The sequence below is a fragment of the Tachypleus tridentatus genome, chromosome 2 (assembly GCF_004210375.1).
Source record: "Tachypleus tridentatus isolate NWPU-2018 chromosome 2, ASM421037v1, whole genome shotgun sequence".
NCBI classification, from domain to species: Eukaryota; Metazoa; Arthropoda; class Merostomata; order Xiphosura; family Limulidae; genus Tachypleus; species Tachypleus tridentatus.
In genome coordinates, this window is record NC_134826.1 from 137,373,493 (window position 1) to 137,661,850 (window position 288,358).

The 288,358-nt window shown below is 34.3% G+C and overlaps 2 protein-coding genes across 7 annotated transcripts; one reads left to right on the forward strand and one right to left on the reverse strand.

Annotated features, from left to right (window-relative positions):
- The first annotated feature begins 2,558 nt into the window (after positions 1–2,558).
- LOC143245212 (uncharacterized) lies at positions 2,559–139,317 on the forward strand. 3 transcript variants are annotated; one of them, XM_076491304.1, is made up of 15 exons: positions 2,559–2,646; positions 36,531–36,746; positions 89,268–89,415; positions 102,172–102,239; positions 104,118–104,198; positions 110,447–110,617; positions 113,727–113,848; positions 115,987–116,095; positions 118,958–119,180; positions 123,984–124,048; positions 125,703–125,783; positions 128,250–128,426; positions 132,335–132,420; positions 137,728–137,839; positions 138,900–139,317. In XM_076491304.1, exons 2-15 carry the CDS (start codon positions 36,659–36,661, stop codon positions 138,995–138,997), a joined length of 1,629 nt encoding a protein of 542 aa, XP_076347419.1. In that variant the 5' UTR covers positions 2,559–2,646; positions 36,531–36,658; the 3' UTR covers positions 138,998–139,317. The 3 variants fall into 3 exon arrangements, with proteins under 3 accessions (XP_076347419.1, XP_076347418.1, XP_076347420.1); XM_076491303.1 differs by lacking the exon at positions 2,559–2,646 and having other exon boundaries at positions 36,253–36,746; XM_076491305.1 differs by lacking the exon at positions 2,559–2,646 and having other exon boundaries at positions 36,253–36,746; positions 128,253–128,426.
- A 66,147-nt stretch (positions 139,318–205,464) lies between these two features.
- LOC143245213 (uncharacterized) lies at positions 205,465–277,936 on the reverse strand. 4 transcript variants are annotated; one of them, XM_076491307.1, is made up of 14 exons: positions 277,390–277,936; positions 244,481–244,625; positions 240,076–240,143; positions 235,694–235,774; positions 234,924–235,094; positions 232,753–232,862; positions 232,143–232,260; positions 229,686–229,908; positions 225,072–225,145; positions 212,684–212,764; positions 211,663–211,860; positions 209,899–209,984; positions 207,321–207,432; positions 205,465–206,885 (listed from the first exon to the last, which is right to left on the reverse strand). In XM_076491307.1, exons 1-14 carry the CDS (start codon positions 277,469–277,471, stop codon positions 206,761–206,763), a joined length of 1,674 nt encoding a protein of 557 aa, XP_076347422.1. In that variant the 5' UTR covers positions 277,472–277,936; the 3' UTR covers positions 205,465–206,760. The 4 variants fall into 4 exon arrangements, with proteins under 4 accessions (XP_076347422.1, XP_076347423.1, XP_076347421.1 ...); XM_076491308.1 differs by having other exon boundaries at positions 277,619–277,935; XM_076491306.1 differs by having other exon boundaries at positions 277,333–277,935.
- Between the last annotated feature and the right edge of the window lie 10,422 nt (positions 277,937–288,358).

A 288,358-nucleotide genomic window follows, 5' to 3' on the forward strand; every position in this document is an offset into this window, starting at 1 on the left:
TCTATCACGCACAATATTTGTGGTTATATGTATAAATCATTTACCATTTTAACCAATTAAATTATATCTTTTTCTCAATGCAGTACGAGACCCAGCATGGCCAGGGGGGTAGGGCGCTCGACTCGTAAGAAGAGGTTCGAGGTTCGAATCCCCGTCACACCAAACATACTTGCCCTTTCAGCCATGGAAGCGTTATAATATGACGTTCAATCCCACTATTCGTTAATAGATGAGTAGCACAAGAGTTGGCGGTTGGTGGCGATGACTAGTTGTCTTTCATCTAGTCTTACGGTACAAAATTAGGGATAGCTAGTGCAAATAGCCCTCGTGTAACTTAGTGCGAAATTCAGTATCAATACAAACAAACAAAACACGAGTAAATATATTTTACATTCAAAATAGGTTGTACGTAAGAGTAACTTAATTAAATAATAAATATTTTGCACGCCACTAAACATACTAATAAGTAAAACATAAATTTATCTAGCTCGTTGGGCTAGCCAAAAATGTAACATCTAAAGTTAAACACCTCGTAAAGAATGCAAGTCATATGAGCCGCTGTTTCTGTCGGTATAGCTAAAATAAAACAACAGTCCATTTAATTTCTTGTAGTATATGTACATACTCTACAAATATGTAAAATATTGAAAGCTTAGTGACAATAATTTACACAAACTTTTAATCATCAACATTTTCTGATTTTCGCTATCCTTCTTTTTGGCCACACTATTTTTTTACAACTATGCTGTTTTTGATTACATTATATTTAAAGTCTAAAGCTAAGGTTATAGTATTTTAAAAACAAAATTATACTCTTTACAGCCAAGTATAGTGTTAAACTCCTTACAGATCAGAGCCATAATCTTTAAATACGAAAGCTAAATTTATAAAAGTTTGTGGATACAACATAAAAAATATAATGAGATAACAGAGAATACACACAGTAGATAATACGTTAAAATAACTTATTGAAAACTAATATTTATGCTAAGAAAGGCAGAGCTAAAAAACTCTTAATCAACTCACAATTAGAATGGAATCCATAAAAGTTGACTAAATGTATGCTTTATGTTTCTATCGACTCTCAAAGGTCATCCTTACGTTTACGGACTTAAAATCTGGATTCAATTCTCCATGGTAGACAAAGTGTGGATAGTTTACTATGTAGCTTTATGCCAAAAACAAACACTAATTATTTATGAATATTATAATTTGATTTCATAATTTACATCACAGATTATTTTGTTTGTATTTTTATTTGAAGTTGTATTCAATATCTACAAGCTTTGGTTTAACGCTCGACATATGTTTAGTAAAGGTAAACAGTAGAATATTACAAAAGCAACATTAGAGTAAATAATACATAGAGTATTAAAGAAATAACAGATGTATAGAAGTGTTTTATGAATCACATATGGATGTATCATAATGTAAAAATTATGTGAAACAAATCTTTACTTTATGCGTGTTACGCAATATTCGAATCTTATAAGCTTAACTCTTAATGATTCGAGAATGGTACCAAATTTTTGTATAAAGTATGCTGAGACTGTAGGGATAAATTAATATTGCTAATTCACTTTAAAAAACATTATTTTAGAATACATATAGTCTTGAAGAATAAATTTATGGTGTTAAAATGACTAAGCGAGTGAAATAGTGAGGCTTATTAAGCCTAACGTGAGTGTGATACTCGTTTTACGTATTAGGCCTAAACCTACAAGTATTTGGGTAAACATTACTGTTATAATTATGAATGATTTTTACACAAGTTTTAATGTTGAGTGCAAACATTATGTTTCGACTACAATATGAAATAGCCAGCAGCCTTTTTTTATTGTCTCATTTTAGTATTATGTAGAAAAATCCAAAATTAAAAAATAAAATAGTAAAAGAGACTTAAGATTTTCAGTTCAATAACAAGTTAAGCTATAGAATGTTATTTTCTTGAAAATTTGCGTAATAACTGCATCATACATCACTGCCACCATCACTCGTCACATCCGAGCATAGCTTTTTCCACCGGGCTTCGGTTAGGTACCTCTAATAAAATATTGTCAAATCTACAGGGTCTACCTATACATAGATTCCTAACAAATTACATTTGAAAGTCAAGAAAATTCTGAAAAAAACACTCACTTATTGGATGGTCCAGTCCACAACACATGGCGTTAAAAAAGTTCGCGATCAAAACTACTTATAGCAAGTTTAAATTGTTGGTCACAGCAACGACGTAAGTCTACCAGCACAACGGTATGTGACGTTAGGCTTAAAATATCCACACAAACTTAAAAAAAATTTCTTACACCCCGAATGAAGTGAAACGCAAATATAAAACAACAGCACAGCAGCAGACGATTTTACTGGCAGGTGAAGTGTACTAGGGATTATGGGAGTTTTAGTATTTTTTGAATTTTAGATAACATTCTTCAGAAAATAAATTTAAAGTAATTGCTACAATAATTTTTATTTAATAATTATTGAATTTAACCGTTCTAAGACATATTAATTCAACATGGTAAATTGGAAAAAAAAATGTTTCATACGATTTCAGCAATCTCGAAGCGGTGGTGAATGGAAATCCAAAATGTCGTGAACTACTGGGTCCAAGAAATCCAAGTAACATGCAGGACTCAACAAGAATAAGTATAACTAATTTCTTATTATCCGAAATAAAACTGTGTTAAATTTTAGGAACAGCAATAATGAAAACATGTGTATATTTCGATGTTTACATAGTCTTAGGATGACTTCTCTACGTGGAAATATGAAAAGTGGTTTAAGCCTAACCTAATCTGACTTATTGTAATACATTATTTGAATTTAACCTGAAAGCACCAAAAGCAACTAAAGTTAACCCTAATACCACCTTTAAAAATTAATTGTCCAAACTCAATTTATTCCTTTATGTACTTGCCTTGACGAATATGTGTTTAGTTTTCCACATGCTTTATTTATTTATCTACGATTGTTCGATATTTACAAATTATTTGTGTATTTGATTACGAAATATTTTCTATGGTAAGACGATAGACAAGGGAACTTAGGAATCTTACGAGTATGCATAATCGTAGATAAAAGTTATCTTAAATCAGAGCATTCCGGATCTTTTATCAGCCGGAAAGAAAAATATAGAGGCTAAGTCACAGAGAATATAGCGTTTCTTGTTTCGAATCTCCCAAGTGTAAGAAAAGTTTAGTTTCAAAGAATTCCCACGGTGCTACACACTGAGGCACAGAGCTCTTGCCTGACTGCATTAGAATTCATTATTATTCACATGAACGTTCGTGGTTAGTTTTTTTAGACAAAAGCGTATTCAGTTTGCAGAAGAGGTATTACCAATGGAATACCATTCCGTTAAAAGTTGTGACGTGAAGCGTAAGTCAATGCCTATACAAATAGAGTATATGTCCTTTAAACAATTCATATCTTACATTTCTTTTAAGTAAACAGGAAATTTCAATATGATATAATATGAGATTTACTAAATCCATAAGCTACGTATCTGATTAATCGATTCCTGTACTTAGGCGTCGCGTAGATGAGGCAGGGAAAATATAAGTTGATATGTTGTCATGCATTAATAATGTTAAAGTTTAGGAAAACAACTTTTTGTTTCGCTCAGAATATTGATTTGAAATACAATTATTTCTGATATAATAAAACTGTCATGAAATAATTTAGTTAGGTTAGCAATACCCATAGACATCGAGCATTAGTTAGTTTTAAAACTACTGAAAAACATTTATTCACTTATCTTAAATGAGTACCAATTCTGAAGTTATATGGATTTTCTGATACCTTTAGTTAAATAAAGGTATATGGATATTCCAAGATCATCGCTTAGTTAAAGTTATATAGGTATTCCAATATCATTGCTTAAATAAAGTTATATGGATGTTCCAATAGTATCGCTTACCTAAAGTTATATAGATCTTTAAATGTAATTGCTTAACTAACGTGTAAATGTATTTTCCAGTATCATCACTTATGTTAACCCCCCACACACACACACTTCCACACTCAAACAGCGAAATGATTTGTTTCCGATGTTTTTGCACAGCTACATAAAGACCACCTGCGCTAGTCGTCCCTAATTTTGTAATAATAGGCTAACCAGCACTCGCCGCCAACTCTTAGTTTACTTCATTTGAATACTGGTACTCTGACTGTTACAGTTTTAAAACACTAACAACCCTAACGAATTGAGCGTAATTTTTAAGCAACAGAACTCGAGGACCGCTAACTACTAGGCCACGCCCGACTCTCTCCTTGAAGGTATTGATTTTAAATTACTTCTAGGTACTAAGTCCAGGAAAAGTCTGCACTTTTCTTGCGTAAGCTAATTTAAAGAAAGAAAGTTTAGTATTTGTATAAAATGACTTTTTGATTGAAGCTTTGCTGTAGAGTGTACTGGTAGTGTACACTGGTTCAAGAATATTTGTTCAAAGAAAAAAAAATGCAATTTGAAGAAATTTAATGGTGGTTCTACCATTAAATGCGTTTAAATATTGAACTAAAACAGTTAGGATGAAAGTTACATTTCAGCTAACAGATTCCAAGAACTGTTCAGCGTTTGAAGATAAACACTAAAGCAGTGTCAAAAACTGTCATTTTAAGAATTTTTTTCCAGAAAAAATTGACATGTAGTTAATGAGATATCACTGATCATGTACTGCTCTTTCACGGAGTTTGTTTTATATAACAATTATCCATAGGACAACAAGAAATAATAGGTCCTCACTTAGGATGAAATAGAGCTCCATAAAATTGACTTCAAGAAATTTCACATTGGGTACAGATCTTTGTGTATCTTTGTGCCCAACAACAAAATCAGGAGACAACTTAGAAGCTTCAAATATATTGTATTTGTAGACATTTAGATGCTTGTGTTATCTATGGTTTTTCTAATGTGCATTCCTAAATGTTTTTGACTAAATTTAATAAACGATACAGAAATGGTTAGTTTGACATCACTTCCTCCAATAAAAGTGTTAGATTAACTGATGCCGTGACGTATTTTACCTTTTTTTTGACTATTTATTACCTAAATATTCGCTATGTTACTTTGCTGTTCAACGCATCGTGACTCTCTGACACACTTTAAGACAGCTTCATTGTCTCTCACTGCGAAGTGTTACTAGCTTATTCCATGAAACCTTAAGTCTTACATAAAATATCAAGACAGGCATTTAGTATTTTGAAACTGAAGTGCACGCTATGAAAAAGATGGGTTAAATGGCCAAAGATAAGGTTATTGACATTTGTATTTGTAAGGGTCAAATGGCCAGGGATAAAGCTATTGACAGTTGTATTTGTGTGGGTCAAATGGCCAGGTTTAAAGCTATTGACAGTTGTATTTGTATGGGTCAAAAGTCCAGGGATAAAGCTATTGACAGTTGTATTTGTATGGGTCAAAAGTCCAGGGTTAAAGCTATTGACAGTTGTATTTGTATGGGTCAAATGGCCAGCGATATATTTATTGGTTAGCTGTATATGTATGGGTTAAAAGGCCTCATAGACTCTAAGGTTGGGTTATTTACAGAGCATTAATTTATAACTGCTGACCAGATGGAGGGTAATCATATGATAACTAAGACATTTTATGATAAAAGTTTAGAAACACACCCAAGAAACACAGCGTTCAACTTTTTCATTTCCATATAACTCTTTTAGTTAACACCTCCAAGGCACGGTTATTGGACAGCCGTGTTTATAATGATAATAAAGTGTTATTTCAACAATAAATAAGGACAAATATACTCACATGGAATTGTTTGTTTGTTTTGAAATTAAGCACATACCTACACGATAGGCTATCCGTGCTCTTCCCACCACGGATATCAAATCCCGGTTTGTTAACCGCGTGAGTCCGCAGATTTACCGCTGTGCCACTAGGGGGAGCACTCACATGGGAAGACCTTTGTTTTTCTCAGTCCACTGAGCGAAATATGTATGTTCTGTTGAGTAAAATGTGTACATATTTTATATTAAAAATAAGTAACATTCTGATCATGGTTCCTGATATATAGACTTAATATTTTAAATTCACGGGTTGTCATGACGATACATTTCCTTATCTATTACGTAGTTTGTCTTAGACCTTTGTACAAAGCTACTTAGCTATCCGGCTGTAGTCGTCATCGATTTCTAACTGACAGACTAGAGAGATGGCAGTTAGTTAACTATACTCACCACCAACCCTTTTTTGACCGAAACATGCCTCAACTGTTACTCTTATAACGCACCCACGGCTATAGAGTATCGAGATGTGAATAAGCAGCATCGGGGTGCAAATCATGAAACTCAGATTCAAATGTTGGGGTACCCTAGCCAGTTGGCCACACCCTGCCCGATGTCGTTGAGCCAACTAGAATGTGTGACCTTTAAACTGTGACTGAATGAAAATAATAACGTTTCACAAATTAGTTCTTAACAGTATTTGTTGTTTTGTATTTTGAATTTCGCACAAACCTACTCGAGGGTTATCTGTGCTAGCCGTTCCTAATTTAGCAGTGTAAGACTAGAGGGAAGGCAACTATTTATCACCACCCACCGCCGAATCTTGGGCTACTCTTTTACCAACGAATAGTGGGATTGACTGTCACATAATCACGCCCCCACGGCTGAAAGGGCGAGCATGTTTGGCGCGACGGGCATGCGAACCCGCGACCCTAAGATTACGAGTCGCACGCCTTAACGCGCTTGGCTATGCCGGGCCCAACATTTCAGAAATACCACAATGTATTGAGTTTCAGAAGGAAATTACATCTGATTTATGCATAAATAGATAAGCTTAGTGAAATATGTAGACGTCTGGTTAACTTCAGGAAACAGGTATTCCACTTCAATCAAACAAACATGTAAAAATTAAGACATGATATGCAGGAGAGATAAATAATAAATAAATAACATGGATAATTCCCCTTGGTAACATGCTTGTTCAAACACTTCTTTAAAATCATCTCAATATATAAACTTTATCTGTCTAACAGCTAGTTGGATGTTTGTCGAATAAAGGTTTTTTTCTTTCTTTGAAGTTTGCGCGAAGTTACACGAGGGCTATCTCTGCTAGCTGTTTCTAATTTACCAGTGTAAGAGTGGAGGGATGGCAGCTAGTTAGGACAATCCATCGCCAACTCTTGGGATACTCTTTTACCAAGGAATAGTGGGATTTATCGTCACACTATAACGCCCTCATAGCTAAAAGGGCGATCGTATTTGGTGTGACGGAAATTCGAACCCTCGACCCTCGGATTGGGAGTCGAGCACCCTAACCTCCTGGCCATGCCGGGGCCTCGAATAAAGGAAATCTATTTTCACTGCTATTTACAAGGTATACGAATTATCGTTTGTCTATGGTATTCTAAATCCGGCATGGCGAGGTGAGTTAAGGCGTTAGACTCGTAATCCGAGGGTCGCGATTTCGAATCCCCGTCGTACCAAACATTCTCTCTTTTTCAGCCGTGGTAGCGTTATAATGTGACGGTCAATCCCACTATTCATTGTTAAAAGAGTAGCCCAAGAGTTGGCGATCGGCAGTGATGACTAGCTGCCTTCCCTCTAGTCTTACACTGCTAAATTAGGGACGGCTAGCGCAGATAGCCCTTGAGTAGCTTTGCGCGAAATTAAAAACAAGCAAACAAACAGTTTATGTTATTCTAGATGCGAAACATAACATTTGTTTTTTGAAACGATATTTTTGTGCAGTACTAGAAGTTGTTCAGCGAACTTACTTATATGATCTATAACAAGTGATGAAGGCAAGACAAATAAGCATTCTCAACTTTAAGTTGAGCTAAATATTTTTAATTATCTAACATTTACACCAGGGTTTATTTATTTACTTTAGTTATGTTTACAAACGCAAGGAGTGAGGGTGCTGATTGATCAATATTTATTTTCTCATTTCGTTTATTGCTTTTCTTTGTTCATTTCAATATATTATGACATGATAAAATCTTGTATCACTTAATTACATCACATTTCTTTAGTTATGTATGTTTTCTAGAATTAAGAGATACACGTAAATATATACTAAAATTCAAAGATTTGGATATTATGGTTTTACTAATAGGATTTGTGATTATTTAAAAGCACTAACACACAAGGAATATCATTCGCGCAAATAATAAGTACAGAACTAAGGAAATAAAAATGATCAGATTAGTATTCACGAAATTAGCATTTGCTTCTGTGTTTTTGAATTATTGTGAATCACAGTAGTTTGTGTATGAAAGATCGAAATTAGATTTCCAATGAAGAATGACTTAATGATAACCAAATAATCTTCTAGGCCGTTATTATATATATATATATATATATACATTAAAATAACGTTTTGAAACACTTTCTATACATATATATATATATTAAAATATGTTTCTTTATAATTAGGCACAAGTCTACACAATGGGCTATCTGTGCTCTGTCCACTCCAGGTATCAAAACCCGGTTTTAACGTTGTAATTCCTCAAACACGCCGCTGTGCCACGAGGGGGCTAAAATGTTTTGTTTTTTGAATTTCGCACAAAGCTACACGAGGGCTATCTGTGCTAACCGTCCCTAATTTAGCAGTGTAAGACCAGAGGGAAGGCAGCTAGCTAGTCAACACCACCCACCGCCAACTTTTGGGCTACTTTTTTTACCAACGAATAGTGGGATTGACCGACACATTATAACGTCCCCACGGCTGAAAGGACGAGCATGTTTGACGCGATGGGGGATGCGAACCCGCGACCCTCAGATTACGAGTCGCACGCCTTAACACGCTTGGCCATAGGAGGCTATAATAATTGTCATATAAGTCTCAGTTAACGTTAGTAGTTAGCGTTTTTCAGTTGAAACGTTTCTTGAATTTCATTATTTAAATTTAATATCTTTAATAATGTCGGGAAATTAAATTTATTTTTCTTGTCACCGTTTTATTGGCAAAAAGAAAAAGCTTATATAAATTGGAAATAAAAATTGCAATATGAACATAAGATGGGCAATATTAGATTGTTAAAACAAAGTTGAAAGTCATGTGTCGTGTCATATTTGTCCTCCATTTGGTTCATTTATGTTATGGTTTCTACTACGTCGTAATTCCAAACGCCATATGGAGAAGTATATTTTGATTTTTTTCTTCGATAGTTTGTTTATTGAAAATCATATTGTTTTCATTCCTAACATTACGCCCCGTGGCTCAGCAGTATATCTGTGGACTTACAACGCTAAAAACCGGGTTTCGATATCCGTGGTGGGCAGAGCACAGATAATCCACTGTGTAGATTTGTGCTTATTTCAAAACACAATCCTAGCATTATACTTTCATCGTTGAAGCTAGTATTACTTTTTTGTGCAATAGTTGTTTAATAGAAAAGCCAAAATGTAAATGTAAAGCAACGTATATAAACAATATTCCTAATATTACGTTTAATTTTAACATTATTTTAAACTATTTATGTATTTATCTCTTTGTTCAACATTCATTATTATAACCAACTTGAAATGTATTACAAGATTTGTATCAACAAACATATATTGTTTTCCAATTTTACGGTTATTCTATGATGTTATTTTCTTACAACCTGTAACATAAATAACATAAATATTCTTACTATTGTATAATTTCTTTGAAATCGTTTTTTTTTCAGATTTAAAGTATTTCTAAAAAGGAAAATATTAAATATTTGTCACTAATTCAAATTATTATTATTATTAACAAATTAAAATAAACACACACAAACATACCTATGCTTAGTGTGCCACTAACTGGTAATAGTTCCATATTTTTAACCAACTACGAAAACAACTTAGTGAATCACACATTTTCATATGGTTTTTCGAAACAAACTTCAAACGTTATAAAAAGATCAATTGTCTTATTTCATTGGGTATTTATTGCATTCCGAATTCTTCCCCTACACAAATTATTTAACTATTTTAAAAAGGCTTTGTTGTTCGTTTGTTTTTTTTAATTTCGCGCAAAGCTACTCGAGGGCTATCTGAGCTTTAAAAAGGCTTAAAATTCGATTTAAATATATGCAAATTAGTATTAATTCTTCTATGACAATAATGGATGGATTTGTCACTTTTAAGAGAGGTTTGAAAACTTGGTATATTAATCATTACGTTCTTTATTATAAACATAAAATTAAACATTAAGTTATTATACGATAAATATTTGATATTGTGTGTTTATGCAAAACAACACATAAACAGAGCGCAGGTATTTTAAACTCAAAATTACTTCCATTACCACTCTTTGAAGAAACATCAAATGATTTATATTGTTTTGAATTTTATATTATATTAAATGAGTGTAGATGAAACTGCTATGTAGTTATCAAGCATTCCCTGTTAATCAATATTTTTATTTTTATCATACCTTTATATCTTGCAACTACTTTCTGAATAGTTCTTATGTGGTCAGAACAATTTCATTTATTGTCAGCTACACATCTCTAAAACTCTGCTGATGAAAATCTTTCAAGCAATGCCCTATTCATATATATATATATATATACTCAAGTTCTTCCTATTACAATCGTTGTTTGCTTTGTCTTAGACTTATTTTAAAATTTTAAAACAAGTAACTGTCACTAAGGGATAATTCAGTCTTTCTAATGATAAATTAACCAATTTCATTTTTATTAAACTCCATTTTATATCCAGTAATAAACCACCAGGAACACCTCTTGCATTTTTCGATTCGTCAGAATATTTGTTTACGATATGAACAACAAATATTTTATTTTTTAATTAACTTTCCAACCAATTATACATTTGTCTAATGGTGTATATATATATATATTAAACGGAACTAATGATTACCAGTATCAAATGCTTCAGATAAGCCTAAAAGCGTTTATGGCAAATTCACTTTTTTTTTTATTTTATCAATCATACTTACAACATAAAACTAGCCCTCACAAACCCCATACTGGTATTCATACGGACAGTAAATCAAATTTATTTCCAAAGTTTGAGAGTTTAGTGTAAATTGGTTTTTCAAATATTTTTTAAAATACGCTTAATTTAGTAATTGGTCTATAACAACTAACTTGTATTTTATCTAAGTCAAATATCTATATCAATTTTTTGCCTTTCCCAAAGAATCTAGAAACATATCTTTTTCAATATTCATTTATGTTTCACGATATAACAACAACAAACTCGGTGATTTTTTTTTTTTTTATAATTCCTAAAAGAGACATTGTAGTATTTGAATCTGTGTACAATATTATAACGTCGTTAGTGGATTTTGGATTTACAAATATATTTGTCACACCTATGTTTATTAATTGGTTTAATATTAATAATTGTGATTAATTGGTTTTACATACTGCTCTATTTTATTAACAAAGCAACAAACAAACATTAAATATATTTCCTTTGCCTCAACAATTGTATCACCAATAAATTGTTTTATATATAAGTTATCGCGGCTCATCATGGTCAGCTGGATTAAGGCGTTCGACGCGCAATCGAAGGATCGTAGGTTCGAATCCCCGTTCAGGCCAAATATTCTCGCCCTTTCAGCTATGGGGGCGTTATAATGTGACGGTCAGTCCCACTATTCGTTGGTTAAAGAGTTGGCAGTGGATAGTGATGACTAGCTGCCTTCCCTCTAGTATTACACAGCAAACTTAGGGATGGCTGGCGTAGATAGCTCTCGTGTAGCTTTGCGCAAGGTTCAAAACAAACCAATCTTTCTTAGACCTCTTGCATCCATATAACTATCAAAATCGCCATTTTATTTTCGTTGTGATCGAATTCGACATAATAGCCAATATTATTAAAATCTAAACCAAAATGGCTGAAACTACGTAAATTATTCACTGTCATGAAAATTGGAATATAAATATTTTACAATATTTTGAGATAATTTGCATATCTGATGCGTGCAATATTTTTCGATTTCTTCTTTCTGATTAAAACTACACCATTCTTAACCCATGAGAACTGATATTCATTTTCGTTTTTGATGTTCTTCGCCTTATACCTTAATCTTTAAACATGGTGGTTAATATCTGTGTTCAGATATATACCGTGTTCTTCTACAATTACCACTTCCTTCATTATTAATTGTTTACGAAAAGGTATGTTAGTGATACTAAAACTTACTATTATTGGTTTCGAAAATTTCCTAGCTAAGTCTTTCTTACTAGGTTTTTTTTTCGAAGTTTCCAGTAATTACGTTTCATTTGTTGCCTAAAGCTGTAGCTGCTTCCTTAATTGCTTTGTTTAGTTTTTTTAAATTTCGCTCAAAGCTACACGAGGGCCATCTGCGTTAGCCGTCCCTAATTGAGCAGTATAAGACGAGAGGGAAAGAAGCTAGTCATCACCACCCACAGCCGACTCTTGGGCCACTCTTGGAAAAGTGGGATTGACCGACACCTTATAATGCCCCCAGGGATGAAAGGGCGAGCATGCTTATTGTGACAGGGATTCCAACCAGCGTACGAGTCGAGTGCCTTAACCACCTGGCCATGCCGATGCCCTTAACTGCTTCCACTGTATTTTCTTGAATCGTTTCGTGATTACAATATTTTTATTGTATCTTTGTTTTTCGATTTCGTTAAACCTATATGTTAAGTATGAAATATCGAACGTAGGAAAAAAAGCACAGGAATGTTTGAAGATTTATGTTTGCAATCTCTAAAGCTCACAGAATTTAATTTATTGGATTATTCTACTCGTTTATGCGATGATTGACCACATTTTTGCCTGAAAAGTGCACTTGTCTCGGTTCTATATATACAGTATAAATACAAGTGTCAAGTTAACAGACTGTTTGATATTTGATCAAAAAACATGACACTATGAACCGTAATGAAGAAGTGCTTACATCAGGATATGTGTTAGTAAATTTAATATACAACATATGAAACGTAAAAGGAGCTACCCAGGATCATAAACTGGACTGACCTCACACGAGGCCAGGTTATGCACTACGTTTCTCAGGTCAGATGTAAAGCCATGTTCTTCTGGTCATGGTAAACCAGGCGGTTAGTTTTGTAAATGGTACTCATTTACTGTTTTATGTGTATTTCTTTGTAGAACAGCTTTGTAAGTTGCGTTATTAGTGTGCTTATGTTATGCACTCTTTGTAAAATATTACATATCACGCATCATATTATTATTGCAATAACTAACCAAACTTAAAATGCCTTTTGTTGTAATACTTTGCGTTGTGTTTGGGTTTTAAAACTACGTAACCTTTTCCTATGACTTATTTCCAGCCGCCGAAATATCTGTTCTTAACAAAAATGTCCACTTTGTAATCTTTTAAACCTTTTTTTTCTTTTATAAACACTCGTCTTTCATAACTGTTTTCACTTGACTTATTTCGTCACATTCACGAAAATTAAAAGCTACTAATAGTGACGAAACCTAGCGGTATCATGTTCAATCTCCGTTATCTTTAAAGTAGGCTTAGCTAAACTGATATCACTGTCACTAAATTCTTGACTACTGAGTTGCTTTGCAGCACGTTCATTGCACCTCCATACTGATCTCTTTGTTCTGTGCTCTCTGCCAACGAGGGATATAGAAACTCGATTTCTGGCGTTGTTAGTCCCCAGATATATATCTGTGCCACTGGGGGATATATTTTAGAGATAAGAAGTGAGAGTTGTATGACAGTTTATTTCTGATTATTGTCCGTTCTTTTACTTAATTAATTCTTGCTACGAAAATTTACAGAACAAAAAGTAACAAGAATATAAAGAAAGTAAATACTATGTTAAAGATAATTAATTTGGATAATTTAAAAACTTACGAAAACTTTGTTCTACAAATAAAAGCAGTGAAAATGGTATGCATCACCTAACACTTTATGGTTGTTTTTGTTTTGAATTAAGCACAAAGCTACACAATGGGCTATCTGTGCTCTGCCCACCACAGGTATCGAAACCCGGTGTTTAGTGTTGTAAGTCCGCAGATATACCGCTGAACCACTGGGGGACAAGACTTTATGGAGTTATTTGTTTCGATATTATTTCGTCACATGTTACACATTTATCACAATTTTTTTTCGCCACCATGTTTCAAAAGTAATAGGCCCGTAAAGGCCAGGTGATTAAGGCACTCGACTCGCAAACTCAGGGTCGCGGGTTCGAGTCCCCATCACACTAAACCAAGCTCGCCCTTTCATCCGTAGGGGGCGTTATAATGTGATGGTCAATCCCACTATTCGTTAGTAAAAGAGTAGCCCAAGAGTTGACGGTGGGTTGTGATGGCTAGCTGCCTTCCCTGTAGTTTCAAACTGCTAAAGTAGGGACAGCTACTGAAGATAGCCCTCGTGTAGTTTTGCGCGAAATTATAGAACAAACAAATAATCAAAAGTAATATTTTTACCTGTTGCGGAATTTAGTCAGAAAAGAACTTGCTAAAAAAAAGCGTTTGGGAAAAATTACTCACTTTCTATATAAAATGCACAGAAAGCTGCAGCAGTGGCACTTGGGACTAATTGAAATGTTAGTGGTATTTTATTTTAATTTTAACTTGATTCATAACTTATTAGGGATTATGATCATTAGAGTCGTGGATCCATAAGGACGTTACGTCATAAATAACTGCCACCTAGTGGCATAGCGGTATCTTTGCGGTCTTATACTACTACAAACTAGGTTTCGATACCCCTAGTGGGAAGAGCACATAGAACCTTTTTTGTATCTTTGTGTATAATTACAAAACAAAGAAATCATAAATAATCTAGAAATGTTTATTTGGACACCAGATGGAGCCTCGTCGATAGGTAATTCTTGAGTTAATATAATATTCTCTTCAATATCTTGAATGTCAACGTGAACTAGTTGAAATGTTTTAATATACTAAGTTAATTTTGGAAATATTCAAGATTTACGAATTACGCATGCATAGTTTTATTCAAATAATAAGTACCTACTGTAATAGCTTTGAAACTTGTGATTACATGTGTTTTTGATTTATAGCGAGAGCCTTAATTTTCCATATCTGTCACTCTCTGTCAAAATGTTTCTTACAAATATCCCACTCTTTTATGTACAGAGAAGTTTACTTGCTCTTGGTAGTGTCCACACATACAACTTTACACTTTGGATGTACGTAGTCTTTGATTGAAATTATCCAACCCTGAAGAAGTAACGTGTCACGCATCACACTGCTTACAATCAGCGACAACTTTTCTTACTTATACTGCATGTTAGTGTGCACGGGCCTAGAAGTGCACATGCAAATTTTAAAACCTTTTCGTATTATTAAGGTGGGTATTATGTTAACTGATTCGTGATCGGATGCAATCATAATAAAGATATATAAAAGATAAGGTTTTGGTGAAACTATCGTGTGATTCGTATACGTGATATCAAAGTACACGCACGTGACATTCAGAAACGAATATCCCAAATTTTAAAGATAACATTTACGATAGATACTTAGCTTTATACATTGATCAGTTATAACACGTAGGTTTTGTTTACACCATATTGGTTATATTTTGATCAACGGAACGTACGCACATAGATCGAAACTAAAAAGTTACGCATATAATACAATAAATTATACTTTTAAATAGAACAAATAATTTCAAGAAACTATGGTAATAAGTTAGTATCCTGGCGACGTCTCGATCAAACAATTTTTGTTTCAATTACAAACAAACCAGAATATTGAGTTTTCCCCATCGAATAGGAATAATCAAGTTCGTTCACAGTTTACAGTCAGGAGTTGGATTATTTTAAAGTAGAAACACAAGGAAAAGTGAACTGGAATAACATTAATCAAGATGCTGATGGTGGTGGTAGATTTTTGGTTCATTTATAAAAGTGTAGCGATTCTGTCTTGTAAGTAAAACTACAGAAGTTTATAAGAATAACTATAACTTTAGTACTGTTTAGTTAGAATGAAAGTATTCCATTAGATTAAACACAACATCGTTATTGGTATGAAATTATTCCATTACATTAAACACAACACTGTTATTGGTATGAAAGTATTCCATTACATTAAACACAACACTGTTATTGGGATGAAAGTATTCCATTACATTAAACACAACACTGTTATTGGGATGAAAGTATTCCATTACATGAAACACAACACTGTTATTGGGATGAAAGTATTCCATTATATTAAACACAAAACTCTTATTGGAATGACAGTATTCCATTATATTAAACACAAAACTCTTATTGGGATGAAAGTATTCCATTATATTAAACACAAAACTCTTATTGGAATGACAGTATTCCATTATATTAAACACAAAACTCTTATTGATATGAATGTATTCCATTGTATTAAACACATAACTTTTTTTTTTAATTTCGCGCAAAGCTACGCGAGGGCTATCTGCGCTAGCCGTCCCTAATTTTGCAGTGTAAGACTAGAGGGAAGGCAACTAGCTACTCATCACCACCCACCGCCAACTCTTGGGCAACTCTTTTTTCCAATGAATATTGGGATTGACCATCACATTATAACGCCCCACGGCTGAAAGTGCGAGCATGTTTGGTGCGACCGGGATTCGAACCCACGACCGTCGGATTACGAGTCGAACGCCTTAATACACTTTGCCATGCCGGGCCAAACACAAAACTGCTCTTCGCACTTAAAACGCTAAAAACTGTTTCTCGATACCCGTGGTGAGCAAAGCGTAGATAGTCCATTGTCTAGTTTTGTGCTTATTACAAACAAACAAATAAAGTAAGTGTGACGAAAAATTGCGTACAGAAAATGAATAGTAACGTAAATTTGGTAAAGTTACTTTAGCGTTTCATTAAAGAGTTTTATACAGATGTAAGTTACACTGTGATATCACTAGTAAAATACATCCTGAAATTGACAACCAAAAGACAGGTGCCTGCCATCAAGTTTATTTTAGAAATCTTATTGGTAATTGAAATACGCCAACTGTCCATCTTCCTCCGTTTTCTTTTTATTATTAAAGTGGCTTTCTCCTTATCTCGATAGAGAATATAGCTTTTTCTTTAGTATTGACTCTATTCAGTCAACCAATAAATCTATAAAAAAATATAACTCGAATACGTGATGTTAAAAAAACAAAAAAATTCAGAATAGTAAAGAACAAAAGAGGGCGTAACTTAAAAAGAATAAAATGGCGGATGGATAAACGTATTCCCCAAATCACTACCCACATCTTTTCCATTATTCGAAGCCTAAGAGATTTATTTTTAGTGCTAGGTGTGGAAAGGAAATGGACTGTTGGTTTTGAACTTACTGTCTCATGACTTGATTTGCACGTGACAATAGCTCAGCCATAACGCTATCTTCCTTTCAGAGCCGGATGTAGAACTGGCTCGCTTTGTGTGATGGAAACGAATTTAGATGGTGAGATTGTTGAATCACTACCAGAGATTCACTTGAAGTTGTGGGTTGTATAAAAGAAGTTACAAGTAGAGACACGCTTCTTAAAAGTAAATTCGTTATTAGAGTACATCGTAAACGATGCTTACACTAGTCTTGTTTTAATTAAGAAACAAGTGGCCCCAGCATGGCCAGGTGGGTTAAGGCGTTCGACTCCTAGCCTGAGGGTCGCGGGTTCGTATCCCTGCTGCGCCAAACATGCTCGCCCTTTCTGCCCTGAGGACGTTATAATGTGGCGGCCAATCCCACTATTCGTTGATAAAAGAGTAGCCAAGAATTGGCGGTGGGTGATGATGACTAGCTGCCTTCCCTCTAATCTTACACTGCTAAATTATAGAAATATAAGATATTTATTTTTAAATTCTGACTTTAATTTCATCTGGGATACATTGATAAATCTGTAACAATGCCCACTTTCCTTTAAATGAATGCTTGTTTCATTAGAAACTGTTATGGAAATTGTAACAACAAAAATAGACAAAGCCACTTTTTTATCGTGTGAAAATTACAGTCATTTACCCTGTGACTGATTATTAGGAAACGATCAGAAGGAACCACATCAATAGTAACCAAAAAAAACACTTCAAGGCGGTCATACTGTTCCCAGTAGTAGTAGTTACAGTAATGTGAATTCAGTCATAAATCAGTGACTGATAAACCGGTTGAAAAATTTTGGGTAGTCAAGGATAATGGATGAATGTAGAAAATGGGGACAAAAGTTTATGATTCAGTAGAAATTCTCTACGAGAGAGGACATGAAACTGGTTCTTTTAACATAAGAAGTGCGTGAAATACTAAATATAAATACGAAACCTAATAAACCATTTGAATCAGCACTTGATTCCGACTTATAATGGTTTTGGGGATTACATGCACCCCTCGTCAAGTGTTGGGTTGAATGATAGATTGTACTTCGTATTTATGTTAATGTAAGTGGTCGAGATAGAAAATCGAAACTTTCTAAATGGGATATTAACCATCTCAAGAACGTTCTATATGAACAGATAACGGTCGATTAGTGATTTTCTTAACGAACTTATGTAAATACAAGTTCCAATATTATCACAAGAATAGTAAGGTACACCATTAGCATACAGTTGTCTCAATGGGTGTGTAGCTACTTGAAATCCACTATGAGTGCACTTTATATGTGAATCCAATTCAAAATCATTGGCGTCGGTAAAATCAGTTTAATTGAAGAGAACGGACCACGTCAATGTACACCAGTAAGAGATGGCAGGAATCAGTAAACGTTTAGGACTACAACTCAGAAAACGTAATTTAACAATTCGAAAGCATTGGGCGTTTACCATCCATCAACTAGTTCTTCAGGAAGACAGTTATTCCAGTAAAATAATAACGGCAACCGTAATGCAAGCGCAGTAAAAGTATGTCTTGACGGTAAAGAGGCCGGTGTAGCACTGGTTTGTTTGTTTGTTTTGAATTTCGCGCAAGGACTACTCTAGGGCTCTTTGCGCTAGCCGTCTCTAATTTAGCAGTGTAAGACTACTCTTTTCCAACGAATAATGGGATTGACCGTCACATTATAACGCCTCCACGGCTTAAAGGACGAGCATCTTTGGTGTAACGGTGGTTCGAACCCGCGACCCTTGGATTACGAATCGAGTGCCTTAACCACCTGGCCATGACAGGCCTGTAGCACTCATAATCACAGCTTCCTCTGTGTCATTATGGACACTCTTAAATTTGTAAGTGCTTATCTAAAAACTGAAAAAGTCAATCGACGACTAAACAGTTTTCCGAAAGGGGTTTGAATCAACATTTGATAACCGTTGAAATAATAATGTATCTCAGAACGGCTAGTATGGGTATTAACACTTTTATTGATAAGGAGAGAACAACGTTTCGACCAACCTAGGTCATCTTCAGCTTGAGAAAGAGAGAGTTTAAATGTGACCGTTGATGGACACATGTCTCAGGAACGAGATAATAAATGGGTACGGGATTGTAGAGGGCGTTACAGATGGATGTTATGTTATTAATTAGTATACGTATAAAGGTGTTCCTTTATATTGGTTTAATTTGGGTTTTAGTTGCTGTATAAGTAGGGCTTTTTTGATTTTGCGTTTGTTTATATTTATTTCCTTACTTAATATCTGGGTGTTTTCTATGGTTATGTTGTATTTATTTTATTTACAGTGTTAAAACACGTGTTAAGGTGTGTTTTTTGTTCTTTGAATCTTGTCTGAATTTTTTCTACTGTTTCTCCAATATAGAATTCGTGGCAGTTGTTTCATTGTATTTTATAAATTAATTTAGTGTTGTGTTTCTTCAACCAGTTAAACAAAATACTACTACAAATGAAAAAACAAAACAACACAATCTCAGAAAACATTTATTCTAACCTATGAAAGACCGACTCACGCACACCGCAGCTATAAGGCACCCACAAACCTCACAAATCTGATTGGCCACTATAATCCATAATATCGACCTACGAATCATTTAACTACAACCTCAGTAAATACATTACGTGGGCATTTTCTAAATATGTAACATCAGCCGGCTCCTTTTTCAAAGACTTTTAATTTTAAATATATTCTTAATAAACTAAATCATAAAGCCTTAATGGCCAGTTTTGATGTAATCTTCCTCTTTACTAAAGTCTGCAAGATAGCTTTAGAACTTTATATCCAAGACCCCAATCTATTGATACACATCCCCAGTAACCAATTATCAACCCTTATAAAATTCACTACCATGAAAACTAACTTCATGTTCAATAACCAAAACTACCTACAAATAAATGGCCTAAGTATGGGAAATCCCGTGTCACCAGTTCTAGCCAACATTTTTATGACACAGATTGAATCACAAGCGATCAATTCAGCCTTACACCCACTACTATACTGGTACAGGTATGTTGATGATACAATTACTGTATTCACATCTACAGAACACACACTTAGTTTTTTTCAGTCACGTTAACTCGCTACACCTCAACATTAAGTTAACATATGAACAGTAAAAAAAATTAACCAAATAGCATTTCTTGCCATCAAGATCACTAGAATTGGTACACAATTCAAACCAGAAATATAACTCATACTGGACTATACATTCCCAGGGACTCAGCACATGAAACAAAACAAAAACTCAACGTATTAAGAAATCAAATAAACACAGCCACAAAAACTATGTTCACCTGATAAAACTAACGATGATACAAACAAAATAAAACAACACTTCATCAACATCAACAATTTTTTCCAAAAAAAACTGTGGGAAAAATTATACACACGCACCTGGACCAACAACAATAAATCCCAACACACAACAAACTACAAAACCTTGGACTGCTGCATACCATGTGTCCAACATAGGCGAAAAAATAACCAAATTTGGAAATAATCTTATGATAAAATACAAAATTCCAGTAAACACCAAATTTATTCAAAAACCAGGTACAAAACTAAGGTCCATACTATGTAAAAACTACACTGACAAACACTTCATCAACATCAACAATTTTTTCCAAAAAAAACTGTGGGAAAAATTATACACACGCACCTGGACCAACAACAATAAATCCCAACACACAACAAACTACAAAACCTTGACTGCTGCATACCATGTGTCCAACATAGGCGAAAAAATAACCAAATTTGGAAATAATCTTATGATAAAATACAAAATTCCAGTAAACACCAAATTTATTCAAAAACCAGGTACAAAACTAAGGTCCATACTATGTAAAAACTACACTGACAAACATAACACCAACATACTTTTTAAGATATAATGCAACAACTGCCATAACTTATATATTGCAGAAACAAGCAGAGAAATGGAAACTGGATTCAAAGAACAAAAAAAAACAAAAAACACCTTAACACGTGTGTGAACACTGTAAATAAAATAAATACAACTTAACCATAGAAAACACCCAGAAACTAAGTAGGGAAACAAATACAAACAAACGCAAAATAAAAGAAGCCCTACTTATACAGTAACTAAAACCAAAATTAAACCAATATAAAGGGACTCCTTTATACCTATAATAATTAATAACATAATTTCCACCTCCAATCTCATACCCGTTTATTCTCTCGTCCCTTGGACATGTGTCCGTCAAGGGTCACATTCAAACACTCTCTTTCTTAACCTGAAGATCACCTAGGAAGGTAGAAATGCTGTTCTCTCTTTATCAGTAAAAGTGTTAATATCCATACCAACCGTTCTGAGATGCAAATTTGATAACTGTACATTGATAAACTGTAGGAATCGTAAAAGCAACCTTCCCTGGGTAGCAAAGGGTCTGTATACAAGTTACACGTGTATTTTATACGTTATTCACTTTTCTATTTGTTCGATTAAGTTTTGTTGCACTGTTAACAAATTCGCTCTCTTGTCGTTTATGAATCCTATATATCGCTTGCGTGTTCCATAATTAAACCTTTAAAATAATCTACTAGCGCTATAGCAGTCTCTGAAAATCGGAGATGTGCCGCCACAAGGACATCACAAGGACAAAGTGATCTTATTAATGGAAGGATATTTTTATAATAAAAGTGTTAAATAGTAGAAAGCCACAGTGAAAAACAAAACAAAAACGATCCCTCAGGTTTCCTCATAAAGGCGGAAAAGCTCTCACAGTTAATGTGTTTATGACAGCAGTGCGCTCCAAAATACCACATCACAAGTCAGTTCGGAGCAAATTGTGTTCTTATTAATCAAAATTAAGACTACAGTTGTTAAAGAGACCTTTTTGACCTAGTTTGTCCTTACGATCACAGGATTAATATTAATGAAGGCACTTATTAGCAACGTGTTACTAGCTTCTAATAATGATGAAGATTAGCAGCGGGTTTCACTAGAAAGATAACTGAAGAGACTTGAATCACATTAGTCCTTTTTGTTCAACCACGTAAATTTCAATTACCGATACAACACCGTAGTTTGCAATGATATTATCAGCAGTAACTGTTAACACAACATCAGAACATTATACAGTTGTTTCTGTAATTAGCTTTCATGTTAGCATTGGATCTTATGATAGGCTAATTTACGTCTTCGATTATATAAAAAATATGAAGTAGACTTGGGGTTCTTTTTATTGTTTAAGTATTTTTGTTTAAATCCATAAAAAAATTCCTCACCATGCGATTCTCTATCGACTGGTCACAACATTTATTTTTAGTTACTGTGATAATAACCAGTGGAAACAATAACTAACTGTTTGTTAAAACGCACTTTTGTGGTCATTGGAAGGAGCGTTATAAGAGTGAGAATCGAGTCACTTGAAAGTACCCCCAAGAATTAGCCGTAGACAATGTTGACTAACTGCCTAGTTTCCAGTTTGTCTATACATTTAAACTCGAATGTCTCTTTCTCTGTGGGTCTCTTTTTTATGGTTGGTTACATCTTTAAAGATACAAACACCAAATTCGGAGAAGAGATACAACTTTGTGTGGGAAGTAACATGGACTATGTGGCCTCCGCCTCAGAGGCCGTTTCGCAACTGAAAATTAAAGCCAAAGTAACCATTATAGCAATTTTTAGCAAACAGGACGACCAATTGGTCTTAAACAGAAAAGACCAGAAAGTTTGGTCTTATGTGGTCAAGAGAGCTGGTATTCACATTTTTTCTTTATGTGAGATCTTCTCCTAATTATAATCAACTGTGTGTTAAAACGATTGGAGAATTCATTTGCTTCTCTTTTCATTGCCTCTTTGCTCTCTTCCTCTTTCCTTCTTCTACACATACATACTTATTGTATAATCCAGGGTAACTAAAAACACTGGTATTTTTTCTCGAACATGCACGCACACTCTCTCAACTAAATAGATTTGCTTCAATCATATCTTTTGCTTTGCTTGCGTGTACTCGTAAGAATAAGCTATGCGACGACTTTACAAAAACGTTTGGTATTGGAAGCTTTCACTTTAAGTTATCTTGTAATAAGAAAATAATAAATCAATTAGTTATTAAATGTAACGATAATAAAGTTAGAATAAGCTGCAAACTACACTTGACCAAACACCAGAACGCAAGAGATCAAAAGGTAGAAAATTTTGTTTTGGAAACTTGAAATGGTATGCAAAGCTCTTGCAAGAAGCAGGAGATATGAACTCCATTGTGCCTTAATTAAAACAGCTTTAATATTTTTTTTATTTTTGTCGTACATTGTTTTGTTTATTGATGTTAATCAGAACATTTCGTTAGGTAGACAAATCAGGTTTATTTTATTTTTTGCAAAATTTCACTATTAATACGGTCTATTTATTCAAAAATATCAGGATATTTAAAGCCATTTTAATCCTAGCAATGCCGGGTAGTCTAAAAGATTTATAAAATTAAGAACAGTTATACGCAGTTAGATGTTAGGCCTAGCATGCCCAGGTGGTTAAGGCACTCGACTCGTAATCCGAGTGTTGCGAGTTCGAATCTCCATCATACCAAACAAGCTCGCCCTTTCAGCCGTGTGGCATTATAGTGTGACGGTCAATCCTACTATTCCTTGGAAAAAAGTAGCCTAAGAATTGGCGGTGGGTGGTGATAGCTACCTTGCCTCTAGTCTTATACTACTAAATTAGGGACTACTAGAGCAGATAGCCCTCGAGTAGTTTTGCGCGAAATTCAAAACAAACCAAGTTAGATGTTGTGCGACTTTGTGAGAAATTCTAAAACTAATTTCCCATACGTATCTCAGATTAACCTGAAGATGACCTAAGAAGGTCGAAACGTTGTTCTCTGCTTTATCAGTAAAAGTGTTAATACCCATACCAGCCGTCCTGAGATACATTTTTACTATCTAGTATAAGATTGTGTGTAAAAGTACATACTGGTATTATACATTATACAGTTAAATATTATATGCATAAGCGTAAATTTTGTTATGGTCTATCAGAGCCTGGTGGTTAGGGCATTAGAGTCGCAATCTGCGGGTCGTAGGTTCAAATCCCTATCACCGACCATGCTTGTCCATTCAACTGTGGGGACGTTATAATAAGACGATCACATGGTAAAACAGTAACCCAAGTAAGTGGCGTTAATTGGCTGCCTTACCATTATTTAGTCCATTACTACTATATTTGGGAAAACCTTTACAGATAGCTGCGTATAGCTAACTTTGGGAAGAAATATGTGCAACTAGCTTGGGAAATAACCTTCTATAGATGGTCCAAGAAAACGTGCACATATGAAATAGAAAAGATACTGCTGTGATATATGAGTTTCTTAGGTAAAATAATGTATGCTATTTAGGTATTAGAACAACTGGATACCCACACTGGAGACATTAGTTGTTAGATGTAGAGCTAGAGAATTACACTTGATGACGAGAAACCCACTTGAAATAAAAATGTATCTTCTTAACCTGAAGATGACCTTGGAAGGTCGAAACGTTGTTCTCTCCTTATCAATAAAATTGTTAAAACCCATAACAGCCGTTCTGAGATACACTTGAGGTATTCTTCACTGATGTCATAGGGTTCATACCACACGCGTTGTGCAGGAGGTGACGTCACAGGTGTTGTGAAGAAGATGATACCACAGAGACTCTTTCTACTCGTCATTTCCTTTCTAAAGAGGAGATTGTTGATCCAGCAATGTATTCTATCTATCATTCGTATCTCCAATAATTTTCTTTCAGACTCACAGTTGCCAACAAGCCATCTAATTCATTTGAAGAAGAAAGAGTTGACGTTAACTAAATTGAAACTTGGTACGTCAAAGTAAATATTACCGTGATAACTTGTAGTTTTTAGAGCTCAATTTACCTGGAGGTGACATCTACTTTCTATAATTACAGGAGAGGACTTTCTTAGATTTCTCTGGCAGGAATTACACACAGAATATCATTAACAGGGACAAAACAAATTTGCAAACTAAACTTAGTAAGACATAAATATATGTCAATAACCAAACCGACTTGACGTATCTCAGTTTACAGCTGTATATTTAGAGAAGCTAATTAGTTTTCGTCTTCTAAATTTATGCGAGTAGAATTCGGAATCGATGCTAACAGGCATAAGCTTCTGATGAAATGCCTTGAAACAAATAGCATTCTGAATGCCTAGTTTTTTGTGTGTGTGTGTGTTTATATAGTGGAAGACTGCAGTACGAGACGTCTGGACTTGCTTTCTACAAGTTATGGCCCAAATTAAAAGTCGATAATTCGATGACAAGACTTAAAGCGGTTAAGAAGACGTCGTGTTTAGCATCACGCGATACTCCTCGTACGTCATCCACTTGGGACAAGAATAAGGTTAGCGTGGTGTTGATGTGGAAATCAGACCACGCCCTCACCCAACATGTTTCACGCATAAAATGTTGATCGCTTTCTCTCCTTATTTCTCTCACGATAACAAGCAACGGAGAAAGCAGTGCCATCATTAACATACGTGAAGGTTTGTACGTTTCGATTTTAATAGACGGAGAAATCACTCACGTTATCAACAAAATGTGAAAGTTTTTACGTTTCGGTTTTAACAGACGGAGAAATCACTCCTGTTATCAACAAAATATGAAGGTTTTTACGATTCGATTTTAACAGAGGGAGAAATCACTCCCGTTATCAACAAATGTGAAGGTTTTTACGTATCGGTTTTAACAGACGGAGAAATCATTCCTGTTATCAACAAAATATTAAGGTTTTTACGATTCGATTTTAACAGAGGGAGAAATCACTCCTGTTATCAACAAATATGAAGGTTTTTACGTGTCGGTTATAACAGACGAAGAAATCACTCCTGTTATCAACAAAATATGAAGGTTTTTACGACTTGATTTTAACTGAGGGAGAAATCACTCCCGTTATCAACAAATATGAAGGTTTTTTACGTGTCGGTTATAACAGACGAAGAAATAACTCCTGTTATCAACAAAATATGAAGGTTTTTACGATTCGATTTTAACAGAGGGAGAAATCACTCCTGTTATCAACAAATGTGAAGGTTTTTACGTATCGGTTTTAACAGACGGAGAAATCATTCCTGTTATCAACAAAATATTAAGGTTTTTACGATTCGATTTTGACAGAGGGAGAAATCACTCCTGTTATCAACAAATATGAAGGTTTTTACGTGTCGGTTTTAACAGACGGAGAAATCATTCCTGTTATCAACAAAATATTAAGGTTTTTACGATTCGATTTTAACAGAGGGAGAAATCACTCCTGTTATCAACAAATATGAAGGTTTTTACGTGTCGGTTTTAATAGACGGAGAAATCACTCCTGTTATCAACAAATAATGAAGGTTTTACTTTTCGGTTTTAACAGACGGAGAATTCACTCCTGTTATCAACAGAATATGAAGGCTTTTACGATTCGATTTTAACCGATGAAGGAATCACTCCCGTTATGAATAAATACAAATTTTTGTATATTTCGGTTTTAACTTACGTTATAGAAAGCACTTCGTCATTAGTACTTATGTATATTTTTACAGAACTGTTTAAGTATGATAATGTAAAATACAATGTAATGAAATTTATAGGACAAACAAGTGCTGGTTCTATTTTATATATCTATAGATTAAAATGTAGGCGTTTGGAATTAGGCTTTCCATCGTGAAGGCTTAACGGCAGGAACGTAGGCTTGCGGCACCTGAGAATGAGATGGACATAACACAGCTGAATAGGCGGTTAACAATAACAGTCAATTCCAAACAAAGATTTAAGTGTGAGCCCAGTTGATTAAGTATCTACCCTAATTTCTTTTTTAAATATATCAGACAATGGATATTCTTATATGACTCCAGTGATATTACTTGAAGTTATAGGATTGTCATTTGTATACATAACTATATGTTCAGTTTTCGATCTGCCTGGCCTACATCTGTTATATCGTTTTACTTTGGTTTTGATTTATTCATTGATTTATTATAAAAATTATTCATGAATTATAAACATCTTATTTAAACCTCTAAAATAAACGGTTTTCGCGAAGAGCTATCCCCCCCTCCCAGATATTGTTTGTTTTCTTGTTAGTCACAAAAATATATAGTGGGCTATTTGTGATCTACCCACTGAAGGTATCGAAATCTAATTTTATCGTTGTAAGCCTTCAGACTTCTACTGCGGAGCCGTTTCCTCTTCCGTATATTTTTATATACGTGTGTATTAATGAAGATTACACAACAGTTACCCCGTCGCGCCAAACATGCTCCACCCTTTCAGCCGTGGGGGCGTTATAATGTGACGGTCAATACCACTATTCCTTGGTAAAAGAGTAGCCCAAGAGTTGGCGGTGGGTGGTGATGACTAGCTGCCTTCCCTCTAGTCTTACACTACTAAGTTAGGGACGGCTAGCACAGATAACCCTCGAGTAGCTTTGTGCGAAATTCAAAAACAAACAAACACAACAGTTATGTCATTTCTAAAATCTGACGAAAAGAGAAGGTAAAAACTGTATTTCTTTAACTTTGCTGATGTTTCAAGATAGTTTTTTTTGTAGTGTACGTGAGTTTACTGTTATAGTTTTAATTCTTTTAAAAATTTATAAAATTAAATGTATTTCCAAACTCCAAAGTAAATTCACTGTGTTTTAACATTTTAGTTTTTCTCTTGCGTTATTTCTAGGTTTAATTTTAATATACGTATAGATTTCATATGCAAACGAAAGAGGCTGAAATTCTCGTTTGTTTGTTTCATTTATTTTTTTACTCGAACGTTTTTCAAGAGAAAGACATCGAAACTGTACTTAAGAGTAATAGGCGTGGAAGCAATACGAAATGGAAACCATAAATTTCTTGAAAATGTAGTTACAGTTATTCATTATTCACCAAACGCCTATGCAACAGAAGTTCTATTTTCAAAACTTGAGAATCGACATCTTGCTTCCTAAATGTATTATTTACTCTCTGTTGGAAATGTAATGTATAATGTACTTTATTCAGTGCCATACGTGGGTGGTGATAGCAATGGTAAAATCTAATGGCATCCTTATAAAAATTTAAAAATTACTGAAATTGGGATTAGGTTTTATGTCTTCCTCACTACATATTAGGTTTTCTGTCCATCGCTACTTTACTGTATTTGAAGGGCAAAATTACAGTAAAAATACGGTATAGAATTAGTAACAACTGAAAAATATCAAAGTCGTCAGAATTTCAGATTTATTTTTGGGTTAATAATTATTACACTCTAAGAAATACTTTAAAGCCTAATTCAAAGGAAGAATAAGTTTAGTCCTTTAAAAATTCTTGGGCCTAACTTAAGAAATAGTGAGTTCAGTTCTTTAAGAATTCTTAGCCTTAACTCAAGGAACTGTGAGTACAGTTCGTTAGAAGTTCAGGTTAACTGTTATAAATAACATATATTAAGAAAATAATGCTTTGGAAGGAATTAGTAAAAAGTACGATTAATTCACGATTAAATATTAAAATAACAATAATGTTTACAATAGACAGATCCTGATTTTAATAATTAAAACGTTTTGATCCATAACATCACCAAGTAAATATTAAAATAACAATAATGTTTACAATAGACAGATCCTGATTTTAATAATTAAAACGTTTTGATCCATAACATCACCAAGTAAATATTAAAATAACAATAATGTTTACAATAGACAGATCCTGATTTTAATAATTAAAACGTTTCAATCCATAACATCACCACGTAAATATTAAAATAACAATAATGTTTACAATAGACAGATCCTGATTTTAATAATTAAAACGTTTTGATCCATAACATCACCATGTAAATATTAAAATAACAATAATGTTTACAATAGACAGATCCTGATTTTAATAATTAAAACGTTTTGATCCATAACATCACTAAGTAAATATTAAAATAACAATAATGTTTACAATAGACAGATCCTGATTTTAATAATTAAAACGTTTCGATCCATAACATCACCACGTAAATATTAAAATAACAATAATGTTTACAATAGACAGATCCTGATTTTAATAATTAAAACGTTTTGATCCATAACATCACCACGTAAATATGAAAATAACAATAATGTTTACAATAGACAGATCCTGATTTTAATAATTAAAACGTTTTGATCCATAACATCACCACGTAAATATGAAAATAACAATAATGTTTACAATAGACAGATCCTGATTTTAATAATTAAAACGTTTCGATCCATAACATCACCATGTAAATATTAAAATAACAATAATGTTTACAATAGACAGATCCTGATTTTAATAATTAAAACGTTTTGATCCATAACATCACCACGTAACAGTTACATTTTGAATGTATTTCTTACCAAATGATGCCTCGATACTATGGGCCAATACTCTCTAATTATCAAAATTAGAACTTGCCGATAGAAGTTACTGTATTTTTGAATTAATAATTGAGTTCTCCACAAAACATTAAAACCATGATTTGTCTCTTGAATTCACAATCTTAGAAATATCTTACTTTTTATTCTATGTAAATCTTTCGACATGTGTTTACAAATACGACAAAGTTTGCCCCACCTGAGGCAACCAACCACATACTACGTATGTTTTGGAGTATGTACTTAATTGGTCATTATCAGGAAGGTTAGGAAGATATCTCTGAAAGATCTATGTATGATGTTAATCATAATGCATTGGAAAGCCATCATAGATTATGGCAAAAATTAAAAATAATGAGACTTCCTTTGGACCTACCTATCCTTCTGTAATTGCCAAAATTGGCGGCATTTTTAGTTTATGTGATTAGATCTGAAAATTTTTTATACCTCCGTGCATATTTAGGCTTAGCATTACATTTAAACGTTTGAGATGAATATGAATTATAACTACAAATCATGATGAGATTTTTGTTTACAATTTGAAACAATTGCTTCAAGAAAAGGGTGTAACAAATGACGAGTCATACTAAACCCAATAAAAACAAGCAACGGCATCCTTAAAAAAATCACGGAAACATATTAAAACTATTAAGAAAATCAAACGTAAGTTAGGAAACACATAAATAAAAATAAATAACACTAAATTTCTCGGTATCACTTTGACATCCGTCTAACATATTCAGAAGGCCCGGCATGGCCAGGTGGGTTAAGACTTTCGACTCGTAATTCGAGGGTCGCAAGTTCGAATCCCCGTCGTACCAAACATGTTTGCTCTTTCAGCCATGGGGGCGTTTTAAGGTGACGGCCAATTCCACTATTCGTTGATAAAAGAGTAGCCCAAGAGTCGGTGGTGGGTGGTGATGACTAGCTGTCTTCCCTCTAGTCTTACACTGGTAAATTAGGGACGGCTAGCGCAGATAGCCCTCGAGTAGCTTTGCGCGAAATTCAAAACAAACAAGCATATTCAGAATATACACGCCTCGAGTACTAAACGTATGAACTAATTTAGGTTCATTGCAGATATGCACACAAGCTGCACATTCACAATATCCCTAAATTATGCAAAACGTTTGTACGCTGTCTTATATAATATGGTTGTCAGATAACCTACAACGTGTCAGAAGTTAATCTTAAAAACTACAAGTAAAAGAAAAAGAAATAATATTATCCCAAAGGCTTCTAAACATGCCCCTGTAAACTGTATACATTAAATCAGCAACATGATCAATCTAAAAATAAATTGACTGAATTAGCTTTCAAATATTAAAAAAAAACAAAACATAAAAAGATATAAATTGACTGCTGCACTATACGAACTTACGAGTTCCCTGCTGCTACAGCCGTAAGTCTATGGATTTGCAACGCTAAAATCAGGGGTTCTATTCTCCTCGGTGGACTAAGCAGATAGCACGATATAGCTTTGCTGTAAGAAAACACGCACAGGAACATACAAACGCCCCTACCAAACACACAGCCCCGGCATGGGTAGGTGGTTTGGGTGCTCGATCCGTAATTTGAGGGTCGTGAGTTTGAATCTCCGTGATATCAAACATGCTCCTTCTTTCAGCTGAGGGAGCGTTGTAATGTGACGATCAATCCCACTATTTGTTGGTAAAAAAGTAGTCCAAGAGTTGGTGATGGGTGGTGTTGACTAACTGCCTTTCGTCTAGTCTTACGCTACTAAATTAGCGTAAACAGCTAGCGTAGATAGCACCAAACATACTTAGTCACACAACTTGTTCTGAGAACAAGAAAACAAAGTGTAAGCTATATAGTGTTAAAACTATATCAAGTGTTATTTTATATGCACGGTCAGTTTTTCATTTTGGTTTTGTTTTTTTAGTTCTATATAGAAATCACTAAAAAGTTTTGTAAACAACTTCTAATGAGGCTTCTTAAAATTGTGAAACCCTCGCACAGAATTATTCTTGTAAACCGGATTTTAGAATTTTCTCAAAATGTCAGTGACACACCCGGTTAACTTTCCTAAGCCTTTTTGTAACTGATATAGACGAGGTTTAACTCCGGGTTAAACAGAAAGGTTAAACTGAGCCTTCTTTTGTTGATCACCAAACTACAAATTACAGGATGGAGCTTCATAGATGATTCAACCAGCATTACATTGGTTGCGCAAACTTTTCATCAACTCAACGTTTTCTTCTTGATGTACGAGGCATCTCTTCACATACCGTGTTATTTGAGGTCAATATCCTGATGTAAATATCTTCCAACTCTGATTACTTCTCTTCTTTTTACTGAAATATAAGATCAAACAGAACGTTTACTGTTTAATTTATAGACACGTGAAGTCTGTTTTTGGTGGAAAAGTTCTCAGTTAATCAGACTTCATTGTGTTCACGCATCTCATCAGTACCCTGATAGGAATAACTCATATTTACGCAGATGTTTAGATCGTTTCTACTGGTTATTAGTTTGTCGTGTAGAAGGTATCAGACTCGTTAAGTTCTGTGTCATTTGCCTCACAAATTGAAATAAGACACTTATTTATCCGTTTGTTTAAACGGCGCCACCTTTTGAAAATCCAGTTGATGAGATTCATGTCTTCAGAATATTTTGTTGTTAAAAACCAAAACAAGAAATATATAGAGGTATAAGAACTGGCCACCTCCCACTAGAAGATCAATTTACACTGTGTACTCATCAGTCATAGCTGCTTATCAGAGTCATCTGTGTGAAAGAGAAGTCTCTAGAACATAACGAAACATCAACACTATTGGCATGCATTGAGTCGAATTGAATCATTTAAACATGACTGTGCCTCTTGTGTTTATACATGAATCTGCTCAGCTCATACTTCAATATATACTAGAAAATATTTTAAAAATTCGAATCAACTTACTTCACGGATGTTTTTATTGAAACCAAGTATTTTAAGAGACTTTCGAGACTAAATTATATCGTTCTTCATCTTTACTTAAACAATGTTATGAACTATTCAGTATTTACGTACCTCATATAGAATGACCTGTCTATCTGTTGTTTTGTCCATCTAGGATGCTTAGCTTTATTACAGCGTTTGCAGTGCCTAGAATTAGCGATAGTACCAACAGAGTAAACAGTTAGGACACTACACCCTATTTTCCAACACTGACCAAGTGTGCAAACGTGGCTTGATTACCACGATAATGTCTTTATCTGGCTGGTATTATGCAAATTGTTATCCTGTTTGTCGACCGTCCTAAAAATACATAAAAGAATGCATCTTACTACAGGAGAAGGAAGGTGTTTTTATAACAATGACAAATAATTGTTTTTTTGTTCTAAATTAATTCATTTGGTTGTAGGATATAACTTTTTTTTTTACTGGTACCTTTATACATTGCTTTCAAAACCCGTTCAACAAATTGCTATTAATCTAACCTTTTAAAGTTTGAGTTTCTACTAGCAAACCTAAGGAAGTATTGGAATAATATATTTACCAAAAGTGAATGACATTTGAATAGTTTGATATAGAGCAGAACGTCACCTGGGTAGTAGCGGATTTTGAGGGTCTGGAATAGATTAAAAATGCTATTTTTTCAGACGTATGATTTAAAATCAATGATAGGGATATTAAAAAGAATACAACAAAAACATTATCACCTCAGCGATTTCTATCATAGATATTAGCTTTTTGGATGAATTAATTTCAAACGACATGTAACTCACAGACCTGCACCACCTATTGATGGCTAACTTGTAACTGTCCACGAAAATCTAAGAGGCCAGAAATAATATTTTACTTCGTACAACCATCTCCACGTGTTTGAGAATTATTATAAGTTGTGAACTGAAGGATCGTGTCTACAGACGAATGTGCAGATGACAAGAATCTGTGAAGTAGTGGTCTTACAGTGTGCTTTCTTGTGTATGGCATGCTCCTCAGGTTACTAGATTCGAACGTCATCTAGTGCTAGGTTCATTGGAATTAAACTGCTATACATCGTCTCTGAGGCAAATTACGCTAACCACATATAGTTACATTAATAGTGTAAATTTAGTTAGTTAGTTATCACCATTAGATTCCATCAAGGAACATAGGGCCGCAATCGCTTGCAGATTCTTCAACAGGTATTTAAGTGAGTAGGTTGTTAGCCCGCTGCACCAAGCCGTCCCTAATTTATTAATGTAAGACTATAGGGAAGGCAGCTAATCATCACCACCCACCGCCAACTCTTGGGCTACTCTTTTATCAACGAATAGTGGGATTGACCATCACTTTATAACGCCCCCACGGCTGGAAATACGAGCATGTTTGGTGCGACGGGGATTCAAACCCTTGACCCTCGGATTACGAGTCGAGTGCCTTAACCAGCTGGCCCTCCCGGGCCATTTTGTGTAGTAGTCTATTTCAAACAAAATAGTCTCTATCTTTCCACTTGCTTATACATGTACAATGTTACTTCATAAGTAAGGAAATAAGGCATGGCTGATTTAATGAAGACTTGATAAACAGATGTCCTCAAAGACCCGCTATCTTTAACAATAAATGTTTAGATAAATATGCCTTATTTGTCCACGCACGAGACTCAGCTATTTAGTGAACAAATTGCTTCAATAGCGGGGAATAGCATAACACCAGATGCTTAATTTCTAACAAGTTAAGCAAGCTCAAAGTAGATCAATAGATTTACAATCGGAGCTGTAACACTAACTTCATATTCCGAGTGGAATACTAGTTATAATTGTACGGATATTGTGGATAAATACGCAAAGCAGTTAATTGGTTAAAACTGACTTGCAGACTTTTCATAATTAAATTATAAATATACAATAGTTGTGTGAAGGAACTAATATACAATAGTTGTGTGATAGAATAATTACTTTGGTTTGGGTTAGAATTTTGCGCAAAGCTACTCGAGGGCTATCTGATCTAGCCGTCCCTAATTTACCAGTGTAAGACTAGAGGGAAGACAGCTAGTCATCACCACCCACCGCCGACTCTTGGGCTACTATTTTATCAACGAATAGTGGGATTGACCATATCTTTGTACCGCCCCCACGGCTGGAAATACGAGCATGTTTGGTGCGACGGGGATTCAAACCCTTGACCCTCGGATTACGAGTCGAGTGCCTTAACCAGCTGGCCCTCCCGGGCCATTTTGTGTAGTAGTCTATTTCAAACAACAATTTTGAATGAATAATTATGTAAATGTTGGTAAATTGTAAATATTTTTTGTTCATCTTCAAGACGTGATGAAATGATTTCAAGAAAAGTCTTTACTTCTCTTTCAGATAATGTAAGTTAATCATATGTTACTTTATATAATGTTATGAATATTTTACAAGCAAATCGTAACACGTAAGTATATTTGTTGATTGACATAAAAAACTGTAAAACTTCTGTTTAAGCCCAGAAAATGTTACACATAGTGGTACTTGCTGTTAATTGTGAGGGTTGTTTACTAGACCATTTCTGTTGCAGGCACTTCTTCAGTCATGCATACTTTGATGAGTCATGTGAACATACGCAGCCACAGTCTTAACACATGTGATGTCCATAATATACTTTCTAATGTCTGCACTTTTGTACTGGTGATAGACAGTCGATCAATAACATACTTTCTAATGTCTGCACTTTTGTACTGGTGATAGACAGTCGATCAATCATGAATTAAATTTATTTTAACTTTATTAGAAATAGAATACGCTAAAATATTATGTAATCATTTTCAATGTCCTTGTACTTTGCAATTCTGCTCTCTCGAATAAAGTCGCTTTATTTTATAGGTATAAGTTTTGTTTGTATGTTATGAAAAAAACTATTATTGTACTATTTTGGTTTCGATCCCGTATTCACACACAAATATATTTACTCCTTTAGTCTGCTAGCTGTGTTAGGTATGTTTTGTTGCTGAAACAGTCACTACCAGTTGCAGTTATACATTTCAATATCACTTGCACACCGTCTCTTATGCAATAAAAATATACACTGTTTTCAAGTACAGCCCTAAGCAGTCTCAAATACGTTATTAATTACTGAATTTAGTTAAAATTGATATTTTTGCAGCGTTTGTTTATCTTTTTTGATGTTTTATCTTGTTAGGATTAGAACTTTTCTTATTTTGAATGTACCCAAGAAATGTATAACATATTTTTTTTTTTATCAGCAACCAATTATTTTATTTTACAAAAGAAACCTGATTGATTTGTACTAGGTTTTTTTCAAAGAAACCTAATTCGTCTATTTCAAATATTCTCGCTCCCAGTTGAAGATTCGATTAAGAAGTAATGTCTCTTAGAAAGATTAAGGGTTAGCTATTATTAAAACAATAGTGTTTCTTTTCCATTTAGTAGTTTCTTTTTCTCAATTGTTCTCTCTCTTTGATTCACACAGTTTTATCGTGTTTCAGTAATACAACTTCAGTGCAACTACTTAGGTTTAACAGCTCGTTTAATTTGCCTCCATGCACGTTCGGGAGGTTTACGGCTTTGTGATGATTCGCAGAAGTGATGCCTGTATAGATGTTTTACCTGCAGAGCAGTTGAGTTCCGCAAAGAAGTCGGAAACGAACAAGTGAGGGCGCCACGTAGCAGCTCTCCTCAATGCCAAGCTGAAAGGGAATCCTGCATATTTACCGCACGCACTCATTAACAATTGGAGCCTAGGGTGTTTCATGACGTGAGCACAAGAGGGCTTCTATTCTGAGGTATATAAGTCTTTTCGTAGCTGACAAGCACACAGCGAGTACTAGACCCCCAGCTGTCTGGTGAGAAGTGTCTTCAAGATAACAATCTTTCAGAAGCATGTGTGTGAGGCTAAGGAACAGAGGGTTTCGGGGCATGTCTAGATATGTTATCCTTTCTTCTGCTGACGAACATCTGAATAACTCTGGTCCTTCTGATAGGAAATCCTTGAATTAAACTAAAATTTTTCGTTCCTTTCAGGTGTCGAAAATAAAGCAAAACAAATTTTGTCGAGAATATTTTTTCGGCTTTTATAAGTTTCTAACATTTCTATGAACAAGTGAAAGAGCATCCGTTACCTATCTTGACGTGGTACGTTTCTTTATAAGATGAAATTGACCACATCAGCTGACAGGAAAACCTCTTCTGGACTTCTTCGGACTTTCTATGTCTTTTCTTTCTCATTACAGCTTTCAGGTAAGATCCTTTTTCGTTTCCTTTCACCTCTGTTATATTTCTAACAGTTTGTTTTTAATTACTCAGAGAAAGTCTGTAATTAAGAAATATATTAATGGTTACCTCAAAACGTAACATTTAATTGTATGCAAGGTCCTTTGTGTTCTCCGAAATGTCTGTTGTGTATAACGACAAATAAAATAAACTATATCACGATATATTGGTATCGATAAAAGTGTTATTGCCCTACATATAATTGTTATTTAAATTATTGTTTTTGGTTTGTTCTTTTCTTATACTCCGAGTAGAGCCTCAATCACAAACAGATCGGGGAAAATCTCACAATTATATACTTGTGGCTGAAAGAAGTTTTTCGATGACCATAGATGATTTTCGAGTTTCCTTTAATATTATGGCCTAAAATGAAGTCGTTTTTTGGTGTTTTAATATAAGTTTCAGATACATTTTGACGATTTCGCTTCTTTTTAACTAGATAGTTTATTAAATATAACAAAAGCCGCCAGTACCAAAGCTCTATGTAAATCTCGACGAGTTTGGTTTGTTTTGAATTTCGTGCAAAGCTACACGAGGGCTATCTGCGCTAGTCGTCCATAATTTAGCAGTGTAAGACTAGAGGGAAGGCAGCTAGTCATCACCATTCACCTTGAACTCTTGGGCTACTCTTTCACCAACGAATAGTGGGAATGACCGTAACTTTATAACGCCCCCACGGCTTAAAGGGCGAGCATGTTTGGCGCGACGGGGTTGCGACCCCGCGACCCTCAGATTACGAGTCGCACGCCTTAACATGCTTGGCCAATTATAAAAAGAGAAATTACCTTGACAAAATAATTTTACTGCGTTAAACGCTTTTAAAATATGTCTTATGTGAGCTAGATTAATTAATAAACCGTGTAAGAACTCATTTTGAGCCGTGTCGTGGCACAATAAACAAGATAAACGATAATTAACAGATAAAGGTAAAACATTTATGAGTCACATTTCACTTGTTTATCTTTTATGCAACCTCTACTAAACAGCAAGGTCATCGTTAAAGAAAGTTAAACCATATTATGACTCCTTTATAATAAAACATAATCAATTTTGAACTCTTATGGGAACTGAGCTAATGAAAGGACCATTGAACATATTTAGAAAATCTATATTCATGCCACATGAATAGACATGATTAGCAATACTATCTGTATTAATACTCGATGTATGGACGTATTTATGAAGTCTTCATTAAACCATTAATATGGCTATTTAGCCAATGTAAAGTGTCGTCCTATCGTAATTGTCAATACCAGACATCTTACTTGTTTCATATAACTAGGCATTTTTTAATGTACTGCTTTCGTGAATCATAGTGTGTTGTATTTTTTATTCACGATTTGTCAAGATGTAACTTTTTACCTATGTTCCAAAGTCTACAAATGTGTGACGTGATCAGCTGAGTTACTGTTATAGTGAGAATGTTTCCATGTTTAAATGTCACATGAAAACATACAAATGTAGCCCACGAGAGAAAAAAAAAACACACTATAAAAATCAGCATACGGAAAAAAACGCGATGAACGTTTCGTTTAAACGACCCCTACATAATATTTATTAATCTTTTTAAATCACTTGTTATAAACCACGAAAAAATAACATTTGTTTATTTTGTGTGAAGTTCAATTTCATTTTTTGCAACCGATAAACGTTCTTACAAGATGGCGTTATTAATGAACAATAGAAAATGATTTATCCCATTGAAAACAGGTCCCGGTATGGCCAGGTGGTTAAGGTACTCAACTAGTAATCCAAGTGTCTCGAGTTCGAATCCCCTTCACAACAAACATGCTCGTCCTTTCAGCCTTGGGGGCGTTATAAGTTACGGTCAATTCCATTATTCCTTTGTAAAACAGTAGCCCAAGAGTCGGCGGTAGATGGTGATGACTCGCTGCCTTCCCTCTAGTCTTACACTGCTAAATTAGGGACGGCTAAAGCAGATAGTCTTCGTGTAGCTTTGCACGAAATTCAAAACAAAACGAAAACAAAGAACCAGTTCAAAAATAAATATCAGTTATTCTTTGACAGCTCTCGCGTAGCTTTGCGAGAATATCTTAAGAAGTCCACCAAATTCTTTAAGAGTGATTTTAAATGTGTTTGTGTTTTAAATATTCATTGTTTAACGTTGTATTTTGGTTGATAAAAAAGAAGGGATATTGTTGAGTAGCACGTATCAAAGAAGTGCTTGTAATATTTCAATGCCATTTCTTCGATATCTTTCATCGAATATTTTTTCGTGCCTGTCTCTCGTCTCATGTTACGCATATCAGAAATGCTAACTTGGCCAAAATCTCATTTTTGAGTTATGTTACTTGTCTTTATTATTAATCGTATATTTAGGCCTTTCGTTGAAAATGTTGTGTTCCCTTTTCTATTAATATATTTCCACATACATACACATTTAAAACTTTATTAAACATAGAAGTAATAAATGATCGTGTTTTATTCGCCTATCCTGATTTAAAAGGAGATTACAAGAAATTTCAGACTGTGAAATGTTCAGTTCTGGTGACGAGTTCCATCAAGAGTGGAACATACGTTCCTTTTAAAAGCGGCCCGGCATGGCCAGGTGGTTAAGGCACTCGACGCGTAATCAGAGAGTCTTGGGTTCGAATCCCTGTCACACCAAACATGCTCGCCCTTTGTATCACCGTTGCTTGGATTCTGATTAATTATTGTACTTTATAAATTATCTTCTCTGACTGACTGACTGATATAAATCTGAATTGTTTCAGCATTATGTATCTTTGTCTCGGATACAGTAATCAAAATATTATGTTCTGTCATACTGATTTACCTAACTGAGGAATATTTAATATTATATTACTATTTAAAAATTCTCTAATCAGTTATATTGACTAACATAAAGTTGTTCAAGCATTATCTAATCTGTCGTATTGCTAATAACTCTGGTTTATTTCATATTATGTTCAGTTTGACTCGTTATAAAGTAGTCTAAACGTTATCTTCTGTAGCACATTTGCGAAGGATTGTTGATGTGTGCTGAGATAATTACCAGTTAATAGATATAAACGTACTTCTTAAGAGTCGGAAGACATTTACTCTACGTATTTCTCACATTTTAAATGCTCCTGTAGTTTGTACTTTGTTGGTTAAGACGTTCGACTTGTAATCTGAGAGTCGTGGGTTCGAATTCCCGTCGCACCAAACATGCTCGCCCTTTCAGCCGTGGGAGTGTTATAACGTGACGGTCAATCCCACTATTCGTTGGTAAAAGAGAATCCCAAGAGTTGGCGGTGGGTGGTGATGACTAGTTGCCTTCCATCTAGTTTTACACTGCTAAATTAGGGACGGCTAGAGCAGATAGCCCTCGTGCAGTTATGCGCGAAATTCAAATCAATGCTTTTAATATCGTGTTTTCATTAGCGTTTTAGATCATTGAAATTAATATTTTAAACTTGGCTTAATAATTGTTTAGAATATTCTGGTAAAGCTACTACGGGGTATAGAGAAAAATAAAACAACCAGCAACATCCATCGCTAATTTTTCTCTGGTCGCATCGTGGGATTTGACGGTCACTCTAATAGCGCACTCACAGCCCAAAGATACGGATTCCACTTTTGAGGCAACAGTACAAAACCGTGAAAACTCGGATTCTCATTCCGAGCACACTAACAACCGGCCACACCCATCTGACTTGAAAAAAGCTGTTGTGCTACAAAGGTTGTTATGTCGATTAGTGAGACTACTTTGGTGTTGAACGTGATTTCAACTAGAAACGACCAGGACAACGTTAAGCTGATCATTACAATGTCAGATTTCTGTTTCCACAGCAACTATGTCACGTTGTCTGTTACAACACGTCGGATAAAAAAAACAACAACAAAAACTGCAACATTCTTTCAAGGATTACAGTGATGACTTATTCTCACAAACACTACAGTGGCAACCTAATATCACAGACACTGCTGTAATATCATGTTCTTCCAGACACCACGGTAGTTTATCGTTTCCTCAGACACTGTGGTAGTTACAGACACCAGAGAAATATTTTCTTCTCTCAGACAAAACAGTAATCCATTATTCTTGTAGACTCTAAAGAAGTGCCTTTTTTTTCAGACACTACAATAGTACCTTGTTCTTCTAGACGTTACACAATCACCTTTTTCTCACAGACACTACAGTAATACCTTGTTCTTGCAGACAGTACGGTAGTACGTTTTTCTGTCAGACACTACACTAGTTAGTACCTTATTCTCGCAGATACTACAGTAGTGTCTTTTTCTCCTAGACACTACTGTAGTATTGTGTTGTATGAGACATGCAGTGGTACTTTTTTCTCTTACGCGCAGCAGTAATAATTTGTTGTCGTAAACACTACAGAGGTATCTTGCTGGCATATAAACTACAGAAGTGCACTGTTTTCTGCTGGTATAAACTAAATAAAGAAGTTACCACAGTGTTTTCGTGGTACTCTTTATATTATACAAACTTTGTGTCACCATTGCTTGGATTCTGATTGATAGCACTACTTATATTATACAAACTTTGTGTCACCATTGCTTGGATTCTGATTGATTATTGTACTTTATAAATTATCTTCTCTGACTGACTGATATAAATCTTAATTGTTTCAGCATTATGTATCTTTGTCTCGAATACAGTCATCAAAATATTATGTTCTGTCATACTGATTTACCTAACTGAGGAATATTTAATATTATATTATATTATATTATATTATATTATATTATATTATATTATATTATATTATATTATATTATATTATATTATATTATATTATATTATATTATATTAATAATTTATTACTATTTAAAAATTCTCTAATCAGTTATATTGACTAACATGAAGTTGTTCAAGCATTATCTAATCTGTCGTATTGCTAATAATTGGCTTATTTCACATTATGTTCAGTTTGACTCCTGATAAGTTAGTCTAAACGTTATCTTCTGTAGCACATTTGCGAAGGATTGTTGATGTGTGCTGAGATAATTACCAGTTAATAGATATAAACGTACTTCTTAAGAGTCGGAAGACATTTACTCTACGTATTTCGCAAATTTTAAATGCTCCTGTAGTTTGTACGTTATTGGTTAAGACGTACGTACGACTTGTAATCTGAGAGTCGTGGGTTCGAATTTCCGTCGCACCAAACATGCTCGCCTTTTCAGCCGTGAAGGTGTTATAACGTGACGGTCAATCCCACTATTCGTTGGTAAAAGAGTAGCCCAAGAGTTGGCGGTGGGTGGTGATGACAAGCTGCCTTCCCTCTTGTCTTACACTACTAAATTAGGGACGGCTAGCGCATATAGCCCTCGAGTAGCTTGCGCGAAATTCAAAACAAACAAACAAACAAAGACTTTGTTCGTTACTTTGTAGTCGTTTGTATTTATGGAAAATCAGTTTTTCAATTTCATTATTTATACATGTTAACACCATGCGTAAGGCTTAACAAAACCTATGATTTCTTAATTGTATTCCTTTTACGCAGACTTCAAAACGTGTAATTAAATAAAAATCATAGAACGGATTGAAATATTATTCCATTGTGAGCTTAGCAGCAGTAGACGAATCATCTTCTTGAGATCGATTTTATACAGAGAGACAAAAAAGACAAACCTTGTAAAGTTTATGATGTAATATTCAGTAGAAATCCTGATAATAGAACAGGCACTTACGATAAACGCAATAGAGCTTCTTTAGTGCCCTGGAGGCTCAGCAGCACGTTCGAGGCCTTGTAGTGCTTAAAATGCAACGTCAGTCACTGCAGACATATTGCATTGTGCAATTCAAGGCTCAGTATAAAACAACTAAGTTTATATGCTCATAAGTCTAATAAGTTTCCTTATGTTGCAGTATTCAGAAGTATGACACATACCAAGTTAGATTGCTTAATTTGCAATACATATTTAACGTTTGATGAGTATAATTGTATTAAGGTAGACAGAACTGGACCTGGAATTAATAAAATCTAATCTACAATTCATTGTGAATAATTGGTTTAGAGAAACCAGCTATACACTGGATAACAAAATTAGAATTACAATCCGAGCTGTATATATTAAGAAAATCCCGTGTACTGCAATATTTTGATCGAATATTCAGTTACTGTATTGTGTACACAGTATTCTCGTTTTCTAAAATATGCTTTTATTCGTTAAATTTTTTTGTTTTTATCTTACTCGCTTCACAGAACTGTTTCACTTTCGACAAGTGTGACTACTCGCTTCACAGAACTGTTTCACTTTCGACAAGTGTGACTACTCGCTTCACAGAACTGTTTCACTTTCGACAAGTGTGACTACTCGCTTCACAGAACTGTTTCACTTTCGACAAGTGTGACTACTCGCTTCACAGAACTGTTTCACTTTCGACAAGTGTGACTACTCGCTTCACAGAACTGTTTCACTTTCGACAAGTGTGACTACTCGCTTCACAGAACTGTTTCACTTTCGACAAGTGTGACTACTCGCTTCACAGAACTGTTTCACTTTCGACAAGTGTGACTACTCGCTTCACAGAACTGTTTCACTTTCGACAAGTGTGACTACTCGCTTCACAGAACTGTTTCACTTTCGACAAGTGTGACTACTCGCTTCACAGAACTGTTTCACTTTCGACAAGTGTGACTACTCGCTTCACAGAACTGTTTCACTTTCGACAAGTGTGACTACTCGCTTCACAGAACTGTTTCACTTTCGACAAGTGTGACTACTCGCTTCACAGAACTGTTTCACTTTCGACAAGTGTGACTACTCGCTTCACAGAACTGTTTCACTTTCGACAAGTGTGACTACTCGCTTCACAGAACTGTTTCACTTTCGACAAGTGTGACTACTCGCTTCACAGAACTGTTTCACTTTCGACAAGTGTGACTACTCGCTTCACAGAACTGTTTCACTTTCGACAAGTGTGACTACTCGCTTCACAGAACTGTTTCACTTTCGACAAGTGTGACTACTCGCTTCACAGAACTGTTTCACTTTCGACAAGTGTGACTACTCGCTTCACAGAACTGTTTCACTTTCGACAAGTGTGACTACTCGCTTCACAGAACTGTTTCACTTTCGACAAGTGTGACTACTCGCTTCACAGAACTGTTTCACTTTCGACAAGTGTGACTACTCGCTTCACAGAACTGTTTCACTTTCGACAAGTGTGACTACTCGCTTCACAGAACTGTTTCACTTTCGACAAGTGTGACTACACTGTGAATCTGGACAGTCATAGCTCGTTTGATCTTGCACATAAACGTGCTATCTATACTTGGGACATGAATTCACTGTGAAAATTATGGCGAGATTCGGTTATCTGCTTGAACCATGAGAATAGTCTATGATTAGTGATAGGCGTCACTTCAATATTTGGGAGGGTCACGTGCAGAAAGCCTTTCGAATAACTTTACTGGAAAATTCTGTAACAAGTTTTTGGCCATGAACCGATCGTGGCCACGTGGTAGCATGTCGGATTATAAATCTGTGGGTTTTTCATTTACAATCCTATACTGACAAAAAGGAAAGAAAAGAAACCACGATCTTCACTCAGGGTGCTGTAGATGAGTTATAAGTGTGACGGTGAAATACTATTCTTCGGTCAGACAAGCATAGTTCAACAGTTCTTCGTGAGTGCTGTAAATTAACAGTTTCCTCTTCAATCTCATAGCTCAAAAGTAGGTACGGTTACTATAAATAGCGAGCCCGGCATGGCCAGGTGAGTTAAGGCGTTCGACTCGTACGCTGAGGGTCACGGGTTCGAATCCCTGTAGCACCAAACATGCTCGCCCTTTCAGCCGTGGGGGTGTACAATGTAACGATCAATCCCACTATTCGTCAGTAAAAGAGTAGTCCAAGAGCTGGCGGTTGGTGGTGATGACTAGCTGCCTTCCCTCTAGTCATACACTGCCAAATTAAGGACGGCTAGCGCAGATAGCCCTCGTGTAGCTTTGCGCGAAATTACAAAACAAACAAAAACAAACAATACTATAAATAGCACTTTAATAGTTCTGTGCGAATATCCAAAAACAAACCAAACTCTTAGACATCTAGTGATTAAAAAATAAATTGTTTTAGAGTTCATTCGATATTTCAACGTTTAAGAGCCAATCTGGTTATCACTTCAAATGCTTTCTACTGCTTCCTATTTTCCTTTCCTCTTATTTTTTTTCTTCTTCGTTCAAGCTCTTTGTTTCTCGACAAATCAACTTGAGAGTTGGTAGAAATATAAATGTCGATAACCAAAAAATGTATATTTTGTGATTCTTTGCAGCCATGTGTAAGGCAAACAAGATGAAAATTAGCACAAATATAGTATATTATGCATCCAACTCAATGGTGTAAAACGTTGGATCTGTCTATTTTGGGTCATTTTACATATCAAAAGAGCACAAAAAGCATAGTTTTAGGGATTTCGGTCCATTTCTTGGCTACATTTCGATCACTTTACAGGGGATTTAGTACGAATGTATTCTTCAGAGATCTAACAAAAAAAGATTTAGAAAGATTTTCTTTTGTTTACTTTTTCAGCGAGGAATGAAGAGTTTGGGGTTTTCGTGAACTGTTCATGGGTATCTCAAACAACTTGTAATGGTTTTGGTACAAAGATACCTTCGTACAGATCCAAAGCAATGATATAGATTTAGTTTTCGATTTTCCTGGTGTTAGAACTGGCTATAATGGGTTAGCCTGATTGAGACATCTTGTATTCACCAGAGTCCCTTTAATTTAGTATTTTGTTTCGAATTATTTCTGAAAAAAAAAATGAACGTGTGGATGTGACGACACACAGTGTTCCTATTCGCTGAATAACAAGCGTAAATTTTTAAATTTAAACTCTTGAAGCATGTCTGTCATTTCATAAGCTATTTTGTTTTTCAATTTCGCGCAAAGTTACACGAAGGCTATCTGCACTAGTCGTTCCTAATTTAGCAGTGTAAGACTAGAGGGAAGGCAACTAGTCATCACCACCCACCGCCAACTGCCGGGCTACTCTTTTACCAACGAATAGTGGGATTGACCGTAACATATAACGCTCCCACGGCTGAAAGAGTGAGCATGTTTGGTACGACGGGGTTTCGAACCCGCGTCCCTCAGATTACAAGTCGAATACCCTAACCCCCGGGCCGTTTATTTGTTTGTTTTTTAAGCGCAAAGGAATATGATGATCTGCCAGTGCCAGATGAACCGCAAGAATCAAACTGCGAATTTTAACGCTATAAGTCTTCGATCTTACTACGGAGACACCAGAATGGGATCAGATATATGAATCAGAGAGTACAGAAACATCGGATGTATTCATAACAAATTAAAATTTCTTAACAATACTGTTTTAAATATGCAGAACTATTAGGTCCCTTCTGGCTCAGCAGTATTTTTTCTGAATTATAAAGTTGAAATCCGAGGTTTGATTCTCGTTTTAGGCACAGCACACATAGCACATTGTGCAGTTGTGTGGTTAACAAAAAGAACAAACAAAGGCATATTTATTCTTGTTGCCTTCAACTAAAAACTTCAATTTGTTTTGAAATAATCGCACCAATTATTTACCAAATTTGGTAAATAATAATAACTTAGGTTTGTTTTTAACGAAATTTGGAGATGTAAAGATGCCCTGAAACACATGGATTATTTATATTAACTTCGAATACGAAATGTTCTATTCAGTCGTTGCATTTTAGTTTGGCCACATGAAAGAACATATAATGATTAAATTGCTACCACAATTCAATCCTAAAGAGTGTAACATCATCATTAGTATTCCCAGGTGGCGCGGTAAATTGTTCTTAAATTACGGGTTCTGGCACCACAACTTAAGCAATACATGTGATCTGTGGGAAGTAATATTCCAGGCTATTCTTCATTCATTTTTCTTTATCTAATCCAAGCCTTTAGAGATTTCAATTTCGCAGAAAAAGCAAAAAAAAAAAAAAAAGAAGAAAAAAAAGCCAGTGAAAAAAATTATATTATTACATTTCACTTCTCTTTCTTTCTGCTCATCACGAGACAGTAGCTAAATAATATAGATAAAAAATAAAAATATATCTCTCCCGCAGGCGTCCCCTGAAGAGTGGAAAATACTTTGATAACTGACATATCAAATATCCTGAGAACTCTATCTTCCAGACAAACTATTTGAAATGCCAGTTTTGACGTCATAGACTATGTTTTATATAAATATTATACAGTTAATCTCAATCCAAAAACAGACTGACAGCCGGAAAAAACTAGCTTAGTTAGGAACAAAACCATAAATATCAGAAAAAAAAAAGTATAAGACTGAAGTCCACATAGGGAGGCGATTAAATATACAAGAATTAATGCCAGGTTGTTAGGACGCTCGATTCATTATCTGTGGCTTACAGATTTGAATTCGCATCGCACTAAAAATGTTCGCCCTTTTAGCCGTGGAGGCGTAATAATGTGACGGTCAATCCTACTATTCGTTGGTGAAAGAGTAGCCCAAGGGTTGACGGTGGGAGGTGATGACTAGCTGCCTTTCCTCTTGTTTTACGCTACTAAATTAAGGACGACAAGCACAGATAGCCCTCGTGTAGCTTTGTGAGAAATTTCAAAGAAACAAAAAAAAAAGAAGTCTACTCGAAATCTACAAGAATCAGTTCACTTAATTAGGGGTTTATGTGTATACGATAACTTGTGTGATACCACTAAATATTCGTCCATATTAAGCTACAAGTATGTAATAATACTTATGTTTTGGTGTTTCGTACGTTGCTGCTGAGAAGCTGCCATCATTTTCATCAGTAATTTAAATTTAGTGACCATAGTGAATGGCTTTAGTAGTCATGACATAGCATATAATTCAAATAAACATCTAAAAAGATCAAGACCTTCTATAAGAAATAGTGTCCAATCAGCTGGGTGCGAAGATTTAATTATAAAACCTAGCCTCCAAAATACTACAAAATACTGACCATGTACATTTATTCCCTATTTTAGTATTTGTTACCACTAATTGGCGCATAACAAATTATATAAGCCCAATCATATGACTGATATATTTAAAATTATTCTTTTTGTGAAAAAAGTCAATATGGGAATTTTTTATTTCTTTTTTGTGACACCAGGCGTTTATAAACGTACAATTTCTGTTATGTATAATTGAGTAAACACCAGTATTTTCCTTCTCATTTATTAGATTATCTCACATCTCAAACAATGAAAAAAATTAATATAAAACTACTAAAGCTGAAGTAGTCTTGTATTTGTTACATTAACAAAAAAGCAGAGTTACCATACTAATATTTACACTGTCGTCACTATTACATTAAAAAGGTACATCTGTGTCATACTAATATTTACACTGTCGACACTATTACATTCACAAGGTACATCTGTGTGATAGTAATATTTACACTGTCGTCACTATTACATTCACAAGGTGCATTTGTATTTTAGTAATATTTACACTGTCGTCACTATTACATTTACAAAGTACATCTGTGTGATAGTAATATTTACACTGTCGTCACTATTACATTCACAAGGTACATCTGTGTGATAGTAATGTTTACACTGTCGAAACTATTACATTCACAAGGTACATCTGTGTGATAGTAATATTTACACTGTCGTCACTATTACATTCAAGAGGTACATCTGTATTTTAGTAATATTTACACTGTCGTCACTATTACATTCACAAAGTACATCTGTATGATAGTAATATTTCCACTGTCGTCACTATTACATTCACAAGGTACATCTGCATGATAGTAATATTTACACTGTCGTCACTATTACATTCACAAGGTACATCTGTGTGATATTAATATTTACACTGTCGACACTATTACATTCACAAGGTACATCTGTGTGATAGTAATATTTACACTGTCGTCACTATTACATTGACAACGTACATCTGTGTGATAGTAATATTTACACTGTCGTCACTATTACATTGACAAGGTACATTTGTATGATAGTAATATTTACACTGTCTTCACTATTACATTCACAAGGTACATCTGTATGACAGTAATATTTACACTGTCGTCACTATTACATCACAAGATACCTCTGTGTGATAGTAATATTTACGCTGTCGTCATTATTACATTCACAAGGTACATCTGTGTGACAGTAATATTTACACTGTCGTCACTATTACATCACAAGGTACCTCTGTGTGATAGTAATATTTACGCTGTCGTCATTATTACATTCACAAGGTACATCTGTGTGATAGTAATATTTACACTGTCGTCACTATTACATTCACAAGGTACATCTGTATTTTAATAATATTTACACTGTCGTCACTATTGCATTCAGAAGTTACATCTGTGTGATAGTAATATTTACACTGTCGACACTATTACATTCACAAAGTACATCTGTGTGATAGTAATATTTACACTGTCGTCACTATTATATTCACAAGGTACATCTGTATGATAGTAATATTTATACTGTTGTCACTATTACATTGACAAGGTACATTTGTATGATAGTAATATTTACACTGTCTTCACTATTACATTCACAAGGTACATCTGTATGACAGTAATATTTAGACTGTCGAAACTATTACATTCACAAGTAACATCTGTGTGATAGTAATATTTACACTGTCGTCACTATTACATTCGAGAGGTACATCTGTATGATAGTAATATTTACACTGTCGTCACTATTACATTCACAAGGTACCTCTGCGTGATAGTAATATTTACACTGTCGTCACTATTACATTGACAAGGTACATTTGTATGATAGTAATATTTACACTGTCTTCACTATTACATTCACAAGGTACATCTGTATGACAGTAATATTTACACTGTCGTCATTATTACATCACAAGGTACCTCTGTGTGATAGTAATATTTACGCTGTCGTCATTATTACATTCACAAGGTACATCTGTGTGACAGTAATATTTACACTGTCGTCACTATTACATCACAAGGTACCTCTGTGTGATAGTAATATTTACACTGTCGTCACTATTACATTCACATAGTACATCTGTATTTTAATAATATTTACACTGTCGTCACTATTGCATTCAGAAGTTACATCTGTGTGATAGTAATATTTACACTGTCGACACTATTACATTCACAAAGTACATCTGTGTGATAGTAATATTTACACTGTCGTCACTATTATATTCACAAGGTACATCTGTATGATAGTAATATTTATACTGTTGTCACTATTACATTCACAAGGTACATCTGTGTGATAGTAATATTTACACTGTCGCCACTATTACATTGACAAGGTACATTTGTATGATAGTAATATTTACACTGTCGACACTATTACATTCAAAAGGTACATCTGTGTGATAGTAATATTTACACTGTCGTCACTATTACATTGACAACGTACATCTGTGTGATAGTAATATTTACACTGTCGTCACTATTACATTGACAACGTACATCTGTATGATAGTAATATTTACACTGTCGTCACTATTACATTCACAAGGTACATCTATATGATAGTAATATTTACACTGTCGTCACTATTACATTCACAAGGTATATCTGTATGATAGTAATATTTACACTGTCGTCACTATTACATTGACAAGGTACATCTGTATGATAGTAATATTTACACTGTCGTCACTATTACATTGACAACGTACATCTGTGTGATAGTAATATTTACACTGTCGTCACTATTACATTGACAACGTACATCTGTATGATAGTAATATTTACACTGTCGTCACTATTACATTCACAAGGTACATCTATATGATAGTAATATTTACACTGTCGTCACTATTACATTCACAAGGTACATCTGTATGATAGTAATATTTACACTGTCGTCACTATTACATTCATGAGGTACATCTGTATGACAGTAATATTTAGACTGTCGAAACTATTACATTCACAAGGTACATCTGTGTGATAGTAATATTTATACTGTTGTCACTATTACATTCACAAGGTACATCTGTGTGATAGTAATATTTATACTGTTGTCACTATTACATTCACAAGGTACATCTGTGTGATAGTAATATTTACACTGTCGTCACTATTACATCACAAAGTACATCTGTGTGATAGTAATATTTACACTGTCGTCACTATTATATTCACAAGGTACATCTGTATGATAGTAATATTTATACTGTCGTCACTATTACATTCACAAGGTACATCTGTATTTTAATAATATTTACACTGTCGTCACTATTGCATTCAGAAGTTACATCTGTGTGATAGTAATATTTACACTGTCGACACTATTACATTCACAAAGTACATCTGTGTGATAGTAATATTTACACTGTCGTCACTATTATATTCACAAGGTACATCTGTATGATAGTAATATTTATACTGTTGTCACTATTACATTGACAAGGTACATTTGTATGATAGTAATATTTACACTGTCTTCACTATTACATTCACTAAGTACATCTGTATGACAGTAATATTTAGACTGTCGAAACTATTACATTCACAAGGTACATCTGTGTGATAGTAATATTTACACTGTCGTCACTATTACATTCAAGAGATACATCTGTATGACAGTAATATTTACACTGTCGTCACTATTACATTCACAAGGTACCTCTGCGTGATAGTAATATTTACACTGTCGTCACTATTACATTGACAAGGTACATTTGTATGATAGTAATATTTACACTGTCTTCACTATTACATTCACAAGGTACATCTGTATGACAGTAATATTTACACTGTCGTCACTATTACATCACAAGGTACCTCTGTGTGATAGTAATATTTACGCTGTCGTCATTATTACATTCACAAGGTACATCTGTGTGACAGTAATATTTGCACTGTCGTCACTATTACATCACAAGGTACCTCTGTGTGATAGTAATATTTACGCTGTCGTCATTATTACATTCACAAGGTACATCTGTGTGATAGTAATATTTACACTGTCGTCACTATTACATTCACAAGATACATCTGTATTTTAATAATATTTACACTGTCGTCACTATTGCATTCAGAAGTTACATCTGTGTGATAGTAATATTTACACTGTCGTCACTATTACATTCACAAGGTACATCTGTATTTTAATAATATTTACACTGTCGTCACTATTGCATTCAGAAGTTACATCTGTGTGATAGTAATATTTACACTGTCGACACTATTACATTCACAAAGTACATCTGTGTGATAGTAATATTTACACTGTCGTCACTATTATATTCACAAGGTACATCTGTATGATAGTAATATTCATACTGTTGTCACTATTACATTGACAAGGTACATTTGTATGATAGTAATATTTACACTGTCTTCACTATTACATTCACAAGGTACATCTGTATGACAGTAATATTTAGACTGTCGAAACTATTACATTCACAAGGTACATCTGTGTGATAGTAATATTTACACTGTCGTCACTATTACATTCAAGAGGTACATCTGTATGACAGTAATATTTTCACTGTCGTCACTATTACATTCACAAGGTACCTCTGCGTGATAGTAATATTTACACTGTCGTCACTATTACATTGACAAGGTACATTTGTATGAGAGTAATATTTACACTGTCTTCACTATTACATTCACAAGGTACATCTGTATTACAGTAATATTTACACTGTCGTCACTATTACATCACAAGGTACCTCTGTGTGATAGTAATATTTACGCTGTCGTCATTATTACATTCACATGGTACATCTGTGTGACAGTAATATTTACACTGTCGTCACTATTACATCACAAGGTACCTCTGTGTGATAGTAATATTTACACTGTCGTCACTATTATATTCACAAGGTACATCTGTATGATAGTAATATTTATACTGTCGCCACTATTACATTGACAAGGTACATTTGTATGATAGTAATATTTACACTGTCGTCACTATTACATTCACAAGGTACATTTGCGTGATAGTAATATTTACACTGTCGTCACTATTACATTCACAAGGTACATTTGTATGATAGTAATATTTACACTGTCGTCACTATTACATCACAAGGTACATCTGTGTGATAGTAATATTTACACTGTCGTCACTATTATATTCACAAGGTACATCTGTATGATAGTAATATTTATACTGTTATCACTATTACATTCACAAGGTACATCTGTGTGATAGTAATATTTACAATGTCGCCACTATTACATTGCCAAGGTACATTTGTATGATAGTAATATTTACACTGTCGTTACTATTATATTCACAAGGTACATCTGTATGATAGTAATATTTATACTGTCGCCACTATTACATTGACAAGGTACATTTGTATGATAGTAATATTTACACTGTCGTCACTATTACATCACAAGGTACATCTGTGTGATAGTAATATTTACACTGTCGTCACTATTGCATTCAGAAGTTACATCTGTGTGATAGTAATATTTATACTGTTGTCACTATTACATTGACAAGGTACATTTGTATGATAGTAATATTTGCACTGTCTTCACTATTACATTCACAAGGTACATCTGTATGACAGAAATATTTAGACTGTCGAAACTATTACATTCACAAGGTACATCTCTGTGATAGTAATATTTACACTGTCGTCACTATTACATTCAAGAGGTACATCTGTATGACAGTAATATTTACACTGTCGTCACTATTACATTCACAAGGTACCTCTGCGTGATAGTAATATTTACACTGTCGTCACTATTACATTGACAAGGTACATTTGTATGATAGTAATATTTACACTGTCTTCACTATTACATTCACAAGGTACATCTGTATTACAGTAATATTTACACTGTCGTCACTATTACATCACAAGGTACCTCTGTGTGATAGTAATATTTACGCTGTCGTCATTATTACATTCACATGGTACATCTGTGTGACAGTAATATTTACACTGTCGTCACTATTACATCACAAGGTACCTCTGTGTGATAGTAATATTTACACTGTCGTCACTATTATATTCACAAGGTACATCTGTATGATAGTAATATTTATACTGTCGCCACTATTACATTGACAAGGTACATCTGTATGATAGTAATATTTATACTGTCGCCACTATTACATTGACAAGGTACATTTGTATGATAGTAATATTTACACTGTCGTCACTATTACATTCACAAGGTATATCTGCGTGATAGTAATATTTATACTGTCGCCACTATTACATTGACAAGGTACATTTGTATGATAGTAATATTTACACTGTCGTCACTATTACATCACAATGTACATCTGTGTGATAGTAATATTTACACTGTCGTCACTATTATATTCACAAGGTACATCTGTATGATAGTAATATTTACACTGTCGTCACTATTATATTCACAAGGTACATCTGTATGATAGTAATATTTACACTGTCGTCACTATTACATCACAAGGTACATCTGTGTGATAGTAATATTTACACTGTCGTCACTATTACATCACAAGGTACATCTGTATGATAGTAATATTTACACTGTCGTCACTATTACATCACAAGGTACATCTGTATGATAGTAATATTTACACTGTCGTCACTATTACATCAAAAGGTACATTTGTGTGATAGTAATATTTACACTGTCGTCACTATTATATTCACAAGGTACATCTGTATGATAGTAATATTTATACTGTTGTCACTATTACATTCACAAAGTACATCTGTATGATAGTAATATTTACACTGTCGTCACTATTACATTCACAAAGTACATCTGTGTGATAGTAATATTTATACTGTTGTCACTATTACATTCACAAAGTACATCTGTGTGATAGTAATATTTATACTGTTGTCACTATTACATTCACAAAGTACATCTGTGTGATAGTAATATTTACACTGTCGTCACTATTATATTCACAAGGTACATTTGTATGATAGTAATATTTACACTGTCGTTACTATTATATTCACAAGGTACATCTGTATGATTGTAATATTTATACTGTCGCCACTATTACATTGACAAGGTACATTTGTATGATAGTAATATTTACACTGTCGTCACTATTACATCACAGGGTACATCTGTGTGATAGTAATATTTACACTGTCGTCACTATTGCATTCAGAAGTTACATCTGTGTGATAGTAATATTTACACTGTCGACACTATTACATTCACAAAGTACATCTGTGTGATAGTAATATTTACACTGTCGTCACTATTATATTCACAAGGTACATCTGTATGATAGTAATATTTATACTGTTGTCACTATTACATTGACAAGGTACATTTGTATGATAGTAATATTTACATTGTCTTCACTATTACATTCACAAGGTACATCTGTATGACAGTAATATTTAGACTGTCGAAACTATTACATTCACAAGGTACATCTCTGTGATAGTAATATTTACACTGTCGTCACTATTACATTCAAGAGGTACATCTGTATGACAGTAATATTTACACTGTCGTCACTATTACATTCACAAGGTACCTCTGCGTGATAGTAATATTTACACTGTCGTCACTATTACATTGACAAGGTACATTTGTATGATAGTAATATTTACACTGTCTTCACTATTACATTGACAAGGTACATTTGTATGATAGTAATATTTACACTGTCGTCACTATTACATTCACAAGGTACATCTGCGTGATAGTAATATTTACACTGTCGTCACTATTACATTCACAAGGTACATCTGCGTGATAGTAATATTTACACTGTCGCCACTATTACATTGACAAGGTACATTTGTATGATAGTAATATTTACACTGTCGTCACTATTACATCACAAGGTACATCTGTGTGATAGTAATATTTACACTGTCGTCACTATTATATTCACAAGGTACATCTGTATGATAGTAATATTTATACTGTTATCACTATTACATTCACAAGGTACATCTGTGTGATAGTAATATTTACACTGTCGCCACTATTACATTGCCAAGGTACATTTGTATGATAGTAATATTTACACTGTCGTTACTATTATATTCACAAGGTACATCTGTATGATAGTAATATTTACACTGTCGTCACTATTACATCACAAGGTACATCTGTGTGATAGTAATATTTACACTGTCGTCACTATTGCATTCAGAAGTTACATCTGTGTGATAGTAATATTTACACTGTCGACACTATTACATTCACAAAGTACATCTGTGTAATAGTAATATTTACACTGTCGTCACTATTATATTCACAAGGTACATCTGTATGATAGTAATATTTATACTGTTGTCACTATTACATTGACAAGGTACATTTGTATGATAGTAATATTTGCACTGTCTTCACTATTACATTCACAAGGTACATCTGTATGACAGTAATATTTAGACTGTCGTCACTATTACATGACAAGGTACATCTGTGTGATAGTAATATTTACACTGTCGTCACTATTACATTCAAGAGGTACATCTGTATGACAGTAATATTTACACTGTCGTCACTATTACATTCACAAGGTACCTCTGCGTGATAGTAATATTTACACTGTCGTCACTATTACATTGACAAGGTACATTTGTATGATAGTAATATTTACACTGTCTTCACTATTACATTCACAAGGTACATCTGTATTACAGTAATATTTACACTGCCGTCACTATTACATCACAAGGTACCTCTGTGTGATAGTAATATTTACGCTGTCGTCATTATTACATTCACATGGTACATCTGTGTGACAGTAATATTTACACTGTCGTCACTATTACATCACAAGGTACCTCTGTGTGATAGTAATATTTACACTGTCGTCACTATTATATTCACAAGGTACATCTGTATGATAGTAATATTTATACTGTCGCCACTATTACATTGACAAGGTACATTTGTATGATAGTAATATTTACACTGTCGTCACTATTACATTCACAAGGTATATCTGCGTGATAGTAATATTTATACTGTCGCCACTATTACATTGACAAGGTACATTTGTATGATAGTAATATTTACACTGTCGTCACTATTACATCACAAGGTACATCTGTATGATAGTAATATTTACACTGTCGTCACTATTACATCACAAGGTACATCTGTATGATAGTAATATTTACACTGTCGTCACTATTACATCACAAGGTACATCTGTGTGATAGTAATATTTACACTGTCGTCACTATTATATTCACAAGGTACATCTGTATGATAGTAATATTTATACTGTTGTCACTATTACATTCACAAAGTACATCTGTATGATAGTAATATTTACACTGTCGTCACTATTACATTCACAAAGTACATCTGTGTGATAGTAATATTTATACTGTCGTCACTATTATATTCACAAGGTACATCTGTATGATAGTAATATTTATACTGTTATCACTATTATATTCACAAGGTACATCTGTATGATAATAATATTTATACTGTCGCCACTATTACATTGACAAGGTACATTTGTATGATAGTAATATTTACACTGTCGTCACTATTACATTCACAAGGTATATCTGCGTGATAGTAATATTTACACTGTCGTAACTATCACATTCACAAGGTACATTTGTATAATAGTAATATTTACACTGTATTCACTATTACATCACAAGGTACATCTGTGTGATAGTAATATTTACACTGTCGTCACTATTATATTCACAAGGTACATATGTATGATAGTAATATTTATACTGTTATCACTATTACATTCACAAGGTACATCTGTGTGATAGTAATATTTACACTGTCGCCACTATTACATTGACAAGGTACATTTGTATGATAGTAATATTTACACTGTCGTTACTATTACATCACAAGGTACATCTGTATGATAGTAATATTTACACTGTCGTCACTATTACATCACAAGGTACATCTGTATGATAGTAATATTTACACTGTCGTCACTATTACATCACAAGGTACATCTGTGTGATAGTAATATTTACACTGTCGTCACTATTGCATTCAGAAGTTACATCTGTGTGATAGTAATATTTACACTGTTGTCACTATTACATTGACAAGGTACATCTGTATGATAGTAATATTTATACTGTTGTCACTATTACATTGACAAGGTACATTTGTATGATAGTAATATTTACATTGTCTTCACTATTACATTCACAAGGTACATCTGTATGACAGTAATATTTAGACTGTCGAAACTATTACATTCACAAGGTACATCTCTGTGATAGTAATATTTACACTGTCGTCACTATTACATTCAAGAGGTACATCTGTATGACAGTAATATTTACACTGTCGTCACTATTACATTCACAAGGTACCTCTGCGTGATAGTAATATTTACACTGTCGTCACTATTACATTGACAAGGTACATTTGTATGATAGTAATATTTACACTGTCTTCACTATTACATTCACAAGGTACATCTGTATGACAGTAATATTTACACTGTCGTCACTATTACATCACAAAGTACCTCTGTGTGATAGTAATATTTACGCTGTCGTCATTATTACATTCACAAGGTACATCTGTGTGACAGTAATATATGCACTGTCGTCACTATTACATCACAAGGTACCTCTGTGTGATAGTAATATTTACACTGTCGTCACTATTGCATTCAGAAGTTACATCTGTGTGATAGTAATATTTATACTGTTGTCACTATTACATTGACAAGGTACATTTGTATGATAGTAATATTTGCACTGTCTTCACTATTACATTCACAAGGTACATCTGTATGACAGAAATATTTAGACTGTCGAAACTATTACATTCACAAGGTACATCTCTGTGATAGTAATATTTACACTGTCGTCACTATTACATTCAAGAGGTACATCTGTATGACAGTAATATTTACACTGTCGTCACTATTACATTCACAAGGTACCTCTGCGTGATAGTAATATTTACACTGTCGTCACTATTACATTGACAAGGTACATTTGTATGATAGTAATATTTACACTGTCTTCACTATTACATTCACAAGGTACATCTGTATTACAGTAATATTTACACTGTCGTCACTATTACATCACAAGGTACCTCTGTGTGATAGTAATATTTACGCTGTCGTCATTATTACATTCACATGGTACATCTGTGTGACAGTAATATTTACACTGTCGTCACTATTACATCACAAGGTACCTCTGTGTGATAGTAATATTTACACTGTCGTCACTATTATATTCACAAGGTACATCTGTATGATAGTAATATTTATACTGTCGCCACTATTACATTGACAAGGTACATCTGTATGATAGTAATATTTATACTGTCGCCACTATTACATTGACAAGGTACATTTGTATGATAGTAATATTTACACTGTCGTCACTATTACATTCACAAGGTATATCTGCGTGATAGTAATATTTATACTGTCGCCACTATTACATTGACAAGGTACATTTGTATGATAGTAATATTTACACTGTCGTCACTATTACATCACAATGTACATCTGTGTGATAGTAATATTTACACTGTCGTCACTATTATATTCACAAGGTACATCTGTATGATAGTAATATTTACACTGTCGTCACTATTATATTCACAAGGTACATCTGTATGATAGTAATATTTACACTGTCGTCACTATTACATCACAAGGTACATCTGTGTGATAGTAATATTTACACTGTCGTCACTATTACATCACAAGGTACATCTGTATGATAGTAATATTTACACTGTCGTCACTATTACATCACAAGGTACATCTGTATGATAGTAATATTTACACTGTCGTCACTATTACATCAAAAGGTACATTTGTGTGATAGTAATATTTACACTGTCGTCACTATTATATTCACAAGGTACATCTGTATGATAGTAATATTTATACTGTTGTCACTATTACATTCACAAAGTACATCTGTATGATAGTAATATTTACACTGTCGTCACTATTACATTCACAAAGTACATCTGTGTGATAGTAATATTTATACTGTTGTCACTATTACATTCACAAAGTACATCTGTGTGATAGTAATATTTATACTGTTGTCACTATTACATTCACAAAGTACATCTGTGTGATAGTAATATTTACACTGTCGTCACTATTATATTCACAAGGTACATTTGTATGATAGTAATATTTACACTGTCGTTACTATTATATTCACAAGGTACATCTGTATGATTGTAATATTTATACTGTCGCCACTATTACATTGACAAGGTACATTTGTATGATAGTAATATTTACACTGTCGTCACTATTACATCACAGGGTACATCTGTGTGATAGTAATATTTACACTGTCGTCACTATTGCATTCAGAAGTTACATCTGTGTGATAGTAATATTTACACTGTCGACACTATTACATTCACAAAGTACATCTGTGTGATAGTAATATTTACACTGTCGTCACTATTATATTCACAAGGTACATCTGTATGATAGTAATATTTATACTGTTGTCACTATTACATTGACAAGGTACATTTGTATGATAGTAATATTTACATTGTCTTCACTATTACATTCACAAGGTACATCTGTATGACAGTAATATTTAGACTGTCGAAACTATTACATTCACAAGGTACATCTCTGTGATAGTAATATTTACACTGTCGTCACTATTACATTCAAGAGGTACATCTGTATGACAGTAATATTTACACTGTCGTCACTATTACATTCACAAGGTACCTCTGCGTGATAGTAATATTTACACTGTCGTCACTATTACATTGACAAGGTACATTTGTATGATAGTAATATTTACACTGTCTTCACTATTACATTGACAAGGTACATTTGTATGATAGTAATATTTACACTGTCGTCACTATTACATTCACAAGGTACATCTGCGTGATAGTAATATTTACACTGTCGTCACTATTACATTCACAAGGTACATCTGCGTGATAGTAATATTTACACTGTCGCCACTATTACATTGACAAGGTACATTTGTATGATAGTAATATTTACACTGTCGTCACTATTACATCACAAGGTACATCTGTGTGATAGTAATATTTACACTGTCGTCACTATTATATTCACAAGGTACATCTGTATGATAGTAATATTTATACTGTTATCACTATTACATTCACAAGGTACATCTGTGTGATAGTAATATTTACACTGTCGCCACTATTACATTGCCAAGGTACATTTGTATGATAGTAATATTTACACTGTCGTTACTATTATATTCACAAGGTACATCTGTATGATAGTAATATTTATACTGTCGCCACTATTACATTGACAAGGTACATTTGTATGATAGTAATATTTACACTGTCGTCACTATTACATCACAAGGTACATCTGTGTGATAGTAATATTTACACTGTCGTCACTATTGCATTCAGAAGTTACATCTGTGTGATAGTAATATTTACACTGTCGACACTATTACATTCACAAAGTACATCTGTGTAATAGTAATATTTACACTGTCGTCACTATTATATTCACAAGGTACATCTGTATGATAGTAATATTTATACTGTTGTCACTATTACATTGACAAGGTACATTTGTATGATAGTAATATTTGCACTGTCTTCACTATTACATTCACATGGTACATCTGTGTGACAGTAATATTTACACTGTCGTCACTATTACATCACAAGGTACCTCTGTGTGATAGTAATATTTACACTGTCGTCACTATTATATTCACAAGGTACATCTGTATGATAGTAATATTTATACTGTCGCCACTATTACATTGACAAGGTACATCTGTATGATAGTAATATTTATACTGTCGCCACTATTACATTGACAAGGTACATTTGTATGATAGTAATATTTACACTGTCGTCACTATTACATTCACAAGGTATATCTGCGTGATAGTAATATTTATACTGTCGCCACTATTACATTGACAAGGTACATTTGTATGATAGTAATATTTACACTGTCGTCACTATTACATCACAATGTACATCTGTGTGATAGTAATATTTACACTGTCGTCACTATTATATTCACAAGGTACATCTGTATGATAGTAATATTTACACTGTCGTCACTATTATATTCACAAGGTACATCTGTATGATAGTAATATTTACACTGTCGTCACTATTACATCACAAGGTACATCTGTGTGATAGTAATATTTACACTGTCGTCACTATTACATCACAAGGTACATCTGTATGATAGTAATATTTACACTGTCGTCACTATTACATCACAAGGTACATCTGTATGATAGTAATATTTACACTGTCGTCACTATTACATCAAAAGGTACATTTGTGTGATAGTAATATTTACACTGTCGTCACTATTATATTCACAAGGTACATCTGTATGATAGTAATATTTATACTGTTGTCACTATTACATTCACAAAGTACATCTGTATGATAGTAATATTTACACTGTCGTCACTATTACATTCACAAAGTACATCTGTGTGATAGTAATATTTATACTGTTGTCACTATTACATTCACAAAGTACATCTGTGTGATAGTAATATTTATACTGTTGTCACTATTACATTCACAAAGTACATCTGTGTGATAGTAATATTTACACTGTCGTCACTATTATATTCACAAGGTACATTTGTATGATAGTAATATTTACACTGTCGTTACTATTATATTCACAAGGTACATCTGTATGATTGTAATATTTATACTGTCGCCACTATTACATTGACAAGGTACATTTGTATGATAGTAATATTTACACTGTCGTCACTATTACATCACAGGGTACATCTGTGTGATAGTAATATTTACACTGTCGTCACTATTGCATTCAGAAGTTACATCTGTGTGATAGTAATATTTACACTGTCGACACTATTACATTCACAAAGTACATCTGTGTGATAGTAATATTTACACTGTCGTCACTATTATATTCACAAGGTACATCTGTATGATAGTAATATTTATACTGTTGTCACTATTACATTGACAAGGTACATTTGTATGATAGTAATATTTACATTGTCTTCACTATTACATTCACAAGGTACATCTGTATGACAGTAATATTTAGACTGTCGAAACTATTACATTCACAAGGTACATCTCTGTGATAGTAATATTTACACTGTCGTCACTATTACATTCAAGAGGTACATCTGTATGACAGTAATATTTACACTGTCGTCACTATTACATTCACAAGGTACCTCTGCGTGATAGTAATATTTACACTGTCGTCACTATTACATTGACAAGGTACATTTGTATGATAGTAATATTTACACTGTCTTCACTATTACATTGACAAGGTACATTTGTATGATAGTAATATTTACACTGTCGTCACTATTACATTCACAAGGTACATCTGCGTGATAGTAATATTTACACTGTCGTCACTATTACATTCACAAGGTACATCTGCGTGATAGTAATATTTACACTGTCGCCACTATTACATTGACAAGGTACATTTGTATGATAGTAATATTTACACTGTCGTCACTATTACATCACAAGGTACATCTGTGTGATAGTAATATTTACACTGTCGTCACTATTATATTCACAAGGTACATCTGTATGATAGTAATATTTATACTGTTATCACTATTACATTCACAAGGTACATCTGTGTGATAGTAATATTTACACTGTCGCCACTATTACATTGCCAAGGTACATCTGCGTGATAGTAATATTTACACTGTCGTCACTATTACATTCACAAGGTACATCTGCGTGATAGTAATATTTACACTGTCGCCACTATTACATTGACAAGGTAAATTTGTATGATAGTAATATTTACACTGTCGTCACTATTACATCACAAGGTACATCTGTGTGATAGTAATATTTACACTGTCGTCACTATTATATTCACAAGGTACATCTGTATGATAGTAATATTTATACTGTTATCACTATTACATTCACAAGGTACATCTGTGTGATAGTAATATTTCCACTGTCGCCACTATTACATTGACAAGGTACATTTGTATGATAGTAATATTTACACTGTCGTCACTATTACATCACAAGGTACATCTGTGTGATAGTAATATTTACACTGTCGTCACTATTGCATTCAGAAGTTAGATCTGTGTGATAGTAATATTTACACTGTCGACACTATTACATTCACAAAGTACATCTGTGTGATAGTAATATTTACACTGTCGTCACTATTATATTCACAAGGTACATCTGTATGATAGTAATATTTATACTGTTGTCACTATTACATTGACAAGGTACATTTGTATGATAGTAATATTTACACTGTCTTCACTATTACATTCACAAGGTACATCTGTATGACAGTAATATTTAGATTGTCGAAACTATTACATTCACAAGGTACATCTCTGTGATAGTAATATTTACACTGTCGTCACTATTACATTCAAGAGGTACATCTGTATGACAGTAATATTTACACTGTCGTCACTATTACATTCACAAGGTACCTCTGCGTGATAGTAATATTTACCCTGTCGTCACTATTACATTGACAAGGTACATTTGTATGATAGTAATATTTACACTGTCTTCACTATTACATTCACAAGGTACATCTGTATTACAGTAATATTTACACTGTCGTCACTATTACATCACAAGGTACCTCTGTGTGATAGTAATATTTACGCTGTCGTCATTATTACATTCACATGGTACATCTGTGTGACAGTAATATTTACACTGTCGTCACTATTACATCACAAGGTACCTCTGTGTGATAGTAATATTTACACTGTCGTCACTATTATATTCACAAGGTACATCTGTATGATGGTAATATTTATACTGTCGCCACTATTACATTGACAAGGTACATTTGTATGATAGTAATATTTACACTGTCGTCACTATTACATTCACAAGGTATATCTGCGTGATAGTAATATTTACACTGTCGTCACTATTACATTCACAAGGTACATTTGTATAATAGTAATATTTACACTGTATTCACTATTACATCACAAGGTACATCTGTGTGATAGTAATATTTACACTGTCGTCACTATTATATTCACAAGGTACATCTGTATGATAGTAATATTTATACTGTTATCACTATTACATTCACAAGGTACATCTGTGTGATAGTAATATTTACACTGTCGCCACTATTACATTGACAAGGTACATTTGTATGATAGTAATATTTACACTGTCGTTACTATTACATCACAAGGTACATCTGTATGATAGTAATATTTACACTGTAGTCACTATTACATCACAAGGTACATCTGTATGATAGTAATATTTACACTGTCGTCACTATTACATCACAAGGTACATCTGTGTGATAGTAATATTTACACTGTCGTCACTATTATATTCACAAGGTACATCTGTATGATAGTAATATTTATACTGTCGTCACTATTACATTCACAAAGTACATCTGTGTGATAGTAATATTTATACTGTTGTCACTATTACATTCACAAAGTACATCTGTGTGATAGTAATATTTATACTGTTGTCACTATTACATTCACAAAGTACATCTGTGTGATAGTAATATTTACACTGTCGTCACTATTATATTCACAAGGTACATTTGTATGATAGTAATATTTACACTGTCGTTACTATTATATTCACAAGGTACATCTGTATGATTGTAATATTTATACTGTCGCCACTATTACATTGACAAGGTACATTTGTATGATAGTAATATTTACACTGTCGTCACTATTACATCACAAGGTACATCTGTGTGATAGTAATATTTACACTGTCGTCACTATTGCATTCAGAAGTTACATCTGTGTGATAGTAATATTTACACTGTCGACACTATTACATTCACAAAGTACATCTGTGTGATAGTAATATTTACACTGTCGTCACTATTATATTCACAAGGTACATCTGTATGATAGTAATATTTATACTGTTGTCACTATTACATTGACAAGGTACATTTGTATGATAGTAATATTTACACTGTCTTCACTATTACATTCACAAGGTACATCTGTATGACAGTAATATTTAGACTGTCGAAACTATTACATTCACAAGGTACATCTCTGTGATAGTAATATTTACACTGTCGTCACTATTACATTCAAGAGGTACATCTGTATGACAGTAATATTTACACTGTCGTCACTATTACATTCACAAGGTACCTCTGCGTGATAGTAATATTTACACTGTCGTCACTATTACATTGACAAGGTACATTTGTATGATAGTAATATTTACACTGTCTTCACTATTACATTCACAAGGTACATCTATATTACAGTAATATTTACACTGTCGTCACTATTACATCACAAGGTACCTCTGTGTGATAGTAATATTTACGCTGTCGTCATTATTACATTCACATGGTACATCTGTGTGACAGTAATATTTACACTGTCGTCACTATTACATCACAAGGTACCTCTGTGTGATAGTAATAGTTACACTGTCGTCACTATTACATCACAAGGTACCTCTGTGTGATAGTAATATTTACGCTGTCGTCATTATTACATTCACAAGGTACATCTGTGTGATAGTAATATTTACACTGTCGTCACTATTACATTCACAAGGTACATCTGTATTTTAATAATATTTACACTGTCGTCACTATTGCATTCAGAAGTTACATCTGTGTGATAGTAATATTTACACTGTCGTCACTATTACATTCACAAGGTACATCTGTATTTTAATAATATTTACACTGTCGTCACTATTGCATTCAGAAGTTACATCTGTGTGATAGTAATATTTACACTGTCGACACTATTACATTCACAATGTACATCTGTGTGATAGTAATATTTACACTGTCGTCACTATTATATTCACAAGGTACATCTGTATGATAGTAATATTTATACTGTTGTCACTATTACATTGACAAGGTACATTTGTATGATAGTAATATTTACACTGTCTTCACTATTACATTCACAAGGTACATCTGTATGACAGTAATATTTAGACTGTCGAAACTATTACATTCACAAGGTACATCTGTGTGATAGTAATATTTACACTGTCGTCACTATTACATTCAAGAGGTACATCTGTATGACAGTAATATTTACACTGTCGTCACTATTACATTCACAAGGTACCTCTGCGTGATAGTAATATTTACACTGTCGTCACTATTACATTGACAAGGTACATTTGTATGATAGTAATATTTACACTGTCTTCACTATTACATTCACAAGGTACATCTGTATTACAGTAATATTTACACTGTCGTCACTATTACATCACAAGGTACCTCTGTGTGATAGTAATATTTACGCTGTCGTCATTATTACATTCACATGGTACATCTGTGTGACAGTAATATTTACACTGTCGTCACTATTACATCACAAGGTACCTCTGTGTGATAGTAATATTTACACTGTCGTCACTATTATATTCACAAGGTACATCTGTATGATAGTAATATTTATACTGTCGCCACTATTACATTGACAAGGTACATTTGTATGATAGTAATATTTACACTGTCGTCACTATTACATTCACAAGGTACATCTGCGTGATAGTAATATTTACACTGTCGTCACTATTACATTCACAAGGTACATCTGCGTGATAGTAATATTTACACTGTCGCCACTATTACATCACAAGGTACATCTGTGTGATAGTAATATTTACACTGTCGTCACTATTATATTCACAAGGTACATCTGTATGATAGTAATATTTATACTGTTATCACTATTACATTCACAAGGTACATCTGTGTGATAGTAATATTTACACTGTCGCCACTATTACATTGACAAGGTACATTTGTATGATAGTAATATTTACACTGTCGTCACTATTACATCACAAGGTACATCTGTGTGATAGTAATATTTACACTGTCGTCACTATTGCATTCAGAAGTTAGATCTGTGTGATAGTAATATTTACACTGTCGACACTATTACATTCACAAAGTACATCTGTGTGATAGTAATATTTACACTGTCGTCACTATTATATTCACAAGGTACATCTGTATGATAGTAATATTTATACTGTTGTCACTATTACATTGACAAGGTACATTTGTATGATAGTAATATTTACACTGTCTTCACTATTACATTCACAAGGTACATCTGTATGACAGTAATATTTAGATTGTCGAAACTATTACATTCACAAGGTACATCTCTGTGATAGTAATATTTACACTGTCGTCACTATTACATTCAAGAGGTACATCTGTATGACAGTAATATTTACACTGTCGTCACTATTACATTCACAAGGTACCTCTGCGTGATAGTAATATTTACCCTGTCGTCACTATTACATTGACAAGGTACATTTGTATGATAGTAATATTTACACTGTCTTCACTATTACATTCACAAGGTACATCTGTATTACAGTAATATTTACACTGTCGTCACTATTATATTCACAAGGTACATCTGTATGATAGTAATATTTATACTGTTATCACTATTACATTCACAAGGTACATCTGTGTGATAGTAATATTTACACTGTCGCCACTATTACATTGACAAGGTACATTTGTATGATAGTAATATTTACACTGTCGTTACTATTACATCACAAGGTACATCTGTATGATAGTAATATTTACACTGTCGTCACTATTACATCACAAGGTACATCTGTATGATAGTAATATTTACACTGTCGTCACTATTACATCACAAGGTACATCTGTGTGATAGTAATATTTACACTGTCGTCACTATTATATTCACAAGGTACATCTGTATGATAGTAATATTTATACTGTTGTCACTATTACATTCACAAAGTACATCTGTATGATAGTAATATTTACACTGTCGTCACTATTACATTCACAAAGTACATCTGTGTGATAGTAATATTTATACTGTTGTCACTATTACATTCACAAAGTACATCTGTGTGATAGTAATATTTATACTGTTGTCACTATTACATTCACAAAGTACATCTGTGTGATAGTAATATTTACACTGTCGTCACTATTATATTCACAAGGTACATTTGTATGATAGTAATATTTACACTGTCGTTACTATTATATTCACAAGGTACATCTGTATGATTGTAATATTTATACTGTCGCCACTATTACATTGACAAGGTACATTTGTATGATAGTAATATTTACACTGTCGTCACTATTACATCACAAGGTACATCTGTGTGATAGTAATATTTACACTGTCGTCACTATTGCATTCAGAAGTTACATCTGTGTGATAGTAATATTTACACTGTCGACACTATTACATTCACAAAGTACATCTGTGTAATAGTAATATTTACACTGTCGTCACTATTATATTCACAAGGTACATCTGTATGATAGTAATATTTATACTGTTGTCACTATTACATTGACAAGGTACATTTGTATGATAGTAATATTTACACTGTCTTCACTATTACATTCACAAGGTACATCTGTATGACAGTAATATTTAGACTGTCGAAACTATTACATTCACAAGGTACATCTCTGTGATAGTAATATTTACACTGTCGTCACTATTACATTCAAGAGGTACATCTGTATGACAGTAATATTTACACTGTCGTCACTATTACATTCACAAGGTACCTCTGCGTGATAGTAATATTTACACTGTCGTCACTATTACATTGACAAGGTACATTTGTATGATAGTAATATTTACACTGTCTTCACTATTACATTCACAAGGTACATCTATATTACAGTAATATTTACACTGTCGTCACTATTACATCACAAGGTACCTCTGTGTGATAGTAATATTTACGCTGTCGTCATTATTACATTCACATGGTACATCTGTGTGACAGTAATATTTACACTGTCGTCACTATTACATCACAAGGTACCTCTGTGTGATAGTAATAGTTACACTGTCGTCACTATTATATTCACAAGGTACATCTGTATGATAGTAATATTTATACTGTCGCCACTATTACATTGACAAGGTACATTTGTATGATAGTAATATTTACACTGTCGTCACTATTACATTCACAAGGTACATCTGCGTGATAGTAATATTTACACTGTCGTCACTATTACATTCACAAGGTACTTTTGTATGATAGTAATATTTACACTGTATTCACTATTACATCACAAGGTACATCTGTGTGATAGTAATATTTACACTGTCGTCACTATTATATTCACAAGGTACATCTGTATGATAGTAATATTTATACTGTTATCACTATTACATTCACAAGGTACATCTGTGTGATAGTAATATTTACACTGTCGCCACTATTACATTGACAAGGTACATTTGTATGATAGTAATATTTACACTGTTGTCACTATTACATTGTCAAGGTACATCTATGTGATAGTAATATTTATTCTGTCGACACTATTACATCACAAGGTACCTCTGTGTGATAGTAATATTTACACTGTCGTCACTATTACATCACAAGGTACATCTGTGTGATAGTAATATTTACACTGTCGTCACTATTACATCACAAGGTACATCTGTATGATAGTAATATTTACACTGTCGTCACTATTACATCACAAGGTACATCTGTATGATAGTAATATTTACACTGTCGTCACTATTACATCACAAGGTACATCTGTATGATAGTAATATTTACACTGTCGTCACTATTACATCACAAGGTACATCTGTGTGATAGTAATATTTACACTGTCGTCACTATTATATTCACAAGGTACATCTGTATGATAGTAATATTTATACTGTTGTCACTATTACATTCACAAAGTACATCTGTATGATGGTAATATTTACACTGTCGTCACTATTACATTCACAAAGTACATCTGTGTGATAGTAATATTTATACTGTTGTCACTATTACATTCACAAAGTACATCTGTGTGATAGTAATATTTATACTGTCGTCACTATTACATCACAAGGTACATCTGTATGATAGTAATATTTACACTGTCGTCACTATTACATCACAAGGTACATCTGTATGATAGTAATATTTACACTGTCGTCACTATTACATCACAAGGTACATCTGTGTGATAGTAATATTTACACTGTCGTCACTATTATATTCACAAGGTACATCTGTATGATAGTAATATTTATACTGTTGTCACTATTACATTCACAAAGTACATCTGTATGATAGTAATATTTACACTGTCGTCACTATTACATTCACAAAGTACATCTGTGTGATAGTAATATTTATACTGTTGTCACTATTACATTCACAAAGTACATCTGTGTGATAGTAATATTTATACTGTTGTCATTATTACATTCACAAAGTACATCTGTGTGATAGTAATATTTACACTGTCGTCACTATTATATTCACAAGGTACATCTGTATGATAGTAATATTTACACTGTTGTCACTATTACATTGTCAAGGTACATCTATGTGATAGTAATATTTATTCTGTCGACACTATTACATCACAAGGTACCTCTGTGCGATAGTAATATTTACACTGTCGTCACTATTACATGACAAGGTACATCTGTGTGATAGTAATATTTACACTGTCGTCACTATTACATCACAAGGTACATCTGTATGATAGTAATATTTACACTGTCGTCACTATTACATCACAAGGTACATCTGTATGATAGTAATATTTACACTGTCGTCACTATTACATCACAAGGTACATCTGTGTGATAGTAATATTTACACTGTCGTCACTATTATATTCACAAGGTACATCTGTATGATAGTAATATTTACACTGTCGTCACTATTACATTCACAAAGTACATCTGTGTGATAGTAATATTTATACTGTTGTCACTATTATATTCACAAGGTACATCTGTATGATAGTAATATTTACACTGTCTTCACTATTATATTCACAAGGTACCTCTGCGTGATAGTAATATTTACACTGTCGCCACTATTACATTGACAAGGTACATTTGTATGATAGTAATATTTACACTGTCGTCACTATTACATCACATGGTACATCTGTGTGATAGTAATATTTACACTGTCGTCACTATTATATTCACAAGGTACATCTGTATGATAGTAATATTTATACTGTTGTCACTATTACATTCACAAAGTACATCTGTGTGATAGTAATATTTACACTGTCGTCACTATTATATTCACAAGGTACATCTGTATGATAGTAATATTTACACTGTTGTCACTATTACATTCACAAGGTACATCTATGTGATAGTAATATTTATTCTGTCGACACTATTACATTGACAAGGTACATTTGTATGATAGTAATATTTACACTGTCGTCACTATTACATCACAAGGTACATTTGTGTGATAGTAATATTTACACTGTCGTCACTATTATATTCACAAGGTACATCTGTATGATAGTAATATTTATACTGTTGTCACTATTACATTCACAAAGTACATCTGTGTGATAGTAATATTTACTCTGTCGTCACTATTATATTCACAAGGTACTTCTGTGTGATCGTAATATTTATTCTGTCGTCACTGTTACATTCACAAGTTACATTTGTGTAATAGTAATATTTACATTGTCGTCACTATCACATCACAAGGTACATCTGCGTGATAGTAATATTTACACTGTCGTCACTATTATATTCACAAGGTACATCTGTGTGATAGTAATATTTATACTGTTGTCACTATTACATTCACAAAGTACATCTGTGTGATAGTAATATTTACATTGTCGTCACTATCACATTTACAAGGTTCCTGTGTGTGACAGCAATATTTACACTGTCGTCACTATTACATTCACGAGGTGCATGATAGTTTTATAGTAATACTTACACTGTCGTCTCTAGAAACATCACAAACAGCAGTCGTACGAATGTAATGCTTTCATATGTCTTTACTTCAAGGTTAATCTGTCGTTTTGAAGGAGAGCTCCCTAATCACGTTGTAATGATAACTACCCTATTTCTCACTTTGAGAAAACGTAAGACGGGAAAGGAAAATGAACAGATGAAGACATGTTTGACAGGTTATTTGTTTACTGTTTATTTTAACGTTTAAAAGGGTTATAGTAGCTGTTTTTTTTCAGTTGTTTCTAATAGTTTCCGTTTTATTTCCAACAGATTTGAGTTTTGTATCATCACAGCTATGAATTTCGATTGTAGAGCACGAGTGGAACAGATAGGTACATTTAAAATAGTTTTACTTCCGTGTATTGAAAACCTCACAAGAGATGTAAATCAGTTGTTTACCCAGAGTCATGAATGCTCAAAATGATTTTAAATGCTGTTCTGATGAATACGTTACAGATATCTTCAGGTTAAAGCACTTATAAGTGCTTAATCAATATATTTTGCAAACAATCACAGTCGCTATCATTCCAAACTTTAAATTATTCTCATGGTATTCGTTGAAATGTTATATACGGATTATCTTTCTAGTTTAGTTCTTACATTGAAACAATGGTTTAGTTGGAACTAAACTCGGATTACGATTCGAGTACCTTAACCACTTGGCCATGCCGTGCCAATAGATAGTTATTTTTTTTACTATTACGACTTCGTATGGAACTATCGACATTCTACAAGTTTGCTAATCCAGTTGAAATTTGTACGTTATTGAAAGTTAGCCAACGAAGCTGTAATAGTAATTTGTCTGTTTTGGAATTTCGAGCAAAGCTACAACAAGGAACATATACAATAGTTGTCCCTAATTTTGAAGTCACAGACTAAGCGGAAGGTTTATAGTTTGCACTACCTACCACTACTTTTTGGTCTACACTTTACCAAATAAATGTTAGATTGATCGTCACGTTGTAACGCCCTTATAGCTGAAAGGGCCAGCTTGTTCGGTTAAAGAATTCGAACTCGCGCTCCACAGATTGTGAGTCGAGCACGCTGACTACCATCCCATGCTAACGCCAGACGATTGTGAGAGCGAAATATTGAATTATCAAAGAAACTTTCTGGAGACATATGTTGTTATTTTTATTAACGTCACTGCGTAACAGTTTCATTAGTTTCTTTTGTACAGATTTATTCACAATATTTTTACAGTTTTGTACACATAAAGTCAGAATTATGCGAAACTTTAAGTAGCTTGGTCGCAAAACTCCCCAGTGGCTCCACGATATATCGGCAAACTTATAACACTAAAAACCGGGTTTCGATACCCGTGATGGGCAGAGCATCGATAGCCCATTGTATAGCTTTGTGCTTTATTCCAAACAACGACAGATATTTTTTTGGTCGCAAAAATGCATGTGCACGAGACTAAGTCAACCACTTGACAACACGTGCAAAACATGTGTACAGAATAGTCTGAAAATGTTCTTTTATAAATCCGTAATCTATAAAAAGTTACTTAGCAAATTATTCCGTAATCAAAATATTTATATTAGTATTAGCATTACACAATAATGTACTAACGAGAAGTAAATTTTTATATCGACTTCTTGTTACTAATGACAGGGTTTTAAGTAGCAATAAGTTATTTTAAGAAATATATCATGTTCGTCTTTCAAAGTAACCGACGTTGCAGCTGAGTGGTTACAGGACTACATACTCTGTAACTTCCAGTCAGACTTTTTAATTTAACTGAAAACCAAAAGGTACACAAATGGATTTCTATTGGTTAACGTGTAGTTAACGTGAGTATATGTTTTGGCTGGGCAACGTAAGACTTACGATGTTCTTTGTACTGAAGGTCATAATTATTATTTTGTGAAGTGTTTCTTTTTAAAAACAATAGTGTCGTTCTACAAACTGAATGTTTATCGTTTAAGTACTGTAGCAGTTATATGTCAGACATCTGGTCGATAGGGTGATTTGTTTTCATACATTTCTTGAATGCAAGAGCGTCTCTTCTTCCTTTTTTGTTTATTCGTTTCTGTATTGATTTTTGTAAATAATCTATTCAAAGGTTATTCCTAGTTTTGAAGAGATAGACTACAGGGACACAGCTAACCAACACCACCCACTGTTAACTCTTGGGGTACTACACTTGCCAACGAGTTGTGGGATTGATTATTACATTATAATGCTCCAAAGGCATGTTTGGCGACGGATTTCAATCCTGCAGCCCACAGATTGTCTTAATTTCCAGGCCATACCAAACTCAACAAGAGCGATACTTGCCTAATTGTGAATGATATAAATTTTGAAACAACCTTCTGTAGAAGATGGTTGATAGCAGTTGAAATAGACAATATGTTTAAACAGTAAATCTAAGAAATTGACAAATGGGCCCACAACTATTAACGATCCACGGGTACAGCATCAAACACTCTTTTAATAGCTCTAAAGTTACTTGAAAACATCAGAGTAATCGTCCATAAAGAAGTGAATATAATTATTCCTTATTCCCTACTGAATGTCACTTTTGTCTGAAAGTGTCATCTGTGTTATTCTAAAGGGTCAGCTATATTATTCTTAAAAGATTAGCTATATTGGATTCAATCTTGTGTATTATTCTAAAGGATCAGCTATATCATTCTTAGAGGATCAGCAATATTAGATTGAAAGTATATTGTGTATTAGTCGGAAAGTATCAGCTATATTGTTCTAAAAGATCAGCTATATCAGTCTGAAAGTATCATCTGTATTAGTTTGAAAGTACCATCTATATTAGTTTGTTGTATTAGTTTGTAGGTATCAGCTGTATAATTTTAAAAGTATCAATTAAATTAGATTGAACGTATCATGTGTGTTAGTCCGAAAGTATCATGTGTATTAGATTGAAAGTATTATTTATATTAGTCTGTAAGTATCATGTGTATTTGATTGAAAGTATTATCTGTATTAGTCTGTAAGTATCATGTGTATTAGATTGAAAGTATTATCTGTATTAGTCTGTAAGTATCACATGTATTATTCTAAAATGATCAGTTTCATTAGTACGAAAGTATCATTTGTGATCGAGCAGTTGGATATACGGTGAGACATTAGTTCTAAATACTGAATTATCGAAGATGTACAATAAATGACGAACTAAGTTTTAGTAGTGATTACCACACATCTCTGCCACTAGCGGTAGTCACTATACTAGGCTATATATCACATTATTACTTCTGACATTCTAAACAAGACCAAGGTTAACGTAATTTCATAACTCAAAGAACCTAAATCAATGAACACCAGGAATTCAGTTCATCTTCCATCAGCCAAGCTGGCAGTAACTTTACAAATAACTTCTGTTAGTAATGTTTTTTGATAGTCCAAGTAGAACCTACTTTATTGTCGTTGAGAGCATTCAATCAATATAAGTAGAATTTACTTTATTGTCGTGGAGAGTATTCAATCAATAGAAGTAGAACCTACTTTATTGTCGTGGAGAGTATTCAATCAATAGAAGTAGAACCTACTTTATTGTCGTGGGGAACAATGTACTAAAGCAAAAAGAAACTGTCAACCGCTATTATTTATTAAAAGTACAACAATAAACAAATGAAACATGTATACCAACCAATTCAAAGCAATATCACCCGACCGGTCAACCAGTTAAACGGTGTAAGATTTAATGAGCTTGATCGTATCATTTGACCAGTGGGATATTTAATATGAAGATGTATACTATCTATTTGAAAATATAAAACTTTAGTGTTAGTTTTAAAACTCTGAGGAAATCGTATGAGATCAAGTACTATGTTTGTAAATATTGGAAGTTTAAACTCTCCATTCAGTTAAATAAGCAGCCATAGCACTATGGTTCTCAAGATTAGATGGTCATAAAAAAGACCCTTAATTATAATTCATCCATTAAGCAAATCATTTTCTTTAGAAGATACGTCCGTCATCTTTCCCATATTCAGAACTAATTTTCATTTTAAATAAACGACATTATTTCTGTAAAATAATAAAAATCTAATGCAGTAATATTCGTGAAATACTGACCTGTTCAATCCTGTGGTTCCGCAAATACGACAACTTATCAGATACAAAGCGTATGGACACATTAAAGTCATTGAAATGAAAGGACTCTATTTTGGTAAAGTTAAGAAGATAAATGTCTTGAAACTAATGATTGAAACAACAGTTGCAAAAAAAGGTTTATCTATATCATAACTTAGGACGAAGAAACTCACTTGTTTACCATAACTGTACAAAGAAACAGGTTGTGCATGATCTTCATTTTCTTCACTGATTGGATGATAGATAGTGTGTCATTATCACTAAATTAGTGAAGGTCCTTGATATAAGGTTATTTTTTAACAGTAAAAGATCAGCCTAAGACTATCATAAAATAAATTTGCTGTGTATTCGTAACATGAAATAAACTGAATATAAGATGTCTCGGACCTTTGTCATGACACGAACGAGAGGAAGATATTGTGTTTTTGTTTTGTGGTTTAATTTCGCGCAAAGCTGCTCGAGGGCTATCTGCGCTAGCCGTCCCTAATTTAGCAGTGTAAGACTAGAGGGAAGGTTTGGTGCGACGGAAATTCGAATCCACGACCCTCAGATTACGAGTCGAACGTCTTAACCAATAACGTCGTAAGTTCGTAAACTTTTGTATTAATATGAAAAAAACTTCTTTCTGGAACTATGTAAATTATACATTATATTAGTGTATGGATGTTAGATGTGTAAACCATTCTTTGTGCTATATATTTATTCAAACTGTTATACGAGGGCTGTTCAAAAAATACGCGGACTGTTTGAATTGCGCGGCTCCAGTTGGTTCCAGGGGAATCCGCTTGATGTCGCTAGGTTCGCACAGATCAGCTGATTACGACGCCATTTCCCGATTGCAGATATCTTTATTTGTGTATTAGCTACGCGGTTTTAAGTGAAGTGCGATTTTTTCGTTTGGCGGATTTCAGAATGAATGACCTGAAGGAGCAACGACTTGCTGTGAAATTTTGTGTTAAACTTGGAAAATCTGCGACTGAAACTTTTGCTATGCTTAACACGGCTTACGGTGATGTTGCTATGAAGCGTACGGAATGTTTCAAGTGGCATGAACGTTTTAAGGATGGTCGACAGTCCATTGAAGATGATGAGCGTCCTAGACGTCCTTCCACGTCAACTGACGACCCACACGTCGACAAAATCAACACCCTGGTGCAGGCAAATCGACGTCTGACTGTCAGGGAGCTTGCTGAAGAGTGTGGGATATCAGTTGGATCTTGTTACTGCGAAATTCAGCCCTCAGAACTCGTGAGTTTTTGGCCAAACACTCGATCACTGTTTTCCCCCACCCTAACCCCCTACTCACCTGGCCTTGCTCCTTGCGATTTTTCCTTGTTCCCCAAACTCAAAAGACCCTTGAAAGGAAGAAGATTTGAGACGATTCCCGAGATTAAGGCAAATGCGACGAAGGAGCTGGAAGACATTACAAAAGAAGCATGCCAGGACTGTTTCAACAACACCGTTGGGATAAGTGTGTGCGTTGGGGGAGGAGAGTACTTTGAAGGGGTCCCAGACCTGTAACTTCTAAATACAGTACATTTTGTTTTATGAAGTCTGTCCGCGTATTTTTTGAACAGACCTCGTATACATATATATGACAATTGTTTTACTCAATAATTGAATAAACTAATGTTGAAGTGGAACTAAAAATTAGAAATTTTCATTATAAAGATAATGCAGAGCTAATACAGTGTCAGAAGGTTTTGGAATTGTACTTTAACAAAGTTCAATGAGGCCTATTTACAGGCTAGGACTTGCCAAAATTGGTCAATTATAATATCCAAATTACACCTTGGAAGGTTTATGTATATCCTCTGGTGGTACTTTATGGACCTACTGATCCCTCTAGCAGCATTCATCTGGAACTATCCGCTCCCTGACGATACGCCATTGTACTACTCGCTTAGGATAACAAATCGTGTGACGTCAGACATTCAAAGCACACCTCTCCTCTTCTTCTTTATACCCGGAGGTGTCAGCACCCTTTAGGTGTGGTAGTGGAGCAGACACTGCTAATGTGTCATCATACTAATAGAACGTAGCAATTTAAGGATGCATTTTTCAAATTTGGGTTTGCTCATTGCATCCATTGATAGATGGGTATTTAGTAAGGGTTTGGTCGTCGTACTTACTGAGCAGTGTAACATTTGATACGTTTGATCAGCATACAAGTTGAACATGTATTTGATTAGGTTTCCTAATATGTTTGTAACAATATGTCTTATAAACCTTTAAGACGGTATTTCGTCTTTTCATTATCACGTAGCTCTTCCTGTTTAATCATATTTTTACATGCTGTAATCCTAACTGTTCTTTAGACGGTATCCATTACTTTAAACATTAAGTGAATTTGTTTCTTGTTAAGACACGAATCTAAAAATGGGCTATTCATGCCCTGCCTGCTGAGCAACGTGTAGAAATGGACAACAGTCTAACGAATAACTGCGCCCTCGAAGATTCGATTCATTCTCTTTATCAAAACAGACAAGAGAGAGAAGACATGTGAGTGAAATGATACACCACTTTATCAGCAGTTAACCAGGTGTATTGTCTGTTTAACAGCCTACATTCAACTGTCAGTGATATGATATACATCATATTTATATCAAACATATAAGTTAGAATTATACATGATATAAATACCTCAGTTATATCTGATCAGTCTTATCAACAAGAACACGCTTTAGACAAGCACACGAATATCTAGCCAGCTAGCTACATTTCTATAGTTTCAGCTACTCAGGATAACGTTCAAGGTACTCCGATCCGTCACACTGGATCGTTATTTTATTCATTATTTGCTTTTAACACCCTCTATCGGCATGTAAAAGAAACTGGTGTTTTTCAACACGATTCCATTTAATATGATTTTAACTCAAGTACCTATTGTTCACCCAGTTGATAAGTTGTAAAATGTAAACTAAAGTTATAGAATGGTTAGATTTAATAAACATTACAAAGTTAACATCAATAACCGCTAATTTTAGGTTAAACATTTTACAAAATAGGAGAGTAATATTTATTCATTGGGTAAAATTACGATTTATAATTCCTCCAAGTGTGTTTATAATTTGTAACTTTATTCGAATTTCATAAGAAAAACATAAAATACAAGAATAAAAAGTTATAAGTTATATTATTTGACATTCTACGTGTTCTGTTTGTCACTTATACGCGATATATTAATCAACAACGTGTTTTCTGTTTCATTTCGTTTGAGAGCTTACTTATCATACAGTTTAATTGTTTAATATTGTTTGTGACCTTACTTATCTTCTAGATTATTTCACTTTTACATTTTTTCGTGATTTTATTTATCATAGAGTTTAATTGTTGTTCATTTTGTTTGTGATCTTACTTATCATAGATTTTAATTGTTGTTTCATTTTGTTTGTGATCTTACTTATCATAGTGTTTAATTGTTGGTTCATTTTGTTTGTGATCTTACTTATCATAGAGTTTAATTGTTGTTTCATTTTGTTTGTGATCTTACTTATCATAGATTTTAATTGTTGTTTCATTTTGTTTGTGATCTTACTTATCATAGAGTTTAATTGTTGGTTCATTTTGTTTGTGATCTTACTTATCATAGAGTTTAATTCTTGTTTCATTTTGTTTGTGATCTTACTTATCATAGAGCTTAATTGTAGTTTCATTTTGTTTGTGATCTTACTTATCATAGAGTTTAGTTGTTGTTTCATTTTGTTTGTGATCTTACTTATCATAGCGTTTAATTGTTGTTTCATTTTGTTTGTGATCTTACTTATCATAGAGCTTAATTGTTGTTTCATTTTGTTTGTGATCTTACTTATCATAGATTTTAATTGTTGTTTCATTTTGTTTGTGATCTTACTTATCATAGAGTTTAATTGTTGGTTCATTTTGTTTGTGATCTTACTTATCATAGAGTTTAATTCTTGTTTCATTTTGTTTGTGATCTTACTTATCATAGAGCTTAATTGTAGTTTCATTTTGTTTGTGATCTTACTTATCATACAGCTTAATTGTTGTTACATTTTGTTTGTGATCTTACTTATCATAGAGTTTAATTGTTGTTTCATTTTGTTTTTGATCTTACTTATCATAGAGCTTAATTGTTGTTTCATTTTGTTTGTGATCTTACTTATCATAGAGCTCAATTGTTGTTTCATTTTGTTTGTGATCTCACTTATCATAGCGTTTAATTGTTGTTTCATTTTGTTTGTGATCTTACTTATCATAGAGCTTAATTGTTGTTTCATTTTGTTTGTGATCTTACTTATCATAGGTTTTAATTGTTGTTACATTTTGTTTGTGATCTTACTTATCATAGAGCTTAATTGTTGTTACATTTTGTCTGTGATCTTACTTATCATAGAGCTTAATTGTTGTTACATTTTGTTTGTGATCTTACTTATCATAGAGTTTAATTGTTGTTACATTTTGTTTGTGATCTTACTTATCATAGAGCTTAATTGTTGTTACATTTTGTTTGTGATCTTACTTATCATAGTGCTTAATTGTTGTTACATTTTGTTTGTGATCTTACTTATCATAGAGTTTAATTGTTGGTTCATTTTGTTTGTGATCTTACTTATCATAGAGTTTAATTCTTGTTTCATTTTGTTTGTGATCTTACTTATCATAGAGCTCAATTGTTGTTTCATTTTGTTTGTGATCTCACTTATCATAGCGTTTAATTGTTGTTTCATTTTGTTTGTGATCTTACTTATCATAGAGCTTAATTGTTGTTTCATTTTGTTTGTGATCTTACTTATCATAGAGTTTAATTGTTGTTTCATTTTGTTTGTGATCTTACTTATAGAGTTCAATTGTTGTTTCATTTTGTTTGTGATCTTACTTATCATAGAGCTTAATTGTTGTTTCATTTTGTTTGTGATCTTACTTATCATAGAGTTTAATTGTTGTTTCATTTTGTTTGTGATCTTACTTATCATAGAGCTTAATTGTTGTTACATTTTGTTTGTGATCTTACTTATCATAGGTTTTAATTGTTGTTACATTTTGTTTGTGATCTTACTTATCATAGAGTTTAATTGTTGGTTCATTTTGTTTGTGATCTTACTTATCATAGAGTTTAATTGTTGTTTCATTTTGTTTGTGATCTTACTTATCATAGAGCTCAATTGTTGTTTCATTTTGTTTGTGATCTCACTTATCATAGCGTTTAATTGTTGTTTCATTTTGTTTGTGATCTTACTTATCATAGAGCTTAATTGTAGTTTCATTTTGTTTGTGATCTTACTTATCATAGAGTTTAGTTGTTGTTTCATTTTGTTTGTGATCTTACTTATCATAGCGTTTAATTGTTGTTTCATTTTGTTTGTGATCTTACTTATCATAGAGCTTAATTGTTGTTTCATTTTGTTTGTGATCTTACTTATCATAGATTTTAATTGTTGTTTCATTTTGTTTGTGATCTTACTTATCATAGAGTTTAATTGTTGGTTCATTTTGTTTGTGATCTTACTTATCATAGAGTTTAATTCTTGTTTCATTTTGTTTGTGATCTTACTTATCATACAGCTTAATTGTAGTTTCATTTTGTTTGTGATCTTACTTATCATACAGCTTAATTGTTGTTACATTTTGTTTGTGATCTTACTTATCATAGAGTTTAATTGTTGTTTCATTTTGTTTTTGATCTTACTTATCATAGAGCTTAATTGTTGTTTCATTTTGTTTGTGATCTCACTTATCATAGCGTTTAATTGTTGTTTCATTTTGTTTGTGATCTTACTTATCATAGAGCTTAATTGTTGTTTCATTTTGTTTGTGATCTTACTTATCATAGGTTTTAATTGTTGTTACATTTTGTTTGTGATCTTACTTATCATAGAGCTTAATTGTTGTTACATTTTGTCTGTGATCTTACTTATCATAGAGCTTAATTGTTGTTACATTTTGTTTGTGATCTTACTTATCATAGAGTTTAATTGTTGTTACATTTTGTTTGTGATCTTACTTATCATAGAGCTTAATTGTTGTTACATTTTGTTTGTGATCTTACTTATCATAGTGCTTAATTGTTGTTACATTTTGTTTGTGATCTTACTTATCATAGAGTTTAATTGTTGGTTCATTTTGTTTGTGATCTTACTTATCATAGAGTTTAATTCTTGTTTCATTTTGTTTGTGATCTTACTTATCATAGAGCTCAATTGTTGTTTCATTTTGTTTGTGATCTCACTTATCATAGCGTTTAATTGTTGTTTCATTTTGTTTGTGATCTTACTTATCATAGAGCTTAATTGTTGTTTCATTTTGTTTGTGATCTTACTTATCATAGAGTTTAATTGTTGTTTCATTTTGTTTGTGATCTTACTTATAGAGTTCAATTGTTGTTTCATTTTGTTTGTGATCTTACTTATCATAGAGCTTAATTGTTGTTTCATTTTGTTTGTGATCTTACTTATCATAGAGTTTAATTGTTGTTTCATTTTGTTTGTGATCTTACTTATCATAGAGCTTAATTGTTGTTACATTTTGTTTGTGATCTTACTTATCATAGGTTTTAATTGTTGTTACATTTTGTTTGTGATCTTACTTATCATAGAGCTTAATTGTTGTTACATTTTGTCTGTGATCTTACTTATCATAGAGCTTAATTGTTGTTACATTTTGTTTGTGATCTTACTTATCATAGAGTTTAATTGTTGTTACATTTTGTTTGTGATCTTACTTATCATAGAGCTTAATTGTTGTTACATTTTGTTTGTGATCTTACTTATCATAGTGCTTAATTGTTGTTACATTTTGTTTGTGATCTTACTTATCATAGAGCTTAATTGTTGTTACATTTTGTTTGTGATCTTACTTATCATAGAGCTTAATTGTTGTTTCATTTTGTTTGTGATCTTACTTATCATAGAGTTTAATTGTTGTTTCATTTTGTTTGTGATCTTACTTATCATAGAGCTTAATTGTTGTTTCATTTTGTTTGTGATCTTACTTATCATAGAGTTTAATTGTTGTTTCATTTTGTTTGTGATCTTACTTATAGAGTTCAATTGTTGTTTCATTTTGTTTGTGATCTTACTTATCATAGAGCTTAATTGTTGTTTCATTTTGTTTGTGATCTTACTTATCATAGAGTTTAATTGTTGTTTCATTTTGTTTGTGATCTTACTTATCATAGAGCTTAATTGTTGTTACATTTTGTTTGTGATCTTACTTATCATAGGTTTTAATTGTTGTTACATTTTGTTTGTGATCTTACTTATCATAGAGCTTAATTGTTGTTACATTTTGTCTGTGATCTTACTTATCATAGAGCTTAATTGTTGTTACATTTTGTTTGTGATCTTACTTATCATAGAGTTTAATTGTTGTTACATTTTGTTTGTGATCTTACTTATCATAGAGCTTAATTGTTGTTACATTTTGTTTGTGATCTTACTTATCATAGTGCTTAATTGTTGTTACATTTTGTTTGTGATCTTACTTATCATAGAGCTTAATTGTTGTTACATTTTGTTTGTGATCTTACTTATCATAGTGCTTAATTGTTGTTACATTTTGTTTGTGATCTTACTTATCATAGGGTTTAATTGTTGTTACATTTTGTTTGTGATTTTACTTATCATAGGGTTTAATTGTTATTTAGTTTGTTAGTTAATGTGTTAGTTATTTTCCTTCGATCAATGTGAACGTGTAATTGTGATTAAAACAATAATATGTGATTAAGTGTAGTACTAATTTGAATTAAACTTAAGTTACGAATCGTTAAGTATAATTTGAAAACTAGCATATATATAAAAACACAGTAAACGGTGCATGGGAAGTAATAAATAAAATATAAACAACGCTCGTGACACTAAAATTTTGAGCATGAAACGGTTTTTAAGAAGTTTTTTGACAATTTCACTCGTTCAATATAACAAGTGTTGTTATGATCAGGATGAGTGATCTCTTTTTTTCTCTGCTACGACTTATATGTCAAACTCATTTTCAGGACATGGTGGTCCTGAAAAGCACCTTAATTTTGTGATACTCTCACAGAACTGAAAAAGAACCAGCTAACTTAGTGCTTTCATTCCACCTTCTTGGAAGCAATCTTCTTAGGGGCTTTTGGTTTGTTGGCTTCAGGTTTCTTTGTTGGCTTGTCCAGTTTCTTGAGTTTTGCCTTTGCCTTGGGTTTTTTAGCAGCTGTCTTTGGTTTCTTTCAGCTGCTTTCTTGGGCGTATTCGGAGCTTCAGTTTTCTTTGCAGCTGTTCCTTCTTTCTTCTTAGTTTTTCACCACTCAGCTTGAAGTAACCCGTCTCTCCTTTTCCTTTACTTTGTGTGAGAATGCTGCTACTCACTACAGACCGAAGATACTTCTTCATAAAAGGATTCATCCGCTAAACACCGAGTTTATAGTTGGCAGCAATTTACTTTTTGATAGCGTAGAGAGAAAATTCTCGGCGTTCTTTGAGAGAAGTAATGGCAGTGATTACCATTTCGGATACATTAGGATGTACGAGTGCCTTCCTCGGTTTTTCGTGTGTTTTTTCGTTTTTTTTGCTCGCCTTCTTAGGAAAAGGAGCAGTCGTAGGCGATATCGCATCAGCCATTTTTTAGTGTTTTTTTAAATCTTCCTACTCGGTTGAAAATACTAGCCCAACAACACAAACCTAATAGGTATTTTGTTTTATATATCTCTGTCCCTAGTGCTTAGAAACAGAGATAACCGGGGATGATCAGAAAGTTTCTTTTCCTTCACCCCGCACATTTTTTTTTCATGCTATCCCAGAAAAGAAAATTAACAGGCAAGCAAATCTAAGCTTTGTAACAATAGAACAATATTACTTATAAGACACGTCAACACCATTGTAGCAGTAGGACAATATTATTGACAGGACACATCAACACTCTTATAGCAGTAGAATAATATTTTTGACAAGACATGTCAACACTATTGTAGCAGTAGAATAATATTTTTGACAAGACACGTCAACACTATTGTAACAGTAGAACATTGTTTCCCAACTTTTTGTGTACAGAGTGATACACTACCACAGTCTTCTCCCTATACACGATATACCTGTGTCAAAAACTCTAAATAATTACATGTATAAGTTTAACGAGCGAAGGAAAATGGATCTAGGAAATTTAGTTTAAAAAGTGAGTGTATTTTCTATAAACACACATATAAATTTGTTGGAAATGATACAGCAGTTTATAATAAGAAGAAGTGAAAAAAATATTCTCCGATGAACTGGAAAATACTGCGGAAACTTACATATAACTGACTATGAGTCTTGTCACGTGTCTGATCTTAAAGCAGGTTACAAAAGTTAAATTAAATACGACATAATCTTTCCAATATTTCAACAGAAGAACGCTGCTGGGAAATTAAGCAGGGCATCGTTCACATAAAGATCAAAATGAGGCGAAATTTAAATGTATTCAGACTATCTTGAGTCTGTTCGAGTAGATATTTACATATAATAAAACAAGTGATGATAGAAAGTGTGTAAGTTAAGCATGAAAAACGCATTAGGCGACACGTAATTACAGTTCGAATGACCATAAGAGTATTAAAGTAACTTTACTAAAACTTGAGAAAAATAAAGCAGATAAATCTCTAATGTTCTCGTATCTGCATAATTTAGTTAAATAAACGTGAAGGCAAACAAAGTTAAATATATGGGTTATAACTTCGTTACAAGACCTGTACGTGTTTTTGTTTAGAACATTTAGTTGGTGAAAATGAGTCTCCTGATACATAGTAGTTCCCCCTTGACAAGGTAATGTTAACATATAAGCCTGTCGAGCCTATAAGAAGCAAAAAAGTATTTTAAATGTATCTCAGGACGGCTGGTATGGGTGGGTATTAACACTTTTACTGATAAAGCAAAGAACAACGTTTCGACCTTCTCAGGCCATCTTCAGGTTAACATGACCTAGGAAAGTCGAAACGTTGTTTTCTGCTTTATTATAAATGTGTTAATACCCACACCAGCCGTCCTGTGATACATTTTTTACTTCAAGTGGGTTTCTCGTCATCACAAAAGTATTTTGAACAATACTGTTGTATCTGCTGACTGTATTATGAACATGTCACTATGTATACTGTCGCCTACTTTGATTTAGTAATACCATATCCACAGCATTATAAACGTAGCCTAAAACAGACCATCGCATGTCACATCGTTTTTCCCAAGGAACATCTAAATATAACGTGTAGCATGTTATGATAGCAACATTGTTATATGGATAATGTTTCACTTTTTGTTCAAACATAATTACTATGTCAATGATGTTACGTTTGATGTACAAATAACATCAATAACATCGTAATATCCGCAACGTTTTGACTTGTTTAAATGTATCACCACATTCATAGTGTTCATTGTGTTCAAAATTAGGTATGACGAATTTAACTGAGTGAGTTTCAGTTTGTTTTGTTTTCGTATCTGATATTTGGTTTGAATTTCTCCTAAAGCTGGACGAGGACTATCTGCACTAGCCGTCCTTAATTTAGCGCTGTAAAACTAGAGGGATTTTGGTTTGTTTTAAATATCGCTCAAAGCTACAAGAGGGCTATCTGCGCTAGCAGTCCCTAATTTAGCAGTGTAAGGCTAGAGGGAAGGCAACAAGTCATCAGCAACCACCACTACTCTTTCACCAACGAATAGTGTGATTGACCGTCACTTTATAACACCCCCACGGCTGAAAGGGCGAGCATGTTTGGTGTGACGGGAATTCGAACCCCCAACCCTCGGAGTACGAGTCAAACGCCTTAACCACCTTGCTATGTCGGGTCCCTTATAACCAATATTTTTAATTAAAAAAAAAACCTTTTCACATATTTTTCCAGTATTTTAACATTTATACCGCTTAGCCCCCCCCCCCAGTGGATGAAATATCCAGAAGAGAAATAACATTCCTCTCTAATTCTTGAAACAAGTGTATTTGAAAACCTCTAAATAAATTACGGATTTACTTCATAATTCGGGCCCGGCATGGCCAAGCGTGTTAAGGCGTTCGACTAGCAATTCATGAGTCGCGGGCTCGAATCCCGGTAGCACCAAACATGCGCGCCATTACAGCTTTGGGGGCGTTATAATGTGGCAGTCAATTCCACTATTCGTTGGTAAAGGAGTAGTCCAAGAGTTGGTGGTGGGCGGTGATGACTAGCTGCCTTCCCTCTAGTCTTACACTGTTAAATTAGGGACGGCTAGCGCAGATAGCCCTCGTGTAGCTTTGCACGATTTCAATACCTGAAAAACAAACAGCTTTAATTGTCTGTGACTGCAAATTAATAAATATATTTTAGCTGCTGACTCGCTGTCAACCATAACAGATTGGAGAGAAAGATTTTAAAAAATTTAGAAAATTACCACTTGATTCATCCAGCTTTTCTTATTTCAACAATGTGTGTATAGAAAGGCTACTAAAATACCTGGTGTTGATAAAATAAATCAGCCCCGACTCTTGCTGTTCAGTTTATGTTGCAGACGTTCAGCTAGGCCTAGTCTAATGGTAAACTGTGAATCAGAGTATACAAAGTTCTCGTTCTGTTGCTATGTTCTCTCGCTTCAAACTTTATAAGAATGACGGTTAAACTTCATTATTATGATAGCCCAAGAGTTAACGGCAGCTGCTATTGTTTCACTGTTCAGTTTAAAATCAAGGACGGCTAACCTGAACAGTCTGTGTTGTTTTGATCGAGTGTGAAATATTAACATATAAATATGAGATGTGTCATGAATTACAACCCTTAAATCACCAATAAAAAATCTTTTTCAAACACCCCAACAGTCTCCTGCTGTCCAACACCCCAACAGTCTCCTGTTGGCTTTTTGAGTTCATAATTCTACAGCTAGAGACTCAATAAGAATGTACCGTATTAATAATACTACAGCTAGATACTCAATAAGAATGTACCGCATTTATAATACAACTAGAGATTCAATAAGAATGTACTGTATTTATAAAACTACATACAGCTAGAGACTCAATAAGAATGTACCGCATTTATAATACTACAGCTAGAGACTCAATAAGAATGTACCATAATTATTTATACTACAGCTAGGGACTAAATAACAATGTGCCGAATTTATAATACTACATACAACTAGATACTCAATAAGAATGTACCGCATTTATAATACAACTAGAGACTCAATATGAATGTACTGTATTTATAAAACTACATACAGCTAGAGACTCAATAAGAATGTACCGCATTTATAATACAACTAGAGATTCAATAAGAATGTACTGTATTTATAAAACTACATACAGCTAGAGACTCAATAAGAATGTACCGCATTTATAATACTACAGCTAGAGACTCAATAAGAATGTACCATAATTATTTATACTACAGCTAGGGACTAAATAACAATGTGCCGAATTTATAATACTACATACAGCTAGAGACTCAATAAGAATGTACCGCATTTATAATACAACTAGAGACTCAATAAGAATGTACCGTATTAATAATACTACAGCTAGAGACTCAATAAGAATGTACCGTATTTACAATACTACATACAGCTAGAGACTCAATAAGAGGGCTTAACGTTGAATAAGAATGTCTTCGTAGTCTATGCACTTGCCAGATTCAAAAATGAGCATATGACGTCATAGAAAGTTACATAGCATCATAAGAAAATCAATGTGTTATATTATATTTGTTCTATGTTATATTTGGTTATACTTGTCCTCGATAATTTTGCGTATATTAGGATTTTAAATGTTTTAGGCGATTAATAAAAATGATCTCGAGTTACCTACTGTTTTATAATATTACAATTGATTTTGGTTCTTTCCAGGGTCCTATGGATGTCAGTTTCCTGCTAGGTGGACAGGTCTGTGGTTTCAAAAGGGGCTTGAACCGCCCATTAGGATAGAAGGGGACACATTTTCCTGGAGGGGGAAGTGCATTGATTCCGAAGGAGCTCTGTTCTTAATCGATGACAGGTTAGTTCATTACATTGTTTTACTAACAATATTTAAAACTAAAGAAATTTAATTTCTCAATGGTTTTCTTTTTCATTGTTATTGTGACAAACAAATATTACTTCGTTTAGAGTTTTTACATTCACCATAGAAACTGCAGTCGCGTTAAAACTGATGAAACACATCTTGTGTTGTTAATTTATTATTTTGGTAGCGTAGTATTTTAATTTCATTATTGGTCAGTGACAGTTTGACGAAATGATATTCGTTCTATGTCTTTCTGATATCGAAGCTGTGAGACACAACATGTTTTTAATGGTTATAAAAAAAATTCGTGTTAATATATATTTTTAAACTAAAATCTTCAAGTCAGAAATGTTTGTGTTTATCTGATAATTAGAGCTTATTTACATTTTAATACTGTAACGTGAAGTTTGAGATGACTCTTATATGACAGCAATAAATCTGTTGATACTCTGTATTTCTTTTGGACAGACAGACAGATGTGTTGCAGTTTGTTTTGTGTTAATCTTCCTCTGGATATGGACTTCTGAGCTAGCTGGTTTTGTTTCGCATACACCAGGCTTTGCAGTTGGTACCAGCACCAGTACTGGTTCATTGTATATCATATGTTGAATAATATCTGTTATCACACGGTATTTTGACTGAAGTCCTTCTCTGGAATTCAGTTTCACCTTTCATATAATTATCAATGTTTAACTTGGTAAGTTTGAGTTCATACTTCAGTCGATAAGCAAATCTCACCGTAAATTCAGGACAACGGGTGACATCCATGCTCTGTAAGAGAACGTGAATTTACTTACGTGAGTGATTGCATGTTAGGTAGGTGCGTGCGTGATTAACCGTTAACACGCGGACAGGTCATACTGCACATATCACAATGTTTTAATGAGTTGCATTCAAAGTATTATTAAGCTACTTAATTATCATGGTACAGAAACAATCTTCTGGAAGAGTGTTAGGACAAGAGAATATTGTGCCATTCTTTCTATCTTATGGGCCAATTCTTTCATTCCATTACAGAATGTAAATTTAATACCATAGAAATGTTTCACTTATTTCTGTTGACAACTGTATGAATCAGGATGGGAATACTTATCATTCTTTAGAATTCCAATATACTTGTACCAAGGACATTTCTTAAGGGTTCTGCTTGATCGAATGTAATGATCAAATTTATGGTCTAAAATAAATGTCATGCAAACGCAAACTAACGTGGCAGGGGTTTAGTTTAGAGAGAGAGAAATCAGAAGAATTCTCTCTCCAACTGAGGTGTTCAGGAACGTTGTGGTTCCTCTTCGTCCCCTTTCGTGGAAGGTTATTGAATTTAGCTGTTGTTGTTTTTTTTACTCTTTTTGGGTGAAGGAGTGAAGTTGGTCATAATTAATATTATTCATGAGCGAGGCAAAGGTAGCACCGGAGAAAACAGCCAGAACTCGTCCCGAAAGACAGTTGGTATAGTAAATGTAAACATAAACGCGAAACGAAACGACCCGATTTAGGGCATGGCAACAAAGTTGCCTTAGCTGGGACTAAAGATCCAATGCCTAAGTTTTTGCTGTGGGGGGAAAGGGGAGTGCCCCGAGAAAAACCCACTTTCACAGGACAGACGCCGAAAGATTTACCTGTCCTGCGCCTGAGACCTAAAAAAGAATGTCATGGTATCCCATGCAGTGTCTTAACTAAAGAGAGAAGCTAGCACGTGGTAGCGGTATATTCAAAATCAAGCCCATTTAACAACACAAATAAACCTTGATATAAACAGTGTTTAACACTATATATTAAAATTTGTTGTAACGTCTTGGCCCAAAAAGCACAGAGTAATTGTCAGTATAACAGATATTCAATAAAAGCTTTACTTGAACCTGGTTGGACGCTCTCACAATTTGCTGCAGACTTGAAATGCCCCCCCCCACCCAAATGCTGTAAAATACACCCTAGATCATATGACCATAACAAATAACTTTCAAAATAGGAAAGAAAGAGACAGAATGTCTGAACTCAATCAAACACTGATTTCAGACATGAGATAAACAACCATGTACCAAATGATAGAAAAGTGTTTAGTTTTACAATACTAAAATACTCAACAAGAATGGAATATTTGGTCATATAGCAGTTAAAAAAACCTTTACTTTGACCTTCAAACACTGTAAAGAGTCTGGAATTTGCTAAAAAGCACAAAAATGGACTACTGATGTTTTGTAAAGGGTGCTATGGACGGACAAGTTCATGTTCGAAATATTTGCTTCAAAGCGAAGGTTGCACGTCCGGCAGAAGAAAGGTAAAAGAAAATTACCTTAATGTATACCACCTACCATGTAGCAGGAGAGAAACAGTATGATGGTTTTGAGGTGTTTTACTACTGAGGTGACAGGGGACGATTGCAACATAGATAGAATAATGGATCAGCACAAGTACCATCCGTCATGGTATACCCAGTGGTTTTTGTATTATTGATAAAGAATTCTACTACCAAGAAGATGATGACCCCAAAGACGCATCCAACTTATGCAGAAATTACTTGGCTAAGAAAGTAGGTGCTAGAGTCATTCAAATGATGTAATGGTTCTCAGAGTGTCCCTATCTCAATCAAGTTGAGCAGATCTGGGATTTGGTGGATTAAAAACTTGACACGCGAAAAGTTATTTCCAAAGAAACGTTATCGAAATGTGTCAGAGACATTTTGAGAAAAATCCTAAAGGAAACGCTGATGAAATATGACTTAAAGACTATTAGCAGTTATTAAGCGAAAACGGGACACACAAAATATTAACTCTTTGCTGAACTCAGACACTTCCACCAAGTTTTTGTTGTACTAAGGCGTTTGACTTGTAATTCGAGGGTCGCGGGTTCGAATCCCGGTCGCACCAAACACGTTTGTCCTTTCAGCTGTGGTGGCGTTATAATGTTACGGTCAATCTTATTATTCGTTGGTAAAAGAGTACCCCAAGAGTTGGTGGTGGGTGGTGATGACTAGCTGCCTTCCCTTTAGTCTTACACTGCTAAATTAGGGACGGGTAACGCAGGTAGCCCTCGAGTAGCTTCGCGCGAAATTCAAAACAAACAATCTGTTGTACTAAGTATGAAGGTTATTAAAATCTTAATGTTTTACCTGTGATTTACTTTCCATTGTTTGTTGAAAGTAGCCTGAATCTAGCACGCGACTTTTTGTTAACACTTTTTGTACAAAATGTATATATATATATATATATATAGAAAGAAATTTTTCTAACCTATAGTAAGAAAACATAAAAAACTCTCACACACTAATGTGCTTTTCTTGGCTTATATATTTCATATTTCAGTATCAACCATCGAAATATTTCTAGTGTTCAGAATACTGCATTAAAAATAAATATGTATTTCTGTGAATTACTGGGAGAATCTCATAGTTTTAGATGTCTAAGATACAGCATCATGTCAGCGATGGGAAAGAAATGACTCCCAAAGGAGTACTTTAGCCTAACGCAACAGCACTATTATAATAATTGAAAGAAACTGCTGCAGGCGTTCGATAAATTCAAACTGTTTTGACTACTGCCGAATTATGCGTTCAAGATTCCCTTAAGACTTTTTAGGTTTGTTTGTATAGAGTCGTCAAGTTTTAATCGAACTTCATTATAGAACTTAATATGCACTCTATCACGTGAGAGATACAAAGTACATTTCTAAGGATCTGGGAAACTGTGGTTTGTTATAATGATTCAAGAACGTGAATTAGTTGTAATTATGTTTACGCTACTGGTATGTATTTTACTAGTAAATGATTATATTTAGCAACGTTTGACAGTTCTGTAGTGTTACTAGTTGTTTTCCATACACATGACCTCCCCACTCCCCCTTGATACTGCTCCGTGGGTCAGTTGTAAGTTTGAGTTCGGTTTGGTTTGAATTTCGTGCAAAACTACACGACGGCTATTTGCGTTATTCGTCCCTAATTTAGCAGTGCAAGACTGAAGTGAAAGCAGCCAGTCATTACTACCCACCGCCAATTTTTGGGCTACTCTTTCATGAATGAATAGTGGGATTGACCAGAACATTATTGAGAAAATACGGCTGAAAGGGGAGGCAAGTTTGGTTGGACGGGAATTCGAACCTGCAATCATAAGATTACGAGTAGAACACCCTAACCACCTGGCCATGCCGGGTGTGTAAGCTTGATAGCTCATAAAGCTGAAATTCAGGGTATTATCCAGAAAGAGGACCCAGCACAGAAAGTCCAATATACATCGTTGCGCTTAAAATAAACAAGCCTATCTAGTCCTTCAAAAGAAAAATAAAACAGTGATCAGCGTATCGGGCTGAGGATTAGAAGAAATCGGTTCAGTTTTGTTTGTTTTGAATTTCACGCAAAGCTACACGAGGGCTATCTGCGCTAGCCATCCCTAATTTAGTAGTGTAAGACTAGAGGGAAGGCAGCTAATCATCACCACCCATCGTCAACTCTTGGGTTATTCTCTTACTAACGAATAGTTGGATTGACCGTCACATTATAACGAACCCACGGTTGAAAGGGGGGGGCATGTATAGTGCGACGGGGATTCGAACCCGCGATCCTTAGATTACGAGTAGAAAGCTTTAACCATCTAGCCATGCCGAGCACGGTTCAATAGAAGTTGCTTGTCAACAAGATATGCATTTTCGGTTTTAAGTACGTTACTAGACTTTTAAGTGAATTTCCTCTATTAGTTTAAGAGTACTTGTTTTAGGATGCTGATTGGTTGACTGTAATTTAGGGATGGTTACGTATAAGGTACAGTTGAACAAACTAACCGACATTCAAAAAGCTCTGTATAACAATGCGTCATATAGCGAACTTGAAAAATTACAGGAGCTTAGTACATTGTACAAAAACAATTTTGAATAAAAGAAACAACAAGTTACGTAATGGCCACAGTCAGTATAACGTTTTACTGAAACAGGATGCACAATGACTCATTTTGATGTTGCTTAGCGTTTCATAGGAAATGTTTGATACAACCAAAAATTAATAAGTTTCCGACTGAAAATAGACCTGCATAAAAATGAATTACAAATATGTGATTAGACTGGGAAATTAGAATATCTAAGAAGGGGATATGTACTTAATCCCAATAGAAATCAATGGAATATAAATCATCTTTGGAAACCAGGATCATCCATGAAAGGACCTGCAACAAGTCTGGCAAACTTTGGTGGTAAGTAAATTACGGCTTCTTGTAACGGTTGAAAAACTATGAACAAAGGCCACTGTCAAAAGTCGTTCACGTGTCCAAGGAAATATATTCAGAACGTCATGCAGTGAAAAAATAGTAATGTCTGTGAAATCGACACAATATACATAGAAGTAAGTTGCATTCACGACATATACCAATAGAGAAGATGTTAGTAACAGTCCAAGTGGGTAACCTGGTATCAATGTAAAAAAGGATTGTATAGTTTTATTGTGGCTGCCTTCCCAGAGATTATTCAGGAAGTTTCTGGTCCATAATTCGCAAGGCAGGATGGGAATGAAAGAAAATGTTTGCATTTTGAGGAATCCTTGCCGAGGAAAGAAAGAAAACTAAGTGCAATTGTATGGAGTAATTCTTAATATTAATAGAAGGTCAATCGTGTTATTCGTAATACACTACATAGAGAACAAAGAGTCCACGAAACTATACTTTTACAATGAAAGTTTGATTCGAAACGTGGGATGACTGTTAGCACCAGCCAAGAGCAGAATTACTGTTAACTTATATCGCAGATAATTAGAAAAAAAAACCAACAAAAACGACAAGCCAGATAATGTGCGCGTGGAAAGAGACAACGTGATGTCGAAGGTATCATGTGTCTCTTGAAACATATTGCACAGAAATAATTACCGAACAAAACGTCACTCCATTATTTTCTCTCGAGCAGTTGTAACTCCGACCAGCTGTCGAACATTTTCTGTTATTACTTTATCTTAGCAGGCCTCTGGGGTCGTGTCCCCAGAATGAAGAGAAAATAAACTCGCCCCACACTTCTTAATTCTAGTTAACTAACACAAACAAAGTGAAGATGGATAGAAAACAATTCTTGCACAATGTTGGAATAAGAGAAAAAAAAATTGATTGACGGAAACCAACGAGTATAGACAATAAAACATTTTACCATCAGCAAAAGGACACAAAAATAACTAATGGAATTTTTCCTTCTATTAGCTGTATCAAATATAAATTAAAGGTTCCATAAATTATGTTTAGTCTATAATAATATCTTACGTAAAACATAATGTTTTTCTCTAATATCTCCCTTTAAATGTAACCACAAATGTGAACCTTAACCTTAGAACAGGTAAAGACACCATTATTGTAACAGGAAATATGAAGGTTGATTTAGGCAGAATTAGAATTGTACTTCTTCAAACCCAAACTTATAATAATATCTAATTATTGAGTCTCAGTCTAAATAGATCCAATAGTCAAGTAATCACTATTTTTAACTCTGTCTAGTTTACCATCTCATATGAGGAGTGTGTGTGTGTGTGTTGTCTTAAAGCAAAGCAACATTGGGCCATCTGCTCAGTTTACCGAGGGGAATCGAATCCTCTGACTTTAGCCTCATAAATCCGTAGACTTACAGCTGTACTAGCGAGGGACCTCGTACGATGAATATAACTTTACTCTCTGAAAGTAAATATAGAATATTTATTCTTTTAAAAAATAGTATTTTTCTAATGCCAAGCTATAACAATTGCATTTTAAAACAAATAGGATGTGTAAGATAATGCAATGAATTAGTTGGAAATAGAAATACCAGATGACGTCATGATTTTTGAAAACTGAACTGTTACTATGTAACTATAGAAACGGCTTAAAACCATGGAGTGGAATGGACGTTAATTACACAAGGAATCTAATACGTTTATGTTTTAAATTTTATTCATTATACTAAAAGCTAGGTACACATACTAAATGTTTAGTTAAGAAAAGTGTGTATTTGATGAGGCTTGCTTCAACCACGTCAGAACCTTCAGTTTCATCTTTTGGAAGACGACAAGAAGTGGTTAATATAAACCTGAGCGTATGGAAAGAAGTGGTCGCGACCTCTGATACGACACAAGGATAAGCACTTAGGCCTTGTACATCCCCATTAGTAGTGTTTTGTGTGATGGCACTGGACAAGGGCTGTTGCTCCGGAACATCATTTTCACTGCAATTTTCATCAGTAAAAGGATGAAAACTTCATCGAGACCGCTCAGAAGTCTCCATGAGAGTGATGTTTAAATGGAATAGTATCTGTTCTCATTCCTCACTGTATGATCTTACGGTGAAACTGTCATGTTCTTTCGGACGTGTGGCGGGATTGGTTGTACTTACCACAATTCTGGGTGTTGTGTAACTTACCACAGTAATCATTGGAAAAGCTTCAGCGACGTTCTCTTCTCCACTTCTACCGGAAGGAAGGTTCTTTATTGAATTGCAATGTTCTCTATCTTCCTGGGTTGTCTTCAGGTGACCATCTTTCTTCACAGCGTGCGACATGTAACGAGCAGTTAATTTTAATTAGTGATGACGAGAAAACCAACTTGTAGAGAAAAATATATATATAAAAACGGCTGGTTTGGGTTGAGAAAATTTTTATGTAGAGGAGCGAACAACGCTTCGACCTTCTTCAGTCTTCATCAGGTTCACAAAGAAACTGACCGATAGCTGACCACATGTTTGAAGGGGGCTGTAAAAATGAGCGTAGGAATGTAGAGGGCAGTTAGTTTAAGTAATGGTTAAATAATTACCCCTTCAATTACAGTTGAACCCTTCAATCCTTCAGGATCTCTTTTCTGAGTGAAACGCTAAAAAGTCGTACTTTTCATGAATACGTCACGATGGACTAGAAGCAGAGTTTTATATACATTACCCTCAAGAAATGGAACAAACGTTTTGTTTTTTATAAATCACAAAACTACTCAATGGACTATCTGTGCTCTACACAGTGAGTATCGAAACCCTAATTTAAGTGCTGTAGGCTGTGAGACGTACCACTAAGCCAGAATAGACTGAGACTGTTAACCTGTGTAGCTACATATAAATATACGTGATTGTTTATGTGCCAATTCAACACATGTGAAGATCACAGTAGCCTTCAGAGATAATACAGGATGTAAGAACCAAACACCGGCCATTCTATGGTATGTAACTCCCTGAGTAATTCAGGTAATACGGGATGTAAGAACCAAACACCGGCCATTCTATGGTATGTAACTCCCTGAGTAGCCCAGTTAATACAGGATGTAAGAACCAAACACCGGCCATTCTGTGGTATGTAACTCCCTGAGTACCCCAGGTAATACAGGATGTAAGAACCAAACACCGGCCATTCCATGGTAAGTAACTCCCTGAGTAGCCCTAAACATATATTCAAAATTTGGTGACAATTTGTTTATTTTTTCAAATAATATACGTATATATTTATAGATACGTTTGGAATTTTTATAAACTTGTTATTGGAAGTTGGTTAACAGGTAATCTTACTCAGCATTATCCTTAGTCTTATCCAACAAACAGGTTGACAAGCCAGTCTAAATAATAAACTCTTTTGTTAAAAATGTTGGAGTATTTTGAGGTTGATCCACAAATAAATAGGCGAGTCTAAATAATGAAGTATTTTACTAACAACGTTGATGTATGTTAAACTACATCTACGAGTTGACAAGCCAGTCTAAGCAATAAACTGCTTTGTTAACAACGTTAATGTATATTAAAATTGATCCACAAATTGATAAGCCAGTTAAAATAATAATAATAAAATTGTTATCAATGTTGTTGTATTTTAAAGTTGTTCCACGATTCACTGCTATGGCTATGTCAAATTAATCCGACTTGTTAATACGTAACTTTAGGATATATATACATAAATACCAATATTGTTAACGTAAATCAGATTAAAAAGAGTTCTAACACTTTGGTTTTATTTGACGGATTTATTCAGTCATTTTTGATAGTTAGAGTTTTAACTGGATTGCGTCTATAAAGTACAATTTTCATTCTGATAAAGTTAAAATATACCAGGTAACTTTTCTATCACACAGAATTTAGACTGAAAATTTTCCACAACTGATGAATATCAATAAGCTCCTAAAAAGGCTAAACTCAAAACTGGATGAAATTTTGAACAAATGTAGAGGATAATATAATCCATATAGTATTGTATTTCAGTTTGTGTGAGCCTCTGTTAGTCACGAGGACGTATTTTCTGAATTATCTAAAGACAAAGACAAATTTGATAACACTATGCAACACAAATTTTGTTCCTGGATAGTATGTGTTATTTCTTAATTGCTTATGTTGTAAAAGTACAGCAAATGGCCATTATTCCCTTCAAACTTTGCTTTTGTGACCTGGATAATGAAATTTAGAAATTAACCTGTATTCTCTGTAAAAACAGGCAAATTTGCACATTTTCATTTACATAAGATCTGATTAAAACAACATATGAATCAAGATTTACATGTATTTATACTAACATTTTACAAAAATCTTTAGAAGTAAGTAGTTTTTTAAGATTTGCAACTGTAATGTAAATCACTTTCAGGTCTCAGTCCCCAAAAATAGTCTCCCATCATGTTTTCATTATACGCTCCCAGGTCACATAAGCAAAGTTTGAAGAGAAAAATAGGTCTTTTTTTTTCCATTTGCTTTAGGCGTAAGCAATTGGGAAATAACACTTTCTGCCCAGGAACAACAAAAAGTAAAAAATTTTATTACATAGTGTTATGTATATTTCAGCTTACATAATGGTAGGTGTTAGTCGATAATATATATATTGGCTTACGTGATAACAGAAGGAGCTGTTTGACAATATATATCAGTTAGCATGATGATAGAAAGAATTATTTAACAATATATATCAGCTTATATGATGATAGAAGAAGTTATTTGATAATACATATCAGCTTACATGAGACAGAAGGAGTAAGTTAAGCTATGTAATATAGTATAGTAATCTGTACAACAGAGTAGAAATATAGAATATTAATATATCTTTCCTCTGTATCACACGCTAATTAAAACAAACATTACTTTATTTCAATCTGCTAGCCCTAACCTCGCAGTATTATCATTCAGTCACGTGAATCACACTCAACAGAATGTCAGTTTTTCTCAGATGAATTAATTACATGAGTGTCCTCACGTGATATCGGAATGAACAGGAATATGATTCTGGTAATCCTGGAGACCTAGTTACAATGAAACTATTGTACCTTGAACATAACGTGCTATTATCATTGTCCCTGGACGAGGCTTAGTTACAATGAAACTGATGTTCGTGGCTCTTGGACTACACTTACAAAACGGCTACAGTTTGGGTAACCAATCAACGGCAGCTTGCACATGAAATCCAGTAGGATAATGTATTCGTAGAAGAAGGAAATGAAACTTTTTTTTTTTTTTAACCAACATATCTTTATCACACCGTTCTCTGCATGTATCAGATCGGTACAGAGAACCAAGCCATACCAACACAGGCAGAAAATTCCCTAAATATATCGGTCAAAATAATTCTACAAGGACTCGTTCTAAACCGGGTCATGCCCTCTTTACTATACGAGCACAATGTTTTTATTGACTATAACTTACGACAGACAACGTCTTCAAGATTATCTTTATCAACTGACGTCATATTTAGAACATATTTTGTGTTTTAATGAAAACGTGGTTCTTTAACGATGCCTGTTTTACTTTTGGTAAAGTGTGTATTAAAACAGGAAAGAGAGAGTTTAGAAACTGTTTTTCATATTCGTGTTACCTTACAATGTTAAGTTACAACTTATTGTCTTCCATCACGAATGTAGTGTTAGATTTTGCTATATTGTATTTTTAACAAAATATTTATTTGTCATTAAATAGATGTTTCAAATAACATTGTCGCTGTTCTTACTTACGGTGCAGCATTCAAATAATAACCTTGGACAAGTATAATTATAGAACTATATTAGCAACTTAATAAGCTTAAAAATTAATATTTGTTTGTTTGTATTTAAGAATAAAATTATACAAAGAAGCATTTAATATCATGTAACCCTACATGATATTCTATTGTATTCTATTTATCTTTAACCAAATGTTTGAATGTTTTTATGAGTAATTATTCAGTCTATTGTAGGTTAATTAGTACAAGTAAGAAATTAAATTACTCACAAGACAATAATAATTTAACTGCTTTTTGCAACTTCACTACCTTTAATGCTTACGCTTTACAAAATAGTTCTATATGGTAACAGTCATTAAGAGGAAACACGAATTTCGGTTATTAGTTTCAAGTAGTGATTAAAATTATGTAAAAGGGTACATTTGAAACAGAAAAAAAATAACACATTAAAACTGGAAAAGAAATATCAACAGAGTTCTGTACAGGGACTATAGAAATATCTCACTTGTCTTGTATCAGAGTTTTTGTTTGTTTTTGGAATTTCGCACAAAGCTACTCGAGGGCTATCTTTGCTAGCCGTTCCTAATTTAGCAGTGTAAGACTAGAGGGAAGGCAGCTAGTCATCACCACCCACCGCCAACTCTTGGGCTACTCTTTTGCCAACGAATAGTGGGATTGACCGTAACATTATACGCCCCCACGGCTGGGAGGGCGAGCATGTTTAGCGCGACGCGGGCCCGAACCCGCGACCCTCGGATTACGAGTCGCACGCCTTACGCGCTTGGCCATGCCAGGCCTTTGTATTAGAGAAAACTGTTGAGGGTATTCACAAATAGTTCTCACCAAGTAGTTTTCAAATTAGATTATTAGCATAACTTAAAAAAACAAATAGAAAATAACTTCAGATTTGTAAATAATCATAGTATATCTTCCCAGTGGTTCGTATACCAAAGCTATCAATCATACGTATTTTTTATTTGTGTGTAGTTGAGAACGAAGATACAAAATGGGCTATCTGTATTGTGCCCATCACAGACATTGGAACCAGATTTTTAGGGTTATAAGCCTTCAGACTTGCCGCTTAGTCATTGACGGTGGCGTGGGGGTAAAACATACATATTTTATATTTTTAAGACTACTGTTCCCTTTAACAGTAATATTTTATTCGTTCGCTATATTAGGTTTTAATTTTTGATATCCATTAAAGAAACAGATAACTTACATTTTAGTCAACCACGTTCTGTTATGGTTGTTAGGCCCAGCATGGCCAGGTGGTTAAGGCACTCGACTCGTAATTCGAGGGTCGCGAGTTCGAATCCTGTCGCACCAAACATGCTCGCCCTTTCAGCCGTGGGGGCGTTATAATGTTACGGTCAATCCCACTATTCGTTGGTAACAGAGTAGCCCAAGAGTTGGCGGTGGGTGGTGATGACTAGTTGCCTTCCCTCTAGTCTTACACTGCTAAATTAGAGACGGCTAGCACAGATAGCCCTCGTGTAGCTTTGCGAGAAATTAAAAAAAAAACATTTTAGTCGTAAGGTTTCTTTTTGTTTCAGAGTCTTTTATTCATGTATAACAGATAAAAAACAAAACACTGGGAGTAATGAGCAAGATGTGAGAGAATAATTACGTTAAAGTTACGTGTTTTAGTTTACGACTCATTTCTTCAAGTCTAACCGCTTTCACCTAACGTAATTTTTGTGTACTAAGCGAAATAAAAGCTATTTGTTTGAACTAAGTGAATGAACTACCCATCCATATCATGGATAACTATAGCCTATAAGCAAAATAGAATACATAAAATTTATTACATAGCCTTTTAGTGAAATGTTTTAAATTGTTTGAGAGATTTCTTTCAAATATAATTTTTTTCTTTTCCAGCAAATTAGGGTGTTCGAGGTGTGTTGTGATTTACGAGAAACATCCTAATGTATTACAGTACAGAGAAAGTAAGGCACCTTTCACATTTCTCTTATAATTATATCTTCATAGAGAAAGTATAACAATGAGTGTTTTAATGTTAGTTTTTTTTTCTTATTAGTGGAGCTTCAAGCCCGAATTAAAGAATAAAAGTCAAGACGAAAGTACGAAAAATTATATAAATAATACTAATTTATCGAGTTATGTCTAGTGAAACGCTAAACTTTGTAGAAAGATATTATTGTATTAGATTTACGAGAGGTAATTTAAACCTCGTATTTATCTCGTAACAGAAAACAAAAATTCCGTTAAAGTTCTTGGAATAACTTCTATAATTTTCCTGCTATATTTTAAAATTTTGCTTTTGGCATGGAATTCTGAACATAAGAGTTCAACTTGAACTAAAAAATAAAAGGCTCATTTATATGATAAATGCGTTCTTTTCGAACTGTAAGGTCTCTGCTGTACTAGGCTTTTAAAGGCTTCATTCAGTTGTTAAACGAGGCATGGGACACGCGTAATGTTACGTTGCACGTTCACAGTTCATATTTCATTGTATTTAACCCGAGTCAAAGGACACTTTGTTTCCCCTTCTCAATCTACAACAATCCAGGGGAAATTTTTCGTAAAAAAATATTCTTTTGTGGGGAAAATATTCTACTTTGTCATGATTATTTTCCTAGTAAATATCGTACACGTTCGTTTCGCTTGTTCTTTCAAAAAATACTGCACGTGTTAATTTCGGTTATTCGTTATTAAGAAAAGCCAAGTAGTTAGGGCGCTCGATTCGCGATCTGCATTCGAATCCCTGTCGCAACAAACATGCTCGTCCTTTCAGTTCGTCCTAGAAAATGTTTTTCGATACCCATGATGGGCAGAGAACAGATAGCCCATTGAATAGCTTTATGTTTGTCTTCAAAGAAACAGACAGCTCAATAATAATTGGGGATGGCGAGCACAGATAGCCCTGGTTTAGCTTTGCGCAACATTAAAAAAAAGGTCAAACAGTTTTAAAGAAAATACAGTGGATGTTAATATCAGGTTATTTCTAAAATATACCACACATACACGTGCCAATTCTTTTGTTCTTTTTCGACTATACCTTTAAGGGTTTTTTGTTTTTATTAGGAAATACATAACACTTTTCAATACTAATCTTCACAGTTGTGTTCACAATACTAAACTTTACAATGATATTTACAATACTAAATGCCTCACGCTGGTACAGCGGTGAGTCTACGAATTTACAACGATAAAATCAGGGGTCCAATCCCCTCGGTGGGCTCAGCAGATAGCCTGATGTGGTTTTGCTATAAGAAAAAGACACACAAAACTAAACTTTACAATGGTGTTTACAATTCTAAACTTTACAATAGTATTTACAATTCTGAACTTTACAATGGTGTTCACAATTCTAAACTTTACAATAGTGTTCACAATCCTAAACTTTAGAATAGTGTTTACATTTCTAACCTTTATAAGAATGTTTACATTTCTAACCTTTACAATAGTGTTTACATTTCTAACCTTTATAATAGTGTTTACATTTCTAACATTTATAATAGTGTTTACATTTCTAACCTTTATAATGGTGTTCACAATTTTAAACTTTACAATGATGTTCACAATTCTAAATTTTACAATAGTGTTCACAGTTCTAAACTTTATAATATTGTTTAACAATTATAAGCTTTACTATAGTGTTTACATTTCTAACCTTTACAATAGTGTTTACAATTCTAAACTTTACAATAGTGTTTACAATTCTAAACTTTACAATAGTGTTTACAATTCCAAACTTTACAATGGTGTTCACAATTCTAAACTTTACGATGGTGTTTACAATTTTAAACTTCACAATGACATCCACAAAGTAAATTTTTATAATGGTGTTCGATTTTTTCCAGCTTTTTGCGAGAAACACCAAAACCTGGACGAGGCATGTGCAAAGTTAAGTGTAGACGCCCACCTGCACTCAATGTTTCGAGGTAAATCTGTGCTGTACTTTTATCTGTTAATATTTGAAACTTTATAATCACGACCATACTCCACTTAACTCTGTTTGTATATAAGTTCTTATTTCAAGTTCTTACAGAAGCATTTTCTATTACGGAGATTACGTAGCTGACATTAAAATAGCAATGGAGTCTCGCCGTATCATCACGTCAAGTCCTATTCTATCTGACGAGCGTGCAACTTGACCATATCCCAGCAATGCGAATTTACAATAATCTCCACCAAAAGGCCGTCGTGTCAAAAGCACACCAGTGCCAAGTGTTTGCTTTTTATATCCACCTAGAGTACGGAAATGACGTTTTATAAACGCTCGTTTCAAAGTTTCAATTACATAGAAACCCAGAGTCGTTGCGTTTGACAACTCAACCATCGTTACGTTCTATGGAATAGTCTGAATGTCACAAGCAGTTCATTTTCTCGAATGCTTGTCTCTTTAAATTTAACCTTTACAAGTTTCACTGAAATTGATTCAGTCAGTTTCTCAAAACAACTTGTGATATGAGATATACATACAGATAGACAACTTTGGTTCGTATAATCTGTATAAGGAGTGATAACACTATGTAACAAAATTTTTACTTTTTCTTGTTCCTGGGCAGAAAGTGTTTTTTCCCACATTGACCAATCTGATTTTATCAGAGATGGCATCATGAAGCTGCAAGCATTCTCCAGACGCATTCTGCTATGTGTGTGGCCAATTTATCAAAACAAGAGCGAAAAAGTACTCTGCGACATTATCTGCTAAAATGTGTGAAGCCTACAATGCATATTTCGGTATGTCTGTCGGGGATTAAGACAAACCCTGGGCACCTCGTTTTACCTGCGAGCACCGCAACAAAACTCTAGAAGGTAAGACGGACGATTTCTGCTTGCTTGAATAGTAAGATTTTATATTATACAAATTTTAGACCTTTTAAAATTTAAATATCTTTAAATTTATTTTTTTAATTTCCAATATTAAAGAAAAAATATCACATATAAAATATTTTGCATGAACCTCTTACACATTAGTTGTGGATGAAATAAATTTATTCTTTATAATAACAATTTTATTTTACTATTTTGCAGGATGGTACAGAGGGGAAAAGAGAACCGTGAAGTTTGCTATTTCAAGAATTTGGCGTGAACTCACTGACCACTCAAGCAATTGCTACTCCTGCATGGTGGACCCTTTCAAACGTGTTGCTGACAAGAATGCATCTGCTATCATGTATCGGGACCTTCCCTCATCCATCGTTCCAGTGACACACTGCTTAGAGCTCCCTGTACTCATTCCGCCAGAGAGAAAGCAGCCATCCTCAGAAGAGAGCAGTAAATCAGAAGAGAAGTAGACGTTGAAGATCCAAATTACAATTTCAGAGGTGCAGCTGGTGAAAGAAACCCATACAACCCCAACCAAGGATAACTCAATGACTTGATCAGAGATCTTGGTCTAACAAAATCAAATGCAATCTAGGCTCAAGGAGTGGGATTTGTCAAATGAAAGTGTGCAAGTCGCAAGTCAGAGGAAGAGTCACATATTCAAGCTTCTTCACTAGTCAAGATGAGCTCTGTTTCTGCCACAGTATATCCGGTCTGTGCGAGGCAATTGGAATTGCCTGTAACCCGAACGAGCGGCACCTCTTCACTGATAGCAACTGGAGTGCACAGAATTCCCCAATAAGCTCAGTAGAAAGGAAAAAAAAAGCTTAGGGCAACTTTGTCGCAGTGATTCGGGGTTTCTTGGACAATCACAAAGCCGAAAATTATGTGGAACTGGTTGAGGCTCTGGTGAAGAACTGCGGCAAAATGTGCTACAGGATGTTCCCTAAAGTCCATATCCTTGACGTTCATCTCGATAAATTCAAAGAGAACATGAGAACATGGTGAAAGGAGCAAAGCGAATGCTCCTACCAAGATATACTGGACTTTGAACGCCGCTACCAAGGAGCGTAAAATGAAAACATGAAGGGAGACTACATCTAGGGGCTCATACGTGAAAATGATTTACATTAAAGTAAAAAATCTCGAAAAACTACACACTTCTAAACATTTTTTTACAACTTCAATATGAATACATGTAAATCTTAATTCATATGTTGTTTTATTCACACCTTATGTAAATGAAAATGTGCAAATTTGCCCGTTTTCACATAGAAAATAGATTAATTTCTAAATTTCATTATCCAGGTCACAAAATCAAAGTTTGAAAGGAATAATGGGCATTTTCTGTACTTTTACAACAAAAGCAATTAAGAAATAACACAAACTATCCAGGAACACAATTTGTGTTACATAGTGTTATACAGTTTCGTTTAAGACATGTTTAATTCCTGGCTATTATTTCGAAACATTTTATTAAATTGGTTTCGGGCCCGGTATAGCCAGGTTTGACTCGTAATTTCGGGGTCGCGGGTTCGAATCCCCATTGCAACAAACATGCTCGCCCTGTCAGCCGTGGGGGCGTTATAATGTGACGGTCAATCCCACTATTCGTTAGTGAAAGAGTAGCCCAAGAGTTGGCAATGGATGGTTATGACTAGCTGCTTTCCCTTTAGTCTCACACTGCAAAATTAGGGACGGCTAGAGCAGATAGCCCTTATGTAGCTTTTCACACATATGTATGTAATGGGTAGGCCAAACGCTACTATACACTCAGCATTATACACTTGGTACTGAACAAAATACTACGAAGACAACTGAAACCGATTTAATTGGTGTCTTTTTTTTAATTTCGCGCAAAGCTGCACGAGGACTCTCTGCGCTAGCCGTCCCTAATTTTGCAGTGTAAGACTAGAAGGAAGGCAGCTAATCATCACCACCCACTGCCAACTCTTGGGCAACTCTTTTACCAACGAATAGTTGGATTGACCATCACATTATATCGCCCCCACGGCTGAAAGAGCGAGCATGTTTGGTGCGAAGGGGATTCGAACATGCAACCCTCAGATTACAAGTGGAACCCCTTAACCCACCTGGCCATGCCAGGGCCTAAATGTAAAAAGAGAAAGAAAGACTATTTAATATATAAAGAATAGTGTTATTACTTTTATGTACATAGAGCTCCCAACACTGTATTCGTAGATGACATGAACACTGAACTAGTAAGTCTAGATTTCATAGCACTAATGGTGTAAGGGTTATATTAACTGTAACACTAATAAATGCTTGCAAGTGAAGTGAACAATTAGCAAGTTGAGATTTTGTAGTAATAGTGTTGTATTTAATAGTAACAATACCTTACTGTTTAATAACTACCCAAACAACAGCTTGGTAACACTAAAATACTGTGAAGAAATATCTGTGTTATTTAAATACTTGACATTTTGTAGCAATAGTGTTGTATCTAATAGTAACAATACCTTACTGTTTAATAACTACCCAAACAACAGATTGGTAACTCTAAAATACTGTGAAGAAATATCTGTGTTATTTAAATACTTGAGATTTTGTAGCAATAGTGTTGTATCTAATAGTAACAATACCTTACTGTTTAATAACTACCCAAACAACAGATTGGTAACTCTAAAATACTGTGGAGAAATATTTGTGTTATTTAAATACTTGAGATTTTGTAGCAATAGTGTTGTATCTAATAGTAACAATACCTTACTGTTTAATAACTACCCAAACAACAGATTGGTAACTCTAAAATACTGTGAAGAAATATCTGTGTTATTTAAATACTTGAGATTTTGTAGCAATAGTGTTGTATCTAATAGTAACAATACCTTACTGTTTAATAACTACCCAAACAACAGATTGGTAACTCTAAAATACTGTGGAGAAATATCTGTGTTATTTAAATACTTGACATTTTGTAGCAATAGTGTTGTATCTAATAGTAACAATACCTTACTGTTTAATAACTACCCAAACAACAGGTTGGTAAAACTAAAATCCTGTGAAGAAATATCTGTGTTATTTAAATACTTGAGATTTTGTAGCAATAGTGTTGTATCTAATAGTAACAATACCTTACTGTTTAATAACTACCCAAACAACAGGTTGGTAACACTAAAATACTGTGAAGAAATATCTGTGTTATTTAAATACTTGAGATTTTCTCTAAGTTATAATAATCCATATTAAATGTATCTTAATTACAACTGATAAATTCTTTTCAACAGAGATAAATTACCCTGGAAAATTATTCTAGTTTTCTGAAGATACGACTCGTATCAGAAAATACTCATATCTTGGGGAATATATATATGGCTGATGTTTCCAAATATTGATTAGAGAGAACCCTGGTGTTCCACACCTCTGAAGTTAAATTGATTTTTGTTGTTTTACAGTTTTGGTTTTGTATGAAACCGTTACTTACTCTTATATTATAAAGAGTTGTTACTTAATTATGTTTACACGGGATAATTACCCACAGTGTCTATGTAATATCCGCTCATGCTAACTTGATACATGTAGATAATAACCCATAATTTACTATTTGATACTGCATTATTCTCCCATACTGACCGTAATCAACCATAATTTCATGTGTGTTACAACATTATTCTTATTCTTCTCTGCTAACTTGAAACATATGGATCATCAACGATATTTAGCACTATATGGTCTTCATATGCTAATTCTAAATATTCGGCTAATCAACCACAGTTTAATATGTGTAACTCACTATGTTCTCCTCACTTATTGTTAGTGTTTATTTGAAACATTAACCTAATTTAGTTTCAAGATCCTGAGAACTACATTAACAGAGAGACTTGAGAAAGATTTATTTGTTTCTTCCACTGGGTTTTGTCTTCACTGTGACCTTCATAGTGAACTGAATATGTTATTACAACCTATTAACGATAAGTTATTTATACAGAATTCAAATCTTTTGGACATTAGGAGAAAGAAGGCAAACCATCATGTGTGTAGTAACTGTATAGAAAACAAACAATAGTTTCATTGTGTAATTGGCTTACACAAAAGAACTGTTCTTTATTTATTAAGATTGGAGCAAAGCTTATATTTAATATGACTGAACTTTTCAGTTATCATATTAAATGTTCTACTATTTCGAGATAACTGTTTGTAGACAATTCCTTTTTCGGATGACACAGCTAATATACATTTATCATGGAATAACTTGTTTCCACACTCGGATAGTATTCTGCAAATAAATTCAATATTTACTGTCTATAAACTGTACGTTTACTTTCTTCATGTGAAGTGTCATCATTCTGTTTATTTGTTTTACATTTTGTTTGCAGAGTTTTATAGAAGTTACGTAAATAAACAGTATCTAATACAATAGGAGATACCAATTTTTACTTTAGCCTCTCTGGCAGTCTTTGTGTCTCGAATTCGTTTTATGCTATCATAACAAAGATTCGGGATTATTTTTGTTTGCTAAGTTTCATATAAAAAACAGAACACGAAAATTGGCTATTAAAGAATATATTTTAGTATGTTTACAAAGCTTCAGAAACATTCTATAACTACAAGTTCTGTTGTCGTTCAGTCGAGTTAATCTTTGATAATAACAAGAATTGCAAAACCATTTCACATCAGTGCTGCCGATTTACTAAAAAAAAATAAGTAGAATTTTCCTTATCAAGGTACTATTTTTTTTTTTTCAAAACGTTACAGACCGAGTTAGCGTGTATTAAGGTTATTCATGCTCCTTTATTATTCAAAATATGGGTTTCTACATTTTGGTTATGACAAGGCATAACTATGGTTAATGAATTATTAAAATGACTGGAATCCATGGGTTCGTTTTTACACAAAACAACAATCAAATGATTAGTCATGCGTATTTCAGTGGTTTATAAAAGTGATTGAAATCCAAACCTCACTAGGTATAGTTAATGAGATGTGGACCACCAGTGCAGTTGTCCAGAGGTTAAGATAGAGTACTCCACTGGCTAAAACGCTACAAGTCAACGCTGTTGGACAATATGAACGTATTTTTTTTTCCAAATCTTAGAATGTTCTTGAGCGTTAACTCGACATCTCCCTTGTCACAATTAAATATGTTTAATTTATTTAGTTATTTAAATCGTTGTTATTTCTGTAGATTTTCTGTGGTTAGGATATCTTTGGTTCTTCACCATTTACTGTACACTTCTAACTCGTATTGTTTCTTTGCTTTATTTTTGCTTTTTTTTCTCTTAAAGAGATAATTATGATATTGTACTTGAGGTCGCATTTTACTGTATTGTTAATACCGTTAATATACCACCTTATTACTTTCTAATTTGTACCGAAATGACTCTCTCTCTCCCTCTAGTGGATGCTGCTCCAGTTCCCTGTCCATTTAAAGGACCTTTAACTTTCAGCTATAGTCGAGGTCACGGAGAATGCAAGTATCCTTTATCCACCGTCGACTCTTGTACCGATAATTCCAAGCTTTTGTTCCGGTTCAAGGCATGCGTGGCCGTATTAAACTCAGAGAGCAGTGGTGAGTTTAGACCATTCTACCTGATGAACCACGTGTATGCAGAACCTAGGGAAATAAATTTTTTAAACCCTCAGTCACTAGTAGAAGAGCTAATGCTGCCAATAAAAAAGTTACCTGAAGTATTTGTGGGTTAACTTATGAAATACTTCAGGGATTCTATTTTTGACTGCGTGACATTTATAATAATAATTGTAAAGGCTAAATGTGAAATGTAAAAACTAGTAAATGTGAGGACTAAATGTAAGGTAAGAAAATTGGTAAGGTGTATGGGATAACTCTAATTTATGAAAAAGTTAAAGGTAAGAGCTATTTTTGAAGTATGGAAATTAGATAGAAATAAGATGTAGTTCTATGTACTTTTTGTCTCTTTTGACTTCACTTTAATGAGATTAGTTAATCTGAACTTACCGTGTATTTGAAATGAAAACAAACACAGCAGTTATAATATTTATTTCCGAGAGTCCTGTCATGATGTTTAAAACTTCTTAAAAGTAGCTGATGAATTATCGTTTAGTGTTTATTTGAAAGTCTTCTGTTCTTGAGGAATGTTAACGAAATGTTGCATTTCTTCAAGATGTTGAAATTGTTAACACTTACAGGCTCCTCTTAACACTACTCTACTATTTAACAACAACACTAGGTCCTACGTCGAAAGTACTGCGCTAGTTTGGCAAATCTGACAGGCCTTATGTCAATAGTACTGCACCAGTTTGATAACAATAAGAGACCCCCCACATCGAACTTATTGAACTAATTTAAGACCTCCGATAGGCTTCACGTTAAGAATAGTAATTACTTAACAACTCCGTCAGGTCGCTTAGAATGTGATTTCAAACTGCAGAGTGACGTACCTTATATATTCGCTATACCTGACAGATACGGAATGTCGTGGAACGCGCTGACGTGACATTGTGAGACCTCTGACGTGTAGCCTAGTCAACAGTTCGCAACAGTCATGACAATCATCATGGCTACGTATCGTACCTTTTACAGATACATAACGTATTATTCCAAACAGTACCTCTAACTTTCTGTATCACAGTAATTAGCGTAAAGTGTTGACATATATTGTGTTTCTTTGTTTTGTTTGTTTTTGAATTTCGCGCAAAGCTACTCGAGGGCTATCTGCGTTAGCCGTCCCTAATTTAGCAGTGTAAGGCTAGACGAAAGGCAGCTAGTAATCACCACTCACCGCCAACTCTTGGGCTACTCTTTTACAAACGAATAGTGGGATTGATCGTTACATTCTAACGCCCCCACCGCTGAAAGGGCGAGCATGTTTGGTGCGACGGGGATTCGAACCCGCGATCCTCGGATTACGAGTCGAACGCTTTAACACACTTGTCCGTGCCGGGCCTCATGTATTGTGACACTATATTATTCCAATCTCTGTCATCGTCACATCTTCAACAATTACGACACAGAGACATTGTCTCCTATGTCACTGTAGTGATAATATTTTAACATCTTTTATTCTGTCATTATAACAGCTTCTTCAAACATGTTGTATTTTAACGTACCATGATTAAAAAGGCTTAACGGGAAAAATAAATGTTCTCAAGCGCTATATGAAGACGGTTCGTCCTTCCAGCTTTCAATAAACCAAAACGTGATATATTCTACTTCTTACCCGCAACTGTTAGGACAAATGTAATAACAAGCAGTCTCCTACTTTTTCATTGTGGCAACAACGACACTTCTTACAACAGGCAGTACACACTGTTTTACAGCAGTAACCACAATACCGTTTACAAAAGGCACTATCCATTGTTTCACTGTGGCGACTACTATATACCTCACACGAGGCAATACCCATTGTTTTACAGTGGCAACAATGATACATATTACAAATAACAGACAGTGCACACTGTAGCAATTATGATATAACTTCCAAATAACAGGCAGTACCCACTGTTACAAACATGATACATCCTATGCAAGGTATATTTTAGTTCTAATTGTCGCAACATGGATGTTAGCATTGTGATACCAATTATACTATTTTAACCCAGCGATCTCGATAGATCAGTTTTCGGAGTGTCTTTACAAAATTACTTTGGTCCTGTATGGCCAGTTGAGTTAAGGCGTTAGACTCGTAATCCGAGGGTCGCGATTTCGAATCTCTGTCGCACCAAACATTCTCTCTTTTTCAGCCGTGGTAGCGTTATAATGTGACGGTCAATCCCACTATCCGCTAGTAAAAGAATAGCCCAAATGTTGGCGGCGGTGGGTAGTGATGACTAGCTTCCTTCCCTCTAGTCTTACACTGCTAAATTACGAACGGCTAGCGCAGATAGCCCTCGAGTAGCTTTCCGTGAAATTCAAAACAAACAAACAAAATTACTTTACAGAAAATATACAAGATGTTATGTTATAAACGCACTTTTAATACCCACTATTTTGACAAGAACCCTGTCATCGGAACATCACAGTTTGGTTTGGTTTTAAATTTCGCGCAAAGCTACACGAGGGTTATCCGTGCTACTCATCCCTAGTTTAACAGTGTAAGACAAGAGGGAAAGCAGGTAGTCATTACCATCCACCGCCATCTCTTGGGTTAATATTATACCAACGAATAGTGGGATAGACTGTAATTTAATACGCCCCCACGGCTGCAGGGCGAGCTTGTTTGGTGTGAAGGGGATTTGAACCCTAGACCCTCGGATTACGAGTCGAGTGTCTTAATCACCTGGCCATGTTGGGCCATCACTGTTTGGACACAAACTGTACTTACAAATAGTTTACTATTTCCGAGAACGTGTGTGTGTATGTTTTGAAAACTTCTTAAATATTTCCAGAATTATTTACTGCACGTGTCTTCAACTACTCTTTATGAAAATTAGAGGAAAACAAATGAAATGAACACACGTCACAAGCACTGTTTTCCTTCTGGTTACGGGTCAGTTCAAATTATTGTTTGTCTTTATAATTGTTGTTATTGTTTGTTTTTTAATAAGTTGCTATTTAAAGTTTCAAGCAGCTTAAGGTTATGATTGGATGACGGGCCCGACGAGAACCTTGCAGGTAGAAATACTTCCCGTTGCTCGTAAGCTACATAGCATAATTGTAAGAGAAGTGTTTGGTAAGACAATTTCTGTCTTTCATTTAGAGGAAGAGTTGACCTGTGTAGCCATGTGGAAGGAAGGGTCATCTCATTATCTCGTGGGAAAAATGATGCAAAGGAAGAACCACAGAATATCTTACGAAGATGAAGATACATACAGATGTTTTGTAAGTTCGTCTAATTCACACTAGTTTCAGTATTTTAGGGTTAACGTTATATAATGTGATATCAACTCCATTCTTTCACTTTCGGTTATTCTTATATGGCTGCCTGAATAAGCTGAAATTAATGACAGCAGCGTGTGTGTTTTATTAATTATTCAGTGTATTCTAGATTGTACTTTATCAATCAGTGTATTCTAGAGTGTACTTTATTAATTAATCAGTGTATTCTAGAGTGTACTTTATTAATCAGTGTATTCTAGAGTGTACTTTATTAATCAGTGTATTCTAGAGTGTACTTTATTAATCAGTGTATTCCAGAGTGTACTTTATTAATCAGTGTATTCCAGAGTGTACTTTCTTAATTACGTAGTGTATTCTAGAGTGTATATTATTAATTAATCAGTCGATTTTAGAATGTATATTATCAATTAATCAGTATTTTCTAGAGAGTATTTTATGAATTAATCAGTGTATTCTTGAGTGTATATTATCAATTAATCAATGTATTATTGAATGTATATTATCAATTAATCAGGGTATTCTAGAGTGTTATTTATTAATTAATCAGTGTATATTAGAGTGTATTTTATGAACGAATCGGCGTGTTCTATTCATTATGACTTTATTATAGGGTTAGATAGATATATTAAATTGTTATTTCTAATCTATGTATGTAGTTTATTTAGTTTAGAAGTTGTACAGTAATGATAATTTAAATATGATTTAAACATAAAGTTTGTATAAATATTTCTTAAAACTTAAAATTCCTCTTACACGAAATTTAGAATATTATAAATGAAATATCGTTGTAAACAGAAAATATTTATTTCCTGGATATCAGCTAAAGCGATTCTCACTGTAATATATAGTTAACTATTAATAACATGTCCAGATATCTAGGGACGACGTTCCCTCCGTATATAAAAAAATGCATATATAAATATGTATATATTTTTCTTTACAATAAGTTTAGACTGAAATCCATTTTCCAATCGAAAATAAAGTAGAAAAGCAGCATGAAGGGGAAGATATGACTGACATGGGATCTCAATAATAGCAGGTTATTGGAAACACTTGTTGATGTAACCGAGGTAATCGATTCCTACTGTGTCGACTATTATGTAGGCACTGCTTCACCATATATTAATATTGATCAAACCCTGAATGAGTGTGTTCTCATTTACATAGCAAACACAGCAAGAGACCAATCAATTATTTGTGATTACTATTGATCAAACGTATACACGAGTTTGCAACTTTTTAACAAACACTTAGAGAAACCTGACACATCTATTACTTTTCTGAAAGACGTCTTCCTTTATCTCTGATTGAAAATGGCCAGGAAGTAGGAGAATATAGATTAGGACTCAGTTGTTCATATCGAGGCTGAAAGATTTTTGTTTATGCAGTTGTACTAAAGGAAAGAGGATTTTCCGTTTTCTAGATGAGAGGGATAAATATCATGAATCTAATGCGCTTCACTTCTGTAGACGGTTAAGTGGTTCATCTCTTTTATTTGATGTTGCTCTTCTGAAGTACATCTGATATGCCCATGGCAGATGAAGTTCTCTGTCATTAATAATTGACGAGCTGATTTAACAAAACCGCTACGAACGACCTGGCTGATGAATCGATAGAGAAATTTTAGTGTCGAAAATATCACTTCTTAAAATGCTTGATCTGTCCGGAAAAGCTACATTTACATAATTGTAGAGTATTCAGTCGAACGTGATAAATCTAAGCCTTTTTTTCTTTTCAATAAGGCAAATATATCTTAGTATTTGAGTGCTTAATACAAGTTCAGCAAGTGTTGTAACAATAAATTAATAATCTTTACAGAATAACACAAATATAATATCCCATAATTCATTGCATCAACACCACATCAGACTAACACTGTTATTGGTAAATATATGTCTATATACAGCTTACATATTAATTATATCCGTGACAATTTAGAAATTAAAACCCAAACCGTAGCGAATAGCAGGTGAAGGAAATATGCTAGGATAGGATGGGTATTTGTAGGTGTTAAGTGTTAATATATACGGGTACGTTTTGATAACACAAGCTTGTTGGGATCGTTATCCAGAGACAGTTTATGTTAATAGAAATTTGAAGTTCAAATATTTCTTCCCCAGATCTACGACACACTTCCGGACAGCTACCTTCTGTCCCAGTCTGCTGATGCCACGTGCGACGGGCTGGTGTCACCACGAGAGGGATACCGTGTGATGGAACTAACTGAAAGTATGTAATCTAACTCTTTTTAACTTGAGAACAAACCAATAAGTAAAGAGTTCACATCCAGTGATCATTCTTACCGTGTACGTTACTGGTCCATAGTTAAAACTTTACGTAAGGAGTGCACATCCAGTGATCCTTCCTGTTATGTATATTACTAGTCTTAAAACTTTACGTAAAGAGTGCACATCCAGTGATCCTTCCTGTTATGTATATTACTAGTCTTAAAACTTTACGTAAAGAGTGCACATCCAGTGATCCTTCCTGTTATGTATATTACTAGTCTTAAAACTTTACGTAAAGAGTGCACATCCAGTGATCCTTCCTGTTATGTATATTACTAGTCTTAAAACTTTACGTAAAGAGTGCACATCCAGTGATCCTTCCTGTTGTGTATGTTACTGGGCCATAGTTAAAACTTTACGTAAAGAGTGCACATCCCGTGATCATTCTTACTGTGTATCTTACTGATCCATAGTGAAAACTTTACGTAAAGAGTGCACATCCCGTGATCCTTTCTATTGTGTATGTTACTTGTCCTTAGTTAAAACTTTACGTAAAGAGTGCACATCTTGTGAGCCTTTTTACTGTATATATTACTGGTATGTAGTTAAAACTACATAAAAAGTGTATATCCTGTAATACTGTGTATATTACATTATGTAACACAAATTTTGTTCCTGGATAGTATGTGTTATTTCTTAATTGCTAATGTTGTAAAAGTACAGAAAATGGCCATTATTACTTTTAAACTTTGCAATTGTGACCTGGATAATGAAATTAATCTGTTTTCTATGTGAAAACGGGCAAATTTGCACATTTTCATTTACTTAAGGTGTGAATAAAACAACATATGAATCAAGATTTACATGTATTTAAACTAAAGTTATACAAAAATGTTATATAAAGTAAGTGGTTTTTCGAGATTTGCGACTGTGATGTAAATCAATTTCGAGTATCAGCCCCTAAATATAACCTGCAATGACGTTTTCGTTATACGCTCCTTGATAGCGGCGTTTAACGTCCAGTATATCTTGGTGGAATGGCTCGCTTTGCTCCACTGACTGTGCTCCCATGTTCTCCTTGAATTTATCAAGATGAGCGGCAATGATATGGACTATCAGGGACATCCTGCAGCCCATTTTGCCGTAGTTCTTCACTAGAGTCTCAACCAGTTCCACATAATTTTCGGCCTTGTGATTGCCCAAGAAGCCCCGAACTACTGTGACAAAGCTGCCCTAAGCTTTTTTTTCTTCCTACTGAGCTTCTTGGGGAATTCTGTGCACTCCAGGATCATCTTTATTTGTGGTACAATGAAGACACCAGCTTTGACCTTTGCTTCAGACAGTTTAGGGAAGAAGTTTCGAAGGTACTTGAAGGCTGCAGACTCCTGATCAAGAACTATGACAAATTGTTTCATAAGATCCAATTTGATGTGCAGTGGTGGGAACAACACCTTCTTGAGTGGCTCACACTTGACATTGTGCCTTCCTACAGAGAACTCGGTTCGTTGTGGTCAGTGCTTCCTGTTGTAGTGCGCTGCGGTGTCCCTGCTGTCCCAAAGGTAAAGATAATAGGGAAACTTGGTAAAGCCTCCTTGGAGACCCATCAGGAATGTCACCATTTTGAAGTCTCTGATAACCTATCAGTCATACTAATCATACTTCAAGGGTTCTAGCAAGGGCTTGACGCTGTTGTATTCATCTTTGAGGTGCACCGAAAGATATATACATGTAAAAAGATATAAAATTTGTATGATATAATTATAATATAATGTAAGCAAAAGTTGTCCGTCTTACCTTCTAGAGTTTTTTTGCGGTGCTCGCAGGTAAAATGAGGTGCCCAGGGTTTGTCTTGATCCCTGACAGACATACCGAAGTATGCCTTGTGGGCTTCACACATTTTAACAGAAGCTGTCACAGAGTACTTTTTCTCTCTTGTCTTGATAAATTGGCCACACACATAGCAGAATGCGTCTGGAGAATGCTTGCAGCTTCTTGATGCCATCTCTAATAAAATCAGATAGGTCTATGTGTTCACTTAGGCAGCTAGAACTAAACTGAAGTGGAGAGTGATGAGCCTCTATATATATATTACTATGGAAAGTTCTAGAAAATTCTAAAAGGTTCTTGAAAATTCTCGTAAGTTCTACAACATTCTAGAAAGTTCTTGTAAGTTCGAGAAGATTCTCTATCAACTACTCAGCACTGAATCTGCTTGAAATGTTCTGGAAAATGGGTAAATTTGAAAATTTCATTACGTAGGTCACAAAAGCAAAGTTTGAAGAGAAACCTAGGTCTTTTCCATTTACTTTAAGGCTGAGCAATTTGAAAATAACATTCTGTCCAGGAACAAGAAAAGGTAAAATATTTGTTACTTAGTGTTATTGAGCCTTAGTTTAAACTTTACACAAATTGTTCAGCCTGTGATCCTTCTTACTATATATATGTCATTTATCCGTTAAACGAAAATCTTTTGTTCCTTCTTGCTGTGTGTATTATGACACTTTATGTAAAACTTTAGGTTTAAGAAATATATGACATGGTCACTCTGGTGACATTGGGCAGGATGATACATCTTCATTGTTCTTTTTATTATAAAGAGTATTAGGAGCCTAATTAAAGTTAAAAGAAAATAATAATGAAAAACTGTAATATTTATTCTAAAAATGTGTTTTGTTTGACTAAATATAATTCAAACTAACTTTGTCGAACCATCCATCACTTACTATATATATAATTATTCTTCTCTAACATGCAGTCTATATGGTTTGTAGAAAGGTGTGATACGCTTTTAATAAAATAAAGAGCAAATATATTTTTCTAAATGGTGTATCCGTTTAAAACCTTTCTTTCTTTGTCTGTTTAGGTAAAAGTCCTGGCACTGGTTGTGATTTTCCCGAGTGGGTCACGGTCCCTGGTCACTGGCATACTCTGGACGACAGCGTGTCCTACGTGTTCAGCGACCAGAACAACAGTTTTCGAATAAATCATCTTAACACGGATAATTCGGATACGACGGTATCTTGTGCTAAAGAAGTTGTTAATTCAGTGAACACCACGGTTGTCGTTGCCTACAGCACGTCAGGGTGGTAAGCTGACAAATAGGTTAAGTCTGAATGTCTGACACTAATGAATAAGTATGTGTGTAAACGGTGGGTGAGTAACTGAAGCTAACAGACGTACACAGTAGTTATTAGGTTGTCCAGAAATAGATGTCAGAATTCTCAGGATGACATTTAGAAACTGAATATTGAGTAACTTATTGTTGGTTGGTTGGTTTAATCTAACGTTTGTCGCTTACAAGGTGTCTTAATTGTCTGCTGTTTCAACTCTACTCAGAGTTAAGTTTCGCAATTCCCAAGGTAGTATGGGCAAGAAGGACTTTTGTCTGATTTTTATACGACTTCAAACGTGGACAAAAAGCTATCGAAACTACACAAAACATCAACTGAGCATTCGGCCATGGATCTGTTACTGAACGTACGGTTCAGCGGTGGTTCCAAAGGTTTCAGCATGGAGATGAAAGTCTTGAAGACCAACAAAGGTCTTGGAAGGAAGCCATCCTTAGATGAAAACACATTAAGGGAAGCAGTTGAAACACAACTTAAGAGAAACAACAAAACGTGAGCTTGTAGAAAAGCTAGGCACAAGCAAATCAACCTTTGCCAACCACCTGAGTGCGATTGGAAAGACGAAAAAGTTGGATAAGTGGGCTTCACATGAGCTGACTGAAGATCAACAAAATGGACGTTACGAGACCTGTCAACGATGATGCTCCAAAAATGAACGAATTGAAAGTCGAGTTTCTGCCTCATCCAACTTATTTCCCAGACCTTTGCTCTACAGATTTTCATTTGTCTAAGCATTTTGACAATATTTTGAGCAATAAACGCTTTCAAACCCAGGCAGCTGCAGAAGAAGCTTTCAGGGAGTTTATTGATGATACAAACTCTGATTTCTACAGCAGGAACATAAACATAATCGTTACACGTTGATAAAAGTGTGTTTAATCAAATTTTGCTTACTTTGATTAAAGCGTGTTTTACAACACTGATATATACTTTTTAAAACTTCATAGTTCAAAAACGACATTTATTGCTGGACAACCTAACAGACTGTGAAGGAATGGATAGAAAGCTAAACAAATAGCCCTGCATGCCTGTTTTTGTGATGCTGTGCTTAGCTTTCTGATGAACACTCATCTCACGTGTTACTTTATGAAGTCCTTTGTATGTTTTCGTCACATTTTGGACGTTGCGTTGTAATTTCTGATAAACTCATCTAACATGCATGTGATATTCTGATCTTGCGTTTATTATATCAGTAAATACAACACAGATGATACTATGGTAAAGTGACTATTGGTCCTTTCTATTGAATTCTATATTTATTCTGTTATTAAATCTATTACCCCAGTTGTTAATGGAAGAATTTCAAGAGTTCTATCAGGTATACAATTCTGTGAAATTCGTTAAACCTAATATAAATGATAATGACCAACTTGGAAAGACAAACCAATCTTACAAATATTAACCCTAAAATCTTGAAGAATGTTAGCATTGTAAACACATGATCTGAAAATATGGTTTGTAGTTGCTTTGGATTCATAGAGCCTTCAGGGATCTTCCATCCTTTAACTTAGGTTTTCTGATATAATATTTTCATGTCAACTGCCACGTAACGTTTCAGTAAATTTTGAAGGTAGGTTTCTGAAAGCGAAACTAACGATAAACAATTAAATACACCTTTCTTATTTCCCTAGATACAAACTTTAGAATTCATTATTTCATCAGTTATATACCCTCGCTGTTAACGATAGTTTCCATCTTAATGTCGAGGGTTTTGCTAATAAACACTCAGTAGACATTGCCACCGTTTAAACTCACTAATATCTCCAGTTGTTTAGCTATCTTAAGAGAATTAGGTTAGTCCTAAACACATATATTAAACTAACAGTGCAAAACAGTTTCTATAACAAAATTATAATAATAAACGATAAATCAAGATAAAACGTAGTGACATCCGATATGCTAATTAGTATAACCAACTGTTAATAGAAGTGACACTAAATAAGACATATAGCACAGAGAAACAGTATCTATCAGTTTGAACTTCTCTCTAAGAGGTAAACTGTTGTGAAAACGTGGAATTAGTATAATGTGTCTCTTTTTTCCTTCATGTCTAGTCTTTTCAGACGAAATAATTTATCAAACCGTCCATACAGAAGATTGGCATTTGTATACGACACATGTTACAGTTAAAGCTGTGCTAACGTTTTCAGCGGTAATTTTCTTATAGCAAAACTGTTGTTTAAAAGATTTAAGATTGAAATATACTTACATTACTCATGAAACTGTTAACAATGCAAGATATAACACAAGGGAAACCACATGGTAAACATAACACGTATTTATATGTTATAATTATTTAATACAAAAAAATATTTTTTGCCTTTTAATTGTGAAGGTTTAGGGTGTATTATGAAAACGGTGTACAAATTTAGTTTAACTTACGTGTGTCTCCCAAAAATAAATATTATATTAATGAAATTAAATAATTAGATTCAAACGAAGTAAAATGAATAAACAAAATCATGACAAGGACTGCGTGAAAAACAGCAAATCCCAACCTCTGATTAATTATACTTATAACCATAACTTTTTAAGCCATACAAAAACACATTAACATTTATGGTTATAATACTATATATACATATATACATGTTACTTTCTTAGATTTATCATTCAATCAGTAATAGTATAACATATACTATGCAATATGTCGAGTTAACTACAGAAATATAACTGATGAAAGGAGGGAAAAAATAGACATTTCGAACGTAATAGTTTTATAGAGATAAGTACAATTCAGTTCTAACAAAACCAAATGCCTGATTAGTGCGATATGTTTAGAGGGTCCCACAGTAACGATATTTTTGTTATGTAAGTTATATTTCCACGCAAATTGATTGACCACGCTTTCTCACTATTTTAGAAATAGCATTTGAGTCTATTAGATGACGTCCTAACTGTATCTGTCATTCCTGTGCTCTTAGAAACTGTTCTCTTAGCATTTTCTTCAAACCATAGCAACAACCTTAATAACATTTGGATATTCAGAACCTTAGCTGAGTGTCTGACACATTAGTAGCCTATGTTTCAGGTCTTTCTGTGTTTTATTTGTTTATTTCTATTCTTGCAATCTAGAATAACTTACTTCCTTATTACTACTAAGAGAAAAAAAAAACGTATTTAGCTTTCAAGAGTCACAGTTTCGAAGTTATTCTTAAGGGCCAATTGAATCAGTTCTGTTCAAAATTAGGTCTTTTGTTCATGCTGTTTCTCATGAACTAATATTAATATAATGTTTTGTAATAATGTGAATACATGTGTCTTTAGAGATATGTTACTACTATTTTTTAATTTATAAAAAGAGCCACATGATGGCAGTGAATGACTCCTCTGAAGAAAGTAAACAATGCCACATCAATAATGAAAGTTATTACTTAACTAGTTGGGGTATCTTTCCTTTCGACGAAAGTCGTGTAAATCAATGACTAACGATATGTTACTTTATGACATCAAAAGTCGCTTCCCTTATATCTAATTGCAAAAAAAAACAACAACACACAAAATGTCCATAAGAACCATAAAACGCGGAATGTCAAATTAGAAATTGACATGTAACCTGGCATCAACCTCCATACCAATTTTTAATGAAAAATCCGTCCATACCCTGAGAAGTAGTTAGATGGACATACAACAAGCAATAAACAGCACTGTTACAGTTACATATATATCAGTAAATGTATTTTCAAAAGACCAACCCACAAAACTTACTGATACTATTATAAAATATAAGTTCTCATTGAATAAAAGCACTGTATAATGTGAACACTACCAAACTATTGACAAATTTATTGAAAGATATTGATAACTGATTATTATAGAAATATTTTTAACAATATCATATGATATTTATCAAAGATGTTATTGTTTCCCAAAAGGAGTACTACACAATTAAAAATATTAACAATACAAAGACAATAACACTGTCTGGTACAGCTTAACATAAGTTATTCGTTTGCTAGCTAGAAATTCTATATTCAAGCACAGGTCCACACTGTTTTACTTTCATGTAGAACTTAATGATAAATATAGTATTTTCATACCTTGAAAGACAAGTTTACTGTGGTTTGAATGTGGCGCAAAGCTACGCGAGGGCTATCTGCGCTAGCAATTCCTAATTTAGCAGTATAAGACTAGAGAGAAGGCAGCTAGTCGTCACCACCCACTGTTAACTCATGGGCTACTCTTTTGCCAATGAATAGTGGGATTGACCGTCATAATATAATGCCCCCACGGCTAAAAGGGCAAGCATGTTTGGTGCGACGGGGATTCAAACCCCCGACCCTCAATATTTTGTTACGGATGCACGTTAATTTAAATAAAATTATTTTGTATCGTATCGTTATATCTCGCAATCTTCGTTAGGCTTGGTGATCAGGGCACTTTATCTGTAATCTGTAGGTTCCGAGTTTGAATCTCGTCGTCGAACATGCCCATACTTCAACCGTGAGAGCGTTACAGTGTGACAATCAATCCCACTGCTCATTAGTAATGATTAGCCCAGGAGCTGTCTGTAGTTGTTGTCGTCGGCTATCTTTCCTTTAGACTATCGCTTAAAAGTCATGGATGGTTAGCGCAGATAGCCCTGGAGTATCTTCGCAAAACTCAAACAATCGTATTAGACTTACTTTACATTATTAAACATAAACTGAATATGACTAACATTAGTTAAGTATCTTATATAAATGTGTTTAAAAATTCGAACCCAATATAAACAAACAGAACCAGCAACATTTCTTCTTTAACTTGATTCTCTGTTTTCAGCGAAAACGGGTTCGTGTGTATAATTTTTCACCTCCGGGATAAGCACATCACAGAACTTCAAATTGGTAAGACCTAATGTTACACATAATTGATTTTTTATTTGGTAATGAAAAATGTGCTTTCTGTGTATATGTTTAAAAAACAGATTCACTCTTTCTATTAAATTTTCCAAACTGCTTTGTGTCATAAAACACGAAACCAACCAACTATTAAAATAAGATTCGCTCTTTCTGTTAAATTTTCCAAACTGCTTTGTGTCATAAAACACGAAACCAACCAACTATTAAAATCAGATTCGCTCTTTCTGTTAAGTTTTCCAAACTGCTTTGTGTCATAAAACACGAAACCAACCAACTATTAAAATCAGATTCGCTCTTTCTGTTAAGTTTTCCAAACTGCTTTGTGTCATAAAACACCGAACCAACCAACTAATAAAATCAGATTCACCCATTCTGTTAAGTTTTCCAAACTGCTTTGTGTCATAAAACACCAAACCAACCAACTATTAAAATCAGATTCACTCTTTCTGTTAAGTTTTCCAAACTGCTTTGTGTCATAAAACACCAAACCAACCAACTATTAAAATCAGATTCACTCTTTCTTCTAAGTTTTAAAGTATAAACAACAGATTCATTCTTTCTGTTGAGTTTTAAACTATCAACAGCAGATTCACTCTTTCTGATGAGTTTTAAACTATAAACAACAGATTCACTCTTTCTGATGAGTTTTAAACTACAAACAACAGATTCACTCTTTCTGCTGAATTTTAAACTATAAACAACGGATTCACTCTTTCTGCTTAGTTTTAAACTATAAACAGCAGATTCACTTTTTCTGCTGAGTCTTAAATTATAAACAGCAGATTCACTGTTTCTGTTGAGTTTTAAACTATAAACAACAGATTCACTCTTTCTGCTGAGTCTTAAATTATAAACAGCAGATTCACTCTTTCTGTTGAGTCGTAAATTATAAACAACAGATTCACTCTTTCTGCTGAGTCTTAAATTATAAACAGCAGATTCACTCTTTCTGTTGAATTTTAAACTATCAACAGCAGATTCACTCTTTCTGTTGAGTCTTAAATTATAAACAGCAGATTCACTGTTTCTATTGAGTTTTAAATTATAAACAACAGATTCACTCTTTCTGCTGAGACTTAAATTATAAACAACAGATTCACTCTTTCTGCTGAGTCATAAATTATAAACAGCAGATTCACTCTTTCTGCTGAGACTTAAATTATAAACAACAGATTCACTCTTTCTGCTGAGACTTAAATTATAAACAACAGATTCACTCTTTCTGCTGAGTCATAAATTATAAACAGCAGATTCACTCTTTCTGCTGAGACTTAAATTATAAACAGCAGATTCACTCTTTCTGTTGAGACTTAAATTATAAACAGCAGATTCACTCTTTCTGCTGAGACTTAAATTATAAACAGCAGATTCACTCTTTCTGTTGAATTTTAAACTATAAACAGCAGATTCACTCTTTCGGTTGAATTTTAAACTATAAACAGCAGATTCACTCTTTTGGTTGAATTTTAAACTATGAACAACAGATTATATCTTTCTGCTCAGTTTGAAAAAGGAATTTTAAAAGTATGAATTACTCACCAGTAGTGCAAAACTCAAGATAAAGTTTTTATATCAGAAGGGTTTTAACAGTACTCTGATGGGGAATTTGTCCATTAAAATATCTTGTATTCTCAACTAGGAAAATTTGCAAGGAGAGTTGAAGACGCTTGTCAACCACCAATTCATGTTCCTGGAACCCAGGAGTACATCACCTTAGTGAGTAAGTTCCGACACTAATTGGAGAGACCATTTAACTCATGTAACTAATATTGGAGACGGTCCTAAAGAAAGTATTATGTTAGTTCGGTACTAGATATAAGACAAAACATTTTAGATAACATGAAACTGGTATCAAAGAGTAAAGAAGTCGATTATAAATTTGTTGCTATAGTGCCAATCTTATGAATCTGAGGATTCGTGGTTCGTATCCCCATGCCGTAAAGCGGTTACTAAGTACTTGTTAGATAAGAGAACTCATAAGATTGACAAGAGATTTCGAATAATTTCTAGTTTTCATCCAGTTTATTAGTTCAAAAGTATGTACCTTCCAACCAACCAACCAGTGGCTCATTGGTAAGTTGAGCAATTTATTATTGCTTCAAATTAAGCAATAGTGCTTAACGTCGAGGTCCAGAATCAAAATTAGGTGCAGTTATGGGTAGATACCTCATGTGCATTTTTGTGGACTATCTCCTGAGAACAAACAAAGAAACAAACCAGCCGAGTACAAAGTTACTCTGAGCAATGTAAAGCATTACAAAGTTATTTGGTCAGGTGTTTTAACACAAAACTAACTATATTTATATGTATTGAATATATATATATATGCCAAGAACGGAGTTGTTAATGAGATACTACATGTACTATCATAAAAGTACTGTTGATAACTTTGACAGAATTATCGAGTTCAAGTTTTTATTTAAATATAGTATTAAAAACATATTGCTTGAAACGTGTCTGCATTTGTTATAAGAGTTACTATAGTGAGATTTCTAAAACATAAGCAATCAATGATACTGAAAAAAAGTTTGCAGATACGTGAAGTTATTACATTATATTTATGATTACTGTGGACTTCTTAAGACATTTACTCGAAGTTACTACTGACATAGTTTCAAAAGATATACGATTCATTATTAAACGTTACTACTAACAATGCGCATGTGGTTAAATCGAATACTTCACCAAAGTTTGTAACTGATGGCAGTAACCTGACACTATAGTTTGTTAACTATCCAGGAAAAACTATCCAACAAAAGCCTTATTACAGGATATCATCAATAAACCTATTCAATTTTCATCCAAATTAGGCAATCGGAGAAGATCCCGATGTCGGTTGAACCGACATCTCTTGACCCGACGTCATTATGTAAGTTTAACATCGTATAGCATTGGTAAAATAAAACACATTTTCATTTCATTAGCTACTTTCAATTAAACTTTCATACAAGATTCCTAGCACTGTTTCCAGTTCCACTAGTTGAGGGCGAACACCACTAATATAATTCTGAATATTTTATATTAAAACTGTTTTAAATAAACATATTAACCAGTCACGTGACAACCACATCCAGTTTAATATGGCGTAAGAACAGAATGTGTCATAACTACTTTTTGACTTTGTTTGGTGTTACGTAGTTCATACAGGGCCACCGAAAATTAATTACTTTTGGAAAGAATATGCCACAATCCTTCCGACAAAAACCGAAGTTCGTTTATATATTTAAAAACGGCTGGTATTGGGTAAAGAACGCACTAATAGACGAGCGAACAACGTTTCGACCGTCTTCTGACGACGACTGAAGAAGGTCGAAACGTTGTTCGCTCCTCTGCTAGTGCGTTCTATACCCATACAAGCCGTTTTTAAATATATAAATTTCTCTGCAAGTGGGTTTTCTCGTCATCACGTAAAAACAGAAGTTTGTACATTCAGGTCATAAGAAGATGGTTTTGATGGAGATTTAAAATTTACGAGGCTTATACTTATGGATCTTGTAAAGCAATGCAATATAAATCAGTCTGGTGTATTTGGACCTCCCAGAAATATACCTGCAAAAAGTTATATCTCAGCTTCGGCTAATCAAGTCCGGGGTATTTTAATACGAACATAAAGACCAGTGTTAACGATCGCAACATGATTGAGCAGAACTTCCGTCTGGAAACGAGGCCAATAGGAGTTGGATTTCTGTGCATTCCAGCCCTTGTGACAGGTGCTGGGAAACTCTTGTTCTCTTTCAGTAGAGAAAACTTTAAGAAGAAGTGGTGTGCTTTAAAATAACAATCTCATGATGAATCCTTTTGCAATAAAAATAGGGTTGCAGGGCTTTTGTCAAGGTACACAATTCTCAGGTATAATATGACTAGACGTGGTGACCTGGACTGTAAGGACTTGGTGAAACAGCAAAACTCATTTAATTAATTTAGAATAATGAACCTCCGTAGAAACATAATGTTGAACGATTTGCACTGAAATGAATATTCTTATCAATACATGAATATTTTAGTTTTACTAATTGTTCAGGTGATGAAATATCTTTATAATTAAAATATCAACAAACCAATAAAAGGTGAAATCCAAATGATCATATTAAAGCCACAGTGAAGTCATTCTTCATTTCGCTATTTTTAGTTCAGGAATAGATAATTTACAGTGACATTCATTCTAACCACGTTGTTTTATTTTAAGCAGCTTCTACTCCTGATACTGACCACTGTCCAGCACTGGCAGAAACAAATGGGCTTCGTATAGAGACAGGCCATCTACCAGATAAATGTACGAAATACACCACAGATATTGTTGGTTGTCGAAGCGACTACACCTTAGAAGTTTTGACAACCTGTGCGTCTTATCGAGATTTAAAACGTAAGCACATCTCCATTCAGTTTTTCAGAATTTTGGGTGAAAAGTAATATATTTCCATACTGTTTTTATTTTAGAATTTTGGGTGAAAAAGTAACATATTTCCATTCAGTTTATTTTAGAATTTTGGGTGAAAAAGTAACATATTTCCATTCAGTTTATTTTAGAATTTTGGGTGAAAAAGTAACATATTTCCATTCTGTTTTTTTAGAATTTTGGGTGAAAAAGTAAAATATTTCTATTCAGGTTTTTACATTTATTGGGTTGTAAACGCAGCACATTACATGGAAGTTTCTACAGTTTTGTGTCAAAATATAAACTAAGGCTAGTATTCAAAACATAGCATCGATGTATAAATATAGTTTTTGATTCTGTGAACTTCTGGTAATCCAAGAGTTTTTAGTCCTAATGTTTCAACCATTTATTTGTAAACTCGCGCCAGTACTTTAGAAATATGAAAGTATAATTGTTTCCATATAACTTGTCACTGTTGAGTCAGTTTAACATATTAAGCCGTCATTAATTACATATATATCGATATAAACATTAATGAATTATATCATGTCCTGAACTACAAATATATTTAGTAGCTAATGCTTTGCTTGTTTCATGAAAACTATGAATATTTGGATAGATTCATGCATTGAAACCTTTACAAAATGGAAAATATATGTAAGTTAACGTAAGAATTAATGTGTTATGTCATTAAACAATTAGATTTAGATTCTAGGCTAAATAGATCTAATAAACATAAGCAACGTTAGCAAACAGCCCCAGAAATAAGTCGTGCCTCTTTAAATTTAGAACGATACTAATCGTCAGCACACATTAAATACAGCTATGAACCCCTTTTAATTTAAAATAATACCAATCGTTAGCACACATTAAATACAGCTATGAACCCCTTTTAATTTAAAATAATACCAATCGTGAGCACACATTAAATACAGATATGAACCCCTTTTAATTTAAAATAATACCAATCGTGAGGACACATTAAATACAGATATGAACCCCTTTTAATTTAAAATAATACCAATCGTGAGGACACATTAAATACAGCTGTTAACCCCTTTTAATGTAGAACGATACCAATCGTCAGCACACATTAAATACAAGTAAGTAAATAAATGTATTTAATTAAAGCTTATCTATGTCTAATATAACGGTTACTGTAGTAAGTTCGAGTGTATTACTGTAGTAAGTGCGAGTGTATTACGTAGTTTGACGAGTCCTACATTTTGTACAGTCTAATACTGTGCAGCCTGTCTGTACTAAGTATTTATAGGCATCTAAATATTGTATGTTTTTATTCTTGTATAATGTGAGGAACTGAAAACTAGGTGAGGGATAATGTCAGGAATGTCCATAGTTGTGTCTCCTTTGTCCATAGCTAATGAAGTGAACATGAGTCTGAATGTTCCATGTCAGGAATGTCCATAGCTGTGTCTCCTTTGTCCATAGCTAATGAAGTGAACATGAGTCTGAATGTTCCATGTCAGGAATGTCCATAGCTGTGTCTCCTTTGTCCATAGCTAATGAAGTGAACATGAGTAGAACCCATGTCCGTCATACCTACTCCAAACTAATAACATTCTACCTTGTATGAATGATTAGACGTTCATCCAGACCCTTTGTTAAAGTGCTAAACGCAACGTTAAATTGGGGAAGTCGTCACTTTTTACGTCCAAAGTGAGGGAAGACAACACTAGTTTCTATATCGGTCACGTGACTGCACATCTCTGATTATAAAAACAAAAGACACACTGGTTAAATGTGTCAGAAATTGTATCAAAAGATGGCAGGATATAGGTAGAGGTCAAGTCTGGTTGAGTGTATGAACGGTGAATAGACCTTGCCAAATACGGCTGATTTTGTTAGGGCCATTATCATGGTTAAGTGAGAAATCGTTAGCTGGGATAATTTCCGTAGTTTCTAAACAGTTTCTTCTTTAGTTTTGGGTTCGTGTAGGAAAAAATGCTTCATCCCAAAGTATTCACTTCTACGAATGTGACCTTGGTGTTCTTTGTGCTATATTTCTAAGGAAAGTGACTGTTGTCCTATATTTCTTTTATACCCTTACACGGGACGTTACATATACCTAAATTTTAGTTTCTTTCATAGGGATTTTTCGGGTTAGATAGTAAGGTGTTGACTGTATACAAAGGTATAAATACAGGTGTTTAATCTGTTAAATAGGCTGATAATTTCATAAGTAATTCCTAGCATAAAATCGAATGAAACAAATAAATATGCTCTATGTTGTCGATAGGTAAAACACTGGAGTTAACATAATATTTTTTTACTGTTTTGAAATTTAGTATGACTTCTGTATGTGATGTTGGGGTCAAACCTCTAGATGGTGGTACATTCACCACAGTTATTAAATGTTTTACTTTCCGAGTTTAAAATGTTATTATTATTTATGGCCAAGTTGTCTTTTATTTCTTCTCTAAACTGTTCACAATACTTCTCGTAGTTTCTAACAATTTGTTTCCTGTATGTCATTATCATGAAATTAATATATAAATGTTTAATGTTCACGCGTCCTTATGATGCTGTTTTCCTTCAAGATGTTATCTATATTTTATTTGTTCATATACCCTATTTTTGTGGGTCAACAGTAAGTCTAGGGGCTTATAACAATAAAAATGAGGTTTCTTTTTATATTTTAAACATTTTCTGGAATTAATATCTTCTTGATAACGGTTTCTAACAGTGGAGCTCAATGTTGTTGTTTTTTTAATTTTAAAATAATTATATGTATCCTTAAAGTTTCTCGGGTATTTTCGGATTATTATATTTTAAAATATTATTTCATGATCAATCACCCAATGGGTGTGTCGGTGGTAACATAGAAATATTTCCACCTTCTGTTTATTATTAATTCTATTGGTTGATCTCTGTTAATTTCCGGAATGACCTGTAACCAAGTAAAACGTGTTAATAATAGTGTTGCACAAGAAGCTACAAGGTTTGAACGAATCCGTCACATAAGATGTAAGGGTTGTCACAGAAACCATTTTGCTTCTTTACTAGTGAAATAAATAGGTCATCTTTCAAAACTTCGAATCAAAACTGAACTGGCCTGGTGGATTAAGGCGTGCGACTCGTAATCTGAGGGTCGCGGATTCGAATCTTTTGCTTTTGTTGAAAACCTCGCATACAAATGACTGTCATATTCTGTAACTGTTCGAACTTTTATTTTTATCCGTAGACCAGTAGCAATATCGGAAACGGATATTTTCATTCCGTCTTCTCTTCCTTCTTTTTTACCAATGTATACACATTTCAAGTCGTAATTAATGAACAGTGCCAACAGAAAAAAATATTTTATTTACAAAAATAACCCTTCATTTTCATCTAATTTAATCTTGATTTAATATTTTATCACTGGAGGGTTGGTTCTCCATTCGGCAAGTAAGATATTTTGATGGCTACTAAGCTGTCTCTAGTAGAGACCAAAGTGGTTATCCATTATTTTTGTTTACCTACGGGCCCAGCATGGCCAGGTGGGTTAAGGCGTTCGACTCGTAATCTGAGGGTCGCGGGTTCGAATCCCAGTCGCACCAAACATGTTCGCCCTTTCAGCAGTGGGGCGTTATAATGTGACGGTCAATCCCACTTTTCGTTGGTTAAAGAGTAGCCCAAGAGTTGGCGATGGGTGGTGATTACTAGCTGTTTTACGTCTAGTCTTACCCTGCTAAATTAGGAACGGCTAGCACAGATAGCCCTCGTGTAACTTTGCGCGAATTTCGGCCCAATTTATGCACTTCTTTTATGTAATGTGTATGGATACTAAACATATCTTCAAATTTCTCAAATATATCTTTAAGAAAAATAGATTAAACGTATATTTCCATTCAATAACTTCGTACAGTTTCTCACAAAATTATTTTCTCGTTTTCTAGGTTTTCAGTGCCATGGGACGTGGGAAGAGAAGGGCCGAACGTATATAGTGACAGGACTTGAAGAATCCAGGCGAAAAGTTTGTTTTGTAAGTCGTTTGAAGTTTGGAATTGTGATTGATTGCTTTTTGTGTATTATTACGTGAGTTGTAACAGCTTTATGGTGTAGCTGATCAATCTCATATCATTAACAAATATTATAAAATATACGTTATTTGGAAATACTGAATCCATGTATTAAAAACTTTTCTGTACAAAAAGTAACAACATGTCTAAATTTATCCCCCAGTAAACTTCATAATACATTGGATTCTTAGAGCTATGTTTACAAGGACCGGTATGGCCAGGTGCGTAAAGGCGTTGGACTAAAATGCACTCGCTCCGAGGGAGCGTTATAATGTGACGGTCAGTCCCGCTTTATGTAAGTAAAAGAGTAGTCCAAGAGTTGGGGGTGAGTGGTGATGGCTAGCTATCTTCCCTCTAGTCATTAACTGCTAAATTAAGGACGGCTAGCGTAGATAGCCCTTGTGTAGCTTTGCGCAAAATTCACATCAAACCACGTATTTTCACTTTCCAGCTAATTTCATTATACAGTGTGTCCGAAAATGAATATAGCAAAAATAAAGTTCAATAACTTTATTGTTATTTGAGATAACAACAAAAACTGAATTTAAAGACAAGAAGTAAGGTTGTAAGTTTTATTGTAATAAGTTTTTCTTCTTTCTTTGACGAACTGTTACTAGAAATACTTATCACCTACAAGGCCCGCCATGGCCAAGTGTGTTAAGGCGTGCGACCCGTAATCTGAGGGTCTCGGGTTCGCATCCCCGTCGCGCCAAACATGCTCGCCCTTTCAGCCGTGGGGGCGTTATAATGTGACGGTCAATCCCACTATTCGTTGGTAAAAGAGTAGCCCAAGAGTTCAAGGTGGGTGGTTATGACTAGCTGCCTTCCTTCTAGTCTTACACTGCTAAATTAGGGACAGCTAGCACAGACAGCCCTCGAGCAGCTTTGTGCGAAATGCAAAAAAACAAACAAACAGTCATCTACACTTGCTACAATATATATTTATTCCACAAATCCAAGAAACTCTTAGCTTGTTACAAAGAGCTATGTTCCAACAGGATCGATGGAGCATTATTAAAGTATTTTGAAACCAGCCTTTCCAGAGCGGTAGATTGGTAGTGGGGTGGGGCGAACTATCAAATCCCCCTCTCGTTTATCTGACTTAGATCCTTTAGATTTTCACCTCTTGGGCGTTTTGAAAACAAAAGTTTAACATAATAAATCAAAAAACCTTGAAGGACTGAAACATCAGATTCGTGATAGTATCTTATCCATCCATACTGCTGTGTTGGAAAATGTTTCCTTAAGATTTGAATGCACAATAAAATTAATTACAGAGAATGATGGAAAACATGCAGGAGTTCAGGATTTATTCAAACTATAACATACATATCAACTACTTGTCTTTATATTCATTATTTGTTGTTTTCTCAAACGTTAATAAAGTTATTCAAGTCTGTTTTTGGTATACTCATTTTCAGACACCCTGTACATAGCATTTACAGGTGTATATCGATTCACCTGCTAACTTCATAATACAGGTGTTTATCGATTGACCAGTTAACTAAATAATACACCATATCCACATGTGTTTATTGATTTCCTGGCTAACATTAGCGTAATCAGAGCTACGTTCATTCTTACACACTCTTCATAATACATGACATCAGTTGTGTTATATTTATTATTCATTTGAAAACTAACGTTAGAAAGATTTGAAATTACCGTCAAACATCCTACCCTATCGTGCATTATAGTATCTCGCTAACACAGTGTTTCTTTTTTGGTAAATTAAAAACTGAGTAGGTTTTACATTGTTAAATTAACACTGGATGTCGATTCAGTTTAAGAAATGCAACTTTTAAATAAACAAATATATCTGTAATTGTTTGATTTATGATAAAGTAACACTAATTGATCAAATCAATGTTTGTTTATGTGCACCTACAAGGATGGAATTAATATCAGAAGAATAAATCAAATATTAATGTATATGAAAGATATTTTGTGTCACATCACGTCATGCTTGGTTTGCATTCATTTCTCAAAATATAGTTTGTTGGTAAGTTATGCGCAAAGCTGCACAATGGACTATCTATGATTTACCCATTGCAGGTATTGATGCCATGTTTCTAGCATTATAAGTCCGCTAGGTGGCTTTCGAAATAGGAGGAAAGATAAAATCCGAAATGCATTTATCCAGATAAATCAAGTAGTTCGATCACTGTCCGCCCGTTACGATTGTAGTGACAGGATGCAAGTGGGCCGTGAGAAAGGTGGCTGTGAAACCTTATAAGTGCAGTGAATGTTGATATAATAAGCTCAAAGTAAAGACCTAGTGTGCGATCGAATACATAAAATTTGATGATGAAAGCAAAAAAATTATACAATTTTAAAATTTTATTTTATACTTTCAGTGTTTAGACTAACAACAAGTTAGGGTATATCTGTGTTACTGAGCAACATAACATAAAAGTCGTTGTTAGAACGTAGTGGCCCGGCATGGCCAAGCAAGAATCACAAGGACAAACACACAATTTGTAGGTCTGTGATGCAATAAAACAATTCAACAGATCAAACTGTAGGGAGGATGATTGTATGCACCATACCCTCACCTAAAATGAAGGGAGGGATGTATATCCTCCATCCCCCCCCAGGATCTACGCCCCTGCCTGCGCTAGCCGTCCATAACTTAGCGTTGAAAGACTAGTAATCACCACCCAGCGCCAACCCTTGGGCTACTTTTTTATTAACGAACAGTAGGATTGACCATAACATTAAAACATCTCCACGACTCAAACTTTGGTGAGATAGAGATAATAACTCGTAACTCGCTGAGTCGAGTATCCTAACGTCCTAGTCGTGACAGTGCACGTTTTTACTTTTTCAAATGTCTCCTAGTAACTCAGCGGTACGTCTGCGGACTTACAACGCCAAAAACCGGGTTTCGATACCCGTGGTGGGCAGAGCACAGATAGCCCATCGTGTAGCTTTGTGCTTAATTCAAAACAACAACAACTTTTTAAAATAATAATTATTGAATAACTGGGTAATAAATTACAAGTGAGTATTTATGGAATTATTTTAACTAAATTAATACACATGTTTTGTGAATAGCAGAAACCTTTTATTCTGTAAAAAATGGTAGAATTATTCGTAATTGGTCAGTTTTAGCAGTTAACTAACTTTATTAAGTACTTAGTTCGTCAATGTGATTCAAACTTACCAATGATGATTGCTTTGGTTTGTTTTCGATTCCGCGCAAAGTTGCACGAAGGCTATCTTCGCATGCCTTCCCTAATATAGCAGTGTAAGACTGGAGGGAAGGCAGTTAGTCATCACCACCCACCGCCAACTCTTTGGCTACTGTATTACTAACGAATAGTGGGATTGACCGTCACATTATAAAACCCCCACGGCTGAAAGGGCGAGCATGTTTGGCGCGGCAGGGATTCGAACCCGCGACCCTCAAATTAGGAGTCGAGTGCCTTAACCACCTGGCCATGCCGAGCCGACCAATGAGGAGTTTTGGATGTTTAATAATGGCATCAGTACAATTAAATCCACTAGTGGGGAAGCCTTGAACCATCAGTATAATTCGTCTCACCAGTAAGGCGATCTTGGATGATTAATGATAACCATCAGTATAATTCTATCCACTAGTGGGATGAGGGTTTAATGAGTAGAGATGAGTAATATTAAAATTCAGGCTTACAAACTGTTGTGACTGGACACTAAACCAACTGTTGTGACTGGACACTAAACCATTTATATGTTGGCACTTTGTTTTTGAAAATAAGAATTTTTTTTTGATTTTCTAACTACATAATCCCCATGTCCCTTTGCACCTCACAGCGGCACAACGGTTTGTCTGCAGAAGTACAACGCTACAAACCGTGTTTTGATACCCGCGGTGAGCAGAGCACAGATAGCTCATTGTGTGCAGCTTTGTGCGTAAGTTCAAACAAAAAACAAATAAACCAAGTAGGTTAACGGTATGATCAAGCTAAAGTCACGAGTTTGATTCCCTCAGGTGCACAGACCGCAGATGGCCCTTTGCGTAGCCTATCACTGAAAACACAGATGTAGCGAAAAAAATTCTGATCAACATTTACTGAGTTTCTGTATGGGACGGCAGCGAGAAGGGTCAGAAATGAAAAATAAAACTATTCTAAAGACTTGTGGTGAAAAAAGCTATTCTAAAGTCATATGATCCAATCTATTAAACAAATTTCATTTTTGTTTACGCACTATTTTATTGACGCTTTAATAAAAAAAAAGACATAAACTAAAGACATAATCCTAACAATTGTATCCTTAGAAACTCAACTTAAACTATATCTTTTGTACGTATATTTGTTGGAAGTAAGAAACGTTTTCTATCGTTTATTGCTAATTTAAAATCGTATGCACTCTAAAACATGCGGGCAAAATAATTAATCCACTAACACTTGCAATACCTCTTAATTTTAAAGTTGTTCTGACAGTCGTGGAGAAACCAGGTTTTTAGTTTGATTGCAGTTATCTTAATTAAAGCGGTTAATTAATTATCTGGTGAAAGCTGGTGAAGAACATATGTTCACATAGCTTATCTTTGATTTTTTCTCACATCACTCATTAAATGATAAAATAAGAATAATTAGGAAATGTGTTTTTAAAAGTAAACCAATCACCTATTTTCTATGTCACTTTATATGTTTTAACGTATTGGGTTCAATTAGATTTCGAAACAAAATAGTTGAAATGAGGATGTTGTGTAAACAGGTGTTTATAATTTTAAAAGAGAAAGGTAAACTATGATTATTTTCTTCGACATAAACAAAGCTTTTAGTTTAGTTTGTCGATGTTGGTTCTTAGTGCATTTCTCTGTTGTAAAAATAATTGTATATCTGAATTTTTATTTGTTTCTTAACTGACTCACTCTTTGTTGACGTGTTTAGTTACTGCTCCATTGGTTGATTGTGTCAGTTGTCTGTTTCTTTGTTTGAACGGCTGGTTAGCGATAGTAGTTTTAAAATTATTATTTTTTTTTTTAGTACCATGAAATCAAACCAAGAATCTGGCTAATGTGGTTACTTGAAGTGTACACAGAGATCGAGTACTTCCAACACACTTCAAGTAAACATATATAGATCTAGATGGAAGCTCACATGTGTTACCTGCTTCCAACACACTTCAAGTAAATACATACAAGTTTACTTTGGATCTCAAATATGATGGCTACATTAAATATTTTTATGGTAAACGTATACATGGACACTTCCTTGGTCAACCAAGTGAAACATATTTTCAACTAATTACTATTTCTGTCTTCAATACATGCATTCTAGGTGTTCTCCGCCCGATCACGAGTAACTCTGATGTCAGGTTTGCACGGCACGTGCTCACGTAGTGTTCAGCCCGGTGTTACAGGCAACATAACCTTTAACATTACAGCAGCAGGTAAGCAGTTTGTAATATTAACGAAATTTATTCTAAAGACTGCAGTTTTCTGTTTACCTTCAAGTCTCGTCAGACCAAGAATATTTCTCCGACTGAAAGAGAACAAAAAATGGATGGTTGAAATACAAACGGTGGATACTAGGACCTCAACTCGATGTAACAGCGAGGATGGTGGAAAAGATACATTTAATGTAACTAAGTGTACTGTTTATTTATCTGTAGATGAGAAATGTTACCCTTACTACGCTACAACTGAAACCAGTTTTAGTTTTTCCTATTAGACTGATTGAAGAAATACATATAGATTAAAAGCCTTCCTTTAAATCGTTAATTTTTAACCAGTATGATGTAGTTTATTAAGCCTTATTATTTTATTTATTTATGCACAACATTGGCAATAGTAATAATTTAAAGACAGGAGATTTTACATTTATTGCACTAATACACAACAACAATGGGTTTCGTTAGATTTTTCATGAAATCTACATGGAAGAGACGAAAAACGTCCAATAAAAGATGCAGTTGAAACTTAAAAGGGATAAACTCACCTAAAATAATTGGTCAGCTGCTTCCGTTTACCAGGAAATACTAAATGATAAATTAACTGTCCCTTTATCCATAAAGTAAACATTGGAATTTAAAACAAAACAATTCACTTCGTATGTATAAAAAAAATTGTGAAAGTCAAATGAGTCTGATATAACATGTACGCACAATAGTTTAAGGTTTTCTTTCGCACGAGAGACAAACCTGATGTTTTATAAGTAGGACCAGCGCTTTGGATATTATTAATTTTCCATGAACTTACAAATCACTTTTCTATGCGTTTGATTCCTCATACAGGAAATTGTATTTATTAGAATAATCGCGATTTATTATCTGATACTTACTTTGTTTGATCGTTGTCTTATTTTGCAAATAAATGCAATAAATTATGTTTGCTGACGATAGATTAACTTTGATATTAATGATATACGATGCACGTTCAGGGATGTTGATTTGAAATATTTCAACACTGTTAAATTAATTAAAATATTTTATTATTGTTGTCTGTCCTTAGGTGACTGTGACTATCCGTTAAACCTAGCAGCCAGTTTCACGTATTCGGCATGTTTAATATTGGTTTTTTCGTCAGCTCTCACCAGATACATTCGGTGATCGGTTAGCTGTGAACAATCCTTCTGGAAGCTTCCGTTTTCCCAGGAAAGACTAGAAGATAAATTAAGTGCCTATTTGCCGAAACTCTCTCATGGTTGTTGAACGAATTTCCGAACAGTGACTAGTCTCTCAAAGCACCTTCCCACTTTTGTTTCTCAGAATATGTCGTAGGACACAACAGATGCCATCAAAGTTGTGAATAACTTACTGGACATTTGAAAATAATTATTAATATAATTACATGTGTTGTAAAAACTTAAAGGAATCGTTCTCGTTTTGATTCTAAAAGTCGTAAAAAAAATAAAGACTATGAAAGGATATATTTGTATGATAGTATGAATGCTTGTATGACTATTTCAAAATGGCCTACGTTATCGTAGAAATGAGGACCAATGATATCGATTTATTGTGGAATGTTACAGCTGTATTCATAATAACAGAATATTTCAAATACGGTGTCATTTTTTTTTGGTCAGGAAAGAGCACCTAATCATCCATACATTAATATTGTTTTTGTTTCGATATGTAAAGTAATTTGACTGAGAAACTGTTCAAATGATAATGAATCGTGAAAAGCTCATTTCTCTAAGTGGAGAGAAGAAACGATCGGCTTGAAAATCACACCTGTTTTACAAATTGTATACATACATAAGAAACTCAGACGTTTAATCCACACTCAGGTGTGTTGTTGTGAAATTAGATCCCAGTGTTAAACGTTTTGTATGTGGTGTTTTAATCACACTAACGAGTTTCTAAAGAAATAAAACGCATATTTCCTTGTCCTCTGATTTAAAAGCTATACGAACGTTTTATGACGTACATACGGCTGAGATTTATATTTAAATTATTTTCAAAATAAATTATTCTTACCTTTAGCTTTTCTTTCTTACTAAATTACATATGATTGAATTATTTCATAGCATTTTTATTAATAAAGAACTATAAACGAGCCCCCCAAGCCAATGACACCCGCAATGGGAAAAATATAATTAGCTCATTGTGTACCTATGTTCTTAACAACAGACAAATAAAGAAACAAGCCGTAGCTGGAGACCAGAAGTTTATATATTGTAATCGGTTTCTGAAATAACCAAACATTAGAAATAACTGTAATAAACCAAGACTGACTCTGTCGCAACAAGAAACAAAAAGTATAGATTTGCTGAAATAAGGGGTGGATCGTTAATAAGAAAAAAAGAATAAGAACGATTTTCTGTTTCAGGATGACAGTGGCTGCTTATTGCAGACAAATGACGAGTCAGATCAACAACCTTGTATTAGCTTTAGCATAACAAAACTTTTGATGTATGTCCAAGTTTTGTTTCAAAGCACTCTACCATTCAAAGTTGAGCGCAGCCTATGATACGTTGTTTCTCACCGAGTCTTGTATCAAACAGATATCAATAAATTTCAAATATATAGCTGAATGAAATATCTACGTTATTTTGTTAGGGATATCACAATATACATGCTCAGTCCTTCCCAACCACAAATGGCTGGTAATTTAAAAATAATTTACATATACTAACAAAACATATTGTTGTTAACAGCTGTTAATTTAACAATAATTTATTTAAACTAACCAAACATATTGTTGCTAATAGCTGTTAATTTAACAATAATTTATATAAACTAACCAAACATATTGTTGCTAATAGCTGGTAATTTAACAATAATTTATATAAACTAACCAAACATATTGTTGCTAATAGCTGTTAATTTAACAATAATTTATATAAACTAACCAAACATATTGTTGCTAATAGCTGGTAATTTAACAATAATTTATATAAACTAACTAAACACATTGTTGCTATAAGCTGGAAATTTAACAATAATTTATATAAACTAACCAAACATATTGTTGCTAATAGCTGGTAATTTAACAATAATTTATATAAACTAACCAAACACATTGTTGCTATCAGCTGGAAATTTAAGAATTATTTATCTCGCCTAACCAAATATATTGTTGTTAATCGCTGTTAATTTCACAACAATTTACATAAACTAACCAAAATATTGTTGCTAGCACATGGTAATTTAACAATAATTTATATAAACTAACCAAACATATTGTTGCTAATAGCTGGTAATTTAACAATAATTTATATAAACTAACCAAACATATTGTTGCTAATAGTGGTAATATAACAATAATTTATATAAACTAAACAAACATATTGTTGTTAATAGCTGTTAATTTTACAATAATTTATATAAACTAAACAAACATATTGTTGTTAATAGCTGTTAATTTTACAATAATTTATACAAACTAACCAAACATATTGTTGCTATCAGCTGAAAATTTAAGAATTATTTATCTCGCCTAACCAAATATATTGTTGTTAAGAGCTGTTAATTTCACAACAATTTACATAAACTAACCAAAATATTGTTGCTAGCACATGGTAATTTAACAATAATTTATATAAACTAACCAAACATATTGTTACTAACAGCTGGTAATTGAACAATTATTTATTTGCACTAATCAAACATATTGTTGCTCACAGCTGGTGACTTAACAATAATTTATCTACAGTAACCAAACATATTGTTGTTAATAGCTGGTAATTTAACAATAATTTACATAACCTAAACAAACATGTTGTTGCTAACAGCTGGTAATTTAACAATAATTTTTTAAACTAGCCAAACATATTGTTGCTAACAGCTTGTGATTTAACCATAATTTATAAAAACTAACCAAACACAATGTTGCTCACAGCTGGTGATTTAACAATAATTTGTATAAACTAGTCAAACATATTGTTGCTAACAGCTGGTTATTTAACCATAATTTATCCAGAACTATCCTAAATAATTATTGCTAATAAGCTACAAGTTAGCAACAATTAACCAGACTTCCCTGTCTTCATCAGGTAGAACGTCCGAGTATCATGTTAACTTTTTCTTGTTTTATATCTTTCAGTATAGACATTTTATAATTTTTATTTGCTTTCAATGTGAGAATCCTCATTTTCATACATAACCAAAGGACAAGTCGAAGTACCAAGGACTTCGCATAAAAGGGGAGAGAGGAATTATTATTTATAACCAGAAATTCAACCAAAATTAACCGAAAACATTTTTATAAACAGTAAATAATTATAAAATTCATAATAAAGGTTGTTGTGAACAAATATTCTGAAGAGCTCAGTTTAATATAAAAACGTTATTAGGAACAAACGAAAAAGAAACATAATATTGGTGAAGAAGTTCTGAAAACATTCCTGAAAACACCGTTGTACCAATGACCCTATAAATGAACACCGTTGGACCAATAACCCTCCAAATAAACACCGTTGTACCAATGACCCTCTAAATGAACACTGTTGTACCAAAGACCTAAATGAACACCGTTGTACCAATGACCCTATAAATGAACTAGCTAAAGTTTCTGGGAAAATTGGTAACATATATGTAAGTTCACATTGACATTTAATGACTATTTTATGCTGGTTTTATGGTTTCTAGGAATCAGCCTTATTTTGTTCCCACTGACTTCAGGCATTTAGCAGAAAGGCACAAATGTTTATAGTTGGTTTAATTAATTCGTTTAACTTTTTGTTTCTTATTCTTGTCGGTCTCTCGCTGGGACAACCTAACTCTTCGGATTTATAACGCCAAAATCAGGGTTCGATTCTCATCAGTAGACACAGCAGATAACCCAATGCGGCTTTCGTATAAGAAAAAAACACTTGTGAAACACTCATTTCCGACTCTAGTCGGAATCCCTTGCAGTGAACGGATTTATTCATTACACGTTGAAAACCTCATAAAAAGAAAACCCTTAAAAGTGATATAATTGGCTCTAAAAAGAGAAATAGAGAAAAGAGTCACGTGTGTCAATCCAATTATAGCCAGAAAACAATTATTTTTATTTATTCACATTTAATAATGTTCATTCAGAAGGTGTGTTTTGAATGTTTTATTCTTGACTCATAGGTAATAAAATGTTTTTAAAAATACTCCTGCTAGATATATATATATTTATTCTGGGTTATTCGCGTTTTCTCTAACTTAGTTTTTTAAAGAAACAAAAGATGGACACTTCTGAGAGACCGGACATCCTCCGAAATAATTTATTAAATTCTAAAAAATCAGCCTTTCGACATTACAAGTTATTACCGGATGAGCTACAAAGAAGGAATTATGTGGTCAAACAGATCAAACATAAAATATAAACATTGTTTTTTATCATCATGGTATTCAACTGTTTTATTGATTTTATAAAAAAATATTATATAAATATAGAAAATGGTATTTGAGAAAGTCGTTAATTTAGGAACATTGGAAATGTTGTTTATAGGAAATGACGTTGAGAAATAACAGATTTCTAATGTTCCCTTACACATCTGATTTTGTTTTTTTAATTTGTGGTGAGCAGCATGAATCATGCATCATGCTTAATGTTCTTCTATTAATGTTATGGATGTTACATGCATACTCTTCAGAAAAAGAAACGCAAAAGGCAAAATATGAGACAAATTGTTAACAAGTTTATTCCGAGTAGTTCTGTATGACATGTGTGAAACTTTGCACATTCACTGCTGAACGTCCAAAGTCTGCAAAGGCGAAGTTCACGCTCACTAGGTGAAGTTTAACGTCACTCAACGTCAATAACGAGTATGCACCCTGTGAGCATCAATAACTGCTTGGCATCTCCTGCCCATGGAAGCGATGAGATAACGAATCACATCCTGTGGAATGGCTGTCCACTCAGCCTGCAAAGCTGCTGCAAGCTGAGGTAGAGTCTGCAGTTGAGGTTGTCGCCGTCGCAGACGTCGGTCCAACTCGTCCCAAAGATGTTCAATGGGGTTTAAATCTGGTGATCTGGAGAGTCAGGGAAGAACGTTGATGTTGTGGTGTCTCAAGAAGACAGTGGTGAGTTGGGCTGTGTGAGGACGGGCGTTGTCATGTTGAAAACGTCGTTGACGTTCAACATGATGGGTTGCACATGGAGCCTAAGAATCTCGTAGACGGTTGCGTACGGTCTCATAGGAAATCATACGCAGCCCTGGTATGGTTGAGGCAGTAGACGTCGCAGTGGTGGTCCTATCCCGAAGGTGACGTAACCGGATGTTGCGATCTTGTGCGGGCGTGGTCACACGAGATCTGCCAGATCGTGGACGGTCACGAGTTGATCCATGTTGTTAGTGACGATTCCATAGCCTTGTGATGGTGCTTGGGTGGACATTCACAGCTCTGGCAACATCTGATCGAGATTCGCCTGCTTCCAAGCGACCAATGGTGTTGTTGCGTTGTGCTTCAGTCAGTCTTGGCGTAAATGTATTGCGTGTTGATGGCTTAACACTGAGCTATGGAAACCGAAAACCCGTCACTTTTATAGGGATTTTGCACATGCAGAACATGCAGATCTCTCAAACAAATTTATTGGACACGCATGCGTTTTGGCGAAAAATCCGATGTTTTCCTTCCGTTTTCAAAGTGCACAACTTTTATTGTCATTTTAGTCTGACAATCAGTGACTTAACACGTGTAACATCACATACTCTGAGCTTGTAACGTTATTACATATATTTCTCTTTAAAATAACAAAAATATCTCTTTTGCGTTTCTTGTTTTGAAGACTATATATTGTTGTTACCAAACTACGAATACTATATTACTGTTACCAAACTACTGATACTATATTACTGTCACCAACCTACTGATTCTATATTACTGTTACCAAACTACTGATACTATATTACTGTTACCAACCTACTGATTCTATATTACTGTCACCAAGCTACTGATACTATATTACTGTTACCAAACTACTGATATTATGTTACTGTTACCAATCTACTGATTCTATATTACTGTCACCAACCTATTGATTCTATATTACTGTCACCAACCTACTGATTCTATATTACTGTTACCAAACTACTAACACTATGTTACTGTTACCAATCTACTGATTCTATATTACTGTCACCAAACTACTGATTCTATATTACTGTCACCAACCTACTGATTCTATATTACTGTTACCAAACTACTGATACTATATTACTGTTACCAAACTACTAACACAATGTTACTGTCACCAAACTACTGATACTATATTACTGTTACCAAACTACTGATACTATATTATTCTAACTAAACTACTAACACAATGTTACTCTTACGAAACTAGTGATTCTATATTACTGTCACCAAGCTACTGATACTATATTACTGTTACGAAACTACTGATACTATATTACTGTTACCAAACTACTAACACTATATTACTGTCACCAACCTATTAATTCTATATTACTGTCACCAACCTATTAATTCTACTGTCACCAACCTATTAATTCTATATTACTGTCACCAAACTACTGTTATATTGCTGTTACGAAACTACTGATACTATATTACTGTTACCAAACTACTAACACTATATTACTGTCACCAACCTATTAATTCTATATTACTGTCACTAAGCTACTGATACTATATTACTGTTACGAAACTACTGATATTATATTACTGTTACCAAACTACTAACACTATATTACTGTCACCAACCTATTAATTCTATATTACTGTCACCAAACTACTGATACTATATTACTCTTACCAAACTACTAACACTATCTTACTGTTACCAATCTACTGATTCTATATTACTGTTACCAAACTACTAACGCAATGTTACTGTTACGAAACTACTGATACTATATTACTGTTACCAAACTACTAACACTATATTACTGTCACCAAACTACTGATACTATATTACTGTTACCAAACTACTGATACTATATTACTCTTACTAAACTACTAACACAATGTTACTCTTACGTAACTAGTGATTCTATATTACAGTTATCAAGCTACTGATACTATATTACTGCTACGAAACTGCTGATACTATATTACTGTTACCAAACTACTAACACTATATTACTGTCACCAAACTACTGATACTATATTACTCTTACAAAACTACTGATACTATATTACTCTCACTAAACTACTAACACAATGTTACTCTTACGAAACTAGTGATTCTATATTACTGTTATCAAGCTACTGATACTATATTACTGTCACCAAACTACGAATACTATATTACTGTTACCAAACTACTAACACTATATTACTGTTACCAATCTACTGATTCTATATTACTGTCACCAAACTACTGATACTATATTACTGTTACCAAACTACTAACACTATATTACTGTCACCAACCTACTGATTCTATATTACTGTCACCAAACTACTGATACTATAATACTGTTACCAAACTACTTACACAATGTTACTGTTACGAAACTACTGATACTATATTACTGTTACCAAACTACTAACACTATATTACTGTTACCAAACTACTAACACTATATTACTGTTACCAAACTACTAACACAATGTTACTGTCACCAAACTACTGATACTATATTTCTGTTAAACTACTAACACTATATTACTGTTACCAAACTACTAACACTATATTACTGTTACCAATCTTCTGATACTATATTTCTGTTATCACACAACTGACACAATGTTACTGCTACCAATCTGCTGATAGTATATTACTGTTACCAAACTACTATCTCTAACGGTTCGGCATGGCCAAGCGTGTTAAGGCGTTCGAATCGTAATTAGAGGGTCGCGGGTTTAAATCCTATCGCACCAAACATGCTCGCCCTTTCAGCCGTGGGGAGCGTTATAATGTGACGGTCAATCCCACTATTCTTTGGTAAAAGAGTAGCCTAAGAGTTGGCGGAGGGTGGTGATGACTAGCTGCCTTCACTCTTGTTTTACATTGCTAAATTAGGGACGGCTAGCGCAGATAGCCCTCGAGTTGCTTTGCGCGAAATTCAAAACAAACATACAAACCAAACTACTAACACTATATTACTGTTACCAAGCTACTGATACTATATTACTCTTGTCAAACAACTGATACTGTATTACTCATATTACTGAGACTGTAATACGGACAAAAACAAAAGATACTATAACCTAAGCCCTTTCACAGGTAGACCTTTCTTTCATCAACGATAGATTGTCTCTGATAAAGAGAAATTCATCTTTCTAAATCATTCATGTTATGGGTTTTTATTTTTATATTTTAATCATTATTTGAACTTGTTGTTTGTCGGCAATTGATGAATCTTACAATATAGTATTGACACCAACCTAGTGGTTCTATACTGTTAACATAACTTGTTGTTTGTCTGCAATTGATGAATCTTACAATATAGTATTGACACCAACTTAGTGGTTCTATACTGTTAATATAATTTGTTGTTTGTCTACAGTTCACTAACAATATAGTATTGACACTAACTTAGTGGTTCTATACTGTTAACATAACTTGTTTGTCTACAGTTCATGAATCTTACAATATAGTATTGACACTAACCTAGTGGTTCTATACTGTTAATATAATTTGTTGTTTGTCTACAGTTCATAAATCTTACAATATAGTATTGACACCAACTTAGTGGTTCTATACTGTTAATATAATTTGTTGTTTGTCTACAGTTCATAAATCTTACAATATAGTATTGACACTAACTTAGTGGTTCTATACTCTTAATATAATTTATAGTTTGAATGGCAATGAAATATAAACGTTTCTTTTTAATTAAAAAATAAAACAACTTATAAAGCAAATCATTTCGCTTCTATCAGTCTTAAAATGAAAACCTGATTAATGCGACTTGATTTATTAAAATCAATGTTAAGATATATTTAACGTTAACGACATTAGTGTAATACAACACATAAATATCCTGATTGGCATAAGTATCATTTTTTTAAATGATTTACTTACCTCACCCTGATTAATCTTTATATATTTTCACGGTATATTTAATGTGCACATAAAATATACTCGAAAACCTCCGAACTCCTATTTATTAGGTTGAGAAATAATTCGTGAGCGTTTTTAAATAATTTCATTCAAGCATTACATGCAAGACTATACAATACTTCAATGCATGAACACATTACACCCAAAACATTTATTATGATACTTTATTTCATGTAATACCTAGGAAAAGTATACATTGTTTTAAACGAAATTGCAAGAAATTAAATGCGAAAAGCAGATGGTGTCGAAAATGCTCGATTTTGTCCACTTGACATTCCATTTAATGAGCTGAAAATGAAAGCAAAAATTAAAGACATATGAAAATCAAACACACCATCTATTAGAGCAAAAAATTATCTACCAAATGACATGAAATATTTTGCGAAAGCGTTTCATTTATGAATATATTTTTTAACTTGAAAAAACGCTCACGAATTATTCCTCAACCCAATATTAATCACGACTTTTAAGTAAAATTAATAGAAACAGGAGAATGGACGATAAGGCATTTCTCTGTTTAATTGGAATTGGTGAAGAGAAAATTCTTTTTTGAAAGGTTCACTCAGTACATTAAGTAAGCTAGTGTTACATAAACAAAAATGTTTACTTACCAAGAAGGGATAATTTACAAATCTAACCTTTATATTATTATATAAATATAAATATAGACGTTTATATGGACGTAAATTAAGTTCTAGTCTTAAATATTAGTTTCTCCAACAGACAATTCCTCCAAACAGAACCTTCCAAGATATAAATTAATTTTTTTAGTATTGCAATAAAAGAAGCCCTTCACCTTAAAAGTTCCAGCTGTTCTCGTCCAAAGATACATACAGATTCCACAGAATAATTACGTATTTACAACGCTTAAAACAGGCTTTCAGGATAGACAAATCATTGCTTAGTTTTATGCTAAGCTACACACAGAATATTAAATCTTTTTTAAATTGTGTATTATAGTATTTTTTTTCATTCTTCGCTTTAGAATTTTTACGTTTCCTGGTTGTCGTTAACCATAAATCGTTTTATAATTTCCAAAAGTGTCTTTTATTTTCTGATATATATATAATTTCACTTTTTTTTTTGAGAAACAAAATTTATATTAATCATAGCTGCTTGAAGCAGTAATACACTTTTTTTGTTTCAAAAATTATAACATAATATTTATCAAGTGAACAGCAACTAAAAACGAGCCAGCATGCCAAAGTAAACCACATGAATTTCCTCAGTTGATGATTTAAAAAAGAAAACAGCACGTGAACAAGAAAAGACTGCTTTAACCAATTGGAGTTCGTCGCTCGCTGCTCCACCTACATTATTTAATATTGTTTTACTAATTACTCTGTCGTGTAGTAAAACCCTGCTTGTATTAACAGTACTCGTCGATACTTAAACTGAATTTTTTGGAAAGCTGCCAAGATGAAAAAAAGTTCGTGGTCTTTGTGTGCTTAAAGAATAGATTAAACGGTAATTCGCTTTAAATTTGGCTAAATAAACACTAAAGACGGAAAGTTCATCTATATGTAAGAAATGTCTTGTTGTTATTATCTCATGGGTTTTTACTTCCACAGTGCTTGGGGGGGGGGTTAAAACAAAACAATAAACTGCAGATATTGGGTTGTTTATATGTTATCTATGAGTGATCGTTATTGCTCATTTCTTGTCAAGGTGTGACAACTTGTCAGGTCAAACTTTCAAAATTGTATTGAAAACAGATATCAGAAAGCACTGGGAACAGATAGAGAGAAGTTATGGAAAAAATATTCAAAGAGAATGAAAACACTTAATGGACGGAATTAGAGATAGATATTAGACAGAGCTGTAAACTGATATTAATATCATTGGATATAGTTATCAAAAGGCATTTATAACACATGTTAAAAGACAATACAAATGTGTTATAAAATATCAGCAATATATATTAATTCGTTTCAGTGAAATAGGTTGTAGAATGGAAGATATATCTAGATGCTTGTTTGTTTGTTTTGAATTTCGCGCAAAGCCACTCGTGGGCTACTCTTTTACCAACGACTAGTGGGATTGACCGCCACATTATAACGCTTACTACGGCTGAAAGGAAGAGCATGTTTAGCGCGAACGAAATTCGAACCCGCGACCCTCGGATTACGAGTTGAACGCCTTAACACACTTGGCCATGCCGGGTCTATCTGAAAGCACTGATAAGAAACATGACACGGTAATGGAATCATATTGAAAACGGATATTAAATTATTCTCAGTAACAGATATTAGCAATAAGTAGTAAATAAAGATATACTGGTAACAGTACTGACACGAACTGGGACCTATATTAAGAATTACCAGATCAAGTATTATTACTATATGAACTAAGAGGTTAGTATTGTTTGTTTGTTTTGGAATTTCGCACAAAGCTACTCGAGAGCTATCTGTGATAGCCGTCCCTAATTTAGCAGTGTAAGACTAGAGGGAAGGCAGATAGTCATCACGGCTGGGAGGGCGAGCATGTTTGGCGCGACGCGGGCGCGAATCCGCGACCCTCGGATTACGAGTCGCGCGCCTTACGCGCTAAGAGGTTAGTAAACGAACTTGTTTCATTTTAAATATGTGCCACAGACTCAGTGGAAGAAAAAAATAATATATATTTTCGTTTGTTATAATTGGAATCGATTAAGCTTTTCTTTACCTTTTTTTATTTGTATCTGCTACAATCCAGAAGGCCTGACATGGTTTGATTGTCAAGTCTTTCCATAATTCCTCAAGGGGACGATTTTTAGATGTCATATCTTGATAGATCTTTTGGTAGCTTCTTAGTGGGACAATTCTCAAATATCACATCGTAAGAAACATTTTCATAGCTTGTCAAAGTGTAATATCTAAGAATAATTACATTGAGGATGGGCTGAAAACATTGCTGAAAATCAACTACTGACAGTTTTTTCAGCCATGTTTTCTTACTGTTTTGCGATCCGTATTTCTATGTCTTCAGTTTTCAGTTATCTTGTATGTTAGCTTTTCAATGCACAGCAATAGGCAAATATATACGAATGAAAGGGCAGCCGCTCAAAACTACATTGTATCTATTATGTATTTATAACAACTTAAATCAATTTTCATGAAAAATAATTAACTTTTAAATAGGTCATGGAAGTACCAGGCTAGGTTGTGCTGTAAATTACCAAGCCAGTTTTGTTGTGTACTGTCGAAGCACTAATACTTTTAATAATTATATCAATTATAATAATATGAACAAACCAGCAAATTATGGTTTTTGTCTCCAACTGTAAAGTCACTAATTGTGATTTTGCTTATTATCAGAGTTTGGGTGTCCTTTAAAGGAAGATTTTTTAATGTTGTTTCAAAAATAAGTATGCTTTTTAAGGTGTTTTCCTGCCCGAATAGTCTAATAGAGTTTAAAGCAAAATCCTGTGCGATCCATATTATGAACCACTATATTTACACACACACACACAACAGTTGAAAGTAGAACGTTGAAAATTTAGTGGTTTTCTACTTCAATATATTTATAATATGTTTACTTCGTCCTCATTGTGGATTCGGGACTAAGCCTTATGTTTTTATAATCCTAATAATCTCAGACTTCATTAATCTCTCTTCAACTTCTCCACTTCACTTACTTCAAACAGCTTCACATTCGCTGGCATAGATCGAACTATTTAATAACTCTAGTTCAATGTATTGCACACACAATTACATATACTGGGGTGATGTCTAAACTATCCCCTCCAGGAGTCCCGTCCCAGATATGGTTTAAAAGTTTTAAACATTTTGCACAGTAACTCTCAATGAGATCGAAGTATTAATTTTTTCTACCCTCGACCCCAAACTAACTCTCTTCTTCTTGTGTCCCACAGATAAGAAAGCTCTAGAATCACTAGTGCTTGGAATTCTACCCCTTTGGTTACTGTCCAAACACGAGACAGTGTTCGTAACTTAGTCACCATGTTTTCAGACTTTCACACTACCAAGTATTACTTGTACATTAACTCTCTGTTTGTGTCTACTCATACTGTTGTTATAAGTGAATATAAAGTATTGTGTTTCAAACATTTCATGAATAAAACATTTTTTGGTATTTCTGTTGTACAACTGTAATATTACTGTTATACCACTGTAATACTACTGTTATACCACTGTAATACTACTGTTGTACCACTGCAATACTAATGTTGCACAACTGTGATACTAATGTTGTATAACTGTAATACTACTATCATACTACTGTTATACTACTGTAATACTACTGGTATACCACTGTAATATTACTGTTATGTAATTGTAATACTACTGTTGTACAACTGTAATACCACTGTTGTACAACTGTAATACTAATGTTGTACAACTGTAATACTAATGTTGTACAACTGTAATACCACTGTTGTACAACTGTAATACTAATGTTATATTACTGTAATATGATGTTGTACAACTATAATACTACTGTTGTACAACTGTAATACTAATGTTATACCACTGTTATACCACTGTAGTACTATGTGCTAATTAAAATTTACAATAAGCTGACTCTCTCCACTTATTAACCCAGGATATGCCACACTTATGGTGTTTTCTCGTGATTTAATACCAAAGTGGCCTGACCAACACTCAAATAAATTATCTAAACTTAGCTAAATATGATGTGTTATATTTATGGTGTTTTCTCGTGATTTAAAGTGAATTACAAACAGAAAGGTTGGTCCAATTAATTTCATTTTCTCTTCAATTATAAACTCTTTATTTCTTATATCTATGTGTGAGGGAAGAAAACAATTCGACCGAGCTTGTGCTCCACGTTTAATTGTATAAACCGTGCCATAAAAAGTTTCTGTTTAATTCAGGTAAGAATTTTTGCTTCTTAAGAAGATAAACTGAAGGTGCAGTAACAACACTTACGTTTAGACATTATAAAATATCGATTAAACGTAAATGATGTTTCAACTTTTGAAAAAGAGAAACAGAAAGTAAAATCTTCATATTTGATAATTAATTCTTGAAATAAAATATTCAATGATTTACAGATTTTTAAAATTATTTATCAATCTATATACAATAATAGTTTCCTTGTAAAAACTTAAGACATACTGTCAGTTATAAGTATGAGGTTCCAATTGGTCCATTAATATATAATTATAAAAGTTTTTTAGCTAATTTAAAAGTAGGTGATGTCAATAATTTACCTCGTGAATGTGAAATTATTTTATTTGTTGATATTTTTCATAAACATATTATTACTGGTACTTTGGATATTATAAAAGACAAAACTTACATGAAATAATCAAAAGAGGAACTAAATACAGAATAATAACAAAATGTAATAAAAATAATACTCTAAAATATCTTGAAAAAATATTGATGAATATATTTTAAAACTTAATCACATTACATCTTATCCATCTAGATGTTTTTTAGAATGAAAAATGATATATACTTAAAAATAAAATTATCCCACATAAAATTAAAAAAATACATACAAATTTATGATTTAACCAGCTAAAAATGACTAAAAAACTGTAAGACAAATATGTTATAGTTCCTATTGATAAAGCTAACTGTAATATTGGTAAAATTAAAAAAAATTCTATGCATTAAGTATGATAAAAAAATTAATAATACACACACTTTTAAACTTGTCAACCAAACCAATGATACAATAATTAATACTTTCGTTAAAGCTTATGATAAAGTTTCTTCTAAACGTAATTCTTATGTAGATTTGCCGTTTCTTTATGCTATTCCAAAATTACATAAATCTCCAATTAAATTTAGATTTATTTCAAATTTAATGAAAACGATTATCAAACAACTGGCTATATTGTTAAATAAATTACTTAATATTTTACTTGATAAAACAGACAATGTAAGTATTAAGAGTAAAAGACATATGATTTGTATAATAATAACCAATCTACGAGGTCTGTTCAAAAAATACTCGGACTGTTTGAATTGCGCGGCTCCAGTTGGTTCCAGGGGAATCCGCTTGGTGTCGCTAGGTTTGCACAGATCAGCTGATTACGATGCCATTTCTCGATTGCAGATATCTTCATTTGTGTATTAGCTACGCGGTTTTAAGTGAAGTGCGATTTTTTCGTTTGGCGGATTTCAGAATGAATGACCTGAAGGAGCAACGACTTGCTGTGAAATTTTGTGTTAAACTTGGAAAATCTGCGACTGAAACTTTTGCTATGCTTAACACGGCTTACGGTGATGTTGCTATGAAGCGTACGGCATGTTTCAAGTGGCATGAACGTTTTAAGGATGGTCGACAGTCCATTGAAGATGATGAGCGTCCTGGACGTCCTTCCACGTCAACTGACGACCCACACGTCGACAAAATCAACACCCTGGTGCGGGCAAATCGACGTCTGACTGTCAGGGAGCTTGCTGAAGAGTGTGGGATATCAGTTGGATCTTGTTACGAGATTTTGACCGAAAAATTAAAAATGCACCGCGTTGCTGCGAAATTTGTACCTCAGAACTCGTGAGTTTTTGGCCAAACACTCGATCACTGTTCTTCCCCACTCCCCTACTCACCTGACCTTGCTCCTTGCGATTTTTTCTTGTTCCCCAAACTCAAAAGACCCTTGAAAGGAAGAAGATTTGAGACGATTCCAGAGATTAAGGCAAATGCGACGAAGGAGCTGGAGGACATTACAAAAGAAGCGTGCCAGGACTGTTTCAACAAGTGGAAACACCGTTGGGATAAGTGTGTGCGTTGGGGAGGAGAGTACTTTGAAGGGGTCCCAGACCTGTAACTTCTAAATAAAGTACATTTTGTTTTATGACGTCAGTCCGCGTATTTTGTGAACAGCCCTCGTATTTTAGAATGTCTAAGAAAGCGTGAGCAGGTAAACAATATTCAAACATTTGATTTTACAAAATTATATACCACAATACCATTAAAAGATTTAATCTTTGTTTTAAAGTCATTAATAGAACAATATTGTCATCCTTTTATAGAATTGGAAAAAAGAAAATATAGTTACAAAAATATAAAAGATATATTAAGTTTCTGTATTTATAATATATTTAAATTTTTCAACAAACAGGATTTTAAACAAGTGATAGGAGTTCCAACGAAAGCTAATTATTCAACTTGTGTAGCGAATTTACATTTATATTACTATGAAAATATATTTATTGAAAACTATACAAATCCAGATATTTTTACTTTAACTTACAGATATATTGGTGATTTAAATAGGATAAATAATTATGAAATATATAATGCTATTAACACCATTTATCCAAGAGAATTAGAAATTAAAAATACTTGTATTTCTAATACAAATACGCATTATTTAGATTTATAAGTTAAAGTAATTGATAAAAATGATATCAATATAAATATTTTTGATAAAAGAAAATATTTTGATTTTCCAATTTATGGTTTACCCTCCTTACATATTAATGTACTATGCCCATACTATTGTTCGCAGTTATTCAGATATTGTAAAATTTGTAATAAATTACAATATGTTATTAATAATATTGATTTACCGATATGAAAATTAATTGTTAATGGATTTAATAAAGAAATTTTAAATAAAATTTTAAATTATTCTGTAATAAATACAAAAAATTAAAATCAGAGATACTCTACTAAAAATCATTTTTAGTTTAAAATAAGGTCATCTAAGAACTTGGCACTATTTTATGAGAATATAAAAGCGGAATATAAAAGCGTGACAGTCACAGTAAACTATCCCTTTATAGATGCCATGTCAATTAGTGCCTATATTATATTGGAGGTAGGAATGCTACCTTCAAGAGGTAAGTATTATCCAACTTACCCCCATATGGTAGTACCTTATTTTCATTTTTTATTTTTCTTGTTTTTATGTTTATCTTTTTCTTATTCTTATTTTAATAATCACGTTTTTACGTAAAAGGCTGTCTGCAGGCAATGAAGGGTGATATAGATGTGGGACGTTGTGGACTTGAACATCCACATCTCGCTCTCCTAATTTCTAATCTTCTTATGTGAGACTACCGAATTGGAAGTTAAGATTGATAGACGGTATATCCCCACCGCAGTAGGGGTCCTACGTCCGCAGTCACCTCCAAAAACCTAGGATACATTTTATAATCCCACATTGTAGCTTGAGCTCCACGATCCTTTTTAAAAATACCCAACATATTTTATTTCATGTTAATGTGTTTTATTTACGGCTTGAAAACTTATGGTGTATAATACACATACACTCAAATCATCCACGTTCCAAACAAACCCGCATGTTACCTTTTCCTAGTATCACAGTTATACAGTATGACAAGTTGAAGATAACAAAAAAAAAACGCGACCGAATATCATCATTAAGTTTAGAATTTTCATTCGGTTTCGAAAAATTCTGTTTACCTGTTGTTAAGCACAAAGATACACAAGGGGTAATTTGTGTTTTATTTACCGAAGTTATTGAAACCTGATTTTTAGTGTTATAAACCCTCAGACGCATCGTTAAGCCACGAAAAAAAGTGTGTTCGAGATAGAAACGACACGTGACTAGACATTTATTGGCTAAGCTTTCTGTTTCAAGAAACGTTTATGTTGTTATATCTCATTACAGAAAAAAAAAAAAAGTATTTTCGATGGTTTAGATTTACTTGAATGTATTCGAAAGTAATCTACTTTTAGCTTACTACGATTAGGGTAATCTTTGAACAGAAACTTCCTGTATTAAAACATTAAGGTGTTATTGTTTTTGGAATTTGTTTTAGAATTTCGCACAAAGCTACTCGATGGCTATCTGTGCTAGCCGTCCCTAATTTAGCAATGTAAGACTAGAGGGAAGGCAGCTAGTCATCACCACCCACCGCCAACTCTTCGGCTACTCTTTTACCAACGAATAGTGGGATTGACCGTAACATTATAACGTCCCCACGGCTGGGAGGGCGAGCATGTTGGCGCGACTCAGGCGCCAACCCGCGACCCTCAGATTACGAAGCGCACGCCTTAACGCGCTAGGCCATGCCAGGCCTAAGGTGTTATTGTATTTTATAACGTCAAATTATGAAGAACCGTTTTACCGTAAAACAGTGTTATAAGTGTTAATGTTAGAGGTGGTTACTCTGAATGATGTTGTTAAAACCATAGTAGTATTACACGTATGATGATCTGTGTTAGTTTGTTTAGTGCTGTTGCGCTACTTCAGTGTGATTTTAAATAACGAAAACATCAACATTGAGCCCAAACAGTGAAACTCATCACACGTTAATTATCAAAAACGAAAAGTTTGAGATTAATCTGAGTAAAATGAAGATTGACTGTCAAGTTTGTTCTTCAGAATACAGAAGATGATGACGTGTGCATTGGCTAGGTGTCAGGAAAACCGCTTAACAGCACGTTTCAAGTGCGTAAATAAACTTTCGTTATGTACAACATTCCTTATACATAACTGGCCTTAAAGCTGGTAATAGTCAGTTACACAACGTTATTATTACAATTGTAATAATACATTTAATTGTTGTAATGACCAAATTGTAATAATGCTTTGAATTGTAACAACAACCAAATTGTAATAATACTGCTAGAAAACAAATAAATGTAATGATACTTTCAATTGTAATAATAACCAAATTGTAACAATACTGTTTAAATAGTTAATTGTAAAAATACTGTTAAAACGGATAATTTTAGTTAAAATAGTTAATTGTAAAAATACTGTTAAAACGGATAATTTTAGTTAAAATAGTTAATTGTAAAAATACTGTTAAAACGGATAATTTTAGTAATACTTGAAAATGATTGATTTTAGTGATTATTGTTAGAAAAAATAGCTAATAATATGTTAAAAAACAGGTAATTTAATGTTACTGTTAGAAAATGTAATGTTCTAATAACACTATTAGAAAATTAATAGTTGTAATAATACTGTTAGCAAACGGTTAAATGCATGAATACTCTCCTAAACACAGCTGTACAACGAACCTTGCTTTAACTATTTTATAATATTGATTACAGTTTCCAGTATCATAACAAATACCAGTTTTTACGGTATGATGTTCTCTATAATAGATAACGGCCCGGCATGGCCGAGCGCGTTGAGGCGTGCGCTTCGTAATCCGAGGGTCGCGGGTTCGCGCCCGAGTTGCGCCAAACATGCTCGCCCTCCCAGCCGTGGGGGCGTATAATGTGACGGTCAATCCCACTATTCGTTGGTAAAAGAGTAGCCCAAAAGTTGGCGGTGGGTGGTGATGACCAGCTGCCTTCCCTCTAGTCTTACAGTGTTAAATTAGGGACGGCCAGCACAGATAGCCCTTGAGTAGCTTTGTGCGAAATTCCAAAAACAACAACAAACATAATAGATAACTCCATCTGTCTTTAGCAAAAACGTTTATTATATGAAGTTTTTCTAGTTATTAATTTTATGACAACCTGAACAATTTTCACCAACTATATGTTCATCTTGTTTTGCATTGTTTAAAAGATAGAACAGTTCCAACAAAATGACTGTTGAATGCTGGTCTGAATGTATGTAACTCAATCTCGTATAAAAACTGAGCACCGACGTTTTTCATATATTTAAAAAATGTTCCTGGAAACACATCATATCAAAATATGACATTTAATTGAACTTATCTGAACATTTACCACCTACCACCATAAAAATAAACTGTAGAATGGTTTGAATGCAAACAGTTGACATGGAAATATTTATACTGACACAGTAATAACTCCAGGCATCTGTAGGTCTAACTTCAAATAGAACCACTTTCCCATCTGTGGACTGCTCTAAAAAAGTTGAATATAGAAAATCCAGAGAAAGAAGAGCCAGACCATCACACAGTTGATGCGACAGTGATTACTTCGTTATTCTGTACACACTATCGGCAATCGTTTTCAAAATTCTGTTCAGATCCACAAATATTGAAAGTATGCTTTTCATTCAGCCCTCAATGAGATTGCGTTCATCTCGGATTTATCACTGGCTCGTTCTGCAACTTGGCAACTGAGTTAAGCTTTCTACTTCATTACTGAGTAAATAAGAACATCTCTCACAGAAAAAATTTATTTGGAAAATATCTTGCTGTTTTTTCCATCAAAAAATATATTTAATGGTTAGGTATTAAAACACTGATATATCAAAGCAAGACCAAATATTGTTTTTTCTTGAGAATATTTTAACTTCTACATGTATATTATCTTATAGTGAGCGAACAAACTGTTCATGTGATAGCATATCGTTTGTGAGGATTTTTTTAGTAGCCTGGGTCGGATAGATTGCTCTGAAGTAATATCTCAAGAAAACAGTTTTAAATAATGTATACAATACCGCTCTTCAATAATGTTCGAAAAACTACTGTTACAATAACTCCTCGAATACTCTTCTTAAATAATGTCTACAACAATGTTCTTAAATAATGTTTGAAAGACTACTCTAAAATAACTCCTCGAATACTCTTCTTAAATAATGTCTACAACAATGTTCTTAAATAATGTTTGAAAGACTACTCTAAAATAACTCCTCGAATTCTCTTCTTAAATAATGTCTACAACAATGTTCTTAAATAATGTTTGAAAGACTACTCTAAAATAACTCCTCGAATACTCTTCTTAAATAATGTCTACAACAATGTTCTTAAATAATGTTTGAAAGACTACTCTAAAATAACTCCTCGAATACTCTTCTTAAATAATATTTATAATACTGTTCATAGTTAACGTCTTCGATACTGCTTTTTGTTATCTCAAATATTACATTTAACTACTGTCATACTGTTAAAATTTAGTAGTAAACAAACCATTATAAACAAAAACGTTTTCTCTGTAAACAGTCCAATAGCATGAAGTAATTTCGAGTATCTTACGTGTTTATTATCTTTCGAAAGTATAAATACATATATAAGCAGCTGTTTGACATTTCACTTAAAGAATGTTAGTATACAAGTAAGTGTAATGTATCACTATCTAACTTAGAAACATTTTACAATGATGAACATCACGTTGTGAGTGTTTTAACTCAGTTAGCTGTCTCTACTTATTGTAAGGACATGGCCTACTAAAATAAATACATTTTATTACTTCTACGAAAGGTTTAGATCTGATGACTATTTATTACTGTATCTGAGACCATGATAATTTAACCTTTAATTACAGCAACCTGAAGAATAGAAGTCATTATTATTGATGTTTATTAAAATGTGCTGAATCTTTCTGTTGTCGACAGAGCACCCGTGTGATACGAAATTATTGAAATGCTTAAGCCTGCTATCACAGAGTTTTATGTTGGGGAAATATAGCACAGAGATGTTACCCTTGGTTTGTTTGTTGTTGTTGTTTTTTTAAATCTGCGCAAAGCTACACGAGGGCTATCTGCGCTAGCCGTCCCTAATTTAGCAGTGTAAGCCTAGAGGGAAGGCGGGTAGTCATCACCACCCACCGCCAACTGTAAGGCTACTCTTTTACCAACGAATAGTGGAATTGGCCGTCACATTATAACGCTTCCAAGTCTAAAAGGGGCAAGCATGTTTGGTATGATGGGAATTCAAACTCAGATTACCCTCAGATTACGAGTCGAGTGCCTTAACCACCTAGCCATGCTGGGCCTACCCTGTGGTCCTTGACATTGTCATACGTTGGTTACCATGTGTTAAATATCACCTTTGATTTACCCGTTCTTGCCAAAACATTGGACTCTAATGTATCTATAGAATTAGAAAGTGAAATTAATTCGTATTAGATGCACCTCATGGACAAGAAAATAAATCCAAAATAAAACGGAGAGATTCCGAGTGGAATTATGATTAATGTCAGTAAATATAATTCTCTGTGTTGACTGTCGCGATGGAAAATTTGTTGGATATGAAGCACAAAGAACCACTCGATGGACTGTTTCTGAGTACCGCAGGTATCGAACTTCGATTATTTAGATTTCTTAGAACTCGGAATTACCGCTGAGCCACCAAAGGCCATCGAAAGAACAAAAGTGATATTAAGCGTGTCTAACTTTATTATCCTACCTTAATTTACTTTATAAAGGTAAGAGATACAACAACAAAGAGTAGATTAAAAAAATCCATTAGGGGCGTTATAAGTTTCTTTCTGACTCGTCGTAACTAATACATACTTTCTAATTACATTCAAAATGTTTTACTGCTTACTTAACGCTTAGTCTAAATTAATTTAATTATGCCTTTAATAGAATCTGCTATTTTTTCATTTTACCAAACGTTTTTTTTTTTTTGCAAACCAGGAAGCTCCTAGACACCAGCCCTGTTTTTCATTTATCAAATTAATTGAAAAGTTCAGACCTCTTTTTATTATTAAATAAACTAATTTTGAATGTTACTCGAAGCAGCTTGAACCAATTGAATTTCAGTTGAGCAGAATGTCCTATATTTCAAAATAGCAGCCAGCTAAGAGTCACAGGTACCATCTAATCTTCTTTCAGAATTTTCACTCTATTATTTAATTAGTAAATGTTAAACACAAGATAATTTCTCGAAACGTTCTCTGCTACGACTTTTGGTCTCGATTCTTCCAACTGTAACATCAAACAAATGTTTTAGCCCAGCGAATCTGTCTGCGAAGTTTTTAGTTTCTACGCTTTGCGAGATTCGTTAACACATCTGTTGTTTTTGCTTTGCAAAACGTATTTATATTATTTCCTTTCAGTGATTTTTTTTATCATTAAGCCTATTTTATGATAAAAAACAGACAAACACTTTATCCTTAACTTGCAAGGAAAATAGAGTGCATACTGTATTACCTTTGTGTTCTCATGGCTAAATATTAGTAGTGTTTCATAAAAAAAAAAAAAAATACAATATTTTAACCAATGGGAATTTATAATTTAAACTTGTAAATAATTCAAATAGCAAGAAGTGTGAACATTTTAGCTTTTCAACATGCCACTCTAGGTCTACAAACTCTTTCTTATATCAGTTCTAATATTAGTATTACCAGTCAACCCATACAAGCTCTTATATATGCCATGATACACTAATCTGTGTATCAATTATTATGTCAGCCGTGACATCAGATGTCATTATTACCACTCTAGGAATACGAGAAGCACATCAGATTATCTACTGTGTCCATAGAAGGAATCGAACCACTGATTTTACCAGTGTAAATCCAAAGACTTACCGCTGCCCCAACGCGAGACTTTTTATATCACCTGTAACGTAAAACACTATTATTACTAATCCAGGTGTATCAACTCTAATATCAGCTGGAATTTAAGGTGCCATTATTACCAGTCCAGTTATATCAACTATAAAATAGTTGTCATTTAAGATGTTACTTACGTTTAAAGGATAATTCTTATAAATCAAGTAAAACGTGTTTAACACCTGCAATTTGTCCATCCAAACTTGTTTCTTACAATTCTTCGTATTCGGTGCAAACTGACTGGTGGGCTGGATGTTTTCTATTCTGTACAATACTTACAAAGTGAAAATAGACGTTTTCTCAAGAAAATCTAAACTTCATTAATGCCTGACCCATAACAGTGAGATAAGTCTCGATATGATCATTGGATATTTTTGATAAGTAGAAAGATGCCCGTGACCATCTAATTCTTGTTTCATATCTCACGTGCAGGATTTGAACCTGGAACCACTCAAACTCTAAATAAATATTTCATTAGGACTAATCTTCTAACACGCCCTAGTAAAAATACTGCTCAATAGCTTGCTAAACAATAACTGACACAGAATTATCAGTATTTTTTTTATTTCTCAGAAACTTTGACTCTGTTTTTCGCCTATATTGTAAACGTATTTCAGACTTTTACTGCCATTCATCTTGGCTCGGAATGGCCACGTGGTTAGGTCACTCAATTCGTAATCTGAGGGTTGAGAGATCGAATTCCTCTCATAATAAACATGCTCGTTCTTTCGTCCGTAGGGGCGTTTATAATGTTACGATAAATTCCACTTTTCGTTGATAAAACGGTACCCCAAGAGTTGCCGGTGAACGGTGATGACTAGCTGCTTTCCCTCAAGTCTTATACTGCTAATTTAGAGACGGCTAGTGTCGATAGCCCTCGCGTAGCTTTGCGCGAAATTGAAAACAAAGAAGCAAACAAACCATTCATTTCTGAATGCAGGGAACCATGTTTATCCGAGTCCTCTAAACAAGTTAATTATTCACAGAAAGGGGATTTATAGTTAACTCTTCAGACACGTGCGAGAGAAGAGTAAAGCGATATTATTCAACCTTTCATTGTTAGCGAACAAGCGCGTGAAAAATGGATGAAAAGAACTATCGAGCTGACAGTAATTGGGACCGAAGCTAAACTTTTCTTGTAACAAGCATATTTTAACTCGGGGGAAAAAAAAAACAATTACCACGTGATCAGTGATTAAATTTCATGAAATGTAGATCTAGGTTCCTAACGTTTAGTCTGCATTTTTAATAAACCCTTGAATTAAGTTTATATAGAATTCTGTTTAAACAGTATAACTAATAGATGAAAATCGAAAAACAAGTCAAGAATGATTAGAGTCAACCAGTATGTTAACATATTAAGTAAAACAGTAAGATGTATGAAACAACGAACTGGTGTTACAGTACTGTCACGATGACTAATTTGTGTTTCCTGGCTAGACGAGCAAGTTAAAGAACTGTTGTGTGACTCGAATATAAGGAATTACATATTTAATATATTTCAACAAATAAAGAAGGACGACACTCAATAAAGAACAAAAATAGAACAACAACACTAAGCTAAACACGTGTTTTATATCGTCTGTGCTAGAAGTGTGGAAAGCCATAACGCAAATACTTATATAAACATTTATCATACAGTAGTTCACCCAGTAGGTTATCTCGCTAACAAAGACATTTTGGGTCATAATCTCAACAATATCACGAGATTCGGTCAGTTTAAGAGGCTTAGGTTACTCGCAACTACGTATACTTAGTTTGAAATGCAAAATAATCCTGTTAATAAAGCTGTATAATAAACAATTAAATCTCATAAAAAAAGATTAAAACTGGAGGTTTGATCCAGGCACTAGCACCATTTTCAAGTTTCTTGAAATATATCCATCCAGGCATCACTGATAATAGAAAAATTTATTACAGTTTGACTCATGAATCAATAATTGCCTACAATCAGTCGTTGCATCTTAAGTTCTTGATACCTTAAATAAATTTCTAGCGTTACAAGAAACTGCCAGCTACCATCCGTGATGATGAGAAAACCCACTTGTTGAGAAAAATATATATGTTAAGACGGCTGGTATGGTTAGAGAAAACTCTATGTAGAGAAGCGAACAACGTTTCGACCTTCTTCGGTCATCGTCAGGTTCACGAAGAAAGAAAGAGGTAACTGACCGATGGCTGACCACATGTTTGAAGGGGATTGTGTAACTGAGTGTCGGAATGTAGAGGGTGTGCTTACATGTTTGAATATATAATTTTATATTTATTTTATTACTATTACTTATTTTATTATATTAATATAGGTATAAAGGCGTTCCTTTATATTGGTTTATTTTGGGTTTAAGTTGTTGTATAAGTAAGGTTTCTTTAATTTTGTGTTTGTTTATGTTTGTTTCTTTATTTAGTAGTTGGGTGTTTTTTTATGGTTATTTTGAGTTTATTTGATTTGCAGTGTTCGAAAACGTGCAAAGTGATAAATTTGACAATTTTATTAACATCCAACAGTCAAACTTCCCCAAAAAAAATTAAAAATTTATATTTTCCAGAAACACCTAAAAACAACATCTTAAACGATTTTTTCAAAGAATTTTCTCACAAAACCATCAACATAATTTCACAAAACAGAAAGTTAAAAACAATCTTACAAAAAGAGACATTAATTCCATTAAAAACCTAAAACAAGACAAAAACATAAAAATTCTAAAAGCAGATAAAGGTAACGCTATAGTCATAATGAACACGAATAAATACATCCAAAAAATGAACATCCTATCAGACACGAACAAATTTAAACCAATACACACAAATCCAACGAAGACGCACTAAACGCAACTAAACAAATTACCACTAAAAATGAAAAAAGCCAACACAATTTCACAAACACTTTATTCCTACCTAAGTAAAACCGACTTACACACACTACAAATATACGGCATCCCCAATCATGGGCATTCTCCAAACATGTAACATCAGCCAGCTAATTAATAAAAAAACCTTTTAATTTCAGGTCTAATCTTAATCAACTTAACCATAAAACCATCATGGCCAGTTTCGATGTTATATCCCTCTTTACAGAAGTTCCAACCGCTGAAGCCTGCAAGATAACCTTAGAACTCTATATCCGAGACCCTAAACCATCAATAGAAATTCCCAGCAACCAATTAGCAACCCTCATAGAATTCACCACAATGAAGACAAACTTCATGTTCAACAACCACAACGATACTCAAACAAATGGCCTAACATTGAGCAACCCAGTATCACCAGTTCCAGCCAATATTTTTATGACACAAGTTGACACACAAGCAATTAACACAATATTACATCCACCACTATACTGGTACAGATGTTTTATTTTCTTTTGAATTTCGCACAAAGCTACTCGAGGGCTATCTGTGCTAGTCGTCCATAATTTAGCAGTGTAAGACTAGAGGGAAGGCAGCTAGTCATCACCACCCACCGCCAACTTTTGGGCTACTCTTTTGCCAACGAATATTGAGATTGACCGTCACATTATAATGCCCCCACGGCTTAATTGTTTCAGTCACATTAACTCTATACATCCCAACATTAACTTCACATGTGAACAGGAAGGAAGCAATCAAATATCATTTCTTAATCTCAAAATTACAAGAACCGATACACAAGTTAAAACAGAAATCCACCGAAAAAATCACCCATACTGGACTATACATTCCTTAGGACTCAGCACATGAAAAAACCAAAAACTCAACATACTAAGAAACCAAATAAACACAGCCATAAAACTATGCTTACCAGATAAAATTAACGATGAATTAAACAAAATAAAACAATTCTTCATCAACATCAATAAGTTCCCTCCACAAACCGTAGAATATATTATACGCACACACCAAGACAGAAAGCAAAATCAACCAACAAATGTAAATATATCCCACGAATCAAAAAACCACGAAACCATATACTGCTGTATACCATATATTCCTAACATCAGCAAACAAATAACCAACATTTGGCAAAAATTAGTAACAAAATATGACATTCCAATTAATACCAAATTTATTCAAAAATCAGGCACAAAACTGAGGTCTATACTATGTAAAAACTACACTGACAAACACCACACCAACATTATTTATAAAATACAATGTGATAACTGCCACGACTTCTATATTGAAGAAACAAGTAGAAAAATGGAAACCAGATTCAAAGAACAACAAAGTCACCTTCACACGTTTTCAAACACTGCAAATCAAATAAACCCAACATAACCATAGAAAACACCCAAATACTAAATAGAAAACACCCAAATACTAAATAAAGAAACATAAGCAAACGGAATATTAAAGAAGCCTTACTTATGCAACAACTCAAGCCCAAAATAAACCAACACAAAGGAACACCTTTATACCTATACTAATCTTCTATGTATATATGTGTGTATATACTCCTAAAATTACAAAATGTGTCAAGCTGCCTGTATCTCGTAATTCTGCAAAATGTAAGAGAAAAACTGTGACCAGTAAGACAGGTTGAGCATTTTATTTATAGTATTTGTAATACACTTTCGCTTATATTTCAACGCATTACTTATAATGTGTTGACTATGTTAAATTTCAACCCTAGCACTTTATTTGCAGTTTTAAATATATATCTCATAATACTATGATTCGGTTTAACACCCTACTTGTATCATTCAACCAAAAACATTACAAGTTAGATGTTTCAACTTTCAGAAGTAAAATGTATCATGATACATAGCCTTCCAATTAGATAAGACACCTTTAGCAACAGTACTCGGTAAGCCTGATTATAAAATATTCTGTTTATTATCTGCCTAATTACCTGTATTTCTATTAGTAATTGTTAAAAATTGTTAACTGTTTAAACAATACATAGCCTTCATAGTTTTCTTATTTGTGGAACTACTTTCTTAAGGTCTGCTGTTTCTTCTTCAAGTAAGTGAAACATAAATACATAAGGTGTCAAACACTTTCAAAGGCTAATCTTATTAGTAAATTTTTCGATTAAATGTACACAATAAATCCTATAAGTAAGACTCTCTTCTATACATACAGAATTAATCCTACAAATATAACTCTCCATAATATATACAGAGGCAATCGTATAAAGGTTGCTTTCCATTATATATACAGAGGTAGTCCTACAAACTCTCCACTATACGTACGAAAATAAGTCTATTAAATAAACAAACATAATCCTGTAACCAAGAGTTTCTATTTAAAATGAACAACAAAGGTGAACCTGAAACCAAGAGTTTCTATTTAAAATGAACAACAAAGGTGAACCTGAAACCAAGAGTTTCTATTTAAAATCAACAACAAAGATGATCCTGTAACCAAGAGTTTCTATTTAAAATCAACAACAAAGGTGATCTTGTAACCAAGAGTTTCTATTTAAAATCAACAACAAAAGTGATCCTGTAACCAAGAGTTTCTATTTAAAATGAACAACAAAGGTGAACCTGAAACCAAGAGTTTCTATTTAAAATGAACAACAAAGGTGAACCTGAAACCAAGAGTTTCTATTTAAAATCAACAACAAAGATGATCCTGTAACCAAGAGTTTCTATTTAAAATCAACAACAAAGGTGATCTTGTAACCAAGAGTTTCTATTTAAAATCAACAACAAAAGTGATCCTGTAACCAAGAGTTTCTATTTAAAATCAACAACAAAAGTGATCCTGTAACCAAGAGTTTCTATTTAAAATCAAAAACAAAGATGATCCTGTAACCAAGAGTTTCTATTTAAAATCAAAAACAAAGATGATCCTGTAACCAAGAGTTTCTATTTAAAATCAAAAACAAAGATGATCCTGTAACCAAGAGTTTCTATTTAAAATCAAAAACAAAGGTGATCCTGTAACCAAGAGTTTCTATTTAAAATCAACAACAAAGGTGATCCTGTAACCAAGAGTTTCTATTTAAAATCAAAAACAAAGGTGATCCTGTAACCAAGAGTTTCTATTTAAAATCAACAACAAAGGTGATCCTGTAACCAAGAGTTTCTATTTAAAATCAACAACAAAGGTGATCCTGTAACCAAGAGTTTCTATTTAAAATCAACAACAAAGGTGATCCTGTAACCAAGAGTTTCTATTTAAAATCAACAACAAAGGTGATTCTGTAACCAAGAGTTTCTATTTAAAATCAACAACAAAGGTGATCCTGTAACCAAGAGTTTCTATTTAAAATCAACAACATAGGTGATCCTGTGACCAAGAGTTTCTATTTAAAATCAACAACAAAGGTGATCCTCTAACCAAGAGTTTCTATTTAAAATCAACAACAAAGGTGAACCTGAAATCAGAAACACGTGTATCAACCACTGATCTGTTCATGCAGACACGAGAAACATGAAACACCGTGTACCAACTACTGGTCTGTTCATGTAGATATCAGAAACACGTGTACCAACCACTGATCTGTTCATGTAGATATCAGAAACACGTGTACCAACCACTGATCTGTTCATGTAGATATCAGAAACACGTGTACCAACTACTGGTCTGTTCATGCAGACACGAGAAACATGAAACACCGTGTACCAACTACTGGTCTGTTCATGCAGACACGAGAAACATGAAACACCGTGTACCAACTACTGATCTGTTCCTGCAGACATAAGAAATATGAAACATGTGTAGTAACCGAGTACATTTCTTGGTTTGTCTGTAATTGAACGCAAATTACGTTCAAGATTTATAGAACGGCGAAGCCTGAAATGTGTGATACTAGAAATCCACATAAAATAAACATGTATTCTCAAGACGGCTGGTATGGGTATTAAAACTTTAATTAAAGTAAAGTACAGAACAACGTTTCGACTTTCTTAGGGCATCTTCAGGTTAACAAAGAGAGTTTGCAAAGTCTCTTCGTTAACCTTAACATGACCTAAAAAGGTAGAAACGAAGCCTGAAATGGCTTAGGAGTTAGAGCGCTCAGCAAGTCGGGGGTCGCGGGTTCGAGTCCCATTACTGACCGTAATCATTCTGTCAATAAGACAATTAAACAAAGAAACCATAGTCCGGAGTAGGGTTAACCACTACGCCGCATCCGTCCAGTTATGAAACTATTTAAATCAATGTTTAATCATGAATAGGATAATATGTTTAGAATATACGTATCAACAAAAGTTAGTTATTTTAACAGTAGCCTGAAAGCTGAGAAATTTATAAAACAGATGGAGTTGTGTATTATATTATTTATATAGATTAGATAAATCATGTGATTTGTGGATGCTCTAAGTTACCAATTACTTTGTATGTAATCATGTTAGGCACTCTACCAGAATGATACTAAAATTTTGACATAATGCCGAAACTTGAATGAATACACCACTGTAAAAAAGTAAAACTTTAAGCTTGTTTATTGAAGTAAAACAATAATAATAACACATTTATCAAATCTTTTACATGGGTCATTGGAGAGACCAAAAGAGCCTTTAAGAAAACATTTATGTTTTATGTGTGTAAGTGTTTTTCTTATAGCAAAGTCATCACATCAGGGAACCTGCTGAACCCACCGAGGGAAATCGAACTCCTAATTTTAGCGTTCTAATTCCGTAGACTAACCGCTGTATTAGCGAGGAGTTTGTCTTATGATGTCACCGAATGGGTTGGAGGTTAGCCTTATACATTTACAATATTAAAATCCGGGGTTCAATTTCACGTGGTATACAAACTGTAGATGGTCCATGGTGTAGATTTATCCAAAGGAAAAACAAAAGCATTTCCCATAGTGCGGGTTGATACAATACGCAGTTGTGATATAGTTCATAAGAACATCGGCATGGAAGCGAAGACAGTAACGACCCAGAGCTGCATTAATGTGATAAACATATTATTTTTAAACAAAGGTTTAATTGCTATTAGTTTAATTAAAATTAAAGATCTAGAAACAAAAAAAATTATAAAGTAATTATAACACATTAAAACAAAACATTGCATTTAATGAGTCGTCAACCTACAATTAAAATTTTATTAGGCCTAGGACATTTGCAGTAATTAATTCTGAATAAATAACCAAAAGAAGCAAATTAAAAAACAGCTCAAAGATTTTATTGAGGTCATATATTTTCAATACATAAAAGAATGCGATACGAGAAGACATATCCAAATATGAAATATTAACAAATAAGCCAACTTTCTGCCAAGATGTCGTCACTTCCGGTAGACATTTTTGCGAGTCTGAAAATGAGATATTATTATACACAGCATTATTATCCATTCATAACTGTATCCAAAGTCCTCACACTTATACATAAAAAAGTGCCTTCTACTAAATGATCATACTGTTGAGTTAGCGATACATGCAGGGGAGATAAATATAATATATAACTAAAAAAGTACTTGAATTTCATGTGCTGTATTCATTTTTATGTTACAAGACTTCTTATTGGCTGGATTACAAATGCCTAAACCTCTGGAGATGAGAATTTTACAAAAACAAAGTTTTGGGTTTTCTTCATCCGTTTCGTTTTTTAACTTGAAACAAGCTCTAGATTCAACGTTCTGCAACAGACTAATTTAAGGTAATAATAAAAATAGTTGGTGTTTCTAACGTAAAAACAGTTTATAACTTGGAATACTTTTAAAGTATTTTGAGATTCAATTGCAAAAATATTCGTGTACAGCACTTTAAGTACATACTGATATCTGAGTTTAATACGATGACATTAAAGCATTTTATGTATTGATTGATTATTAGAAATTAAGCCTAAAGCTACACAATTGGATATCTTGACATTGCCAACCAGGGATATCGAAAACCCGGTTTCTAACAACGTGAGTCCACAGACTTATCGCTGTGGTTGGTACACCACTGGGGGGGAGTATACTGTAATTAATATGTAAATAAAAAAACGTACTAACACAGGGTTCGAACCCAAAAACACTGGTGCACTTTAGGTTAAAACTTAAACAATAATCAACTTGCTTTCTGGCATTGTGGTTAAAAGGTGTAATATCACCTATGACGTGAGTGAGAGTGACGTTCGTGTTGAAAGGTTAACGTCACGTGGGATGTTAGATCTGATGTCTGTTTCATTTTGTTTCTACGTCTTCTACGAGAAACATAACAATTATTACATCTTGGGCTACTTGGTAACAAGGGAATTTATCTTCTATTTTATTATATCACATGGTACTACGTTATGAACACTCGAACTTTTACATTAATGATATTAGACGATATAAACCCAGATCAAGTGCTCTCTTTCCATTATTCTTTGGTTAAAGTGATTTCGCAAATTAAGAAGTTTTTCTTTGTTCTGTTTTTCTTAATCTATCGATTAATTAAATGTTGGATAACACTCTTCTAGCTAGCAACGGTGCTTGTAACCTTTCAGCATTTGCAGCTGTTTTGAGTTTATAACAGATTAGTAGCAGTTTTTATTCTAATAATGTTTGATTGGATTTGTTCCTCGTAAACTGTAATGAGTATTTGCTTTGTATCTTTGATACGGTTCTTGCTAAACCAGACAACAAATGTCATGTACTGAAAGTTAGGATAAGTTTTTGTTGGCTACTAATGACTAATTATTTTTAATTGTATAATTTTTATTATGATTTATGCTTGGCCTAGTGTTTGAAATAGAACAATGAAATCAATTTCCCTTCTCGTTCTCATTATCCAGTGGATAACGAATAATGAGCAGATGTTACATTTAAATAATTAAGACTACGAGCTCCTCACATTACTAATAACTTGCGTCCTTTAAAAATAAATAAAATAATTCTTTTTCACAATAAGTAAAAACGAATCAAATTATTGAAATATTGTAATTTCGTTTATGTTATCTAACGTTGCTCTTCTAAGTGGTAAATTAGGGAAAAGGCTAATGTGTAGGGTAGTTCGAAATGTAAACTAAACATTTTAGGAAGTCATGCCAGGCATCGCCAGGTGGTTAAGGCGCTCGACTCGTAATTTGAGGGTCACCGGTTCGAATCAATCGTCGCAGCAAACGTGCTCGTCCTTTCAGCCGTGGGGGCGATACAATGTGACGGTTATTCCAAATATTTGCTGACAAAAGAGTAGCCCAAGAGTTGGTTGTTGGTGGTGATGACTAGCTGCTTTCTCTCTAGTCTTACACTGTTAAATTAGGGACGGCTAGCGCAGATAGTTCTCGTTTAGCTTTGCACGAAATTCAAACAAACAAACAAAGAAGTCATGCCATTAAACTGAATCTCTGGAAGGATTGAGCCTCTTATCACTAATCAAAACCATGGTACTTTTTCTGGTTCTGTAGATATTACAAATACGTTTGTAAACTTTTTTGGATCTGTTTATGTAAAGCAACACTTTAGTTGTGTTACTGATTGGCCCATTTTTCATGGTCACCTTAAGAAGCACATTATGATACTTCTGGTATGTCCTATATTTATTATTACTGGTAAGAATATTCTAGCCCTATTTTGTCTTTCAAATTGTGCTGTTTTTCCCAGTTTTGGATGGAGTATTTTGCTCTTCCAAGTTCAGAAGTCTAAACATGTCCCAGTTTTGGATGGAGTATTTTGCTCTTCCAAGTTCACAAGTCTAAACATGTCCCAGTTTTGGATGGAGTATTTTGCTCTTCCAAGTTCACAAGTCTAAACATGTCCCAGTTTTGGATGGAGTATTTTGCTCTTCCAGGTTCACAAGTCTAAACATGTCCCAGTTTTGGATGGAGTATTTTGCTCTTCCAAGTTCACAAGTCTAAACATGTAATGAATGTAAAAAAAAAACTTCACATTTTTTCCTGTTTTAAATTGTTTTACAAACATCGTTTCAAAACGTTATACATTTTATTTTAAGAGTATTTGTTTGGTTGGAATTCAGCACAAAGCTACACGATGGACAATCCGGACTCTGCCCACCACAGGTATTGAAACTCAATTTCTAGCGTTGTGTTTTCACGCAGATTGCAGCTCCAATTGTCCTACCCTCTAAACATCAAGATGCTCTTTATTTCAGTATTACAAAGGCTTATGATTAAGTCAGTCATGACAGGTTGCTACGTAAGCTTCGTATATGTTGATTATTTTGTCGATACGTTGATTGGTTTCATCTTATTTGACTGGCTTATCTGACATTTTGTGTATTAATGGAACATTTAGTGTCTATACTTACCAGGGATCAGATGTCCCTAAAGACCCATTATTGTTAAATTTGTTTAATTTTTTTTTCTTGATGCTATTGTGAGAAAGATATACTTTTCCAGGGTTGTGCAATATTCAACTTGAATGACATTGTTTTACTATAATTATTATATTCAAGACTGTAATACTTCTACCAGCTGTGTCAGTGAATCGTCTTTAAGTCTCACTGATTTGAAACTTGTTCTTTGCTATTTAGTTATCGCATGTACAGTTTCTTTGTATCCACACATCCAACCTCGGAATAACGCGAATCTATAGAGGAAACACACATAACAGTAACAGAATATCTGTTATTCCTATGCTACGTAATATGTAAAATGGATACTTGTGTACATCTGAATTCTATCGTCAGACTCTGCAAGACTAGCACCAGCTGCAGGAAGATGGTATATTACAGATACATCACAGACTTGTATAGAAAGCTCAATTCAACTGACACTTAGAAATTCCCACCAGATATGGGAAGAGGAGGGCACATCAGTCAGAGAGTGTGGACCAACATAGTGTGTAGTCACCTTCACTCTACTGAAGAAACACAGGTTGGATGAGGAAGACGTCCTATTATCATAGTAGGATACTTTAAGAACACAAGAAACGTTTTCTAGGTCAAAGTTATTTTAGTCGGTTACTACTGTTATTTAAGTCACTTATTAAAAGGGAACTTGAAATAGGGCTGGTAAAAATAGAGGAAAAAGTTGGCATAGCCATTAAACGGATAGAGTATGAAAGGACTGAAACGTAACAAAATGTAATTATATTATATAGACATGAAATGTTATTCTAAAATTTGAACATCATCAAGTTAAAATATTCATATATGTACAGTTTATCACATTCGTTATAACAAACTAACAGTTAAGTATTATATGATAATAAATGTGAGTAGTTTACTATTTGTTTTAACAATGTTATATTTTAATTATCTCGAGGATGAACATTGTATTATTGGTTTCAACAATGAACAATATTTTATTTTAAAAAAAATTCATGTTATTTATTTCAACAGTGAGTAATATTTTACATCCTTAACAGTTAGTATTGTGTTATTTGTTTCAACAATGAGTAATATTTTACATCTTCAACAGTTAGTATTGTGTTATTTGTTTCAACAATGAGTAATATTTTACATCTTCAACAGTTAGTACTGTGTTATTTGTTTCAACAATGAGTAATACTTTACATCTTCAACAGTTAGTATTGTGTTATTTATTTCAACAATGAGTAATACTTTACATGTTTAACAGTTAGTATTGTGTTATTTGTTTCAACAATGAGTAATATTTTACATCTTTAACAGTTAGTATTGTGTTACTTGTTTCAACAATGAGTAATATTTTACATCTTTAACAGTTAGTATTGTGTTATTTGTTTCAACAATGAGTAATATTTTACATCTTCAACATTTAGTATTGTGTTATTTGTTTCAACAATGAGTAATATTTTACATCTTCAACAGTTAGTATTGTGTTATTTGTTTCAACAATGAGTAATATTTTACATCTTTAACAGTTAGTATTGTGTTATTTGTTTCAACAATGAGTAATATTTTACATCTTCAACAGTTAGTATTGTGTTATTTGTTTCAACAATGAGTAATATTTTACATCTTCAACAGTTAGTATTGTGTTATTTGTTTCAACAATTAGTAATATTTTACATCTTCAACAGTTAGTATTGTGTTATTTGTTTCAACAATTAGTAATATTTTACATTTCAACAGTTAGTATTGTGTTATTTGTTTCAACAATGAGTAATATTTTACATCTTCAACAGTTAGTATTGTGTTATTTGTTTCAACAATGAGTAATACTTTACATGTTTAACAGTTAGTATTGTGTTATTTATTTCAACAATGAGTAATATTTTACATCTTCAACAGTTAGTATTGTGTTATTTGTTTCAACAATGAGTAATATTTTACATCTTCAACAGTTAGTATTGTGTTATTTGTTTCAACAATGAGTAATACTTTACATCTTCAACAGTTAGTATTGTGTTATTTATTTCAACAATGAGTAATACTTTACATGTTTAACAGTTAGTATTGTGTTATTTGTTTCAACAATGAGTAATATTTTACATCTTTAACAGTTAGTATTGTGTTATTTGTTTCAACAATGAGTAATATTTTACATCTTTAACAGTTAGTATTGTGTTATTTGTTTCAACAATGAGTAATATTTTACATCTTCAACATTTAGTATTGTGTTATTTGTTTCAACAATGAGTAATATTTTACATCTTCAACAGTTAGTATTGTGTTATTTGTTTCAACAATGAGTAATATTTTACATCTTCAACAGTTAGTATTGTGTTATTTGTTTCAACAATGAGTAATATTTTACATCTTCAACAGTTAGTATTGTGTTATTTGTTTCAACAATTAGTAATATTTTACATCTTCAACAGTTAGTATTGTGTTATTTGTTTCAACAATTAGTAATATTTTACATCTTCAACAGTTAGTATTGTGTTATTTGTTTCAACAATTAGTAATATTTTACATTTCAACAGTTAGTATTGTGTTATTTGTTTCAACAATGAGTAATATTTTACATCTTCAACAGTTAGTATTGTGTTATTTGTTTCAACAATGAGTAATACTTTACATGTTTAACAGTTAGTATTGTGTTATTTATTTCAACAATGAGTAATATTTTACATCTTTAACAGTTAGTATTGTGTTATTTGTTTCAACAATGAGTAATATTTTACATCTTCAACAGTTAGTATTGTGTTATTTGTTTCAACAATGAGTAATATTTTACATCTTCAACAGTTAGTATTGTGTTATTTGTTTCAACAATGAGTAATATTTTACATCTTCAACAGTTAGTATTGTGTTATTTGTTTCAACAATGAGTTATATTTTACATCTTGAACAGTTGGTATTGTGTTATTTGTTTCAACAATTAGTAATATTTTACATCTTCAACAGTTAGTATTGTGTTATTTGTTTCAACAATGAGTAATATTTTACATCTTCAACAGTTAGTATTGTGTTATTTGTTTCAACAATGAGTAAGTAATATGCTATTTATTTTAACGCCCCCGCTAGTACAGCGGAAAGTCTTCGGATTTATAACGCTAAAATCAGGGGTTTGATTCCCCTAGGTGGGCTCAGCAGATAGCCCGATGTGGCTTTAATAAAAGAAAAACACATACTTATTTTATCACTGTTTGGTATGTATTTACTTCAACAGTGTGTGGTGTGTTGTTTCTTTCAACAGTAAGGTATATTTGTATCAACATGTTAATTCACTTCATTTGAATATAACAATAGGCGAAGAGCATATATATATATATACATATAAGATAGAGAGAAATACGTAAGGAAATGTATCAAAAACGTTTATTTTTTATTAATATCAAAACAGCATGATAACTGGAGGCTGAGTCTATTTCAATTTGTTAGTTTATTATAACAATTACTTTGCTGTTTGTGTAGTCCAGCTGATTTGTGGTTATGTTTACGTGACTATTTGTGTAACCTGGCTTAAGTCGTGGTTATGCTTATGTAATTTTTAATAGCCTAAATTATTTCCTGTTTATTTCTATATGATCGTCTGTTTCAGTTCAATCCACTTTGTTCTTTTAGGGTAGTGATTCACAATTGTTTCTTGTGTAAGAAAAAATGAAATACTGATTAATAAATAGGCTTGACTTAAGGGAACAAATTTATAGTCAGTCTATTTATTTATATATATTTTACACAGTTGAAGTTCTACCTATCAACCAAAAGACAAATTAATTTATTGTTTAGAAGTGATTTTTTTTTTTAATTTCGCGCAAAACTACACGAGAGCTATCTGCACTAGCCGTCCCTAACTTAGCAGTTTAAGACTAGAGGGAAAAGCAGCTAGTCATCATCACCAACCGCCAACTCTTGGGCTACTCTTTTACCAACGAAAAGTGGGATTGACCGACAATTTATAACACCCCCACGGCTGAAAGGGCGAGTATGTTTGGTGTGACGGAGAATCGAACCCGCGATCCTCACATTACGACTCGAGTGCCTTAACCACCAGGCCACGCCGGGCTACTACAAATGGTAAGTTAAATGTTTGTAAAAATACTATTATCATAGATTCTCAATTGATTATTTTATAATAAAAATCAAATAATCTTGTATGTCACTTACTGATGCCAGACAACCTGGTGGAACGTTCTGAATAACATTAAAAAAAAGTTTTATCACCAATGAAAACTTGTGTGAATTTCCGAGATGGTTCGAGATTCTACTTGCTATGATTGCCATCTAGCGGGAAATACATTAACAGTTCCTAATATTAAGAAATAAAAGTAATTATTAAATTAGTTTGAATTTCGCGCAAAGGCTATCTGGGTTAGCCGTCCCTAATTTAGCAGTATAAAACTAGAGGGAAGGCAGCTAGTCATCACCACCCATCACCAACTATAGGGCTATTCTTTTACCAACGAATAAGGGGATTGACCATTCCATTATAAAGCCCCACGGCTGAAAGAGCGAGCATGTTTGGCACGACCGGCATTCGAACCCGCGCTCCTGAAATTACGAGTCGAACGCCTTAACACACTTGGCCATGCCGGACCTATTAAATTAGTCGACGTTCTCAAGTTAACAGATAATTAACAGGTTAATAGAGAGTTTCCAAGAAAAAACAAAAACAAAGAAAAACAAGCAGAAATAAATTGTTACGTGTATCCAACGTTAACTCTTACTTACACTTATTATACATACTTCGTTGGTATATCAGGTGATATGTATTTTAAATAACTGAAAACCTACATTCCTTCAAGAAATATATTACTTAAAAGTGAAAACATTCCTCTATAATAAGTAATATGATAAGTTTAGTTTATCTATTTTGTCTTATCGATATTTATAAACAAGACACGTTCGACAAGCTTTTGTTATTAGAACTATAATCAAATTTAAAGTAGAAATTCTAAACCGAAGCTGGAAGAACTTAGGAATTGAAACGAAACAAGAGCAGTTATAAAGATGACTTAAATCGATTAAAATAATTCAGGAAAAAGACTAGAATAATAATAAAACTGTAGCTTCAGTTTGTCGGAAAGAGTGGGGAAAAAAGGTTGAAATTGATGAAAAAGTAGATGTAGAACATAAACAAGAACACGTGGTTAAACATTACGTATTCGTGTCTTTTTACAACATTTGTATTTCGAAAAAAAACGTCGAATATTTTAGAATAATTAACATTAAAAGAAGACACGTACGGTGTTTTCAAATTTTAAAATTACTTTTTTCCCATTTATTCACGTATGTTTCCTCGTGACGTTTGTTTATTTTTTGAATTTCTTAAGAATATTCATTGTCTTAGATCACAAGAATACCATAATTCAATCAACCAATAAATAAATATACGTTGATCGTATACGAGAATGTTCTAATTCAGAGACATCTTCCTGTGGGTGAGAACATTGTCCTTACTAGAAAATATTTACCTTCTATGTATTTTGCTCAAGGCGAATTTCCAGCCGTTTTAGTGTAGCCATAAGTATAACATGCTGAAAAATATTTATTTATACAACAAGAATATTTAAATGATTTAGACTCAAAATTACATTTTGAATAAGCGACAGTTTCAATTGTTTTTTTTTTTGTCGAAACAGTAAAATGTGTACGTGGCTATTAATTCTAAAACTATACCCTAATCCAATCGGAAGAAACGTCTTCATCCATAAAGTGGAGAATGCAGTAACGAAAGAGAATCCTCCGGCTCAAAAGCCACATCAATAAAACTTCGTATAATGTGGGGTATTTTTGTTGACACAAAACAATAAACAGAAGGTTTGAAGCTGACGAATACTTAAAGGTTAAACTTTCACAAGCATCCAGACACAACTCAAAATCAAGGGTTGTTCTCCAGACAAAAATAAGGGTAGGAAGTGAAATCACAAAAACTCACGTTCGACCCCTTTCAATTTCTCGTTCAGCTCCAATGGATTTTTATACTTTTTGTTCGCTTTAAAAAATGGATTGCAAGGCTGACCTTCATGTGAGTAAGAGGGTCTGTAGAACATTAGTAAAGATAAAATGTAGGATTGGCCTTGCTACTTTCAGCACAAAATAATTACATTGAAATATCAGTTGTAAAAACGTTGTCATCGGCTGAGAACGAAGAGGGAAGAAATTGGCCCTGTAATATCGTCTTCATAAAGTGTGATGGTATTTAAGTAATAACACATTTAATAACGTGACTGAATACACACTGTTCTAAAACAAAACAGTTCGGTGTTTTTTTTTAATTTCACGCAAAGCTACACGACGGCTATCTGCGCTAGCCAACCCTAATTTAGCAACTCTTTTACCAATTAATAGTGCGATTGACCGTCACATTATAACGCCTTTATGGGTGAAAGGGCGAGTATGTTTAGTGTGACAGGGATCCGAACCCACGACCCTCGGATTACGAGTCGAACGCCTTAACCCACCTGGCCATGCCGGGCCTAACAGTTTAGTTACATCGACTTTCGTTTCTGGTGACGTTCAAACTTACTTTTAGGACACTAAGGTCCAATCGCATCATCTTAATGTTCAGTTAAAGTTGCTTTAAGACGCTACCTTCCTGTTAAGCCACCTTAACACTTATGAGTGAAGCTGCCAAATGAAATCTTTTAACTTGCAGTTAGTTTCCTAGCGAACCAATACCTGTTCCTACTAACTTTGTTTACATTATTACATCGAGTTATTCTGCTATTAGTTGCAGTTGAATCTATTACAAGGAAAGCATACCCGATTTTGCACTTCAAATTAAAATATGACACACTGTCTTCATGTTAGCATTTTAAATTGCTGCACGAAGCACTGTTTTCTAGTATATGTAGTTTAAACTGCTACTAAAAGATGTTAAAACAATATTGTTAAGCATAGAATAGAGAATATAACCAACTGACTTGCGGTTGTTTCGACGCACCTTAAAGTGTGTTGGACAAGTCACATCTCAAAGATATTTTATGAAGGGTAGATTTCAGGAGGAAGGTACTAATTAACATCAGAAGATGATTTGTTTGTTTGTTTTCAATTTCGCGCAAAGCTACACGAGGGCTATCTGCACTAGTCGTCCCTAATTTAGTAGTGTAAGACTAGAGGGAAGGCAGCTAGTCATCACCACACACCGCCAACTCTTGGGCTACTCTTTTACCAACTAATAGTGGGATTCACCGTCATATTATAACGCCCCCACGGCTGAAAGGGCAAGCATGTTTGGTGCGACCGGGATTCAAACCCCGGATTACGAGTCGAACGCCTTAACACGCTTGGCCATGCCGGGCCTAGAAGATGATAATTGAAGTGTTGGGGAAACACAATATGAAAGAAGAAATTGAAGATCTCTTTGTAACTGGAAAGGTTGAAGAAGACAGAAAGTTGTAGAAGAAAGAAGTTGACTTTTGTCAAGAGTCTATCCAAATGGATAAATGTATAGACATTAGAAACTCTTTGTGTCTCAAAGGAAAAAAATGATCTGTGTAAAACCATTTAAGAACTTGGCACTACTTTATGCGGATGTACACCTTGAGCCGCATATAAAAGCAAAACAGCCACTGAAAATCTAGTGTACTGATATGGTTCAATGTCGTGTCTTTACCATATTTGGGGAAGGATTGCTAACTTCAAGAGGTAAGTTTTATCTTACCTACTTATTTTTATCTTACTATGTGCAACATTGGTCATCGTCAGTCTCTTGTGGACATTTATCCTTCCAAATTATTGTTCGATCCTCATCTGTGACCATTGTACGTGGGAAATAAACGAGTGAGTATATCTTAAGAATAATTGACAAGAGTAATGTAATGTTAGAAAAAGTTATTAATTTATACTAACTTCGTTCTTATGTTATCGTAGCAGATGTTTGAATTACTTAAGTGTTAAAATAGTAGTTCCTTATTTCCCTTATTTTTATTTCATTTTTCATATTTTTATGCTTATCTTTTTCTTATTCTTTTAACTTGGGAGACCAGTCACCTTTCCCCAACTGTCTGAAGGCAGTGAAATGTTATATAGATGTGGGCTTTAGCACCCATATCTCGCTTTCCTAATTTCTAGTCTTCTTATCTGAGACTAGCGAATTGGAGGCTAAGACTGATAGAAGGTGCATCCCCACCGCAGTGCGGGTCCAACTTTCGTAGTCACCTCCAGAACCTAGGATACATTTTATAATCCTACGTTGTAGCTTGTATCCTATTATCTTTTTTTTTTTTTTAAATATGCAGATTATTCTGTTTAATTTTAATATGTTTTTGTTTATGGCTTAAATTTATGGCTATATACATGTATTGGGATATCTCTGGAACAACGTGGTCACTGATGTCCTGTTTGGATATGTTATATATATACAAAATGAGTTTTTCTGGTTTCGTCAGATCAAACTGTTCATCATACAAACTCACTGTGTTATTATATTTTCTTTTCATTAGGGACGCTTTTCTTGATGGATTTTATTATGTGGTATTTTCAACCTGATAAGTATCTCTTGTGCACACAGGCAAAACTTCCGTGTCAAAGATTCCTGCCCCCCAATGGCTCAGCTGTATTTCTGCGGACATACAACACTAAAAACCAGGTTTCGGTACCCGTGGTGGGCAGAGCACAGACAGCCCATTGTGTAGCTTTGTGCTTAATTCGAAACAACAACAAACCAACATCAAAGACTCCTAGACCTCAGTACAGACGTCTCTCACTGCTGATCATATAAGACAGCTAGTCAGTTGCGTGTCTTGTCACAAGGGTTTTGAATCGACTAATTTATAACGCATCCGCAGCTGAAAATGCCTTAGGTCTTCCGATTTGCAACCCAATACGTTAACCTCTTGGTCACCCCTGGGCGTGATTTATGGAAGCCGAATGCGATTAATTTACAAAAACACTTTATGTCGAAAAACACTGTTTGAGACTCTTTCGCAAATATCTATACAAGTAGCTGATATCCGTTTAGCGTCCGGCATGGCCAGGTAGGTTAAGGCGTTTGACTCGTAATCTGAGGGACGAGGGTTCGAATCCCGGTCGCACATGCTCGCCCTTTCAGCCGTGGGTTCGTTATAATGTGACGGTCAATCCCACTATTCGTTGGTAAAAGAGTACCCAAGAGTTGGCGTTGGGTGGTTATGACTAGCTGCCTTCTCTCTAGTCTTACACTGCTAAATTAGAAACGGCTAGCACAGATAGCCCTCGAGTAGTTTTGTACGAAATTCAAAAACAAACAGATATTCGTTTATATGTATTTATATTTGTTTACCTGTTATTACATAAAAGCACAATAGGATATCTCTGTTATGCCCATTACTGGTATACAGGCCCATATTGTAGTGTTTTTTAAGCCCTTGTACATTCAGCTGGGAGGGTGGTCTTTTGTTCATAAAGTGCTATTAAAATATATACAGATTGTTCTCGATTTACGCGAATTCGTTTTACGCGTTTGGGATTCAATTTAACGCGATCTTCGAGCGATATGTTTATTGTAACGACGCCGCAAGTACAAACATTTACTCGTCGTACGCGTTAAGGTTTCGCCGATTCAGACGCTTTATTGCGATGACCTACGCGATAACGCGACGCACGATGGTTGAAGTGACGTTACAACGACAATAACATTACGGTTATCTGTGCATTAACCAGGTGGTCGCAGGATCCGTTTGGTCATACAACGAAGTCATTGAAACTGGAGTTGATATTTTCTGTAGATGTATTACGTTGACCACGTGAACATAGGTGGCACTCCTGCAGTATATTAAGGGTATACGAGTGACAATCCCACTGGAACTGCACGCATCGTCTGTTCTGTTTGAGAAATAGTGTTTGGTTTACGCGACCAATTCCTGGAACTTAACTACAGCGTGAATCGAGAACTACCTGAATATAAACTTAATTAACATTATAAGCAGTTCCATAAGCCTAATGCTATTTTAATTTTTTATTGTTAAGTTTAAAACGTAGGTTTTGACAGTTAAGTATCCAAACCAACAGATGCTTGATATGTCTTCCGAATAAATGTTACAAGGTGTCATACTCAGTAATACGGAGATTAGCTGCATAGGTGTTTCCAATGGTCGGTAATACACACTGCAGAAATATTGACGAGTGTTGTCAGACCAAACACTCTCAGCATGCGTCTTTCCTTCGTCAGCACTACCGTTTCTTTGATGTGTTTTTTTTCTTCTCATGGTACGTTGCCATGGTAACACAGTCCTTGTTATCGCCTGCTTTTAATTAAGAATTGCAGATTACGTACTCTGTGAGGATTACAGGGCGGATTTCTTCGACTCGACAAAGATGTCGTCTTGTTGAAACCTCTCGAGTAAAAATACGCTGTTTTATTTCCTTATTGGTTAGTTAAAAAAACCTGAGAGCTCGTGATTTATTACAACTTATAGCAAACTGATTGGCTGAAATAAGATTATACACCTTTTTAAGTGAATGAATTCAGAGACATTTCTTCGGGAGGATCGTCGTTAGAATAACAATCCTTTTCGGGTTTGTTTTTTTTAACCTGAAATCCCGAGGTTCTTTTAAAAGAGATTAAAAACCAAAAACAATTAGACAAAGTTTCTTAAAACATTCTCTTGATTAATGTACTAAAGCAGAAAGCACATCAACAGATCTCGTGAGCCGAACTGTACAATCTATACTATCCCAGCAAGACTTACACAAGATGTATTACTTGTGAAACGTGCGACGAAAACGGTGGACGTTTTGATAAATTGGTTGTGCAATGAACTTTAACCTGTTCAGTGCTGCAGATAATATAACTAGTCCAAGCCGATCGGTAAAGCAGTGCCATGGACGAGTTAATTCGTTCTCATTAATACCTAACTTCAACGCTAGATGTCAGCACCATACACGCATTTGACATACTTACATATTGTTTCACTTTCGATCCAAAATGGCGTCACGAAAAAGGTTCCAAAATGAAGAAGCATTGGAGTTGTATTGTAGCAGCTGAAATACTTGGCAGTCAACAGGTTAACGTCACTATTTCAGTGAAAAAAGAATGTATCATCACTTCGATAGAATGAGACCAGAACTAAAATCATAATAAAACGACAAGCAAAATTAATACTACAAACCAAAGAATAAAATCAACATTATTAGTAGAAGGAAACAATGAATCAGATCAAAACGTCATTAACAATACAAACGTGAAGCAACAACTGGATTACAACTAGAAACGTAACAATTTATTGTTTTCGTTTGTTTGTATTAGGAATTTCAGGTAAAGCTACTCGAAAGCTATCTGCGCTAGCCGTCCCTAATTTAGCAATGTAAGACTAGAGAAAAGGCAGGTAGTCATCATCTCCCACCGCAAATTCTTGGGCTATATTTTTACCAACAAATAGTGGTATTGACCGTCACATTATAACGTCCTCACGGCTGAAAGAGAGAGCATGTTTGATGTAACGGAGATTCGAATCAGCGACTCTCGAATTACGAGTCGTGCACCCTAACCACCTTGCCATGCTAGGGGATACGTAAAAAATATATAAACAATTTTTTTAAATTACTGAATTTTGTGTAAGACTACACGACGGCTATCTGTCCAAGGGACCTACTAGTCATAAGCAATAAACCACAGAGCAGTGTACACCACTCACCTGGAGTTCTTGGTCTACTCTTCGCCAACAAAAAGTGGAATTGATCTTCGCATAATAACGTCTCATGGTTGAAAGGGTGAGCATGTTTGGTGGTAGAATTGAAACCTGCGACCCTCAAGTTACAAATTGAGCGTCGTTAACCTACAGGCCGTGTCAGGCCTAAGAAAGGAATAAAAATCATAAAAGGAAACAAATATTTTTTTTCAACAATGGTGTTAAGAGCTATTTTAAATGTATTGGACTTTTTGCTTTCCGGATTCTGGTAAAAATAAAGAAAACCTTATTACTAATTACAACTTCTGATCAAGGCAAGCTGCTTGTAAGTAGTCTGATAAGAGGTATGTAATATTATAAAATAGTCTTTTATTGACTTGAACGCACTCATTCGCCAGTTGGGTACTCTTGCTGTTAGCGACGCTTTCGGCCATAATTCCAACATCAGTGAGTTTATGTGCGTAATAAAAAAAATTGAAATAATACAAATTATTAGTGCAGGTAATTGTGAAATATATAGATAGATGTGCAAAATGTTATTCAATACTGTTAAATAAAGTTAAGTTTAAAAAATAATTTAATATAAATTCAAAACACGTAAAGATTGGTAGTTTGCTTCATTCACTATCAAAGAGAAAATTTGAATAACGTCAAATATGTGAATAAAGAAAAGAAATGCATGGTTGTTACTTGAACTTGCATATCGTTTGTATGATATTTCTGCATTTGTTGAATAATATAAGTATTGAAAAAAATAGCTTAATTTTTATAGATTTTACTAGAAACATATTTACATTACTTATCATTAGCAAAAGGATAATGACACTTAAGCCTAAAGTACTAACAGTTAACATACATTTTTATACGAAAATCTCTACATGTGTCTAATTATATTCGTTCTGTTTCGTTCTAAACACAATCAACGAACCAAGAATCTGGATTTGGAATGGACATTTGGAGAAAAGTTTATTAAATTACTAATAGGAACGAAGCATGATAGTCTATTGGTGCAGCACGTTCTTTTAAGAAAGTGAGTTTTATAAGAAAAGGTGGGGGTAGAGTTAATCTAACGAAACGTGCATTTATCAAAGTCTGTCTTTCAAGCTGACACTTTTGTTCTGAAGTTTCAGTTGACAAAAAAGAAGCAAAGAAATTAATACGAGTTAATCGAGTGTTTCTCAAACTTAATTACACTCTCTTTAATATATTATAGGAAGGTAGAGCTCACTCTCTGCTTCCATATCTTGTCTTACGAGGTAAAGTTACCCGTTTCAACGGCGTAATCATCTTATTTAATTTAATAATAAGATATCGTGCTTTGTTTCCAGGTAACTAACTCCGTGCTAAGTGCATGGAACTTAATATTTAGGGTTGAAATACGGGCGACATGTTGGTGAATAGTTACCATGTCGAACTACGATTTCGATGGTCCGTGTATCGCGTCCGTTACAGCAAAACCGCATTCCTCGTTTCAGGTCCAGGTGTGTAAGTACCAATATTCGAGTAGCTCGAGACTTGTCGGTTTGTGACGCTGAATAACCATATTTCTTCCTGTTAATTTATACGTTCAAAATTAGGCACAGCTAGTCCTTGTATGACTATTTAAATATTCGTTATTTTTGCCATCGATATAAAATGATAAATATATACGTTTTTGTTATTTTTTTTCTGTTTTGAAGTAGCTCTTTAATACAGCTAAACAGTCAAAACCAAAACATTCCCGTCGCGCCAAACATGATGACCCTTTCAGCCGTGGGGCGTTATAATGTTACGGTCAATCCTACTATTCGTTCGTAAAAGTGAAACCCAAGAGTTGGTGGTGGGTGGTGATGACTTGCTGCCTTCCCTCTAATCTTACACTGCTAAATTAGGGGCGGCTAGCGCAGATAGCCTTCCTATGGCTTTGCGCGAAATTTTTAATACAAACAAACTAAAACAACAAATTGTGATTAAGTCCAAGTAAATAACTTATCCTTAATCGTTTAAAAGTTGTCATAGTTTCATGGTTTATCCTGAGATCAAAGTATAAGTTGACACAAAATAATTGTATAATATACATTAACCTTGGGTCAGTGTTTCTTCACGGCCCGCCATGGCCACGTGGGTTAAGGCATTCAACTCCAAATCTGAAGGTCGCTGGTTCGAATCCCAGTCGTACCAAACATCCTCGCCATTTCAGCCGCGGGGACGTTATAATGCTATGGTCAATCCCATTATTCGTTGGTAAAAGAGTAGCCCAAGAGTTGGCGGTGGGTGATGATGACTAGCTGCCTTTCCTCTTGTCTTACACTGCTAAATTAGGAACGGCTAGCGCAGATAGCCCTCGAGTAGCTGTGCACGAAATTCAAACAAATAATATTTTTGCTCCCCAGTGGCTCAGCGGTATGTCTGCGAACTTACAACGCTAAAAACCAAGTTTCGATGTTCGTGGTGGGCAGAGCACAGATAGCCCATCGTGTAGCTTTAACCTTTGATTTATAGACGATGCAATTAACTCGTTTTGCAATATTTAATTTTTATTATAATTTACATAATAAATTGCACCCCAGTGGAAGTTCGTTAGAATCCGGGCTTCGATACTGGTGGTGGGCAAAGCACAGACAGCCCAGTTAGTAGCTTTGTGTTTAACTCCAAACAAACAGTGTATAACAAACACTCTTTTGAATAGTGACTTTGAATTACCTTTTATATAATAAACTCGGTTTTCAGTAGTTGTTTGTTTGATCACCTCTGATATGATACACTCAATTTTCAAGTTTTTACATAACCTGTAATGTACTGAGTAAATGTTCCCAGTTTTCAATGTTTACTAAATTAGTCTATTGATTTAAGATAATGTTCACTTAATTATCATTGGTATTTAATGATCTAAATATAACTGAACGACAAATGTCAGGTTATTGACAATACGGATAAACGTTTTGCTAATTTTGACACTTCATGTCACCAAAAGAAAGTTTTTGTTTGTTTGTTTTCGATTTCGCGCAAAGCTGCACGAGGACTATCTGCGCTATCCGTCTTTACTTTAACAGTGTAAGACTAGAGGATAGGCAGCTAGTTATCACTATCCACAACCAAACTCTTGGGCTACTCTTTTACCAATGAATAGTGAGATTGACCGTCACATTATAACGCCCCTACTGCTGAATGAGCGAACATCTTTGGTGAACAAAACAAGTTGGATTTTGAGTAGATTTAAAATAGTTCTATAAAAAACGAATTAACTAATTAACATAGAAAAGGCCGGAACGCCAATTTGACGGAAGTTAGAAATACATAAGTACTGTTGCGTTAAGTCTTCTATACTTGTCCTTTAAAATGTTGGCGCCCCGAGTGGTTCAAGGGCTTAAAACGAGTTTCGATACACGTGGTGAATTCGTTGTGTAACATTGTCCTTAACAAAACCCGGAATAAGCCATTGGAGCTTTGTCAGATGTTTCGCTTTATGGTTAGCTATTGTTTCCGATAAGCTGAGTATTGGATGTATTTAAAATACATTGTTTAATGTTTAAGTAGTTCGTTTGATGTCTGATTTTGTTATTCTGTTAACGGTGTTAAATGTGTTTTAATTTTCTTAAAACACTAAATTGATCTGCTAATTCACGAAACGATTCAAAGTAATCACTGAAATTTGAATTCTACATCTAATAGAAGATTTATCTCGAGATAATTACATCAGCAAAACAGTTCGAATAATCCATCAAACGTTTAACAAAATCAAGTGGAACACAATCTTTCACTTTCGTTTATCGTCTATTTGGTATATCCAACTTAAATGGCACTTTGTACATTAGCCAGAAATGCTAATTGAACATCTCCAAGATTTAGGCTTAACTATCTATAATTTAAAACCTTTGGCTAGAGGGAGAAGAACCAATCAGTAGCATTTGTCAACTACGACGGTACTTTTATTAGAATAACACGAATCAGTTTCAACTTTGTACTCCCAGCTGAAAACGTACAACTTGCTCAGTAGCTCCTCGCAGGTTCGGATTTTGAAGTGGTCAGTTTTATTTTAATAAACTATTGGAATTAATTCTGGAAACAGACGAGTGGTAGACATGAAAAAAAAACCAACTTATTGACATTAAATGGCCAGTTTTCAATATAATTATAGAAAATACAAAAATAATTAATTGTACAGTGTACCAGTATTAATGCTTTAATTACAATACCATATTTTGGTTACATGCTACTGTAAGTTTATCAATGTAGATTGAGAAGTCACGTTCTATACGCTTTGTATAACTCTCACAATTTATCTGAAATGTGTGGTTGTCATTTAACCTTCAAGATGCCAATTTAGGTTTATTAATCCATAACGATATTCATATTTAGACTTTATCCTAGTCCAGCCATGGTCGCGAGTGGTCCATTTGTATCTCAGGATTGCTGGTATAAGTGTTAAAACTTTTACTAATGGAGCAGAGAACAATGTTTCGATCTTTCTAGGCAATCTTCAGGTTAACAAATATCCTGAAATACATTTTTTGTTACTTCAAATGGGTTTATTTTACATCACGTTTATCGTATACTTATGATCACTTTCTTACCGGAATATGAATCCCTATCCGACATATGTTCTTCTTGAGTGAGTGAAATAATGGATAAGGATGTATTGTACCTACCAACAGTTAGGATGCCATCACTTTTGTATAAACCATCAACAACTGTAATTGCGATGTAGCCCACATAGTTGCTTTGCTGTAATCATATATTGACCGATACACCATTCCCCTCTTTAACATCGAACAAACTGTCGTTGATTGTTGACAACCAAGTTTCACTATTTCAGCTATTTTTGTCTCTTCTAAAAAAGTGGGTCTTAGAAAGTATACCTTCATTGAAACTTGAAAACCCCATTAAATTAACATATTTTATCTAAAGAAAAACACAAGTTTTAAATGTATTTTGCAAAATTCTTATCAGTGATTAAATATATAATAAACACTCTATCTTTTTTTTAACCCGATGGTAATTTATTTCTAGTTTTTCAGATGTAACTTTTATACAAGTGACTACTTGAATATAATTAATTTTATAATTAGTGTTTTTCCGAAGTCATCAACTGGTAGTTGATGAGCACAAGTCATTGCTAAATATCTACAAAATGTTCAACAATTTACATGAGAAAATATCGTATTATCGCGTAAGGATCCTGGTGTCTAGACTATTAGCATCGTAGTGCCACCTAGCGAGAAAAGTTCAAGCTACTTTGGCAAATCATTTTTGTAAAACATAAATGAAGCTTAGAAACAACCAGAGAAGCTCATTAAAATATTTTTATAAACTATTTTATATATGTTTCCATTACTTTTTAGCTACAGAATCTCTAAAAGAAAACAAGTCACATGAAAAAATAGCATCAGCGAAAATTCCGTAAAGTTTGAAATTAATCGAACCAGTTACTGCTTGTATCTTCCCGGATCCACCCAATACATTTTACACAGAAAATGAGTAACTTCACATACTTTTGGCTCAGTTATTAAGCTATGGTATAAATAAAATCCCATAAAATTCCTCAATATGATTGAATATGACGAGATTAAATCGGTAATAAATCGTTTGCGAACAAGTTGGTAGCAATAAAAATTATTACCTGTAGATAAATGTCTTGAAAATTAAAACTGTTTAAAGGCTTAATAGAGTAAATTTATTAATACGCTCTAAAGTTTAACAAACATGAATAATTTCTCTTTCAGAAAATGATGAAATGTTTTTTGTTATCGGTATTAAAAATATTCCTAAGTTGTAATGAAAATATTTCACAAAATCTGTGTGTGTGTTTTTGTTACAGCAAAGCCAAATTGGGCTATCCGCTGAGCCCACCGAGGGGAATCGAACCCCTGATTTTAGCGTTGTAAATCCGGAGACGTACCGCTGCACTAGCGGGGTAGTCAGAAAATCTGTTTAACTGAATTCGCATCACCCCAAACATGCTCGCCCTTTCAGCCGTGGGGGCGTTATAATATAACGGTCATTTCCAATATTCGTTGGTAAAAGAGTAGCCCAAAAGTTTGCGGTGGGTGATGATAAATGGCTGTCTTCCCTCTAGTCTTACACTACTAAATTAGGGACGGCTAGCGCAGATAGCCCTCGAGTAGCTTTGCGCGAAATTCACAACAAACAGTTTCAAGATGTTTTGCATTTTTTCCCAATTTTTCTATTTATTACAGACGAACTGAACTCAGTCATTTTTTTATAACTAGGTTTATCTTCTTTTGGAGGTTGTGTGTTTTTAGTTGTTTGTTTTTATTATAATTCCGGAATTCATTCTTCCACAAGAATATCTGGTTTTCACTCTCGCGTGTTCACACAACATAAAACTATACGTTTCATGACTTCCTTACCGTATTTCTATTCTTTCTTTTTGTAGCCTTACCGATGCCACCAACCAGTTTATTTCCATGTTTTTCCACTCTTAATGACTACGAGAAGTTCCTGACTTAATATCTCTGTATATTTAATTCGCCATAAAATTCGTGAAATTTCAACAATAATCAATAAAATCCCGCGGGCGAGTAAACTTCAGTGAACTTCTTAAGATCCTTCTGGCCACGCGCCACGCGCCACGAAGCTGTAAAGTTTGGCGTCAAATATTAAATTAATATTCTCTGTTGAAGTAAGAACACGATAACTCCTTGCGGTAGTTTCTTTACAGAAAAAAACCCAACAAAAACAGTTTTGTCCCTAGGTTCTCTTAAATGACTTAAGTTTCGCTTTTAAAAGACGTTGCTTCCTTCGCAAAGGGGTTTCATTGAGTTCCTCTAACGTAATTAAGAAGCTTCTGTGAAACGTATGAGAAAAAATAGGCATATTATTGACTATAACGATGCTTTCTTAGCAAATCTACTTGACAATACTAGCTTTCGATATCGGTACCACAACTGTCTATTACACATGTTTGTATTACTTAATATTAGATCTGTATTAGTATACATCCGTATGGGCCACACTCTTCTAAAAATATTTGTCTTCATACGAAAACCTAACTAGCACAGATGTTCCAAAATTCATTTCTTTAACCAGAACCTCCAGAGATGATTATTTCGCTCGTGAATGTAACGATAATGTAAATATATATTGGATTAACATGAAAACATAATTTAATTCTACGGCTAGGCTAACAAAGTTGTCCCCTTGAGACTGTTTAAAATATTTCGCTAAACATCCAGGAAATTCATTCATTTTTTTTTTTTTCTATTTGGTTGTTAAAGATTAAAGTGGAGTGTAATAAAACTGGCAACAACTGTGAACTTCTGTTTAATGACATAATTAACATTAATAAAAGGTACAGTTCAATAACTTAATCTGGTTCACACCGAATCAGTGGTATAAAAGAAGTGTCTCGAATATTATTGTACTTTTTGTTTCGTATCCCAATTGTTCGACTTATAAGGCTAAGTTCCAGAGTTTGTTAGGCCCAGCATGGCCATGTGATTAAGGCACTCGACTAAAAATTTGAGGGTCGCAGGTTCGAATCTGCGACGCACAAAATATGCTCACCCTTTCAGCCGTGGGGGCGTTATAATTCAATGGTCAATCTCACTATGCGTTGGTAAAAGAGTAGCCCAAGAGTTGGCGGTGGGTGGGGATGACAAGCTGCCTTCCCTCTAGTCTTACACTGCTAAATTAGGGACGGCTAGCGCAGATAGCCTTTGTGCGAAATTCAAAAACAAATATATTATTACATTAACTGACGTATTTATAAAAGTAAAGTTTTTCTAATTTTATAAATACATTAGTTTATGGATTTCAATGCATATGTAAAACATTAGGTTATAGTATCTATGTAAAAACGGCTCGTTTGGGTTGAGAAAATATTTTACGTAGAGGAGCGAACAACGTTTCGACCGATGACCGAAGAAGGTCGACACGTTGTTCGCTCTTCTATGTAAAATATTTTCTCAACCCAAACGAGCCGTTTTTACATATATATTTCTCTACAAGTGGGTTTTCTCGACATCACTGATTAGGTAATAGTACTAGTTAAAAGTCCCCCCGCTGGTACAGCGGTAAATTTATGGATTTTCATTCTAAAATCAAGGGTTCGATTCCCTTCGGTGAACTCAGCAGATAGCTCGATGCGGCTTTCCTATTAGAAAACACAAACACACTATTTAAACATTGGATTATATTAAGCACGCCAGAAAACTGCATACCTACCCTCTAGCTGTTAATTTAGCAAACATGTAACAATCATACGTAGTAATATGTATTCAGTTTGTTATGTGTTGGTCAGTGGGACTTTAAATTTGATTTAATATGAAGTGTATTACCTCATGTTGCTTCTGTCACGAATTCTTAATGTAAACAGTAACTCATAACCTAAAGTTTAGCGTGGCTGGACTGCGAAACTGAGGATTTCTAGCCCTTGACTAATAGCCATGTGTTTTATAGTTTGGGCCCAAAGGTACATGATGTAAGTCAAGCAGTTTAGGTCTGATCGAGTGAAGTCTAGTAGTTAGTGTTCGGTGTGTGAATCTGAGGATTTACAATTGAAGAACCATTTCTATTAAAAACGATCTACACGTTGGAGCCGCAGGTGCTCTATTAGAGTGGTTCACAAATCCAACTATTTTGGACAAGAGAACCCCAAGAGTTGGTGGAAGGTACTGTTGATTTTCTTTCCTTTTAATCTGTCAATTCAAAACTAGAGACAACTTTTTGTGACATTGTAAAACAGACATGCAAGTATTTCGAATTATCTAGCACCAATAAACGTATGTATATGTATTTCATATTCTTATTGCCCGACATGGCCAGGTGGTTAAGGCGCTCGACTCGTAATCTGCGGGTTCGAATCCCCGTAACAGCAAACACGCTTCCATTTCAGCCGTGGGAGTGTTATAAAGTGACAGTCAATCTCATTATTCGTAGGTAAAAGAGTAGCCCAAGAGTTGGCGGTGGGTGGTAATGACTAGCTGCCTTCCCTCTAGTCTTACACTGCTAAATTAGGGACGTCTAGCGCAGATAACCCTCGAGTAGCTTTGCGGGAAATTTAACATAAAATCTTATTTCAAAAATACGATTTCAATTTCGAAAGCGAGAAGAAAAATGATAGAATCTATAATCACATCGTTACTAAAAAACCTAACAAATCACTGATTGTGAATTTTCTTTTATTTATGAGACGTAGAAAATAATGTATATCTTCATACTTTAGAGTTGTTAGATCACAAGAAGTTTTAAGCTTCAGAAAACTATGTTTCTAAGGAATTAGTTGACTTGGAGGAACGTTATGTTTCTCATAGGGACAAAATATCTCGTCTTCTACAAAAATTAATTAATACTAAAAAATCAGTGGATATTTTCTGTGAAAATCTAGATAAAAACTGTAAAAGTAGCTTCGACTTATACAAAATTTGGACACGAAGCAAAATTGTTTAGTCTTTAGGCCTAATTTTTAAATGCTGATAAATTTGAAGAATTACTGTCATGGAAACATGTATCTTTTATTCATGAAACAATAAAACTCACAGCACCGTGTGAATTGATCACATGATGTTTGTATTAACAAAAAATATTGGCTACAAACTGGACATAAAACGCCATCTCTTAGGGATATTAAACACTACTATAATGTGAAACTTTCGTGATGATTCTGCTCTGTGCATTAAAGATATTGATATTAAAATTGGTTACAGACATAAATTAAAATATTATTTCTTTGTGATGTTATTATTAAATAAGTTGTACAATTTTACTGGATAAAAAAACGGATAATATCTCAGTTCATGTTAGTATATTTCGCCACTCCACTTTGGAAAGTTATATTCTATATTTACAATGTTATTGACAAACACTATTTTTAGTTGTATATTCCTAAACACCCTAAGCATAAGAAGGAACTTTTCATTCGTCACTCATCTGATAGAATCTTTTTATTAATATCTCAGAGCTTGCAAAGCTACACTTGGGGTAACCAATTCTAATTGTAAAATAATAGTTTGGAGTGAAAGTACCTAATGAACCTTTGTCGTACCATTAGGGGAAGTAAATGACGGGCGTTTAATTTCGAAAAACCTCAATAATCGTCATTCTATGATTAATCGGTTTTATCGTTTCTTTAAATCTGGATCTATTGAACCTTAGGCATTTTTATTTATTACTTAATCACACTTTCTAATTCGAGAAACAACTGATTTTTGTTCTTGGATTCAACATTTAAAAGTATAGTTGTTGTTGTTTTGAACTAAGCACAAAGTTGCACAATGGGATCTGCTCACCACGGGTATCGAAACCCAGTTTTTAGCGTTGTAAGTTCGTAGACATACCGCTGAGCCACTGGGTGCTTGAAAGTATAAAAATTTATCCATTTTATTTTATATAAAACAAGTCTATCTTCATCCCTATATTTATGTGCAATTATAGAAACCACATGTAATTACTTTTATCATTCCATATGTCATACTATAATGGAGCTCTTGCTTATATGATACTACAAAAACTTTTTTATTACGCGATATGCAAACTCCAACTTGACGTAATTTTTATCCTGTGTGCATGTAGTTTGCAATAAGGGTCACGATTTTCCCGTTTTCCGTCAAGGAGAACTTCATTTGTCTCCATTCTCAGGATGCAGATATGACGTCATGAATACGTCACACGCAGGATCTAATGCACTAGCGCCACAGGTAATCGGCTAGTTTACATAATATCAAGATATTTGTAAGTTTGTTTATTTCCATCTAATAATATATCGTTCTGTTATCAAATAGCGAACAGCTTTAATTTGTCTTGTAAGACAATATATTCTTATTATATATGTGTTTTATTATTAGAGAGAACTTTAAAATGTTAGAATTAAAGCGTTATTATTTTTAAAGAATTATGACGAGGTAACAAATATTCAAATAAAAGGTAAGTTTTACCCAATTCCTGTAGGTTTAGCGTGATAAAGACAGATATATTAAACTATACTTTCAGCCATCTAAATATCATTTTTCTTTGAGATTAAAATAAAACATGGCTTTTCATTGCATTCTGTCCAACGTAGGAATGAGAAAAGCTCTCGATAAGAAATATTTAATTACTTTGATCAAAAAAGTTCAGAAGTTTTAGCTATTTATAAAGCACTCAAACCATAGCAAATGTTATTTATAAATTGCAAATGTGTGACTTAGCCCTAATAATCATAATAAAAATTACTTTGGGTTTATTGAATTTAACGAAAACTTATCCGAAAGGTTTATCCGTAAGCCATCCCTAATTTTAATACTTTAGTGACAGACCAGTGGGAACTCAGCTGTTCAAGAACACTCACTGCTTGCTATTGAGCTTCTTTCTACCAGTGAATAGGTGGATTGAGCGTCCCATTACAACGCCTCCATGGTTGAACAGGAAAGCATGTTCAATGAAGAGTTTCATTCCCTCAATCGGCAGATTACAAGTTGAGCATCCTAAGCTTCACAGTTGCTGTTTGTTATCTTCCCACAACATATAAGAATACCGAATTTGTAGCGTTATAGGTCCTCCGACTTATCGACGAGCCACGAAGGGCGGAATATATTAACGAAATACAGTTACGTAAGTAGTTTTTTCATGTTGCTCATTTTAAAGCCATGTTGGTGTTTCAGGGGTTAGACTTAGGGTTCATAACCCAAAAAAATCGATTTTCAGTACACGCAGAGGGTCGCATATAGATACACCATGGGTGTAACTTTGCTCGTAACACTTATTAGGGGGTGTTAAAGCATTACGTTGAGAGAGTGTTAGAGTGTAAGATTTAGGGATACGAGAGCGTTACAGTACAGTTGAGGGATGTAGTAGTTTTAGAGTGTACAAAGGAAAGTGATGAAGTATAGGAGTGTAGAACTCAGATATCTGAAAGGTGTTTTCACCACAAAATTCAAACACTTATTGCTTTTTTTAATACAAGTTTTGGTGGGGTTAACCTGTGCTGAAGATGAGCTATGTACGATGGTAAACAGGATATCTAATATTTTTCCAACTTTAAAGTCAAGATTTCCATCTATATGTCAAGTCCAGTGTGTTTGGGATTCAGTTTTTATGAGATATTTTCCTCTTACATACACTTCCACTGTCTTCAGAGTCCATAAACTAACAGAGTGTAATTTCATTGAAGAGAAAAATGGGTCAATGAATCTTTAGAAATGATACTTACTTCACTAATAACACGAAAACACAGGCCTTAAAGGGAATTCTTCAAAAGTGTGTGCTTTGACTTAAAAGTTATTTCTGTTAATGACACGTACATTTAGTGCACTTGAAGAACCACTCCAAACTGATGTCATATTTAAAAACGATGGGGCAAGAAAATGAAATCTTCACAACGTTTGAAGAAGATTCACTTTGTATGAACCATCTGGACTCTACTGAAGATGGTTCACTTTGTATGAACCATCTGGACTCTACTGAAGATGGTTCACTTTGTATGAACCATCTGGACTCTACTGAAGATGTTTCACTTTGTATGAACCAATCTAGACTCCACTGAAGATGTTTCACTTTGTATGAACCATCTGGACTCTACTGAAGATGTTTCACTTTGTATGAACCAATCTAGACTCCACTGAAGATGTTTCACTTTGTATGAACCAATCTGGACTCCACTGAAGATGTTTCACTTTGTATGAACCAATCTGGACTCCACTGAAGATGTTTCACTTTGTATGAACCAATCTGGACTCCACTGAAGATGTTTCACTTTGTATGAACCAATCTGGACTCCACTGAAGATGGTTCACTTTGTATGAACCATCTGGACTCCACTGAAGATGTTTCACTTTGTATGAACCAATCTGGACTCCACTGAAGATGTTTCACTTTGTATAAACCAACTTGGACTCCACTGAAGATGGTTTATTAGATTCGATTTTGTGTGCGTGTGTGTGCAAAGTTACTCGCCTGAACGTCCCTAACTTCAAGCTGATAATATAGGGGGAAGAGAGTTAGCCACTCACTTACCACTAACTTTTGTTACCTGGAGTCATAGCATTTGACTGCCACTCTTATAAGCATACCCATGGCCCTAAAGTCGGAATTGCACTCTGGGCATACTACACACTAATCTGGTCTGACTGAAATAAAACTGAAATCAGAAACTCAAAGAGGATAAAGAAAAACTGGGATAGATATGAACCATTACAAATGTTGAGTAAGTAACAACGATATGTTTAGAGCTCCACTTAAATAATACAACACAATACTTATTCCCCATATGATAGAGTAAAATACTTATATAATACTAGTAATAGCGTGCGTCCAAATGGCCCACGTGTAATGTTATATTTCTAACACTATAGGGTCAGAATGATCCTCAAATGACAAACAGATAATTACAACGGCAAGAAAGAGAACTAAAACAGCACTCAAAACGCAAGAACTAAATGAGAATATAGCACAGGAAATATCTGCTACAGAGCAGCACTAACTGAGTTGGATTGATTTTGAATTTCGCGCAAAACTACACGAAGGCTATCTGCGCTAGCCGTCCCTGATTTAGCAGCGTAAGACCAGAGGAAAGGCATCTAGTCATCACCACCCACCGCGAACTCTTGGGGTACTCTTTTACCAACGAATAGTGGGATTGACCGTCACATTATAACGCCCCCACGACTGAAAGGCCGAGCATGTTTGGTGCGACGGAGATTGGAAACTGAGTTGGAATATCGACTTGAAGAATAGACGTGGGTAATTCTGACCCCATCCTAACAGTAGAAAGTTTAAGGTGAAAAACACAAAACACAATCCATACCCACAACTGTATACAGATGGTGGATGTATATTTGAACTCGGAGTGCTGGGGGTTTGAATCCTTGACCCTTTCACTCGGTAATTGACCCTGCGTTTCTTCTTTCTATTTCTATTTTGGTTTTAAAATAGTGAATATTCTCTTTAAAGGTTGCACATTTTGTATTCTCCACCCCAAGGATAATTTATCCTTTTATTTTTATTGTCTTCTATATAATGTCCTATAGTTATTTTCCGCTCAAGGGTACGTGTTTCAGTAATTTATATTTACAGGTATTAGAAAAGTAGTTTTTTGTGTTGCTAAAAGGTGGCAGGACAAGCACAATAATAATAATAATGCAACATTTTTTTTTCATCAGTTAACATACGAGGGTTCGATTCCCCTCGGTGGATTTGACAGAGAGCCCCATGTGGCTTTGCTGTAACAAAACAGTTAGACACACAGTTAATGTAAGGCGTTTCACAATGACCGTCAATAGTGTATGGAAAATTGTTCGTTATATAAGAATTAAATAATAAACGTTATATATAAATATCTATAGATAATTAGTGCTAAAACACTTAAGCAAAAATTAACATCGAAAAGAAGGATTATTTTTAAAACGATAAGTCCACACCTGTTCTAAACGATATTTTAATGAACAAAACACGCCCAAACAATAAAACAAAACTACAAATGCTGCATAAATGAAAATGATCCCGAGGATACAAGATATAATGTAGGTTATTAAACGTGCCCTGGATGAGGAGGTGGCTAAAAAAGTAGAACCTTCATTAAGGTGGAGATACACAACTTACCTGTTTTTTAACAACCGTTTCCCAGTCTCACATGTTAAAGAAATAGTAACAGTGACACAGAAATGTTTACATGTTGTACAGTAATTCCTGTTCGCTAAATTTGAAAATATCCATTTTTTTCATCAAGTATACAATTTTCTTCACAACATGTAGTTTCAAGACAAAAGACGAGGATTTCACATACAATTCAGGACGAATGAAAACACACATTCGTTTCACATCAACGTTTTTCCATTTTCTTCAGTTTATTTGTATTTTTGTTAATAAATATAACAATAAAAATGTTCATTGTAATTAACGAAATAATAATTTGATCTAAATAAGTTTTCTTCTTTCCGATTTGTAAAAATGTCCTTACGTGATAAAAAAAAATATTTTCGAAATCTGCATAATTAAATTATAGAAAGTATGTTATTAAAACCAAAAAAACAAACTTTTATGAAGTTTACTTCACAAGCCTGTGTTTTTAAACAAATCATTGGTTGTTCGAGTCTCACGTCTAGAATAACACTTTTTTTCTTTTGTTACGTTGGATAGCAGCCACTTTCCTACAACTGTCTATAGGCAGTACACAGTGTGTGTAATGCTTTGAAAGAAATAACCCACAATTCACTTGGTGGAATCAGACGTGGAACGGACTTAAGGCTAGGTTGGACATAAGTGTTTGGAGACTATTAAAGGTACAGACATTTAGGTACAAGGCATCAAAACTGTAGTTATAGAAGCACATAGGTTTGTCTTCTCTTTCTTCATATTACATGTACCGGGCGTGGCATAGGATTCACGGTTAGATGCCCATTCCGCGTAAAGAGGAAACGAACTTTCAAGCGTGGATAAATTATAAGTCTGACAACTGTATTTCACCATTTTATTAATGTATTCCAACATTTGGCGGTAGGTGCTGTCGACTAGTTACCTTTCTTCTAGGCTATCGCTTGAAAATTAGGAGTGGTTTGCGTAGATAAATGGCTTTACGAAACAAACCAAGTCAGGGCCCGACACGGCCAAGCGTGTTAAGGCGTGCGACTCGTAATCTGAGGGTCGCGGGATCACATTCCCGTCGCGCCAAACATGCTCGCCCTTTCAGTCATGGGGGCGTTATAACGTGACGGTCAATCCCACTATTCGTTGGTAAAAGAGTAGCCCAAGAGTTGGCGGTGGGTGGTGATGACTAGCTTCTTTCCCTCTAGTCTTACACTGCTAAATTAGGGACGGGTAGCACAGACAGCCATCGAGTAGCTTTGTGCGAAATTCAAAAACAAAAAAACAAACAAACAAACCAAGTCGTGTTGCATTGGAAGGAGAATCTACAAATTTGGGTTTCAGTTTCCTTTTCCTTGGAATCAGACACCTGAAATTCTAGTTCCAACTTCCTGAAGAGTGACAAACTGTTATTTTGTAAAGAACATGTTTTAACATATCATTTTACGACCTCTATCTTTTTGTTCTGAACTATTCTGTTGGCATAAACTTCTTATTGGTGTATTATTCATAAAGAAAGGAAGTCCCACCAACCACTGTGCTTTATATATAATATGAATTACATGGAAAATTTATTTTAATTGAGACAGTGTGAGGGTAATGTTCTTAGACACGAAAAGTTATAAAACATACCTATTATTAACTATGGCGTGACTATTATTCGAAACTAGAGTAAAATCGTTTTTCCATGACTGATCTTGATCAGAGATTAAATGGAATATTCAGCATAGCTCACTTCACGACGTTACATCTTAAATTTCTAACACAACGAAACCATGTAACGTAATCATTTGAAACAAAGCATACTCAAAATGCTTATTTATAATTGCAATTTACGTCAACATTATTTTATGTTGTATTTAAGAATTTCTTGCTATAAAATTACAGGTTAATATAAGGCTTTGTTTCTGTAAAATAACCAGTTAGTTTAAGGGGTCGTTGGTGTAAGATTATAAATTAGCTTAAGAGGGTTTTGCCATAACATAACAATTTATTTTGAGGATTTGTTTGAGATAACTACTGTATAGATTTATCGTTATGAGATGGTTATATGATTTAAAATATTTTCGCTGTAGTGTGCCCATGTGTTAAATGGTTACTTACTAAAAGATCACCAGTTAGTGGTTACATTTACACACAACACAAATTTTTTTGTTGCAGATTTAGAAATAGAACAAACATTTCTTCACCTTGGATTGTGTAACTATATTACTTTGCTCAAGAGACAAAGGCAATGGTTCTCAATAGCAAGAACATAAGTCTTAGTACAATCTTGTACATGAGGCCTAATGTCGTGACTTAATACAATTTTGTACACGGGTCCTCATGAGGCCTAATACAAGTTTATATAAGAGTCTTTGAGTATCGATTAAGATTTGATTTTTACGTTTCAAAGTTTCTAGCATTTTAAAACATCCAGTAAATGCTACTAGTAATCAGGTTTCTCAGGTGAAATAGACAATTAAGATAGGTTGCAAATTTCAAGTATACTAGGAATTTATAAACCTAAATAAGCTATTATAATAACAAAAACCATGTAGTATTAGTTATTAGACTTATTACTGAACATAAATAATTCATTGAATGTTATATTGACCAGATATACGCTTTTTAAAAGCACTGAACCGATACAGCTTCATTCACAAAGTCACTGAATCTTTCTGTACATTAGACGTCTTATTAACATTCACCCGTCTTTTATACGAAATACGACAAATTCTGGCGAATTATTCGAGATTTATTGTGATTTATTTGACTCTCTAAAGGCATTTTAAATTACCCCGTGCAACATTTCATGACACTGACACGACATATCTGATTAAGTGAGCTCAAACTAATTTTACCCACAATCCCAGGTTAGCCCTGAAATGAATTGCCGTAAGATGTCAAATGAAAACTTGAGGTACGAGGCAAACTGAGCTCTTTACGTGGTATGATATGCAGTTTTGTTTTGTTTTTGGTTTAAACAAATGATCATTAGTAGTATTTCGTGGAAGTAGCGAGTTCATACAGCTTTGGGATTTATTTACAAATAGCGAAATATTTAACGTAGCTGATTGTAGTTAGAAAAACATATTGTCTTCTTATCGAAGTAATGTTACTTGAATACTAGTGACCAATACAACTAAATAAATATGTTGTTTAATCACTAACACAACTTCACTTATAGCGATATTTTCAGAAGTAATATCAAACGTCAATAAAATAACGCCTTGTAATAATAAAGTAATTCAAGTCTTGTAGTAAAGTGATACAATAATACACTTAGTATCTTTCAAGACTATCATACCGGTATAATACATTTAGTATAGAAGGAGAGTAGTGCCTTGGTTGTTTGGAATAAAGCACAAGGCGCAGAATAGACTATCTGTGCTCAGCCCACCATGGGTATCAAAACCCGGTTTCTAGCAGTGTAAGTTCGCAAACAAACCGCTGTGCCACTAGAGGGCGAGTAGTGCTTTAAGTACTGTTATATCTTGTTGAGTGCTAATTACCATAAAAGGGTCAAGCTGTACTTACATCCTACTTTAAATTCAGATATTTAACTTATATCTTGTTAATTTACCATTTAGTAAAGTAAGTCTTCGGGTTTATAAAGTTAATTTCAGGGGTTCGATTACCCTCGGCGGACACAGCAGATAGCCAGATGTGGCTTTGTTCTAGGATAAAGCATACTTTATCATTTAAGGTAGAGTAAGGCTTAGCAAAGCCTTAAACACTACCATTGTAAAGTATAAGTAATAAGAAAAATGAGAATGTATTTTAAATGCTAACAAACCATATTAACATACTAGCAGTAATTAAAAAACTAGCAGTAATAATACATAAACTGCACACTAAAAACTAGCAGTAATAACACATAAACTGAACACTAAAAACTAGCAGTAATAATACATAAACTGCACACTAAAAAACTAGCAGTAATAATATATGAACTGGACATTAAAAAACTGACAGTAACAACACGTAAAGTGGACGTTACAAACCTAACAGTAACAACACATAAGCTGGACATTTTTAATCTAACAGTAGTAACACATAAACTGGACATTTTTAATCTAACAGTAGTAACACATAAACTGGACAGTACAAAACTAAGAACAAAAACACAAACTAGACTAGACATTACAAAACCAAGAGCAACAACATATAAGATGAACATTACGGAACCAACAGTAACAGTATATAAATTGTACATTATTAATCTAACAGTAACAATACATAAACTGGACAGTACCAAACTATGTTTAAAAACACAAAATAGACTAGACATTACAAAACCAACAGCAACAGTATATAAACTGTACAAATTCAAAGCCAACAGAAACAAGATATGAACTGTACATTACAGAGACAGAAGCAGCAATATATAAAATGGAAAGTACAAAACCAACAGTAAACACATCTGAACTGGACATTAGGAAATCTGAAGCAGAAAGATATACACTATACATTACAAAACCAACAGTAAACACATCTGAACTGGACATTAGGAAATCTGAAGCAGAACGATATACACTATACATTACAAAACCAACAGTAAACACATCTGAACTGGACATTAGGAAATCTGAAGCAGAAAGATATACACTATACATTACAAAACCAACAGTAAACACATCTGAACTGGACATTAGGAAATCTGAAGCAGAAAGATATACACTATACATTACAAAACCAACAGTAAACACATCTGAACTGGACATTAGGAAATCTGAAGCAGAAAGATATACACTATACATTACAAAACCAACAGTAAACACATCTGAACTGGACATTAGGAAATCTGAAGCAGAAAGATATACACTATACATTACAAAACCAACAGTAAACACATCTGAACTGGACATTAGGAAATCTGAAGCAGAAAGATATACACTATACATTACAAAACCAACAGTAAACACATCTGAACTGGACATTAGGAAATCTGAAGCAGAACGATATACACTATACATTACAAAACCAACAGTAAACACATCTGTAAACATATACACTATACATTACAAAACCAACAGAACACTATACATTACAAAACCAACAGTAAAGTAAACAGAACGTTGCAAAAACAGTAGCATCAACAACAATTATATTGGACGTTAAAAACTAGCAACAACAACATCTACACTAGACTGGGTGTTAAAAATCCAACATTAACAATTATATTGGACGTTAGAAAACTAGGAACAATAACATCTACACTAGACTGGGTGTTAAAAATACAACAGTAACAATTATATTGGACGTTAGAAAACTAGTAACAATAACATCTAGACTAGACTGGGTGTTAAAAAACCAACAGTAACAATTATATTGGACGTTAGAAAACTAGGAACAATAACATCTACACTAGACTGGGTGTTAAAAATGCAACAGTAACAATTATATTGGACGTTAGAAAACTAGTAACAATAACATCTACACTGGGTGTTAAAATACAACAGTAACAATTATATTGGACGTTAGAAAATTAAAAATAACATCTACTAGACTGGATGTTAAAAATACAACAGTAACAATTATATTGGACGTTAGAAAACTAGTAACAATAACATCTACACTAGACTGGGTGTTAAAAATACAACAGTATCAATTATATTGGACGTTAGAAAACTAGTAACAATAACATCTACACTAGACTGGGTGTTAAAAATACAACAGTATCAATTATATTGGACGTTAGAAAACTAGTAACAATAACATCTAGACTAGACTGGGTGTTAAAAAACCAACAGTAACAATATATACAGAGAAGGCATCAGAAAACCAACAACAACAATTTATAAAAGTAAATCGGCCTCCTTTTTAACGAGTAGAGGCAACTGAAATAAGTCTTTAAAATAACGTTAATTAACATGAAAAATAGTGATTTAAGTTTGTCTGTAAATTAATTTTTGAGTGAAGATTGTAAGGTAGAAGTTATTTCCAGTTATTTGTATTAACATTAAGTTGGCATTATATAATTATCTTTGTAACTACAAACAGTGTTACTGATTGTGAACATGAAATACATTTACACAATATACAAATTACTGTCAGCTTTCTGAGTCAAACAGAATTGAAACTAAATATTATGTAGATGTTGATCAGTGGTTCCCAACCAGGGGTGCGAGATAACATTTGTTTCGGCCACCTTCACCTTTATTCTTAAATAAATAATTACTGTGAGGGGTGCGAGAACATATTAAAATTTTTTAGGGGTGCGGGGCATAAAAAAGATTGGAAACCACTGATGTAAATGTTTCCCAAATGTTTCTTAAAATGGAAAAGAAATAAGTCAACAAAATATAATTCCTAACAACGTGAACTTTATTTATTACCCTTTGGTATATAACGGAAAAAAAAATTATTTGCATAACAGTAGATTAGGCTAACTTTTATTGAAATTAAGCCATAAGAAGTAGGAATGGATCCAAAGTCACGTTGCTACATCGAGCTACCTGTTGAGCCAAACGAGGGGAATCGAACCCCTGATTTTAGCGTTGTAAATCCGTAGACTTTCCGCTGTATAAGCGAGGGGGGGACAAATACGATACTATTTTTACTTTAACCGCGAGTTACCACAGTGGACAACAACTACAAGATACAATGTGGGATTCGAACATTATAATATTGCAAGATTCGAACTAGATTACACTGCGAGACTCGAACTTTCGTGTTATTAGCTGCATGTTTTCCTTTTTTAACCATTTTTTTTTATATTAGCTGAGGAAAAGTTTCGCAAACGTATACGAACTGTTTTTTAAATCATCTTCTGGTTCATTGTGTTAGAAAGAAACGAAACTAGCAGTGAAAAAAAAGGTGATCACCCCATATAGTTTTGCTATATAACTACTCCTTAGGGTGACACATATGTGATTTGTAATCGAGAAGGCCTGTTTTTTTATTTTATTTTTATATCAACATTAATCTGAAACCAACATTTTTCATTTTAATGAAACCTTAAACACTCAGGGTGGATCTGACCACTAAGGAAGGAAACGTTAACCGATGGTCATTATCACACGATGTAGGTTTTACTTTTACCAACTAATGAACCCACAAGCACTCTCTTCTCTACGTTCATTGGTAATGAGGCGATAACTCGTCTTATTATCGGATAAATCCACACGTGTTTCGCATTTACTGCCTCGTACATTGTGGAGAAACTTCGGTTACACGATACTTGTTTCATAATGACTATTAATTTATGGCAACCTTCTTATTTCACTGGTTAGTGATATACCACTAATGACTTCGACAAAATAATACCTTCCCTGAACAATTAATATATCCTCGCTACACGTTAAGCCTAAAGTAAAGTTAATGCGAACAAAAAAAAAAACACACAAACGGATAGTATTTTATCATTGTGGTCAAGATAACATGTATTACACTCCTATCCATGATCATAATCTTTATCCATATCTGTCGCAATAAACGTACATATTTATTTATAAACGAGTGTGTGCTTATTTATACATATAATGCTGTTACTTTATTTCACTCTTTGACCGTGGAAATACACTTAGAATATTGCACACCTTAATCATAAAATCTATGATCACAGCCATAAAATGTTGACCCTATTGAACTATTTCTCTTTATCACCGATAGAGGCTGCTGTCGTCAGTCATTATCACATTCAGGGCACAAACAACAAGGACAGCGACAAGCACGTGACGTAACAGCTGCTTTGTATCTTGAGCGCCATCAGTCTCTCTACATCCACCTATAATAAATTATAATTTTAAATTATTGAAACTATAACATATATCAATGTTACAATATCTAATTTGTTTATAATTTAGTGTTAAATTAATAGTTACAATATTTTGTTTAACCTTTCTAACACCAGAAGAACACAACGTTCCTAATTATTCACATAACAGCATGGTAAAATATTAATTTTAAACATCTTGCTACATCACCTAGAAGAACATCGTGAAATGATGTATTGAAACTCACGAAACTATCTTTTGGTAATTTATATATGAATATGTGAAAAACAATAGAATAACAAAATTTCACAGCAAAGTGTGAAAACGTACCAATACACACACACACACAAACTAATACGTTCATCATCTCAGAAAAGAAGACAAATTATATATAATTATTATAAAATGATTAAGTTTCAATGTAAAAACAAACAAACCCCACTTACCTTTATTTGTGACACTAAATACCCCTTGACCAAGGCTGTCAAGATTGACAGTTCGGACACAGGTCTGTGGACTGCTGGACACGTACATCTTCTGGTCATCTTCTGTGAAAGCCTAGAAATTATCAAGACATCAACATGTTAGCACCTTACCCGTTTAAAATATATAGGTATACACTATTTATAGTTGAGTTTCATTTTGTCTAAAAAAGTACTGGTTTCAAATAATGCTCAACGTTTGTTACAGGGTATGCTAATTCTGCTGTATTAAAAAAATACGATATTCAAGGAACGTTACGTTTCCGACAGTACTTGAAGCCAACAGTTAGTGTCAGCGTGTTTCGTGGGATGACATTTTTAATTTAACTTTAGAAACCTGATGTAGCAGTTCTTTAACCAGGTTACGTTTGTTTGTTTTGGAATTTCGCGCAAAGCTATACAAGAGGTATATCTGCAAGCAGTCCCTAATTTAGCAATGTAAGATTAAGGGGAAGGCAACTAGTCATTACCATCCACCGCCAACTCTTCGGTCACTCTTTTACCAAATAATATTGGGATTGATCGTCACATAATAACGCCCCCACGGCTGAAAGGGCAAGCATGTTTGGTGTGACGGGGATTCGAACTCGTGACCTTCGAGCTACGTCCAGGTTATGAACGTAACGAATATGTGGGTGGATGATACGACAAATAACATAAAAATTCCAACTTTCACACAATCTACTTATAACATATTACAGTGGTCATTACTAGCTTATCAAAAGGTTTCGATACACTTTAACAACTCAATTATACGTGATGATCAAGGTGATTTTGTAGGAAGAGGTAGCGGCCAAGGAAGTGGCGGTAAGAGTCACTTCTATTATCCACTTTCTACACCCAGCTCTTACTGTCCTTCCACAGTATTTCATATGAATAATCAATTCTCAAACGTTTATTGGTCAGAGACCAAAATAAAAAATTGGTATAAATAAAAATAATGGGTCTTCATATCAGCCGTATGGTGGCTGTTGGGGTAGAAATTTTAGCTGAGTTTATGTATTATTGTAACAGTAGAAACCATATTTTTCATTGGATTTTTCCCACAAAGAGTGCTAGCGAACTTTGCAAGATATATAAGATATTTATGTGCCATATCCCTACACAAGGTGTATGTCTTACAGAAAATTTAATATAGTTTTTCGGTGTGAGGAGGTGGCGCCATCTATAAAATTATTTAACGTTAATTTACGTCAACGATAATTAAGTGCTCAATAACAGCAATGTGCGATTTCACCTCTCTCCCCACCTCCAGTATTTAAGGACGTAGCGCCATCTATTAATGTACTTGATATCAACGTTTTCTTATTTAATATCATTAATACGGGCGTGTATATATATATTCTACTGTTAGCTTAATAAATTATGACTTACCTAAATTTCCTGATCTTCCAAATTTCGTGAGATATCATTGGGTTTAAGGAGAAAAATTGTTAACTGATTGTAATTCTTAAGAGAAATCGTTAATTAAGAGGGTGCAGAATTAATGAAACACAACCTTTTAATCTGTATAAGACAAACCATAAGAAACGTATATTTAGTGAACTTTGCGTATTACCAGGTACATTTAAACTATTTGTATATCAGAACTGTACTTAACCACGTGCCTGTAGTAAGAAACAAATAAGTAATACTGAAGAGCCTAAAAAATATTTTTATTATACATACAAAGAATATAAAACACTTTCAATATTTAAAATATAAATTATTATATAGTAAACACTGTTAAGGTATATTTGAAATATTGTATATTCAATGCATACTTATTAACGGATTTATTTATTATAAAATATTGGTATTACGGTTATATTTATGAAGTAAATATAGTAGGTCGTAATTTGTTTTGTAAAAGTTTGTAAGAATTTTAATTACAAAAATAGATTATAAAATACTCCATGATTTGTTTGTCTTGAATTTCGCGCAAAGCTACTCGAGGGCTATCTGCGCTAACCGTCCCTAATTTAGCAGTGTAAGACTAGAGGGAAGGCAGCTAGTCATCATGACCCACCGCCAACTCTTGGGCTACTATTTTACCAACGAATAATGGGATTGACCGACACATTATAACGCCCCCACAGCTACTCATGGGCTACTCTATAGCACTAAAATAGTTAAATAGCAAATCTTATAATTTGTTAGTTTGTTTTAAAATTTTGCGCAAAGCTACTTGAGGGCTATCTGCGTAACTGTCTCTAATTTAGCAGTGTAAGGCTAGAATTTAGTAGTGTAAGACTAGGGGGAAGCAACCACCACCCATCGTCTTTGCCGTCTTTGCTGTAACATGAACATTGCGGTAATGAAAAGAACACCAACAAATTCAAAACAAGGGGAACTGAAACACTTACTGGTAAACCTGTGAAGAGCACAAATCGCTGTCAATTTTGTTGATTTCATCTATAGGGGGGGGGGGCAACAACCTAATTCTGCAAAATTATTCTGCTTTACGAAACAGGTGATAAAATGCGGTAGTAACATAAGTATTTCTCCTCTGGACTACAATTAGAACGCGCTTACGACATTAATATAACTCGAAGTGGCTCACCATGCAGTATCGCCTTCTTGTCTCCGGAACACTTGCAATAACAAAGTGGGTCCCATTTTCCTTCCAGCTTCCTTGACATTGAAAACCTAAGAATTCAGATAAGAGGCACTTGAGTCTCTTCTTACAAGTTTATAAGCAGTTGAAAACGTCCAAGTATTTTTAGGTTTCGGTTTTTATTTTTTGTAAAACTTTCCTTCGTAGCACTGAATCCGAAATTTGCTACAAATTTCGACGATGTGAAATTTTAAAAATTAATTTTAATGGTAATGGCACAGCGTTAAGAAATATCATACCTGAAGCTATCAGCTACGAAACACTTAACATAAGTTATGAGCTGTGAATAATTTGTAGTAACAGAGAACAAAAATTAAACAATAAAAATATCTCTCGTGTATTCACACGCCATTTTGAAAAATCTGTTACGTCTTCTTCAAAACCTGGTGTGAAGTACACACAAAAACTATCCGTCTCTAATTTTGGAGTGACAGAAAAGAGAAAAAGTAACTTGTTAAAACTATTCAGCCGAAATTATTGAGCTATTGTAATGGAACAGTGGATTTGACTGTCACTCTTATAACAGCCTTAAACTTTGGATGGCGATTTTTCTATCGGTAATGGGGCGTGAACCAGGGAACCTCCGATACACAGTCCGATACATTAACCAGTGGGCCGTGCTCTGTCCTTCTTGAAGAGAAGTTTGATTCAGTCTAAACAAATAACTATCCGTTTATAGCCATCTAATTTTGAGTTAATAAACACTAAGGAAGGCAACTAGTGAATAGCGCTCACCGCCACTTCTTTGGCTACTCTTTGCAGACCGAATACTGGGATTTGATTGTTACTCTTATAACTCTTCTATAGCCTCAGTGTGTGAAGAATATTTTGGACACAACAGGCTGCCACCTATAAATATTCAACTTTACAACCCGGGAATGCTGATGAATAGGCCATGCCCGCTCATTCGGAACAGCTACGCAATAGCATTGATACTTTGTATATCTCAGATAATTATCAGATAATCGACTCTGATATCATTATACCCAGTTTATAAGTTTCCTGGAAACGACTTGACTATCATTACATCCAGGGCTTGACAAGTTTATTGGATACGACTTGACTATCATTATGTCCGGGGGTTGACAAGTTTCCAAGATAGGATATGACATCATTACATTCAGAAGTTTACAAGTTTTCTAGATACGATATGACATCATTATATTCAGAAGTTTATAAGTTTTCTAGATACGATATGACATCATTACATTCAGAGGTTTACAAGTTTTCTAGATACGATATGACATCATTACATTCTGAGGTTTACAAGTTTTCTAGATACGATATGACATCAGTACATTCAGAGGTTTACAAGTTTTCTAGATACGATATGACATCATTACATTTAGAAGTTTACAAATTTTCTAGATACGATATGACATCAGTACATTCAGAGGTTTACAAGTTTTCTAGATACGATATGACATCATTACATTTAGAAGTTTACAAATTTTCTAGATACGATATGACATCAGTACATTCAGAGGTTTACAAGTTTTCTAGATACGATATGACATCATTACATTTAGACGTTTACAAATTTTCTAGATACGATATGACATCAGTACATTCAGAGGTTTACAAGTTTTCTAGATATGATTTGACTATTTTTATATCCGGGAGTTAATTAGTTGTTTTAATTATGATAGAATTAACTTACGAATAATTTCATAAACTCATATATTTTCTTCTCCATAAAGCAATCCTTACTTTTGACTTTGTTTTCTGATGGACACTGCGTCCGAAATTCCAGCTGATCATGCTCGTCACAGGCTGCTGAAAGAACTGACCGCTCAACGCAAGCGCGGTCATCCAAACCACTAGCAACTAGTTCTGCAAACTGTGGTTTCGATTCTATCATTGTATACTCTCCCACAACTGGACAACCAACCTTCCTGGGGTCCTTGGCTACAAATAACACGAGTCAGATTCAAATCCACGTGGAACTTTTGACATTTCAACTAAGTGCTATATGACCTTTGGCATCTTTATTGATAGAAACCAATAAATATATTAAGTATTCTGCAAGTGTTTCTAACTTTGTGTTCTTTCTCAAACCAAATCAGTGCCCTATAGTACAACTTAACCATTTCTATAGAATAATTTCATCATTTATTAATTTTTCTTAATCCACTTAAGAAGATTTTTCTAGCGGTAATGGGGCGTGAACCAGGGAACCTCTGATACACAGCCCGATACGTTAACCAGTGGGCCGCGCTCGGTCTTTCTTCTAGACAAGTTTGATTCAGTCTAAACAAACAACTATCTGTTTATAACCATCTAATTTTGAATTAATAAACATTAAGGAAGGCAACTAGTGAATAGCACCCACCGCCACTTCTTGGGCTACTCTTGGCTGACCGAGTAGGTAAATTTTTATATCATAAATTAATACCAGTTACTTAATTCACAAAGACTGGTCGGTACAATCACCAAGATATTAAATTTATTTCAGATCCCCACATGTTAGTGGAGAACTAGGAAAATGATGCTCTAACACATATGATTTACATATGTTATACCTATAGTTGCTTATAAAATTTTGATAACGCAGAGTTGTTGTGAATAACACAAAAATTCTATTTATACGATTAACTAAAAAAAATAGTCTTTCGCTGTTTTAATTGAATTTCTTTACGTGTTTAGCTAATATTTGTTTTATAAATATTTCATTTTTTCCATCGGTTTTTTTCATTACTAAAACACCGACAGAGGGCGAGAGCTTACGTACTCGTTAGGGTTACGTATCTTTCATCAGCTGAATTAAAGACTTCTTCAGAGCATGCTTCACTGGCGTGCAGAACCTGGTTACCTGGAGAAAAAAAAATGTAAAATAGACACGTCATAGCGTAACAAAAACATTAGTCCAATCACAGTAGTTTACACACACGCTAGGAAAAAAAAATATTTCAGTTATCAGATTCACAATTACTCGTCTTATTTACTGAGTGCATCTGTTGTTGTTGACACCATCTGACACATACCGGGAAATCATATTTTTAATTCAAAAATACCACAGGCTCAACGTACATTCTTGACCAACGGACACTAATATGGCCGAATTAAACTTGGTGTTAAAAAGTTTAAATACTATTTTCAGAGGAAGAATATTCGTTGAGCAAAACAGTTAAACGGCATGAAACCAAAGGATACTACGTCACAAAGAAAGGACGTCTTGACTCTTCAATGTGGAAATATTCCCATAAATCATAGTTTTGAAACTGTACTTCAGGCCAATCTTGGATAATGCTCCCATACACATACTGAAGGCTAGAGCTACGAAGGAAAACTTATTTTGATTCTAAAAACTCAAGAGCGATGAGACTTGATTTGTTTCGAATTTCGCGCAAAGCTACACTACGGCTATCTGCGCTAGCCGTCCCTAATTTAGTAGTATAAAACTAATGGGAAGGCAGCCAATCATCACTACCAACCGCCAATTCTTGGGCTACTCTTTTATCAACGAATAATGGGACTGACCGTCACGTTATAACGTCCTCGCGGATGAAAGAACAATCATGCTTGATGTGACGGGGATTCGAACCCGCGACCCTCGAATTATGAGTCAAGTGTCTTAACCACCTGGGCGAATATAAAATGATTAACACTTTATAACAATTTACACTGGAAGCTGAACTTCGGCTATTAATCCACTTTACTAGCTATCTTTAATATCATTTGAAAATTAACGACCGACGCGGATAAACATTTTAATTTATATATATGTATATATATTTGTTTGTTGTTGTTTTTAATTTCGCGCAAAGCTACACGAGGGCTAACTGCTCTAGCCGTCCCTAATTTAGCAGTATTAGACGAGAGGGAAAGCAGCTAATCATCACCACCCACCGCCACCTCTTAGGCTAGTGTTTTACCAACGAATAATGGGATTCACCGTCACATTATAACGCCCCCACGGCTGAAAGGGCGAGCATATTTGGTGTGACAGGGATTCGAACCTGCGACCCTCAGATTGCGAGTCGAGTGCCCTAACTACCTGGCCATGCCAGCTCTGGAGCAATGAAACTAATTAGTTAGGAAAATAACAAATGTCAAGGAAAAGTCAAGTACTCCAGCTATACCTTGAATTCAACGATACTTTTCACGGTAGAAGAAAGTGGAGTCAATGTAATGTTATGTCTACTTAGTCTCCTATAGGAACACCAGTAGAATTTCGTACCTTTGGTTAGCTTTCGTGTTTTTGGAAGTGACAGTGTTGTGTGATACAACAAAAAATAATTTTGTTATACTGGAAACTGTTGTGTCATATGACTAAACATAATATTGTTACACTGGATCTGTTGTGTCATGTGACTAAACATAATATTGTTACACTGGAACTGTTGTGTCATATGACTAAACATAATATTGTTACACGGGAAACTGTTGTGTCATACGACCAAACATAACCTTGTCACACTGGAAACTGTTGTGTCATAAGACCAAACATAATCTTGCCACACTGGAAACTGTTGTGTCATACGACCAAACATAATCTTGCCACACTGGAAACTGTTGTGTCATACGACCAAACATAACCTTGTCACACTGGAAACTGTTGTGTCATACGACCAAACATAATCTTGTCACACTGGAAACTGTTGTGTCATAGGACCAAACATAATCTTGCCACTCTGGAAACTGTTGTGTCATACGACCAAACATAACCTTGTCACACTGGAAACTGTTGTGTCATACGACCAAACATAACCTTGTCACACTGGAAACTGTTGTGTCATACGACCAAACATAATCTTGCCACACTGGAAACTGTTGTGTCATACGACCAAACATAATCTTGTCACACTGGAAACTGTTGTGTCATACGACCAAACATAATCTCGTTACACTGGAAACTGTTGTGTCATACGACCAAACATAATCTTGCCACACTGGAAACTGTTGTGTCATACGACAAAACATAATCTTGTTACACTGGAAACTGTTGTGTCATACGACAAAACATAATCTTGTTACACTGGAAACTGTTGTGTCATATGACTAAACATAATCTTGTTACACTGGAACTGTTGTGTCATATGACTAAACATAATATTGTTACACTGGAACTGTGGTGTCATATGACTAAACATAATATTGTTACACTGGAACTGTTGTGTCATATGACTAAACATAATCCTATCAGACTGAGAATTAATAAATATGAAGAAAGTGTCTCCGAGGGAAACAAGGAACTTCCAGCTTCGCTCAAGTAACTGTGCGTAAGAAATAAAACAGTGTTTGTTTATCTACTAATAAATCAGAGTAATGGCTCCGTTCACACGATTTGAGTAAGCATATAATTGCTGTAAAAATTAAAGATGACAATATTAGCGGGCGAATGCAACATGTCTCCGCCATGGAATCCTAACATGGCAAATTTTTGACACTGAAAATCGTGAAAACCACAGAAAAATGAAAGCTTGTCTATATCACTGGATGGGATTGTGATATGACATCTTTGTATCAAATCCCATGTCAGCTGGTTGACAGACACATCAATAGTTCACATGGAACACAAATTGTACATTTTCGCTGCAAAAACTGACCAAAAGACAAAAAGTGTCTATATCTTTGTGACCTGTAAATAACAGTTGTTTTACTAAATTCCACGTGAATGTGCTGAATGTGGCAATGTAAGTGTTAACCCCCCCTAAAATTATGGTTTTTGTGGCATTTCGACACCCTCGTAGTTATTAAAAATATAAAGCCCAGCATTTTGTTCATCAACGTACAGGGTGGCCCGTAAGTCCCTACCCATCCATATATTATTATGTTATATTCAATTACGCACGTATTATAAATTTGTTTCTTTTTTTTTTCAGAGAAATATGGCCGATGCAAGCCCATTTATACTTGAAGAGCGTATTGTAACATGGCGTCGCATAATATTATGCAGCGAGAATGAGGGACACCACACAGATACACTGGATGCATAAGACATATGGACAGGTAGAAACTTACGGGCCACCCTGTGGGTAGTGTATAAAATAAATATATTCGTATGAAATCCCATGGGCCCTGCGTGACCAAGTGGTTAAGGTACTCGACCCCTACTCCAACGGTCGCGGGTTCAAATGCCCGTCACACCAAACATGTTCGCCCTTTCAGCCGTGGGGGTGTTATAATGTTCCGGTCAATCCCACTATTCGTTGGTAAAAGCGTAGCCCAAGGGTTAGCGGTGGGTGGTGATGACTAGCTGCCTTCTCTCTAGTCTCACACTGCTAAATTATGGATGGCCAGCACATATAGCTCTCGTATAGCTTTGCGCGAATTTCAAAAACAAACAATCAAATCCCTTATAAATTCAAAACCTACAAATTATGTTTTTGATGAAATGTGAACTCCCCTAGAATGATTCAAAATAGGTAATTCCAATGTGTTTATTTTGTATGTCAATAGATTTGATGCTAAAATAATTTTGTACGAATTTCCATTTTGGTGGCAGTAAATATTACAGCAAAGGGGGACCAAAAATAAACATTTTTGGTTGTTTCATCTTTGACCTGATACAATACTTTAAAATACCTAATTTAAAAGATGTTTAGGCATACTGGACAAAGGTATAGCCTTACCAAGCTTCAAATCAATCCGCTGAGAAGTGAAGGAAAGGTAGACAGACGATTGACAAATGTTCAAAGAAAGAAAGACAGAAAAAAAAGGATGAATACATAATCATAATACTTGTAGACGTAATAAAGACACAAACTTGTAATGCATTGGTAGTAAATAGAAAAAACTACTAATTAAAACTGACAGATCAAAATAAATGAAACACAATCTCACAACCTGGTAAAATTCTTGTATGTTTTGCTGATCTTTAAATAGATTGGGTAACTGGTAGGAAGGACTTCATGAAAATTAGTCGCAAACCTAATCCATCAGCATTGATGACAGCCCCACGTGACAAACATGCTGATGACGCCTTACAGTTAGTTGTTCATTAAAGCTGACAGTTAGTTGTTAATTAAAACCTACACGATACAGGACGCCCATCGAAGAAGCAGCTAGAGAACCACACATCAAAGGGATCTTCTTATAATCAAGCTTTTTTACATGTTTTTAATTAATTGTTAGAAAAAGTACGCATCTCAGCTGACAACCTCTTCAGCAACAAAATACCCGTTAGATACCGTTGAAAATGTGGAATTCAGTGCATACAAAACAAACAAGATACAAGGGATTGTTCTACATGGAAGATCGAATTACATCTGGAGAACAATTTATGTTTATTTTATTGCAAAGTTACACAACAGCACTGAGTCATCTTCGGGAAATCGAACCCCAGGTTTTGGCGTTTTAAGTCTGTAACATTACTGTTGACCCACATTAATTCCGTCTATTCTGCGCTGTGCGTCTATCGAATCAAGCTTCCCAGTGACTCAGAGAAAAGACGGAGTACCTATAGCGCTAGAAACTGGGTTTCGATACCTGAGGTAGTCAAAATATAGATCGTCCACTGCGTAGTTCCGCAAGACATAAGGCTCATTACTGAGTTGCTTAAAAACGTCCGCCATCTGTTCTACGGCTTCATTGCATAGCAGGTTACGTTTGGTTTTCTGAAGCTAATTGTATTTCATATCCAATTATTCTCAGTACACTTAGAGCCTACAGCACATCTATTATACGCTAGAATAAGCTCAATTGGATTATAAAAATCAGATTGTATAATTTAAAAATGCAAGGCTCTGAAGATGGTTACAAAAAGTGACTGGGCATATACAATCTAACACTGGTGCATAACACCTGCCACCTTTCCGATTTTAATTCATTATGAACAATCTACAATACCAGAAAATATATTGGACTTCAAGTAAGCAGTCCAAGTGTGAAATGAAATGCCTTCATCTTTTTTTTTCTTATTTGTAATGTCAGTAACGATTTAGCTTCAAAGTGCATTACGCACCCAACATCATACAAAACCATGAGACAGTAGATATTTTGATGTTTGTTTTATCTAAAATAAAGTAGTTTTATGATATAAAATATAACAACATTTAGTAGAAAGATGCATCGGAGGCCATTGGTTCCGTAAGGGCTAAAGTTTTAGTGGTTGCAAATGAAGTCGCATTTCTTGGCTGTTTCAAATAAAGAAAGAACTCCACCCCATATACAAAATTGTTGGTAAGCCTAATGTAGGTGAGAATTATCCTCCTATTCTAATATATGTATCTTTTTTCTAGTTTATTTTTATCGTTTGACAAATCGAATTACTTTGGTAAAGAACAAAAATAACTGAAACAAACAGAAACCAAAGAACATTAACTATTTACTAACAATGCTTAGATTATTCGTTTGTTTTCTGAATTTCGAGCAAAGCTACTCGAGGGCTATCTGTGAGAGCTGTCCCTAATTTAGCAGTGTAAGACTAGAGGGAAGGCAGCTAGTCATCACCACCCACCGCCAACTCTTTGGCTACTCTTTTATCAACGAATAATGGGATTGACCGTCACATTATAACGCATCCACGGCTGAAAGGGAGAGCATGTTTGGTGTGACGGGGATTCGAACCCACAACCCTCAGATTACGAGTCGAGTGCCTTAACAACCTGGCCATGCCGGGCCATGCAATGCTTAGAAATAACGTTTGTACACACTACTTAACTTGTTATTTAGTTTTAGTAGAACCTTCAAATACAGTTAACAAAATAAACTATCCAGAAGATGTACGAGACCAGTGTTCACACGTTTTCAATATTTCTGTTTCTAGCTTTACACCCTATTACAGTATTTTAGAAACAAGATATTAATTTTGTATGGGAAACTGAAGTGTACCTCAGAGCTACGTTTTTGGATAAAGACATTTTCTTTTATAGGCTTAGTAGATTAACCGATTTTTTTTTTAATTTCGCGCAAAGCTACTCGAGAGCTATCTGCGCTATACGTCCCTAATTTAGCAGTGTAAGGCTCGAGAGAAGGCAGCTAGTCATCACCACCCACCGCCAACTCTTGGGCTACTCTTTTACCAACGATTAGTGGGATTGACCGTCACATTATAACGCCCCCACGGCTCAAAGGACTAGCATTTTTTGTGCGACCGGGATTCGAACCTGCGACCATTGCCCGTTAACCGAATTATCACTAAATGTTTCATGTTCGCGACCTAACCTATCAGACTTTGTTGTCAGACGCTATTGTTCAAACTATCATTGACATTAACTATTTGGATATTCTGTTTGGCCGTTAGGAATCACATACTTGTAACTTTTCAAAGCCGTCCTTTCAGCTGTGGGGGTGTTATAATGATACGGTGAATCCCATTATTCGTTGGTAAAAGAGTAGCCCAAGAGTTGGCGGTGGGTGGTGATAATTAGCTGCCTCCTGGACGTCTAGCGCAGATAGCCCTCGTGTAGCTTTGGAAGAAACTCAAAAACAAACCAAACAAACAAACTTTTCAAAGCGCCCTGAAGTGCCACAGTCGCAGGTCTACGAACTTTAAACGCTAGAATCTGAATTTCGATACCAGTAGTGGGCAGATCACAGATAGCCCTCTGTGTGGCTTTGTGCTTAACTACAAACAGCAACTTTTCGAAACACAAAATCGAAACTGTAGGGGTTTTAACAAAATTTGCGAGTAGAAACCGTCTATTGAACCTTTTGTGTTCACTGATCTTTAGTTTAAATTACACCGTGATGTTCGGAAATGTGCCTAAAGAAAATAATGCAAATTGTACTAGTTTATCTTGAACAGACAGAACTACTACGTCTTGAGTAATACCACTAAACAAACTCTTCTAGTTTATCTTGAACAGACACAACTACTACGTCTTGAGTAATACCACTAAACAAACTGTTCTAGTTTATCTTGAACAGACACAACTACTACGTCTTGAGTAATACCACTAAACAAACTGTTCTAGTTTATCTTGAACAGACACAACTACTACGTCTTGAGTAATACCAATAAACAAACTCTTCTAGTTTATCTTGAACAGACACAACTACTGCGTCTTGAGTAATACCAATAAACAAACTCTTCTAGTTTATCTTGAACAGACACAACTACTACGTCTTGAGTAATACCAATAAACAAACTCTTCTAGTTTATCTTGAACAGACACAACTACTACGTCTTGAGTAATACCACTAAACAAACTCTTCTAGTTTATCTTGAACAGACACAACTACTACGTCTTGAGTAATACCAATAAACAAACTCTTCTAGTTTATCTTGAACAGACACAACTACTACGTCTTGAGTAATACCAATAAACAAACTCTTCTAGTTTATCTTGAACAGACAGAAGTACTACGTCTTGAGTAATACCAATAAACAAACTGTTCTAGTTTATCTTGAACAGACACAACTACTACGTCTTGAGTAATACCACTAAACAAACTGTTCTAGTTTATCTTGAACAGACACAACTACTACGTCTTGAGTAATACCACAAAACAAACTCTTCTAGTTTATCTTGAACAGACACAACTACTGCGTCTTGAGTAATACCAATAAACAAACTCTTCTAGTTTATCTTGAACAGACACAACTACTGCGTCTTGAGTAATACCACTAAACAAACTGTTCTAGTTTATCTTGAACAGACACAACTACTACGTCTTGAGTAATACCACTAAACAAACTGTTCTAGTTTATCTTGAACAGACACAACTACTACGTCTTGAGTAATACCACTAAACAAACTCTTCTAGTTTATCTTGAACAGACACAACTACTACGTCTTGAGTAATACCAATAAACAAACTCTTCTAGTTTATCTTGAACAGACACAACTACTGCGTCTTGAGTAATACCAATAAACAAACTCTTCTAGTTTATCTTGAACAGACACAACTACTACGTCTTGAGAAATACCACTAAACAAACTCTTCTAGTTTATCTTGAACAGACACAACTACTACGTCTTGAGTAATACCACTAAACAAACTGTTCTAGTTTATCTTGAACAGACACAACTACTACGTCTTGAGTAATACCACTAAACAAACTCTTCTAGTTTATCTTGAACAGACACAACTACTACGTCTTGAGTAATACCAATAAACAAACTCTTCTAGTTTATCTTGAACAGACACAACTACTGCGTCTTGAGTAATACCAATAAACAAACTCTTCTAGTTTATCTTGAACAGACACAACTACTACGTCTTGAGTAATACCACTAAACAAACTCTTCTAGTTTATCTTGAACAGACACAACTACTACGTCTTGAGTAATACCAATAAACAAACTCTTCTAGTTTATCTTGAACAGACACAACTACTGCGTCTTGAGTAATACCAATAAACAAACTCTTCTAGTTTATCTTGAACAGACACAACTACTACGTCTTGAGAAATACCAATAAACAAACTCTTCTAGTTTATCTTGAACAGACAGAACTACTACGTCTTGAGTAATACCAATAAACAAACTTTCCTAGTTTATCTTGAACAGACACAACTACTACGTCTTGAGTAATACCAATAAACAAACTCTTCTAGTTTATCTTGAACAGACAGAACTACTACGTCTTGAGTAATACCAATAAACAAACTCTTCTAGTTTATCTTGAACAGACACAACTACTACGTCTTGAGAAATACCACTAAACAAACTCTTCTAGTTTATCTTGAACAGACACAACTACTACGTCTTGAGAAATACCAATAAACAAACTCTTCTAGTTTATCTTGAACAGACAGAACTACTACGTCTTGAGTAATACCAATAAACAAACTCTTCTAGTTTATCTTGAACAGACACAACTACTACGTCTTGAGAAATACCACTAAACAAACTCTTCTAGTTTATCTTGAACAGACAGAACTACTACGTCTTGAGTAATACCAATAAACAAACTTTCCTAGTTTGTTTTGAACAGACACAACTACTACGTCTTGAGTAATAATACTTGAATAGCGTAGTCTCTGAGTAATAGGAATATGTTAAAGAAATAATATTTTTTTTTAAATATTGAGTAAGTAAACGCGTACACAACAAAATAAAATGTGTTCACCAACATTATTCATACCAGAAGAAAATAATAAAATACCTTGATGACTCAGTATACCAAATATTTATATTCGTATGGTTGTTAATGGCATGCAGTTTGAATAAATAAAAATCCATTGTTATTTCTTCCTGTAGTCCCGGACTTCTGGGATATCTTGCACATCGAAACTTTCTAGAAATATTATTGAATAAAATATTGTCTGTCACAGCAACCCATAGATAAAAAAACTAGTAGAACAGTCTTCTGTGGTACAATAGTATTAAAGTGATCATTCATGGAATTGAACTCATAATGCAAATTGTAAAGAGAGCCTTATACGTCATTAAACGATCTGGTATATTATTTAAACACTCGTGTTCTGTTCAACATTCTGTATGAATATGTTTTAACTCTGACAAACAACGTATGAAGAGAAAAAGTAACAGATTTTGTTACTTTGTTTCAAAGAACCAATAGCAGAATTCAGTTACGTTTGAATTTAAAAGTATGACTGTTAAACCCAGCGATTATTCTTTAAATTGTTTGAAATAAAAGAATGGTTATGTTTCTTGAAATGAACGTTACTTTTCTGTTTAGTCCATGATTTATTTTATTTAAATTCCTCGTCGACCTCTCCCCACGTTACTTCTTTCAAATATACGCGCCGAGAGAGAGAGAGAGAGAGGTATAACACGAAACATATCTTGTAGAAATATCTAATCAATACTTCTTGTCTTGTCACATTAAGCAGGACACTGAATTATCTAGTTGTATAATATATCACTTTAAACACAATAATACGAACAACTCCTACTGCACTGATATAGTGTTTCTTAACGAATGTCACATTAAAATATTAATAACAATATCAAAATGTCACACAGTCACCAAGTATCTCAATAATAGTGGAGTATCCCTAAAATAAGAAGGTATAACAATAACACCAGAATATTTCAAAAATATTAGAATATAATAATTATATAATTATACCAGAGTATCACAAAAATAACAAGTACCCGCACAATGGCGAATTATCACAAACTTAACAAGCTATACAATATCACAGAAATATCAGGATATAATAATTATACGAAAAGTATCACAAAGCTATCAAGTATTACAGTAATAGCCGAGTATTAGAAAAATATCAGGGTATGTTAATTGTGCTAGAACATTACAAAAAATACCAGAGTACCATAACACAATAAGAGCATATTACTACAATGATATCAAAGTATCATATCACAATATCACAAAGATACCAGAGCATCATAAAATTATCAGAACATTACACTAATACCAGAATACAGAAATAATACCGGAATATGGCAATAATACTAGTGTATTACAAAAAATATCAGTATGTTATTTATAATAACAACAACTTAAAACGAGAAGAAGGGATTTTTTTTCTAAGAATACACAAAACAAAGAAAACAATAATATTGAATCTGTTTTATTGGTAATGTTCAGAAGATTTTAACCATGATCCAGTAATTGTTTTAACATCCAATAATGTCGTCAATCCTTAAAAGTGTTGGACTGGTAAAGATCCAACATATTGTTGGAAGAGTGGAATACATCAACTGGCACAACTGTCGAAGAAGGATATTTTATCATAAGTATTTTGTTTTCATTTCATGTCTGTAGGAGGCGCTTTTATCATTCCTCTCTGAAAGTATATATTTGGGCATCCTATTGGTATGTTGTTAAATGTATAATAAAGTTGTATTGGGTTCTCCAGAAATAAATGTCGTTTTTGAACTGCAAAGTTTGGAAAAGTATAAACCAGTGTTGTAAAACATGCTTTAATCAAAGTAAACACCCTTTACTTCAACACACTTTTGTCAACGTGTAACGATGCTGTTTGTGTCCCTGCTGTAAAAATCAGTTTTTATGGTCAACGAACTCCCTGAAAGCTTCTTCTGCAGCTGCCTGGTTTTAAAAAATGAAAATCTTCAGAGAAAAGGTTTATGGAACAAGGTGGATGAAGCAGAACCTCAATTTCCAATTCGTTCGATTTTGGAGCATCATCCTTGACAGGTCTCATAACGCCAATTTTGTTGATCTTCAGTCAGCTCATGCGGAACCCACTTATCCAATTTTTTTGTCTTTCCAATCGCACTCAAGTGGTTTGCAACCCTTTATTTGCTTGTGCTTAGCTTTTCTACAACCTCATGTACTGTTATGCGAGGGTCTGTCTCAACTGCTTCTTTAATGTGCTTTTATGTAAGGATAGCTTCCTTCCACGACCTTCGTAGTCTTCAAGACTTTCACTTCCATTTAGAAACCTTTGGAACTAACGCTAAACTGTATTCAATAACAGACCCATGGTCAAATGTCTGGTTGATGTTCCGTGTAGTTTCGGTGACTTTTCGTCCAAGTTTGAAGTCGTAGAGGAAAATCAGACGAAAGTCCTTCTTGTTCATGCTGCTTTGGGAGTTGAAGAACTTAACTCTGACTAGAGTTGAAACAGCAGACAATTAAGACACCTTTTAAGTGACAAACATTGGATTAAACCAACCAGCCAACAATAAGTTACTCAATATTCAGCTTCTAAATGTCATCCTGAGAATTCCGACATTTATTTCTGGTCAACCTAATAACAATAATTATGCTACATTTTTTGTATAAAATTATTTAACTCAGTGTTTTTATGTCGTAACTATGTCTGCTCTACAAAAGTTTGATTTTATATTTAATATTAAAAAAAGACTTGTATATTGCTGTAAGCCCCATTTAGTATCTGAAGAAATACGTGTAAATTGTTAGGTCACTTTTAATAATGAAGTCACAGTAGTTCTCCCTCCCCCCAAAAAAAAAGATTCAGCATATAACGTTAAAATCCATGTTTCGATATGTATGGTGGGCACAGCACAGATAGCCCACTGCGCTTAACTACAAACAAACTAAAACACAGAAGTTTCTGTATCTAAAGCAGTTTCAGTCACAGTTGTAGTTTGTCACAGCATCTATTTCCACAGTTACGCCTAAATGCCCGCAGGAAACAAAGTTATTAGCAAGAGGTTCAAGGTTCGAAGCCAAAAATAGTTGGCTAAAGCCCATTACTGTTAAGGTTATTAAAATCTGGGATATACAAGTTAAAAAAAATAACCGTTTAAATATATCACTGTGTTTAGAAGTCAAACAGTTGTAGCACTAATGCTAACGTAATCTCTTACCCATCTGGACTTCTATGACGTGCTTTGTCCGTTGGTGGATCCTCATACATCTGTAGCCCCTGTTTCCAAACATGCTGGAAAACAATTACAACAAAATAAATCAACCAATATAAAAATCAGGTGTTGGGTATTTAAACATTAACTGACACAAACAGGAAACTAGCTTCCGAATCGGTACAAAGAGAGTTGGAAACAAATAATTATAGACACATGTTCTAAGTCATTAATCGTTGTCGTATATATAAAGGGTAGGTGGGTGTGTATTTTTTTTTTATGGTAAAGCCACATCAAGCTACCTGCTGAGCCCACCGAGGGGAATAGAACCCCTGATTTTAGCGTTGTAGATCCGTAGCCTTACCGCTGTAACAGCGGGAGGCGTATATAGAAAGAAAAAAGAAAAACCAAAACCATATTACAACAGTTGCGACCTTATTGACTTAGAATGATATTTAACATTCGGAGTTTTCCAATTGATAACTACACAACGTTTATCAGATTTTGTTTGTAACGTTGAACAGGGTTAGTTCATCTTCCTTGAATAAGTTAAACGCAGGAGCAGCCTTTACATACAAGTTCGATTTATTTTTTAACTACACCGTAAGGCTTACGAGGAATTTAATATTCGGTGTACTGAACACAACAGATTGTCCAATGTGGATTTCTCTAAAATAAAAGTCTTTGTGAAAATTAATTATTGAGTAGAATATATCACAATCTGAAGTTATGTTATTCTACTTAAGCTCAGAGATTATTTTAAAATTTATCTTCGCCGAGATCGTTATACAAGTGTATGAGACAAACATTAGTTGGTAATGTTCAAATCTTCAGATGTTTTGCCTATTTTAATTTGTGTAACACCTAAACTTTATTTATTCTTCTCTTAAGCTACTGAACGTGCGACAAATGAATCGCTACAGTTACGTTACACATATGCTAATAATGTCTTAATCTATTATTTCTCAGTAACTAAGTAAACCATAAATTAATTCTGTTATTATACTAATGTAGAGTAGCACCCTATATTTATAATAACAATGTACAGTACCACCTTATAATAACAATGTAGAGTAACAACCTGTACTTATAAAAACAATGTACAGTATCACCCTATATTTATAATAACAATGTACAGTAACACCCTATATTTATAATAACAATGTACAGTACCACCTTATAATAACAATGTAGAGTAACAACCTGTACTTATAAAAACAATGTACAGTATCACCCTATATTTATAATAACAATGTACAGTAACACCCTATACTTATAATAACAATGTACAGTAACACCCTATACTTATAATAACAATGTACAGTATCACCCTATATTTATAATAACAATGTACAGTAACACCCTATATTTATAATAACAATGTACAGTAACACCCTATATTTATAATAACAATGTACAGTAACATCCTATATTTATAATAACAATGTACAGTAACACCCTATATTTATAATAACAATGTACAGTAACATCCTATATTTATAATAACAATATACAGTAACATCCTATATTTATTATAACAATGTACAGTATCATCCTATATTTATAATAACAATGTACAGTATCATCCTATATTTATAATAACAATGTACAGTAACATCCTATATTTATAATAACAATATACAGTAACATCCTGTACTTATAATAACAATGTACAGTAACATCCTATATTTATAATAACAATGAACAGTAATATCCTATATTTATAATAACAATGTACAGTAACATCCTGTATTTATAATAACAATGTACAGTAACATCCTGTATTTATAATAACAATGTACAGTAACATCCTGTACTTATAATAACAATGTACAGTAACACCCTATACTTATAATAACAATGTACAGTAACATCCTGTACTTATAATAACAATGTACAGTAACATCCTATACTTATAATAACAATGTACAGTAACATCCTATAGTTATAATAACAATGTACAGTAACATCCTATATTTATAATAACAATGTACAGTAACATCCTGTACTTATAATAACAATATACAGTAACATCCTATATTTATAATAACAATGTACAGTAACATCCTGTACTTATAATAACAATGTACAATAACATCCTATATTTATAATAACAATGTACAGTAACATCCTATATTTATAATAACAATGTACAGTAACATCCTATATTTATAATAACAATGTACAGTAACATCCTGTACTTATAATAACAATGTACAGTAACATCCTATATTTATAATAACAATGTACAGTAACATCCTATATTTATAATAACAATGTACAGTAACATCCTGTACTTATAATAACAATGTACAGTAACATCCTATATTTATAATAACAATGTACAGTAACATCCTATATTTATAATAACAATGTACAGTAACACCCTATATTTATAATAACAATGTACAGTAACATCCTATATTTATAATAACAATGTACAGTAACATCCTATATTTATAATAACAATGTACAGTAACATCCTATATTTATAATAACAATGTACAGTAACATCCTGTACTTATAATAACAATGTACAGTAACATCCTGTACTTATAATAACAATGTACAGTAACATCCTGTACTTATAATAACAATGTACAGTAACATCCTATATTTATAATAACAATGTACAGTAACATCCTATATTTATAATAACAATGTACAGTAACACCCTATATTTATAATAACAATGTACAGTAACATCCTATATTTATAATAACAATGTACAGTAACATCCTATATTTATAATAACAATGTACAGTAACATCCTGTACTTATAATAACAATGTACAGTAACATCCTGTACTTATAATAACAATGTACAGTAACATCCTATATTTATAATAACAATGTACAGTAACATCCTATATTTATAATAACAATGTACAGTAACACCCTATATTTATAATAACAATGTACAGTAACATCCTATATTTATAATAACAATGTACAGTAACACCCTATATTTATAATAACAATGTACAGTAACATCCTGTACTTATAATAACAATGTACAGTAACATCCTGTACTTATAATAACAATGTACAGTAACATCCTGTACTTATAATAACAATGTACAGTAACATCCTATATTTATAATAACAATGTACAGTAACATCCTGTACTTATAATAACAATGTACAGTATCACCCTATATTTATAATAACAATGTACAGTAACACCCTATACTTATAATAACAATGTACAGTAACACCCTATATTTATAATAACAATGTACAGTAACATCCTATATTTATAATAATAATGTACAGTAACATCCTGTACTTATAATAACAATGTACAATAACTTCTATGGGAAGTATTTGAATAATTAGTATTTTTTGATAAATAAACTAATTTAATTAGTTAGTAGATACGAAACTTTTCAAAATGTTTTGTCAAATTTTACATTTTAGAAAACTGGTTTTGTATCACTGATAACTTACCCAACTCAGTTCATTTATTATTGCAAAACACTGATGACCTATTGACTAGAGACTGAAAACTCATGGGCTTTTTGTTTTCAAATTAATGATGACCTGTGATCTTATTTTAATTTCCAGTACACGTCCCTTCATGATTTGAATATTGATCGGGTTTGGTAATTTTTAAAACGTGAGAATCAATGCAACCAACTGTATTACAAGCTGTTTTTAACCCACTATCCAATTTATGCTATCCAAGTCAATGAAGGTATTGTGATTAATTATATTATCGAAATCAATGAAGGTAGTGGTTATTAATTATATACTACTAATTATTAGGTAATTAAATGAATTCTGCGCCTGGAGAGACCACATTTTTATAACTATATTGACCCATATGTGTATTTAAGACATAGTTTATACTGTCTTATAAAAGTAGACAGCACTTTATATTCTCCTACACATGAATTTGAAAGAAAATCAATTATAAATAAATTTCGATCTGTAATACCTCTCAGAATAACATTTAACTAGTTTACAGTTTCACATATTTTTGATCAATGCTATTCAAGGGCTACATATTCATAGCCGTTCCTCATTTTCAACTGATCAACTAAAGGAAAGACAGCTTAGCAACAGCTCTTACGGTCAGAGATCGTGTTCTTCTCGTATAAAGATCCAAAGCTATGTTGTGCAAATTCTCGTCTTTGACAAACAAAAATAATAGACGTACCTCACATTCAAGCATATAACTGGAATATTATAGTGTGCAATATATAAAATGTCTCAAAGACCAAGAGGTTAAGTGTTATGATGCGTATAGCGTTGAACGTATTTCGTGTTAGGATGGGTATAATGCTAAGCATATCTTGTGCTAAGATGTATACAATGCTAAACTTATCTCGTGTTAAGATGTGTACAATGCTAAACATATCTTATGCTAAGATGCATTAGGATGTGCATAATTTTGATCATATCTAATGTTAGTATGTGTATAATATCGTATAATATAATAACATATCTTTCAAACAAAACAAAATAAGTGTTTTATTGCACACAAAACTGAACATATATCTCAGTTTAAGTAATTAGTAGCAGGAGGTGTAAAATGGTAATCATATATTGTACCCCAGGCGGTTAAGTGTTGAGACATGCATTATATTAGTCATATCTTTCAGTTGAAACACTTACCATCCTGACGTTACCTGTACTGCCATCTCATAAAGCGAATCCTGCTGTTTACTAATCCTGTTACAAGCCAGTCGGATGCTGTCGCCTTCCCTCGACGTGTTTGACAGGTAAAATGACTTTAATCTGTGATCTGTGGTGAACAGTTTGGAGCCGTCCAATGACTGCCAGTGGGAAAACTTCATAAACCAATGAGGGAAATGGCACTTAGCACCCGAGAATCTCTCTGCACGACAAACATAACTTACGATCACTTTGATCTACAGTGGAGGGGCGTACAAGAAAAATGGTTAATACTTTACGATAATCTCTACATTTGAGATTATTTTGTTTTAAACGTCAGAATAAAAGAGTTTGAATATCTGATTAGAATGAGATAGTTTCGTATTTTTAAATTGTTCTAAACTTTAAATTATGAACAGAGAAGCTTATGAGATAGTTTCGTATTTTTAAATTATTCTGAACTTTAAATTATGAACAGAGAAGCTTAATATAAAAAAAGCAAACCAAAACATATCCATCTGATGCGCCGACAAATAACAAAAAAATTCAACGAATGAGGGTTTGGAGGATGGCACTCCAGACTGGGGTTTGGGGATTAATCTCCCATAAGAGGGGAGGGAGGATCAGGCGCAAAACCAACGGGCGTTCGTTGTCATGGTTAATTACAATGACAGTGAGTGATATCCGTCTGCCGCCAGCTTCACGTTAATAATTAAAAGTAATTTTAATTATTAAAGAAATTGGCAGCTGTTCCTGTTTTAAACTTAGAAGAAATATTTCTGGTACGTTTTAAGTCTGGTTAATCATCTTTAATTTAAACAAAATCAGCGATAACAATAAGGTAGAAACAGTGACACATGCATGCAAGAAGGGTACAGAAAATAACTAAAAATAACCCACAATTTACAGAGCTATTACCTTCCGTTACGAAGACCTTACCACTACAATAAACTCTCAAATCGCTCAAATATATCTTCCGTTATGAGAAAAAAAACTGTCTCAGAAAACTCTTAGTATGTTCAGCTGTCAAGTTTCTTTATAGAAAAAGTACCTTAAAAACTAAATTTTCTGGAGCATATTTTCCGCTATGAAAAGCACCCCCACTAGTACAGCAGTATATCTACGGATTTACAACCCTAAAATCAAGGGTTCGATTCCCCTTGGTGGGCTCAGCTGATCGCCCGATGTGGCTTTGCAATAAGAAAACACACACACACACACTGTTATTAAAAATTTATTCTAGAAAAAAAGTCACATTGTTCAGCTCCCTGCTAGTACAGCGGTATGTCTCCGGATTTACAACGCTAAAATCAGCGGTTCGATTCTCCTCGGTGGGCTGAGCAGATAGTTTGAGATGCTATATATATGTTCTGTATATAGCATATACTGTTTTGCTATACGAAACACACACACAGATTGTTCAGCTATTGTCTTTCGTTAATAAAAACTGACCTAGTATAAACAGCTCATTTTACAGAGGATTTTTCTCAATCAATGCAACCTTATAAAACACATGTTTTTCTGTGTTTTAAAACAGTCTGAGGTAAGTTATTACTCAATAAATTACAAACATCAATGTAATGTATGCAACACAACCCAAACATTTTTGTGGGATACTTTTGTTACTTAACCACAGTTTTAAATGATTTTATGTAATTTGAAATTTCATTATTATATATTTTTTGTATTTAAGATATAGCTTTCTGTGCCATCCATAACAAAGAAAACGTGAATACAGAAAGAAACCCGTGCACATCAATTTTGCATGACTACAGATGGCACTTAAACGGTCCTAAGGCAGTTACTGATGTCGAACGTGGCTGAATATGATTCCAACACGAGTTAATACATAATGTTTGTTTGTTTTGAATTTCTCGCAAAGCTATTCGAGGGCTATCTGCGCTAGCCGTCCCTAATTTAGCAGTGTAAGACTAGAGGGAAGGCAGCTAGTCATCACCACCCACTGCCAACTTTTGGGCTACTCTTTTACCAACGAATAGTGGGATTGACCGTCACATTATAACGCCCCCACGGCTGAAAAAGCGAGCATGTTGGTGCGACGGGGATTCGAACCTGCGACCCTTGAATTACGAGTCGAACGCCTTAACCCACCTGGCCATGCCGGGCCAAATTTATAACGTAAGAAATTTCAAAGGGAGCGCAGATTATGGGTGAAGGTTGTTGAATACATAACATCATATACATATAGGTGAACATTGCTGAATACATAATTAGATAAATACTAAAGGGAAGCAGATTAAGGGCGAATGTTGATGAATATTTGTATTAAAGGGCTGGGATAGATCTTTTACTATCGCAATTAAATAAGTCGAAAATATTTTGTTTTACCCTCAGGCCGTAAAATAACATTAAGGCCCTCCAGTGGCTCAGGGACGTGACGTAGTTAACTCATTGGGTTGATTTGCACTTAGCAATAAACGAACAAAAACTACTCACCACTTCTGATTAGTGTCATAGTTCGAGATCCTTCCGTGGCAGAAAATAGTCCATCACATGTTGCATCTCCTGATTGGGCAACCTGGTAGCCAGATTCATTTTTAAGCTTGTCGTACACCTATAGGTGTAGGGAATATTTCAGATATTAAACACTTTTTCAAATAGTCTAGGAAGAAGCAAAAATATGTGCACTAGTTTTTTTTTAACGAAATCACTCGTGAAAACTTAGTGTATTAATACTCACTAACGACCACACCACAAAACATATTATTTGTGTAAAAACGTTCAAAACGGCATGTCAAAATACCTTGATACGGGCTGATCTTTAACAAAGTGCTGACACCTAGTAGATAATAGTTTATTTTATTTGAGTATCTCTTAAAGAAGATTCTTTTTATCGGCTCATCACTTACGTTTAAAAAAAATGGCGGACTTATAAAATTCGCTAATAATTACAGATTTTGTCTGAATGGAAAAGTCGAATTATGTCTTGTCAACTTTCAAAGAATTCGATCAATAAAAGTCTAAAAGTATACTGTATAAATCTCCGATGTACGTACACATATAATTATCTCTATGGTAAACAATTTAAAGGATTTGTAGGACTTACGAAACAACGAAATTTGTCCTCTTCTGTTATAGTACCTTTATGTTCCAATTTAGCGACTAAGTACCATGTAGAACCTTCTTTCCAAGTACCATAACATGTCAGTTTCTCTTCTGGAAAGCAAAAAGTAACAAAAACTCAACTTGACGCTGAGAACAATAAGACGAGTATCTATAGTTACATTACAATATTGCTCTAGCGAAGAGATTTAGTTTTTTAAGATGTTTCGTTAAATTGTTTGTAAACTAGTGATAAAATCTAACTCTTGGTTGTTACGTTTCTTTTTTCCCTGCGGCTAATGTATTAACTTTGTTTCAGAAATTCGCGCAGAACTACCACAAGAGATATCAGCGCTATCCTCTCTCGATGGGAAGGCAGTTAGAAACAAGCACCCTGCACCAATATTGGATTTCTCTTCGAACAGTGGTCCCTGATGTTTGAGCTGGTAGACTAGAGGGAAGACAGCTAGTAACCAGGATTCAGCACTGACTACTGGGCTACACTAATCGAACAGTTGTCCCAAGTGTTTGAGATGGTAGACGAGAGGGAAGGCAGCTGGTAACCAACATCCAGCACAGACTATAGGGCTACTCTGATTGAACAGTTGTCCCTAGTGTTTGAGATGGTAGACTAGAGGGAAGGCAGCTGGTAACCAACATCCAGCACAGACTATAGGGCTACTCTGATTGAACAGTTGTCCCTAGTGTTTGAGATGGTAGACTAGAGGGAAGACAGCTGGTAACCAGCATCCAGCACAGACTATAGGGCTACTCTGATTGAACAGTTGTCCCTAGTGTTTGAGATGGTAGACTAAAGGGAAGGCAGCTGGTAACCAGCATCCAGCACCGACTACTGGGCTACTCTGATCGAACAGTTGTCCCTAGTGTTTGAGATGATAGACGAGAGGGAAGGCAGCTGGTAACCAGCATCCAGCACCGACTACTGGGCTACTCTGATCGAACGGTTGTTCCTAGTGTTTGAGATGGTAGTTACGGTTTGGGGATATTTTAGTTAAAACAGCTTCATCACAACATTCCAAACTCCTCTTGAAGTCAAAGGTCATTAGGGTTATACCCATTAAGGTTACTCCTTACTCTACTTTGAATCTGATCGAACAGTTGTTCCTAGTGTTTGAGATGGTAGACTAGAGGGAAGGCAGCTGGTAACCAGCACTCAGCACCGACTATGGGGCTACTCTAATCGAATCGTGGTCCTTGATGTTGGAGCTGGTAGACTAGAGGGAAGACAGCTGGTAACCAACTTCCAGCACAGACTATAGGGCTACTCTGATTGAACAGTTGTCCCTAGTGTTTGAGATGGTAGAGTAGAGGGAAGGCAGCTGGTAACCAGCATCCAGCACCGACTACTGGGCTACTCTGATCGAACAGTTGTTCCTAGTGTTTGAGATGGTAGACTAGAGGGAAGGCAGCTGGTAACCAGCATTCAGCACCGACTATGGGGCTACTCTAATCGAATCGTGGTCCCTGATGTTGGAGCTGGTAGACTAGAGGGAAGGCAGTTAGTAACCAGCATCCAGCACCGACTACTAGGCTACTCTGATCGAACAGTTGTCCGTATTGTTTGAGATGGTACACTAGAGGGAAGGCAGCTGGTAACCAGCATTCAGCACCGACTATGGGGCTACTCTAATCGAATAGTGGTCCCTGATGTTTGAGCTGAAAGACAGCTGGTAAACATTATTTAGCATGTTTAATTTTGAACTACTTTAATCAAATAGTGGAAGTTGACTGTTGCTCTTATAACGCATCCACGGTCTCAAAGTGCGGCAAACGGGACGCGAATAAAACACCCTCAGACTACCTGTCATGGTGCTGCGGAAAATAGACGTCGATTGGCATTATGAATTTTGATATCATCGCTATATTAGAACATAAAAGGGTAACCAAAAGAGTAAATTAGACTGGATTCATAGTGAGTTACAAGAAGTTACAGTATTAATATAAGTACTCATAATTGTAACATCAATGGCAGAGAGAAATATAAAACATCTACAACAGAGAGGAGACAGTTAAGTTAGAGTCGTGATATATTTAAAATAAATATAAAAAGCTGTGAACATCCAACAGTCGTACTAATGTGAAAGCAGATTCATTTTTCTCTCTTCAATTCAGGTTCAAGAAGTGAGAATCGGTTACAGTTACAAAAGATCTTACCTCTACTTTCGGAATTCCGCACGTCTGCGCATGCTTGGAATTTAAAGAAAAGCTGGGATTGGTTACTGCAAGAATCAACTGTCGAAATCGGGTTACTGCACTCTCCATAACCTCGACTGTAGCTGAAAGTGAAGGAATCTTTGAAAGGACAAGCTGTTGGCGTGGTGTTAACTGAAGAGAAAAAAAAATGTATCGTTTCGTAAGTGTGTGAGTGATAAGTAGCAAACAAAGTTCTCAGCGTTTCATCATTATTTCATTCTTAATTAAGAGCAAATTAACAAAGCAAACATAAGGAATTTGAAAACCGTTGAAAAAACAACAACAATAACAATAAATACCAGATGCTACGGAATTCGTAAAGCATTCTGGGAGATTTGAAACGTGGGAAAGAAGTAGCATTACTCTGAAAATAATAATAATCCTTTTACTTCAGCCAATGTTTCGCCATTGCGGATTCACCAGGGCTGTAGCACAAGAACTAGTACAATTATTGTAGTACTAGCTCTGACGAAACCTCAATGGCGAAACGTTAGCGAAACGGTGTTTATTATTAGTGGACTGTGAAAGTATTTTTAAGTTACTTTCATGACTGATTCATTGGTTACTTAATAAACTTATAGTGTTTAAAAATATATAAAGATGTGCAACTGTTAATGAATCACCAATAAAAATTGGAACGTTCAGACATTTTAGACCTTGTTTATTAAGCAAATGTTTATATATACATTTGAACAACAGAAAAGAAGATATTAGCTTACTGCATTACTCACGTCTGAACATGGAGTATAATGGAGCATCTCCGCTGATTTCACGGCATTTCTGTTCTAAATCACTGTTGGAAGAACAGTATGCTAAAAAAGGAAATACTGAGTAAATATTGGAATGTTAAACAATGAAACAAACAAGGAAATATTGAGTCACTTTCGGAAGAATAGTATGTTAAACAACGAAACAAAAAAGGAAATATTGAGTCACTTTCGGAAGAATAGTATGTTAAACAATGAAACTAAAAAGGAAATACTCAGCTACTTTCAAAAGAATAGTATGTTAAACAATGAAACAAACAAAGAAATATTGAGTCATTTTCAAAAGAACGGTATGTTAAACAATGAAACAAACAAGGAAATATTGAGTCACTTTCGGAAGAACTGTATGTTAAACAATGAAACAAAAAAGGAAATACTCAGTTACTTTCAAAAGAATAGTATGTTAAACAATGAAACAAACAAAGAAATATTGAGTCACTTTCGGAAGAATAGTATGTTAAACAATGAAACTAAAAAGGAAATACTCAGTTACTTCCAAAAGAATAGTATGTTAAACAATGAAACAAACAAAGAAATATTGAATCACTTTCGGAAGAATAGTATGTTAAACGATGAAACAAAAAAGGAAGTACTGAGTTACTTTCAAAAGAACAGTATGTTAAACAATGAAACAAACAAGGAAATATTGAGTCACTTTCGGAGGAACTGTGTGTTAAACAATGAAACAAACAAGGAACTATTGAGTCACTTTCGGAGGAACAGTATGTTAAACAATGAAACAAACAAGGAAATACTGAGTCATTTTCGGAAGAACAGTGTGTTAAACAATAAAACAAACAAGGAAATATTGAGTCACTTTCGAAAGAACAGTATGTTAAACAATGAAACAAACAAGGAAATATTGAGTCACTTTCGGAGGAACTGTGTGTTAAACAATGAAACAAACAAGGAACTATTGAGTCACTTTCGGAGGAACAGTATGTTAAACAATGAAACAAACAAGGAAATACTGAGTCATTTTCGGAAGAACAGTATGTTAAACAATAAAACAAAAAAGGAAATACTCAGTTACTTTCAAAAGAATAGTATGTTAAACAATGAAACAAACAAAGAAATATTGAGTCACTTTCGGAAGAATAGTATGTTAAACAATGAAACTAAAAAGGAAATACTCAGTTACTTTCAAAAGAATAGTATGTTAAACAATAAAACAAACAAGGAAATATTGAGTCACTTTAGAAAGAACAGTATGTTAAACAATGAAACAAACGAGGAAATATTGAGTCACTTTCGGAGGAACTGTATGTTAAACAATGAAACAAAAAAGGAAATACTCAGTTACTTTCAAAAGAATAGTATGTTAAACAATGAAACAAACAAAGAAATATTGAGTCACTTTCGGAAGAATAGTATGTTAAACAATGAAACAAACAAAGAAATATTGAATCACTTTCGGAAGAATAGTATGTTAAACGATGAAACAAAAAAGGAAGTACTGAGTTACTTTCAAAAGAACAGTATGTTAAACAATGAAACAAACAAGGAAATATTGAGTCACTTTCGGAGGAACTGTGTGTTAAACAATGAAACAAACAAGGAACTATTGAGTCACTTTCGGAGGAACAGTATGTTAAACAATGAAACAAACAAGGAAATACTGAGTCATTTTCGGAAGAACAGTATGTTAAACAATAAAACAAACAAGGAAATATTGAGTCACTTTCGAAAGAACAGTATGTTAAACAATGAAACAAACAAGGAAATATTGAGTCACTTTCGGAGGAACTGTGTGTTAAACAATGAAACAAACAAGGAACTATTGAGTCACTTTCGGAGGAACAGTATGTTAAACAATGAAACAAACAAGGAAATACTGAGTCATTTTCGGAAGAACAGTATGTTAAACAATAAAACAAAAAAGGAAATACTCAGTTACTTTCAAAAGAATAGTATGTTAAACAATGAAACAAACAAAGAAATATTGAGTCACTTTCGGAAGAATAGTATGTTAAACAATGAAACTAAAAAGGAAATACTCAGTTACTTTCAAAAGAATAGTATGTTAAACAATAAAACAAACAAGGAAATACTGAGTCACTTTCGAAAGAACAGTATGTTAAACAATGAAACAAACGAGGAAATATTGAGTCACTTTCGGAGGAACTGTGTGTTAAACAATGAAACAAACAAGGAACTATTGAGTCACTTTCGGAGGAACAGTATGTTAAAAAATGAAACAAACAAGGAAATACTGAGTCATTTTCGGAAGAACAGTATGTTAAACAATAAAACAAAAAAGGAAATACTCAGTTACTTTCAAAAGAATAGTATGTTAAACAATGAAACAAACAAAGAAATATTGAGTCACTTTCGGAAGAATAGTATGTTAAACAATGAAACTAAAAAGGAAATACTCAGTTACTTTCAAAAGAATAGTATGTTAAACAATGAAACAAACAAAGAAATATTGAATCACTTTCGGAAGAATAGTATGTTAAACGATGAAACAAAAAAGGAAGTACTGAGTTACTTTCGAAAGAACAGTATGTTAAACAATGAAACAAACAAGGAAATATTGAGTCACTTTCGGAGGAACAGTATGTTAAACAATGAAACAAACAAGGAAATATTGAGTCACTTTCGGAGGAACTGTGTGTTAAACAATGAAACAAACAAGGAACTATTGAGTCACTTTCGGAGGAACAGTATGTTAAACAATGAAACAAACAAGGAAATACTGAGTCATTTTCGGAAGAACAGTATGTTAAACAATAAAACAAACAAGGAAATATTGAGTCACTTTCGAAAGAACAGTATGTTAAACAATGAAACAAACAAGGAAATATTGAGTCACTTTCGGAGGAACTGTGTGTTAAACAATGAAACAAACAAGGAACTATTGAGTCACTTTCGGAGGAACAGTATGTTAAGCAATGAAACAAACAAGGAAATACTGAGTCATTTTCGGAAGAACAGTATGTTAAACAATAAAACAAACAAGGAAATATTGAGTCACTTTCGAAAGAACAGTATGTTAAACAATGAAACAAACAAGGAAATATTGAGTCACTTTCGGAGGAACTGTGTGTTAAACAATGAAACAAACAAGGAACTATTGAGTCACTTTCGGAGGAACAGTATGTTAAACAATGAAACAAACAAGGAAATACTGAGTCACTTTCGGAAGAACAGTATGTTAAACAGTGAAACAAACAAGGAAATACTGAGTCACTTTCGGAAGAATAGTATGTTAAACAATGAAACAAACAAGGAAATACTGAGTCACTTTCGGATAAACAGTATGTTAAACAGTGAAACAAACAAGGAAATACTGAGTCACTTTCGGAAGAACAGTATGTTAAACAATGAAACAAACAAGGAAATACTGAGTCACTTTCGGAAGAACAGTATGTTAAACAGTGAAACAAACAAGGAAATATTGAGTCATTTTCAAAAGAACGGTATGTTAAACAATGAAACAAACAAGGAAATATTGAGTCACTTTCGGAGGAACTGTATGTTAAACAATGAAACAAACAAGGAAATACTGAGTCACTTTCGGAAGAACAGTATGTTAAACAATGAAACAAACAAGGAAATACTGAGTCACTTTCGGAAGAACAGTATGTTAAACAGTGAAACAAACAAGGAAATATTGAGTCACTTTCGAAAGAACAGTATGTTAAACAGTGAAACAAACAAGGAAATACTGAGTCACTTTCGAAAGAACAGTATGTTAAACAATGAAACAAACAAGGAAATACTGATAAGAAACTTGTACTTATCGAACCTAACCACTTTCTATAATGTTTTAAAGGTCGCAAATCAACATGCAGTAATTAGAAATCTTGGTTGTGAACTTCGACAACCGGCCCGGTGCTTTAACCTCCACCCAGAACATGCAGGCTCCTCACACGTGATCTTACCTCAGTTTTGAATAACACCAAACAGAAAACCTAACAACTGTAATGTTACCCATAACATGTGAATAAAGTTAAAAATTCATAATGTACTCACTTTCCTGAAACTGTAGTACATAAAATCAAGAAATCATCTTGTATTTACTTTCCTTAAACTGTAGCACATAAAATCACCATGTATTTACTTTCCTTAAACTGCAGCACATAAAATTATCTTGTACTTACTTTCCTTAAACTGCAGCACATAAAATTATCTTGTACTTACTTTCCTTAAACTGCAGCACATAAAATCATCTTGTACTTACTTTCCTTAAACTGCAGCACATAAAATTATCTTGTACTTACTTTCCTTAAACTGCAGCACATAAAATTATCTTGTACTTACTTTCCTTAAACTGCAGCACATAAAATTATCTTGTACTTACTTTCCTTAAACTGCAACACATAAAATCATCTTGTACTTACTTTCCTTAAACTGCAACACATTTTTGTGTCTTTCGTGAATAACAATACACCGGAAGCAGGACTCAGATCTGAAAAAGGAACAACAAATATTTCCTTCCTATTATATACAAGGAAGTACCTGATAAAATTTAATAGCAAACACTACTCGTGGTTTTCTAGAAACTAGACCCATATTTTATACGAATATGTTACTAAAAATAGAAAATAAAATTTTAGTTTAAGAAGAAACTATAAAATATCATTTATTCTGTCGCCAATCATCAGTGTAGTTTACTGCTGTCGGTAGAGTGTTGTGTTCAGTGTTATTATTAGTAATGTGGTTTATAACTGACAGTAGTGTCATTTAGTGACTATCAGTTGTTGTTGAATAGCTTTTGACTGTGGTTTAGCTCTAGCACCTATGTGGATTTGTAACTATCAGTTGTAGTGTGATAACTACCACCTGTAGTTTACTACTATCGGTTGTAGTTTTACTTACCACCTGTAGTTTACTACTATCAGTTTTAGTGTGATAACTACCACCTGTAGTTTACTACTATCAGTTGTAGTGTTTTAACTACCACCTGTAGTTTACTACTATCAGTTGTAGTGTGATAACTACCACCTGTAGTTTACTACTATCAGTTGTAGTGTTTTAACTACCACTTGTAGTTTACTACTATCAGTTGTAGTGTTTTAACTACCACCTGTAGTTTACTACTATCAGTTGTAGTGTTTTAACTACCACTTGTAGTTTACTACTATCAGTTGTAGTGTGATAACTACCACCTGAAGTTTACTACTATCAGTTGTAGTGTGATAACTACCACCTGAAGTTTACTACTATAAGTTGTAGTGTGATAACTACCACCTGAAGTTTACTACTATCAGTTGTAGTGTTTTAACTACCACTTGTAGTTTACTACTATCAGTTGTAGTGTGATAACTACCACCTGAAGTTTACTACTATCAGTTGTAGTGTTTTAACTACCACCTGTAGTTTACTACTATCAGTTGTAGTGTGATAACTACCACCTGTAGTTTACTACTATCAGTTGTAGTGTTTTAACTACCACTTGTAGTTTACTACTATCAGTTGTAGTGTTTTAACTACCACCTGTAGTTTACTACTATCAGTTGTAGTGTTTTAACTACCACTTGTAGTTTACTACTATCAGTTGTAGTGTGATAACTACCACCTGAAGTTTACTACTATCAGTTGTAGTGTGATAACTACCACCTGAAGTTTACTACTATAAGTTGTAGTGTGATAACTACCACCTGTAGTTTACTACTATCAGTTGTAGTGTTTTAACTACCACCTGAAGTTTACTACTATCAGTTGTAGTGTGATAACTACCACCTGAAGTTTACTACTATCAGTTGTAGTGTTTTAACTACCACTTGTAGTTTACTACTATCAGTTGTAGTGTGATAACTACCACCTGAAGTTTACTACTATCAGTTGTAGTGTTTTAACTACCACTTGTAGTTTACTACTATCAGTTGTAGTGTGATAACTACCACCTGAAGTTTACTACTATCAGTTGTAGTGTTTTAACTACCACTTGTAGTTTACTACTATCAGTTGTAGTGTTTTAACTACCACTTGTAGTTTACTACTATAAGTTGTAGTGTTTTAACTACCACTTGTAGTTTACTACTATCAGTTGTAGTGTTTTAACTACCACTTGAAGTTTACTACTATCAGTTGTAGTGTTTTAACTACCACCTGTAGTTTACTACTATCAGTTGTAGTGTTTTAACTACCACTTGTAGTTTACTACTATCAGTTGTAGTGTGATAACTACCACCTGAAGTTTACTACTATCAGTTGTAGTGTGATAACTACCACCTGAAGTTTACTACTATAAGTTGTAGTGTGATAACTACCACCTGTAGTTTACTACTATCAGTTGTAGTGTTTTAACTACCACCTGAAGTTTACTACTATCAGTTGTAGTGTGATAACTACTACCTGAAGTTTACTACTATCAGTTGTAGTGTTTTAACTACCACTTGTAGTTTACTACTATCAGTTGTAGTGTGATAAATACCACCTGAAGTTTACTACTATCAGTTGTAGTGTTTTAACTACCACTTGTAGTTTACTACTATCAGTTGTAGTGTGATAACTACCACCTGAAGTTTACTACTATCAGTTGTAGTGTTTTAACTACCACTTGTAGTTTACTACTATCAGTTGTAGTGTTTTAACTACCACTTGTAGTTTACTACTATAAGTTGTAGTGTTTTAACTACCACTTGTAGTTTACTACTATCAGTTGTAGTGTTTTAACTACCACTTGAAGTTTACTACTATAAGTTGTAGTGTGATAACTACCACCTGAAGTTTACTACTATCAGTTGTAGTGTTTTAACTACCACTTGTAGTTTACTACTATCAGTTGTAGTGTGATAACTACCACCTGAAGTTTACTACTATAAGTTGTAGTGTGATAACTACCACCTGTAGTTTACTACTATCAGTTGTAGTGTGATAACTACCACCTGAAGTTTACTACTATCAGTTGTAGTGTGATAACTACCACCTGAAGTTTACTACTATAAGTTGTAGTGTGATAACTACCACCTGTAGTTTACTACTATCAGTTGTAGTGTTTTAACTACCACCTGAAGTTTACTACTATCAGTTGTAGTGTGATAACTACTACCTGAAGTTTACTACTATCAGTTGTAGTGTTTTAACTACCACTTGTAGTTTACTACTATCAGTTGTAGTGTGATAACTACCACCTGAAGTTTACTACTATCAGTTGTAGTGTTTTAACTACCACTTGTAGTTTACTACTATCAGTTGTAGTGTGATAACTACCACCTGAAGTTTACTACTATCAGTTGTAGTGTTTTAACTACCACTTGTAGTTTACTACTATCAGTTGTAGTGTTTTAACTACCACTTGTAGTTTACTACTATAAGTTGTAGTGTTTTAACTACCACTTGTAGTTTACTACTATCAGTTGTAGTGTTTTAACTACCACTTGAAGTTTACTACTATAAGTTGTAGTGTGATAACTACCACCTGAAGTTTACTACTATCAGTTGTAGTGTTTTAACTACCACTTGTAGTTTACTACTATCAGTTGTAGTGTGATAACTACCACCTGAAGTTTACTACTATAAGTTGTAGTGTGATAACTACCACCTGTAGTTTACTACTATCAGTTGTAGTGTTTTAACTACCACCTGTAGTTTACTACTAACAGTTGTAGTGTGATAACTACCACCTGATGTTTATTACTATCAGTTGTAGTGTGATAACTACCACCTGAAGTTTACTACTAACAGTTGTAGTGTGATAACTACCACCTGAAGTTTACTACTATCAGTTGTAGTGTGATAACTACCACCTGAAGTTTACTACTATCAGTTGTAGTGTGATAACTACCACCTGAAGTTTACTACTATCAGTTGTAGTGTGATAACTACCACCTGAAGTTTACTACTATCAGTTGTAGTGTGATAACTACCAGCACTGCTGTCAACTGTGGTTTAATAAGTGTTAGGAGTAGTTTAGCACTAGATGTCCCTAGCAGCACAACTACAGAAACTGTTTAAAATTGCCTACAGCAGTTTAGATTATTAGATCCAATAACAAAACACAAGATCTCCCTAGTTATCGCTCGAGCTTCTATCTCACTGGTACCTTTCAGTTAAGGAATGATTACTTGGCAGTAGGCACAGTTCTGGATTTTCATAAACCCACATAAACAGTTGAGGTCACAGAGTCGTTGTGGCTGGGCATGATGAGAATTGTGACAACTGACCCACGAATGCAATAACAGAGTATAAAAGTCACTGACAAATAATAAGAAACTCGAAGTGTTTTTGATGTTTGTGGTAAACAACCTGAAATGTACATGAACTAATATTCCATCTTCAAAACTACAGGTCTAGGTGACAGGATTCTGCTTCTATCTGAATCTTTCTTGAGTTTTAACCGTTTTTCAAAACCCCAGTTTGCTACCTTTACAATGAAATTAGTTGATTTTCAGAGTGACATTAAATATTTAGATACATTCAACAACAGTTGATCAGACGAACCCTGGTGGACAATCAACCTTCAAACTAAATGTGATTAAAATCGGATGAAAACATGCAGAAGTGAAAACAATACCTTTACAATGAACAGGGGTTAAAATGATAGTGGCACCGTTCAACAGTTTCCAGAGTAACGCCCTCTAGCGTAATTTCCAGAAGGAAATGAAATACTTATTATTTTACGCATTAGAAATATTGCAAAATATTTCGTCAGTACGTCACACAATTGGTCTTATACACTCTTCAAAGTTCATAAAATGACTTTATTATTACTATGTATATTCTATATTCGATATCATTTTAATAGTCCACAGAGTTATTAAACGAATGCGAGAACTATTCTACTCAGAAATAGCAACCTACTTGCTTTCTATGAGGAATTTTTCACCCTCCACTTTCCGACAGACGCCCCTACTGGATAATGAACCGTTCTTGATATAGACTGGATCTCTGAACCCTTTCTGGAACCAGCTACCAGTCCAGTGGGTCGGAAACTGACAATTTGTTCCTGAAGTGATCAAACACAGTTGTGACAGAGAGCAAGTGAAGTTTGTTTGTTTTTTAAATCTATACGTCATCTAATATTTATATTCTTTCACACGTTTCAACTACAATGTATTTATATGTTTCAGGATTTGTTTCAAGATCTACTCAATAAGGCTATCTAGGCACAGCCATTTTGAATTTATAGTCAAGGTGAAAAAAATCTACCGCCAACTTTTAATCTATTCTTCTGTGAAAACACAATGATATGTTACTGTCACGTGTATAGTGCACCCATGTCACCAAAGTACAGAGAATGCTTTTGAGACAAATGGCCTTGAACCCGCAGATTCACAGCACGAGCACGCTAATCAGTGAACTGTGCTAAACCTAATATTTACCAATACTGATGATACTGTAGTTTACGCGTACGTTACCGAAAATTTTTAGTATAACAGAAAACAACTTAGCCCCGCATGGCCAGGTGGTTAAGGCCCTCGACTTATAATCCTAGAGTCCCGGGTTCAAATCCCCCTCACACCAAACATGATCGCCATTTTAGCCGTGGGGGCGCTATAATGTGACGGTCAATCCCGCTGTTCGTTGATAAAAGATTAGCCCAAGAATTGCCGGTGAGTGGTGATGACTAGCTGCCTTCCCTCCAGTCTTAGACTGCTAAATTAGGGACAGCTAGCGCAGGTAGCCGTCGAGTAGCTTTGCGAGCAAACAAAACCAAATATCCTCAAAAGGATTACAATATCAAAAACAAAATCGAAAATAATTTAAATGTAAAATATTTAAATGTGTCGCTCCAACTTTGTGTCTCTGTATATTCGATCGTACAATCCTAACTTTTCTGAGTTCTGAAACTGTATACAACGAAGAGAGTTATTTAGCTCTACAAATACACAAAGCGATTGTTGGTTGTTTTGGAATTTCGCACAAAGCTACTCGAGGGCTATCTGTGGTAGCCGTCCCTAATTTAGCAGTGTAAACCTAGAGGGAAGGCAGCTAATCATCACCACCCACCGCCAACTCTTGGGCTACTATTTTACCAACGAATAGTGGGATTGACCACACATTATACCACTCCCACGGCTGGGAGGGCGAGCATGTTTGGCGCGACTCGGGCGCGAACCCGCGACCCTCAGATTACGAAGCGCACGCCTTAACGCGCTAGGCCATCCCAGGCCCACACAAAGCGAAGGATGGCTTCGAAGCATGGATTCATCTCGGAATCAAGTAAGAAACAATCTTCTGAGATATGAGGGCGCGACTGAAAAGGGAGGGCGTTTAAACATTAAACTGTTACACATATCAGATATCTTAAGGTTATTTAATATTTATATTATACTTTGGGTCAAATAACTAGATATAGTAATATCGGTCAATAAAAGTAAGAGAGTAATTGTTTTAACTTAAGAGTTTAGTGGTGTAAAATTAACTATTAAAATAGGCTTATCACGTGTAACGGTACTTTTGGCTTAGGTGTATTTCAACTTACTGGTAAATCATAAAACAAAATAGATACATCGTTTGATTAAATAAATACAATCTAGAAACTAGTTTCTTGTCTCTTGGTGTTTTATATTCAGCTTATACTGTTGTAACTTATGGATAGCTTATAAATCAAGCTAAATTAAATTTTGTTATTAACCAGCCCTGGATTAACCATTAAGCAAAATAAGCACGTGCTTAGGGCACCAATGAAAGGAAGGCACCACAGTTATTTCTCTGTCATGTCCTTATCTCTTTCACTGTCTCACTCAGACTTAGTCGATTTTTTTGTGATTGTCTTTATTTGCCCGCCCTTCCCCCCAGTGGCTCAGCGGTATGTCTGTGGAGTTACAGTGCTAAAAACCGGGTTTCGATACCCGTGGTGGGCAGAGCACAGATAGCCCCTTGCGTAGCTTTGTGCTTAATTCAAAACAACAATTTATCTGCCGTGTTCAACTTTACTCTGCATTGTCAAAAAACACGTTTTCTTTGGCTCGGTGAGTGACTAAAGTTTCGAGAAGCTACTTAACTATGTATCTGAAGTAAGAAGTCATTGATTTGCGAAAGATTACTGTAAAAAGCGGTATAAAATGTTGATAAAACTTCAGGTAAAAGATGATCGTATGTTATGATGTCTGAACTTGAAGATGAAATATTTTCCCCAATCATTCCTTTTGTCGTGGCTATTTATAAGAAATTATAAACAGTGAACCTGTTTTGTTTTACCTTTTACTGCTTTATTCAGTCACGTCTACAAAAAAATAAGAGAATAATGCTACAGAAACATAAGTCAAACGAAATGGTGACAGATGTGTACAGAGACGTGGTTAGTTTTATGTTTTACCGGCTTCTGTTTTTGTATGTTATATTTGGGTTATTGTCTCGTTTGTTTTAGTTTTATTTGTGTTAGTATTGCATTATTCATGTGTGTTTTGTAATTTTTTATAAGTGTTTTTCTCACTGAAGCTTTTCTCAGCCGTAATATTTTTTTGGCTTCAAACAGCTTGCTGTAAAAAAGACCTCCTTTGTGTGTGAGTACATGTTTTGAAAGTTATCACACCAAGAAAAAATTTAGAAAGGGATGTCACTGTAGCAATGCCACCGTTCATAGATTACATGTTTCCTATAAGAGTATTTGGACATGCACACTCTTGTTCAAAAAGGTTGTTACATGTTCGAAAAATGTGATTTTTGGTCATTTATATCATTTTAAAACTAAATTCACTTTGTGTGTTGTCCTTAAATTTTCAAGTTTTATTTCTCTGCATCACCTGAGTTCATTTTGAGTTGGTTTGATCCCTTGCACATGGGAGTGTTCTGAGACTTGTCCCAAACGCAGTGTCTGGTATGAGGTATAAAAGCCAGGAATTTTGGTGTTACTTTTGTACCTTACCTGTTGGCGACGCGTTTTGAACTCTGTAAATATTTTAGAATTGTGCTAGGTCCTGCTAACGTAGGTTTGAGAAATCAAATGATTGCCTACGACGACGCTGGGTTGAAACAAGGTGATACTGCAAGACGACTTGGTGTATCCAGGCAGACCATCAACAAAGTTCTCAGAAGAAGAGCTGCAACCGGAAGTGTGAATCCTAGCAGACCTTCGGGCCGTCCACGTGCCACTACAGCACGAGATGATCACCGGATCCTTGCCATTGCTTTTAGAAAGTGTACGATGTCCTATCAACTGCTCCGAATTTCACGCCAGACGGTTGGTGCAAGCTGGATACAGAGCAAGATGTATGGTCAAGAAACCTAAACAGACAGCTAGACATCGCAACAACAGGCTGCAGTTGGGTCAGCGATACCATAATCTAACGATCATACACTGGAATCATGTAATTTTTGCTGACGAATCCAGATTTCTGTTCTACCCCACTGATGAACGGATATGAGTGCGAAGGCTTCCTGGAGAACAGATGAATGAGGAAAGTGTTCAACCCAGCGTTGCAGGAAGAGGAGGTTCAGTGCACGTCTGGCGTGCATTCTGTTCTGCATCTGTCAGCCAGTTGCTCATTCTGGATCAAAACGTCACTGGTGCAGTGTAACAGGATATCCTGGATCGCCACTTACTACCATTTGCCCAGGGTATTTTTCAGGACAATTTCCGGCTGCAACAGGACAATGCACCGGCTCATAATACTCACAATATGCAAGATTTCTTGCAACAATGTTGTGTGTTGGTCCTAAAGCAACCACCTGTAAGCCCAGATGCCAACCCAATAGGGCATCTCTGGGGTGAACTTGGTCGTGCAGTCAGGAAAAGGAACGATCCCCCTAAACCCTACAGCAGTTACGCCAAGCACTGACTGAAGAGTGGAACAGAATTCCAAATCAAAGACTCGTAACATTAATTGAGAGTATGCCACGCCACCTAGCCGACATTATTGCAGCACGTGAGGGGCCACACACGCTATTGAATTAAATATCAGGTAGTGAAATATCATTTTTGCACGTTCATTGAAAGTTTCAGATTGTTTTGTTTGTTTGTTTGTTTTGAATTTCGCACATAGCTACTCGAGGGCTATCTGTGCAAGCCGTCCCTAATTTAGCAGTGTAAGACTAGAGGAAAGGCAGCTAGTCATCACCACCCACTGCCAACTCTTGGACTACTCTTTTACCAACGAATAGTGGGATTGACCGTCACATGTATAATGCCCCCACGGCTGAAAGGGCGAGCATGTTTGGCGCGAGGTGGATGAGAACTTGCGACCCTCAGATTACGAGTCGCACGCCTTAACACGCTTGGCCATGCCGGCCGTTTCAGATTAACACTAAACTAAGTGGAGAAAAAAAGTCAATTTCTGGTAATACAGATCTTAAGTTCTACAGAAATTTTCATAAAAAAAAACATATTCATGAAATATTACACGAATGTTCATGTTATACTTACAAATAACTACCAAAGGAAAGACATTGCGCTCATTAAAAACAAATAAGGGACAGACAAGCTCATATTCCCTTGTGATTGTGTAATAATATAAACAGATCTGAAGCTGAGATTTATTCCCATTCATAAATAGCCAACAAAAGTTTATCAGATATGCAATTTTTAGACTCAAAAATGGAGATCACAGTTATATTCTCCTTACTGCTTCCTTGATCCTACCCTTACGTCATAATGCCTTGACCCGGCCAGGCCCTCTTGTGATATTCGTTATGAGATGAACGAACAAACCTAGACAGAAACACAGAGACAACGACGACAAACTTTTAGGTGTAATTCAACTATTTTGTGACTATAAATTCAGATCAGTATGTGTTCTATTACATTTATGAAACTCTGAGAAAACGGTTGATCGGAGCAGTCTAAAGACGACAATTCGACCTTTCAGGTCAAATTGCGTAAGACTTCGACATTTACGACAACATGATTCTTAACGTTGTTATGCATACACTATACTACTGGTATTAGTACAGTACTGTGGTACCATGGTTATACAAAGATACTGTGAAGAATCGACAAATCAACAAAATCAACTTAGGATTGTCTGAAAAAGTGCATGAATTGAACAAGTTAATGTAAGCAAGGTTAGTACTGAGTACTAGGCTTAACGTTAGTGGCCTCAGTTGCAATGTATTAGCATTAGGCCTAACGTTAGTGTTGTTATCTGAGTACTAAGTGACAATAACGTTAGGCTTAAATACTGAAACTAGTTTAGTATAAGTACACTGGAAACGCTATTATAGCTTGGAATAATGAAGTGGACTATTCCCAATTTAAGGCCGTCGTTTTGAATTTGCCTTCGCATCCAAGCATGCAGATAAAGTTTCAGATATATGTCTATTTTGTTGATGTATGGTTTGTTGGCTCATCTAAAGGCTCCAGGTCAAAACAGAGCTCAAAGTTAAGGTTACAACTCATTCTTCAGATATATGATTAGGATTAAGGTAATCTAGCCTAGGCCTAACCCAGTATTTAGTAGTTCAATGTGCAGTACAATTTACAATTGATTATATGCAATGTATGTGTACCAGTACAGAATGATCACCATGTATATAGTGAGTGTTGCTGTATATAGTAAGTGTATGTATATAGTAAGTGTTGTTGATCACAAATTGTTTTGGAATACTTTTTGGCTCATAATGGATTTGCATATTATCATTGGCATTATTTCTTGCATACAGCTACCATAACAACAAACTTAATGAAACCTTTGCAATGACTGAAAACTAATTCTCCTAAAGTGGATTGAAACCAGTCTCGAATCGTTCAAGGCTGGTCTCGAGTGGTTTTCAACCAATCAGAATGCAGCAAATCAATAAAGGTATTTATGAATTCATGTTTATATGCTGATGGACCTGGATCCTAGGATAACTAACAATCTTTGTCTAAATGTAGACTGTCTTACCAATGTTTTTCTTTATGAATGTCAGTGTTTTTCTAATCATTATAATTATATATGATCCATATTCTTTTGTGTTTCTTCTTATTTTTGTTTCTGTATTTTTCAGACTTTAAGATGAAACGTATTGAATTAAGTGGTGCACGAAAGAGAAAACTGGCCAAAAAAGAAACAACAAAAGACTTTGGATTTAGTGGCCAAGACTGGAAAGCTAACTAATTTTTTCACCCAATTTACACAACATGATCTTCCAAATCAAAACCCATCTTTGCCATCGGAAGTCACTTGTACTGCATCTGACTTTGACAAGATTGAAGTCGAACCAAGCTCCACACCTACAAGTACCACTTTGTCCACGTTAAGGTCAGAACATCACGATGACGTTGAGGTGTCACAGGTTGGCTCAACTGGCACAAGTCTCACAACTAATCTCACTTTCCTTGTAAATTCTCTTCATATCTCTAGTGTTAATGTTGATGCAAGTTGCTCTGCAAGACAGTCTGAAGTTGAAATAATCGCTGAAAATGAAATTCTACTGGACTATGGTAAAATACTTCAGTCTACAAAAGACGGAGAAAGTAAAGCAAAAGATCCAGGGTTGTGGCTCAGTTTCTCTTCTGACGATGTGACTTATTGGATTGCTTGATGACACACTAAGTGTCTACACCATAATGGGCCATTTGGTAAATCTTGCCGGACTCTCAGTAGCGACAAACCAATGAGATACTGTTCGCTAAAACTTTTCTTTGGAGTAAAAGCCAATGGTGAGCAATACAAGAGAGAGTGGTTATGTATTCACCATCAACAGGGTCAGTTTACTGCTGTGTTTGTAAACTTTTTGCTCCTAAAGTTCCCTCGCGTTTGTTGAAAGAGAAGTGTTCAGTGACTGGTGAAATACTATTGTACTTGATCATCATGAAAGCAGCACTACTCACTGAGACTCTATGTTAACATACTTAACTCATAGGCAAGGTTTAGGCTTGCGACAAGAGCTGAAAAAACAAATAAAAGAAGAGTGCAATTACTGGGAACATGTCTTGGAGCATGTAATAGCTGTTATTCATACGTTAGCTGAACGTAGCCTGGCTTTTCACTGAACAGATGAAAAATTTGGTTCACTGCAGAATCGGAATATTTTAGGGCTGCTTGAGCTCATAAGTCAGTTTGATCCATTTTTAGCAGGGCATATTTATAAATATGGAAATTCTGGAAAAAGAAATCCTTCTTGCTTGTCCAAAACGACCTGTGAAAAACTCATTGAACCAATGGCTCAGAAGGTCCATGAGTTCGTTGTTGATAAAGTAAATTCTTCTGGTTATTTTAGCTTGTCGGTTGACTCGACGCCAGATCTATCACATATAGATTAGTTAAGTGTTGTACTTCGATACTTAAAAGATGGGCAGCCTATTGAATGCTTTTTAACCTTTCTGGAACTGAAAAGCCATATTGGTGAGAAAATGGCAAAATAGATATAGCAGTACTTACCTTAAGTTTGCAAACTTAATATTTTCAAAATGTAGGGGTCAGTGTTACGACAGTGCTGCTAACATGTCCAGGCGTAATAACGGGATGTAGCAAAATATTTTAGAAGAAAACAAGTTTGCCATATATGTGTCCTGTACAGCCTATTCACTAAATCTGGTAGGCCGAAGTGGTATTCACTGCTGTCAAATGGCAGTTAATTTTTTTCTCTACAATACATTTGCTCTATAAATTTTTTTTTCAGCCTCAACCAGCTGGTAGAAAATTCTTAAAGCTTGTCTTGGGAATGAAAGTGTGTTAAAATCCCTCTCTGATACCAGATGGGAGGCACATGCTATGACAACAATAGCAATTTTGAAGTCTTTCTTTGAGATTTGGGAAGCTTTTGAATGTATAGTTGAAGACCAGTCACAAAAGGGAGACACTAGAAGAGGAACAGACAATATTACAAATAATATGCAAGAGCTAGAAGTTGTTTTAATGTTGATCATGTGGGATGAGATTTTGTAAAACATTCATAAAGCAAGTTAAGTTCTGCAAAATGAGGATGTGAAATTAAAAAACATGTGCAGATCTGTACCGGTCATTAGCTGACCAACTACACACTTTAAGGGATGACTTTTAAATATATGAAGCAGATGCAAAGGAACTACTACCAGATGTTGATTACAATGCAGCTCAAACTCGCAAACGTGTCAGAAAGAAGGTACTCAATGACGGAGATGCACAAGAAGTAGATCTGAATGCCAGAGATAAATTTCGTATCATCACCTTCTTCACAATTGTTGACAAACTAGAAACCCAGATGATAAGAAGATGAGAGGTGTACAAACAAATAACAAACAGATTTTATTTCCTAAGTGATGTAATAAATGATGTCACTTCATCTGTTGAAACTGAAAGGTACTCTCAGTATTCCCAAAAGTTAACTGATGCTTACCCAGAAGACTTGGACACTAATCTCTTTGCCGAGCTTCAACAGTTTCACTCATATGTGTGCCATAAATTCAGTGCAACAAATACTGTAGAAACCAGATTCAGTCATTATGAACTTTATAAAATAATTTCAGAAGACAAAATTGAGTGTGCGTTTCCAAACATAGACATTGCATTGCGTATATTTTTAACATTAATGGTTACAAATTGTACAGCTGAGCTTTCATTTTCTTAACTTAAGCATATTAAAAATTCCAACAGAACAACTATGCAACAAGACAGGCTGGATGCCTTGCCTCTGCTAAGTATAGAAAGAGATTTGTTTTGAGGGCTTGATGAAAGGCTTTGCAACTAAAAAAATTAAAAGAAAACTTTTAAAACTTAAATAAATATTAAGGTATAAGTAAATAATTTGCTTACAGAGTTTCAAGTTCAAAGTGAGAAAGTGTTAACAACAAAGTGAGAATTGTTAACTCAGAGTGAAAACAAATATACAATAAAAATAATTATTTTTAATTATCATTAATCACATAAGTGATTTCCCTCATCATTTCTAAAAAATGGTCTCAGTCATTTTTTGATTTCTATCCATGCCCAATATGTTAAATAAATATAGTAAAAACGTTTGTATTTAATACAGTTGTAAGGTTTGGCCTGGGGTCTGACCTGGAAGAAAACTGAAGAAGGGTTATAAATTTTCAAACTTTTATTTCACTTTCAGCACTTATTAAGTCTTAATGTCTTGTCAGTTAAGCAATGGAGGAGCTGAGAGGGGGGGCACCGTCGTTGGGCTGTGCTTAAGGCATTAGTTGCCCTTAATCCGGCCCTGTTATTAACGCTATGTATATTGTTAGTTCTAATCAGTTATTAAGTTCTGTTTCCTAGTTCTTTATAATTAAAGATAAATTTTAGTGTGAAAACAAAATAGTGATAAAAAATAATGTTATTAGTTCATAAACGTTAGGCTTAACAGTATTAAAAATAAGCTTCTGGTATTTATTTTTAGGCTGTAAGACGTATAAGAATTAAGTGTTCACTGTTTCTTAAGAATAATGGTTTTAACGAATGGATTTTATTGGGGGCTTGGGACTTGGATGTAATTTTAGGAAAGCTTGTAATAAAGATGTGCAATTTGTATGTAGAGTTTATAGGTTAGAGGTCATTCTAAATAAGTACAGGTAATAGGTGTGTGTTTTTCTTATAGTAAAGCCACATCGGGCTATCTGATGAGCCCACCAAGGGGAATCGAACCCCTGATTTAGCGTTGCAAATCCGTAGACTTACCGCTGTACTAGCGGGGGGCTTATATTAGGGCTAAAAGTAGTGAAGTTAATTGTAATGAGCCTATTCTGTTCAACAACAACTCTCAACCTTTGGTTTCCGCAGATGAAGAACTATTGCAAAGAAGAAAAACAAAAGGGTTAGAGAAGAATGTGGGTGACAAAGAGGTTATAGTTACAGGTGACCAGGTATAGGATAGTCTAGATTAAATACGAAGAAAATAGCTTATGCTATCCCAGGGCATAAGTGGAGGATATAACTGACAGAGCAGAAGACAGAGTAAAATGGGGGATACCATAGCTGCAGTTTTTGGAGTGCAAACTAATGATGCAGAGTAAGGTAGGCTAGAGGAGTTAATTAATAAGTACAAACTGTTAATAAAGGGTTTAAAAAACAGGTCATAACTTAATTTTGTCAAGGATACTGCCCAGAACTGAGTGTGGGGATAAAGTTACAAGTAGGTCAATAGGACTAAATGCTAGGCTTAGGTTAGTAGTGGCTGGTTTGTTTGCTAAGGTTATTTACTTAGCTGTAAGGGAAGTTTTAAACTAGGACTAGACAGAAAAAGCTAATCACAGAAAGAATGAAAACAAATGAGCGCAAAGTAGTTCTGAAGATAGGCTTAACTGTAAATATTGTAATACTGGAAGTATAAGAAATAAAATAAATGACCTTAGAGCATTAGTAGGAATAGAGGATTTTTATATAATGCAAATAACCGAAACATAGTTAAACATAGATGACTCTGGTCACAGACATTTTTGTGCAATACAGAGTTACAGACGATATACTTGCAATTGATTATGCCCCCTCCCCGTTAGTACAGCGGTAAATCTACGGATTTACAACGCTAAAATCAGGGATTCGATTCTCCTCGGTGGGTTCAGCAGATAGTCCGATGTGGCTACAAGAAAAACGCATACATACAAACACACGCGATTGATTATTAAAGAGTAGGGAAGGTGTGGCTTTAAATGTAAACTGTGTTAACATTGAAAATATAAAAATAACACTAAGGAAATTAATTTGTTTTAGAGTCAAGCACGAAGATACACAATGGGCTATCTATGTTCTGCCCACCCCAGACATCGAAACCCAGTTTTTAGCAGTATGAGTCCGCAAATATAATATTGTGCCATTGGAGACAAGAAGATTGAATCCATTTGTCTTTCTGTTAGTGGGTATAGAGGAAAATGGCTTTTAGTGGGAATTTTGTCACAGGCCACGAAATGATATTAAAGAAATTAATTTTAGTAATAAACTTTACAATGAAATTAAGATTTCAGGTGTTAATAAAGTCATAATTATGGGTGAGTTTAATTTTAGACGTATAGATAGAGTCCAACCATGAGGGATAAAGGTTTATGGAAACTGTTCAGGATGGCGTTCTTCACCAATTAGTCAAATAATCTATTAGAAACAATGCTATTTGAGATTTATTGTTAACTTCAAATATAAAAATAATCATGAGGTGAAAAAGGGGAACATCATTGCTCTGTTAGGTTTGATGTTTGATGTTGCATATGGAGATAAGGAATAATATTTTTGGTTAAAATTTCAAAGAAGCCAATTTTGTAGGGATACTGTTGACTTATTTAGTAACACTGATCAGATGTAGAAAAATATTTAAAGATAAATGTTTAATTAGTCAAGGTAAACATATTACTTGTAGAAAGCAAAAGGTAGCTGCAAGTACAAAAAACCAGGTTGCCTTACAAAGTATTCAAGAGATAAAACTAAAGAAAAGACAATAAATATAAGAAATTTAAATTGACAGGATATTTTAAAATATTATAAAAATATTTAAATATTTTAAAATATTACATACTATTAAGAAAGTTGGTGAAAAAAAATTGAGACATCAGAAAGGATGTATGACGAGAGGTAGGTTGAAAATGTAAAAAAATTAACAGTAAAGATTTCTTTAATTACATTACATAACAGTAAAGATTTCTTTAATTACATTACAGGTAAACAAAATGTTGGAATGGGAGGGTAGGACCCTTGATGGAAGGCCAAAAAAACTAGTTTCTGATGATTGTGAGATGGTTGGGTTGTTAAATTTGCTTCATATAAACAAAGATTTAAGCAGTATTCTATGTCTTGAACAGTGGATAAATGGAAACAAGATGAAATAAAATACCACACTAATTCTCAGCTGCTCATGGAAAAAATTGAGACAAGATCAAACAAGATAACCACACTAATTCTCAGCTGCTCATGGAAAAAATTGAGACAAGATCAAACAAGATAACCACACTAATTCTCAGCTGCTCATGGAAAAAATTGAGACAAGATCAAACAAGATAACCACACTAATTCTCAGCTGCTCATGGAAAAAATTGAGACAAGATCAAACAAGATAACCACACTAATTCTCAGCTGCTCATGGAAACAATTGAGACAAGAACAAACAAGATAACCACACTAATTCTCAGCTGCTCATGAAAACAATTGAGACAAGAACAAACAAGATAACCACACTAATTCTCAGCTGCTCATGGAAAAAATTGAGACAAGATCAAACAAGTTTGTTTTGTTTTTTGGAATTGCGCACAAAGCTGGTTTGGTTTGTTTTGGTTTTTGGAATTTTGCACAAAGCTACTCAAGGGCTATCTGTGCTAGCCGTCCCTAATTTAGCAGTGTAAGACTAGAGGGAAGGCAGCTAGTCATCACCACCCACCGCCAACTCTTGGGCTACTCTTTTACCAAGAAATAGTGGGATTGACCGTAACATTATACGCCCCCACGGCTGGGAGGGCGAGCATGTTTAGCGCGACGTGGGCGCGAACCCGCGACCCTTGGATTACGAGTCGCACGCCTTACGCGCTTGGCCATGTCAGGCCCCAGATCAAACAAGATAACCACACTAATTCTCAGCTGCTCATGAAAAAATCTCAGACGTTAAGAAATTATATGATTCACGGGCCAGATAATATTTCTCCAAAGGTTCAGAAAGAGGTTAAAAATTGGATATATGAACCACTTACTGCTATTTTTCGTCAGTCATTGAAAAGTGGACAGATACCAAAGAATTGGAAATTGACTAATGTAACTCCTCTTTTTAACAGAGGTGATAAAAATTGTCCCAGTAATTTTAATGGATAATTGACATGGTTTTGCTTAGGGAAAATCTTCCTTTGCAAATATTTTGACATTCCGTGAAAAGGTAACTGCTTATACAGATGATGGTAACAATGTAGATTTTGTGTATCTGGATTTTCACAAAGCTTATGATAAAGTACCACATGAAAGGCTAGTAAACATTTTTCTCTGTTGGTGTTGGGAATAAAATAACAAACTGGATAGAACAGTGGCCGAATGGAAGAAATGTTACAAATGGAGTTCAGTCAAACTGAATTAATGTTACAAGTACGGTACCTCAGGGCTCAGTTTTAAGACTTTTGCTCTTTTTGATTTACTTTAATCACATAGATGAAGAAATGAAAATTAAATTACTTAAATTTGTGGATTACATTAAGGTCTTGGGTGTCGCTGGCTGTGAGGAAGATACCGCTACTTTAAAAAAGGATTTAGATCGTTTATTGAGTTTGACAAATAAATGGCAGATGGGTCTTAATTATACTACACGCAAGATAATGCATGTAATTTATTAAAAATTGAATTATAAGTATAATTTAAATCCGAATAACCTTTACTGTGTCATGAAACAGAGGGACCTTGCTGTGATGGTTGATCAGTCTCCAAAGCCATCCAAACAATATGCTGTTACTAGTGGTAGGCAGATAGAATTTTAGATTGTGTCTAAAAAAGTACTGAGCACAAGTCCCAACAAGTTATAATTTCATTGTACATTTCGTTGTTTAGGCATGATTTGAAATATTGTGTTTAATCTTGGGCTCCTCATCTTTGGAAGAAACATCAAATTGCTGGCTTGTGTTCAAAGAGGGGTTACTAGAATGATGTCTGAAGTGGATGTCATATGAGGAGAAGTTGAAATCTCTCAGATTTTCTCTTGAAAAAAGAAGGTTTAGGGGGGGATCTGACTGAGGTGTCTAAGGTTGTAAAGGAAATTGGTAATGTTGATATATCATCTTTTTTGTATTTAACAGTGAGAATGGTAACACTAAAGAACACGTGTAAATTTTGACAGGGTAAGAGCCATCTTCAACAAAGACAGTTTTATTTTTCTAATAGGGTGGTTAGCTTTTGGAATGGGTTACCTTCAGATGTTGTAGAGGCAGTAAATTTAAATGAGTTTATAAAAACTTGATAACTATATGAATGATAAGAACTGACTTTAATGTTGTTTTATAAATTTAATTCAGTTTATAGTGTGGAACAGTTTAGATAGACTAATAGGCACCATGTTTACATGAAACACAATGCATTAAGGGCCTTAGAAAACACCTAGTTATAAATACTTGTGCAATGTTTTATATCAAGAACAGTAATATACATATTAGTACAAAGTAGCATCACTGGATATCTAGCTACCCCAAAATTAAAACAACTAAATCAAAAGGCTGAAATAGTCACCCGTCATTAAAGAATAAGATAAACAAAGTTAGACGTAAGCGCTCTTTACAGATTTCTTTCAATTCATTTCCTGTGGCAATACTCAACGATTACAATACAATTTTAGGCCCAGCATGGCTTGGTGGGTTAAGGAGTTCGACTCGTAATCCGAGGGTCGCGGGTTCGAATCTCCGTCGCACCAAACATGCTCGCCCTCCCAGTCGTGGGGGCGTTATAATGTGACGGTCAATCCCACTATTCGTTGGTAAAAGAGTAGCCCAAGAGTTGGCGGTGGGTGGTGATGACTAGCTGCCTTCTCTCTAGTTTTACACTGCAAAATTATGGACGGCTAGCGCAGATATCCCTCGTGTAGCTTTGCGCGAAATTAAAAAAATATTTCGATGGCAAAGAAAAACATAATGTTTCAACTACAACATCTATATTGAAGAATGCTTGGAGGCGAATAAGCTTGGATTGCATCTCAGCAATGTTTCGAGATTATACATAAAACCGATGGCACCTTGACTGCTGACAGTACAAGCATATTTCATCCTTTGTCATTGCATTAGCAACACGGCCTGTTGGATAAATTTCATCGCCCCCACAAAAAAACACAACAACAACAAAGTTATCGAAAGCACACGCCAAAAGTGTTGAAGCGATACCTGGAGGAAAAGGCTGATGAAACACGTAAAATCATGCCCTGACCTGAGCAAACTATTAATATTATTAAGGATGAATGGGCTTATATAAAACCTGAAAAGAACAAAATGCAGACAAACGACTTGTCTGACATTTGGGGAGTAATAAAGAACATTTGGAACAGCACTTCACAGTCGTGCATTGAGAAACATATGGTTACATAAAAGCAAGGCACAATGTTCTGTGCTAATACAAAACATTAGTACATTATACAAGTCATTCACATTTCTTTTGTACTTCACGCGAGCCCGGGACTCTGTCCATAATAGGTGTGACAGTAGCACATATATCCTCGTTTCTATTGGCAAAATAAATCTTGCATAGTCAGATAGACTAGAGCGTTCCATTAGTCATATTACAAATTCATCGTGCCAATAAATACACAAACCATCATAATTTATAGCATACAGTTGCTTGTTGATGTTTACATCTACAAAAAAATGTCAATTCGTACAGGAAAAGCTTATTTTTCATTTACGAATTGTTAGTTATGTTTTTTGTTGTTGTTGTGATAAAGTTTATTTTCTGTTGTGTCCTGGCCCCCGTCAGGGGTTCGATTCCCCTCGGTGGGCTGAGCCGATAGCCCTTTGTGGCTTTGCTATACGAAAAAACACACACCTGGCCCCCTGTCAAACGCTATTTAAATAAAACCTGTCCGTTAATATATGTGAGAAACAGTTGGTGTGGATAGAGAAGGTCGAAACGTTGTTCGCTCCTCTACATAGTGTTTTCTCTATCCATACCAGCCGTTTTTCACATATATATAATTTTCTCTACGAGTGGGTTTTCTCTTCATCACGGATTAAAACCTGTCCCTGTATTATTGTCATATGAATACCTTGCATATGTTGAAAGTGGAAAATAAAAGTGTATCCCAACTTTCTGCAAAAACATCAGAATTTGAATAGGCGTTTAAAATTACTTGTAGATACATTTCAGTCCAGTTAAATATTATAAGATATCCTAGAAGTATACACATGACGCCACCATTCATATTGCGCGCGTGTCTCTCTGTGTGTGATGTCATAGACATAGCCTTGAATGTGATCAAACTCTTTTACGTGCAATCGTTGTGCGTTATGTGTTTTTACTCCATGTAATTCGCCGTTCCAGTTATCGGTGCATGTAACTCCAAATTATTTTCGGCAACTAGAACGTTTGTTTATTGACTTACGATCTTAAGCATGTTTTTTTTTTTTTACGACAGTTATGTAGTGTTGTTATTACACGTTACTTCCAACATTATGCCATTTGTAACACGTTAAATATTTGGCTTATTAAGCATCTTTCTGACTTAGACATTTAAATGTAAGTGTTGTTGTTTCTCCATAGCGTTTTTATCAATCTGATAGTACACGAATGATGATTTTCGATACATGTATTTACACTGTTAACCCTAGAATTAGTCTAGTGTGGTTCATCAACATGTTATATACAGTTTTCTAACCTACTGATACGTCAGATTGTATCTTCATGACCTTATCAGTTGCAGGATATCCAATAACACACAGCAAACACCATCAATATCACAGTAAAAACTACTACTTACTGTAAGAATCCATTACGTATTTGACTTAAATACTGAGAGAGTTGACACACATTATCTTTTGTCAGCTCTTTACTTTCAGTGTTGTCCCCCAATGGCTCAGCGGTAAGTCTGCGGGCTAACAACGCTAAAAACTGGGTTTCGATACCCGTAGTTGGCAGAGCACAGATAGCCCATTGTGTAGCTTTGTGCGTAATTTAAAACAACAACAACTTTGAGTGTTGTGACAGATAAGCATCACGTAATATGTGGGCCCCTCAGAAGTGAACTGAAAAAAAGTTGATAGTTTGAGGTTTAATAACAGAATGGTTATTTTAACACGATTTTGGAGCCTCATCGTGTTCTTACAGTTCATTACAGTACTTTCGATCATTCTCTTTCTTATATCCTTGCATCTTGACAATAGCTCTGCAGCGCAACTTCCATCGTAAAAGGCTCCACTGTCTAATCCAAAGCACACCATCGATCCCCTTTTACTTTCCATAAGCCACCTAGTGCACGAGAACAACAGTTTCATATAAAATTACATGAACATCCGTACCAATCTCCTGTTGTTTGAAGAAGTCAACGGTTCAACGGCCGTATCGTTTAAGTCGCTCATGTCACTTTACCAGATGGAGATCCTTCGTGATTACGTCGGTTACTGTTGCCTGGGTCACATGGACGACTTTCGCCACTTAAAACTCTGTGCTCATGGCTTTTCATCTGTTACAAAGCACCACGATTTTCTTACCACGCTTGGACTTGTCGCAAGTCTCTTTCTGGATGGTCCTGGTAACAAGTCGATCCATATTGCTTTGTTTTATATACCTGCCTGGAATGGCCAGGTGGTTAAGGCACTCGACGCGCAATCCGAGGGTCGCGGGTTCGAATCTCTGTGACACCAAACATGCTCGCTCTTTCAGCCGTGAGGGCCTTATAAGTGACGATCAATCCCACAATTCGTTGATAACAGAGTAGCTCAAGAGTTGGCGGTGGGTGGGGATGGCAAACTGCCTTCCCTCTAGTCTTACACTACTAAATTAAGGACGGCTAGCGCAGATAGCCCTCGTATAGTTTTGCGCGCAATTCAAAAACAAACAAACTCTTACATACCTTTCCCAAAAATAATGAATTTTCAGTAGAATCTCACTATGTACCATCATGTTACGTGTTGATCTTCAGACTCAAAATTATGTCCAAATAACGGACTTGTCTCTCTGTATATCCATAGATGTGTAGATCTAATTATACTTAGTAAAAAAAACCAAAACAACCCGCATAAACTCAGCTCGCATTTTGTAGTTTTATTTTCTACTCGTAATGAATAAATGTTTCGGATGATTTGTTGGGTAAGATATATCTGTGACGAAAAGCTTCGTCTACGAGCTGTAACAAACACAAACCTTTACCCCTTAGGGGATACATGGTGCTTATAATTCACGTTGTCAGTGCAGCTCGTAACTGCTTATGGTTTGTACAATGTGTGTAGGACATTAAGACTGGGATAAAAAACAAACCTAATGAACCTCGTTACAGGCTCGTGAAAAACAGCAGCCTCGAGGTTTCGTCCTTATTAATCTTCCTACCAATCTAAATAGACTCCATGTCACTAGTAGCCAACAGCTTGGTGCCGTGGAATAGGGGATGAAACTAAAAGCTCGTGCTATTGGACGATATAAGTTATGCTTTTCTGGCAATTAAAGTATAGCTACTCGTACATTTTGTGCTAGTAAATTGTGAAATTCCAACTATAAAAGATCATCGAATGATAATATTTTCAGGTGGTTCTCAGTTCGGTACTATACCGCGTTAATTTACCCTACTTAGTTAGGGTCGATAGTTCGAACCCCCGTTACACCAAACATGCTCGCCCCTCTAGCTGTAAAAGATTCATTATGGCGCTCATTTGTGAAAGATATATGTGACGTAGCAGTTCTTTATCTGAAATAGTCAGCATTGTAATCTAACAGTGCTCTTTTGTGAAAAATTCACCATTGTAATCCAACAATGCCTTTTTACGAAAGAATCATCACTGTAATCCAACACTGCCCTTTTGTGAAAGATTTACCACTGTGATGTAATAATTATTTTTGTAAAATAGTCAGCACTGTAATCCAACAATGCCTTTTTATGAAAGAATCATCACTGTAATCCAACACTGCCCTTTTGTGAAAGATTTACCACTGTGATGTAATAATTATTTTTGTAAAATAGTCAGCACTGTAACCCAACAATGTCTTTTTATGAAAGATAAACGTCTGTGATCTAATAGTGTTTTTTTTGTGAAAGATGTAATCCAACAGTGTCTTGTTGGAGAGGGAATGATTCCACAGTGTGATGCAAAAGTGCTTTTTGTGTGAAAGATTCATCATTGTGATGACAACTATGCATGTCACACCTACCTTAGACCAAGTAGTTTAAGCTATCGAAATTATGAATATATATGAACAGAAACTTGTGTGATTACGATTGGTTTTCAACAAAAACTTGAGTAACTATGATTGGCTATCAATACAAACTTGAGTAATTATGATTCGCTATCAACAAAATTCCGTAATTATAACTACCCTTCGAGTATAAGTTGATGCTCATCTCTTCTGTTGTCAAAGTCAAAACATAAATTACATTGCACAATAAAGTTTTTGCTTCTTGAACACTGTTGGGTGTTCCTTATAGATTTTTGTGCTGATCACGAAAATCACATCCACATTTGCCCATCACGTACCGTTTCATCGAAATCTTCAGTTTCACCAGGACATTGCTACAATAGAAAAACAATATCAGGGCAACTGGAATCCGTCAATGCTTGCTGACTTTTGTTGGACACTGCAACGTGATGCACCGGACATTGAATACAAACGAAAATCAGGAGCAAAACACTTTTAATTATGTTGAACTTAATAGCGTATTAGAAACATAAACGCAATTAAATAGGTTATTGTTGGTAAACAGTTAACTGTCTATTTCTCAGAGTTCCTACGTGATGAAGCAAAACCAAAAATATATTTGTGCATACCCACCAGGAAGCAAAACTTATCAAAAAAATTGTTGTGCAGTGTTACAGTTTCAAATGTTCTCACTGCAAGGTCTAGACCATCGAGTTAAGCAGAGAGAAATTCACTTTAGAATTATAACTTACAGGAATGACATAAGCACTGAAAGGTAACCCAAATTGTCTTCCTATGGCGAGGGGAGCTTGCTGCTAAAAATAACCGAAACATGCAAAACAAGTCGTTTAATTTTACAAAAATAAATAAAAAATCGCCCAGTCTGACAACACTATATCCAAAATTTAATAGCTAGTTCCTTCGCCATAGTATGGAATCCAGTATGACTGCACTCACTGGAAGTCACGATGTTAGGCCATGTTAAAGATTAAGACACTTATACTCCAACGCTTCTCTTCTGTGTTGATTATGATACGAAATCTTTGGTGTTTTCTTCTTATTGTAAAAAGAGAATTGTAATGGTATTTTAATAGCTGAACGTCTGACAGATTCAATATAAAAAGGCTGGATTTGAACACGCGATCATAAAATATGGGTATATGGTCGACAAAGTTGGAGAAACACAACTGAAAGTAACTTTATAAATTCACTTGATTTCTTACCGTCTTTCTGTATTATAGAGGCTTCACTTTACTGTACGACTTGAGCCCGACATGACCAGATGGTTAGAGCTCTCAACTCGTAATCTGAGGGTAGTGGGTTCGAATTCCCTTCATACCAAGTATATTCGCTCTCTCAAGCGTGGGGTGTTAAAATGTGACGGCCAATCCCACTATTCGTTGGTAAAGGGGTAGCCAAAGAGTTGGCGGTGGGTGGTGATCACTAGCTGCCTTCCCTCTAGTCTTACACTGCTAAGTTAGGGACGGCTAGCGCAGATAGCTCTCGTGTAGCTTTGCGCGAAATTCAAAACAAACAATTTTTACCAAATTAACGGGTAGGTAGTGATTTTGTGTTTTCATCTTTAAGGTCTATTAATTACTACAATCACTACTGGGACAAATTGTTATTAATTTCAGACATATTCGTTATGTTTGCAAGAACTCAACTAAAGGAAAATGTATCAAACATATTCTCGCTTTCGCTTATTTCTTTTATGCGTTGTCGAGACTTTAGTAATTCTCAGGTTAACTGAAAACGTCTACAAGAAATAAACATTTCTTACCTGCAAAACTAGAATGATTCATGATGACAAACTTAAAAATGACCAAATTTTTTGGGGAAGGGGTTGAACCTTCAACCGTGAGAATAGGGGGAAAAATAAGAATTGTTTACAAATTGGAGGTTATAAGTTATTTGTTATCCTTTCATCCATTGGGTGAACCACTCTAAACCATCTGTCATCTTTTAACTCATTGGCTACACCACTAAACTATCTGTTATCCTTTCACCCATTTGGTGAAACACTCTAAGCTATCTGTTATCTTTCAACTTAATGGCTACGCCACTCTAAATTATCTGTTATCCTTTCACCCATTGGGTGTACCACTCTAAGCTGTTATCTTTTAACTCATTGGCTACGCCACCCTAAATTATCCGTTATCTTCTCATCCATTGGCTGCATAACTTTTAAATCTTGGATTCACAATAACACAAAACAAAATTCTAAATAATTTTTCGATCATCTTCTCGTTTATCTTTTCTTTTTCTGCTACTTTGTATATTTATGCGTGTTAGATTACCTGTAGTGTTTTAGGGTTAAGAATTACAAATTAATATTGATACATCTTAAATATTGATCAGAAACAAAGTTTATTCAAAACGGCAAGTTAACAGTTAGTTTTAGCAGTGTTACTAACACCTTCAGCTTTCCTGTTTTTTAAACACTGTTTTATTAATAATAACAACTATGGTGCGTGGTAGCTATGCTGCTGTAGGTTTTAACTTGGTGAATAAAAGAAACGAAACTGCCAATGCATGCTAAGTTATATTAACACATATTGGATTGGTTTCAGGACCCAGCAGCATTATATTTGATGATCAACTAGGAACAATCCGACATACGTAGCATTGTATTCGTTTTTAGAGTGTTAGTTGGCTTGGCGTTTGATGGCGTATAGCAACTAGGCTATCTGCGCCTTTCAGAATGTTCGCTCCTACTCGTAATCGCGAAAAGTTCAGTACGCGGTAAGCACGTTGGACGCGTTAAATGACCGTGTTAGACTATAAGCGATGCTGTCACTTGTAGTAAAAAAAAAAAAACGGACCTAATTATATTGGTCCATCGTTTTTACTTGTTACAACATATATTCCTTGGCTAGAACGAATAAAATAATGTACTTATTCAATAAGTCGTGATTTTTCGAGCACGTGTTTCAGCACGTGTCTTTCACGACGACCTCAACTTACTGATTCTAAACTTAGGTAGGTTTGTTTTCCGCAAAATGAGACAATATTTTTTTTTTGTCTGAAATGGACGCGTTTCCATTACAGCGGCATAATAGTCTTAAGAGCACTTTGAGTACTCTGGCTCGGTCCACGTGCCTTGAACACGTAACGCAAATAACGAGGTTCAGGGTCGGAATTACCTCGTTTATGTACTTATAACCTACGATCTTTGCGTATAAAGTGGACTCAACGTACCTAACAAAGTGAGCCTGAGCTCGTGATCACGAGACTGATGCTATGTGCTCGGTAATGTCCTCCATGATTCTTGTACTGTGATCAGACAAAGAGGCGATCTTTTCAATGGTGTACCTAATGATCAACCATCATCTGGTAGATTATTTTCCGCTACAGTATGTCATGATACGCATGTCACATACTGCATACGCTCGCATGTATAAATAAATAAAAAATCGTAAGCATTAATGAAAAAAACTCCGTTAGTCCAATTTTCAGGAATTTACAATGTTTTACATTTTAACGGAAAATAAGTTTAGAAACGTCGTTATAAGATTAAAACAACAGCATCACAATGGTTGTAAAATTTCCGTAAAATCGCGAAAAATTCTGTTGTAGTTTTCCGTTTCTTACGGATTACGAGTTGAACACCTTAACACGCTTGGCCATGCTGGGTCACGTGAATTTATTTTCACGTTTTTGTGAGAACATTGTTGTACACATTGTTTCAAGTTGCTGTTAAAGAATTATTATTGTACTAAATTTTACGTTTTTCAAAACGAGTGTTAATTTACAATATTCTATTTTCATATAACTTGGAAAGTTAATAAGTGTTTGAGTTAACCATATTATTTAACTTCATTTGTTTCTGGTTAAGGCGTTTGACTCGTAATCTGAGGGTCGCGGGTTCGAATCCCCGTCACACCAAATATGCTTGCCCTTTCAGCCGTGGAGGTGAGATAATGTTACAGTCAATCCTACTCTTCCTTGGTAAAAGAGTAGCCCAAGAGTTGGCGGTGATTGGTGTTGACTAGCTTCCTTCCCTCTAGTCTCACACTGCTAAATTAGGGACGTCCAGCGCAGATAGTTCTCGTGTAGCTTTGCGCGAAATTCAAAACAAACTGATTCGTTGATTTTAAAAGAAAGCTTCAAAAACTTAAGTGTCAAAGGTCATAAAACATTAAGTTTCAGAGCATTCGACAGAAATGGTATGATTTTTAAGTAACAAATAGAAATGTTAACACTGAAACCTAGGTTGATTCTCTCTTGCTATTCGTTTGAAAAAAAAAAAAACACTGATTGAACCACAAAGAAACATTTATCACTGCAAGGAATGTTTAACACAAAAAGCACAATTGCTTTGAAACTGAACTAAGCACATTTTGATAACATAATAATGTGCCAACAAGATACGGTTTAAAGTATTATTTAAAGTTAAAAGTATTTTCGTGTTTATTTTCCTTCTATTTTTCGTTAAAATATAAAACTTTGTAATATGTTCTAACGATAGTTTTCCGTGTTGTTTACTTTACTTTGGTTTTGAGACATGATCTATATATACATATATATATATACTTATGTTTCCTTGTATGATAAAATGTCTACAATTATGTCGTGTCCTCAGCTCCCTTAACTATGATCATAAATTATCGTTACCAACGAAACTACACAATTAATACAACAATACATTCTAATAAACATTCATAATATATGTTTAGATAACGTACTCTAACCTGAGATTAACATTCATAATGTCAGTTTGATTACGTATTCTATTCTGATATTAATATCTATAAAGGATGTTTTGATTACGTGTTCTGATCTGAGGTTAATATTCATTGGACATGCTATAATATTAATTTTATAAAAACTAAGTTGAGGCACTCAATGAAGTGTCTTATATTTCATAAAATATTTTCGACGTTTTAAGAAAATACTAAAAACTAGTAAGTCCTACTGCTCCGACATAACCAGTTGGTTAGGGTGCTCGACTCGTAATCTGAAGGCCGTGAGTTAGAGTCCCCGTCACACCAAACGTGCTCGCTCTTTCAGCCGTGGGGACGTCATAATGTTACAATCAATCTCACTATTCGTTGGTAAAAGAGTTGGCGGTGTGTGGTGATGAATAATGTCTGCCGTCTAGTCTTACACTGTTAAATTAGGGACGGCTAGCGCAGATATCCGTCATGTAGTTTTGCGCGAAACTAAAAACAAACAAAGCCTATAGTCTTACACTACTAAATGAGGGACGTCTAGCGCAGATAGTCCTCGTGTAGCTTTGCGCGAAATTAAATAAACAAACTGTACTTCTACCATTAACTAATTCTTAAAATTACCGTCATATTTAAAAGCTTAGTTGTTTTTTTTTAATATTCATGTATCAGATCACTTACGGATACAAGACCTTTAGTAACAGTCACATCACAGAAAATAATATAGTGTCTGTCCTTCATTTTAAATTCTACAACAGACGTAAAAAATATATATCAGATATAATATGTGGACCCTAGCGGTAACGAACGGCATAAAAGCATGTTGGGAAGTTGAATGTTTAGACCTTATACGTTTCACAATTTAAAGCTGTTATCATTATCCCATTCGTTTTTTTTTCAAAAAATCATTTCTTTTTATCATGTAATGCGCTATTTGATATTTTTATTATCGTCTTTCTGTATTATAACGTATAAAAATAAACCAATCTTTGTTCTACGACTTCACAAACATATAGTTAGAACCGTACGTTAACGTACATAAATGAATTACTAATAACTTTCTAGTCGTGATGTGTGTAGGTAACTTAATTTGATGTGAAATTAACAGGGACATTAATATCATCTTTAGTAATACAAAAGCTAGAAGCGTACAACATTTTTTATGTTTCCTTAGATATAGTTTTTTTTTTAATATAATCAGTTAATAATTTCTCTTATATATAACAAATTGCGCGTTAAGGCGTGCGACTCGTAATCTGAGAGTCGCGGGTTCGCATCCCCGTCGCGCTAAACATGCTCGCCCTCCCAGCCGTGGGGGCGTTATAATGTGACGGTCAATCCCACTATTCGTTGGTAAAAGAGGAGCCCAAGAGTTGGCGGTGGGTGGTGATGACTAGCTGCCTTCCCTCTAGTCTGACATTGCTAAGTTAGGGACGGCTAGCACAGATAGCCCTCGAGTAGCTTTGTGCGAAATTCCAAAACAAACAAAACAAATTATTGTTATTTAATGTCACATTCCTCTCTTAATTACATTCAGCTGTTGACTTTCTAATAAGTAATACAATCTAGAACTTATCAGGATTTGTAGCAGACGTAGATATATGTTACTATTTTCTTACTTTCGTCAAAATGTCAAAGTGCAATAGTTTCACAGTGCAACACGTCTTTTTCACAGCAACATTTAGATACAGAAGTTGCAAAGGAGGGTCCTTATTTAAAAATCTTTTCATCCAGGGAAACCTAATTTCATAAGAAACACATTGTGAAAGTAAAGTTGTTTTTTTATGATACTCTAATTATTGACAATATGTTTCCACTTATTGCTATAGATAAGGAAAGTTAGTTTCATTGTATCTTAATTATAACAATAAGTTGAAATGTATTGTCAGTAACTAGAGTATCGTAAAAAAAAACACAATGCGTTTCTTGTGAAATTCGGTTTTCCTGAATGAAATATGTTTCAACTTATTGTAACCGATAAGGAAAGTTAGTTTCATTGTATTTTAACTATAAACAGCATCTTATTGTTGTAGTTAAAGTGAGTTTCACCATATTGTAGCTATTGACGGTATCATATTGTTGTTGTAACTCAGGGAAGGTAGTTTTAGTGTATCGTAACTGTAGACAGTATTTTCTGTTGCAGTTAAAGTGAGTTTCAATATATTGTTGTTACGAATAGTATATTATTGTTGTAGCTACTGAAAGTGAGATTCATGTTGAAGCTCATAATATTGTGTTCCACCTTTTTATTGTAACAAGTTTAGTTTGGTCGTTTGTACAAACAAGGAATACTATTTACTCTTCAAATTGTCATCAGCACGTTTCATAACCTTCTTGTTACCGAGTGTTGATTTCATCTTGGAACTTGTCATCATAAGTTTAATTTAGTTTTCGCTGTAGAATAAAAGTCATTGAGTCACAGCCATATGTTAGTAAAAGAGCTTCATCTTTATTTATCAATAAAAACAACCGCAACTGAAATTTTGTTGCAGACCGTTCTGTTCTGGTTGGTTTATTTATATTCTAAATCTTCCCTAATTGATATTTTAATAACTAAGTAGTCATATTGCATCCTGTTTGTTTCAGAGCTTCCTTGCAAAGCTATACAGTCTCTCTGCGGATAGACGTCCTTAACTTCGAACCGATAGAACAGAATGGAATTACATTGTCTAATATTCCCACCCCTAATTCGTTGGATACTCAAGCCTGACCAAAGAGTGGAATTGAGATTTGACTGTCAATCTCTTAGTGCACCCATGGCTTCAATGGAACCATGAACTCTTGGGTTCACAGTTTAGGCACGACTTTCTGTAGAAATATGGCAAACTCTAATTTGGGAAAAGCAAAATTAACTTAAGAGATACTTGGAAGTGATCTTTCTTTGCAATGATTTCACTCACAGAGTATCTGGGTAATCGAATTTGTCGTTTCATTCCTGGTTGTTGATTTCTTTCGTTTTTAGAGCAAAGCTACAGCAGATCATCTGATGTTTTCACCGAGGTGACTCGAACCTCGGATTTTAATGTTGTAATTTCGCAAAGTCATCTTCATAAAAAAATTAAACAACCACTGTTTCCAAAAATGAAAACAGAGTTTAGTTGAACCCACTAAAAAGAAACGTTTAGTGCCACACAAAGAGAAAGAAACAAACATTATGATTGTTAATATTCCCGCTAGAGTGTACGTGCCACGTGCCAGATTGCTTCTGAAAACATATTTCTCACTTTCCCGGACTCCATTTTATACGATCATAAATAATAAACAGAATACTGGGTAGCACGTTCACATTGTGAGGAGGCCAGAAAGAAAGTAACCTAAGTAGAAAAAGCAGAAGAGAAATAGAACAGATAGAAGTTTGGTGAACGTGACAGCTTGGTTATTTTTTATATAAACAGTGACATTACATATGAACACGTGGTTTAAGCAACCTCTCTGACATTCGTTTCTTGAAAGAAATGAGGATGGAGCTACTTCATAGCTTCAGGAGTTTAACATGTAATTCGAACACAGATAAATTCACTGAACGTGTCGCCCGGCATGACCGTAGGTGCGTCATAAGAGTAAAGGTCGAATTTCATTATGTGATTTCAGAATAATCCAAGAATTGGCGGAAGTTCCTGATGACCAGATGGACTCGTTTTATCTGTTAGTTCACATTTAGAGACGGCTGAACGTGGTGCCCGGCATGACCTTTTGGTTTCCGTGCCGGAGTTTGAATCGGAGGCTCGCGTACCATTGACACAAAAGGCACTCTTCACTTTGTGATCGTAGGTGCGTTCGTTATAAGAGTAGAGGTCAAATTTCATTATGTGATTTTAAAATAACCTGAAAATTGCCGGAAGTTGCTGTTGACCAGATGGACTCGTTTTATCTATTACTTCACATTTAGAGACGACTAGCGCAGATAGTCCTTGCGTTGCTTCGTGCGAATTTTGAAACAAACCATTGAGCGTGAATTATTAACATAATATGATCTGTTCACACATACACACACAACTCTTATATATACATAACTTGTATTTAATAATACGTTAGTCGTGATATCTTACTTTATTTTCCTCGTGGCGTTTCAAGTGAATATGGATGCTTTATTATGGCGGTACTTCAAGCATTATTGTAGTTCTAGTCTTAGTGCCTTGAGTAGACAATGTCTCAAGTCACCGTGTTTAAACTTATTAATTAACCCATTAACTGCTGATTCGCGCCGTATAGGGTACAAACTGCCTCCTACAGCTGAATGCGAGTGTGTCATATACGGCGTACAGTTTGCAAAATTCCACATGCCTTTACAACATTTACAGTCAATGGGTTAAAACGTACGTTCAAAGATCGCACTGTTTAAAGCTTGTAAGTTACTGGAATATTCATCAAACACCATGCGTACTAACGAATTATTCTTACTACTTACGGCTGAGCATTTACATAGATCAGTAGATGAATTCGTTGAAACAGCTGTTACCTATTATTAAACCAGTTAGTTTAAGCGAGACGGGTTTGCGACATTCATTAGGTTTACATGTGCTGTTCCTCAAGTTTGATGAAATCCATAAACATGTTAAAATTGCGTAAGTTATTTGAGTAGTCACGAAAATTACACTAGTGAGTCATGAACCGAAAAATATTCAACATTGATTGTGAAACTAAGTGGATAATTATACTGTTAAATATTCCAAAACTAAATCGATAGTTAAGTGTTATCTATTGTAAAACAAAATTTATATGTTCTATATTGTGAAACTAAATGCGCGTGTGTGTTTTACTTATAGCAAAACCACATTGGGCTATCTGCTATGCCCACCGAGGGGAATCGAACCCGTGATTTTAGCGTTGTAAATCCGTAGACTTACCCCTGTACTAGCTGTTCACAACACAAACACCTCTAGATAACTAGTAACCACAAAGATAAAAGAACCTCGAGTAATTCTAATGAATAACAATATAGTTATTGTGACTTACGACCTCTAAAAACTTTGCGTGAAATTCAAACGAACATTCTGTTTTTTTACTTCTAGCAAGTATATAAAACTAGTCATAAGTCCATCCAATCAAAGAAATCTACAATGTTAGCACAACCTGATAGAATATTATTTACATCAAATAATATGTTTTCCCGTTTTTAGTTCGAGAAACTTAACTTTTATATTTGTGTATATTAATCTATTTTTAACACATTGTAAATAGCCAAACACTACAATATTTTACACCTTACTGACCAGACAAACGTCATTTTATGAACTCACGTCCTGGACAGGACAAATCCGTTATATCTTTATTTATGCAAGGACAACTAAATATGTTCAGTTGGTTTTTTGTTTTGTTCAGTTCCACGCGAAACCTCTCGAGATTATCCGCTCTATTCGTCCTTACTTTTGATGTAAAAGAATAAACGAGAAGACTCTTAGGCTACTCCTTTACTACATATAATACGACTGTTCGTTATGAAGCCTCTACGTCCAAGAGCAGGTTCGGTGACGAGATTCGAGCCTTTGACCCGCAGACAGCGAGTCAAGTACATTAACCATCAAGTCATGTCAGGGGTTAATCACTTGGATACAGTACGATACGGTGGTTAAACTGAATAATACGTGTACCACTAAGTCTACGTTATACAATAACAATCAAAATGGATTTGTATACGTACAGGCCCGGAATGGCCGGGTGGGTTACGACGTTCGACTCGTAAGCTGAGGGTCGCGGGTTCGAATTCCCATAGCACCAAGCATGCTCGCCCCTTTCAGTCGTGGGGGCATTATAATGTGACGGTCAATCCAACTATTCGTTGGTAAAAAAAGTAGCCCAAGAGTTGGCGGTTGGTGGTGATGACTAGCTGCCTTCCCTCTAGTCTTACACTGCTAAATTAGGGACGACTAGCGCAGACAGCCCTCCTGTAGCTTTGCGAGAAATTCAAAAAGAAACGAACAAAAACAAGCATAGTATAATTATGACGTACATAACTCTTTAATTGAATAATTAGTAGACAACACCTTGTTTATCTATTCGAATATAACTGATTCATCATTAAGTTCTCGCCACGATATACGCAGTTGTACACATCTAATAAAGATGTATCACGAACAGAAACGAATCCTTTCGCAAAAGTCTGGCGATGAACATAACATATATCTATGTGTACAGCCAATCTATCGATTCGAAACGTTAAAAGGAAGGGAGACCAGAGATACTAACCACATTTCTATACCTTCAGTGGTTAAACCATAAACCTTCTATTACTGCTGTTTAATGCTGTTAACTTATACTGAGTTGAAACCGTTAAGTAAGAGCAAAGATACACAGAGATTTATATCTTTTACCGTGCCACTCACTACTATTGAACCCTAGTGTTTAGCAAGTTTTCAGACTTGTCACTGAGGGAGTTAGAGGGTACAACAGAACGTACTACAGGCTATGTTGGGCTCATTTGATTGGAGTGTTTCTTAGCCATAAAGGTTGTAAGCATGTAAAATGTTTCACGATTTCGTTTGGAGATTCTACGAACCAGAAATAAACGTTTAATGAGAATAATTAATTAAACTTAATCCGATAAAATTAAACCAACTGTAACTTTATTAATTAAAATCTGCTCCAGTTTATGTAAATCATTTTTACCAATAAACGTCACGATGAACCAGAAGTTCATAAAATGTGGATATTAACTGTTAGTTTTTGAACCCTCGCTAGGACTAATGTACATATCTGTCATCAATTAAGCCTGATACAAGGCAAATAACCGTATAATAAAAATAAACGTTACACCTCTAGTACTTTGGCCAGTAACATGTGTTTCTGATTTTGAGCAGAATTTATCGTCTTTACGCACTTGAATAATAATGTTCTGTATTTCCAAAACATTTCAACGAAAGGTGTTTTCGTTGAGCTACGGATGTGACTACTGTTCACTTGTTTTTACTTGTATTTTTTTTAATTTGTCTCCATATACAACATGCTCCAAACACACACATATTCATCATTTATAATTAATTTAGTTGAATTTTCAACTGTTTTTCTGTCGACTTGAATACTGAATAACAGACTAAACTACGATGAGGAAGATTACAGTCAGTTTAGTTTTTCTACGACGGTTTTGTGTATTCATATTTCATTCAATTTCAGACTAATCTTTCCAAACATAAATTGTTATATTAAGTTTGTTGTCCTCAAAAAGTTACTCAAGTGCTAACTAACTGCTTTAGCCGTCTCTAATTTTGAACTAATGGCTTACAGAGAAAGCAGCCAATCAGAATTGTTTGTTTGTTTGTTTTGAATTTCGCGCAAAGCTACTCGAGGGCTATCTGCGCTGGCCGTCTCTAATTTAGCAGTGTAAGACTAGAGGGAAAGCAGCTAGTCATCACCACCCACCGCCAACTCTTGGGCTACTCTTTTACCAACGAATAGTGGGATTGACCGTCACATTATAACACCCCACGGCTGAAAGGGCGAGAATGTTTGGTGCGACCGGGATTCGAACCCGCGACCCTCGGATTACGTTTCGAACGCCTTAACACACTTGGCCATGCCGGGCCGCCAATCAGAAACACCCACCACTCTCTCTAGGGCTAATCTTTTCTGATCAAATACAAATCTTTCAACCTTTGAATGTGCCTGCGTTTTTGTCACGAGTTGTATTGTTTTTAGGCTTAGTTCATGCTCCACATACTTTATCTCTAGCATGACGTCTTGTAAGCACTTTCATCTTTACGACTAATGATCACCACAGTGTCTTTTTAACACTTTCGGGCTTAAAAATAAAGGGTCATTCGTCATATCGTTTGACGATTTATGATCATTCGTCACACGAAAATTATTTCAATGTCGAAAAATATGAAACAAAAACGAAGTAGATCAAAATAACGTAGTAAGCTCTTGTTGTTTTAAGATCATATCACCTAGTTACCATGTTCTAAGTGATACCCTTACTTTAAGATCATATCACCTAGTTACCATGTTCTAAGTGATATCCTTACTTTAAGATCATATCACCTAGTTACCATGTTCTAAGTGATACCCTTACTTTAAGATCATATCACCTAGTTACCATGTTCTAAGTGATACCCTTACTTTAAGATCATATCACCTAGTTGCCATGTTCTAAGTGATATCCTTACTTTAAGATCATATCACCTAGTTACCATGTTCTAAGTGATACCCTTACTTTAAGATCATATCACCTAGTTACCATGTTCTAAGTGATACCCTTACTTTAAGATCATATCACCTAGTTACCATGTTCTAAGTGATATCCTTACTTTAAGATCATATCACCTAGTTACCATGTTCTAAGTGATACCCTTACTTTAAGATCATATCACCTAGTTACCATGTTCTAAGTGATACCCTTACTTTAAGATCATATCACCTAGTTACCATGTTCTAAGTGATACCCTTACTTTAAGATCATATCACCTAGTTACCATGTTCTAAGTGATATCCTTACTTTAAGATCATATCACCTAGTTACCATGTTATAAGTGATATCCTTACAGGCTTCTTCTTCCTACGTTCAGTTTCACAGTGTACCCAGACGTGTTTTGTTTAATCGTTCTGCTTGTTCTAAATCTCTTATTGTTTGTAACATTACGACGATAAATATATACCCTCATAATGAGCAGAGATGAAGAAGTCAGAGCGAGGCTCAGAAACAAATGTCATGTTCGTTAACTATTCATAAGAAGGAACAACGTGTTATAATTAATTTCAGTTAAATAAGCCATCTGAACTAGGTATTATTATTTCAGTTATGATATTTATGTGAAAAAAAAACAATGAAAAACAAACAAACAAAAACAAAATAAACGTACTGAAGACTGCTGTTCTTTGTTATTCAACACTAGGCTACACAAAGGTCTATCGTGCTCTTCACACTAAATGGTTTTAGCAGTACAAGTTTGGAGACATTCTGCTGTGTCACTGGGTAGCAATTAACAGCGAAACAGAACGTTATTACAAGTTAACAACTTACACAGTTATAATCAGCTTACAAACTAGATCATTGTTATCCAACGTTCCGTTTTTTAGTAAGGAATCAACCCAATTATTATTAAAGGGACGTAAAATGATTTAGCATAAAATAACATTAACTTCAATACATAATAATAATAATACATACATAATACATAATAATAATACATCGTGTTAAAAATATCATCATTAATGTATTATACGACTTACAACAGATAATACACATACACGAACAGCAACATGGTCGCTTACAACAGATAATACACACACACGAACAGCAAAATTGTCACTTACAGCAGACAATACATCTACATAGATGCAGCAACAATGTCACTTACAACAGACAACATATTTACACAGATATAAGCAATGCCCCTTACCATAGACAGTAAATATATCAACAGAGAAGCAGCAACAATGTCCCTTACAACAGACAGTATATCCACACAAAGATAATAATGGCACTTACCATTAACAGTGTATTTACAAAGAAACAAGAACATTGTCAGAAGAAATGTATATTTACTAGGATAATGTCTTTCCCTCTGGAGTTGCAAATAGTTCCAGTTGCATTTTCTAATTAACAGAAAGAAACTCAGTAAATTCATGGTGCAGGAGTTTATCTAGGAACAAGTTAATCCTGTGTGTGTCCAGGCAAAAGGAGGGCGTTCGACAACAGAGTTCCGTTTTACCCTCTCAGCTGCACGAGCCTGTCTCTCACCAGATTACTGCAAGAGACCTAAGCTGTATCTCACCTAAGCTGTTAGAAGAATCCATTCGGCTGAAGTCTTCAAACAACAATATCAGCACAGATGAATGTGGCGAATGACGATTTTACACCTGCGCGCTGGCTAGATGTCTGAAAGGATCTGTAAAGGCCCGTTGTAGTCATGAGATTTCTCACTAATTGTCAGTAAAACAATTAGATTAGGAGAGAAATGATGTACTAAATACGTACAACACCGATGACTCACCTATGAAAAAATTAGAAAGTCATACGGAAAATAATTCTCACACCATCTCACCAACAACAACGTCACTCGCGATAAAAATCCGAGGGGAAAATTAATAACGAATATTCACGCATGCACCAAATTCGAGCCAACTGTTTAGTGCTGCCCTCTATAATCTTGTTTCACGTTCTTAAATATTTTTGCTTGGTTAAGCTCATGAAAATACGCATTCTACATCACTTTCTAGTTTTAAAAAATAAATTTCCAAGTTAGAAGCAAACAGGCAAAGGGAAATTTTACCAGTTCATAATAATCAAATAATTATTTGAGTTAAATAAATAAAGAGTTAATGAATAACAATGAACGGCTGTTTAAAATTAACTAAAAGTATGAAGTACATACTTGTATTACTTTAAGCGTATAATGTTTTTATTAGACCTTATATAATATTAAGCTTTCTTATCACGTGGAAAAACGAGATACAATTGCAAGATGAAGGTGTTATATTCCTGATTCCAAAATTTAACAGACAAAGATGTAAGTCAGCAACCAACACACTGGTGTTTCATCTGTTGTTTTTTTTAATTTCGCTCAAAGCTACACGAGGGCTATCTGCTCTAGCCGTCCCTAATTTAGCAGTGTAAGACTAGAGGGAAGGCAGCTAGTCATCACATACCACCGCCAACTCTTGAGCTACTATTTTATCAACGAATAGAGGGATTGACCGTCACTTATAACGCACCCATGGCTGAAATGGCGACCATGCTTGGTGCAACGGGAATTCGAACCCGCGACCCTCAGATTACGAGTATCTTCTTTGTTGTCATTATTGGAGCTAGTGCTTTCAAGTGTAAAACACTTGGGAGACACTTAACCCAGTGGTATGAGACACTGAAAATAATGTAATACAAGCCAAAATCGTTTCATCTGTATCTATTCCTTTTTTTCTTTTGAACAAATAACGTTGGCCCTCCAGTGGCACTGTGGTATGTCTGTAAACTCACACCGGTAATAACCGGGTTTCGATACCTGTGGTGAGCAGAACATAGATATACATACCATTGTGCAGCTTTGTGCTCAATTCTAAAAAAAAACAAAAAAAAAAAACGAAAAATAGCGCTGAGAGATCAGAGATTGAGAGACATCTATATCTTTAAACTAACATTTAGATATGAATATTTGGAGCAATCATTGGATCTCTGAATTTATTTAAATTAGAAAATCCATCTAAAACTCGTAGTATGAAGTTTTTCGTGATGACGAGAAACCCACTTGAGTAAAAATGTATTTCAGGACGACTGGTATGGGTATTAACACTTTTACCAAAATAAAGCAGAGAACAACATTTCATTAACAAAGTGTTGTTCTCTGCTGTATTTTTGTAGAAGGGTAAATACCCATACCAGCCTTCCTGAGATACATAATATGAAATTTATTATATGTCATCGAAAGTGTTTTAAAATATTTCGTTCGTTTTCTTTTGTTTTCTTGTTTTTGAATTTCGCACAAAGCTACACGAGCGCTATCTGTGCCAGCCACCCCTAATTTCGCAGTATAAGAATAGAGGGAAGATAGCTAGTCATCACCACCTACTGCCAACTCTTGGGCTACCCCTACCAACGAACAGTGGCATTGATCGTAACGTTGTAACGCTCACACGGCTGGGAGGGCGAGCATGTTTGGTGTTTTGGGGATTCGAACCCGCGACTCTCAGATTACGAGTCAAGTGCCTTAACCACCTGGTCATGCCGGGCCTCGAAGGAACTGAAGAAACCCAATATATTTACTTTCATGTAAATGAAACTAAATCCGAGGTTCCAAGACCAAAACACTCAAATTACCAACCACTCAGTAAGTAATGAGCATATGTATAAGGCTTAACGCTCGATATAATTGTAAAACATTAAACTTAATGTTCCGTTATATTGGCGAATTGGGCTGCGACCATTAATCAGTGTTTGCGTTATGTTTATCGGGTCTTGTTTCTGTTTCAAGGGATATTATTAACAATAGTAAGTGTTCAGTTGACGAAATGAAAATTTATTGGATTCACTAAACCTTAAGACAGCATTTCACATAAAATGCGTGCACTGGTCATGGTATGAGATCCCTGAGAAAGCAAGGTTTAAAAAGGACGGCTAAAAAGAAATATTATGTCGTAAAACCCTACTTGGTATCCTGGCCGGTCGTACGTTTTGGGTCGGTGTGCTTCTTTTATGTCGAGATGTAATTTTCAAATTCCAGACCTCGTGGCACCAACTTGAATGGAAAGAACCTTCCGCTCCACGAACCAATTTCCTCGGCTTCTGCACGTGATTAATCCCTCTTCAAGACGAAGGTATAGTAATGAGGAATTAACCTCAAAAAGAGTGGAATCTAGTTTGCAATTGTTTCCAACCTTAATGAGAATTGGGCAATGAATATGAACATAGGAGTAGAACAGTTTTTATCATGAGTGTAACAATAAGAAGGAACCAGACATATTGCTTTTAGAATTATACAATCGTAATTGAAACACATTTGGATGCATTAGAGCCTATATTAGCGAGTCCAATTCCTTTATTTTCAAATTTAAAGTCACAGATCTGAATTGATGGTGTTGGATTCATCACCCAGATATTTATATGAACCTTGAGTAATTACAACATTTGATGGACTTGTCTTAGAAATGTAGCATGCTATAGCAGCTTCGGAGAAGTAACATGTACTGGTTTTAGAGATGTAGCAAGCAGACTGGGGTTTTATTGGTTTTAGAGATGTAGGAGGCAGGCTGGAGTTGTACTGATTTTATAGATGTAGCAAGCAGACTGGGTTTGAACTGGTTTTAGAGATGTAGCAAGCAGACTGGGTTTGAACTGGTTTTAGAGATGTAGCAAGCAGACTGGGTTTGAACTGGTTTTAGAGATGTAGCAAGCAGACTGGAATTTTACTGGTTTTAGAGATGTAGTAATATACTGAAGTTTGTGGACGTAAGATTTGTATTGGAAATATTAAATTTGGCTGTCAGAGATAAACAAATCAAGCGTTTCGGGTGGCACTCTAGAAGCTCATAATGAAAATGGATATCGTTTCGAAAAGTAGTATTTTACTAGAAGTCCTCGATGTGGGTGGATATAGTTTTGTGTACAGATGCTAATTTCTTTGACTCTCAGTGATTTGCTATTGATGTAAATTAGGGTTTTCATAACGTAACAATATCAAAATTACACCTACCTACAAGCTTTTCTTTTCATATGAAAGCTAGACTGAAAGGTCACGTGTGTTTTACGCGTTAACATTTTTGAATGAAAAAAAGGCTGACGTATGAAACTTAGCAAAACGAAAGTTCTGAGTAACTTAGTATTAAGCAAAAGGGCATATAACACTAAAAATCGGATTCGATACTCGTGTTGGGCAGTGTGCAGATAGGTTTGATTTTGGAATTTCGCGCAAAGCTACAAAAGGGCTATCTGCGCTAGCCGTCTCTAGTTTAGCAGTGTAAGACTAGAGGGAAGGCAGTTAGTCATTACCATCCACCGCCAACTCTTGGGCTACTCTTTTATCAACGAATAGTACAATTGACCGTCACATGATAACGCTTCCACGGCTGAAAGGGCGAACATGTTTGGTGCGCCGGGGATTCGAACCTGCGCCTCTCAGATTTCTAACCGAACGCCTTAACCCACCTGTCCATGCAGGGCCACTACACAGTGTTTCCTGTTATAACAATATCTATGTAATGACTGAGTCACAAGTTCTAGGAATATCTGTAAAATATTACAGCAAAATATATATGTAAAAACGGCTGGTTTGGGTTGAGAAAAATTTTTATGCAGAGAAGCGAACAACGTTTCGACCTTCTTCGGTGAACCTGACGATGACCAAAGAAGGTCGAAACGTTGTTCGCTCCTCTATAAACAGTTTTCTCTATCCATACCAGCCGTTTTTACATATATATTTTTCTCTACAAGTGGGTTTTCTCGTCATCACTGATTATTACATGATAAATGATAATTTAAAATCCAAATCAATGGTATCAACTACTTTCACTGAGATGACGTAGTTTCAAACCGAGTATCCGTTTTTGTAAGTATTATTAACTTGTAGTAATTAAAAAAGTCATAAATCTGGTATAAAAGATGTTATTATTAACCCTTGACGTCATTTTTCTTATAGGAATTTTGTGTTCTACCAATAAGTTTAAATGCAGGATGAAACAGAAATTACCAGCCAGTAATAGTCTCTCTGTATTTAGAACTTTGTTCATAAACACAACATCCATGTATCTATTGAAACAACGTATTAAAAAAATAAGCACACAAGTAAACAGAAACTTTTCCAAAAGGAAGTAAGTTTAGGGATGGCTGATACCAATCCTTCAGAAACAATACAAACAATATAGTAAGAATGAAACTTGCATGATCTCTACATAACAATATAACATATAGCAATACATGTAATTGATCAATCACAGCTGAATTTCAATTATTTCATTTTTGACTATTAACAACGTTTTATTCGTTATTTGAGAAACAAAGGTAATTTTTGGAGTTACCCATGTGATTATCCAATGACCATAAAATGTGTGATGTTTTAGTTCTTCGTATCTCTGAATAATGTTTAGTGAAATATGAATCTCATTACACAGTTCCACGTGGTTCAATTTGTCAAGATAGTAAGGATGACAGTCAGTGATGTTGAGAAAACCCACTTGTAGAGAAATATATACGTAAAATTAAAGAAGCCTTACTTATACAACAACTTAAACCCAAAATAAACCAATACAAAGGAACACCTTTATACCTATATTAAAAATAATAAAATAAATAATATAAAATTATATATTCAAACATCTAACACCGCCCTCTACATTCCGACACTCAGTTACACAACCCCTTTCAAACATGTGGTCAACTTCCGGTCAGTTACCTCTTTCTTTCTTTGTGAACCTGACGATGACCGAAGAAGGTCGAAACGTTGTTCGCTCCTCATCGTAAAATATTTTCTCAACCGAAACGAGCCGTTTTTAGATATATAGTAAGAATGACATTTGCATCTCTCTACACAATAGAACAGACAAGAATTAACTGCAACAACATATATAATTATTCAATCACAACTGCGTTTAATGTATCCTATGTTTGTTAACATTCTACTGCACTTTGTGACTGTTATAAATGCCATCTCTACTACCTTGTTTGCGTTGACTTTGATGGACTGATATTAGCTATTCCTAAATTTACCTCATACATTGTTACAGTCTACCTACAGTGTTTTTTTTATTACATATCTCGCAGTTGTATGGACACTGATGCATAGTTTATTACTGTTACTCGGATACATTTGGCATGACGGACGATTCTAGTCTGTAGACTCTGGAGTTCCCTGCTGTGATCTGATATGTCTGATGTTTCATGGATCATATAATATAACGCTGCATTAAATTCCTTCATGTGACTAATGTTACCTGTGTTTTTATATGAGCCAATGTTTCCTAGGTGATATAACGTCGCATAAAGGTGCTTTATACGTTGTTGTTTGTCTGTTGTTTGAATTTCGCGCAAAGCTACACGAAGGCTATCTGCGCTAGCCGTCCCTAATTTAGCAGTGTAAGGCTACAGAGAAGGCAGCTAGTCATCACCACCCACCACCAACTCTTGGGCTACTCTTTTACCAACGAATAGTGAGATTGACCGTCACATTATAACGCCCTCACGTAAGCATTTTTGATGCGACGGGGATTCGAACCCGCGACTCTCAGATTACGAGTCGAATGTTTTATACGCCTAATGTTAACCGTTTTCTTATAGCTGATGTTAACTGTGTTTTTATATGATCAATATTTCCTAGGTAATATAAGTTTAACCTTGCACTAATGTGCTTTATATTGCTATTGCTAGTTGTAGTTTTACATGGTTGACATTAGTTTAGTTATTAAGCTGCATCTGCCCCTAGTAGTGACTAAAAGTTGAAACTTATCACTTACTACACACACTTTTGTAATTGACATAAAATACTTAAAAAACCGGGTTTCGATACCCGTGGTGGGCAGAGCACATATAGCCAATTGTATAGCTTTGTGCTTAATACAAAACAACAACAACATAAAATAATGCTGTTGACTTTCTGGTAAGAAAGTTTCGTGTGTGTGTGTGAACATGTTTTAAAAGTCAACCTAATAAACAAAGACTTGATATTATTCGAGGAATCAACTTCAGAATAACAAAACTTAACACATTGTTTATGAACAAACAACACATAGTCTCCCTCAAACAGTGAGAACTTTTGACATTAAACAAATTTGAATACTCAAAACACAAAGTCATTTGATACGCACCGCAGATTTTTTATTATGAATTTCAGCCGAATATTCATTTCAAATTATTTATTATTATGATATTATTTTATATTATCTAAAAGTCAGGACTTAAGGTAGAAGGAAATTTCATGGATTTTGTAATAGGGAAATTGTATTTTGTTTTCTGACAAGCGTGGCCATATCAAAACCAGAACCAAATGAGAATTTTTATTGTTTTCTCGTTGGAAATAATCATGTTGTCACAGCTGTGTTTATGTTAATATCTGATATTTTTTTATAAACCGTTTAAACGTTTTCCATTGTTTATATAGATAAAAATAACTGAGGCAGTTTTGTTTTCTATTCTTTTCTCAAAAAATTCTTGTGTTTTTCTTTTACTTTCACTTGTTGTCTTTCCTGACTAAATCTGGTTCTGTTTACTTTTTGTCTGTTTGTTACTTAGGCTCTTGTCGAAGCATAGTGAATAATCACAGATCATCCTAGATTCTATATGTTTGTTTAGCTGTTATATGTTGTTTTTTTTGTATTCTGTTAATGGTCATTGCGCTTAATACGTAGTAGGTCAATCTAATTAATTTAACTCATTCGTTATCTTTATTCTTCACCATATACTAAAATGAGTCAAATGCATTGGAAATATTAAACCTATAGTAGAACGACTAATATTATTGCAAATATCAAACCTAAATTAAAATTAGTCAAATGAATTTAAAATATTAAAACCTTTAGCAAAACGATTCAAATGTAATAAAAATAGTAAACCGAAACTAAAACGAGTCAAATGTATTAAAATATTAAACCGAAACTAAAATAAGTCAAATGCATTGAAAATATCAAATGTCAAAGAGATATAGAACGAAGATTGGCCAATATGTTTTTCCCCTGGCATGTCATTTTCCAAGCGTGATGTCTGCAGAATTAATATTAAAACTTATGTGGAATTTCAAAGCATTGTGATAAAGGAAAAACACAAAAAGACACATGGCATTTAAACATTAAGGTTAAAGAAAAATATGAATTGAAACGTGAAAGCGAAAATGGACGCGGAAATAAGAGAGCTATATATATAGAACCTAATTTAGGGTGTAATTAAGTATTGCAGAAGAGTTATACAATTAGTTCTATCCAAAACTGTGAAAATGCCATTATAACTCGACATAGTTACAGTTTCATTAAACATATTTTTGCTCGATTGTTACCATGCCATAAGATCTGCCTAATTACTAGGAAACACTTTCTAAACGGAAACTCTGGTTTCCAGGATATTTTATTGGAAACAACAACGCTTTTGTTTATTAAATACTTCAACGTTTCACTAATTATGAATTAATGACGAACGAAAATGTTAAGTATAATACCAAACTCACAAATGGCCTGAATACAAAGCAGTATATCAGTTGTAATTATTTGCTAATTTAACCATTAATACCCAGCTAGGGCTTTTAGGCCTAACTCTTGAAAGTGTTAGCATCACATAATAAATTGATTATCTAACGGTTTTAAAAGTAGTATTAATGTTGAGTGTGATTACTTAGAAAATATTAATTTTGAATTACGAAATCTAGTATTATTAATTCATACCGAGTGGATGTTTAAATAATAAATTATTATTACTGGATAACATTAGTCATCTTATATGTATGTTTTAAAGTGTCTGTTTAACTAATGTCTTATTATAGTACGTACAACTCAGACCCGTATGTAACGGCTGACGTTACGTAGTTGTGTGTGTGTTTGTTTGTTTGTTTTTGAATTTCGCACAAAGCTACTCGAGGGCTGTCTGTGCTAGCCGTCCCTAATTTAGCAGTGTAAGACTAGAGGGAAGGCAGCTAGTCATCAACACCAACCGCCAACTCTTGGACTACTCTTTAACCAACGAAAAGTGGGATTGACCGTTACATTATAACGCCCCCACGGCCGAAAGGGCGAGCATGTTTGGCGCGACCGGGATGCGAACCCGCGACCCTAAGATTACGAATCGCACGCCTTAACACGCTTGGCCATGCCGGGCCACGCAGATGTGTGATAAAATACACAAACATCCATTTGTCGTTTGGTAACACTCCGATCGTTTGTGTCACTTAGCAACAAAATAATAACTTGAATAACGTTATAAAAAAAAATCTACGAATGTTTATCTTGACCTAGACGTTTCGAAGTTCTATGTGAGTTTTAAAAAAACACTTGAATTAGAGGTTAATGAAAATAATTCAAGTGCTGTTGTTTTTTTAAGATCTCGTGAAGTTTTCAGTTTTATTATAATTATTTTTGCATAAAACATAGTGTTTCTTTCTTTTTCCCAAGGCCCGGCATGGCCAAGCGTGATAAGGCGTGCGACTCGTAATCTGAGAGTCGCGGGTTCGCATCCCGGTCGCGCCGAACATGCTCGCCCTTTCAGTCGTTGGGGCGTTATAATGTTACCATCAATCCCACTATTCGTTGGTAAAAGAGTAGCCCAAGAGTTGGCGGTGGGTGGTGATAACTAGCTGCCTTCCCTCTAGTCTTACACTGCTAAATAAGGACAACTATCACAGATAGCCCTCGTGTAACTTTGAGAAAGATTCAAACCAAACTATTATTTTTGTGGCTGATCAAAATGTAATCTGTGTAAAAGACCAGTTCTTGTACTGTGTGAAGTAACCCTCATATTAGGAGTCACGTTCAATTTATGTTTTTACGATTCTTATTGATTTTTTCAGTGTTTAATTTTTTTCCGTGTGTGATATAATTTCTTTTATATATGACGATGGAAGTTTGACGAAGAAACTTCGCTCAAAAAAAGACAGTAAATCTATGTGATGACAGTAAATCTATGTGATTATGAGGCCTTACCAGGAAGTTTTTATTCTAAGTAGATGCAGTTGAGTGATGTGAGTATACCTCCCTGCTGGGAATGTTTCTCTGATTAAATGCAATAAATTTCATTATTAGAGGGACATAACTTTAAATCAGAAGAGTTCGAACTTCCTATACAATTGTTCGGAACATATTTTTTTCCCACATTCTAAAATCTCTTTCATCGAAAAATAGAAATGCTTTGACTTGCAGTTTTTACTCTATTTTTCAACATTACACGATTGTTATTTCCAACAAAATTCGTGTTGGTAGACAGCTCTTAGTGGCTGTTGTTCGAAAATGTGCCACCAAAATAATGCTAGTTTTACTTTTACTTTGCATAAAATATAATTTTGAAGAGAATCTACATGCTAATGTCCTAAAAAGTACGCTATGGATTTTAAAGAAAAAAAACGATCATCGGTTCAAGGAAACTGGATCTTTAAAATGTGTCCCTCGTTCAGATGGACAACCCGATGTGGCTTTGCTTTCCGAAAAAAACAAAAACAAAACACACACACAAAACACACCCTTCAAATGGAACATCTGATCTGTGGAAGCAATGGTAGACATTAATCAAAATATCCAATAAGAGGGTAAGGCACTCTTTTACCCGGATCAATTATACTTCCAGTAACTTCATTTACGGATAGATGTAATGTGCTGATTGAGAACGCCGGAAAGCATATAGTCTGTGACAGTTCCGAAAAATCACATCCAAGCTTTTCCGAGTAAGACACTCAACGTGACACAAGTGTAACGTCTTTTCCCTGCTTCAATAAGTTTTTTAAAATATAATTAGTTTAAATATTGTTTTAATATCTTATAATTATCCTGTATACAAAGTCTTACCTTATATATTGTTTTAATAACTTATAATTATCCTGTATACAAAGTCTTACCTTATATATTGTTTTAATATCTTATAATTATCCTGTATACAGTCTTACCTTATGTATTGTTTTAATATCTTATAATTATCCTGTATACAAAGTCTTACCTTATATATTGTTTTAATATATTATAATTATCCTGTATACAAAGTCTACCTTATATATTGTTTTAATATCTCATAATTATCCTGTATACAAAGTCTTACCTTATATATTGTTTTAATATCTCATATTATCCTGTATACAAAGTCTTACCTTATATATTGTTTTAATATCTTATAATTATCCTGTATACAAAGTCTTAACTTATATATTGTTTTAATATCTTATAATTATCCTGTATACAAAGTCTTACCTTATATATTGTTTTAATATCTTATAATTATCCTGTATACAAAGTCTTATTATATATTGTTTTAATAACCCTGTATACCTTATATAGTTTTAATATCTTATAATTATCCTGTATACAAAGTCTTACCTTATATATTGTTTTAATAACTTATAATTATCCTG

Bases quoted from the DNA above. Each gene is read 5' to 3' on its own strand.
- LOC143245212 (XM_076491304.1), top strand. From the start codon at position 36,659: ATGAAATTGACCACATCAGCTGACAGGAAAACCTCTTCTGGACTTCTT. The intron at 102,240-104,117 runs GTAAGGCACCTT...GATTTTTTCCAG, and splicing joins TGTATTACAGTACAGAGAAA to CTTTTTGCGAGAAACACCAA. The intron at 116,096-118,957 runs GTATGTAATCTA...TTGTCTGTTTAG, and splicing joins TGTGATGGAACTAACTGAAA to GTAAAAGTCCTGGCACTGGT.
- LOC143245213 (XM_076491306.1), bottom strand. From the start codon at position 277,471: ATGAATTTACTGAGTTTCTTTCTGTTAATTAGAAAATGCAACTGGAAC. The intron at 232,261-232,752 runs GTAAGTCCTACA...CTACACCTATAG, and splicing joins AGGACAAATTTCGTTGTTTC to GTGTACGACAAGCTTAAAAA. The intron at 209,985-211,662 runs GTAAGGATTGCT...CTGAATTCTTAG, and splicing joins ATCAGAAAACAAAGTCAAAA to GTTTTCAATGTCAAGGAAGC.